Source organism: Corvus hawaiiensis, chromosome Z, assembly GCF_020740725.1.
Source record: "Corvus hawaiiensis isolate bCorHaw1 chromosome Z, bCorHaw1.pri.cur, whole genome shotgun sequence".
NCBI classification, from domain to species: domain Eukaryota; kingdom Metazoa; phylum Chordata; class Aves; order Passeriformes; family Corvidae; genus Corvus; species Corvus hawaiiensis.
The window spans coordinates 3335689-3624046 of record NC_063255.1 but is presented as its reverse complement, the minus strand read 5'-3'; the positions used below and the strand labels follow the sequence as shown (position 1 = coordinate 3624046).

Sequence of the window (288358 nt, the reverse complement as noted above, 5' to 3'; positions counted from 1 at the left end):
ATACTTACATCATAATACATTTTTTCCTAGAACCACAGAGCAATAGTGATGACTTTCTGTTCCAACTACATTAACAGCATGATTTTTTGCAATAGGATGAGCTAGTTAAACAAATTAATATGTTCACATTTAGTGTTTTTCAACCAGAGTGAAGTTCTAACTGAAATCATGGAACAGGCCTTGGAAGAGAGAAAGGAACCTGTTCATCTCCTGTTGCCATTTCCATCAGCTCTTCAACAGAAACCATAAAGCAAGTATTTTATCTGCCAGATAAAATGGCAGATCCTACTAATGTCTTTGAGAAGTTACTGAAATTCAAATTATTCGTCTATTTTATGCAATACCTTTCTTAACTTTTTGTCTCAATCTTACACTTTTATTAACAATTTGACCTGTCAACACTTCCTTTTATGTAATATACAAGTACCATAACTAAATATAGCTGACAGCAGACACAACAAAGTAATCCATAAGTACTTTATAAAACATTTGTAACCTTGCATTCTCCATTGATACAGATATCCAGTGAATCAGCATTGCACTGAGTCCCATCTATCACTGCAGGAGCACGTTCAGTGTAAAAATTATACCCTTCAGCCAAGCAGTTTAATGCACATGGTTTAACCCCACCTGGACAACAAAAACAAATGAAAGGAAAAAAAATTAACAGAAACCTTGAAAAGTTAAGGTTTAGTTAAAAATATTATACATAAACAGATCTGAAATAGACAATCTCATACCTGACAAATATAAGGTATACTGTTTATTTAACTTCCCCTTACTGATTTATTTGACTCTTCTTTTTTGCAAAAAATATTATTTCACATAGCAATATATGTCAAGGCTGGCTGGCTCCATAATGATGCCATTATGCCAGCACAGTCCTAATGATTATTGAAAAATTTAAAACAACAAGGATACCACTTCACTATTTGAAAAGGAGGAATAGCAAGAGAATGTAGTGCTAGAAGTATATCAAAACTGTGATCAGAATATCTGAATTGAGAGTTCAGTCCTGTTGAATTACACTCAGATCACATGATCGTGATGACCTTCCCTAGGCTCTTAATCTAAAAAACTGTTTGTAAAACCATTTAGGCTGTTAAGTTAAAAATCATTGGTAAAACCATTCAGGTCAATAATGTATTAAAAACACAAGTTATACCCTCCAGCTTTAGAATTGGAAAATAATTCATTAAACTATATTCTTATAAATAATGCAATTATTGAAGTAGTCTTTAGAGACTCCTATAAATGCTTTTACATCTTTCTCCTTTTTGTAATATTCTGACTTTAGGAAAGGCAAACTTATTGCAAGATTACTCAGCTCATCACTGTGGCATAAGAGGCACTTGCAGATCACCTGGAGACACAAAAATGCTGCTAGCAAGGATTTTCTTGCTATTTTCTAAGTCCGTGAGAGACTTTTCTCTCTCACAGAAGAGGTAGCAGAGACTGTAAATAACCAAGCCACCTGCAACCTTGAAAAGTCTTGTTTATGGTACAGTAGAAAAATATTTTGACAATGGATGTTTTAGGATTTTAGCCAATCACCCCCAAGGGGTGGCTGATCCTTTGTCCAATTAGACTATGAAGAAAAAAGTCTATAAAAGAGTTTGTAAAATAATGAAATAAATCAATCTTGCTGCACAATTCCTGCCTGCTGGATCTTCTCTCCTCCTCCTCCCCATGGCTGCGGGACACGGTGATATACCCTAGGGCCCAGGCCTGCGGTAATAATCACCTATGGAATCTCTAATTCTATTACAGCTGCAGGTGGAGAAGGCCTCCATATTTTTAAAGTGGAGTTTCTACAATGATGCTGACTCCCCTTCACACCAAAACAAAATCTACTACAATAAAGAAATGTTGCTCTTCATAACATTTTCAGCAACTGACGAAAGTACAAGCTTAAAAATCTTAGCTCACGCTATTTTAATCAAAACATTTTATTTACAAACATTACTCTCCGTACAACATTTATATAATTTTGAAGTCTTCACATACGATAATATTTCTGCAATGCTAACCATTACCTCCAGTGTAGGGTTTCCAGTTATAATACTTTCCCCGGAACGGCATATTGTCAAAATCTGCACATTGCTTCTCTCTAAAATCACGGGCCCCTGAAGGACACAGCTAAAAAATGAGACAAAATAGTTAATTTGTTCCCAATATAAACATGAAAGGAAATGCTTAGATGCTTATACTGCAAATGCAATCATGCAAGAGATTAGAAGGTGGTTTCCTGTTTTGTCTTGTGGCTCTGATTCTGAAATTTGCTTTATTACTTTACAGTTGAAGTGTCTATTTGCAATCTTAGGCTGGCATGAAATAGCTGAAGTAATTTAAAGAAAAGTAAGTGTTACATAACAGTTTCCATAAAACTGGAAAACCAGAATCCTGTCAAACTATGTGTCATAATCAATCCATCAGCTACCTTCTTATAAACACATTTAAAACAGCTGGAAAAAAAATCTGGTAGGAGCTGTAGGTTCAATTATGCTGTACTAGGCAGTTATACTGAGACACATTATTAAGACATCAAGAAAAAAAACAGTTTCTAGAGAACTATATCATTCCTGCTTACACGTAGCCTTGACAAAAGCATTGTTTTAAGGCTGAGAATGAGAATAGATAGCACGTCTGGCTCTGATTACCAGGCTCCGTGCATCAAGAAATAAAAACTTTCATTTACTTTTTCATTGCTTTGCATTAACAATTACAAAACCATGAAGTATCTTTTTTACTTGGAATGAGGGTAGATTTAACTAAAATTAATCTTGGAAAGAATTACAGGAGAAACAGAATTCTTTGCTATTTATAACATTTTTCATCAGCATATTCCAAGTATTCTTGAATAGACCCCCAGCATATTAAACATTGTTATCAATGTTTAAGTACCTGTTGAAATTGCAAGCTTCATCAGAAAGTATTTAAAATGCAGATTAAAATCCTGTTTAGAGTGGAAGACAAAAGGATTTTTTGGACAGATATCAAAGGTGCTAATAAATATTACTACTTTATGTGCAAGAGAAGAGTCAATTTTATGGCATTTTACTTGTCTTCCTATGTACCTAAGCCAGTTAGCACTTCTCAGGAATCTGAAATGCATTCAACTGAAAAGGACTCTATAAACTCTAAAAGTGTATTGCACAATGCAACTATAAACATAACAATTATGATTCTCATTGTATATTAATCAAGATCTCATGATAGCCAGCCCACTGCCATATGATTCAGGAACTTTTAATTTTTTTTCTCTGATTCTGAAGCTGTAGCAATATGAATTATAACAGTGGACATTAGACAGTATTTATATTTTAAATTTTCTCTATTACTCTATTACCTCCTTTGAATTAAAAATACATTTTTAAATACAATGCATTAACTGGTAAGAACAGAGAGTGCAACTATTTTGATTCAATAATCCTTCAGATGATAACAATAAGAATTCAAAATAACTACACAAATTTTAACCACATAAATTTTTAAAAAATTGAATTTTAGGATGTTCTTAATAGTAACCCAAACTAAATTTGCCGCTCTGCATCATATTCTCCAAGCAGTAGAAGGCCCAGTCTTGGCACCCCTCAAAGCTAGGGTCTGAATCTCTCCAGTACTGTTCACTACACACTTCATCAGTACCACTTGCTCAGCTCTACACAACTGGTATTTTAATTGCACTGAATTCCCCTTACCAGTTAAATAAATCACCTCCATAATTAAACCCTTTATCTAAATATTTATACAAGGACAAAATAATAAAATACAAAAATGAGTAAAGAAGGATCAAGATTTTCTTTTTATACTCCAAAAAAATTCTCACTATCTTTGAGATGTAGTCTTCCTGCCTAGTTTTCCTACTGTTTTTTAGTATCTTACCAATATGTGACAGGAGGTAAAGCTAAAGGCTATGATCTCAAGAAATGCATTTGAAACTATGCTTGACAGACCTGGTTGCCCTCTATAACACAGTTGATGTTGGGTGAGTGGTGGATGTTGCTTGCCTGGATTTCTCCAAGGCTCTCAGTCTTGCTTCCCACAGCCTCCTCCTGGAGAAGCTGCTGTGTTATGGCCTAGACAAGGGGTCCATATGGTGGGTGGGGACCTGGCTGACCCACAGCACCCAGGGGAGTGGTCAATCACTCCTCTTCAAACCTGTCACAAGTGGGGTCCCCAGGGATTGATACTGGGCCCACCACTGTTTACTTTCCAAAGTGATCTAGAAGATGGGATCAAGTGTATCCTGGTGCATTTTTCCAATAATAATAAACTGTCTGAGGAAGTGGATACTTGGGAATGGAGAGCCACCCTGCAGAAAGACCTGGATAAGCTGGATTAGTGGGCTAATGAGAACATTGTGAAGTTCAGCAGGAAAAGAGTAAGGTTTTGCACCCAGGAAAGCATGATCCAGGAGCACAGCACAGGCTGGGATCTACCCAGCTTGGGAGCAGCTCTTTTGGAAAGGGTCTGGGGCACCTGGTGGACTCAGCTCCATCTGAGGGACCAGTGTGCTCTTGCAGCACACAAAGAGAGCAAGATCCTGGTGGCTCCAACAAGGGCTTCACCAGCAGAGATGAATTCCTTATCCCACCCCACACAGCACATATCAGGCCACACCTGGAATACTGTGTTCAGTTTTGGCCCCTGGTGTACAAAACAGATGTGGACAGGCTGGAGAGGATCCAGAGAAGAGCCACAAAGAAAATCACAGGGCTGGGAAGTCTGGCATGTGAGGAATGGCTGAGGGAACGGGGTTTGTTCAGCCTTGAGGGCCTTGAAGGTTTAGGGGAGACCTTATCCCCTTGTTCCAGTATTTAAAGGGTGGCTGAAGAGAAGATGGAGATTCTCTCTTTTACAAGGAGTCACATAGAGGAGATGTAATGTGTGCAAGTAATCCCTGGGGATATTCCAACTGGACACAGAAGAAAAGCTTTTTTCGATGAGAACAAATGGCGGTTGGAATATTGTCCTCAGAGCAGTGGTGATTTCCCAACAGCGGATACTTTTAAGATTTGGCTAGACAGGGTGCTGGGCCATCTTGTCCAGACCATGCTTTTGCAGAGAAATGTTGGACCAGATAGTCCTTGATGTCCCTTCCAACCTAAGACTCTATGAAAACCTAGGCATAGAAATGCAAAAAGATTACTACAAGGTAAGCTACAAAATGCATTTACAAAATGTCAGCTCTTTGGCACTAACTCTGTGTATCTGTTCTTTTCCCGATGCAAATGTGGAATAGCTGCTTCTCTTTATTGGGTAAGATATTTCACTTTTTTCATGCAATCACAGTACAGGGATAACTCTTGTCAAGTAAAGACTGCTTGTGTCTCCAAATTCTCTTTTATGAGACTGCAAATCATAAGGTAGGAATCTAGGAAGCTTATGACAACTTAAAATCAGGTCTGAAGAAAGTCCGGAGAAGAAGAGGTTTTGAGTTTAAAAAGCGTTAACAAATTATTGAACCAACACTGACACAACACCTGCTTATCTTGGAGTTTGGGGTCAGGCAGATTTCAGCAACTGAACTCATCATTTCCTATTAACAAAGGTCTATACAAGACCTCAAAGAAGATGAGAAACACAGTCAGAAGAGCCACAGTTCAAACTCAGGTACTATTACAAAATGTGGCTTCTCACATAAATTCATTTCAGAAAAAAATTGCTTGAAAATACTAAAATTAGGAAAGTAACAAACAATATCTGTGAATGTATGCATAATGAAAGGAACCAACAAAAAACCCATGCTATGAAGAGAAAGGACTGAAGAACAAGAAACTTTTAAACAAGTATGTACACACACTTATATACATAAAACATTCCCAGAATTTGTAAGCAAACCATGTTTTTCATTATATATATAAAAAAGTAGACTTTTACAATTTTAGATGTATATCAAATTAAGATTGACATCCTTATAAATATTTTAAATCAATGAGTTACTTTAACTGAGAAATAATGTTTCTTATGGTTCTAGTAGCATTTTGTATTATTTTTTTAACTAAAAACACTTTGGTTGAAAAAAGACATATTTTTTTGTTAGAGATAATGTGGTTGGTAGTAGAAAACAATTTTCTGATGACTGTGTTCTTTATACCACCCTTATGTTTCCAGAACTTATTAGCTAATGTTATTTTCTGCTGATCTCAGTGTTTCCATTAGCAGATGCCTTTCGAATTAAGAAGTCATATATGGCTTTGGAAGTGCTTGACAAGAAATAAGTCTAGTAGGAGTGTGTGCACTGTTTCCAAAGGATTAAAATGATCAAAAAAAAGGACAACAGAACTAAGTCATCTCTGCAAAAAAAATGAAGTCAAAATAAGGCATTTTTTGGGTTGCACTTTAGGCAGGGCTATGTTGAAAGTTACGGATGGGCAATGAATGTTGACACTGCAAAATAAACTTCAACAGAAAAAATGTACAAACAGCACATTATTCATAAAAACAATAACATATTTGCAAGCTCTTAACACTTACATTAATCAACACACCATTCCATAAAAACTCTCAAGCACTAAGGACTTATATATATCTTGAAACTAGTTTCTGATTCTTAGTGATATAGAATCCTACACATTGATATAAAAGAAATAGACTAGAATTGTCAAAACCATTAAGACTGTAAATTTAGACTTCTGTAAGTACCAATATGTTCATGCACTGTAAAACCATACCAAAAAACATGCTTAAAAAATGGATCAAAAACTCTAAGGATGGCATTTTCAAATTGCCTGGCTTGGGTTTGCAATCACTTGTTTTTCAGACCTAGGCAATGAAATGCAAAGTTCCCTTTCAAATAACTTGTCGAAATTACTGATTGAAATAGTAGGAAACCAGTATCTTGGAATTGAGTTCTGTAATTTTAAAATATTTTGATAAATTGTTGCAGTGGTTTGAATGGATGCAAATTACTACACTCGGGTATGAACACTCAGCTGTGAAAGCACAGCTGAAGAGTGACTTCCTAAACAGTGCTTTCAAGAAAGAGTTTTGGGCATAATGAATCAACATGTACTAAATGAACATTGTCACTACTGTAAGAAAAATTAAGACAATACTAAAATGAATAAACAGAATCCCATCACTAAGGTGACAAACTAAGTTTGAGGCCTAGTGCTTCAAGGTGTGCTACTGGGATCCCAATGGTTATCAATATGGAGACTAGTGTAAAGAAGACTAAGAAGAGACATGATAGTAATCTGCAAACACAGGAAAGGTTCCAGTCTAGGGAATAATATCAGTTATCTTCTTATTGAGGAAAGAGTAAGTAGAGATCTTTACGGATTGAAAAGCATACATTATGTTTTACGAAAACTATACTGATTGTAAGGATATTGAAAAATACTAATGTTATTTCCTGGACTGGAGGCATTTCAAACCAGTTCAGGTGCCTAAGCATAAGTTAAGAATTGTTTCGAGAATTGTTTTGTCTTTGTGCCAGAGAATAGCCTGAATGGCCTCCTCAGAGACCTTCTGTATGTTCCTCTTCTGAACCTGTAAACTGCATCTCCGTAATAAATAAATAAAGAATAGGGGAAGCAAAAACAACCAAGAATAAAACTGTCTGAAAAGTGACAATAAGGTATTTAATATGATAAGAATAAAACAAATCATAGCAACATTTCAGTGGTACGTCTAGGTAGCTATAGCATCATTCTCAATAATAAAAAGGCATTAAAAACTGTATATTTGTGGAGGAACAGGATTACATATTATGTAAACATTTTTATATACTAGTTACTGTGGCAGATCGGAGACAAATACAATATTTGAAATAATAATGCCTGGACAAGAGTCTTCAAAGAGCTAAAGGAGGAGGGCTGCTGTGTGCCAGTGTGTGTTTTTTAACAAATTTTAGACCTTGTGTACAAACTGAAACAGTGCTAGCATAAAAAGGTAATTATTTGAAAAGTATTAGTAGAATAGTCTAGATTACAGTTTGCCTCATATCAATCCCAAATAGGCAGAAAAGTTGGCCAATACTTGACTTATACAAAAGAAAGATAAACAATAATACAAATCAGAATTTTTTGGTAAAAGTTTTAACAACTAAAACTTATTACAATTCCTGGTTAAAGTAAAAGAATAATGAAATATGCTTAGATTTTGATAAGTTACTTAACTTAATAGTAGACAACATCCTGGAAGATGTTGTAATAGTTCAATAAAGTATATGTGAAGTTTACTAAATATTGTCTGACAGATTTCAATAAGCAGTCATCAGGTAGTTGCTGAATTTGAAAGTGGATATTCTATCAATTGAAAGAATTAGAAAGACACCTGATGTGACTCAATATTTTCCTTTGTGAACTACAACTACAAAAATATTTCTTGTTTATGAAATCTTCCAATTACAAAAAGACCACCTGAGTGAAAGTAAAGAGAAAGGTAAATTAATTGGAGTATGATCTGATAAACAGATCCATTCAAATTAAAATTGTACCAAGACAGACAAATGCAAAGATACACATCTACAGAAAAACAGTAACACAGTCAAGGTTCCAGAATGGTGCACTGGGATTTGGAAGGTTGGACAACTGGAAAAGTTTTACAGGTCCTACTGGACCAGCATCTAAACTTCACTGTGGTTTTTTACTACACTGTGGCCACTTCTTGGCTGTGTGAACAGGGCAGCTGTGATCAACAGCAAGAAAGTAATTTTTAATTTGGAAATTTTTAATACAGTCTAATAAAGAGAATAACCTCCACAAAGAAGTTTGCAGGGACAATAATTATGATAATTAATAATTATCATAAATGCAATTTTTTTTCAATGAATCAGTATATAAACTATTATATTTTCCTGAATATATCAAAAGATAAAAAGGTGAAACAATATCTTTAGGTACAGATTCTCTCAGTGTTACAAACTTCCTTTATTTAGGATGAAAAAATTAATATGAATTTAAAACTAAAATAGGACAGCCTTTCTATATTGGCAGTGCTACTGACCTGTAATTTGACTTAGAAACTTATTAGTGAAATTCTTTATTGATGTGTATTTTTTTCTGGTTTGAATTTTAAGTTACTTGAACTTGTAATTTAGGTTCATAATTTGACCTTATACATTTATACTGTGTCCCACCCCTTTAGCTGTAGGTCACTGTTCAATGGGCTCAGCTCTAAAATGGAACTGCGGGATCATTCTGTAAATACAGTAATTAGCAAATACCCAGTGGCAAAACAGCAGGTTTCAAATACATTTGCACAGACTGTGTAAGGTTGTGTAACACATTAGCACTGGATGTTACAAAGGTATAAAAAGTGTAAGAGGGCTTAAACGTGGATTCATGGAGGATACTTTAACTTGTGGCAGTTAATGTGGTACAGATACAACATGAGTTCCAGCAAACTTAAGACACACAGCTTTTGGAAACTCACAAGGTAAACCAATAGAAAAGTCATCCCTCACCTGTCACAAGTGTATAATTTATTCTCTGAAAACCTGTTATAGGACACTGCTGGGAGATAAGACAGTGGGCTAGACAGATTTTTGCTCTGACGTGGAATGATCCTTGTTCACCTTTAACATGGAAGCTCAAGTTGAACTCACTCCAGGCCTTAATGCAAAGGCACTAGCTAGGCACCACATTGAGACAGGATCCTAACACACAGGGTGCCTACAATACATATGTGCCTTACAGGACTGTTTGCCAATTAAACAGAATCCATACACTTTCTGAACTGGGGAAAAAAGGCATCCATTGCTGCTAAAACATAAACCAGTCAAGTTGATCACAGTGGAACAAAGATTACTTACATCAGTATTACAGGAGCGATAACGCTTCCTTTCTCCAAGACAATATTTGCCTCCACCTGAAGGCCTGGAGAAACATGTTTATATGTTAGTACATGCATTAGAACAAACACAACTGCATGAGATATACTAATGCATTATTAGTATTAATACAAGTCCAAGAGATATGTATTGTATAAATAAAAAATAAAAATACATTCAAGTTTTAAGATGAGATTTTAATAAGAATTGTACCTTTGACTTGCATTGGAGCAGACACAAAACATTACTGGGTACTTGAAAAATCATCACTCATATAATATTAATGTAGTTTGCATAAGTTCCAAGTAGTACAGTTTAATTGCATTTTGAACATCATAAAAAAACTATTGGTTTTAATTATTTGCTTGCTTTATAAAATTAAAATGGGAAATGAGTAAACAACCTATGTGATACGCTTTCTCTTAATCATATAATCTTACTTGAAAACCAGCAAAGACTGGTTTTATACTCAGAACCAGAAAAGACTGTATATTCTAGTTCAAGAATTTGACTCTGATTTGAATTAATCAGTATCAAATCAGAGGAAATTCCAGAGTAAGCAGATTTCTATTAGTGTAGATAATTGGCTGCTAAATTCCCAAACTGTTCAAGAACCCTATCTTCCACAGAGGTCAAATAATGAATTAACTTAGACTTATATGGAAGATTAATCACACATAAGCTCTTTGGCTTGCAACTTGAAACAGAAAGGAAAAATACTTTGTGAGGCTTTTATAATAAAAAATTAGATTTACAATTAACAAATGACTGAAAATTAAATCAATGCTATTTTTCACACTACAGTATTTAACCAGGAAACATTACCCTTAATCAACAGGGTTGGGTTTTTTTCCTGATGCAGACATATCCTCTCCCAAATACATTTGCTTATTGAACATTTCAAATTTAATCATTTGCATCACACCAAGCCAAATACATGGTGACAGAAGTTGGAAAAAAAAAATCTTAGGACATTATTCATGCTCCAAACAAACATTTCACTAGGACTTTCAAATACTTATTTGAAAAAAATAATCAATTTATTATTCTCTCACTAACATAGTCTGACAGGTTATTGATGCATACAGATAATTTCTGCTTTTGAATCCATTGAGTAAGTAATGATATTGGCCAGATTGGGTAGTTATTGCTAATAATAGGGGGCAAACAGACCACCTTAAGCAGCAGTGATATGTCATTATGGTATCTGTCTTGCAGAGTGCAGTGGAAAGCTGATGGACAGCCTAGCTCGGAAAACATGGATATAAGCAACAAATAACCTAAGTGAACAGAGAGTAGAAGACAAGAAAAGGAATGACACAAGACACAGAATGTATTTTCATGAAAGAAACACAAATGACTTTCAGAAAAAGTGGTCTTAAAAGCCAATAGTGGTGGCAGAGATAGTGATTATGAGAAATGACAAGAAGAGAGCATGGAGTAATAAAACTATCCTGCAAAGACCTATAGCTGTGGTGAGGTAATCAGAACAGGCAAAAGCCAAAACAGAAAAGAGCAGCAATTCATTCAGCAAAGAACAGCGATAGAAATAAGCATTCCTCATTTGAGAAGTGATAGTGACAGAGAGAGGAGCACTTACCTGACAGAACTTCTCTGGAACAGTGCTCAGGACATTGGAAAACAGACAGATGGTAAGACAAGTACAGGTGTATACAACAGATCAAGTTGTAGTGAAGAAGCTGGCCCCTCTTCAGCGAGGGCAAATAGACCAATAGTAGTGGCAGGGAAAAAAGATGCTGAATTGTTTTAAGAGTCAGCAGGAAGTCATAACTGAAGAGCTGGACAAGGCAGCACATAAATATATTGCATTCAAGATAATATTACTACCTATGGTTTGTATGCAAGCAGTTATATTGACAACTCGGAAATACTGTGTTTGGTTTGGGTTGGTTTTTTTAGTAAGTAACTGGCAATTGCTATTTTATATCTGAGACAAGCATTAAAGGAAATATGCCCTAAGAAAGAAATCCACCTAAGACATAATTTAAATATATTTTGATGAACACCAAGTTGCATAAAGAAAACCATTCTGGTTACTGCTAAATATAAATCCAGCTATCTTTGCAGTACATAAGATACATTAAAAATGTTAAAAGTATGTCTAGTGAACTTCTCCTGTTTAAGCATTTCTGTCTGCTATTTTGAAGACAAATGTTGGCAAACTAGCAAAACATTTTTACAGATAACATGTGAAACCACAGTTTTGAATAATTTCCAAATGTGTCTTTTTGTTGGCTCCGGCTTACTTTAGCTACTTACGCTGGACTGTCACAGTGTCTTATAGATGAGGAGACTCCTCCCCCGCAGGTCCTGCTGCACTCTCCCCATATTGACCATGGACCCCAACCCCCATCTATGCTCTGGGGCCAAGTGCCAAAAGGTACGCACTCTCCCTGATAACACCACTGAAAGATTTCACAAAAAAAACATAAAATTAGCTTGGAGGCTGACAGAGCTATCAGGACAGAAAAATATAAGGGTCAGACAATGACCAATTATAGGCATTAGCATTCCCTGTACAGATAACAAGACTAGTATTTTACTTTTTCTAGCCATGTTTAGACATTGGTGAAGGTGTGTGTGATTTGTTAAATGTCTCCACTCCGTCCTGAATTATAGGTCCCTAACACACACCAGAAGTACTTTTTATTTCATCAGCCTCCTTAATGTTTCACAATTAAGGAACTACAAGTTGCTTACATTCTTTTAAAAACTAAGATACATTTCCAAGCCTGGTTTGGTAAAATACCCTCCACTGAAGATTCATGTAGAGGCTTCATTACAGAAAATTAAAAATTCCCCTGACAGAATCTTAAAGAAAGTGTTTATTTTTATAAAAGAAAATCTGGACAACATTACAATGAAAGAAGAATTTTTCGCAGTATTTCATTTATACTAACACTACAGACATACTAAAAGTAGTGATGAAGCATTAGACATGGTACAGAAGATCATTTTAGAATAGTGGCTGGCCGTTTGCTCGGGGCAGAATGAACACATGTACATCATTCAAGCAAACACTTAAACTTTGCAATATTATTACTTAAATTAGAAATACAAAATGAAAAACAATTCGCACAAATTATTAACTATTAAAACAAGTTTATCATTTCCTTCATCAGAAACCTTCTCTAAACCGTTCAGAAATAATCCTGGGGCCTATATTTTGATCCACATTCTGGTGTCTACTGTATCACTGAGAATTTGAAGCAGCTCAATTAGATACCCTTTCCTAGTATTGCAGGCTTAGGTGACAGAGCAGAGCATGGACTCAGGTCTTCCATGACCTGAATCAGCTCATTTCACTTCCAAAAGGGAGCAAGTGTCGGTTTTAAACTCCCTTGAATTTCTGTAGCATTTCCAAAAAGAAATACAGACAACTTCTGTGCCCAAAACTAGCCATATGAATTTGACCAAACACACTGAGACATGCACAGAAGACATGGACAGACATATCCCTGTCTCTCTGCAAGCACTACTGGGAGACAGTCTTAACTTCAGAGTAATATGTACAGCAAAGCCAAGCTTTCCCTTCCTCTTCTTGGAGTTCTAAATTTACAGACTCAGTCGGGACTTCATCAGAGGACTGTACCCTTCATATGGAGCTTCTCTTAAATCTAGACTATTCTTGAATGTCTGCATAACGCAATTCATGCCATATAGTGAGTGAACTCACGTTTTAGCTACTGATATATCCATACAGTGCAGTGTTTTGCAATGCCTCTAATGGCACAATCAGGATGGAGAATAAAGTATTTATGGGAGCTAGAGGAGTGCATAAAATCATGTGTTTTTCTTCTCTTTACAGTGATAAGTGATAAAAATTGTATTGACTAAATACAAAAATCTCCTTGTTACAGTCTATTAGAGATGCCACACTAGTACATGAACAGATATTTAATGCTAAAGTCAAAAGCTTAAAATGAAAATACTTCTAAGACTAAAAATGTAAGCTACTAATTTAATTAAAATTACATTATATACATTACAAACATCAAGATCCAACCCAAGAAACACAAGATTCTCAGATTTAAAGTTAAACCCATAATATCACAGATATAAAACTGAGTATGTAAACCATCTACTAATCCATAGTATTAGAACTACAGAGACAATAGGCAGGTGCAATTTACCTGCTTTATTTTTCCAAAGCTGTATAAAATTCCTATAGTGTGTAATTTCCACTGTCATGCAAATATTATCTTCCACATTCCCACATTGCCCTGTAAAACCTTTTTAAATGCTCAGTTTTCTCTTCTACTGAACTTATATCTGAGCATTTAATGCTCACCTCCGTGTCTCTTAATTTTCTAGTGAAAATTTATCTTTCACTAGAAGCCAGTGATGCATAGAATCTTTGTCAGAGTAATTACAAATGACAAAAATCTTCATTATTTCTAATAGGACCGCAGAAATATGCATCCTCCACGAATGACAGCAACCTCATCTGCTATAATGAGGTTAGGACTATTGAGTAATCACCATATGAAGAAAGAAGAGGAGGTGACAGCTATTTTAAAAGTTCCTTACGGAAGGTTTAGATCTGAAATACTAATTCTTCTCTAACACTGAAAGAATAATTTTCCATTATTTCAACAGAAAGATTACAGTGATGCATTCAAATACATATAAAATATGCAAATCCTCTGTGAATAATGTAAGCACACTGAAATTTTTCCTAAAGTAGTGACTAACGAAAATAAAATATGATACAGTGGCACATTTGAGATCACTTTTATGAGTATTAGCTGCTTTACAGAATTAACATTTATAACAGTATGATTTTACAAAAATCCCACAGCAAGTGCTCTAATATTGAGGAAAATTGATATTTTGTATGAGGAAGAAAAATATTAGTGTCAATTTGAATTTTAACTACTAATTTTCAATCATCAGTTCTATAATTATTTTTCAAGAAAGCTTAATGTTCGACAATAACTGGCATTTATCTTATGTTAATGTCCAATGATAAGTTAAATCATCCCACAATGTAGATATGTAAACTATCCTTTCAGCACCCTGTGTTTTCATTTTTTGCATGTTTGCCCCTCATTTACATGCCTAGCATGGATGTAATCTATGATCTACAAAAAGAGTTTCTTTTTTAATTACTTTAAATTAAAACATGACATAAGCATTCCTATCAGTTTTGTCTTAACTGTTTTATATGCACAATTTCTTCATCACTGTATTTTTTAAAATCTATCAGTTAATTTATCTTCACAAACACATCTCTGGGAATACCAGAGATAAACTTCATGCATATTTAAAATTATTATTACAGATTAGGAAAAGTGTGTCTGTTTTAACCCAGCTGATATGTAAAACCCTTCACCAAAGCATGGACATTTTAAAGCTTCAAAACAGAACAGACATAACAGTTCCATCAGCAGCAAGAAACCACTCTATTCTCTCTCCCTGCATGCAGAAAACAGCTGAGTAATTCTTATGGAAAATGCTCTAAAAACCTTCGGGTGTAAGCAGATATAAACCATGGAAAATTTCAACCCTAAGGGTTAAAAGCTTGGAAGGTTTATAAAAGCAACTGAAATAAGCTTTTATAATAGAAGGTTAGGCTATTTTAATTGTAGGAATCCCTACACTTTCGGCCAATAAGATATTAATGTATATTGCATGAAATTATGCTTCGAGTTTTTCATTACACATAATTTACATAAGTAAATATCTAAATATGATTAAATACTCTGAGATCTTGTTAGGCATTTAGAGCTGGAAATGTCATTTATTATATATTTGGCCGGAGTCCATCAAAATAGGGCTTAACTTGGTTGTGGCCTTTAGGCATGACTGCAGTACAAATGTAGAAATAATAATAATAACAATAAGAAGGTGTTACAGCACTATAGCCTGTTTATTTCACCTTAGTCTTTGGGAAAGGGAATTACATATTTGGAAAGAGCTCATGATTTCTGGTTTATTGGTACCAGGAACTATTAATTCACAGGAACCTTTGTGGATACAGTTTATAGACACAATTCTTTGCTGTTAACAGCATCTTTGGTTAACAGGTTTATGTTTATAAAATGGCATAGATTCTCTCATTTCCCTGTAAAATCTAACAATGGAACAAGATACCAATGGCTGGAAAAGGATGTTTGGTAGAGAGGAAACTGATTAAAACCTCTTGACAAGGGGACAGATCAACATTGTCTAAAAGGGCCTCAATTTGTAGTCTCATGGTTTAAAAAACATAAATTGAGGTAAATTACTCTTTGTCATCAAAAAGGAGGGATGGTTCCAAAATAAACCTAGACAGTTGATTTAAGAGCAGGGCTTCTAACATTTTCTATTACTCTAATATAAGGTAACATTTTTGGTACAATGTGAAGGTCTCTCTATTTTTACTGGCTAACTCTAATCACTCAATTTCTTTAAAATGACCGGTTCAATAAATTCTTTAACATGGCTTACCACTATTTCCAAACCCAGCATGGAAAAGCCATCAGAACGACACCAGGTCATGGGCCCTGAATGAAGCTGTCAACACACATTAATAAACTGTGACAGCTGCCCAAAAGCTTTCATTCTTGCTGTTTAAACATCAGATTGCAAGTCAAAATGCACTGTTATCTTTGTTGAAACCAGCTCAGCTAGCATGACAAAAGTCAGAGTAAGAATATATGTCAGTGGTCATTGTTCAAAAAAAAAAACCAATCTGGATCACTGAATCTCATGAACAAATGCAGCACCTCTCAGAGAGATACTGGAAATGGTTTAATATAACAAGCTGTCTTTGCTTCATATAAATCTGCATAAAATATATTATCTTGAAAAAAGGTATGTAGAATGCATTTTCTTCTCCCTAGTACGTATCTTTTAAATCAATTAAAATATTTTTCTCTCCTCTTTAAGACCTACATAGATTTTACCTTGTAACTGAGAAACAGGCTTCTAACATTCTTGTCTGAAACTACTGATGTACAGAGATTGTTTTAAAATCAAAATTCTCATATTCAGGCAGATATTGTAGTGCTAAGTTTGTCTGTTGCAACACTGACTTTCTGTACTTTTCTGTTAGGTGGAAGAGTTTATCTGACTGCACATCAAAATCCATAAAGCTAAACAGTTATGCAACCATAACTGAATAATGCAAGAATAATTCAAAGTCAAAATAGAAAAGTCACTGGGAAATACAGGCTTTTATTAAACCCTTTTAAGGAGTCAATATTTTTTCTATACATTTGTATGATTTGGCTTATATCTGAAAAAATAAAATTCTTTTCCCTTCTAACAAAATGACATAGGTTAAGGCTCTAGATTTATGTTGCACATTTTCAAAGTCCATGGCAGACCTAAAGCTGTAACAATCCTTTATGGAAGAGCAGTGTAAAATCTAATAAAGATTAAACTAGAAGAGTCTTTACAAAAAAATTACTCAAAAATATACAGAAGAAATAGAATATGTTTTGGGGTTGTTTTTTGATTCAGGCTATAGAGTTTTATAGAGAGGATAAATATTTTATTAAATTACACATATAAAATAAATGTGAAAAAATTTTGTAGGACAATTTCCATTAGGAGGCACATGTATTCTGAAAAACTAAGTTTTTGTTTGAACTGTTATAATTGCTGTGAAATACTTTAATTTTCTAGTTCTTTCTTCTCATAGTATCTGAACAATAAATTGCTTCTTCAAACAGTAAGCTGTGTGTACTCACCCCCTTTTCAATGCTCCCTGTTTGGCAAAGAGTACCTTCTGCTGCTGGAATGCTGTTGGTAACACAGCGGTTACTTTTGCTGAGGCACCAGAGCTCTCTACACACTTCCTAGGAAAGAAGGCAGAAGCAAGTTGATCAGAATAAAAGTCTAAAATTTCTTCCAGTCTTCATACACACACATATACACAACTTTGTTTTGAACAATTAAGACATGGTCTGGAGAGAAATCTAAAGAAGGCTATTTTGAAGCCACTATATTTTGCCTAAGAATATTTTGCTAAATAAAACATTCTGGAAGCATCAAAAGTAGACAATAATGTGGTATTCACACCTGCCATGCAAGCAATGTTTTATAATTGCTTTTTTCTTGATTTGTGCTACGACTGGGCTTAGTATATTTTAGTGTAATAGAAGAAGTCTTTGGATGAGCTGTAGTGTCTCCATTAAGGTTGTTATCTGCCTCAAAATTACCTGCCAAAAAGGATACCAATAATTTTGAGACATGAAACAGCAACAATTACTTTTCTTTCCTTTATGTAGAAAGAAAGTTTTTGAGCTCAGACTACCTGCACCCCTCTTCTGCAACATTTGCTAAAGCAGTGCATGTGTAGTTAGAACCAACTAACCTAGGTACTAAAATACTTCCTTAAGGATTTTTAGTTTTGCAGCTGCTCTTTCATAAATGTTTTAGCCTATCCTATTTCCCTGTGTTGTCAGTGTTAAACTAACTGAGATTTTCAAAATATCTTTTTGTTCCTTCCTACCATATTTTCTCATTTGGTTTTGCCCATTTACTAATTTAAATTAAGCCAGTTCTACTGATATTGGAGATATATTGTTAAAACTAGCTAAGGGTTGAAATTCATAATGTGGATATGATCTAAAATTGGGTGAACAACAGAAATCTTTACAGTTGCTTCAGTTGCTCTTGGATTCAGCTGTGTATGCACAAAAGAATCAGGAGAGGTTTGCTTTTACAGTAAATTACTTACACAATAATCTTTGCTGTATTACTTTGGGATCGGTGCAAGAGTTCACAACTTCCTTATACGTATTTTATATTTTTAAATACTTTAAAAAATTTGGAATAGAACAAGATCTTTAAAATGATCTTATGATAATCCTTACTGTTTCATTTTATTTAACTGCTGCTTAAAATAATACCCTACAAAAAATCCTTGTATAGATTCTACAGTGACACTTGAAAGAAAAAGGAAAAGGAAAAGACAGTGTGAATAAATTAAAGTTATTGTCCACTCCCCTCCAGGTTCTTTGCTTCTTTGAGGTAATGAATAACTATCTGGCACCTATACACACTGTATCATGTGTTCTGTACACATCAACAGGAATAACTGCTACGTTTTACACTGCGACTCACATTTCTTGCATTGTACTACATATGCAAATTGATTTATTTATACATTACTCACTAGCAGCTGCAGCAACAGTTCAACAGTAGAATATTTTCTTGAAAAAATCAAAATTATTTATGAAGTTCAAAATCAGCTGGTGCCATTCTTGCAGGATTGTTAATACAGCGTATTTAGTTTCATGACTGGCAGAAGCAAGGTATCTTCTTTATAATCCATAAAAAAATAAACTGTAAGAATAGTCTGAAATTATATGGACTGAAAGCTGATGTTTCCTGGAGTTTCCATTCAATTTTTGACAATTATGCCTAAGCTAATTCATCCTATTTAGTGTCTGGCTCTATGGAAACCTAAATTAAATTATTAAGCCTCTTTTAGGAGAAATACTGCCACCTGTAAAAGTCTACCTGTAACCAAGGCAGAACTTTTCAAATTAGTTTCTTTTTTCAATAAAGAAATGCAAGGAGTATAAATATTTACTTAACTTAAAGCTCTGAACAAAATTTTTTGCCACTCAGCTGAAAAATCTTAAAATTAAGATACACATAAATATATTCATTAAAGTAAAACAACAAAGAAGTAACAGAAGATACATCACAAAGCTTCTTGAAAAATATAACTAGATTACAAATTTCACAGCCACTAAGGTGCTAAAATTCAACACAACTTCAATTTCACATCTAAATCAACCATGAATCCAAACTTCAATACCGTATGGATTTCAAAGTGAAAACCTGAAATGGATTCTTTTCAGACACAGTATGAGGTCCTCCTGTCAGAATCCTGCCTTATTTACTTTAGCCTTTAATTTACTTCCTGTTTTTGCTGAACGAAATTGGTGTAATTTACTCGTTCATGCTTCATGTGTGGTTTACATTGTCAAATAGTAATTAAAAGTGTCAGACTGTGACAATTCTACTTGTGACCTTCTATTTACTTTAGATCTGATCAAGTTCAAATGTCTAAATTAACAGCTGTTCTGACTTTGTGGAGTTTGCTTCAGTGCTCTGAAAACCAAAACATTCAATTGCATTAAGGAACAAAAGATTTCAAACATTCTGATATGGACAAAAGCAAAAAATTAGGTCTGGATAGCAGTCTGGAGTTTTAAAACATCTATGTTTCAGGATGATTTGAATCCAGAATTCTGTTTTTTGATCAAGAGTTTATATGCAGAATTCCACTTCCAATACGCCTAAACAAGTACACCTTCTATATATTATCATGTAAGTGGAAGTAATAATTAACATGTCTTTGTCAGCCTAACATATCTACAAATGAGAGCATTTGACAACTTCCTTTCAATAGGATTCTTTCTGTATATTCAGGCTTCGCTGGTGCATTGGACTCTTCTAAATTCACTGATCTAATACCAGCTTGACATTTTAATTCCGAACAGATAACCATCACAACAGTGTGAATTAATGAATACAGCACTCCAAAACTATTTTAGTCATTCATCTGTTTGCAGGAAGGCTCCAAGCATGTCAACTCACCTCCCTACTTTACAAAATAAGAAAAATATTTATTCCTAAATTGTTTTGAGAAGCAATATATTAAAACTAGATGTTATTACTGACATAGTCTGAGAGTCCTTTTTCAGACCATAATTTCAGCAGGAATTTACCTCAGTAAATCCCTAAAGACAAAATGATAGTAGTGTAAAATTACTATGGGCTTTATCATGTATGTTTGCTCCAACATTAATGTAAATTAATGTTGGAGCAAACACCTCTACTTAAATCAGAAAGGAGTTCTGCTTGAGACAGATATACAATATCCTAAAATCAACAGAATATTTCCGCAAAGAAAAACTATTCATAGCACCAAAGATTCACAAAAATAACCCAATGTATCAATTTGTAGACGTAATTTATATTAAACCCAAGAAATGAAAGGGTTTTTGTAATATCTTTCAAATACAGCCAAACTTATTTAAGATATTGTTTATTTTTCCCTGCTGTACTGCATTTAAAAGAAAACATAGAGTCTGCAGTATATTCTTTATCACCCTGTACATGAAATGAAAAATAACATTGACAGTCATTTGAAAACAAATGAGATACCTAAAAAGAAGAAAAATCCATCTGTGCTGTTATTCCATTAAATGAAAATTGAATTATACCAGGTACTCTTATGGCTATGTCGTCTTTATTTTCAACTGACCTTGGAAAACAAAGAAGTTCTGACCTGCTCTCCAGGTCAACCCCACAGTCCCTATAGCTGCTACTAGGATAGTCATTGACTGGAGCTATTTCCTTACTACCCCCAATATCTGCAACATCTCTAATCAATAGTTTTTAATAAGCCAGCCTTAAAAACATATGAGAAACTGCCCTGAAAAAGTCAGGCCCAAAATCACTAATATAAAGTATACTGCTTTTTTTTCACACACTCACACATACAAGCACGCACACTCAGCCACCCACACCCACCCACAACAGGTGACCCTTTTAGGGCAATCTTTTCTTCCATGGAGAAGGATGAAGCTAATACCTCTTTTGCCAATATTATATTTTTTGAATAATTTAATGAAACTAAGAGAAAGAAGCATAATCTGAAAATTAATAAATGACCTCAATGTCAGTCTCCAAACGTCTGGATTTAGCAACTACTAATTTGTAAAGCAAACAAGGGAAAAGTTTTAAAAATCCTGGAAACATAAACTGAAGCTGAGGCCTTTCACAAGATCAAGACAAGATAGATAACAACCTGTAACGGTGTATCTTAGGGCTCCATGACTTCAGTTTGGAATTCGGATGCTTGTATTTGCAGTAAATTAAACAAAGCTGAACCCATCTAGAGAAAAAAACACAGCAAATCAAATTACCTTCTTTTTGCCTAAGTATTATAAATGATGGAGCCTCTTTCTGTTGCATCATGCAAATTTACATATAGGCATTTCAAATTATGTAACATCTAAGCATCCTGTATCATAATCATCATAAATTGTTACAATACAGCACAATGAAAACTCAGTAATATGAACAGAGATCAAATTACTGTGCTGTTCTTGTTTTCAAAACTAATGAAAGCTTCCAACAAATGTTAGCAGTTCAGCCCATAAAATTTAAAAAAAAGTAAGATGGGAAATACATTCACAAAGCATATTAAATTGTGATAATTTGGGAGGTTCACCTTTTGTTCATAAAATTTTAAAATCTTAATTAGGTTTGTCTGTTACTTCAGCATGTTTAATTTATAATATGCTGCACCTCTTGATGAGCATTGCTAAAATACAGCATAAAAATAATTAGCTTGAGTTGCAATTCAGACCTGAAAATCATCAACAGAGTATTTTCAGCCTCATTGCTGAAATGCAGCTGACAACTCGACTAAAACTAGAAGACCCTAATCAGTAAGTGAACTCCAGAAGGTTCAAGGTTTTGTTCAGATAAGCACCCAAAAGTTACCATTTTAGTGCTTCACTACCAAAAGCTCACTGAGGGGTGCAGCATGTTATGAATCACAACATGCCAAAAGAATGTGAAAAAGAATACAAAACTTAAGTCACACCTTCGTATTATGCTACCAACATTCTTTCCTAAATATTGGGTGCTTATGTTGGGAATACTGGGAAACTACAGGAACCCTACAAAGTCAATCACCTCCCAGTACCATCTTCCCTTTCAAACTCACACAACCTATTCATATTTGTTCAAATAACATTCTGGTATCTGGAATCTCGTTACTGCTTCTACAATCATCTAATGCACTCCTCCTGTTCTGGTCACCAACCTCTCCTTGCACTTTTTTAACAGCATTCATAAGGTGCAGGCACATTGGTGTTGACATCTGTGTCTCTATGAGAGAGAAAGAGAAAAACAAAGACAGAAAAGAAGGAAAAGAGAAGGAGGTTTGGAGACCAGATAGTCCTAACGAAGAAAAAAAGAGGACTGCGGGAACTTGTTCAAAAAAGGATGCAAAAAGTACTTTAGGTTCCAGAAAGAGCAAAATTTCTGGGACTTCCCTTGGCTATATACATCATAAACTCAGAAAAAAGAGAGAACAAAATTAATTTAATTTCAACACAATCCTATATGTCCTTATACAAGAAAAGTTTGAAACTTTTAATATGTAACACTGAAGGCCTGCACAATAGTGATGAGAGTTCTTTCAACTGACTAGCCAGACCTTGGGAAGCAAACAAAAAAAAAAAAAGGGAAGGTTGATAAAAAATGACAGAGTATGATACCAGGATCTTCAATTCCTTTCTTTCCTTACACATACTTTTAACACCACTTCACGAACAATGCAATGTAAATCCATCTACTGAAACTACTTACTCTCAGCTAACAAACAAGAAGTATAAAGCGACTTAGTTATGGTATGATATATGAAGTTGTGGTCAAAAAAGATAAGTTATCAGATATTATGTCCAAATTCAACTAAATGCATGATGCTAGGCATAGTATCAATGGTGAGAGAACAAAAGGAAACCAGTAGCTTTGGTGCAAATATACACCAGTGGCATCTCTGCCTTTCCTTGTGAAAAATCACCAGCTCCGAGAATCTGCTTCTATCTTCCTATAAAACCCCTACACCAATCTTAATACTACTGCTCGTTATTTAACTGGAGTAAACCACATCAGTATTTAATGAGAAAAGTGACAGTTTAATTCACAAACATTTGTATGACCTGATTACAAGGGTCAATTGCAATTGCAATTGCAATTCCACTAGGCTTTTTGCTCTAGTGGAAATATTGTAGAGCTATAGGTGTATAGTGATGTGTTTACTCTGCTGGATTTGGAAGTCAGCTGACCAACTCTGGTGGAAAAGCATAAAATGCAAAAAAAATATACCAAATAATTACAAGCTACTATCTCTGAAACCCTGCTGCTAGCAGCCAGCAGCTTCGCAGACCGTAAAATGCAACACAGCAATACCAACCATATGCATAAAGTGTTAACTACTTTTAAAATATCTGAGGTTTTAGTCCTAAAAATGTAGGGAACAGCTCTAAACCAAAGCATTATTTTGAACTACAAAATCAGTAAGTTACAGTCCGGCATTTTCCAGGTATTATTTAAAGTCATAAGGTAGAGAAATTGAAAGTCAAGAGTGGAATTCTTTCCTGAGTTAACCCAGAGACAGCCAACAGCCAACTGTTACTAGGCAGATGCTCAAAGGATATCAGAAGTCAATGAAGAAGTTCCCCTTACAATCACCTAAACCAAAAGACTAAAGGAGGTTCTGAACTACCAGTGGAGCTAACACACAGAGCAGAGAACTGAGACACATCTGACAATCAGCAGAAGAAAATCCACACTGCATCATCCTAGGAGACGTAGGATATCCAGCAGTTACATAACTGAAGAGGAACTAGCACTGTTTCTAACAACCTCTAAGTCTTCCACTGCAGTGAATCCAATAAGATACCTGAAAGCATGTACTGCCTTTAGGAAAAAGCTATGCATCAGTATTAAATGGCACAGTTTCCACCATTAGAATTTGGCTCACCAGAAGTCATAAATTTAACATTCTAATGAGTGTGAAAATATACCCTAAAATTGAAATATTTTAAATAGCTTGAGACATTGCTTTTCACTTCTTTATTCAAAATACCCATTTCTTCACCTAAATTCTGTTAAATTGTCCCTGTATCAGAAGGGATACAGTATAGTATATAGAATAGCATAGTATAGTATAAAGAACAATGCACATGTAACACTAAAGGATCACTGTCTACTTGCTAAAATATAGCTTTATTTTTTCAGCTCAAACAGCTAAGGCATCACTTTGAATTCGTCTCACTTAATGTGCTTAACAACACAGAGAAATCTGACCAATAGCTGCAATGCTTTTGCTAGAAGAGTTCTGTCCAAATGTAACTGTTTAACCAGGAGTAGCCCTTAAAATAGCACCAAAACTACTGAAGAGCTCCTTTTTATGCCAAATTGTCCCCTTTTCAGTAAACAAACACACACAAAAGCAGAAACTTGCAGTCCCTTTTTGTAATTGAGTTCTGATGCTTTAATTGGTCAAACACCTCTCCACGTATTTAACTTCAAGTTCCTAAGTAAGAACAGCTCCAACTTTAACTGTGAAAAATTCATTGCAGAATTAGGACATTACCTATGATCTAAAGCAACAAAGAGTTTAACTAAAGATCCAGAGGGAGTGGATGAGAAAATAAGGGAGAAAAGGCAAGAAACACAGATTAACATTAAAGTTACATGGTTGAAAGAGGTAATTTTTCTAAAGGTTAGAAGATTATGGCAAAATTCCTAAGCAGAAAAAATGTGAAGATTTTCCAAGTTACTTTAGAAACATCACTTATATCAACAGGTACATCACAGCCCATAGGACACTTGAAGAGTTTTTGCCTTTGATTTGAGAGTTCAACTGTTTCTCTTGTCATGGCTTGCCAGTAAAAACCAGTAAAGAACATGAGCAAGTGAAAAAAGCAAGCCATTTTCTCTGAAATTTGGAATTTATTTTCTTTTGGGCCACTAAACGCCTTGTTGGAAAACCTGCTCTACACCCTTTTTTACTAGACACTTTAAATAAGAAGGGCTAAAATAAATGCTTGAAAGGAGCTAGTATATGAACCACATTCACTGTTAATTAGGTATTTTTTCTATGTTTTTCCACCATAGTTACACATGTGTCTGTTAGAAAAAGATCCATGAACTATTAATGGCATCTTCATGTGAATAATACATCGAAAAGAAATATCCAAAGCACTGACTGTTTACTTTTGATAATAACAGAGTTGAGCATTCAATTTAGCTCATCCTGGGATTTAGATCTAGTTTCATTATTCAGTCCTAAGATCCTTTCTTATGTAAATAAATCCTTTTTTAGGGAGGTATTTTTCATCTGCACCACCATCTCCCAAACGCTGCTTCTTCAAAATTATCACTTCAAATCTCCAAGATAATAATCACCATGGTCACATTTGCAGAGCATTATGGCCATGGCAGATATTTTAAAATGTAGATACTATTTTAAATGCATATTATTTCCTAGAATGGATATTACCAGACTTCTACAATAACTTATTTATTAGTATATGCAGTTTGAATCCTATGACCAAAAATAGGGTGGTTATTTTCTGAGACACTCGAAAGTTATGTTCACACTGATGGCACACTGATGGAACACAATATCAATTCAGAGGTGTGGTAATGAAGCTTCCCTTCATGAAGACACTGTCTCAATTAAGTGTCAACGTCTTTTCTGTAACTCTAAGGGAATCCAAAAAAAAAGCTTTTTAAGAAAAAAGGAAGCAGAAGGCAAAAAGCAAAGATAACCTACACATCTTCATTACTTCCAGTTATTTCTGGTTTAGAAACTGGGTTAAGAAAGAAAATGTTCTGTGCAGCAGGATCATCATAACAATGGTTACATAGTTTAACAGTGTTTAAAAAAACCTACATATATGTGGAAAAGCCAGGTTTTGCACATTATGAACTTTCCAGTTTAATTTAAAATGCAATATGTCTCCAAAGACTGTGCTATAAATCATAGATTAAATACCTGCAGATTTCCCTAGTCTGAAAATAAAAGATTGTGGTGAAAATTTGTAAGAAAAAAAGAAAATTAAAAAAAGGTATGACTTAGATGAAGAGACAGGAAATAGGGCCATTAAAGAACAGTGATGGGAAGTGAGAACTTAAAGAGGAACAATAAAGGCCAAAAGAGGCTTGATGAGGAATCAGAAGACCCAGAGCTAGTCAGCAAGCTACATAGCTCTTAGATCCTTTCCAAAATGCAATCTGACAAAGAGGCATCCCAAGAATAATACTGTATTTATCACCCCAGAGATATTAAAAATGGAATTTCTTTGTATTATTTCATTATTTTATCTGAATAATCTAAAAATTTTAAATTACTAAAACTATTTACTTTTAAACCATAAGATATGTTCTTAATGTTTACTTAGTGTGGTCTCAGCTGATTATTACATAAGAAGCATAGCAGAATGTGTCCTTTAACTACATACTTTTGGCTGGAAGATTTTAAGTAAACATTTGTAACACAATGACCTACACGTGAAGGTTTTTATTTCTACTGTAAATTTATTTACTTTAATTATTGCACACTGGTACTTTCAGCCAAATCTCTGCTAGTACTTTGCTACTCAGTATTCTACTCAGCTGTCTAGCTTCATGTTCGTCTGTTCCCATAACCATAATTCATCTTTCAAAAAAGATATCTGAATAATGTGAGATGCAACAGACTCAATGTCAGGGGAAAAACAAACAAACAAACAAACAAGAAAATAAAATCAGATCTGATAAATCAAGACAAGTAAAAAAGTAAGTTCAAACTGTAGCTTTATACTCAAAGGTTAAAGCCAACACAACAGACTTTATGTTTCAAGATTAATACAACATAAACCTGATCTCAACTAACTGAAATCAGGGAAAATTCTCTATTACACTTTACAAGAATCAGGATCGAGTGTTCTGGGCTCTTTTTTCCCCTACAGTTAAGGAACAGCTTACCTGGCTCATCGTTACCCACATTTTAGTGTACAGCACATACAAATGGCTCAAGCAAAAGATGCAGCATAAGGATTAAAATGAACCCTTTGCTTACAAATGCTGGCACCGGATATGCTATTGGCAATCTGTAACCCACTACTACAACTAACTAAAGATTTATGTTCTAAAGGAATATATACAAATGACTAAGCAGAACACTCAGCATAAGGATTAAGACTTCTTACCCCATATTTACATTGGCGGGATGTTGCTCCATACTGGAAGCGACACTGTTCATCAGCATCATACACCTGACCTGGGGCCACAGCTGGATAAAGAAAGTCACGCTTGGGAGGCTCATTATCAAGGCAAGTACCACGGCCCGAACTGTTCAACATAAAGGACCAAATCAATTAGGAATTCTACTGACTGTAAATCACAGTAATGATATTACGTATCTAGTTCTTACTTTTAACAGTGCTGGGTGTGAAACAAATATGATTGCAATAAACAGACAGTAAGAAGGTACACCCATATTAACAAGAGAAAATATTTAGAGGGAATTAAGAAATTAAAATAATTTTTCATCATTACTATTTTTATAAAGTGCTTATTTTAAATTGTGAAATAATTTCATGAATTATCCTTTTTTAAAAGTGTGATAATTTCTGAGCCACACAAGACTGATTTTCATTTTTGGTTTAGGATTCCTGTTTGTTTTCACTGAAGAACAGCTACATTTGGTAATAAAATGAAAAATAAACAAATTAAGCAAATACAAGAAATTCAGTTTACAATTTGCAATGACTCTTCTGATCCTTCAAACAGCTAAGTATAATCTTATAGATATGAGCAGCTCAACTGGTTTATGTAAAAATAAAACACATTTGAGTTTCAACATGACAAAATGTTTATAGGATCAGGACCTTAATATGCAAGCTTTCCTTTCATTTGAGTGAAGAAAATGGTTACAGAGGTAAAAATTCTGCAGGAACTTCAAATTTACCTATACTAGGGTGAGTGAAAAAATTTACATGGGTCCAAGATCTTCTTTATTGTATTAATATTTAGTCTTAAAATTTTCATGTTAGAGCCAAAAGAATCATTTTTGAAAACGTCAGTATTTTCTTCTTTTTATATTCACTGTTTTGTTCAGTGGTTGATGGCTTTTTTCCAAAATATGCCCATATTTAACCACAATATTCTAGTGTAGTGGAATAAATAACAAAGAAAGCCAAAAGCAGACAGAGTTCTGTTTAGAAAACTTTGTACTTTGCTAAATATAATTATTCAGTTTTATTGGGTCAGTGTGCATAAAAGAGGACAGATGCTTTTTTATTTTCATTTCACATGTGAATAAGTGAGGATTTTCAAAGAATTCTTATGCCAACACTTAAAATTTTTTTCCGACATTCCTACCAATTTTGCCAGCACTTATGTTCTGTTTTTTTCCAAATCTTTTCCATGTACCTTGCCAAAGGAACATAATTTCAGAAGTGAATGTTCTACACTGTTTTTTGGAGACCTCCAATTTTCTAAACTTTTCATCTCCAGATAAAAAAAGAGCAAAAAGCCTCCTCTAACTATGCATTTTATGTTCTCATTTTAATCCTATTTTGATCAAGTCTTCAAAATACTACAAAAAGTCCTTTGGAAAAATGAAGAAACAAACATCTGCCAACCAGTTCAAGAAGGTGGCAAATAGCAACTAACACAAGAAGCAGGTAAATACTGGAAAAAATACAGTATTCAGTGACAAATTCCAAGGAATTTGGTGTGATTCACCTGCATGCATGCATACACACCACACCCATGCATCCCCTCAGCCAAAATCTACTTTTAAAATACCAACTGTGTGGTTCTGGCATAAAAAAATAGTGCACTTTCCCCTTTAACCCATGTAATTATTGCAAGTATATGTATTTTCTAGTAGCAGAAGTTGGGAAAATATCCTTCAATCTCTCCAAATATTTCAGTGTTGTATTTTGCGTGTATGAGGAGTGCATGTTAATAATTCCAGTATTAAAGAAACTCACATACAAGCTGATTTTTCTGCAATGTCTGGACTAAACTGCAGATAGAATCTTTGATTAAACAAGCAGTGAGAAGTTTAGTATTTGGCATCAGCTTGAGCTAGGGTTGCCGTATGATGGGAACATTTTCATAGATTCCAATATTGCAGAGTTTACATGACAACTGTAAACTGTGATCTTGTAAACAGATGGCCAAGGGCACAGCATTTAAAAAACCTCATTACCTTCAGTGACTTCTCTCCACAGGCCTATGTACCCCTGCCCAAATTAGGTTACAGAATCAGTTCTAAATCTTTAAATTCACTAAACTTGTAAATTAAAATCTACACCTGCTCTACAAGACATATAATGGCAGAAAAGCAAGTCAAAAATTCTTGTACGGAATAGAAAAATATGAGTATTCTGGTCTAATTACCAGATTTGCATCATAATGAAATATTGCTGTAGTAATTAAGTGAGAAAATTACTACAGAGAAGTCATTTTCTTATTAGCTAAATTATACCACAAGCTCTAGACTGAAAATTTATTTCTGTCTTCCCTTCTGCTTCAGTTCCATTATTTATCTCAAGCAGCTGAGCAAAACTGACCCCTGATACTGTATTGCGGGAACTGAAGTATCCTGGAAAAGAAACGGCATGATCTTTATAAACACATTAATAAAACCAGAGACTTTCCATTGGTAATGAAAGGTCTGACCAAAGCTGTGCAAAGGATGAATACAGGCTGAGGACCATATAACCTTTCCAGAAAACTTTTACAGGACTTGGGAATGGTCCAATACTCTTGTGTGTATGTCCCTGTTCTCCTCTCTTTCTTTGTTCCATCAAAGCAAAACCCAGATACTTGAGGAAAAAAATTATGTGAAACTAGGGGAATTAACCAAAACGGTCCAAGAAGATTAATGTTTTTTGAGAACTTTATAAACAGAGATCTATCTAATACTACTATCATTCAGGCATACAAAAGTGTACACTTAAAAAAAAGATAGGAAAGGACGCCCCAAATACCTTCATATCCACAGTTTTAGAAAATTTCTACTCATAATTGCTACTGTGCTCTGTGATTTTATCTTATATAGGAAGCATATACACCAAGTCAAAAATTCTACAGGATATCCCTGCAGAGCATTTCCATTCTTGAACATGGGGTTTATAAATCTTTAATGTCTGCAACAGAAATAAGACGATCTCAAACTGATCGTTACATTCTATTACTCTACAAGGTACTACTAGTGCTCAATGACTTTCTCATTTTCCTAATTTTAGGTTAATTTTCTGAAGTTTTATGGGACATACTGGGACTTGTTTCAATTATAAAATAGCTAAGCTTGATGTCATTTCATCCCAGTATTCTAGTGTAGTGTCTCCAGAGGTCATTTTAAAATACTCTACAATAGAATTTAAATTTTTTTTTTTTTTTTTTTTGGTATTTTATATTTTAATATCACAGCACAGCAAATTATTCTTCTGTTTGAAAGGATATCAAGGATACTAGAACATTCTAGGAAAGCTTAAGATTTCAGACTGCTATCACTGCTATCACTGCTCAACCAAATTAACGCCAATCAGGGATTCAGTGTTTCTAAATCTTTACAGACTGAACAAGACAAAACTCAGGATCACCACCTTCAGCAGAGATATCACAGTTGTATCCAAGACCAATAAAGAGAAAAAGCAAAAACCATGGATGTAGATCTCTCAGCGTTTATGTTCCCGTTACAGTATCTATTCCCAAATATCCCAACTTACACATTATAACACAACTCCTTCAATGGCTGAAGAAAATATCCCAGAATGCTCATTCTGAAAATTGGTGTTTAATGTTACAGAATGTCCTCATTCATAGTAGTGATGTGGACTATAACACAAGCTACTCTTAATGATCATAAATTAAATGTATTATAAATATTTGTGAATATCTGTTATAGCTAAACAATCATATACATAAATACATTGATAGTATACATAATGTTTTATTTAATTCTGATACCAAATTACCCATAAAATATGGAAAAAGCAAAAGTAAAAATGATTAACAAAGAACACAGAGCATTTTTACATATACATACCAATCAAACCATTAATTATTTACATTCCAATTAATCCAGATCCTAACAGAATCCTTACTTCATATTTATAAGTAAAAACTGATTTTTTAAGAGCACAAGGATATAGTTCTGTACAGGTTACAAAAGCTGCTTTACTTTACTTGACATTAATGGGTAAACTCTGCACACTGCTCAGTAGTCTACAGATCTAAGCATAAATATTTGGAGAATCTGGACATAAGTAACAGAAGTGTGATTTGGAGTTGTGTGCTTAAAATTAAAATGAAGCCAAATGCAATTACTAAATTAAAACTTTCTTGAATGTTAGGGAAATTCAGATTTGCCACTCACACTCCTGATAAAAATCTTCTTCTTTCCAATCTTTTAAGTAAGGTTGGCTCTGTCTTACTATCTATTTCATACAAAAGGCTTTGTAATCTTGCACAATCTTTTAATCACACTCAATTGTCCTTTGCTTGGTGGTAGTAATTTGCTGTTTCTTTAATGCATACTATCCCCCATATTGTCTTGTGTTCCAAAGCATTATTTTATTCATTGGAATAATTATCCAGCAGCCATACTAAGAAAAATCTATTTGTTCATGTATCAAAACCATCCTCCTATCAAAATCTGGTTTTAAGAGTTCAGGAGATACTCAGCTATAAAATACTGGACCAATCATTTATTTCATCAGATATTCTACAAATAAGTTAATGGAAATCTGCTGCTGATTCTGCCCTTTACAATTTCATTATATTTAAATAATTCAAGAGGTAGACAAAGAGTAATAATTGCGAAGTCAACACTCAAAGCCATATTGCCATCCCGTGATTACTGAAAATCTTTGGTCTTTTTTTCAACTAGGTAGCCTTTTAAGTAAAACATAAGACTTCCAAAGTTTAAGAAATCTTTGAGGACAGGTGCTTTTTATTTAATTATCTGTTAGCAAAAAAAAAATTTAAATATTAGTATAATTTAATTAAAGAAGCAAATTATAATCCAAAGTGTTGGTCAACACATAATACTGAATGTGAATGTTCTCCACTGATTTGTAGAAAGAGATACTAAATTTTGAGACGATTGATGTGATTTTATCTTTCAAAACTAGTCTTGGTTTATACTTTTTTTCAGAAGTTACTTTACATTTCTGGAGTATGAGGGAACTGGTCAGTGTGCCACAGATGGTATACAAGGCATATATAGATGTATCCTATATTTAGCTTGCATATCCACTTGTATATTCAAGATTCTTGGGCAGGTGATGTCTGGACCAGAACATTGAATGAATTCTAATTTTTGTCTATATTGTCTGCATGGGCTTGTTTAGACCAAGATAGTTTTGGCTCCCTTCCAGAGTTACAAAGTTGTAGTCTAAGATCTAAATCCTGCTGTATGGCAATCATAGAGTGTCTCCAAGAATTTTCTGTGATAGATGTTACTGAAATAATTTAAGACTCTTGGTTCTCCTCCATCTTCAAAAGACAATCCTGCCTTTGAAAGATAGAGTTGGCCATCTTGCTTCTTTTAACTCCTCTCCTGATAATGGCAAGAAAAATAAACTGTGATTCCAGAAATCACCCAGTCTTTGTTATAACAAAGCACAGTAGTAATAGATACACACACACATTGCATGGAATGAAATTTATACTAATTGTTCTTCAGTCACTAAAAATAATTTTAGGCTTGGTCCTTTTCTCCTATGAACAGATATTGCAGGTTTCTATTCATCCCATGGGAATCTCTGTCCTCAGATACTGCTCTCCAAGCCTTGAATTCTCAGTCAGTAAAACTGTAATTAGTTCCATATAATGTTAGTGAAATTAGAGCCATTGCAAAGCACTTATGAACAATTCAGTTGATAAATGGAATGATGCCAATCTTTCACTCTACCTAAAAGCTTGATAGACAACAGCTATTATAAGCTTGGCAGACAACAGCTATTATGTGCTTCAAGGAACGTTTTCTCCAGAAAAAAAATATTTCCTTTGGCCATTGCTATATCTGCGCTGGTTGACCATCCTTGCTGAGAGTTTTGGTAGATCTATTAGCAATACACAACTTTTCTTTGTCTTATTGTCATCCTTTGAGCCATATTCATCCTCTTTCCATCCTCCTTCCAGCACTTCCGCAAAATAATCTGTGTTCCCAACTACTGCCTGACTGATCTGACACCCTCCAGGTGACACTTAATGGTTACTCCTCGGTGCAAAACTGCTGTAGCAAGTGATGACCTGAACTGGCAAATGAGCAAATCCACATTAATCTACTTTACCGTAAAACACTCTCAACACATAATGAGATTCTATCAAAATTCATCCCAATTGCATTAATGTGGTACTATGATAGCCTGGCCCAAATGTGTACAAAGATCCAAAGATATAAATCTAAAAGGTCTCACAGACCAGGTTTCTGCTTGGCTATGCGCATTTAAAATCCTTGTGTCCTATCTTTCTTGTTAAGACACAGCTAAATGAATTCCAAACCAGCTTGGCCTCTAAAGCTCTACATCAGCATCTTTCTCACCTGTTGCTAAGTTATGAAGAAATATGAGGGGAAAAAAAAATTCTCATCAGGATGCAGATTTCTGCTCTTCTAAAAGCAGTCAAGGAAATGGTGCCACATGAAACTTGCTATTTTTCTTTGCTTCTTGCTAACTGATTACTACCTACAACTGAAATTTATCTGCTGTTAGAGCTGTTCTGTCTTAAGGAAAGGTGTGAATGGGTAAAAAGTGATTTTGCATTCTGACAGTTATCCTGCAGGTACTTGTGTTAGTCTAACAGCTTCCTGTTGTCATTGAGATGGCATAAAAGCTGGTGAGGATACTAGAAACTGGAGAAACAAACTACAGTTTTACAGACTACTCTACCTTATGAAATAATAAATCAAGTATTTTAAGAAAAAATTTATCAATTAATTGATATTAGATCCACAGACAATAAGCATAGATCTATAATGAACAGATCATGTTTGAGAAATCTGACATTTTTAAAAACAGATTCCAGAACTACTAGATGAAAGAAAAGTTATATTTGACTCTTAGAACAGTATTTAACACAGTATTCTATAAAACTCGAAAATCTATAAAAATTGCAATGTGTAAAATAATGTGTGTCCAAGGTGGCTTTGAAAAAAAATAACATTTCCATTCCAGGTTACAAAAATACAGCTAAAGTATTATAAAAAATAATTCATTATCGAATCTTCTATGCATAGACTTTTGTTTTACTCTAGCTCAGATATCACTTAGTATCTTCAGTAATTTTTTTTTTTAATTCATAGATGGTAGTAATTTGAGTAGAGTTGCAAACACTGGCAATGATAGAGAAGTATCTTAAAAAACCTGAGGAGATTAGAACTGTGGGAATAGATTCAACAGAATACTTCTGGATTTATGTTGATGTAAGTGCAATTTCACTGCCATCCCATATACTACAAAATTAAACTTAACCATAAATCAAACCTATGGAATGGAAAAGAATAATGGAGATGCTAAAAGTAAATAATAAAATAAATCAATTGAAAAACCATGATGTAAAAAGGCTCAAGATAAAAATGTTTTTAACTGGCAGTAAAAATTTGAAAGACCACTGCATACATCAGGCTAAAATTTGAAACTGTGCAGGAACATTATAAACAAATGTCCAGCTCTATTATATTTGCATAACAACACAAGCCACAGAATTTTATAATGTTCCTTTCCCAAAAATCCATAAATAAGAAATAACTTCTTCACTTTATGCTGAATTATGTCCTCGTCAACAGACAACTTATTGTCAGGACAATTATGGGACCAAAATGCAGTTTTTTGGAGAAGAGCAACAAATAGAAGTAAATAAGACAGAGAACTGCAGAAGTGTAACAAGAAGAACAAGCTCCCAGATACTACCTGAACTTATGTAAGCCTGCAGTCAGGACTACAAAGCTGTGAAATGATCTTAGAAGAGATATGAAAACATTAATCTTTTTCATGGTTAAAACCAGGCTGCAATGACATACTAGAAAGACTACTAATGGGAACAGCATTGAATGAAAATAAATAACTGGTAATTATAAAACAAAATAACTATGTATATATTTTTAAATAATGCTAGTGTTAAATAAATACATATATATATATATATACCTATATATATATATCTACTTAGCAAATGAAATTATATTGTGAGAAACCTGTATCACACATATATGGTAAGGATGATTTATACATTTATTGCTTTATTTTAGATATTAATCTTAAATACACCAGTACATAAAACTGTGTGGGTGCACAGTTCAGTGGTCTGATACAAAATGCCTATTACCACCTATTACAGTAACTGATGACAAGTTTTCTTCCTCTGAATAGCAACAACATTAAATGTCTGTCTCTGTCCACTGACTCTATAGGAAGCTCAAGCACTTCATCAGCCCAAGTCAGTGATTCTCTACATCCTATGGGAAGCTACATTTGAATCAACCTAAAGGTTTTGGTCTGGATGAGTCCCTTCAGACAAGATACAGAAGACAGCATCTTATTCTGAATTTAGATCCCTGAAAGAGGAGGAGATGCTAATTTTGTTCTTGGTAGCCTGACGGTTAAACACTTGACTGGTTTAAGTCCCTCCCTTAAAGTACAGTAAGTGTCTGAATTACTGAACAACCTGTGTTTCCTAAGGGAATGACTGCACTAATGACACTGAACCTGCCAACTAAATGTTGTTTTCCTCCAATAAAGCCATTCTTTCAGCATCTAAAAAATCTGTTATGAATCTGTTATTGGTGAACTCATGGTTATATGTACTTGTCTTCAAAACTTAAAACACATACAAAGCTTCATTATGAATCATCTATACCAGTGAATATATTGATATGAGTACATTTTTGTGAATAACATATTTCGACTGAATTTTTTCACAGTGAAATTTCAGGTAGCAATCTACTTCTGGATAAAAATCACCACAGAAGTAGAGGTTATCAGAATTTTAAGGTACTAATAGAAAGATCTATGCCATCCTCTTCTATAATCTTTATATTCTCACCAATGGTACCAAAGAACATTGATAGGTAAAAACCCACAAGACTGCATAAAAAACATCTGAAGAATGAAATGAAAAGGAACAGAGCTATAGCCTTCTTCCCTTTATTAGATTCCCTCACATTGCACATGCACGCAAAACATGATCCATAGACAAATTCTGCCCTTCTCTAGTTCTCACTCTTAGATTAATGAAGTAATGAGGTATGATCAGCATTTCAGAATCTTTTGAGTAGATTAAAAACAGTAGAGAACCGGGAATGGAGCAAAAGAAGCTTTTGCCGTTACATAGAAACAATGCTCTACAGAAAAAAGGTCTTAAGTGACTCACTATATGTCTGTCTACTCAATATAAAAATGTAAACCATCAGAACAGATCACTCTATTTCTACAATTGATCCCAAAAGGTGTCAATTTTTTGAAAACTCGTTTTTCATGAGAGATTACTTACTCTAAAAAGCTGGTGATGTAATCCCGACTGCAGGCCGACCAAGAGAAAGGATTGGTGTTTGCTGTAATATGAGCTGCCATTAGCTTTGCTGCTTCATGACCTTTGGTCCCACAGGAATTTCCAATTCCATCATGATTCATACCAAAACTGCTCAAAAGAGAAGGAGAAAGAGCCCATTACTCTTTTATGGCATCATATATCTCTTAAAACATAATGTCACCTTTACAGCAATCATGTTGGACCCAAAACAACACAGTGCAGGAGAGCTCCTAAGTGTACAGTCAGTTAAGTTCTGTTTAGTTTATTCAGATCTCAGAATATGGCACAATTACATAACCATGTTTCCTCCTATGGATTTTTGGAAGTATTTTATTTGTTTTCTAAATCTTTTAAAGAAAACATAACAGTATCCTTGCAAGACGAATACAGAGCACTGAAGCCTTTATTTGGTATGGTACCTGGATATGGAATATTTATTTTAGCTCAGACTCTTGGATTAGTAAAAAAGGACAAATAGGTGCTGTTGCTGTAACAATACAGTATATATAGGCACACTGAAAACAAGGATAATTCAAGTCAAACATGGGGTTTGCAATTCCTAGGGCCATCCTGGACGCACACTTCCCCTTTGTATCTACTCACAGAAGGACTTGGAGCCCTTCTATTAGAGCTTTGCTTTGTCAAAGAATGTCAAAATGAAGACAATTAAAAATAGAAAATGTGATAAGAAACCTCTGCATGGAACTTGGACAGATGAGGTTTTCAGGCAAGAAATTAACTTTCAAGAAAGATGATATGACCCTCATAAAAAAATATGGTTAAAGAATCCTTATGTCTCAAAAACCCCTTGAACTACAGATCATCAGCATAACCATTAAATTAAAACTAGAATTTCACAGGCCATCTATTTGAGCAGACTTTCATTGCAGACTGTCTTTGTTTAGGACAATCAACAATGTGTACTTTATGGATGTGACATAAATGAGGCACCTCAATAGTATACACATATAGTTCTCAATAGTATACACATTTCTAAAACTCCACTCTTAGTCTTTGATTAATTTCCATTAATCACTTGGGGGAAAAAATTTGTTCCCTCATTTCTTATTTTTTTAAATATTAAGCTTTGGTCAAATTTACCCCTTCTCAAATAGGGTACAAGGCTTAGGAAATCAGAGGGGCAGACAGTAAGAGACACAGGAACTTATGAGACAGAGAAGTGATTAAAACAATGCCAAAACTGAGACTCTGAACTTCCAGAATCATGCAAAGAGGTCTGTCTTTGGAGTCTTCTGTATGCTAAAAGGCTCTCTGATTTCTTACTCATCATTCAGGAACACAAATGTGTTGAGGCACTCAGTTTTGATTTTCTGTAGTATTTAGGACTGACTGCAAGAACATACAAATGTACTATGGTAGTACATAAGAAACTGACCATTTATCAGCTGACAATACCACTTCATACCAGTTCATGCCACTTCCTTTACTGAAAGCTGAGGCAGTTGAGTTATATTAATCTAAACACATTGCTCCAGAATGTGGTATAAAACCCCAAGAGTTTAATGTTACCCCGAGCTTCAATACACTGAGTACTACTTCACCTCTTCAGATGATCATAATAACTTACAAGTGGAAGGTGTTGGTACCATTCCTTCCAAAAAAAAAAAAGAACATCTGTGAATGATGGATGTTTCCTACAATACCAGGAAGGACTTAATCAACAAAAAAGCATGGCTTCCTTGCCTATGGGATGTCTCCCTATGGAATACCTATTCTGCAGCAATGCCTGCCTGTATCTGGCTGGTTTTGATCTCTCACAAATGCAGAATGCTGTATACTGTATTATACACTGGAAAGGTCTGGCAGCTTAGACTGTTATATAATCAAATAAAGAATGTCCCTCGCATATAAAAAATACAGCTTTAATCAACTTATCTGAGCAATGTACGTAACGCAATGAAACTTTCAGACCAGTGTTAATTCTTATGATCTTATCAGATACCTGTCCGTATTAGGAGAGGAAAGAACTTAGATGTCTTGTGCAACAAACTGAACCAGAATTCAACAATGAAAAATGTGCTTTATTTATGTATTATCAATGGCAATAATCTCCTAGAATTTGAGGTACTTCAAACAGTAATACTCCTTTTTGAATTGTCTCTGTACCATTTCTGAAAACAGAAAACCTTCTTTTTAAATAATCCCCATAAATTACTTGTTTATAGAAATGAGTTGGATGATTCTTACATTCATTTTATCTCTAATTAGTGTATTCCATTTTCTAAAAATCTTACTGATTTCAACTCTCTGGGAACTGAAATTTTTATCTTTTGGGCATATGATTAAAAGAACAAACTTCATAGTTTAATAACTTTCCTTCCATCAGCTCTCACAGATGATGTTGGCGGCAGTAGCAGTGATATGTCTGATAAAAAGCATGTCTGTGAATGGAAGCCATAATTTCTGATGCACATGGGAACTCAATCAATGCCTTTCCATGAGCCAATGGTATACTCATTTTTTATAAATATTCATTCACCCACATCATCTATTCCTTTCCAAGAAGGCTTTTCTACTTGCCCTTGCTTCTGAATTTAGGAGGAAAGTGATCATGAGGTGCAGGTAACTTTTTCTGGTGTTTGCAGAGGGGTTTTACAATTACTGTAATCATTTCCAAAGATGGTTGTGGCAGCATGCCATTACAGTCCAGTAATTTGCACTCCTATGGGCAGGACTGCAGATGGAAACACATTTCTGACCAAACTGCCAGTTTTATTTCCATCAGAACATGCCGGTCATATTTGACCATCATTACATTAAAACTAGGTCTTTACAAAAGCATGTTTGCAATTGGATTGGCATGGAAAGGTAGAGAAGAAAGTAAGGAACATAAAATATTCTTTGTGGAGCCACTGTTATAATTTGCCTACCTTTTTCAAACTCATTAAACATACACGGACTGTATTCCTTTCACTGGCTTAAAAAGCCTGTCCAAAACTACCAGTATAATTTTGTCTTTACAAGAACAGCCAGATGAATGAGCAGAGACTGAAGTCTCCTCAGGTGATACAGAAGTTATTATGTGAAGTTATCTTTCCACCTAAAATCTCAAGGAAGAATGTTTAACCCAGCAGCTCTTGTGTTTTCAAGCATTATGGCTCCTCATTTCCCAAGAGAGCACTTACCTTACATTTAAGAACTGTGCAAAGTAGAAACACTAAGAACCTTAAAACTATAATTGAAACTCTCCTGCAAATTATTTCTAGTTTGTATACTTCTTAAAAAATTCTAAGGCAGCACATCCTAGTAGTGTTCACTGCCTGTTTCGCTTACTAACATCTGTAACTGAACAGATTTTTTTCCTTTTGGCAATCTGTTCTTCCTTATATCTGAAAAAATTATCTGAGGAAGTTATTTGTAATACACATCCTACTTAAGATCCAACCTCAAAAATCACAGGGGAGATAACTAGTGTCAGCTGCACTGAATAAAACAGCAATAGATAAGGAGAGACCCTGGAGTATAAGCAGAGGGAAGGATGTGAATGTAAACTTCTTGTCTAGCCTTCCTTTATCTTGCAAAAAAACCCCAACATTGCAGGTCCCTACATTTTCATTTGGTTACTGATACATTCGATGGTTCTAAACCATGATGGTTATGGCTGCCAAAACACTTACTGCTGATACATATGAAATTACAGCAGTTATTCTTGTGAGACAGCCAGAACGCTTCCATTCTTATTTACTATCCAGATACTTAAGATTCAGAGAAAACAGATCCATACCAATGCATCTCCATAATCTGTGCTGAGATTTACTTTGTTACCATGTACTTTATTAGCACTGAAGTTACCTTTAAAAGTGGTACTCTGGTGAAATGCCATTTCTCAACCAATTATCTCTGCTATTTGACTGAAGTACTAATTATCTGCATATCAAAACCTTTCCTAGCTTTCTTAGGGTTTGGAGCATTCAGAAAAGCACAAATTGCTAATGTTTAATTTCTTTAAATACAATAGAGTTAATTTATTTCATGTTGATTTTTTTGTTTCTTACCAATTCATGAGTTACCTGAATTTGACCCAGTTTTTTTTAAAGCAGTGTCTTTTATGTTGTTCCGCCACTTGTTTAACAGCCTTAGGAAGAAATATGCCAGAGACAGAATTGTGAGACAAGTGAGGAAACAAAGTTACAGGAACACAAGCAAGAGAAATACCGTAAAGTCAAGCACTGGATCTTCTTGTTCATTATCTGAAGCTGATTCACAGCTGCAAAGATGACATATGCTCAGAATAAAGAATTGACACCCTATCTTTCTAAAACAAAGTAAAGAAACTTACACCTTAAGAGGTTTTATGATATTAATTATCTGTACTAGGAGATAAACACACATGCTAAGAGTGAAATGGGCCATTTTCAAGTAATTATCTTGACCTAGGTACACTGCAAGTCTTCCTCCAGTGTCTCAGCATGTTAGACACACTGATCTAACATTTATGGAGAGTGAAATAAAGGGTAGGGAAGGGTCATAAAGTGCAGCAGTGAAGAATACTTTAAAACTTCCTAAAAGTAAATCTCGACCAGAGTGTAGGCATGCTTGAAAAAGTATTCTTGTATTTGACAGAAGACTGAAATAGCAAATAATTATTTGCTTGGAGAAACTGAGTTTATTACATTAGATGCAAAAATTTTCATAAAATTTGTATTAAGTAATTTTGCCAGTGTATTGTATTTATTCTCATAGTTTAAAATGTGTAATTTAAATATCTATATATGTATTTCATATAGCTTAGAATGTCTATTTAGGGCCTACATTGAAAAGTTAGAAATGTCAGCTTCCCTACATCTGTAAACATAGGCATGGCTTTAAATACGCCTTTTCTTAGTGTCAGTAGAAAATACACAAGGGGAGAACCACGTTCAACATTATTTTGTTCAACAAAAAGTGAGTGAATATGAACATAAACTGCTATTAAACAATAATAGAAATTTTTTTGCCTACAATATCAGAGCTATGAGCTACACAGAACAAAGCACAATTTCTATGTGGACATACACGGTCATGGTAATTTTTTTAATTACTCTCATGTCTACTAGGAGTGAAATATTTTCCAGTTGTTACGAGGTTATGGTAAATTTTGGAGACCTTAAAATCATCAGATTTTATGTTTTCTCAGTAACAAAGGTAAGCAGTTTTTCTTTACTTTTATAAATATTTTCCCCATACATCTCTTAACAGAAAATTCTCCTCTTTCTATGTAGTCCTCCATATATTTTTAGTCAATGGTACAAAAGTATTGGTTATAGCTACATAACAGCATGAAAATAAAAATTTGCCCCTAAATGACATTACAAATGAAGGGATAAATAATCAAAAAGTATTGAAAAATCAATTTATTTTAATTTAGGATTCCAAACATTGATAGCATTTATTGAAACTACCTAACACTACATATTCCTCAAGGGAGGAATCAAGGTTAATTAGTTACTTCACTTTCTATTTTCATATCTTAACACGGATTTTTAACCTTAACTGCTGATTTCCTGCATTTGGAGATCATTCTGCAGTTTGGAGTATCCTTAATGTTTTATTTTGAAGTAATGCAAAATTTTAAACTTTAACTTTGGTCAAACACATTAGGTCCCTGAAAACTTCGGAAACAAACTAATTCAATAATAGGAGATTTATAAAAAGCATATCTGCTATGAAATTCAACATAATTTTAGCATACTTCTATCATAATTTTTCCTATTTACTTCCTAAATACTGTTCTCCTCTCAGTCCTGGATGATGACAAAACACCCCATCAAGTAGAATTTTTATATATGAGCATCATTTAGTATTAAATAACATATGAGGCTCTTAAAAGCACAGCAATTTCTAATTTACTAAAAGCCAATGCAGTTTATTCAGAAACCTGAACTTTCTTATGGGGAAATGACAGAGTTCTACGGGACTATTACAAAAAAGCAGAGCACAAACTTCTCCTGGATTACACTGCCACAGCTATCCAGCCTTCATGGCACAATAATATCATCAAGTAAGGCTTGTGTACTACACAAAGCCAATAGTGCAAATGCATCACGTATCTACACTGCAGGCCAAAGTGGAAAGTATTGGCTCCAATCAGGAAGCAAACTTCTGAGTTCAGATTTCCTTTGGAAATTCAAGATGCCCTGAAGGTTATGATAACCTTCCGCTTCACCCCCATTTATTCTCTTGCACTTTTTTTAAGACTTGTGAAGTGTTACTACATCCATTTTCCTTGATAAAATTGCTTGTTAGAAAAACTATTTTAGTATTGCAAATTCTAAACTTCAAATAATATTTCACAGGTATGTAGAGACAGACTTTTTTCAGATTTTAAATATAAACGTGTCACATAATTGGGAGGTTTTGCCTTATGTTTATATTTCATTCTATATGCATGTCATTAAAACTGAAGTCCCAGAGAAAACTTTTAAAAACTTGCAATATTATAAAAGCAAGCATAGAATAACATTCCTTTAGCAAAAAAGATCAAGGCAGGGGATGGAGGGTGGGGGGTGAGAGAGTTAGAAAATAATTATATGGTCTTCTGTGGCTTGTGGACACATTTTGGTTAAGGTTTTTGTTGGTTTTGTTTTATTCGGTTTTTTGCTTCTCTGGTTGTTTTGGTTTGGTTTCTTTTTGTTTTTTTTCATTTTGTTTTTTCTGGGTTTCGTTTTGGTTTGGTTTGCGGTTTTTAAACTAAAAAACTTAGTTAAACTGTCCCTAAAATTCAAGCCATTTGAACTCCATCACTCCTAGACATCTAGCAGGAAAAAGCTTAATGTGTTCTGTTTGCTGTTGAGGTGTTCCTACACTGTAGATTTGAGACAGTCTGCTATAGTTAAAGATGGAAGACATCATTGTCAGAGACAAAACAATTAAAATTGCATCAGCTGGAGAGCTGACAGGAGGTGATGTTAGTACAATCCATCCTAGCTGTGTTTTAATTAGTTTTAAAAAAGCTATTGTGAAGTTTGGTATATGTGTCTCTATTACCTCAGACTGGAGTATTTTCTTTGTAGTTGTACAACAAATACATTTCTTGACACGCACTTCTTCTAGAAAACATCCCACTAAAGCTCAGGTCCTCTGCTGCAGCTGAGGTTTGACTGATTGTGGTGAGTTGACCCTGGCTGGATGCCAGGTGCCCGCCCCGCTTGTCCTCAGCTGAAAATTTGAGGAAAGGTTTGCGGGTTGATACAGGGACAGGAAGAGACCACTCACCAATTACCATCATGGGCAAAATAGATTCAACTTTCTGAAATTAGCTTAATTTTATTCCAAATCAAATCAGAGTAGGAGAATGAGAAATAAAAACCAAATCTTAAAACAACTTTACCCCCACTCACCCCGTTTTCCCAGGCTCAGATTTACTCCTTAATGGAAAATGACGGTTACTGTCAGTTACACATCACTGCTGTTCCTTCTGCCTCACACTCTTTCCTTCTCCAGAATGCAGTCCCTCCCACCCACCCACTGGAGCCGGTTCTCCATTAAATTCTTCAACATGGGTCCTTCCCATGGGCCGCGGTCCCTCACGAACTGCTCCAGTGTGGGCCCCTTCCATGGAGTGCAGTCCTTCAGACACAGCCTGCTCCTGTGTGGGTCCCCCATGGGATTCTTCCAGGAAAACTGCTCCAGCATGGGCTCCTCTTTGCACAAGGCCACAGGTCCTACCAGGGGCCTGCTCCAGCATAGGCCTCCCACGGGGTCACAGCCTCCTCTCAGGCATCCACCTGCTCCAACACGGTGTCCTCCATGGACTTCAGGCGGATCTCTGCTTCCCTGTGTTCCTCCATGGGCTGCAGGGGCACAGCTGCCTCACCATGGTCTGCACCACAGGCTGCAGGGAACCTCAGCTCCAGTGCCTTCTCATTGACCTTGGTGTCTGCAGAGTTGTTTACCTCACCTATTCTCACTCATCTTTTCTGGCTGTTGCTTTGCAGCAACTTTTCTACCCCCTTTCTAAAATGTGTTATCCCAGAAGCCCTACCACTTTCACTGATGGGCCCAGCCTTGGTGGGTCTATCTTGGAGCCTCCTAGCATCGGCTCTATGGGACATGGAGGAAGCTTCTGGCAGCTTCCCACAAAAGACACCCCTGTAGCCTGCCTGCTACTAAAACCTGACCATGCAAACCCAGTGCACTGATCAAACATAAAGCTCACTGGTCATTGAAGAACGAGGTAAAGACAAGCATCTTCCGTAAGTACCACCAGATTACAAGTTTTACTCCAGCACTGAAGACTATCCTTCTCATATAGAAGGAGAGGTACTTATAATATTTTTCACTTTGCATACAGGCTGAAAAGAGACTTCAAAAAGTGCTAGAACTGCAGACCTAGCTATATGAACTAATTTAGAACTAAACACACTCTTGAAACTATCGCTGTTCTTCATCTTGAAGACAATTTAATCAGTTGGACTATAAGCTATGTTTTTATTATTTCTTACATCTTTTTTTATCAAGATATGACTGTCAAACTGTCCAATTTAAATTCATTACATCATCTATAAGTCAAGACAATTCTGACTTTTCAGAAACTATTTTAGCGACCAGTCCTGTTTACCAGCTCCTTTCATACAGCCCTCAATGCTTGTCTGTTATTCTTACTCTAAGTTCTACAGGCAACTTTCTGCCCTAAGCCTAGTCCACCACCCTCATGTTTTGACATTTCCTTTGTTTACCCACTTTTATTGTATTTATTCTTTTTCACTTTTCAAATCACAGCTAACTCCTCCAGAGGACTGCAACAATGAATGGCAAAATGCCTTTCTTTTACCAATATACCTCTTCAAGTGAAATCTGGAATTCCTTACCAGTTCAACTAAGTATGCTATACAGCATGCACAGGACATGCTAGACATTTTAGAATGTATCCAAATATAAAAGCATAGAGCAGAAAGCCACCTAACTCAGCTGACAGGGAAACAGAAAATGGGACTGTATCTTACATCATTTAACTTGTCTGAGATAAAAGCGAGATCAGGCCTGCAAAGAGTTCCTCTTTTCACCAAGAAGAAAAAGTCAAACTTTGCTTGACAATTTAGGGGATACACGCTCAATTCTCACTCTTGGTACAAGAAATCAGTTTGTGATCTTTGTTTACCAGAAATCTTAAGCATTTTTGGTGTGAAAAATATAATGGTAGAAAAGCAGACATTCTGCATGTCAAGCATCAGAAGTCAGTTTTCTAGAGAACCTATGTGGAAGTCTAAAGACCCAACTCTGAAATGTATCTAATTCACAGAAGTACTAAGAGTAATACAAGGCTGTTCTTTGAACCATGGCTAGGGAGAAACAATCATAAAATGTTAGTTTCTCCATTGTTTATGCACTCAAGAAAGAAACAACCACTGTGTATGACCATCTACAATAGAAACAGCTGGTTATGAGTCTGAACTGCACACAGCTGGACAGCACCAAAACTAGGTTATACACATATAAACACTACAAGTGGTAAGGAATGGAAGCCAAAAAAAAACTTTTTTAAAAAATGAAAATATTTAACAGAAATATTTAATAAAATATTTAACAGAGTGTGTTACAATCACACTCAGACTACCAGTCCCTTTAAGTTTTAAAGAAGTACTTCCTGGATAGTATTTTTCAACCAAATGGAACTAAGTTGGATCAATACAAGGTTAAAGGAGTGAAATTTATGACACTATGATATACAGAAATTCAGACTGAAGGATCTAATGACTTCTCATCACTCTATAATTCAGTAAAGTATTAATAACAGGTTGAGCCATATTCCCATCAGGGAAGCCTATAAATCTAATTCTGGAGAAACTGTGGATAATCTATCAAGAATATGTATTATCATAATTGTTCTCTCTTAATCACAAAAGAATTTTGATCCTCAGCTCAAAGGTTTTTAAAACTCAGTATTCCATAGCAACTGTACAATTAATAAAAACATGATCTTTCAAAGTGAAATTCTCACATTCTTATCTAACTAGAATGCTATCCAGAAAAGCATTTCTCCTTGAAAACTTAAGAGATTAATAGTCTGTTTGTGATTATAATATTCAGTCATACTTCCTGTTAAATATTTATAGGGTTTTTTTTAAATTTCTTTTTGCTTCTGTTCCTCATCACTTGTACATTTTTATGTGTATATTCATCAATCACTTGGATGAAGGGGCAGATGCCTGCTCAGCACATTCACTGAGGACATAAAGCTGGGAGCAGTGGCTGATGCCCCGGAGTACTGTGCAGCCCTTCAGAAGGACCTTGACAGGATGGAGAGATGGGCAGAGAAGAACCATCTGAAATTCAGCAAAGGCAAATGCCAGGCCCTCCACCTGGGGAAGAACAAGCCCAGGCACCAGCACAGGCTGGGGCTGACCTGCTGGGGGGCAGCTCTGCAGAGAAGGACCTGCGGGTCCTGGTGGACACCAAGCTGTCCATGAGCCAGCAGAGTGTCCTGGTGGCCAAGGAGGCCAGTGGTATCCTGGGGGGCATTAGGAATGGCATTGCCAGCAGGTCATGGAAGGCGATCCTGCCCCTGTACTCAGCCCTCGTGAGGCCTCACCTGGAGAGCTGTGTCCAGTTCTGGGCTCCTCAGGACAAGAGAGACATGGAGCTCCTGGAGCAGGTCCAGTGGAGGGGTGTGAAGATAGTTAGGGGTCTGGAGTATCTCTCTTATGAGGAAAGGCTGAGAGGGAGTTGTGCCCATTCAGCCTCGAGAGGAGATGACTGAGAGGAGACCTCATCAGTGTCTATATGTATCTGAAGGGGAGGTACCAAGAAGATGAAGCCAGGCTCTTCTCAGAGATGCTAAGGAATAGGACAGAAACTGATGCACAGGAGTTCCACCTGAACATAAGGAAGAATACTGCGCAGGTAACCATGCCCTGGAACAGGTTGCCCAAAGAGGTTGTGAAGTCTCCCCCACTGGAGATACTAAAGAACGATCTGGATACAACCTGTGCTATGTTCTCTACAATGACCCTGCTTGAGCAGGGAGATTGGACCAGATGATCCACGGTGGTCCCTCCCAATCTGATCCATTCTGTGATTCTGTGTAATCTAGTGCTTTTATGTTGCATATTACATATTCAGTGTAGGCACGTCCCTTAAATGCTTCTATTTTTCACCTAACAATGAAGTCAGTTTCCTATTCCAAGTCTGAAAAGAGGTACAGCCAAAGAAAAATGTTTACAAGGCTCTCAGAAACAATTATTTTACTCGCATATTTACTCCAGTACCTTCTAGCAGGTACTGGAAACTAGGAGGTTGAGAGGAAGAACAACTTTAACATAGTTGTAGGGGCATTCAGTCACAGCGTGGGTAGAATGACAGGTGATGTGTGACTACCACAAAACATAGATTTTGAAGATTTTTTGGTCACGTATTCTTCCCAGGTTATACTGATGGTATCTATATGGTATGCTAATTCTTAAAACCAAGCTTGTAGTGTAACTTTCTTTAATAACTGTGCATTGTATAACAGCTAAAGAATATGATTACCTCTTCTTATAAAACCAGAATCTGACATATCATGTCCTCTATAGAATTAGCTGAAAGCCTCAAAGAGCTGAGATTTCAGAATTTTAAAGGATCTTATGTAATAAGAATCCAAAAGATATCAAACATACAAAGACCGATGGTAAAAACGCTCCTATGATCACAGGATATACACTATCACTATATGGGTTTTTCCAGATTCTAACCAGTCTAAGCTCATCAAATAAATTCTGGTCATCATGCCATATTTGCCTGATAAAATAGCGGCACATATTAAATTAATTTCGTGTATCTCTGGAATAACATGTATAAAACACATACAAATATCTCAGAGGCAGGTGCCAAGAGGATGGTGCCAAACTCTTTCCGGTGGTGCCCAGGAACAGGACAAGGAGCAACAGACAAAAACTAAAACACAAGAAGTTCCACTCAAGATGAGGAAGAACTTCTTTGCATTGAAGGTGGCACAGCACTGGAGCAGGTTGCCCCGGGAGGTCATGGAGTCTCCCTCTCTTGAAACATTCAAAACACAGCTGGACAGGTTCCTGTGTCACCTGCTCTGAGTGACCCTGCCTTGGCAGGGGTTTGGACGAGATACAATACAAGACATTATTTACAGGAATTTTAGAACTATTAATATTTAGTGATTGGAGGAGCTCTTTCCTCAACAGTGGAAAGGCAGGAAGGCAGGGCAGAAAGGCAGGAAGGCAGGAAGGCAGGAAAGCAGGCAGGCAGGAAGGCAGGCAGGCAGGAAGGAAGGAAGGAAAGTAGGTCAAGGGAGTTATTACATGTATTTTTAAATTGTTATTTTTCAGATCTTATATAATTGCTTTTGAATTCTAAAATTCATCTACACTAGATGTGAAGATTTTTTCATACATAATATAAATGAGAGCACAGTTGCCCAGTGATTATCTCACATAAGAGGTGGGCTAAAAATAACTGTTTACTTTTTTTGATCAGCAGATCGCTAGCTTTCATTTCAGTCTACACTGCAACTTTTGACAGTTCCATCAGCTAATGAGTGGAAAAGCATGTAATCCATATCTGTATTGGTCAAGCCATGTAAAAGAAGGAAGCCTCTTGATAAAAAGAAGATGCCCAGTCTTTTTAGTCATCACAGTGTACTAACAGTGCTGTCCTTTGAGGGAAGACCTGAAATATTTCCAGACCAAACAATACTCAGATTTTATCAGTGTCAAAACTACATACTCTTTAAAACTATATGCTGATACTTTAAATGTAACAACTGATGCTATGACTGCTCTATGCCTGTTTTATATAGATCATGCTTGAGTGAAAGAGGACTTAAAGCATATGGATACTGACAATGGAATCAATGTTTCAGTGATAAGAGTTTGAATTATATGAAAGACAAAATAAAAAAAGAGCAAAAAAAATTTACCTTTTAACCACTTCTCTTACATAAAGAAAGGCAGCAAAAGTAACAGGGGAGAGAAAATTTTCAAAGCCAAACATTTAAAAATATGAAACAGATTAGGAAGGTTGTGAGTCAAGTCTCAGAAGGACAGATTTAACTGGAATCTGAAATCAAAGGGTATACAATGAGTCTTCAGTTCTAAATTTAAAGGCCCTGGTAATAGATACTAAATAAAACGTATTGCCACTCATGAATACCATATACAGAAACATGGAACATCAGAATAGAGCTGGTGCAGGAAAAAAATTATGTCTATTATTAACTAACGTTAAAAAGGTGATGAATTAAAATGTATTCTTATTTTAAACTCACTCACTTGTGACCAATCTCATGTGCAATGGTAAAAGCTGAACCTAGGCCAATGTCTTCATTAATGCTGCAGCTCCTTTCAGGCTCACACATTCCAGCCACAGAGGCCAAGCCTGAATAAACAGAAGGAGACACAAAGGGTCATGCCAAGGTGTTTCAGTCTTAAAAGCCCTAGTTATAAATGCCTGGATTCTTTTTAATAACTTCTATGCACAGAAGGAGCAGTTGGCAAAAGGTTAACTTTCTAGTCATTTGCAAAATCACTGGGGGGAATTTCACTTTGCCGGCTAGACATTAATATTTTTTGAACTGCAGTCAGTGCTGGAAAATGTCTAGACTAGGGGTTAGATTTATAAATTTTACTTCTGTTAACTTGGGACCACCTAGTAACTTGAGCCAGGAGAGGGAATTCAGGAAAGCATTTCTATTTTAACATTCTTGAGCCTGAAGAAAGCAAAATGTATCCACATTATTTTTCTAAAGAAATCTGTTTAAGTTTAGTGGGTTCATAAAAACATACAGGCAACTTTTTTAGCTATGAAAAACCTCACATGGTACATTAAAAAAAATTAAAAAAACAAAACTGAATGCATCAGTGAAGAGAGAGGAGACATGTTAATAACAAACACGCATTTAACCACGGAAGTCTTTTCCATTTATCACCCATCATCTTCTGGCATTAAAACCTTATTGTGTTACAAGGGCTTTTAAAAATTTTCTCCTTTCACTGGCATTTATGGACTATGACTCTTCTGTATCTTACACATTTTTCAGCAACAGATTATTACAGAACATACTGCAGTCTTAATTTAGTGCCACTAGAGAAAGCTTTAAACATCAGGTTTATTTAATGTATTTCTCCCTAGAGTTTCTTATCTGAAAGAAGAAGTAAACCTTTCTTTAAGGAAGTTACCTCTTCAGTTAACCTACACTACAAAAAAAAAAACAAACCAAAAAAACCCAGAGAAACAACAACAACAAAAAAACCCCAAAAAAACCCCCAAAAAACCCCCCACCAACAACAACCAGAAAAACCCAAACCCAAAGAACCCCAACAATAATAACAAAAAAATTGAAAAAGTTTAACTTTGGTTGAGAGATGAAGGGAATGGAACAGGGGATGGAGAAGAGAGAAAGCAAACTCCTTATATGAGCAGGGACTTCAAATTATTCTATTTGGACTAACAGTAAGAAGTCATAATATGACAAGTGCTTCCTGCTGTGTCCACATCAGCAATTAATTTCAAGACATAGGAGTGGATCAGCACAGTGAAGCCCTGATGTTGAGGCTCTTCGGGTATCATTGCATGCTGGTTTGGACATTCTTGACTAGTTGAATCCTGTGGGCTGAATGTCACTACACATGTGGCTCAAAGCTTCCTGAAGGGAAAAAATATTGTAGGGGTATCATGAGAACACAGCCCATGGGTGATCTCAGGTCTCCTGTAGGCATATAGAGACCATTTGGGGGGTATGTGTTCCATGTTTTCTCCCAAACAAATCTAGTTTGGACACACCAAAACTACTGACAGCCAAATTGACATGGGCGAAAGGTGACAATGTGTGTCTGGAGAGTTTGCAGTGTGGAACCTGCAAAAAAACCAATTACAGTTCACCTATGCTGTTCTAACTGAGGAAATTCTGAAGACAACATGTTAATACATATAGATATACAACTATCATGTTCCCCTGCAAAGTCCACCATATTTGAATGATAAAGTCATCTTCATCTTCATGTCTTATAACTGAGGACTTGCTTCGGCAACTTAGAAGACCAGAGTAACATAATTCCACACCACGCTTGCAGAAAGAGACAGAGATCAAGTTAAGAACTCAGTCAGTGGCTCAGATTTCAAAAGCTGTTGTCCTTCACTGGAGCCACAGAAAAACTGCGAAGATGTCTGAGGTCTATCTTTTCTAAGAGGTTCCATGAAAGGTCCCCTGCTTCAGGTGTCTGAAACAGGATACAGATGTCTATGCCATACAAAATCTTTTACTTCTGTCTCTTCCTAGAATACCAATTATTCAGGTTTCTTCTGACCTTCTGAGACCTCCCTGTGACCCTTATATATATGATTAACTTTAGTTACTGGATGTCAGTGTGACTTAAGCGTATGAAATGCCTTGCAAAAGAGGACTACAGGGCCTTGTCTCCTCTCCAGTTCAATGCCTATAATGCAGAAAAATTGCCATGGTTTTGTTGCCAAGACTCCTATAACAGTGAGTAGGAACTGATACCATATGTAACTCTTATTTTTAATTTTTTTTAATTAAACTTTTTGTTTAATAAAATATTTGCCAAATCTATCCTCTGCTACACTGCATTCAAGTGAAGCAGAATTTGGCTTTATGCCAAGATCTGATACAGTAAGAACTAGTACACTAATGATCTCTGTTAAAAGCATCACATAAAAATATCAAATAGTTCAGGCACTAATGTATTCTCTTTCAACCCTTTTTCTTTTAATGCTTGCAAAGCTACTTCTAAGACATCAATATAGACAGTCTCTTCAGTTTCGTCACCTCCAATGTCAAATAAAATTAATTACATTTAGAAATTCATCATCATGACTTGCCTTTTACTAAAGCATGTTCTGGATTTTGCTTATATTTATAGCAGGCAAAATTCTGGTACCTTTCCCCATGTAAACTACACTCTTCTGCCAAAAGCATTGGACTGACTTGCAAGAGACTTACAGAAAAATTAACATGGGTTAAGGCTATAAAGCATACAGTAATACAGGGAAAGACAAAGGAAATACAATCATGAACTCTGACTGAGAAAAGTATTAATAATATGAACTAGCTGAATTAGAATTTTATCTTTAATCACCTGCAAGAATGAGGCTTATGAAAGGATACAAACCGAAAAAAAAAAATCTAAACAAGCGCTACATTAGTCTTTGAACAATGTTTCCTTTATATACTAAAGCATCATTGGAGGCAACAACCTATAGTTATAGGTCATCTATAGTTATTTATTGTAGTAAATAACTTCTGGTGACATATTTAGATATGGAGAGAACAATAGCTCTCTGTCCCTCATCTAAGGTTGCCATGTGCACTTCTCCATTGCCAAAGCACTGTAGTTTCAATGTTACTGTATTTTCTCTCACTGTGCTATCTTTTCCTAAGTCTGTGAAAGGAAAAATATGAAGCTGCACTCACTGTGTACAACACAGCAACAGTGTAAACCTCAAAGTCCATTTCTTTTGTAAGGTTTACGGGGGTACTTTTATAACTTTCCTGAGGATTTTTACTTCTGTTTTTTAAACTTGATTATGGAGACCAGTAAATGGAAATAAACAGCAAGTTCTGTTCTGTAAGAAGTAAAATTGAGTCATCTTCTAGCTTTTATCAGAACTACAGCTGTCAGAGATGAAATACACAGCACCAGCTGACATAATTCAAACTTCCAGCAATGTATCAAAGCCAAAATCCACCTCGAGTATCTTTTATTTTTCAGCTTTATAAAACTACAAAATTTTGAAAGTACAAACTTTAAAATAACTAATCAGTCAAAAAATCAATAGCTAAGTATAAAGTAAGGAAACAGCAAATACAAGCTGAAATTTCTCTTTATAATCTTACCCAGTGTTCCACAAGGCTTGTTTTTGTAAGTGCAGATATCGTATCTGTTAAGAAAAAAAAGTAGATAGAGTATGTCAGTGAATCACATTTGTAAGATACTTTGTATATTTATCACATATCTGTATCACAGTCCAAGTTGTCAGACCGCAATCAGTTTAATTATGTGCAGCCAGCTGGTGTCGGCATTTTCTACACTCTGGTGTAAACCACAAGCTGCAGTACACTCACAGCCGCTGGCCTCAGGCCAGTGGGACACCTGCCAGTAAGAAAAAAATGGTTAAAGTGGATCTTTGTAATCACCAGCTCCATAAAGCAGTCCACCATTCTGTTATGTACTTACAGCAGCATGGCTATAGACTGCTACTGATTCTTAAACCTTAAATTTTACTCAAGAATCAACATAATTGGAAGCTTCTTACAGTCTAACACTTACCAACTAAAAAGTATTATGTGTAAGTCGTACTACGTAGACTTTGATTCGAATTTAAAAATTGAACTCTAAATTGTTACACCATTTTTAAAAAACATCTTATGAACTGTCAATATAGTACCCTTCTCATTATCCTTCCATAATTATAGTGTATCTTAATAATATGTGCCAACAAACTAAAATGAAAAACATTTTTGAAAAAAGCTAAAAAATTTCTTTAAAGGAACATTTTTGTCATTGTAAATACAATCCTTCATATACATAAGCTAATGAGTTTTTGTGTAGTTAACACATAAATATCTGGAGCTAGCAATGAAATTAAGATGTTTTCTGTGGCATAGCTTTTAAAATAGCAGTGGTCATGCAGCAGTCACTCATTAATTACACCTTCATATTTTGAATATGCAATCTTATAATATGTTTAGTGATAAAAGAACACTCCCACAAGGCTATTGATTTCCAAGGATTTAAACTAATTTCCTTGCAGTATGCTTCAGAGTAATTTCTACTCTTTTGAAAGGCAAGTGAAAAAAATATGAAAAGACACCATCTTTATGCTTTCATTTTAAACCCAAATAATTACTAATTTCAGGCCACCAGACATTTTCTGTTAAAAATACCGTAAGGACTGTTATCACATAGGAGTCTGATCACAAGACATATACCTTTCACTGCTAAAAGAGTTATAGTCTGTCTGCAAGCCAAATCCATGCACAAAATAACAAAGCTTAAAATTTGGAACAAATCCAGTAAACTCTCTATGCATGCAGACTGCTGTGACCACATGGAATTCCTTTGATTTTTAAAGGGTACTGAGTGTGGAGCAGTTTGTGGGATTAAGCTATAATTTTGAATTTAAATGTTCATGTGCACTAATCTCATTGAGGTGCTTCAAACGCGGACTAATTTTCCGTTTGCTGTCTGGAGTAGGGGAAGGTAACCAAGTCAGCATAAAAACCATTCTTATTTCTCTTGAAATATAATCATTAAAATGTCCCTAAGTTTCAAGATTACACAGATTCAGAGCAAAAGAAGGATTTTGACTGAACATTTCCTGCCTTTTACATAATTAAGAAAGTAAATGTCTTATTTCTGTGTTCAGGACAGTGCCTGAACATAATCCTATTGAAGTTCAAGCAAAATTTGTTCCTCAGAGAAAGCGGACAGGGCTCAGTCTTATTTAGTGAGAAAACCCTAACTAAATTCTTTAGAACATAGTTGAGAACTGAATGTCTTTACAAAGTAGTCTCTGAAATACACAGGAGGTACTAGTCTTCTGCTTTTTAATATCCAACGGTAATACAGAGAAAACAATTACAGGCATACATCCTTAGATAAAATGGATGTTTAATAATAAAGCAAATTCCACTCAAGAAAAATGTTGTCACTGACTTCAGCAGAGCTGAAAATGTGCCTTATGGCCTGAGTCAACTTACTTACTTATGAATCTGAAGTTACTCCTCACCTAAGGTTCAGTTTCACAAAGAACTGTGACAAGAGAGAATGATATGAATTAAGTCCCTTGTTTCTGTTATATTTTTGAAAAACAAAGACCATGGTATTCTTCAATTTCTGTTGGGAAGTGTGTGTTCTTCATTACACATAAGCTAGCATTTTTAAGAAAATATGATGATAATGAAACTTAAATTAGATAATAAAACTAAGGAAAAGAGAACTTTATTTTCCAATTCACTGATTATTTTTGCAAGAACATACATGGGTAGTAACATGTTCTAAATATGCCATCATTAAATATTCAAATTTTATAGACAATGATTAATTTCCTGCAAGGGTATTCATAAACTCTCCCAGACCCAGTTTACCAGGAAAAAAAACCAATAAATTTTCAATGTCCAGTGATTTACTTTAGCTACATCATCTTCCAGCTCCATTTTTTTCATCTTTTTGCTTTCATATGAATGGTTTCTGCTTGTGATTTGTCTGAACGCTCATGGCATTCTTATGAACCAAATTGCTTGCTTCCATTATTTGTTTCTCTATATGATGTAACTAAATCAGACTAACTTGTCTTTTTTTTTGTTTTGACATCACTTCCTTTAACTTTATTTTGAATCTTCAAGGAATCCATTTAGCCCTGTTGGGTTCCAAAATGTGGAAGACTACAGATGCAATACTTGACAGATAGTAATTTTAAGCCAAGAAACCACTGAAAATACAAATCATCATGACTGCCCATGAGATTAGATAGGTCTAATTGCTATGGGAAAAAAAAAGAAAAAAAAAAAAGGCAACCCACAAACAAACAAAACAAAAAGCTCACACCCAGAAAAACAGCACAAAGGTGCAATTTGATCACCAGGAGCTTAGTAAATGCTTCAGGAGCTAAAGAGACCCAAAAGGTAGATTCTCAAGCCAACAATTATCTCAACTAACTATTAAAGATTATGGCAACAGTCATGATTATGACAACTGCAAAAATGTTTGTTCAATTCACTGACAGATGGTGTAAGAGGGACACCACACAAAAGCTGAATGAAAGAACACAGTTACAGAGGTAAATAACTTAGGATAAGATGGCAGCCAGATCACTTTGAGACAGCCAAGAAAAACCTCTGCCCAAGCCAAAAAAGAAGATTATATAACTCCAAATAAAGTGGGTGCACTGCCCCTGAAATGTGACCACACTGGGGAAGTGGAATGGAAAAGAGGTAGGAGGGAAGATGGTTCATTACATGGCCATTCCCGCCCTGAACAAATCAGAAGTCGTTTCATGAGGCAGATGGGGAAGAGGTCTGGGACTGCTGGGCATTCCTGTGGGACTGCTGAAGAGCTACAGCAGACAGATAGAAAATGCATGGTGAAACTACAACTGTCACTGACAACTCTGCCTGACATAGCAGCCAGAAGGAAACTCCATAGACAGACCATTATCTGTTCAACACAATGGGCAAGAACTGGAGCAGCAATACACTCCTGTCAGGCCAGGATTAAACAGCACTATACAATGACACTTTAAAAAGAAAAATTCTAGTATTTTTTGGCAGGATATGCAGGCACCATGCTAAAATATACTTGCACTCTGTATTAAAAAGTGAAAGGAATCACACTAGACACTGAAATTCTACTATCTGCATTATTAAGCTGTTTCAAAACTATCACAATTTTAGTTCCTTGCATAGATTTGGCCCATGAGAACAACTGATCTCAAAGAACTCCCATAAAAAGTTGTGGAGATGGCCACATACAATTATTAACAGGCAAAACATGCAAAGCTAATCTTTTCTGGAGAAGACATCTTAGTAGTGTGTACACAAGATCTGTGCCAGTGGTATTCAGTGCAATAAAAAAGCCACTAAAATGTTTATTTAATGTATTAGTGTAGATGTAAGCTAGAGACTATCTCTTGAAGCAGTCTCCCTTATCAGTAACTCTAACCTGAAGAAAAATCCATTTCCTTTGCAAATCTGATGACTAGCATGATCCTGATCATTTGAGTAGGACACTTAAGTCAAACAGATAAGGAAGACAAATTCTCTGTGAATATTGTAAGCACTGATCAAACTTGTCAGGTAAGTTATCTGCAGCTACAGCCAATCCCAGGCACCTTAGGGGAATACAGCCATTTGTCTCCTGGTACACTGCAGAGAAAGGAGAGAACATTCGTCCTGATCCCTGCAAACTGTCCATTTTCAGGCCTAATGCATGCAGTTGTGCAACTATGTAGCTCCCACTGAGTTCTATGAAAGCAAATGTATTCCCACATTAAAAATAAAAATAAATACTAAATAAATACACTAATTCACACATTTGATTATAAGAAAGCATCACAATGATTCAATCATATTTCTACCCACTCTTAGCATAAAAATGTAAGTAATTCATTCTAGAAGCTAGAGAAGTTTAAAAGATACTCCTTAAAAGCTATTCAATCTCACATTAAGAATTGTTTACAGAATAATTTGAGAACAACTGTACTAGGTTATCCAGTTATCTGCCTTTCCCTCCACAGCAGTCATTTTTGACTGTTTGCAAAGAAAACAGGACAGCTCATACTCATACCTTCCCTGATAGAAGTCCCCAGCTCTGTGGCTTAGGGTACTTCAGAGACAGAGATTGCATCTTATCATTTAACTGATTTTTCTTTTAATGTCTTCAGCCCTTCGTTAATTCCTCTTTATTCTGAAAAATGAAATTATTTCAGTGTCTCGAGGATATGGTTATGCCTTTATCAGCAAAGCTGAGTCCCACTGTTTCAGTAGAGCTCTGTCCCGTTGAAATAACTTTTTAAATTTTCTTCTAAATCAGATTAATATATGGAATTTCTCAGCATTGTACTGTTACACTGTGGCCCTTCTGTCACCACCATGGGCACTCACAGGCTTTTTTAAACTCTCTCAAGTTATGTATTACAATTTAAAAAGTTGTTCTAACAGTGGCATTAACAGTAGTAGATACAAAGGCAAAAAGAGTTATTTCTTCTTACATGTTAATGTGAATTTATAAATTCAAGGATAGCATTACCCTTTCTATCAGTCTCATTATCCAAATTGGCCCATTCACTGAAAAGAGTCTCTATAAAACACTGTCATTACTTAGCTGTATGTTACTGGAAATGTCCAGCGTGCCAGAAAGAACTATTTGCATCAAATTAACACTGAGATAGAAATACACCTGTTATAGGATTGGGAACATATATGAATACTAGTATTAGATACACTTCAAAGAATTTCATTAAACAACAAGAATAACCCCCACAATATCTTTTATTTAAGTACAGTAAGTGAGTAAAGCATGAAAATTCTTATTAGAAGAACAAAATGTTTAAAATCAGTATGAAACACCAGCTGTTTACTTATACATATATCAAACTACTCCAAAATTACTCTGAAAGTTACCAGTAAGTATGAGTAATATTTAAGATATATATTGACAGAGATAACCAAGGCTTTTGAAGGAATATTTCTTAATGGAAAAGAATTTAGGAGACAAAAATACAATCACAGCAAATCGCTGAGGGAAAACCTACCAAGACGGATGGAATTTAAATGTAAAAAAAAGGTAAGAAAATTCAGGCTAGACAAAACCAACAAATATGTATGACTGGACATGAAGCTCTTTGTAAGTTTCAGACAGGTGAACATGTACTTCATATATATAATACTAGACCATTTTCCAGTTAATCTGCTTGAAAAGGTTGTCAGAAAGCAAAATAAAGCCTCAGAACTGAGTCTCTCCTGACTAAGAGTAAACAGAGCTAAATACTACAAATAATTAAGATTTCAGTTTTAGGGAACATTTCCAGACATGTTATCTCTGAAAGCAAGGGGGTTTTTTTCACTTTTAAACCAGATTATACTTTTTGACACTCACTTTTTAATGACTATAGGTTTTAAGAACAAGCTATTTAAATAAGGACCATGCTTCTCACACACCCTTGCTCAACAATAAGCCTAATATGTTCCTTAGTTTTATCTTTTTTACTTTTTATTCTTCATGCTATGCAACATGATTTATCTACGTATCCAATCATAGCTGTCTCATTTTTGAATAAAGGTAAAAGACCAGGCAAAAAGATACCTATTTTGAAAAACTAAATCTAGTTCCAACACCTACTACTATAAACAGAACTGCTGCCAGATCAGACTGAAATCTCAGATTTCTCTTAAACGGATCAAAACCCTCTGACAACTCCAACTCCTATTTCTAAAGTATGGAAAATAAAAAGAAAAAAAACCCCAGTGACTAGCCTGTATTTTCACCATATTTTTTTGTATACATATACTTGGCTATATTTAAAAAGCGGTCATTTTGCAAGTGCAGACAATGTCTGCTAGAGAACTGGATGTCACTAATACTAGAGAATTGCAATGGAATTAATAACTGCTAAGACAACCCGGTCATTCATTAGATTTGCACAGGTTACCAACAGTAATACTCTCTACTACACAGTATTTTTGATGTCTTTCTAAAAGCTTAGCATTACAGAAAGTGGTACACCACAACAGCATTCTGCCTTAAAATAAAGAACATGTCTTATTTGATTCCTTCCTCAAAAACCTCAAACCAAGAGTTATTTAAACCAAGGAAGGAAAGGAATAACATACATGTTACATATCACTCATCAGAAATAGCTTTTTCTATTATTATTTTTCCATGTCTTTAATGCTGCCATAGACAACCAAAGTCTGTCTCTGTTGGACTTTGTTCTGATACTTTGCTTGGGTGGATAAATTCTGAGTTACAGCCAGAAAAGCTACTGCTGCTATAAGTTCTAGTTCTCCTGATTTATATAAATCTTTTGAATAATTGCACTGTAAATGAAACACTTCTAATACTACATTTTCTAAACTGCTAATGCACTCAAAAAAGTAAAAATAAACTCAGTTCTGAAAAAAATTTTTAAAGCTGTCATTTGTATTCATCGATTTCGGCAGTATAACATTACAGTAGCATTTGCAAGTTTATCACAATCAGTAGTATTACCACTGCCCTTAGGACAGATAACTCCTGATCCACACAAAAATTTTTATGCAAGTGCATCAGAAATGTAGAGCCACCTCCCTAAGTGACAATGGTGATTTCAATAATATTCAGAAACAATTTAGAGATTCAGCATTTGCACTATCACCGGAAGTAGGAAATACTTAATTTGTTTCGTTCTGAATCTCAAAAGTGACTGAAACTTTTATTGCATTCTCAGTACTGAGCCACAATTTAGATGGAGTTACACAGATGTAGCCAGCTCAAACTGGGCTGGAGAATAAACCAGAAATATCTACATATCTACTCCAAGTACACTGCTAATAATTTCTCTATCAGTACATTCAGGATAAGTCTGGCAACTAACACATAAAGTTTTTTTTAAAGGACATTGACAGTGAACAGCTCAAGCAGCTTGTAGGGCAATATTTTTAAGAATGTGCTAATGCAACCAAGTCTGAGGAAAAGGAAAGCTAGCAAAACTAATTACATAGGTGTGGTTGGGGGCATCCTGCCACACAGCAGAAAATAGGAAGCAACTAGTCTAGACCTCTGGCAGAAGGGAAATACAGCTAACAGCTATGATTGCTAGCCAAGTTCCAGTTCAGTTGTACAAAAATAAATTAGATAAGTTAGAGCAATAGCATATTGTATATATATTTCTACATTTTTCTATGACTTCTTTCTGTGATTTTTCTGTGGATATGCCTTTCTTTCTTTTCTAAATTTCTGAATATTGTGAACAATTAGTTTACAATCTCTGAGAAGATCACACATCTTTATACACAAAAGGTCCACTTTATTACCCTTACTGACACCACATATGGCATAAAAGGCTAAGCATTGGCTATAAAGAATAGTAGTTCATTAGGATGATGGACCACACCCGGTACAGAAGAACCTAAGAATTGCAACATGGGCCAGACCATGCAAGATTCCACTGTCCCAGTACCCTGCCTTCACAATGAACTAAGAGAAGTCCCAAGAAAGAATAACACCATTGCAAGCATAAAATGTCAATTATACCAGTACTCTCCCAACTATTTTTGGCTCAGATTTTTTGAGACAGATGTGCTTCTGTGTATTTAGTACTTTCAATGGATTTTTCTTCTGTGAACTTGCCTAGCCAACCTTTCGACCTATACATATGTTCAGCTTCCATAAAGTGACTTGCCAAGAAGTTTCAACAATAGCTAAACCTTGCATTAAAAAGGGCTGCCTCCCTTCTCCTGGTTTTGAGTCTTTCTTCTTCTGCCTTTTCTGGGCAACCTCAAGTTCTTGTGGTGAAAGATGCTATGAATGATTTTTTTTCTCATTTATGCCCTCTATACAATCTTGTAACTGGTTTGATCACTGTAGTGTTGTCCCAAATGTGACTTTTCTAAAAGTTGACTTCTCCAAGTAAGAGGGTCCTCAACTTAGTCATTCCTTGTAAAGAAAGTCATGTATGTTTAAGTCATCCTTGCTTCTCCTCTCCAATTCTCCTAAAACCTTTTGGGATGAGAAGGCCAGAATAATACAAACTATTCAAGATCTAGGATACCATGCCCCGTTTAATCAATAGCATAATAAGGTTCTCTATTATTTTCCAAATAATCGCTAATTTTTTTTTTTTTTTGGCTGGATTAACGATGTATACTTGACATGTAGCCCAAATATTCTCAGAAAAGTAATAATAAAACCCAATAAATAATAAAATATACCCAATAAAAACAATACCCAATAAAAGGAACAGTGGTTGTTTTTTGCTACTTCTGGTTGATATTTGTACAAAATTTCTGAGAAAAAGACTGAAACTCTTACTCATATACTGTCACAACTTATTTTTCTTTAAAATAATGAGAACGGTACACTCAGCCCAATTGTGCTTGGGCTGAATTAAAGAATCACAAAGTTATATTTACACAAAGAGCTAAATTTCAGTAGCTTAATGCAGTAATTAGAACCTTCTTCAGTCAATGCAATAAAGATTAATTGCTGACTTCTTCTAAAGGTCAAAAACAAAGACAGTCATTTCACCCAAATAATTTTTAACCCTGACTATAATCAAAAGAATTTGTTGTCTTGAGAGCAAACTCACAGCAATATATTTTACAAGTTTAGTGCTTTTTTCTATGTGTTACAGTAAGTAACAATAAAGGATTTCTTCTCTGCAAGAAATTTCAGCAAACGATTTGATGTGATTGCTTAAAGAACAATACAAAGCCAACTGACTGCTGCTCATCTGTGGTAGTTTTCCAGATGACGTGCGAAATACAGCTAACGAAGTTTGAAGCTAGCATATTTTTTGGTGCGCTGGTGAACTGAAAGGAAAAGAAATACATAGAGTGATAGAATGAAACCGCAGCAGAAGCAAAGACTGTTCTAACAAAGAGGATCAGTTTAAAAGAAATACACAGATGAAGTTTACAAGAAAAAAAATATGTCTTGAGATCTTGTCCAAGTTCGTTAGAGCACATCAACCTGTCATGTTAAGACCAGAAGAAACTTAATTCGATTTTCTGTGTTTTGAAAAGGGGCTGGCAAATGAAATACATGCACCTCACATGGATCTTTGAAGTGTGTCTGTATGAAAAGCAGAACTCACGCATACAATTCAGAATTGTGTAAGTCTTTGTTTCATCTTCTTTTCCATGTAATACAGTAAAGCAGTAAAGTTGTCTGCCCAAATAGGTTTTGCAAGATTTGACTGGGTAAAGCCTTGTGAAACCTGGTTTTATCTCATAGCTCATCCTGCTTAGGGGGTAACATTGGACTGAAGACCTCCAGAGCTCCCTTTTGAACTGAATCCCATAGATTCTAAGTAGGTGTTTTCTAAAAATCCTCACATCATTTAATTAACAATCATGGAAAAATAAATATTACATTCTAATACAACTGTTCAGAATATTCATTGGAAAGTAAGTTACATACTCAAAATGAAAGCATCATTAGAACCATAGTTATTGTATTGTATTAAATGTTTTATCGATACAGAAAACTGGGGGAAGAGGCTCCCTCTCCATTCCACTCTAAGTTGGAACAATTCGACATCTTCCTAACAACTACACATGAAAATTCTTGAACTTCATTCCCCAATTAGTTGACTCTGAAGTTTGAAACACCTGACAATGTTCTGTAAAGCACGGTCTCTTCTGTGATGCCAACACAACTGCCTAAAACACTAACTGTAAGAAATCCAGGAAGCTCCAGCTGAAAGAAAAGTAAGTATGTCTTATTTCTTTTCACCTGAGTAAATCTTAGAAATTGATGTAGCTAAACCATTATAAGTAATTCGAGGTAAATACCATAAAATCTACAAACAAGAAAGGTTAACATCCAAGAAAATATTTCTTTCAATTGTGGCTGAAAAAATGGGGAGAATTTCATTGTATTAAGGTAGTAGAATTACTATTTTTTAATTATTAGTTTCATTTATGTAAAGTTATTGAACTAAAACACTTAACTTCTCCCCACATTTATAGAAAATGAAGGATCAATCTAGAAGTTTAATAAAGTAAGGATGCTTTAAAAGAGGTTGGATAACATGTAGGAAATACCACTATTTGATTTTTTTAAATTTATTAACTGTAATTTCTGTTATATACAAAGTAGTCTGGTTCTCATTTGTTCAGTTTAAGTTATTTTAGTGTTTCTAATATTGTTAAGCATGGCTTTATTCAATAAATACAAGTCATTTATAAATGTAAATACTTTAATCAAATTCCCACTTTTGCTTGGAAGAACCTGGAAAAAAACATGTGGTGTTCCTCAGGACTGTGCTGGGGCCAGTCCTGTTTAACATCTTTATCAATTATGTGGATAAACCTCTGCAAATTCACAGATGACACCAAGTTGGGTGGGAGTGTTGATCTGCTGGAGGGCAAGAAGGCTCTGCAGAGGGATCTGGACAGGCTGGATCATGGGCTGAGGCCAACAGAATGAGGTCAAGTAAGGCAAAATGCCAAGTTCTACTCTTAGGTCACAACAACCCCAGGCAGCTCCACAGGCTGGGGCAGAGTGGCTGGAAAGCTGCGCAGAGGAAAAGGACCTGGGGATGCTGCTGACAGCAACTGAACATGAGCCAGGGTGTGCCCAGGTGGCCAAGAGGGCAAATGGCATCCTGGCCTGGATCAGCAATAGTGTGGCCAGCAGGACCAGGGCAGGGATTGTCCCCCTGAACTGGCACTGGTGAGGCCACACCTCGAGTGCTGTGCTCAGTTTTTGGCCACTCCCTACAAGAATGACATTGAGGTGCTGGAGCAAGACCAGAGAAGGCCAACAGAGCTGGTGAAGGGTGTGGAGCACAAGTCTTGTGAGGAGCAGCTGAGGAGCTGGGGGTGTTTAGCCCAGGGAAAAGGGGGCTCAATGGAGGACCTTATCACTCTCTACACCTGCCTGAAAGGAGGGTAGAAAAGTGAGGGTCGGCCTCTTCTCCCACGCAACCAGTGACATGATGAGGGGGAAATGGCCTTAAGTTGTGCCAGGGGAGGTTTGGATTAGATATTAGGAAACATTTTTTCACAGAGAGGGTTGTAAAGTATTGGAACAGGCTGCTCAGGGAAGTAGTGGAATCACCATCCCTGGAAGCATTCAAAAAACATGTGAATACGACACTTGAGAATATGGTTTAATGGAGGTGATGATGGGCTGACAGTTGGACTTGATAATCTTAAATGTCTTTTCCAACCTTAGTGATTCTATTATTCTATGACTCTAACTTGTAAAAGCTTAAAGCAAAAAATCTGAATTAAAATGGTTTTTTTTTAGTTAAAAATTTTTATAAAATCAAGATGCATAAATCTGTTGAAGTTCTTGAGCTCATAAGAGAATGTGCAGAAGAAGAGTTTCCTTCCGATAATGTAGGGAGAGATGGCAACTTCAACAGTAAACAGACTGTAAAGAAGAACCACGTGTTTCAGTGAAGTTACTACCTCTAGCATAGCACCATACTATTTAGAATGCCATTTTTAGGAAGGGACATACAGGAACAGATTTTTGGACTGCCAAACAATCTGTTTAATTGACTCAAGATATAACCAAAAATAGAATTGCAAAACATCGCAATTCTCCTGACCAACTGCATCTCATACTATTGCTATTGTATTATGCTTGGTTTTTTTAACCACTAAATAATTAACAATCATAGCCAAAATCTGACTAAAATGGAATAGCTTCAAAACCAGTCTTGGTCAAAGACCCATAAGCTCTTCCATGGCCTAACAGATTGCATTTCACACATCTGAAAAATTCCTTGGTTTTGCTAATATTTGAAGTACAATTTCTTGTTCTTTAGTGATTCCAAATACACTATTCAGAATTGCATAACATATTTCACTCTGCTTTGGCAGGTGGTTGAAAGAGCTCATAGGGCAGAAATTTTTTCTGAAAGAATCTGGACAATGAACATTTGTCAGCGTTACTTATGACCTTGCAATTTCTAAGCAGGACTAACTGTCCTAAAATAACAATATAAGCAAATACCTTTCATTACAGCTAAATTAATGTGCAAGCTAAGGAACTGCCTGTACCTCTTCCTGCCTATTTATCCAATCACTTAGCACTCCCTTTTTCAAGCTGCTGAGAGTAATAAATGAGAGATTTACATGGGTCTGGCTGAAGTAGTGTGAAGGCAATCCAAATGCAACCTCAGGGCTCTCCAAAGAGCCATCTTAAAAGGTCTGAAAAAAAATCACATACATTTGGAGGCTGAATGTTATCAGCTCCCAAAAATACAAGTTCCACAGTTTTCAGAACAAAACCTGAACAAAATGTTCAGAAATAACAAATATATTAACTTTAATAATTTACACCTGATGTCCTAACATAATATTACAAATACCTACAGCAGCGATGTGATTCAAACAGCAGTATTGGATAGTCATTCCTTCAACAACTCAGTACAAAGCTAATTTTAAAACAAGGTTTTGTAACTGGCCATATGAAAAAGAAATAATAAATTTTGGCAGTTTCTATCCTTCCTGCTCTGACACTAGGGCATCTTGTCCTTCAAGATCATAACTGCATTAACTCTCAGCTTATTGACAATGAAACAATCAGCTTTGTGGACTAAGTTAATTTCTATTATCTAGTTGGTACTTCCTACTGTCTACTCTGTGTAGATCTAGGAGTCTTCCCAGAAAAGTCAGATTGGTCAACAGGTACTTAAAACACCAAAACACGTAAAACTGTAAGTCATCTGGAAACAAGTCTCAACTTCAGAAAGAATCCAAGCATACACATGAAAAAATATTTCAGTTAAATGATCTGAATAGTCTTCCTTCTCCATTAGACTGACCAGGATTTGACAGTCCAGTTAGTCTTATACAGAATCTAAAGCCATTACTAAGAGCTCCAAGATTTCATCATTCCTGAGTGAGTAACTAGTAAGGTTACAAAAATTCCAGACTACCAAAATTACATCTCATTACTAAGAAGAAAAATCTTACTGACAACATTTTCTGGTTTTTTAAACAACAACAGATCAGAAATTATCTCACTCTTTTGAAAATCACTTTATCTGGGGGGGAGTGGAGTGTCAGAATTAGAAACGGGGAAAAATTAAGTAAGTATTTGACTTGAAACAATGTAATATTTTGTGCCTTTTTTATTTCTATATAAGTATTTTTAATTAAATCTCTTATTCCTAACAACTAATAATAACTTGCTTTTACAAGGGAAAAAATCTCTCCATTTATCCACAGACCTGTCTTAGTACCTGTAATGCCAGAGCAAGTGTTTTCACAGCATCTCTCCAAAACTGATACAAGACTCTATCAGTTATTATTATAAGTTATTAAAGATCATTAATGCAGTTTGATTGCTAAAAACAATGTCAGTCACTGCAGCAACTTTTGTAATATGGCATACATCATCTTCTACTTGGAGAAATACTAATTATAATAATTATCTAAACAGAGAATTGTCCCGAATGACAACTATGTTCTGAGAGATAATTTTTAAAAATTCGATTCCAAATTATGAAAGTCACAATGATTGCTCATTTAAAATATATATAGATATATATAGATATATATATAAAGTGCACATGTGTAGAAACATCCTTTTTCTGCAGTACCCAGGACACAAGTGTATCTTTCCAGCAAACTGCAATACGACATGCACAAAGACTCAGACTGCAGACTAACAGTAAACTGTCAAACTCTGAAAACTCATGAAGGTACTGATTCAAAATTATTGTGGACTTAAGCTGTGGGGACATATTCAAGATAATCTGTTCGCCCAAGTAGGGCTTGGGAGAAAAAACCCAGGTAATTAACTACTTCGAGTCATGTAAAGATTTCTTTGCCAGGGGATAGGCAGGTGGGAATCTAGAAACTTAGAATCTAGAAATATAATAGTGTCTAAAAGTCTAAATCTAACCTAAAATTCTAGAGAAAGAAAGATGATCTACCATCCAATCTGGAGAAAAAATGGAAGTTGTGACTAGTAGTGCATTAAAGAAGGAAAGGGTACAAAATCATGATTCTGCTTTCAAAGTCACCACAGAAAGAAATGTGATTCAGGGAGAACCTGCTCCTCTGTCCTCGTCACCGTATAACAGATCACCAATTCCAGGGGCAGATAACTGATGGCTTTTACTAGACCAGTCATAGATTGCTGGTTGAAAATATATCACAGATATCAGGAACCAAACATCACAAAACCATCAGAGGAGTACACCTCAGTCATAGTTTCTGTTTGGGTGGCTGAAGAGAATTTATCTTTTCATTTTACCAGATTCCAAAGAAAAAGAAAGACTCCAATTAAAGAGTAAAACAAAATCCATGAGGAATAGCAGATGTGTCTTAAGCATAATTATAAAAATTAAGCATATAGCATTCTTTTCTGCTTTGTGGAAGCTCTCACTGAATGCTATAAAAAGCTTAAGATTGTCTTTCCTGATTTACCTGTCCTCTCAAAAAAAACCCAAACAAACAAACAAACCACCAGACCAAACTAAACAAACAAAAAACACAAAAAAGCAAACTAAAAAAAAAACCCACAAACCAAAAAACTTCGGATGTGTCCAGTAATGCTACTTCAAATCTGTATCATAAAACAGAATGAGCAGCATTACATATTACATTAGCATATTTCTAAACCTGGTTCTTATTTCCATCTGTAACTTTCTAAGTTCTCTTACTGCGGAAACTAGAGAAAAGGTATGAAGAAGGTGTGGATGTCATTTTTCAATGATCAGGCTGCACAAAACCAGAGGAATCCAGACCACCCTAATCTGCTATATAAAGGACTAAAAGGAAAAGCACACACTATACAAGTCTGTGGATGGCAAAAAAGTACACTGTCTTTGGCATAAGTACTAAGAATAATGAAGTAATAGTGAAGCCCACTTTTCTTGTTGCCATGGTTTCAGGGGATGCAGACATCTGTGGCATGGCATGGACAAAGGTACTAACAGTCAAAATTGTAATACTGTAACTTTATATGACCCAAGGACACTGCCAGGAAATTAACTTTCAGGTGAATTTCAATAACATGCATATGAAAAGCAGGTATTTAAGTACTGTACTTTATATTTAAAATGGTTTCTTGGTTATTTGTATTTGTGCCTGCAGTGGCACAATCAGACCTTTTAGCAGATAAGAATCCATGGTAAGAGATCTGTTTGGATACAGTGAGTGCAGAGTATCAACACAACTGAATGTCTTGAAGTTTCACAAAAAATTTTATTGAAAGATAACTAAGTTAAGAAAGATAAGCAAGTTTTACACAGAGAATTTTCATCTTGGCAAGAAAACAACTCTATTGAAGTCATAAGACTAAAGATTTGACAATCAGGCCCTGTTAGGTGCAAGTTGAGGAGTGAAGGGGGGAGTAGTGTATGTATGGGGAGGCATAACAAGTATTTTAATACTAACACACACAGAGGTTCACAAAACAAAATGTTATCAAGCAGCAATAGCAAAGACTGAGACAAGCAAGCAGAATGTAATCATTAAACAGAAATTTTGTCAGAATATGACAATTGATACTCATGTTCTAATGAGCAGTGGGAGTCAGGATCAGCTCCATACTGTATAAAAAAAAGGGAACCTTAAATATAGATGACCTAGGCACCTTGGTGACTCAGAGGGAAGAGTGCCATCTACTGAGTCAATAACTTAATTATAATATAACCAGCAAATCATATTTTTGTCATGAAAAAGAAAAGGAATTTTTAAAGCAATATTTAAGTGCTTTCTATCTCCTATTGAAAATCTAAACTTTTTATTTTTAAATATTACCACAATTTATATGATGGTGATTCTGTGTTCTTAGTGGGCTAGTGTTTTAGCTGAATTAATAGCTACACTTAAAATATTTCTGAATAGCTTTTAATGCCTCTATTTCTAAATAACCTAGGAGCTTTGGTTTCCAAGTAAAAGACGTCACTCTCTGAATATTCTGCCTCTTTAAAAACCCTCATATTTGGACACAGAAACACAAAGATACTCAAAGTGACACCTGAAAAAGGCCTTTATGCCTTTCTTTTCCTTCATATGAGATTCCGGTGTTGAGTATAATTATGTTGGAGGATAAAATATTAAAAAATAAAAACATAAAGAACCAGTTACAGAAGATATTCTGAATTTATTTGACCTTTGGATTCATAGAATTGTTGATAATCAACCTGAAGCATACTTTTCCAGCAAAATTAACTACTTCTAGAAGCATGTGAAGTAGTCAAAGAAAAGTACATAACCTCTTAGTGTGTTCTGTTTCTGACTCTGCCACATATAGCAGAATATTATTTGTGGACAGATTTCAAATTCTTTAACCTAAATTGTACAATGCAAGTCATCAGTTCTGGATGTTTGTGAACCAATTCCTCCTGTGCTTTATATATTTGCTAAGTACACAATACACACCTGAAATCTGGTCAGTGAAAAGTACTAGAAACGGAGCACAAACTGCATTGCCAATGTCTCTTTAAAGGTCATAGGTCTATCGTAAATTTTGTTTTCCAATACAGCATAGTAAAACAATAGCACATTGCCTTACTGGAACCCCTGCCAAACTTAAAAGCTGCATGAAGACTATTACAACACTTGTATAGTGTTCGATTTCAACTCTTTCATCTCCTTCATTACATTTTTCAAATAGCTTGCCTCACTTGTGTTTTGCTATCTTAGTGGGAAAACACATTCAAACATATACAGATGATAGTTTACTCAAGTATGATCAACCACAGCTTTATGATGGCTATTCAAAAAAAAAAATTTAAATATTTCATCTGTGGAAAGCAAAACTTCAGAAATCTGACCATGTTTCTGAAGCTTCCTTAGAAAAGCTGTATTTGGAAATATGAAGCAATCATGAGCTGGCAGTCTTGGATTTAACCTTACCAAATGTAACAGGAAATTACTTGGTAACTATTTGGAAAAAAAATAGATGCGTGCAGTAGGAGATCATCAAGATTTTGGCTTGAGAGCAACTATAAAATTATGTCTCATATAGTATTCAGGGAGTATACAGTACACCAAAAACCAAGAATTTCTCAGCTTGATTTCAGCATATAAAACTGATGTAATTCCTAACAACAATATGTGCTGTGACATATTAAGGGCAGAATGACAGTTGAAAAAGAGTAAGATATTTTGGTGGATCACATAAATTACGTTACTTGCCAACAAACAGGGTTCTTCAAGATACTTCATCCAAATGCACATTCTCATAAAAATACTACTACCAATATGATTACAGACTTCTTTTTTTGCCCTAGTATTGACAGGCAACCATTCTTTTTCTGGTTTGTACTGACTTGGTATGATTTCCCCTGCTCCATACACTCAGACAATTTCCCCTAATTTTCAAAATCAAGGTTGTGAAGACTTAGAAGGGAGAAAGCAGGATGGGAGAACATGGTGCATCAATGTAAATTCTGATGCACAGTAGATACCAGTAGTACTTTTGCTTCCTTGTCACAGTGCCATCAATACACATCATCTTTGCTTTAGGGGACTGCAATGTAGCACTGAGTTTCTGGAGACTGTTCCTGGGATCCAGGGCAATAGCAACTATGTATCTCTACACAGAGCCACATCCATCCCAAGCAATCACTTGGTGTTCACAGTGAACGCTTATCCCTGTGTTAGAGACCATAGAATGATTTGGATTGGAGCGCACTTTATAGATCATCTAGTTCCAACCTCACCACCCTCAGCAGGGAGCCCTTCCACTAGACCAGGCTGTTCAGGGTCCAAGCTGGCCTTGAACATCTCCAGGGATGGGGCATCAGATACATTTCTGTGCAACCTGTTCCCAGGGCCTCACCACTGCAAGTAAAGACTTTCTTCCATATATCTAACCTAAATCTACTCTCTTTCATTTCAAAACTATTCCCTCTTGCCCTATCACTACATGCTCTTGTAAAAAGTCCCTCTCCAGCTCCCATATAGTCTCCTTTTAGCTTAGCCTCTCAGCCTTTCCTCATAGGAGAGGTTTTACATTCCTCTTTGATCATCTTATATTCTGTCTCTGGACTCACTCCTGCCCTTCCTGTGCTGAGGACCTCAGAGCTGGATGCAATACTCCCTGTGGAATCTCAAAGAGCAGAGCAGAGCAGCAGAATGACTTCTGTCAACCTGCTGCCCACATCTTTTTGATGCAACCCAGGCCACATTTGGCTTTCTGGAATCCAAGTGCACATTGCTGGGTCATGTCCAGCTTTTCATCCAGCCCCAAGTCCCTCTTGGCAGGGCTGTTCTCAATTCCTTCATCCCCCAGCCTGTGTTGATACCAGGGGTTGCTGTGACCCAGGTGCAGCGCCTTAAAATTGGCCTTGTTGGATCTTCTGATGTTCACATGGATCCACTTTTAAAGCTTGTCCAGGTCCCTCTGGATGGCATTCCATCCTTCAGGTGTGTCAACTGCACCACTCAGCTTGGGGTCATCTGCAAATTTGCTGAGGGTGCATTTGATCTCTTTGTCTATGTCATGGTTGAAGACATTAAGTAACAGTGGTACCGATATGGACCCTTGAGGGGCACCACTTGTCACTGATGTCCATTGGAACACTGAGCTGTTGACCACTCTCCTCTGGATGTAACCATCCAACCAATTCCTTACGCACTGAACAGTACACCCACCAAATCAATCTCTCTCCAATTTAGAGAGAAGGAGGTTGTAAGGGACCATGTCAAAGGCTTTACAGAGTCCAGAAAAATGACATCTGTAGCTCTTCCCTTATCCAGTCATGTAGGCACTCCCTTGTAAAAGGACATTGGTCAGGGGGGACCTTTTTCCACTCATCAGGTACTTCACCTGACTGGCATGACTGGCCGACTCTGAGGTGCATCTCATCAAGTCCCATAGATTTATGTATGTTCAGATTCTTCAGCTGATCATGAACTTGCATTTCACTTACACTGGGAAGCACTTTGCTACCCCAATCCTCGTCTTGCAGTCCATGCCAGGCATGGAAATACTTTTCAACAGAGCTACTACAGCATGCATGGTAGAATGAGTCCTGAAATGTAAGACAAGGTCTTCCTTAGCAGACCATTACCCATTTGGTAATTTTAACTAAATTACTGTTATTCCAGATCTTTCAGCTCTAAAGGCACATAGCAGTGAAGAAGTTCGGTTGGTTATATAAGTTTAGTCGTACAGAAGTCAAACCCTTCACACCAATCATGCAAAAGACATTACAACAAATACATAGCAGGCTAAGAGAAGGGAGGTTTGGCCTTTCAGAAGAAGAAAATAGCCTGTCTCAACCTAGGGCAATTAAAAGGAGAGGAGACAGACTGCTGTTAATGAGTGGGGAGGTCTTAGACATGTGGGCTAGGACAATGCCAAGCACAAATACAGGCTGGGTGAAGAATGAATTGAGTAGCCCTGAGAATCACTTGGGGATGCTGGTGAATGAAAAGCTGAACATGAGACAGCAATGTGTGCTCACAGCCCAGAAGGTCAACCACATCCTGGGCTCCATCCAAAGCAGCGTGGCCAGCAGGGCCAGGGAGGGGATTCTGCCCTTCTGCTCTGCTCTGCTCTGCTGAGACCCCACCTGCAGTGCTGCATCCAGCTCTGGGGTCCCAGCACAGGAAGGACACGAACCTGTTGGAGCAAGTCCAGAGGAGGCCACAAAAATGATCAGAGGGCTGAAGCACCTCTCCTGTGAGGACAGACTGAGAGAGCGGGATTGTTCAGCCTGCAGAAGAAAAGGCTTTGGGAACACTTTCTGGCAGCCCTCCAGTACCTAAAGGGAGCTTACAAGAAAGCTGGAGAGAGAGACTTTTTACAAGAGCTTGTTGTGATAGGAGAAAGGGTAATGTTTGAAATTTCCTCAAATGTATGAGACAGTCATGACCTTTTCTTGGTTGTGTCTTTATAATCCCCTTTATTCAAAATACTGCACTAAACTGCCACTTACACATATATGTATCTTTGATATTGTGTTATCAGACACAAAATCTGTCTTTTTTTATTATACTCTTTAATTTTTACCCAGTTTTTAATCGAGCATCTTACACATTAGTTTACCTACAAAAATCGCAGTATTTGACACAATCGAAACAGCAATTCCAGAAACAAAGTATTTTATTGTGAACTAGAATAAACTACACACACTGAAACAGTAAAGCTAAAAGAAACTGGGGGAAATAGCTCCACTCAAACTGATTATCCAAGTGTCTTGTCTCTAAAAACACATACTGATAAATTCTTCATATGCTTGTCATTTGCAAATATCAAATACATTTACCAGTGTGTCCAAAACCCAAAATTCATGCACTCATAGGAAGGAGGTTTACACACTGAGGACTGTATATTGTTTCACTAAGTATAAAAAAATTTTTCCTCTGAGCCTCTGAACAGACTTTACAGGCTGCATATTTCCAACTATGTGGAATCAAGGGACACCAGTATTTCCAAAGTTGAAGACAATGATCTAGCAACAGAAAGGTTGAAATTCCTTAATGAAATACCCAATGGGAATGAAAAGAATTTTAAATGAGAAAAGTCCTTCACAGTTGAGCATGACTTCTCACTGCCAAATCTTCCACAAGACTACAGAGTAGCACAGGAACTAAATTCTTAGCCAAAAGACCTTAATGAACCCTTCAGTTTTGTGAGTTTTTATTATGTATCTATTGTCTCTAGACCTTAAAAAAAAATTTCTGAAGTACACATTTATTTTACACTGTTATGGGTGTATGATTCCAAATAAGTGTTTAACAATAGAGCAATTCTATTTCTACAGATGAGGTGATTTTAGAAACAGGACACTAAAACACATCTGTATCACCAGTCCCACAAAACATTGCTCCAGACTACCTCACAGAAAATACTTCCATACAGCTGCACCAGACACTTGGGGAACAAGAGATTTAAGATTTGTATGGGAGAAGACTCTCTTTAACACACAACAAGGGAGCAAAGGATGCATCTGAATCTCAAGGATGGCAGAAGAGCTTATGGCATACACTATTTGCAAGATACAAGTAGGTCACTAACACCTCTAACAAAAGAAGGCACAGCGAAATACCGTCACTGAAATAGCAGAAATAATTTTGCATGCTTAAAGAAAATACCATTAACATTTTAATTTCTTTCCTAGTTCTACAGAAGTCATATAACTTGAACTCAAGTCACAACTTCAGCATGGCAGGGGAAAAAAAAAGCATGTGAAGCTGGGAGAAATGCTTTTTAAAAATAACACCATGACATTGTAAAAGAAGTCCCAAGTACTACATTTTGTTTAAAGAGCCACACTTTGGTGATTCAGGCTGAGGAATCTGCATGGTTCTGTTGGCTTTAAAGTGTGGAAGGAAAAAGTGGTTTTGGTGTCATTCCCCACACATGCACACACACAAAATGTTCTTGTGTTCCTCGCCCTCCCTTCCATACACTAAATCTAGATGTTATCACCTATAAGCAAGAAGAAAGTACTCTGCCCTTTAAATGGCCTAAATCCTTCAATATGATATATTCATGCAGAGTTAGTTTTTAGATACATATAATTGTGCAGAGCCAAGTTAATATTTAAGGCACTTGGCATTAGTATTAGAGTTTGACTTATAGATCAAAATACAGGACTGTAGCCATAGTAAATACTCTTCCTGATAACTCACTAAACAGAAACTCTTAAAGAGAAGTTACATGTATAGAGGTCACAAAGCATGATAAAATTATGTATTATAATTATATAATTATGTATTATTCTGATGGCAGAAAGGCCTTTTGGATGAGGCTGAGGAAGATTAAAATCTTCTTTTACATCCAAAACAGCCACACTGTATCTGTGTGTCTGATATCTAACAGCTAAATGTTTTTATATATTTTTTATTCTTCTAATGGCCAGAACAATTGTAGTTTATCCATTACACATAACTAGATGTATCTAATTTATTGAAATAAAACTGCTGCATGTAAGAAATAATGATTTTGCTGCAACTAGAATGTACTATATTTCACTGCACTGTGCTACCACAAAAAAAAAATTGTACTGTGGTATAAAGATTTTTAAAGGAAATTTTAATCTTCAGGCAGGAAAATACATACTGAAAATAAATACCTCTCCTCTCTCTGAAAGAATGCAAGTTCACCACTACACCCTTCCACACTAAAACACTTTATATAGTCAGTGCTTGCCTGAATAAGTTTCAAGTAAAAGCTTTCATAAACTATTAAGAAAGGTGTTATTTCAGTTTGGAGGGACTTAGTGATAATCTAGTCCAAAACAGAGAAAAAATTGAGAATAATAGAGAATAAATTGAGAATGTACAAAAAGAATTCTAGTCAAAATTAAAGAATATTTCCACCATGCATGATGAAAGTAGATGAGAAGAGACACAAAGGTGACAAAAAGTTCTTTGGGTTTTAGCTGGTTAAGACTGGTCTTTGCCTATTACTTACTTCGTATACAAAAGTAAGTACAGTGTACTTGAGGAATTACTCTGAAGATACAAATTAGGTACTTAAAATCCACCCAAGATCACTTTTAATCATGGTTTTAGGCTTGGGTCCACAAATCATAGAGAAAGAGAAAGAATTCTCACATAAAACTAGAATGAGAAAATGACCATTGCAATATATGCTAAAAAATTAGTGATTTTTGGGTCAACTTTGCAAGTCAAATAATCAGCAACACCTTCATGGCAGTTTGAGTTGACATCACCCAGGGGTTCTCTGCACTAGGTCTAATATTTTCTACTGTTAATTACCATATTGCTGGAATTTACCGTCCTAACTATGTATGAAAAAAGGTGTTAAAATAAAACATGCACAACCCTACTCATTTTAGTACTTGTTCCACTTACATAAGACCTGAAGTTTATCCTTAATATGCAAAACCTAAATATAAAAAGCTTCTTAAGCATAAAAGCACTTTTTATATAAAGCAGTATTTTCCTATTTGTGATAGTTGAAACTGATCTTGACTACTGTTCCAAGTCTAGTTCAACAGCATCTATAACTTAAATCCACTTCTCTATTGATATAAAATACTGACAAAATGCAACAGAGCAAAAGTACATGAAACATTCAGTACAAAGGATTTACACACAATTCAGTGCCAAAGCATCAAATATAAGAATACCCATCACTACTGAGAAACTAACATTTTGACTCGAGAAACCATTCTAAATTGCTTGAATATAACTGTTGCCTATTAATGAAGTGATCAGTCATTACTCAAAAGAAGATAACTGTACATAAACTCAAAAAAAAAAAAAAAAAAAAAATTGTTGACTAAATGTATTGGCTTGAGGTACCACTACCATATATATCAATAGTGGTAAGCCGTGGCAATGCACACAGAACAACTCTGGGCTGTCTCCATAACGTGTTCACAGAATCACAGACCTTGGAGAGCACCTACTTCCAATACCCCTGCCATCGCCAGGGACACCTTCCACTGCACCAGATGCTCAAAGCTCCATCCAACCCAGCCTCAAACACTTTCAGGTATGAAGCATTCACAGCTTTTCTGAGGAACCTTTTCCAGTGCCTCAGCACCCATGTAGTGAAAAATTTCTTTCTAATAACTAATCTAAATCATAGAATATCATTAGTTGGATAGGACCTATAAGGATCATTGAGCCCAACTCCAGGCTCTGCACAGGACACCCCAATAATCACAACAATGTGCCTGAGAGCATTGTCCAGACACTTTCTGAACTCTGTCAGGCTTGGTGCTGTCATCACAGCACAAGGTTCCCTGCAGAACCTGTTCCAGTGCCCAGCCACACTCTAGGTGAAGAAACGTTTTCTAATATCCAATCTAAACCTCCTCTATAATGCCATTTTTCAGCTCCTGTCACTGGTCATCAGTGAGAAGAGATCAGTGTCAGCCCCTCTGTTTCCCCCTGTGAGGAAGATGAGGTGTTGCCTCAGCCTCCTCTTCTCCAGACCAAGTGACCTCAGCTGCTCTTCACACAGCTTTTCCTCTATATCCTTCACCATCTCTATGGCACCCTTTAGACTCTCCGTAATAGTTTAGAATCTTTCTTACATTGTGTTGCTAAAAGCTGCCCTCAGCATCCGAGGTGAGGCCACCCCAGTGCAGAGCAGAGCGTGACAATCCCCTCCCTTGCCCGGCTGGCAATGCTGTGCCTGATGCCCCCCAAGGACACTGTTGGCCCTCCTGGCTGCCAGGGCACTGCTGGTTCCTGTACCCACCCTCTTTCAATTTAGAGAATTACAGAATAATCAAGGCTGAAAGAGACCTTCAAGAACATCTGTTCAACCACTAAACCAGCATGACCATTATCACCTCTAAACGATATCCCTTAGTGTCACACCCAGACCATTTCCAGAAATGGTGACTCTACTAACTTATTCTAATGCTTATTCCACACTTGCAGTGAAAAAATATTGTCTAATATCCAATCTGAACCTTCTCTGGCACCACTTGAGACCATTTCCTCCTGTCCTTATACTTGAGACCTGTCAGAAGAGATTGGCCCCCACTCCACTACAACCTCCTTTCATGTAGTTGTAGAGAGCCATGCAGTCCCCCTGAGCCTCCTCTTCTCCAAACTAAACAGTTCCAGCCCCCTGATTTCCTTTGTGGCCCTCCTCTGGACCTAATTCAAGTGGTCCACATCCTCCTTTTGATGGTGGCCCCAGAGCTGGATGGAGGATGCAGGTGGGGTCTCATGAGAGTAGAGGGGGAGAATCACCTTGCCCTGCTGGCCACACTCCTTTGGATGCAGCCCAGGATAAAATTGGCTTTCCGTGCTGCAAATGCACATTGACAGGTCATGTTCAGCTTCTCATCCGCTGATCCCCCAAGACCCCTTCTGCAGGGTTGCTCTCAATCCATTCTCCATTCACCCTGTATCCATGTTTGCGATTGCCCCAACCCAACTGCAGAGCCCTGTACTTGCCTTTGTTGACCTCCATGAGGTTTGCATTGGCCCATCTCTCAAGCCTGTCCAGGTCCCTCTGGATGCCATCCCTTCCCTGCAGCGTGTCACTGCCCCACACAGCCTGCTGCTTCAGTGGACTTGCTGAGGTGTGCTCAATCCCACTGTTCATGTCACCAACAGAGAATTCAAAATGTGCTGGTCCCAGTATCGATCCCTGAGGAATGCCACTTGACACCGATCTCCACATGGACTTTGAGCTGTTGACTGCATCTTTTGAGTGCAACCACACAGACAATTCCTTATCCGCTGGGTAGTTCATCCATCAATCCATGTTTCCCCAGTTTAGAGATGAGAATGTCATGTAGGACAGGATCAAAAGCTTTTCCGAAGTCCAGGTAGATGACATCAACCACTCACTCTTCCCTTATCCATCGAAACTATAACTCAGACACAGAAGGCCACCAAATTGGTCTGGCATGATTTGCCCTTGGTGAAGTCATGTTGACTGTCACCAATGACCTCCTTATTTTCCAATGTGCTCCAGCAGAGTCTCCAGGAGCATTTGATCAATGACCTTACTGAGCATGAGGTGAGACTGACTAGCCTGTAGTACTCCAGATCTTTTCTTTTTCCTTTTTTAAAAATGGTGGTTATGTTTCCCCTTTTCAGTCACTGGAACTTCAATGGATTGTCGTAACTTCAAAAATATGATGAATAGTGCCTTAGCCACTTTCTCCACCAGTTCCTTCAGGACAGTCGAATATATCTCAGCAGGTCCCATGGACTCATGCACTTTCAGGTTCCTTAGATGGTCTCAAACGTGATCTTCTCCTACAGCCAGTGATTCTATATTCTCCCAGTTCCTGCCTTTGCCTTCTGCAATTCAGCCAATGTGGCTGAAGGACTTGCCAGTGAAGACTGAGGAAAAAAAGTAATCAAGTACTTTGGCCTTCTCCATGTCCCAGGTAACCAGGTCTCCTGCTTCCTTCTGGAGAGGACCTACATTTTCCCTAATCTTCTTTTTATCATTGACATACTGAGAGAAGTTTCTCTTGTTGCCCTTGACAGCCCTCAGCAAGCTTAATTCTATCACTGCTTTAGCTTTCCTAATCTGACCCCTGGCTGCTCACACAATCTCTCTGTATTCCTCCCAGGCTATTTTTCCCTGCTTCCACCCTCTGTAGGTTTTATTTTGTGCCTGAATTTGTCCAGAAACTCCTTGTTCATCCTTGAAGGCCTCCTGGAACTTCTGCCTGACTTCCTCTTTGTTAGGATGCATTGCCTCTGACCGAGAAGAGATGATCCTTGAATATTAAGCAGATTTCTTGGGCCCCTCTTCCCTATGCAAGTCTTTATCCCACAGTACTCTACCATTATGTTGTCCCTTCAACAGTTGAGTGGCCCTTCAACACATGAGGACCAGCGCTTGGGAACATGAGGCTGCTCCTATCTGTCTACAGAGGGCCTCATCTACTTGGTCTTCCTGTTCAGATCCCCTCTGCAATGTCACCTGTCTTCCCTTTGATCGTGATCTGTAAGCTTGCAGTTGGCTCTCCATCGATCATCAGGCAGAGCTCCATGCACTCCAATTGGTAACTGACACAGCAGGCAACATCCTCTGCTTGTCTCCTCTGCCTGCTTTTCTAAACAGCCTTGATCATTCCATTCCAACACTCAGTCATAGGAGTCATCTCTGCAACTGGTAAGGCCATAGCCCTGCAGGCATGCACAGGTTTCAAACTCAATTTCATTTATTCTCCATGCTAAATGCATTAGCACAGAGGTACTTAAAATAGGTCCTTGATGAAGGATGAAGCCAACTTACTGGCTTGAGCAGCTGGGTACCCTTTGTGCTGCTCTTCACATGCTCTCCTGCTGACCTGGGATCTCTCTCCAAGCTCTGGGCATCTCTTGCTGGCCCTGGGATCAAACTGGTAGGAGTGGAACAAACTGAGGTTTCTTTCCTCCAGCAATTTCCACCTAAAGCCCTCTTCACCAGCTTGGCAAGCCTATGACTGAAGATGCTCCTCTTCCACTCTGACAGATGGACCCCATCAGCCCGCAGTAGAGCAGGTATCATGGATTGCTTCAACGCAGATTTGAAATTCTATATATAGTGTATATTAATAGTTCAAATTAGGAGTATCTAGAATTTTGCATAAGTGCATGTTTGGATGTTTAATGAATGACTAGTGATCTAGGAATGACATTTGATAATGCAGTATTAGAAGAGATTTTTTTATTCACAGTGTTGATTATGTTATTGCTGGCCTGTATTTGATGAGAAGACATACAGCTAGTAAAGGCTGGAATTCAGAAGTTCAAAGATTTACAAATCTAAAAATAAGTAAGAATTAAAGCATTAAAAAACCCAGAAATTTTTGCATTTGTGGAGTATATTCCCATTTGGAATACTCCCACTGCCACAATTTCACCTGCTGATAATAGGTCAATGTGGTGGCAACGCAAGAAAACAGAAAAAATAATGGTAGGAGGAACTGGAATATAGTGTATGAAAGAGCAAATCTACATAAGACTTGCTAGTCATTAAATGTGTTTATAATTGCACTTTTAATGCTTTACAGTTTGCCAGACAACTGCTCTTTCACAGGCTGTGACAAAATAAAAGATTCGACCAGAATTTCAGTTAGTTCTCAGTGTTATCTCAGTCTTTATATCCCAGCAACCATATTTTCCAGAGTTAACTTTATATAACAAAGACTGCATAATATGTGTCTTAACTTGCTTCATACAGTAATGACTGTGAAACATTTATCTTTAGAAAAGTAGAAGTGTCAGGTAAGGAAATAATTGGGAATGCAACACAAGCAGTAATTTAATTCTGAATATACCACATATAAACAAATGTGGTTTCTTATTTTGTCTATCAAATTTCTCATTCATTAGAACCTTTGTATTTGAGCTGAAATTGAAAGAGTTTGATTTTATTTGCGTTTAACAAAAAAATTTATCTCTTGTTTAGCAGATCTGATTTCAAAATCAGCTTCAGTACCAATTAACCCTGCACATGTGATTAGTTCAGCAGGCCAATTACAAAATATTCAAGCATGGAATATTAACTGCAGATTTTTACTTTACTTCCACCATACAGTTCTGTCAGAATTTTAATAGCTACTAAAGTTACATTTCATCATACATTATGAAACACAACAGTTACAACTGCAGACATGAACTACAATTTATTTCTTTACTCAAGATGATTCTGTAATATCCTCTGCTCCTGCCTATTCACACCTGCTCTTTGACTGGAAAATTTCCAGACACTTCCCTTCAAGTCTCACTTCTTTGCTGTGAATTCACGGAGAGCAAGCAAGCAGGGGGAAAAAGAAATCACAAAAAAACCCACTGTAAGTAGCGCTAATCACTTTGGAAAGTACACTTAACACATTGAATATACTTAAAAATTAGTTAGGAAGTTTATAAAAGCCATGAATTTAATACAGAAATGGATAACTCTTCAGAGAAAATACCACACCTAATTTAAAAAAGGTTAAGACACTGATGCACATTACTTTATTATTTCACTGCAACATTTTTCAGAAGGTTTTAAGTAGCATGGAACAGACAGTGATCAGTTTAGGTTTTACTTCACTATTTGCATAATTAAAATGAACCAGCCACGAACTCAAATTGAAATTTTATCCAGATCCAACTGAAATAATGGGTATGCTGCAACTGACCTCAAAGCATAAAGAATCATGCCCCTCATTAGGAAAGATTGGTGGAAATTATCAAAAACTAGAGAATATTAAAATTAAATAGATATGATGTTGCCACTGAAAGAATGAATTTACAACCAGTGTCCTAGTTAAAACCACGTTTTTAATGTACTCTTATATATAACCAATCTAATAAAAGGTAGCTGTAAAGCTGAGCTAAATAGCCCAGACTCATGTTTAAAATGTGGAGCAAACATGAAAATGTAGTACATATTCATGTGTGGCAAGAGACAGAATTTATGCAACAGATCACAGACAAAATCCAAAATTGGTGAAAATCCAGCAAATAAACTGGCCGGTTATGTTCTTCTGGATTGTTAAGAATGAGAAACAAAATACTCACTAACAAATGTATTATTCTGCCAGTCATTGTAGGTTATGAAAATAGTAACAGCCTCAATATTATACTTGAGCAAGAGAAGGCAAGAACATAGAAGGTAAGGATTCTACTTAGACTATGAAGAAAACTTAAAAATGAGAGATTTTTAAACAAGTGTGTGTACTTCATTAAAAAAAAGAAAGCAAATTACAACATTTCAAACCGCTAGAAAGCCCTTTGTCAGATATCTGGCCAAGCAGTAACTGAGTGTTCTAGCAGATATCCCAAACTATTACCACCAAACATTTCCTGGAAAAACTATAATTTGAATAGTTTTATGACCCTTTGTGCAACTCAGAAGGTGAATGCCTGGAGAAAGAAAAGGGGGGGGGGGGGGAGGGAGGGGGTTGGAATAGAGCATAAAAAAGTATTTCTCACTGGATTTTTTTCTTTCTCTAGTAAGTCTAGTGCATGGAAACATTTATTTGTAAACTACAGAAGACATTAATATATCATTACTCTCAACAGCATATGTAGTTTGGCATTTTATAGGTTTATCCTGATGCATTTTTAATTGCCAGAAGTTTCATTTCCACATTTAGAGGAAGACTTTAACTGGGGCAGTTATGAGTTGCATTGTTTATCCTGTGTGCTGGTAGATATTCTCAAGTTTTCCAATTCAGAAAATCATCAGGTGTGTAACCAGCTCCCCTCAGTGAGCACATCTTAAGATAAGCTTGTGGAATTACACTCAAAATTTCTGTCTTCAGTTGAGAGAGGAGGACATTATTTTTATTAAGTCTTTTTATTCTGTATCATTTATTTTAATCAATCTAATAAAAAATATTAAAAAGAAAAAAACGTTCAGACTTCAAGTCAGAGCATAAAAATCTGAGCTCTACTCCACGACATTGGTTACTCTTCTGGATTTGGTATTAAGTAAAGCACACTTTGAACACATTTTGTCCATCTGGAATGGATTAGGCAAACTCTGGGTATACCTCATACCTTTTCCATCCTTTCACCCTCATAGACTCAAATTTTATAAATTAAATCAGAATACACATCTTGTAGCCAACCAACTCTACACTAAGAGTCAAATAATGTCATCAGAAATTAAAAACAACAGCTTTTTTATTGATTAGAAAACATTCCACTCACACGTTGTGCTTGTTAATTAGCTGTAAATAACCTGCTGGTTGACATTCGCCATGCAATAAGGAGTTTTTCAGATTCACATTCTAGCTACTTTATTGTTCCACATGCGTTCTCTCAAATCCCACAGAGTCTATTTGATTCCTTTCAGCTACAAAATCTAGGAATAAAGTTTAAAGAGAAAATTTACCCTAATCTATCCCTCAAAAAAAAAAAAACCCAAAAACCAAAAAACAAACAAAAAAAACCCAAACAAAAAAGCACTAACAAAAAACATTCTCAGCCAAGAGTGGACACCTGAACAATATTTCCAACCTTATTCTGCTAACATGAGGTGGGGGAGTAAAAAAACCCACCCAACAAGATTATAACTGTCACAGAAAGGGGAATTACATAATATGCCAAGGGGTTTTATTAATTCCCAACTCCTTGCTGTTTTCTTCTGTTGCCTGTGTTATCCATTGATTTCTATCATGTCACAGCCTACAGACTCTCACCTCACAAAAATACAGAAAATGGATAACAGAGAATTCTTCCCTGCAATCTTTGAATAGGTTTATCCCCCCACAGCACTTGCAATCTTGGAACATGGCTATAGATCCAGATTTATCTAAAGTGAATCATCTACACACAGATCATGTATTGCTGTAATGGCTCACAATTGTTATGCTGCATGTCTCAGTCACAATTTCTCTTTTGTCAATCTTAGCATCATCATTCCAAAGAATATGCCTTAGGAGATAGCAAAGACCCCAAACATGGTTTTGACACACAAGTAAGAATATAAAAGCTATGACAGTGGTACCATATCTAGCAACATGACTGATTCAAGTGGTCAGTAGCAGGTCTCTAAAAAGGAGTGTGAGGAATACACCCTGTATAGAAACCTTGTTGTTAATATTCCTGTGTGAAGCACCATACACAGAATAAAATGCCTCACTTTCTTCAGTCTGCTGAGCAGAGCCCTAGTACATTGCAGTTTTGTTAGAGTTTTTTTCCCAAATACATAATTTTGAATATGCAGATACATTTTTTCCTCTTAGATCCCTTCAATTCCCTGAAAACAAAGATGAATGGGAATTTAGTGCTATTATTTGGAAAGCTGGCTCCTTATACTTCATATATCTGCAGAGACAGATACTAAGGGCAAGATATGCCTTTTTTTTTTTGAAAATCAGCTTTTCAAACCTCTCCTTCAGTGAAGTAATCTTACACATGTGGTCACAAGAAAACTAAGTCAATGTACACTGTTACAATTTTTGCACAAAAATCAAATAAGGAAACACAGTCTCCTGTCGGGGGCTTAAATTCATTTCAAGGAACTTCAGTAGAACAAGCTAAAAGGCTACACAATAAACAAGGGTGAAAACTGCTTAATGGACTTCAGAGTCAAGTAAGAAACAAGACACAGAATTACTGCTTGAAATTGGAGCTCTTCTCACTAACAGAGGAATTAGCCACAGGATGAGGATCAGAGACAAGGCTTCATGAGAACAGAAGTGCTTCAAAATCTACAGATTTATTGGACAAAGCTAGGAAATTGTGCTCACAGACCAGGGTCAGAGTGCCTTGTATAAAAGAGGAATCTTTGCAAGAAGTTAAGATGCAAAGTGGAAGAAAAGTGGAAAGTAAAGAAGAAAAGTGGAAAAATGCCTCAGAAAATAAGTATAACAATCTTGGACCTACAGCAGAAAAGGAATGTGCAGAGTCCTGGCTGGTTGGCCTCACCTCACTACCAAATGCCTTAACTAGTGCAGAACCTGATGTGGTAATGTTACTTACTATTACAGAATAAAAATATATTACTAACCTTTAGGCAACTGACATGAAAAATGGCAACAATGTCCATTAAACGAATTTCCTTTTAGGACTGCTATCTGGACAATGCAACTACAAAACCCTCCCCGGCTGCCTAAAAACTCTTAAAGTTATTAAAAAAATGAAAGGCATGATTGTGGTCAGCTCTACACAGGTATGCAAAATGAAACAAGAAACGTTTTGTTCCTCTTGAGTATCTACAGCAATGTCAGAAACATTTCTGTTCTTAGATCCACAGGACTTACAAGGAGTTTAGAATTGCTGCCATTTAAATATACTTTCTGTCCCCTAAGAAAAACAGGCAGCATTGGCCTACACATTGGATGCATCTCACAGACAAATGAAAGTGCCCCTTACCCGTAAGGGCACGTGAATGAGAAACCGACTGAAGCATTTTGAAGTTAATCTTATATATATATATATCTACAATAAACATAAACCAGTTCTGTAAAATTCTCTCCTTGAAAGAATTGAAAAAACCACCAACTGCGTAACAATGCCAATGCCTCCCATATGGGCTTCAATAGCATTGCTAGAGAAATGCCACATACTAACAGTGGTGTTAATGCTAACAGCAGCCATACCAGACCGCTTAGCAATACACCTACTTAATGAGTTACAAGTACAGTGATACCTGGCAAAAATATAAGTGTCTATTAAGAAAGAGCTCATTCACTGTCTCGCGGTATTAACATATACAAACCCACTTAAGACCCAGACAAATAGAAAAAATATACCATCTGTGGTACTGAACATTTTTACTCTCATCAGTACAACTGCAATCCAGGTGTATTTGACTTAATCAATAAAAACATCTTACGGCTCTGATTCTTTATTCAATCAAATAAGGATTCTTCCAACAGTATCAGTTCAGTGGGGCTGTGGAATTAATTGTTGCTAAAGTAGTAAACCACTCGTGAACTTAAGTGGATTTCAATCCAAGTAAAAGATTTTTGTATTTCAAGGTATTTTAAGTCAAGAATTTCAGAAGGTGTATCTACAAAAAACCACACAGGTTTGCAGTCTTAAAATTAATTCTAGTAAGCATTTTGCAAGGAATGTTCCCATAAAAGCACTCTAGCTGCAAGGAGATCTTAATGCTTTTGTCAAGTGTAGTGAATTTGTATTCTTCTTAAAACGTAAAACAAACCCATGGTGTGTGAACTACCAACAGTAGATGACATTTCATTCAGGAATTTTTGAGAAGTACTGTCTCCTTAAGTGAATGAGGTTTCAAATGTTTCTCTGTTTAAAACAATTGCATTTCAAAGACCAGATTCTGTCGTTTAAAGATACACACCTCAACTTCCCCCTGAAACCTTCCTTTCTATGGCCTGTCTGGTACGCCTTTTTACTTGATCTACTAACACACCAGGAGGCAAGGTAATCTTCCTCTCAGCAGCAAAACACTATTGGTGCAAAGTTTAGAGAGTCAGTCACACATCCTTTGGATAAACAACTATTTAGTACCTGGACAAATCAAACTAATTCTCTTGAGCTACAGAGAAATGTAGCACTAGCGAATTCCTACAGCTTAAAAGAAAAACAGAAGGCATTTAAAAAAATTTTTCACCTTCTCAATCCTGATATAAAGTGTAACCTAGAATCCAACCCTCTGGCCCTTACCATTCTGTGCAGGTACATAGGAAAAGGAATAGTTCTGTTCATAAGGTATAGTTAACAAAGGTATTGCTAAGGAATACCACAATTCCTACTTTATGATCTTAAGGATCAAGAGAAGGAAGCAACTGATCGAAATGGAAGAGGAGCTCTGTTCAAAATATTAGTAAAAATAAAGTAACAGCTGTGCTCTGTAGCTCTTAAGTTTTGTGGATTTGCAATCTATGGAGACCCTATTTCTTAAAAGAGTTCCTGAAGAAACAAAAAGAGGAAGCAGCCTAACAGGGAAGATCAAAAAAAAAAAAAAAACAAATTGCCAAATAAGAACTAACTTCAAAAAGGCAAATTGATACTTCTACACCAGGGTGCGATGCACAAGCCTCAAAATTTACAGTGGCTTTCAAAATTAATTATCTGACAATCTGACATTATGCTAAAAAGCAAGATTATCACATAATGGTGCAGGAACACAGGAACCAAATGCAAGAGCTTTTTTTTTTTTACCCAAGGATTTGAGATTAGAGATCCATACAAGTTTTTCTCCTATTTTTACTATTTTGTAGTACAAAATAATTTAAAGGATTCATTAGGTTTATCTAAAATCTTCACCAAAAAAAGACAACATTGTGTTAACAGCACTACACCGTTAATCAACCTCATACTTCAAGTCTGTCTGCTGAGTATTTTACTTTCACCTGCCTCCAAGAACCCAACTTGGACAATTTCAGGATAAAACATTGAAGTCTGAGACTTAAATATTCTCTTATGGGAAAAATGTAGGTGGTACATAATATAAGGACTTACTTAGACCAGTCTCTGGCCTGCATTATTTTTAATCAGTAAATTAGAAATTTTCTGCAACTCCCTATGCACCTAGTAAAGTATCGACCCTGCAGACTGGAGGGTGGCTGCAGGACCACGACAGATAGGCCCACACGCCAGGCACCAAACACCAGGCTCTTGTCCAAAGACTGGTGGCTTAATAGGCACAGCAACGCCTCCAAGGGACTTAAGAGATCAGTTTGGCATACCTCCACTCCAGTGAGGCTACCTGGTTTTAGCATACAGCTTGTTTAGGATACAAACTATCTGCATTGATCAAGCAGACTTCCCTAGGGAACGAGCAGCCTTAATATTGTTTTTCCCAGATCAGACCATGTCATCTTTGAAAGCAACATGGAAGAATTGCAAAGAAAAGCTGACGTGTTGTCTTCATTTATGTGGTTGAAGATAATGACTCATCTTCTTAAAACCTTTGCCCCACATTTCAGATAAAGACTGTTGTTGTTGCAAACTTAAATACTTAACTAGGACTAGGTAATATTTTCAAATACATCAAATTACTTACTGAAAAATCTGGTTTTAATCAACACAAAACTATTCATAATGTTGAAGTGAAACTTCCCTACTTTCCATAAAATAGAAGTACACACAATGAGCAAAAATTGATTCCAGTGTCAAAGTCAATAAAAATGTAATTACTCCACACAAAGCAGAGCAGCATCAGTGGGACAGATTCAGGAAACTGCTTTCAAAATACTATTGGAGTGGCTAAAAAGTATCCTAATGTTTGGTAGTATAGGCTCAAATTCCTTTGGAAAGACGTGATTACTAAAGACCTCTCCAGTACATTATGAATTTAAAGAACCATAGCTATATCCTTCTCTTTCACATCTAATGCTTTAAATCTGGTTCATCAAGTGGAAGATAGACAACAAAATGAAAACAAGTATATCCCCATTTCAGTAATTCATTTAGAATTATTAAAGTTAGTGGACTTACATGTTTATATGAATATAAATTTGTTTTTACTCATTCCAACCCAAAAAAGAACTACCTATTCTTCACATAAGCTGATTGATTTTATTAGAAAGAGCCAGGATAGCTAGCAGTTTCAGTAAAAGCTTGATTTATCCACTCAAATTGATTAGTGTAGCCCTTATGATAATTTCAAGGAATTATAATTATTATATAAATAAATGAATAGAAGCATTTTGTTGTGAAAGCATATATAACTGAACCTTATAAAGGTAGGTATTACTAGCCTGCAGACACAATACTGAGGTACTTTGTTGATTTAAAATATAGGTATATACTTAGAAGTGTAAACTTCTTAGAAGTAAACTAGGAAGTTATAATATTCTTATATCCCTTTTAAAAGACAGCATACACATGCTACATACTTAGATAATTACAGCCCCCACAATGAAGAATAAAAAAAGTCCTCAGTATTTACTGTGTTTTGATGAAAAAAAGTTATTTTCAATAGGTATTACTGATGTTCTCTCAAAATTTGCTACTTTACAGTTAGAGGCCTGAGAGTTAACACTGGCTTAAGCTTTTGTCTGGAACACAGAACTGTTCATAGCTACACTGGGAACAACCTACCTTATCAGGGAAGCCAGTACAGAATATACAGTAATAATAATAATATTAAAGCACAACTGTGACAGAAAACAACTGTGATTTGTAGTGCCAGAATAACACCAACAAAGTGTCGGGTTAGTCAGCCATAGCAGACTATATACAGAGTTGCCAATACAACTTATGCGTATGTATATTGAGGGACTGCAACTGACACAACTACATCACCCATGGATTACACTTTTTCTCTCACCTAAATTATACCAGTAAAAGTTTAATGTGTAGCAAAGCTGTAAAGACACATTCAGTTTCACAAGTCCTAGTGAAGGAATTACTTATATGCAAAAAAACTGATCATAAACAAAAGCCTTTGTGAAAAATTAAGACCTTAGAATGCAACTATTTTGTTTTTAATTTCATTCAATTTATTTGTATTAGACTTTAATCTTTTTTTATACTTCTTGAAATGTAGAAGCTTTCTGAATCACTCCAGCATTTTAACACTCTGATTTTTACTATTTAAGACCATACATAACAATTATATCTGAAATATGAATACAAAATACATGCAAGTGATTCACTAGCTTCTATTTCCTCTCAAAAATAAAAAGATTTGTTCATTATGCAAAACAAAACCAAGAAAAAACACCACCTCCCTCAGGAAAAAACCCAAACTTTTACAACTTTTATGCAAAATTATACAGAAGATGCATTATTTTAATCATTATTTCAATTTTTCTGCAGTGAATGCAGTGATTCCAAAATAGGTTACATACAACAGAATTTGTCCTGGAAAGGAGAAATCATAATAAAAAGATCCTAATCCAAATTAGAGCTGTTGCACCTGCTGCTACTTAAACAAAACAGAAAAGAATAAACAGTGCCCTTAAACAACAGTGAGACTTATCTCCTAATAAAGTACAGTTGCCTACCCCTAACTGCAAAGGGACAGACACAAATGCCTTTATCAGGATCTCAAGATTACAGTGCAGGTTTTGTTGAATTCATCACACTAACAGTGAAATAGAAGCAAACAAATGGGCACATATGCAGGCTTTGAAACTACCTATTAAAATTGTCAGTTCTCATCTTAATTAAACATAATAAATCAAACCAGCTACAAAGTAGAGTCTCATATTGCCGGAATCTGCAAGAACCTGTTTTCAGAGAAATATACTAGTTGAAGTTCTGGCTTGAAATTCTTACAAAAACACTTTACATGGTTAACAAAACATTTTCCCTCCTGTTTTGTTCTCCACAATCTTATTAACTCTTTCCAATTATCAAAGTATAAAATGTTCAATAGGATCAATCTTTTCTACTGTAATACTTTGCATTGGCAATTATGAAGCAAAAATAACAGCAGAAGCAAGTGACTTGCAGATCTTACTCCTCCAAATTCTTAATCTAAACTTCAATAAACTGATATATTTAAGACAAGCCATCAATTAATTTTCCTCCTTTTAAGGTTACCTACCAATTATATTACTTTGCAACTAGCCTCTAGACATACATATGCTAAGAACAAGAAAGCTACAAGAAATAAAATAAACACAATACTTATAATGACCATACCTAGTAATAAGAACCGCATTATCATGGTGGGCAATCCCATTTTCTGGAATGGTGTTTCCATCACTTTGGTGGGAGAGAATGGATTTCTGCCACTTACAGAAGCTATCGAGGGACTTGTCTGCATGGTGGTTTATCTCCAAGTTTGGCTGCAATACAACATGCATACCAGAAATGTTCCAAACAAATTACTAAGGTCAGTTGTTAAGCCTTCTGAAAACTAAAATGGGACTATAATTAGAAGCAGTGGTTTCTAGGAATAAACTCTTCTTGCCAAATTTTATTTCTGTAAAATCTGACCCCAAGTTCAGCTGTGTATTACTGAACCATCATTCTTTCCGCTCCAACTTTAATAATCATTATGTCAATACAGAAAAAAAAAAAATCAAAATACAGATCTAAAAATAAAACTGACATCCCCGAAGGTGTAATAATAATCACCTGAAGCAAGAATAGATCTCTCTGAGATGATACACGAAGAATATTCATTTGAACTGCTTCATCTTGATTAAAGTAGTGAAAAATTACATGATAGGTTTGTACTTAGAGGCAGCCACTTCAAGCTATAACTAAATGAACTCTGTATTATACAATAATGTGCTTTGTATTTCACAGGTATAAAGCTTAGCACAACAGTCCTTACCTGATCTTCAGTGAGGACAATCAAACGTGTCACTATAATATTCACAACGTTTCCTAGACTGGAATCACGATAAAGTTTGGCAACCTGACCTCCAGAAAATAAGAAAAGGCACAAAGTCAGACAAGAAACACTACTTGCTTCCTAAATGGTTAAAAATTAACCCAATTTCCTCATGTAGTTCCATAATGTAAGGTATCACTGTCACCTAAATACAAGTTATTTTTTGACCAAAAAATTCAGTAAAAAAAAACCTTTTGAGTCATACTTTTCAATTGAAACTGTTTATATCTCGTTTCATAAATCATCCAGCACAATGAGGATTTAGAGTGTCAACATAAGCAGAATAGAACTGTAAAATCTGTACATAATTATTTGAATTCAATATTAAAGACAACAATTTAAAAGTGATCACAACATACATCTTGACAGAAAAAGTACTGCATTTTTCCCAAAATGCTAAGATTTTCAGTATTTTAACTATTCATTCCTGCAAGCTAGTACATATATTAAGGCATTATTCCTGGCAATAAATAAACACTCGACAGGTCCATTATCATTACAGTACATATGTATTGATACGAACACAGAGAAGGATGAAACTTACAATATTCATTACACTCAAAATGTAGTGTTCAATGTCTTTGCGACCATGGTATCCCACCATCATTTTGTCTGCTACTACCAGCGTTTCCACAAACCGTTCAAGGCTTACAGATCTCTTCTGCCGACTATGACTACTTAGTGTGTCATTGACTGGAAGTGAAGCTGGAAAAGCAGATGCATCATTCATCCACCAAGATTTGCCGCTTCTTGTGAGGTCTTCTAGGAACCAAAACAATTAAATTCTTGAGAGGGGGTCACTAGTAAAACGCATTCAAATGCACCTGTTTTAAGTTGAGATTGCAATCTTCAAGGTTCTAACAAAGAAGTCTTTCTTGAGGCAAAGAAAAATCAACTTTATTTAATTCCTAACTTATTTTTAAAAACTTATATAATGAAAAGCCTACTTTGAACTCCAATAATCTCAACTCTCCTTAAATTTGAATTAGGATGATAAATCTACAATCTTCTCTTAACAAATCTGATTTTGCACATTTATGTTGCTACTAAAGATTACTTATAATTAGCCACAAGCACATGTCAGAGTTTTAGGAATGAGAACAAGACAGCTACAACATCTGGGAAAAAAAAATACTAGAAACCAAAAATCCAAAATTAATGTAAAAGTTATCAAAATTTACTAACAAATTAAATATGCTCATAAAACACTAAAAAGTTTTTTCTCTCCTGCAAAAGTCTGTAATTTTTAGGCAGTTAGGGTTACATACCTAAAATGAATCCATTTTCTCTTCAGAAAGCTATCAGATTATATTTTATCTACCTTGTGAACTAACTATAACAAAAAGTTTTAAATGGTCTGACATGAGATAATTGCCACAGTTATTTTAACACTAATTTCAGTTCAAATATGTTGATTCTTGTTTTTCTTTCAGGTAAATATATAGAAAAAAAATATTTCTTGTCTGCAAGAAATAAATCATTAAAAATCCAAGGAGCTGTAATTATCAGCAAAACAAATATTACAAACTGACTTTGAATTCTAATTCCTGTCCTCAGGACAAAATTGAACCCATCCTATCCTGCAAACCTGGCTTTTTTGGTGTGTATCCCTTTTCCACAAGAGCCAACACAGATCTCAAGCTAAAGTTTAGCAAAGTATATTGCTAGTCTGGTTTTATCTAAGTAGAATTTCAAAATATCCAAGTTATTTTTGGTATTTACAGATGAGCATAAGAACATTAATAGATACATTTATAACTGTCTGAACAGGACTCCTCAAGTGAGCAATTTCTGAGATGCATCATTACCTCTACTAAAATAAGGTCAGCTAAGGATGATTAGAGATAGAACCAGTACCTCCCATATAAAAGCAGTGCTTTCTGCAAGTCAGCTACGCACACTGCTTTCAAAGAGGAAAACTACACCGCAAGGTATGAATGTATGTTCAGATCAAAACCAGGAATACAAAGCTTCAGCATTCTCACTCTTGCAGTGTTTCATCATTTTTGAGGCTATGGTATTGGCTTTAAAAGGCGCATATTTTAGAAAAGTCAAAAAATTTAAATCAACCTGGTAGTTATAAAAACACCAGTAACAAAATTGTCCTCACTCTGCAATCCATTCTAAAAAAAAAACCTGTAGAAAGTATTAAAGCCTGGTTTGGATTCTACACTGACTAATAAATTTTTTCCTGGTTTTCACCTCTATTGTACAAAATTCAAAGCTTCTTGTATAGTTCAAAGATTTTCATCTCACTTAAACAGTGACTTAGGAATGTCGAATTTTCTCTGATAGCTACTGTACTAAAATTTTTTTTAATTCATTCTTTTTCAAATAACAAATGCTGATGTTTCTGATGCTCTTGGAGTGCTAGAAGTAGTTTAGAAACGCAATATTGCTTCCACATTAATTCAAAATTTTCACTCGAAGATGCAAATTATTCTAAACATTTGAAAACTTCTGACTTCAAGCATAAAACTTACAGAGGACAAAAAAGATTATTCTGGAATCATCTTAATACTATCTTTTAAACAAAGGTTTCAGGAGACTTCAAAAGAACAACCATTTCTCATTTTCTTATCAGATAAGAAGCTTAGGCTCCAGCTGATCTCAAAGCAATGAGAAAGCTGGAAATAGTCCTTGCGCTCCAGGATCTATCAATGCTTATGCTGTTTTTCTCTAAAAAGCACTAAATAATGCTGGCTAAATTATTTAAAATGCTGAAATATATCAATAAATAAAGATCTGCAATTTATTTAACAGAAATACTTATGTGGCAACTTACATCATTCTTTCGCCATATTCATAGGTTAAAAAAAAGAAAATTAAACTCAATTAACATTGAACATAGTTATAAGGAAGTAGAAAAGGGAAAAAATGGAAAGAAAAAATAAAGAAAAAAAAAAGAAAACCAACCAAACCAAACCAAAAAAAAAACCCAACCAAAAAAAACACCCAAAAAAATCAGGAAAAACACTATAATTAACCCCAAAATAATTATGGCAATAGTATTAAATTAGGTTTTACACTGCAACTGCAAAGAAATCCAAACCCATGTAAACATGGAGTTCACAACTACAGTTCACAAGGTTTCCTACGTCAGTTATCTAAGATATTGGGTGGTGGTCAAGGTGGAGAGAAAGAGGCACAAATAGAAAAACATCTCAAAATGAAATAGCAAACTTATGTTAGATGCAACTATGACAATATTTTGAAGAGAAACATTATGCTGCTTTTTTCTAAATATTTTAGCACCATTATTTCATGCATCTAGCAAGCTTTTATTTCATTTTATAATACACCAACTGTAAAGTCTGACACAAGTGAAATCACTATTTATATCAAAATATAGTAGAGCTATCCAGAAATAATTTGCCACTCTGCAGTTTCCATATGTCAATTTTCGTTGTTTCTTATCCAAATACAGCATTTTGCAAGATAATCCAGTGGTCTCAAACCCCACTGAAGTAATTGGAATTTGGCAGTGGAAAATTTCTTACCAAGGCCTTAGGGATTTCAGCTGTATTTATTGAAACATAATTAATTGGTGACAATACATACATGACACACAATTTCAATGTTTTATTTTTGGAACATTTTTATGTTTAAATGCTTAAAATACAATTTAAATTGTGAAAATCTATCCTATGCTCTTATCTGAATCTCCTTGCCTCTCCAATTCTCCTTTTGTATTAGCTATCATAATTCCACCATCTATTATGAAGCAGTCCATCACTTATTCATCCCAGTCAATTCTGATCATGCTTTCACCAAATTTTGTATTCCACTTTCTATTCTATTATTGTCTGAGAAAGATCAGAAACTACACTCCCTTTGTCTCTATCAACACTTCAAAATCCTGACCATTTCCCTGATGGAGACAGGTACAGAACAAACTAGGTTACAGTAGGGGAAACCTGACAAATAACTCACACAGTCACTCAAGCAGATTCCTCCCTGAATATAATACTAGGAAAACTGTTCTGAAGGTAAAGTTAAAATCGGTCTCCAGACAAAATAAATCATACACTGCCAAAAGGTAGTTACAGCTTTGTCATGACTGCATTTTAAAACACAAAATTGGACTGTTCGAAACTTCCCAAACCAGTCAAATTCCCTAAAGATCACTGAATACCTGGCTTTAATCCTTGAGTGTGAAAGCTGCAAAACTGAAAATTAATATTTGACTTTACTTTTTAGCTATTATATTTTTTTAGGTATTTCGGGATGCTTTGTATGCCATTTCCCTTTAAGATAAAGCTGCAACAGTGCTCAGAAAATGAGTTTAAAAGGCTTTGGTACCCATGAGGGTAAAATAGAATGTCATCTGGAAAAGCAAGACCTTGCAGTCTTGGCAGAGAACAAATTTTTTTAGACATTTTCATGAAGTGCAAATAGTATACAGAACAACATGAAAAGGAGAAACTGAGATGAATGAGCATCGTCATAATCTCAGGCTTGTAAAAAGCAGTGCTTTAGTACTTCAGTAATTAAGGATTCTGGGATATAAAAGCTCAGGGAGTGCACAGGAGCTTCCAAGAACAAAGGTATCACCAATTATCCAAATTAATAAATGCTAAATATTACACCACATTTTACAAAAAATGCATGCAAGATGTATAGCTCTAATCAACCTGTGATCCATGTGACAGATACCACCAGAATAACTGAACACAACCTGACAAAACTAGCTCCCTCTGCTTCATAGCTTGGAGGAGAATGACTTCTAAGCATTACTCTAGAGGACAAGATCCAACAGAAGCCAATATCCTTTCTTTTTGTAGGGATATAATAATGGTAAAAATTGCATGTTCCTACATTTCAAAACCTTCCACTTATTTCAAGGGGCTTAAGTGACAGCTGTCCCTGCAAAATGAATATATACTACCACCTTATTTTACAATCAGTTAGCAGGCAGTAACAGCTAAGAGACTTGTTTAGCAATATTAGAAGAATGTGTATTGATTAATGCTCTCAAAACAGAAGTTACATACATGAAGTCTGACATTCCATAAACACAATTAACTGAAACACTCAAGAAAAAAAACTGTCTCCCAAGAATAGGATCTTGTAGACACTCTGTACTGTAGGCTTAGACAGCTGGTACCACTAAACATTATAAAGTCCAAAAGAAGCTAAAATAAATTACATCAAAAAGGAGTGATTTTTTTTTATTTTAAGATTAGTTATTGTCTGCTCCATGCACTGAATTTCATGGAATACAACTGTCTGGACTGAACTTTTAAGAATAAGCTACTACTGAAATATAAACAATTGACAAGGTTAGAACATTTTTCTAAGTATGTTAAAAAAAAAATTACTTTTGTGCTCTAAAAGAACTTGTCAGATTTACTCCATGCTGTCTTCAGGAAATTAGTTTTAAAGTTAATCAAGGGCCATGTCAGAGTACTTGAAAAGTATATCTGTAGAAGTTAAAACTACTTTACAAAGAAAATATCTCTCCATCAAAGCTATATAATCCTTCCCATAAGGCACATGTAAATCACATATTTGACTATAACAGAATAATATCAACCAACTAGACCAAAAACCAGTACCAAATCACCATAAACCTCTGTAAACAAGAAAGATGTGGACTCAGTTCCAAACACATTGATAACCATAATGCTGACATATTTATTGCATATCAAGTTTCTTCAAATGAGATGAAGCACATATTAAACATTGAGCTGTAATATGTAGTCACTCAATCATGTTTTCCTGTTGAGGAATGAAGTACATTTATACACATTTTGAGGAAGCCTGTGCTCACTTCCACCACTGTACACAACACAGGCATAAAACAAGACTTATTCCCGATGTCTTAGTTTTTGAAATACACTATATTCTCAATCTGAAGCTGGAAAAAAAAAAAAAAGCAAAACTACTTTTCAACAAAATATTAGAACACCCACAAGGAGGATTCTCATTGCTATATTCTCCACTGCGTCTTAAATATGAAACAAGCAAGATCTTAAAATACATCTTAGGTTATCATTTTTTAAAAGGAATGGCACTCATTCTTCTTTACCTGAGACTCCACAGTGACTGTGATCATAGAGGTGTTGCTGGTGCATGGTAGATTTTTTGTATATAACATGAGGATGACCATTCTCGTAACTATAGTCACTAGAATCTTCTGTTATATTCCTTAAAGGCTCAATAAAATACTCCTCATCTTCTGTAGCAATGACTCCATGCTTAAAGAAGCAGATAAGAAAACAAAAGCTTACAAAAGACAACATGAAACTACTACCACAAAACTTAACTTTGAAAAACATTCTCTGTGAAGAAATCCACAGCTAGAAGCCAACACATAAAACAGTGCATGAGCCAGCTCTCCTCTGCTGATTTTAGTATGAGCAGGAGTGGAAGCCTACAAACAACACAGTGAGAAAAAATAAAATTATTATAGTCCTATTTTTGGAGTACTTTCACCTTTTTTTTTGGTGGATGCAGTTAAAAAAGCAAGAGATATTCTCAGAATATTACAAATAGTGTCTTCACAGATATGTTCCAAAACTACAATGATTCCCATTAAAAATTACACCAAGCCATTATGGCAATATCCATCCAATATCGCTCTGTGATGCCACATTGCTATATGCTTAAAGCCAAACACTTCAAAGACAAACACCATGAAGGATTAATTTTAGGACACATATTCAAAGAAACTATTTATTATTTTACATCCAGACACAATCCCAAAACTGAGCTAGTTAATAGAAATCAAATTATTTATATTAACTTAGGTTACACTGTCTACAAAGCATTCAGTCCACAAAAAGTCTTGCCACAAATCTAGCAAGTAAGAGTTATTGCAGACTGTATACTACACCTCATTCTCCATAACAAATGAACATTTTCTTTTCCTCATACTGCAGTGCAGAATAGTAGATATTCTATTCTCATAACTTTCACATTTGTGAACTCAGCTTCTTCCAAACAGGAAGTGGTTTATGGAAGAAAGGGGAGATTTCAGGCCAACTATGCAATTTCCTGAACCTTCAGCAATTAAAACTGAACTTTAGCAAAAAATTCAGGTTTTGGATCCTTTCAGATATATAGAAATAGTGGGGAATAAGCCCCAACAGATTTCTGCACCCATATTTGCTAAACAAAAAATTCTGATACACCCTTATGTAGAAAATTCTGAATGTATAAACTTTCTACACAGGGAAGAGCTATTCATCAGACAGGGGCCTGGGAGCAGGAACTTCTACATTCATATCCTGACTTGGTGAATCTCAAATTTCTACCACACCTCTGATCTGTAAAACAAGTACTACGCATGAATCTTTTTTTAAAACCTCTATGATCAGCCATAAGACTACTTGCTCCATAGCTGCTCTAAGTATCATAAAGCTGTCTTCAAAGATCAGAGCTTGCCTTTGTACTCTTGGTCAAAGCTCTCATCCTGCTACCGTTTTGTACATAAAATGCCTACCGTTCTTCACTTCTGAAACAACAACATAAAACTTATAAAATAAAAAATCCTATGCAATATGTCAGAAACAACAGTATTTTCCAAACAGAACTGTATAATAAATTGTGAAAAGTATATGTATGAACAGCTTTCAATTACTCATTTGTGAATGCAAAAATACTTGAGGGGTATTTTTCATTACTAACTCAATTATTAACTCAGAATGTAACATCAGGGTCTAAATTCACCTGGAAGATGCCAGTATCAAATTCCTCTCACAATGCCTTCTTGTTACTTGAAGTCTAAGGTTTTACTAGAAAATAAATCATTTACTGGTATACTGCAGCTTAAATAGTATTGAAAATATAAACCAAATTGTAACTGGACTTGCCAGATGCGCAGAAAGAACCTTGACAGTTTGGACTGCATCCAGTGTGGATGTCAGACATCTGGGTTCAAGTGAATCCTGAGCCATTGTAAGCTCTGCTATTATGTTCCCACAGGAACAGAGTCCTGCAGAGTGGTTCTGGCCAACCCCATCAGGCTGTCTGCCTCATGCCAAGCCTGAGGAAACAGAGGTACCATCCAATCTGTGGCATTGTCTCTCAGACTGAGTGGGTCCTAATTTAAATTCCTCCAGAGCATACATCCTTCCTATCTGTACTCAAGTCCAGCCATGTTTACAAGTCTAAGCATGAATAAGATAATTATATCAGGTACTGAAATTGGTAGTTGTAAGTGGCAAGATTACCTCAGAGGAACTAAGTCAATTCAGATAGCACAAATACTTAATTGCAGCACTAATTCTCTATACAAATTGCATATTTGCTCTTTCAAATAACTAAAAAATGTCTGCAAACAATGGTCACAGTTCCTTCGGGTACCAGCAGTTAAAATGGTAGGGAGAGTATCACAACTTTTTCCAATGCCTAGCTGATATCTGATCTCATTTGCCCAAACACTGTGGTGTTTGAGAAGAGATATTTTAATAACATTTAGTTAAGGAACTGCAAATAAATTTTAACATAGATCTACCAGCAGGCAGTGAAAACATATATGTAGTCAGTCACTGCAGTCAAACAAGTGATTCCATCAGCACGGAAACACACTGACCCAGCATATGCACTTCCCATAAGTCTGGCATAGGTATACCATTTTAAGCCTAACAGTATTTTTGCTTGCAAACAAAACTGCTCTTCCAGTGCTAAATTGATGCAAGTGATCTTGTTGAATCACAGTGATTCAACAGTGAAATCACAGCTTTTTAAGAAGCACTCTAAGTTCTGCGACTAAAAAGTACCTTGGTGACAGCCAGCATATAATCTGAGTTTCAAAAATTCATGTGGCTAGAGATACTTCCATTGTTTATGTATTCAGCAATGCCTGATTAATACATAGTGGGAAGTATACTATTATATGCAAACCAACATTCTAAATAGCAGCTTTGACTTATAATCCACTATTTAAGGAAAACAAGACTTCAGTTGAAAAAGGAGTTTGAAATAATGCCCATTTAAAGCACTAAAATGAATTAATTTTCATTTTCTTTTTAAGTGTCGTTATTGTATTTTAGCAGTTCATAAATTAAACTTCTGTTCCAAAGCATCAAAAATATCATTAAGACATAAGAATGACCAGAAAAGGTTTTGACAAAATACCATGAATATAAGAAACAAGCTGAATGCACCAAGTACGTTACTACAAGGAACATTCCCAAGATTATTATCTAAAACAGATTGTTTGAGGTCCTGTGTTATCCAATCCCACTACAGACTGCCAACTCATGCTAACATATACAACGTCTGGTTCCAGCAGTTTGACATGCTCAGACAAATCTGTGAATCCACGTGGAGTTTCCCTGAATTTGTGAAAAAGAATCTTTTTCTGTCAGGCCGTCCAGCCAGTGCCTTAACCTCCTTCAGATGGGGCACATCCATCAGTTGCAAAAGGAAACAGAATTATGGGGGACAAGCGCATGCCTTTTCCACACAGTACTACTGTTTCACAATTTTTCCACGTCTTGAATCTTTTTAGGCTTTATACTTTGTCCATTTTTAATATAAAGTAGTAATAACGGGAACTTCTGAAAATGTGTCAGTGTTGTTCAGTATGTCAACACTTGGCTATACACTGTGATTTTATGTCTGAGAAAAAAAGATTCCATTAACTTACTGCGCTCTCAAAGATGAAAAAAATAGTGATCTGGCCTGAGACAGCACATCATGGAATCTAACAATGCATCTTAAAACTAGGATAGGGAGAGCTTGTATATAACTTTCTGAATAATGTTATACTGCAAAAACATACAAGTATCAAAGATAGCCCTAAAGACACTGATATAGAATTATTTCACATACAGTCAAAAATACCATAGTACATGCACATGATAATCTATAAAACTAGATGTATTCTTTAGAGTAAATTCAGCCTTCAAACGAGCTAACTCCTAGGAAAATTATTAGTAATTTATAAATACATGTATTTAGAAATACATGAAGCAAACATTAAGTCTTCCAGAAATTCCAACTGCCCATTAAACAAGTAAGCTCATGCTTTTAAGCCACAGCCACCTACCTGTGCTTTCTTTATCATTTCTGGATGGAGGTAACTGTCCAGCACAAACATCATGCAAGGCATAAACTTCACATATATGGAAATACTGTGTCTTTTACATTAACCATTTACTTGGGACCACAGTAGCCTCAAAATAGTTCCTACTACTGACCTTTTCAGCCCAAAATTACAAAATCTGCTACCATGCAAAACTTGTTTGAGCACTCAGTTAAGAGCTTTGACACCTGGCAGAAGACAAAGGTGAATGAGAATGCGAAAAGTTTGGGGTTTGCTTGATTCCATTACCGAAGACTCCAAAACTTCTTTGAGGTTTGCTCCTTTCAGAGTCAGTCAAACTCCATTCCCCAGAGGTGAAGTTCTCTCTTCAGCCAGTCTACCACCATTTCTTTTCTTCTTTCCTTCAGTATGAAACACTCAGCTTAGAGAATGCCTCAGTCTGGTTGCCTAAAGGTCCTAAAGTGCTGCTCATTGCAGGCTCTTTCATGATACAGCCAAACCTGCAATCCATCCACAAGCGCAGCATCCACTACAGCACATATGAGCTTGGAAGCTAGCAAGCCTGCAGACAAGACCTTCAATTTCCTCACATGAATGCTCACTGGATTATAGAGCTTTCCTCACAACTTCAGACAATTTATAGCATAATCAGGGCCCAGCAGATGGAAACTGCTGGAGTGAAACTTCAGTAAGCAGCAGCCTGTAATTCTAGGACACTTGGTAATGAGAAATATAGAGGGAGAGGCTGAAACAAGAAACAGTGAGAGGAAAATGAACTGACTGCTTGTCACTTTTATTATAATGAAACTGAGAGAAAGCCCTCCTTACACTTATCTTAAATATAAGTGTTCTTCAAAGTCATGCAACGTATGTTATTTAAATCATGCTCTCACATAACCACTCTGAACTAACTAACTAAACAGAGTAATTCAAGACATTCAATAAGGGGAAGAAATTTGACCTATTTGTCAACAGTGAAATGTAACAGGACAACTGGAGTAAATGTAACGCATACATTTTGTTTGTGAGCAACATTCACTGTTAAAGATTACTTATTACCTGCTTTAGAGTTAAACTTCCAATGACTGGCTTTGATACAGATGTCAATCAAGGGCTATTAGAATATGATTGGCAGTCACTTACAGACCAGCAATCAAACTGGAAAATACAATGAATGCCTTAAATATAAAGCATTCTGAACTATTGCTAAGTTTAAACAAGTAATATTGTCTTCAATATTCACTGCCAATGGCTTTATTAAACATGTTCTAACCAGCGGCTGTGTAACAAAACATTCATTACTAGGAAACATCATTCAAAAATAACATTGTGATGGCTTTATCTGAACTTGTGTGCCTAAAGACTGAATTTGAATTAAGGCTGCCTTAATACCAGAAAGACAGACAAAAGAACTGACAACAACCACAGTCACTGAAGATGACAATTTAACTGGGAAACACTCTACACTGAAGTTAACTTACAAACACAAAGTTAACATACCGACACCTAGAACCACAGGCACCTTCACTCCAGCAAAATGGACAGCCTGAGGGCAAAGGGAAAACCTGCAGCAATGGGAGTGCTAAATGTCACCTCAGGGTGTTGGGCAAACCAAAGCAAAAAAAAAGATTCTGCTTCCTCATGACATCTTCCACGCGCTTTTGAAGAAAATAAGTGCCATGAGGAGCAACAGATGAGCAAAGACAACAGGAAAATATGGGCTTTTTTCTGTTTCATCCCACTTTTATTTTCCTAACATGAAAGGAAAACGAGAGTCAGCTAGGGCAAGGGCAGGAGTTCTTGGCTCACTGCCTTAGCCAAGGTCAAAGAGGAACTGAAATGGGATCACCATGGCACTTACTGCAGGCTCCAAGGGGACCAACTAGTCTGTGCACCAATTAGCAGAAATTCTGGAAATAAAGAGGCATGCAGCCTCTTTTAAAGAAATGAGTCCTGAAAGAAGGGACTTGGTCTCCATCATATTTTTAGCTGAAAAGAACTCAAAGGCAAAGATGGAGTGTACTAACGTTGAAGCTTGAATAACTGTGACAGAGGGGAAAAAAAAAAGCTATTACATGGAAACTGCAATCAAAGTGAAAATTGTACTAAATTCAGACCTATCTACTATAAGTCTACATGAACAAACTGTGATACCACACTCAATGGAACATCGTTTTAAGTCCATTTCTTTAAAAGTGTTCACTTAACGCTTGAAATCCCCATTAAATATTTTTCCTCAAGAATCCTCTGAAATGTTAAACTAGACTGTATCAGCGATATCACAAGTAGATGGGTGTAATGCAACCTATCTAGATCTGAAACAGCTGGCTTTTTTTTGAAAATAACATGCCAAGAGGCATTATTCAATAGCACTTCCAAGGATAAATGGAAATAGTTTAGCAAATCTGAGTAATCTTTTTTTTTACTTAGCAATTAGTTAGATCTGCCTATTCCTAATAAGAATATCGACCAGCATTCTACCATAATAAAAACCAGAATGAGTAACCATAATATACATGTATATTTTTACTAGAGAAAACACTGGCTCTTGATTTAGTGCCTTTCTATTTTAGTATTTTGTTACTCAATACTCTTGCTTTTTTAATTCTTTGCATTCGTTTTCTAATTTCTTTCTCCCATGAAGGTACTACTGTCATGTCATCAAAAGATCACCAGTAAGAGAAGAGATGAGACTAAATGAGGTAAGAACTTCCAATCTTCCTTCTAAAAGCAAAGGTTTACAATTTAGAAACAAAATCTTTCTGGTAAAAAAGTTATATAATTACTTTCTGATACTGGTACCTGCTAAAGACTTTTCATGTTTTGAATCTATAGCAATGATGATGTCTACACCAAGCAATTCCTCTTGTTTTATTTACTCAATTTCTAAACCCAAATACTCAAAGACAAGCAGGTGTTCAGTGCAATCAACATCTCTCTGTAGAGACGCAGCATCCTGGAGGATCCACTGTTTCCTCCTTCCTGCCCCTTGAGCCTGGAAGGTTCTTACAACTCTAAAGATCTCAGCACAGACCTAATCTTGCAGCCCTAGTGTAGACACTGTAAACACTAAAGAGGTTGCCAGCTAGAAGACTACAGAATTGAGTCTTACTACTTATATTAAGCTTGAAAAACAAACAACTACTTTTGCCCACAACCTAGATCAGGTTTTAGGGGTTTTCTGCACCTTCCTGTCTACTTGCTTCCCACAGGGACTCAAAAAACCTGAAAGATATGCCAATTTAATTCTTCTTCTGTAATTTAAAAGGGACAAGCACACTGTTATACTATAACATTTAATATGGACTTACCAGACCATTGCAGTTGCTTAAGGCCACTTTAGTTGTACTGTGTTGGTCTTGCAAATATCCTGTGTAATGACAGTGGTCTAAGAAATCATGCTTCCATTGTGGTCCATCTTTCCCCCAGTACTCTACTGTAAAATGTCTGGACACCAAATCTGTGTTGAGAGTCAGGTTTAAATGAAAGTGCTTGCCATAGGCAGAAAGTTTAAAAAATAATTTAGATGCTGCCAGTTCTTGGTCATAAGGGTCTGTGCTCCTCCTCCTTCTTGAGGGTTTAGGATTTTTCACAGTAAAGCTGAGGAAGGCTCCATTTTGATCAACCCTTATTGGGATTGTTAGTTGGTAGTGTTCAAGGTAAGACAGGAATTCCTCTTTGTAATCAATCACAAGGTAAGACAGTCCAGGGAGTGGGCATAGAAGAAAAGAAAATATAACAGGAAACAACAAGTAGTAGCATAAACATAGACCATTTTTGGGTAAATTTCATCACTCTCGTGAGTAAAAGTCATTTTCAGTTAAACACACAATGCAGCATTTTACTACATAAAATAAAACATTATTTTCTTTCTTTGTAAGTCAATGAAATGTGTTTGGTTTCCTATTAATTTGCTTATCACTGGAAATATGAAAAAATTTTAATACATATCTTTTCCTATTTACCAAAAAATATGTAAATATTTGGGGCTAACTTAAGAAGGGCATATTTTTCCCAGTGATACCATTCAAAGACAAAAGCTATAAAATCCACTTGCAAGAATACAAACAGTAGTAATGAAAAGGATTATACTGTAAAAACAAGATTAGGTTCTTACTCCCTAGTCTAAAAGCATGTTAATTTTATCATAGCAAGCCTCTCAAGCATTATTAAGTACATTTTACAAGATTTAATTTGCAAGGCTTTCCTACAGTTAAAATTAGACCGAGAGATATTAGAACAAGGAAATTTAATCTGCATGACAATTAATCATGATAAAACTAAGAGCAGAGCCCATATGAGTTTATGAATTATATAAACGTGGTTTAGAAAATATTACACAAATACAAATGCAAAAACACATGCTTCTTGCCAGCTACAGAGATCAAATCCCTACCTTGAGAACTGTATGAGAGCTGGTTGTTACTGTGAAATTCCGATGAAACCATGACTAGGCTCAAAATCCATGTCCACGTCTTCCAAAAAATTTCCATAATTTAGAAAAAGCAGAAAGTTCTTTTTTCTTTCTCCTTGGAGAGCTACCTGTGTGCTATAGAGTTAACTTCACTCCAGAATCGCACCATAACAGGTTTATTTATTTTATACTACTTCCGAATTAACTATAGGATGTTCCACTTTTTGGACAGGTACTTTCTTCTATAGCTGCAGTCATTTTCTCAATTCAAAACAAGTATTTGTAAGATTCCTTAAGATATGAGACAGATGTTAGATTGGATAGTTACTGAACTTGCTCCATTTCTTTTCCTGAAAAACAGAAGAATATGAGTCAAGGCAAATTCTTTCTATTAAAACAGATCTATGCTGGAAAATACTAAGCCATGATAGTGAACTACACAGGGCAACATTTCGAAATAATATTCAGTATCAATTTTATGGTCACATCCAAGATCACGAGCTTACAAAAAGAAAAAAAATAGAAAAAGGGTTACCATTAACCTTGAAAAGCAGATCCATACAGTTATGACACACTTATCGGGTTCATGTTATTTTTATGAATTCTTACACCTATTTAGTGTTTCTTGTAGCTCAAATACCATGTTCAGACTTGTTCCACCTATAATCAATGGTATGCACTCATTGATTTCAACTGTTAATAACAGGTCTCAAAATACTGGTAGATAAAGGAAGAACCTGGGAAAGAATCCAGAGTACAGTTATCTGATCTTTCTGAAGCATGTATTTTGTTATTGCTTGGGCTAGAGTTCTGCTTATGCAGGCAGAATTCCCATTCATTTAAATGGGAATGCTGCATGTTAGAATACTAAAGAACAGATTTCAGTATCTAAAGCTATTCATCATACACATTCTAATATTTCAAATATTTGTTGTCATTTTTTTTTTCATTTAAAATACTATTGCAACAATAGTAAAAAGCAGCTCTAGCTGCAGCCAGGGATTAAATGGAAGATCCATCCAGTCAACTAACAGTCCACTGTCATGGGACACCAAACTATGTGTTGTGTCAGCTGGTACTCATCAGTCCACTTACACACTCGCAGCACACCTGTGCACAAACTCTGCTGAAGCAGACAATGGAGAAACAGAACACCTAAGAAGGGGAGCTTGTTTAAAATCCAATTTCCACAAGCATACAGAGTCACTTACATATGCACCAGATAAATTTGTCTTTCTAAAATTCTTGGAATGATTTAAAACACTCATTCAGACAGGTAATACAGCTGCAGCTAGTGGATTATTTGTGAAGGTTTTATAAAGAGCTGTAACCTAAAATATCAAGAAAAAATCACATCACCCAAATACCATTTACCAACATTACAATTAATATTTAGGTAACGTAGCTAATTTGAAACCTATCTAATTGTTAATCTGCAAATGAGGTTAATCTTATCTTTCAAATATCTTTCAAGACAGCACCCAGGATTTAATCAGGTTTATAAAGAGACTAAAAGATATTTTGCAAACATGCTTTGTGCTTAGTAGTACTGTTTTCCTGGTGAAGCATAAAGACTTTGTGATGCCATTCACATGGGGCAAGGCCTCAAAGCACACCAATAAAAAAGCTGTTTGCATTGCTATGTAGAACCTTTATTTCCTAGCTAATATTTAGTTACAGTTCCTAGAATTTTGCAAGTTTTGAAGATACATAATTACCCCATACTCTTTCAGCTAGGTTAGTACAATAAGTAACGCACCTTATTTCTAATCTGAGAATGTATAGTTTCAAATTCTTGTCACTGCATCTTGCTTTATCCCTGTTTGCTAATGAGCTGGTTTCTTTTCCTTGTATGCATAGTTACAATCTGATACAAGCACCTCTGGACACTTCCCGATAAGCAGCTCAACCTATTTAGTTTATCTCATTCGGTATAATCCAGTTTCCAGATGGCCAAATATTTCAGCAGTTTTTCTCTGAACCGTTTCCAAATCACCAGCATCCCTTTTCATCCGCAGACACCAGAACTGGACACTGTAGTCCAGTCATGGCTCATTACTGCCATATATAGAGGTAATAACTGCCTTACAGCTTCTACTTAGCCAAAATATCCTAACAGGGAGCTCATGTTCAGCCTGTTAGGTTGATAATAACTTATCCTAGCATTAAGATCTCCTGAAACGGCAGTACCTAAGGAGCTAGATAGCTCAGAATACTGGACATAAATTAACAGCACCCATTATTTAGTACCATTATTTATTATTTACCCACCAATGGCCCACATGATGGACCATAACCACATGCTGGTCAATACTGTCAAACAGTCACTCATTGTCTAGTGTCCTTGGAGGGGTCCCTGAAGTGGTCTCCCTCATTTCAAGCTTCGTATAATACCAATCTCCTTTCATATTAAGCTTCAGCAGAAGTTTCAGCAGAATTTTTTACCTCTTCTTCAAAAATATTTATTGCCAGCTTGACCATGGATACAACCTGATCATATGAAGCTATATTAATGTTCCCAGTTGAAGAGTGGTAATGGATGTGAATGACAAAGCACTCAGGTAACTTCAAGATAAAATACTTTCAGTATGATATTTGGTAGGAACCTCAAAGTCTGGAGTCTATACCTTTTTTTTTTATTTATTTCCACCTTCCTTGGCAGCCTATATTCAGCATTTTACTGTAGACTGTTGTTAAGATGCAAAATTTGGTCAACAAATAAGCTTACAGTGAGAAACTTCTAGTGTGTCATGTGGGGAACTACACATTCGTAGGTTTACCAGTGTCCTCAATCACCACCTACAACCACAGACCCCGTCTAACTCTAAGAGCTCTGCCAAATAGGAAAGGAATAGTACAAGATGCTTGCTGATGTCAATGACAAAGCAGCTGCATAGCACTGGCATTTCTGTGAAGGCACTGATGATAACTGTGGCAGTCCTGTCACTGGTGTCATGAAGTTCCTACCCAGTGACACTCAGTGAGGAGAAAAAAAAGGCCATAGTTTTTGGAGCACTAGTCTTACGAGAGGTGGCTGAGGGAGCTGGGGGTGTTTAGCTTGGAGAAAAGGCGGCTCAGGGATGACTTTACTGCTCTCTACAACCGCCTGAAAGTGTGACGGGGTGGGGGTTGGTCTCTTCTCCCATGCAACCAGCGACAGGAGAGATCACAGCCTCAAAATGCACGGGGTAGTTTAGGCTGGACACGAGGAAGAATTTCTTCACAGAAGGGTGATTAGACATTGGAATGGGGTGCTAAGGACGGTGGTGGTGTCACCATCCCTGGAGGCGTTTAAGGAAAGACTGGATGTGGCACTTGGTGCCACGGTCTAATTGACAGGGTAGTGTTCGATCATAAATTGGACTCAATGACCTCAGAAGTCCTCTTCAATCTAAATGATTCCGTGATAAAGTGGATTACGAGGAGGTGACTAGCCAAACTGCTCAGAGCAGTCATCATGGGAGCCTCCATCTAACCAAAGGTGCCTTGGGCGCATCACTTAACCAGAAGGTAGCTCAAGTTTTAGGACGGGGTAGCATCCGAGACTGGTGTCCCAAGACAACCGCCACACCAGGGGCGTTCACCGCAGAACCGACAGGTTCCGGCGCGCTTCGGGGGCGGCAGCGCCAAGGTCTCCCGTTAGCGGCCGAGGTGCCCGAGAAGACACGACACCGCACCGCCGGACCACAGCGCCCAGACCGCTGCTGCGCCTCGGGGCGGGGTCGAGGAGAGCGACGACCGGGAAAGGGACTCGCCGCTCCGGCGGGCGGGCAGGGGGTTGTCCTCCACGCCCCCGCCCCCGCGGCTCGGCCCCCGCCGCCTTCCCGCCCTCCGCGGCCGGGCCGTGCGGGCGGCGGGAGCCCGCGGTGAGGCGCGGGCAGGGGCGGCCGTGCGCCCGCCCGGCACTACGAGTGGTTGCTAAGGAAATGGGGAGGGCGGCGGGAGGGGACGGGGCGGGGGACGGGCATCAATCACACAAATTCAATTACAGGTATCGCGGCTGGCCGTGAAAAGCGTCGCAGGGTTTCAAAAGCCGGGGATTAGCCGTGCCCCCGGGAGCTTCCCCAGGCGAGAACTGCGACACGCAGACCGCGCCGGGAAGAGCTCGGTGAAAAGGAAGGGGGCCGGGGGTGGCCGGGAGGGGGACACGTACAAAGGGAAAGGACCGAACCCTCTTCCCCGGGAATTAACCAGAAGCCGAGGCGTGGGGAGTAAAATTACTGTTGTGCGGGCCCCGGCGTACGACGGGGCTGCCGCCGTATGAATCACTCCCCCCGCCCCCCGCCAGCCCCAGGGCTCCCCGCCGGCCGTGCCGAGGGGGCAGCTGTCACTGCATCTACCGAAAAAGCAACATTCACCCCCCCCAAAAGTCAACAGGCTAGAAAAATACATGGCAACACACACAGCTCAACACGTACACGCACATTATCTGTACACGTCTGCACACAGTTAAAAAAACTGGTACTGAAGCAAACTGGAAGTCACCAGACACACATCCCTCAAAAAAAATTCAGAAGAAAAAAAAAGCCGTCGTCCCTAGAGAGACAGCAGGGAAGAGTCTGGTTGCTGTGGTGGAGCTGATCCTAAAGTTAACTTTCAGCAGCCCATTTCCAGACAGCAGCGCTGAATCTATTTGGATAAAACGCGTGTGACCCAGACACTTGGCGTTTGGCCCAAACGCGTTGCACCGGCAGCCCAAATAAAAACAAGAGTCTGACTCTTTCCCTCTCTCTCCCTTCTCTCTTCTTGTACAACAATGAAAGAAAGTAGCGTAGACAAAATCCGCACACACATCGCCGGGGAGCGAGAGCCTACTTACCTCCTCCCACCAAACAAAGTCCCTTTGAACCCCAGGCCACTGCGGAGACAGACATACACCGACAAACACGAGTCCGCGGGGTTAAGAGTCTGGCAAATCCCAAGCGGCTCGAAGTAAATCAAAACCACACGCTTCCATGTTCCTGATGAGCCCAGCGAGAGCCCGACATCCCCGCCAGCATCTCTGCGGGACGGCGGCCGCGCCGACCCTCCGAGCCCCGGCACAAAGTGTGCACTTGTCTGACCGCGGCAGCGGACACCGACGGACACGGCACGGCCGAGAGTGGGGCTTCCTCAACTCAGCAGCAATCCGGAATAGCTCTGGGCTGTCGCTGGGGTTTGGGGGCTGCTTTGGTTTTCGTCTGTTGTTTGGTTTTGGTTTGGTTTTGTTTTTCCTTTCCTGCTTCTACCAACGACTTAGTATTCAAAGTATATAAAAAAAAAATCTTCTTAAAAGTGCACTATTCGAGATGGTACCTGATCAATCACCTCTCTTATCGGCTGAAAAATCCTCGCACCCCCTTCCCCCATCCTCAGAGGTTTCTCTCTGAAATTACTCCAAATGCACCTCGCCTAATGCAAAATAAATCTCCCCCCGCTCCCCAAAGCCCTGCACGCACCATTATTCGGGACACAAAAAAAGCAAAAAGTTTCATTGAATAGTGTGAAATCTTCCTTACCGTTTTCATCTTCAATTTCTGATATAAAGTAAGTTTCAAACAATAGAGATTGCACAGGACGATTCCCGTATTCCTCTCTGCTTTTCCCCTCTGTGCAAGCAACCATCAGGGTTATATTCTCCAACAGAATAAAATTCTCTAGCCTTCCTAAAAGGGGTTTTTAGAAAACGGGTTGGCTTGGCAGGAGGAAGGATGCCATCAATTCACCCAAGCTATCACCCTGCACATTTTGTCTTTCCAACAAAAAAGAGGGGGGGAGGAGGAAGGAGGGAAAAACAGGCTTATATCGGGGTGGGGGTGGGTGCCCTCCTCTTGAGCAGCCTCCTCTGTGCAAAATACCATGTGAATATCATCTGAGTGGGGGGGGGAGGGGGGAGGGAGGGGGGCCGGGAGACAGAAAGGGGGGAAAAGAGAGGGGGAGTAGAGGGAAGGCAGGCAGAGCAGGAAGGACTCAGGAAAGTTTGGTTGAAGTAGCCCCAGACCTCCTCCTCTGGCTGCCGGCGCCGGGCCAAGCCGAGCGAGGCGGCGGCAGCAGGGGAGCCTTGGCAGCCTCGCCCGGGGGACGGCGCGGGGCCCGCTGACGTCAGCCTGCAGATGTGCCCCGGGCCGCCGCGCATGCGCGCCCGTCACGTGGCGGCGGGGGGGCAGGGGCGCAGCCGGGGGAGCGGCGCCCGGCGGGGGCGGGGGGGGGGAGCGGGACCCTCGCTGAGCCGCCTGAGGGCAGCGCGGGCCGGCCCGCCGGGGCAGCCCGGCCCAGCCGCGGGGCGCCGGGTACGGGCGCTGCCGGTGGGCGGCGAGCTGGGGCCGCCCCCTGCTGCCATCGCCCCGCTGCCATCGCCCCGCTGCCATCGCCCCGCTGCCATCGCCCTGCCCGTCCCGCGCCCCGTTACGGGCATTAATAAAAGGAAACCTCTTCAACACCATTTCCAGCGGATGGGAGGCGGTGTCTGAAGCCCGCGCGGCCAGCGGCAGCCGGGCCAGCACCGCGCCAGGGTTGAGGGTCCCGGCCCTGCCCGCACAGCGCTTTCAGTTTCATTTGCGGCGGGGAGCAGGGCGGGGGCCGCGGCACCGTGTCTCCGTCTGGCAGGGCTGGAAGGTGCGCACGGGAGCGGGCAGCTGGCGGCCTGCGGAGCGCCCCTGCTCCGGGAAGCCAGCGGTGCCGGGGAGACGGTCACACGGACGGAGTGGGTTGGAACTCCCACTTGCCCTCTTAACCACCAAGCCAATTTCCGATTGCCGAAAAAAGAGGAAAAACAAATCCTTCCTGAACCTACGTTCTAAGGTTTCAAGCTTCTGCTAACTATATTTCCCAAATGGTGCGGGTGCGGGTTTTCCTCCCCAGCCGGAGGTAGTAGGTGTAATTGCACCTTCTGGTGAATCTATAATATCTGGCTGGACTGTGAAGTAATTGGAGAGAAAGGTCCAAGAGCACAGTTACTCCGGGACCTCTCCGAGCGTCGAAAGAGCAGGATCCGCCTGCAAAGTCAAACAGCCAGCAGGACTCTGATGGTCAGCAAGGGCTGGCTTTGTGGCCCGTGAGATAGAGAAATCAGAGCTGCGGCTGTTACTCGTCGTTTCAAATAAACGCTACACAATTACCTTTGAATATGAAGCACTGCTGTAGTTAAATTACATTCTATATAGAAGTATGTGAAATTTCTTTTAACTGCAGTTCTAACAGAACAAGAACAACGTCCTAAATAGCTAGTTACCTTTGTCACCATTCATTCTGAAACAGCACAGTGAACACTTAGTTGAGAGATCCTTTTACCGTCGCCGGGCAAAGTAATGTAACAATAGTTAGGGGAGTAGCAGAATGTATCACTGCATTGAAAACCGGAGCTATAAAATCGATGCTCCTTGGGAATAGGGGCATTCAGAGAGAAACGCTTTATTCTGGAAATGGATCTCCAACCTGCTCCCCCCGGGATAATTGCTCATACCGAGGGCGCCATCCTGCGTCGGCGACCGGGGGGAGCGCCCGCGGCGTGCAGGGATGCTAGCTGGGGAGACATTTCGCCCTTCTTCCTCTTCATCCTGTACGTGCGTGAACAGTTGCCGCTTTGGTGGGCACGTCTACTTTATTAAAACAGCTATTTCTAAGACTGAGAAGAGCATTTTTTGTTAATATTCCATAGTTCCTGCTCCTGCAGCAAATCATTATATGCGATGTTCGCATGGATAAGCCACCAAGCACGATCTGCTCAAATGCAGCCAGGTGTACCTGAGTCACATCACCTACCTCCATGGACAGGCACTGTGACAGGTTCTACTCAACCTTTTCTGCAAACTCAGTGGTACCTACAGAGAGCTGGGACAGTCTATCCTATTGAAAGGACAGACTGTGAAGAGACTTTTTTTTTTTTTACACATTTCTGCATCAGAACCAAATAACCTTTTGAATAGACAGACACACACATCACAGCCAATTGCCTCATGGCTATGGTATCCTCGGGGGATTTGGGAGACCTGCCTTCAAATCAGACCCTGCCTGAATCAGACTCAGGAATGCTCACGTTGCTGTCTGATGGCTGAGATGAGGACTATTCTGGTGTTAAGGACTGGAGTCTCCTCCTTGGACCTGCTCCACTGTGTATACCTGAATAAATACTCATCAAGCTAAAAAGAAAGACAGCTTATCACTGTCTGGTTAGGGCCCTCACATGGATTCAACTCCTTGCTCTAAATCCAGCAAAGTAAAGCAAAGATATATGGACTTTGCAAAGACCAGCTGCTTGCTCAGACCAACAAATTATTTATTCCCCGTTCCAGACAACTACAGTTTATTGCCTAAGCCTACTGGTGTATATATACCAGTCAAAACTGGTCTACTACCAGGAAAAGCTTTGGCTCATCTTTAGAAATTCCAGACTGTCTGTAATTAGAATTTCTGACAGAATTCCCATTACAGTTTGACTTACCTGTTTTGCTTTATTGTATAAAACTATATTTCAGAGTGAACCTCATTCAGATAAAAATAGTGAGCTTATTTGGTGACTTTTATTTTCGTTTTCTCAGCCCAAATATTATCTATATACATATTTATGAACTGCAACTTTTTAGAGAAAAACTTGCACAGGAAGTTGTACACAGATTCTTAGTATAAATGTTTCTTTGCTGCAGTTAGAAGTCTTTCTAGGAGGGATAGTAATTTTACTCAGAATTCTAGTACTAGGTATAAACCATTTGGGCAACCGTGTCTCAGAAGCTCTGGGCAGGATTACAAACTTATTGAGCACAGAGCACCTTAGTCTTATGTCTTAACCTGTTTCTTAGTGTTTGCTCGCCATGGAAGTAAGTAGCTAAAACAGTCTTGACTTCAGGCCTTTGAATCCTTTAGTATGTTATTCAACAGCTTTTAAGATTGGGAAGCACACTCTTTTGTTTAAATAAATATTAATATTGAACTGGAATTTAGATTTGTTAGATATATTTGGAGGTATTGGGAGTTAATTCCAGAAATCTTGCTTTTTACTGAAATAAATATAGAAGAGAAAGCAAGAAGTTAAGAGTGTTTCTGTAAAATGTGGTTATTGTTACCTGTACATTTGGATGTACATGCTTGAAAGTATGTTTGTTTTGGTTTGGGGTTTTTTTCCCAGGTAGTAGTTTTAGCTGGTTAGTGAAGACTTGAAGACTGTAACCTATTTTATTTAGAAATATCCCAGCAGTGTTTGTGGAGAGAATAACTCTTGTTAGGAATTAGATATAAACTGATGTTATAAATTACTTAACTACTGTAAAATTTAAATACAGTAAATAATTAAAATACTTCAATTGACCATAGAGTTGATAAAGTAGTAATGATAAACTTGCATTTATATGTGTTATACTTTCTGTGCTTCTAAGGGGAAAAGTTTTTGATGTGCATAAGGGTTTATTTTTAATCCCCTGAAATAAAAGTTTTTAGGGGTACTTAAAGGTAATGTTGCTATTGAAATCCAGTATCTTTCACTGACTTTGCCTTGTAAATGATCTGAATTCAGACTGCTTACAAATCTCACCATCCCTTGCAGGAGGAGATCTTACAGCATCTCTAGAAATGGCCCCAGGCTATGTATGTTCAATTGTGCCTGCTACATTGCATTTCAGAGGGAGAATGCATATCAAAGTGTACTTTAAGTTGGAAAATGCATGCCTTTTGAGTTGAGCTGTTCTTCAAGTATGGCTTTGAGGCTACTTCTGCCCAGCAATGCAGTATCGCCAAGAATGTCTTCATTTAAATAAGAAGAGCCTTGCCAAAGGCAGGATGGTAGGTCTGCCTTTTCCAGGACCCCCACAAGCATCTCTGTGTGTTATGCTGATGTGGGGCGTATCCTCACCCAAGCCCCCTTGTGTCTGCAAGACCTTGTGAACCCTGACTACCCGATTATTTTAGTTTTAGATTTAGAAATAAAACTGGAAAACTTAATGTAAGTTTGGCATCCTCCATAATGTCCATGCCAGTTTCCTCCCCGGTGAACATAGATGAGACAGGGCAGAGAGATCAGAGAATATGAATGCAATGAGAGTAACATTTAAATCTTGCTCAAAACATGGGAGGGTTGGACAGTGAGAAGGGTAAAATTAAGTATCTGTTAAACCTGAGATGAGGAGTCTTAGACTCATCAAACTGATTAGGGAAATCCTATAGCAGAATGGATGTTTGCCTCAAATTTTGCAGGCAAATAAGATGAAACTGATCCTATCCTCATTAAGATTGAAGTAGAAAGTAAAGAAAAAAAATTCAATAAAGTTCCACATGAGAACAGGAACAATAGTAAACAGAAAAAAAGTTAGATAAATCAGATGAGGGAGTTGTTTTATTTCAGAGTTTTTCATGCTTTGTCTATTTCCAGCTTTCCAAGTCAAGAGAGAGATACCAGAAAGATTAGGTCAGTAGGCATGTTTAAAGGGAGCACTTCCCAGCTATATGTATTATAGTTTTTCTGTGTATTCTCATTTTGTTATTTTCCTATTTCCAGAGAAAGTTGTTTGTAAGATCTGAACAATCTGTAAAACTTAGAGAGAGCAAAGCTGAGACAAATTATATGATATGTGGAAAATGTGTATGTGGAAAATCTCTATGAAAAAATTTGGCAAATGGTATTCCTCAAAGATTAGCGTACACAGAAATATATAAAAGCTGTGCAGAAAATCATAGCAAATGCATAAGAATTCAGGTATTTTGGTTTTAGAATGAAAAATCTGGAATTAACTCACAGGAAGACCTGGATATTACCATGCAGAACACTGCAGCATTTTGCAGTCTGGCACTCAGCTCCAGGAATGACACTCCTAGTGCGGAATTAGGCATCTTGGTCTCAGGTGCCTGAGTGACTTGTTTAGTTTCTGAATTGAAGGAGAGTAGTGATGAGCATCACAGACTGCTCATTTAGTATCTTCTGAACCATGTGGTGATTCCCCTTTTCTTGATATGCTTTGTATAAAAATGTAGACACAAACACCAATGTCAGAGATTGTAAAATTGGATCATGAAATGAGCAGAGATTTGTTTTGAATGGAAAAAATTGGACTTTCCATATTCCTGGGCTGTATAGGTGGAAAAGATTTATTAAAGATTCTGGAGCATACTGTGCATACTTACAGCTTTGTCCAATTTAGGTGGGTTTCTGGCATTCTTTCTACCACACTGTCTTGCAGTAGTTTATAAATGGAAATAACTTTCATACATGCTGTTAAGACAATGGTTTGAGGAAGAATTGAAAAAAACTCACCTCTCCCCTTGTAACTTTTCTGTGTCCCTCCAAAATGCAAAAACTTACTGAATGCTGTAAGGTGTTATGTTAATGTGGTTAGTAAATGTGTTTCTTTCCTCTTATCTCACAAGTAACTTCATTGTTCTTTTTTTTTTACAGGATTATCACAGTATTAACATCTTGTGTTTATGGAAAACAGTGTTCTGCTTTGAAGGAGTTTATTAACGCCTCTTCAAAAAGTCCAGCATTTCCCTTTTCCAACTTATTTAGGATTGGTTGGTTTTGCATGAAGCTGGTCTGTGCAGCACTAAGTGCTCTGACCCTCTTCTATGTGTCTAACCTGGAAGTGATTAGACACTGCAGATCGGAGAGTAGAAAGGAGAACTGCCATATATGCTTGTCCCATTCTTTGCCCAGTTAACTCAAGTTATCTCCTTGTAGGTGCTCTTGAAGTCAAAATCCAGGGCCAGATGAATCTTTTGGTATGACCCAGCAGTTGGTTTTATGTTAAAAGCAATCCTCAACTCTTTCAATACAAATGTAGGAGGAATAGCTTAAAACCACCTGCTATTCCCACTAGTTCCCACTGCAATCCACTGCCATTCACACACATCCAAAAGAATCCACTGCACTGCTGACTTTCACACTGGGGCAGCTCAGGAACATATATATATTGTATTTAGCTGCTCTGCTGTGAGACCAGTGATCTCCCATGAGAGAACAGTTACAAAAAGAAGTCCTAGAAAAGAACAGTTACTGGTCCTCTAGCAACGACCACAACTATTTGTCAAATGAACCTCGCAAGGCCCTCTGACATTTATACACAGCTTGGGAGAAAGAGCAAATACCATGATGCTTGAGATCTATATAACACCTTCATAGTAATTAGTGCTATGAATCTTCTGTTATTCTTCTAAATATTCTTGAAATACACTCAGTCTTGAATATATTTCTGTTTGCTATTTGGTAAAAGAATTCAGCTACAGTCTAAAGACAAAACTAAAGTAAAGGACTTGAAATAAAAGATCAATAAGTTTTCCAACATCAAAAGTATCTTTTTCACATCTACTGAAAACTCAACTGTGCATTAAAATCACAAACAAAATTTTGTTTCTAAGGAGTGAAAAGAGTACCTTTCTTAGCTATGGGCCTCTGTACTCTGGGCACAATCTATTGAAATATGAACTGGGTTTGGCATACTTCTGTTCCTGCTGTAGCCATTAGGGGATTATTAACATCAATATGCAAGTTATACTGCAAAAGGATAAGATTCAATTTTTCTCAAAAACTTTCAAGATGCCTAATATGATTAAAGAGACTTGTACAGTCTATGCTATCACTTTTGCATTCTAACATGAAATAACCATAAAACCATCCAGAGATATGAAGATGATGGTGTGGGACTGTTCACAGACGCTTGAGGACAAAGAATGAGCAACTTGAGCCTATGTTTGTACATACACATATTTAAATGATGACCCCAGAACAAAAGAAGCCTCATCACTGCAAACTCTGATATGGATTCACACTGATTCTTGCATCAACCTTCTGCGTTCTTGGAAGGTAACTAACTTCTCCTGACTTCAGTTTTTCTTTTATTCAAAACAAAACAAAACAAGACAAAACAAACAAACCAACAAACAAAATCCAACACCCCCTCTCTCTATTCTCTCCATGCCTGAAACTCAATTGATGGTAATAACCTCGGTGTATTATTTTTGTAGACTTTTTAATTAATAGTACATCAGGAGATTTGTCAGCCAAAATAAAAGTACTCAAAGCAAATGGATTAACAGCTAAAGAAATCTACAAGCTTGGAGAAAATTCTGGACATTTATTTTTAGCTCATTTCATCCACAGCTGCATCTACACAATTTCACTCACAGATAAGGTTATCTGGCAATAAATAAACTTCTATATAAGTTATTGCATAAGCAGTTTTCTTCATAGATTTAATTATACACTTAACTCTTCCCATACTGATATTCTGTATAAAGTTTGGCTAATAGCCAACTTAACATTGTATTTATGAGGACAATCAGTGGAACACATAAAGAGCACAAACACGGAGATATCCCACCTGCAACTGTGTATCTATGACTTTTTTTCTGCTGTCTTTAAGAGAAGGTCTTAAAGGTCTGCCTGTTTCCCATGCCAGCTACTGCTCATCCTGAGTAGTGCAGAAGTGAAAGTTTAGTATTGTGCTTTACCAGATATTATTGGTGTTTCCCAGCAGATCAAATGAGACTCCAAGGGAGGTATAATTAAGCATTATTTTTTTCATACTTCAAGGATCTGCATAACTGAGTTTAAATTAATGCAAGATCCCACCTTCACTACAGCTGGTACAAATTTTAAGGCCAAAGCATCTTTTGATAAATGTACAAAAATATAGTATATTTTGTAAAAATGTATTTTACAGCTACTTCCTCCTCTGCAAGGCTGCTTATTCCCCTAGCCTTGGCTCATACTTCCAAAGTATTAGTTTTAAGCATCACCTGTGGGTATAGCCTGTCCTTTCTATTTAAAGTCTAGACACAGGGCATTTCTATTTCTCATCTTCCAAAAGCTGTCCCTGGGCCATTCTCTTTCTCTGTCCCCGGATAGTCTATCTGACTTTCAGAGGTGAGAACTGGGATTCTCTCTGAATAGGCTTGGGGGAGGGTACAGGGGTAACCTTTGCTCTTGCTCAGCCCCAGAATCTCGGCTTTGCACATGAATGAATACTTTTCTATTGGGGTCTTTCTTTTGGGGGATGAAACAAATTAACTGCGAAAGAGTACCAGGGATTTCACTTTGTGCATTGTCTCTGCAAAGGTTTTCTCTGAGACTCCATGAAAAAAAGAAATTCAGCAGCTTGAAATGCCCAGTGCAAAACTTTCAGAACAAGCAGGGCAGCCCAGCATTTATCATGCTGTACTCTACAGTAAATCACAAAAATCGCTTACACACAAAAATTACTTACTAGCTACACGGTTTCTTACCAAAGATGGGATGTAAAATGCATTGGTGTAATTCTTCTGAAGTACAACTGTAGCTTTGAAGATTGAAAGTTTTCTGTTTCTTTGATCTCTGCTCTCTAAGAAGGACAGGACCAGGTGTTTGTAAATTTTTTCTCTTTTTTAATATAAGAATTTGGGGAATTTGCTGAACTATAATGTGCAGAAAAGGATATTTATTTTTATCTTGAGAACAGGACTCAAATGCAGCAACAAAATGCACACACTCTCTATTAAGTATGATTAGATACTATGAATGTTTTTCTCAAAAAAATCCTCATTGTGCTTGTGCTATAAACATGACATATGTCCAAGTAAATGTGCCTGGATGGATGCATTGCTATCAAAGTGTCTTCTGCCCCTTGCTAATTTAGGCTTCTAAGCCTCTCAGAAGTTCTTCCAGTTTTTTTGTCTATGTATTTTACATGAAACACAGGAATTAATCTTGTGTGACTCAGAATGAAAAAGCTGTAGAAAAGGATACCATTGCTTGTGTTTTCTTGGCTATAAAGTATTTAATATTACACTTATTAAATCTTAAGTATTTTCAGGTGAGCCAGTGACACTGATCAGCAATACTGACAATAAACTGCCATCTGCAGTGGGATCGACAAAATATCATGGCTATTCTAATTCTGTCTCCCTCTCTGATCCTGGTCGAGGAGAAAGTGAATTCTTCCCCTGAGACCTCTGAGACACATTAAGAATATTAATGGTAAATATGTGCATTATTAGTGGTGTGTGTATTCAATCCAGTGGTTATTACCTCTTAGCTTATTAAAGAACTTCGCACATATAAGAAACAGCTTGCTGTAGATGAGCTGGCAAGGTCTCATGGGCTTATTGACCTCAATATAAATTCATATTAAACGAATTATAGTATTTTAATCAGATCTACTTACATAGATTTAAATATAGATTTGTTTCATGAAATGTATGTAAGTAAAAATGTAAACTGTACATATGCTGGTATTAGACAGGCAGAGCTACACTTTAAATTAATTACTTTATTTTCTATAAAATAATGCTTTGCTGTATTAAAAAAACCCCCACTAAATCTGATCCTGTCTTATGGCTAAAGTACTGTCTTTCAACTCAGATTCCTAGCTTTTCTCATCTTTGTTTTTGGACAGGCTTTTTCTGAAACATTCAGATGGTTTGATAGTAGTGAACTTACAAGCAGCACATATTTGCAATTGAGAAGTCCTTATAGCTGAGAATGGGGAAGGGGCTCTCCTTTTGCTGATTATGCATTAAGATTCAGCTTTTCTGATAGGTGCACAGGCCTTCAAGATCTAGATTACCCAAATTATTTTTTTAAACACAGTCAAATTTAACTTGGACTAATTAACGGTATAGTTGGAAAGTAATTTGCATGAATGATGAACACTGCTTTTTACCCCTTTGAGAAAAGATAAAAGTAATTAAAAGGAACTCCTGTTTTAAAATTCAGGAGGGGTGTGTCTGATATACTTCTTATCCATCTTTATTCCTGTTATTTTACTAAATTAAACATACCTGATTTTTTTTCACAGTACTGGTAATAAGATCAGAATCTCTGTACAAATATTACAACTTTTTCAGAATAGGTAATTTTTATTTCCCAACTTCACACTTGGTCATCAGGCAATCATCTCACATCAGGCAGCATAATACTTTAAACCTCTGAGCTATAAAGTCATAGACTGGCCAGCTGGAAGCAAAATAGGTTTCCCCTTACCCATTGCCAATGCTTCTGGACTCAACCAATTCCCTGAAGAAAAATGACTATATACTTGGCACAGAGCAACTGCTAAATTTAAATTCCTCCTGCCTCTATATACTAAGCTTTCTATTTGATTCAACACTAAACTCCTATGATTTGGCCAGCTTCTATTCAGAAAGGGATCTTAGCCATCAATAAATTTACTGAAAATTATTCTTTGCTTTTCTTTCCTTAATAGTACTAAAAGGAAGTTTCAGTGAAATAGAAAAAGTGGCAGATGCAGCCAACCTAACATGCCATCAACAAAAATTTTGGCTATTACCTGCACCACTCCTGAACTGCTTCATTTCTCTTATGAATTACAGGTGTCTGTAGCAATGTGTGTATTTAACCAGCAAATCTGAACTGAATGCAAATTTTCTAGAAAGGCTTGGAAGAGGAAAGTAATCTGAATAGTCACTTTTATGAAATGGAACTATTTTATTTAGGGTTCTCAGCTATTTCTGGAACTACATAAGATCCATCAAACATCTTACAGAAGATCATTGTACCCTTCTCTTGTGATTCTTTAAAGAGCTACTAAAATGAAGAAGCATTATCTATGTAATTCAGCAGACATTTATTTAATCTACACATTTAAGAGTTCTCTGATATCCATCTTCTAGAGAAAATTTAGTTGCCAGATTAGTATCTTTATCTTAGATTATAAACTAGCCATATGTATTGCAAGCCTGATGGAAACTGGATAGCAGGTGAATAAGTATCAACAACTTTGGTTTAAGAAATCAATACTAAAATGCAACTGTTACAGAAGCAGAAGCATAATTCTCTGATATTGTGAACAGTGAATTCTTACTCTAAAATTACTGTATGTGCAATACATGAACTGAGATTTTAACATCATAGCAAGCAACATAATTTTTTAAAAGTATTTTTTAGTCTACTAAAAGATATGGCAGTGCTTCTATGTATTGAGTAGTATATAAAAACAGTAGCATGCTATTTGTACTTCATTATATATCACCATGCCAAAAGGAGAAAACAACTTTCTAAAAATGATTACATGCTGTCTTATCCTTTAATTATCAATTTTTATTAAAGGAATAGTGATTATAAACAAAAATAATCTACTTTGATATCTAGCTGTCATATGGAATATTAATAGAGCATTGCAATGATTACTTACTGCTTAAGTTCAGTTGAAACAACCTGTCAATAAAAAATGTAATTTTGAACTCTTTTACTATTGTCAGGAAATCACAGGATTTCCTTAGCTATGCAAAAAGCAGGCATAGATCTTTCAAACAAAACATTTTTGTGGGAAAATATAACACTAATTAATATATTAAAAATATTCTCTTTGGTCTGACTAAGCTGAGTTTTGTCTTACAGACAACTGTGTAGTTTGCTAATAATTTGCCAAACACCCATATCTGAAAATATTTTTTCATATAAGCCTGATCCCTGCTGTACACATGCATGTCTACTGGAAAGCTTTACATTAATATTCATTTTGCTTCTTGAGTTCTGAACTGCCACAAGTCAGTTGTTTGAAAGGGTAACACATCAGCTTGAGTTCAATTATTTCAGTATCTTTTTTTTTCTAGGCACTCTTGCTTTTTAGAATTGGCACTGGGTTTGTGTCCCCTCAAGGAATCATGTGCATGTTGACTACCATCCAGATTGTATTTTTTAATAAAAGCAGCTTGAAAACAACCTTGCTAAAATGTCGCAAAGATAACTTTGTTCAGCAGGTATGATAATGCTTCTTTGATGCTGCAGTAATCCAGTGGCACGGTTTCATCCCTGGTACAGCCCCACAGTCAGTCTTATCTCCAGTGGAAAAGAACTTCAGCAGGAATTAATTTGTCTGAGTAAAATAACTCTCTCTTGATTTAAGGTGAAGGCTTACATCTAACTCCTGGTAGTTCTACATGGAGTTAACTGATTTGGTTTAGGACGTTCCTGGCACAGTACAGGAGACTTCTTGTAAGCACTCTTGCTATTGTACATCATTCTGGGACTCTGTCGTCCCCCGATTTACTTTGGTTTGTGTGACTTGGCTTTCTGAGAAGTGCTGCTTCTCTTGCAGTAACTCACAGTTGATGTAGTGATGTAATATTTCATAAAATGAATATCTCTGTTACATTATAAAATTTGAATGCTGCTTCTTGATGAAGAGCAGACACTGTTTGACTAACAGTCAAGACACAGTTGTTATTCTCAGCTTCAGTGTTCTTAAACTGTAACCCATACATGAGAGCTTTCTTTCTGAGTTAACAATCCCTTAAATTAGCAGTCCAGAGACTTGCAAATGTTTGTTAAATTCAGCTTTGTTGTTACTGTCCACATCAGTTCTAGCCGTAAAGGGAAATTTACATTCAAATTTGTGTTGTTCTTAGAAGAATTCTGCTGGGACCCTCACATATGCAATTATGATATTATTTTTATACCTTTGTCAGTTCTTCAGTATTTTGTCTTCCCAAATAATAGATTACATGCATGTTGCCAGAATCCTGTCATATACAAGGAACTTTGTTCCAGTTACAGAATTTTTGTCAAGCTTGCACTCAGTCAAAGAATGTATTGACTGCGCAGCCTTAGCCTTCATAAGCAAAGAGCATTAAAATTAAGCTCCTGTTTGCAATCAGGGCTTGTCCTGCAGTTAGAGCCATCTGGCAACTACCCAGTAAAGTCTAGAATTTTTAATTTCCAAAACAGGTAGGAGAACTATTCTGAACAGACTAACTTTAAATTCAGCTAGGCTGAACAGTTTCACCTTCCATTATGAAACACACACTGCTCCCTTTCTATTAAGCAACTTCATTCATATTAACCTCAGTCTTTGGATTCTTTCTTTAAATACAACAAATTAATTACCTTGTTTTCTAGTGTTGCAGTTCATTTTTGTAGGACTATAAATAACATGTTGCTGAATCTAATAAAAATACAACTTCCAATGCAATGAGTTTGACAAAACAAAACCTTTTAAGAGTGAAATAGACACAAATACAGAAAGAAATTATACTGAAATAAAAGCACGCTGCCCATTCAAATAAAAACTTAGATGCAACTGCAATAGGTTATGCATACAGAGTAGCATTGCAAGCTTGTTCTTTGGCAACATTTAATATAAATTAATAACCATAAGTGTTTTACAGTCAGTGCAAATAGTCATAAAATTAATCAGTCTGTTAAATAAAAACAATAGAAGTAGCAAAGAAGAACTTTTATAACAGATACCAACTTCAAGCACTGTAATTTGTTTCTGTGGATAAGTTAGTGTTTTAGTAAAGATGTGTCTAGATCATGTCACCAAGAATAATTGATTGCCTCATCCCCAATCAAAATTGCCTAGTGTTCTGTTAAAGGAAATAAAACACAACCACTTTATAATCTTAAGGAAACTTGAGCAAACAATTGTTAAGGAAATGAATGGACTAGTTATTTATCAATTAAACTGCAACACTAATCTAGTTAGTTTTTATTTTAAGTCTTTCTGCCTGAAACTATCTCCAGCAACTCATTTAATGCAACCTAAATTAAAACTAGAACAGGAATACCACCAAAATTACATTTGTCTTGGCTAGCTATAATCAAAAGCTCATTTGCAAGCACCTGCAAGCAGCATCTGTTGCCAAATAGAGAAGGCAAGATTATGTTTCATTTGACACAATAAATTTTCTAAAGTACAGAATTTAAAACGTTTGCAGAACAAAGAACTTCTTGTATCCACGACTGATTATAATTACGAGTAGTTCGGCACTGCTGAGGTACCTTGGAATGCTCATTGTTTAACCTGGAAATAATCTACTAAAACATAGTGTATTACCTGAGAATATGCACAAAATAGAGTCTCATTGCCTTAATCACTAGAATGTCATGCTTGGAAGTAAGTAGGAGTATTGTGATCAAAACTTTTTGTGCTAAAACAGTTTGAAGCAAAATAAATAAGCAAATAAAGTACAAATGCAATGAGAACAAAACAAACCAAAAACCCCCCAAACAAAAACCCAACCACCCCAAAATGGCAAACAAAGAAACAAAACCAAAACAGAACAAAACAAACACAAACAAAAGAAAGCCCACAAAAAAACAACCAAACAAAAAAACCCCCACACCAAAATAATACAAAACAACATCAACCAAAAAACCCCCCAAACAACAAAAACCAACACAAAAAACCACCCCAGACCAAATCCAGTAAACGAAACTAAAACACTGACAAAAAAAAACCTTTCAGAAAATACATGGACTCGCTATCTTTTGTGAATACATAACTATGAAAGATGACTTAAAGATTTAAACAGGTACAAGACTGCTTGCTATCATATGCTTTTCCTGCATTTATCACATGCTTTCCTTTTTTAAAAAAACTTCAAATACAATGTAAGACACAGAAAATATAGCATTATTTTACCAAAATACTAACGAACGTTCAAGGATTCAAGATAGGCTTATTTTTCCAAGGTTATATTATATGCCTGTAACTACCTACAGCACTCTTCATTAGCATCACCTCCACTCTCTCAAAACCACAAACAAATCTTGTGTATTTCTGCCAAAACTTTACATCCAGAAACTTTTATGCCAAACTCTCAAAATCACGTTTTTTTTAATGTAGCAAAATCCAGATAAATATAGCAGTTGCATTTAATGCCACTATCAAAAGGTGAAAATCTGCAGAATAATTTAGTTATTTCTCTAGGAAATCACATCAGTAAGTTTGTCCCAACACAGTGATTTGCAGAGTTGAGTCTGTGAAGGCAGGCATGGTCTGCTCTTCCTTGTAACCTTGTAATACTGCATGCAAGAAGGTGTACATGTTACTAGATGAATTTCCACTCAATATGAAGTTTGCTGTGCTGATGTATTACAAAAAGCAAGAAGAGTCGGGGGCTCTGCACAATATGCACATTCCAGAAGAATCACTATTGTTTAATGAGTAATTTTTTTCCTCTTCATGTAAATGCCAGTCTGATGTCTAGATCACATCAAATCAGAATGGAAAGTTAATGCTCCCTCGGGGTGAGATTTTCTACTGAAACAGTCACAGGGGAAAGCACCGGTCTCCAAGGTTTGGCCTCTGATTCAGCAGGTGACTGCTCATCCATGAATTATGCCCTGGATGGTGACACAGTTGTGACTAACATCTTACTCTTAACCATATAAAAACCACCAGCTCCATACTGGGAGAATATGATATGTGTTAGATGGAGAAGTTGCCTGGTTATTTGGTGCAGAGGAAGAGCTGTGAAAGGTTTTAAGCAGTGCCAATATTCCAGGGATACAGGTCTAATCAAATAGACCCAGCCAAGTACAAAACTTCCTTACTAAGTAATGACTGAAATCAAAGAAATCTGTCTTTTTGCAGCTTGTTATCCTGACATCTGTCTTGATCCGCATGGGTTGTAACACGAAGATTTAGGTTTACCAAGGAGCCTGATTGTCCCTAGACAGGTATGGCTGAGTAGGGAACTGCTGGTCAACTAAAAGAAAAGCAGCAAAGGCACAGGCAGAGTGGCAGGATGACCTTCTTCAGCCTGCTGGCACTGCTCTTCCTATGGCACCCAATGGGATACCACTGGCCTTCTTGGCCACAAGGACGCACTGCCAGCTCATAGATCAGTTTGTCATCTTACTCACACTTGGTAGTTCTCAATGTTCATTTAACATCCTGGCTTTTTTTGATATTAACCTTTGTAGAGTTAAAAACTGACAGTTAAGCTAAAGATAAACAAATCCTAATTTCACAGAATGCACGTAGAGCCCCAATATTAGCATTTAACAGAGGTGTTAATTCCAAACCAACAACTGTTACTCAGACATACACAGAGAGAAAAACTTGAGAAATTACTCTTTCAATGTACTTCCCAACCTTCCTGGTTGTTGAAAGTACTGATGAAAGATCTTACTCCCAGCTTTTTTTCATAAAGAAGATCTGTTCTTCATCACTGCCTTGATTTGCTTCAATTTACTTGTTGGGATTTTTTTAGGAGCTACAGCTTTCAGCTAGCTCTGTTTCAGTCTGAACCAGCTTCTCTTTAAAAAAACTGGCAATGCATTTTAGGCCATGAGAGAAAATGGATTATCTCTTTCTACAGCTTTTCTTCTGCTGTAGTGATTCAATCAACCCTAAGGAAAAAGCACTGGATTGAACTTTTGGGTTCTGAGCATACCCAGGGCCTATGCAGAAAGGCTTCAGAGAACTCAGGAAGATACTGTGGAGCTGCAGGAAAATCTCAGGGAATATCTATGTGTATCTCCTCAAAGTCCAACAATTAGTAGGATGGAGATTCCTGAAACAGCTGACTACCAATTTTCTTTAATAATCACTCACAAATCTGAACTCGACAAGGTTTTTTTGAAAGTTTTTATGTAATCTTACAACATATTTTATAGCAGTGAGTTTCATAATTTAATGTAAAGCTTTATGTGAGGTAATTTCATTTAAATCTATTCTGGTATTTTACTTGGATGAGATTTGATTTTGGTATGAAAAACAATTAATATTGCATCTTCTTTAGAGCTCTTGTTTATAGATTATCCTATCTCTTTCTCAGTGCTTTGGTTTGGGCTTGGGTTTGGTTTTCGGAGGCAGGTGATATGTGTTGGTATTTTTCTTTTTTTTAAACACAAGAGGCTACTGAGTGTTTAACATTTTTTCTTCTTCTTATCAATGTCAGGACAGAAGAAGTCATCCAGGGTCAATGAAGTATCTGAGCAGTATTAATAATAACGTGAAAGCATAGCAGAATACAAAGCATTTAAACACAAATGAAGAAAAAACCCAAAAGAGACAACGCTATAAATCAAAGCCAAAAAATGTAGCTATTTGAATTTTCAATTAAAAACATTGTAAGATAAATGCATGGATTAGTCAGATTCTAGAGCTCATGGGTGAATAAGAGAGGTTAAATCACAACAGGAGGGTAGTTATACAAGTAGTATGAAGCAAAAAGAAGTCAATGTTCATGTACAACAACACACACTGCAGTCTATACCCATACCCAATCACTCAAAACTAGATAAGATGAATGATTTTTTTGCTTACTACCTCATTAGTCTAAAAAAGGGCAATTATATTGGAACTTATATTAGATTGGTTGCCCTTTCCTTTCCCATGTGTCCTTGCATCATCTTTACAAGTCATCACATCAAACCACATAAACACCATTCTAAAAACCATCACATGAAAACATTCAATTATTGTATACAACACTTTATTTTTCCATCAACTGAAAAATCACTAAAGTTCCTACCTCAATAAAAAACTGCAATCTAGTTAATAACAAAGTTTATTTTCCAAAGCTTTAGTCACTACAGATATGCAAGAGTAGAATTTTTGTACTCAATACAATACAATACAATACAATAACAATGGCTACAGAAAAGACTAAGATTACAAAAAATGCCAGCATTGAGTCAGAAGGTAACTCTCAACTGACATAATTTAGAAGCTGTTGAGAGCAACAGAACAGAGACCCATTAAAAACCTTGATAAAGGTCTGAAAAAGTGAAGACAGATACTGTAAGGCAATATAGCATAACACAGTATGGGCAGTTTTGGAAGCATGCAGTGAAAGGTGCAGACTCACCATCTGCTGCACTTTGCACAGAAAGATGTGTCAGCATTCCTAAGTGTTTATCTTGAAGCCAATAAATTTGTTTGCAAAGGCTCCAAGAAACAAGGCATAACACATTCTTGAGAGGATACCTCTCTGTTAGTTCCCAATGTTTGCAAGAACATGTACAGGAGGAGTGGTGTTATTCTGAATTTTGCCTCTACAGAATACAAGAAAATACTAAAGGAAATTGAGAAGACTTCAAGCAATCTAAAAAATCTAAACCATAAAAGCAATGCAGAAAGTATGATTTTTAAAAAGGACTGGTTAACATCTTTGTCTATTACATGAACTGGCATCTTAGAAAAGCATCTTTGAGATTTTTAAGCATCTTTAAAAAATCTTCCACAATGCAAATCTTGATATAAAACCAAAGCACAAGAAACGATGGCTGATACTAAGAAAGCTTATTATGAAACCTAAGGATGTTCCAGCCCCGAAGTATGAGTACTGGTGTTGTTTTGTTTTCAAGCGCATGTGTATGTCACACTACTTGTGAAAAGCTTCAAGGCGCAATCTCTTTGGATCTTCTGGGTGTCTCAGGACTATTCCATATCGCAGCAGCAGCTCAATATAAGGTGGCCAAAATGACTCATTGATTGTTACATAAGGTTCATGTGGTGTGGTCATTAATTTGTTTATCAGAATCTGGAAGACCAAAAGGGTAAGATTTAGGAAATTAACAAAACAGCTAGATTTTTATCTCCTTTAACCAAATTTACACAAATTATTGTAATGTAGGCAATATAAGAAATAAAGGACTACAGAAGAAATATAAGAGCTGTTCAAAGTAGAAGTAAAGGACTTCCAACTAACTTCATAATATCTTTTTTGATGTAAAAAATTAGAACCAGAATCCTCCTTTTATCCAGAATAAATATAGACTAAATTCCTTATCTCAATACAGAATTAGTTAATGGAGTTAAAAACAAAATCAATTTTGTAATTCTTTTTCAGTTCATGGAGACCGTGTTCATGGCCTCATGATATTGCTCATGGGGAATATTGCACACATTACAGATTAAATAATCTTACCCATTCCATGGTGCTCTTTCTATTCATCCTAGATGTTTCATCTTTCTACTCAGAGCTTTTAAATGTTATACTTTCCCAATTTCAGTAAGTACAAAATATTGTCTGCTAAAGACAAACTCAAAATCCTTTTACTACCAGATTTTTCTTTTTGTAACTCACTGCTACTAAAAAAAAGACCCAAGTAAACAACTGCTCTTCTTTTTCAGAAAATTCTGCAGAATTGTTCTAGTTAATATCTTCTGTACTTCCAATTATGAGAATTTACTCCAAATGCATTATTTTAGACAAATTTTTACTTGTCTTTTCTGACACCTGATATTCCAAAATAGCCTTTATGGCTGTAACTCTTATGTGTATCTAAGAAAACATTTTCAAATTTAACAGGGACTTGAAGCGAGAAGCACACTACTCAACAAAGAAAAACCTTCCAGATTACAAGAGTAAGGGACATTGACACTTTAGGTCAGGATAGTTAAAATTTGAAATTAGTCTGAATTTTTCAAATAGTGTGCTCTTCCAAATGGAAGTCAGACATTACTTGAATATGTTCACATTTTCAGGAGATTAACAATATCAGAAAAAATATGAAGGGAAATTTCAAAGCATTAGAAGAACTTTAAAATTCTTGTTCCATGAGGGCTGTGGCTATTCTAAATTCTGATCTATTTTCAAGCTCTGCCTGATTTGGCATTAAGGGGTATGCTGAGATATGTGAAGCATGTAAAATGATTTTGATCATGTAAAACCTGGGCTTTAAATTAAAGTACAACAATATCATAGTGATCAGATAATAGCATCTTAGTACCAGAAAGTTTCTATCTGTCAAGTTTTGCCTCAAGAAAAGAATTTTTTCCCCAGGGCCATCTTACATATAGATGTTTAGAACTGTCTAAGGAGGAGGAACAGGAGAATTCACTTCAAATGCTACATTTAAGACAAGAAGGAAAATTATGCTTTGCAATTCAAATTTATAAATTGCACTGCAAATAAAAATTCATACTAAGCAATGCTTGCATACTTATAAAATCAATTAGGAATGCATGAATTGGATTAATTGATTTCTTCATATGAGTTAATAATTCAGTAAATACACAAGACTATTGGTCCTTCTGAGGCTACACATTAATCGGTCCTTCTGTAACTGTTAATGTATATTTCAGATATATTTTTCTTGAAACAGTACAAAATAGAGCATGAAATGGGCCAATTTTTTTTGTTAAACATAGTATTTGTCTCTCCTAACATGAGCCACTAAGGCGCATAAAACTTCTTTGAACTAAACATTATAAAATCAAGAAATAAGAGACAACCATTCTCCAGCCTAAACTGAACATTATTGCCACACCTCTTGTAAAAATTGGGGGTTTAATTTGATAGGAATTAAAATAGGAAACTGATTTAGATTCATAGAATGGTTTGGGTTGGAACGTACCTTAAAGATCATCTGGTTCCAACCCCCTGCCATGCGCAGGGACACCTTCCACTAGGTCAGGTTGCTCAAAGGTTGCTCAAAGCCCCATCCAACCTGGCTTTGAACACTGCCAGAGATGGGGCATCCACAGCTTCTCTGGGCAACCTGTTTCTGTGCCTCGGCATCCTCACAGTAAAGAATTTCTTCTCAACAGCTTATCTAAATCTCTCTTAATTTAAAACTATTCCCCCATGTAAAAAGTTGCTCTTTTTATAGGCCCCCTTTCAGTACTAGAAGGCTGCAATGAGGTGTCTCCCTGCAGTCTTCTTGAAGACACAACATTCATAATCATCCTAGATTAACTATATGAATGCCCTATACTGTTATTTATCTTTAAAATAAACACTTTATTATTATTATTACTATCATCATCATCATTGTTACATCTGAGTACTTAAAAATTCCTCAAATCTCTACATAGTAGAAACATCTTACCTCTAAAATTTCTTGCATTGTTATCAGTTTCACAGCTGGCTCTGCAGAAGAGTTCTGGAAAGATAACCACCCCCCCCCAGTCAAATTAACAAAACCCTAAACCAGTCAGGAAAAATGTTAATTGATGAAGTAAAATAATCACACAATTATTTGATTGCATAGTGCTCAATAGATGAAAACTTTTACTTAGATTTAGTCCTGACAGAAATACAAGGTAGCACTTAAATCTACGAGTTCAAAATCCTATGCTTCAAATGTAACATTTTTTGAATTATTAAGTGAGATTAATCTAAAGTGATCATAATGTTTCTGTCTGTTTTAATTTAAATAAAACCAAGTAGATCACATTTATAACGTAGTACAGAAGGTTCTGTGAACAAGATTTGTTGGGGAAAAAATATTTTACATGAGCTTTAAATAAATGTTTAGAATACAAATTTGACACAACTCAAGACTTCATTTCATAGTGCTTTAGAGTATTTTTTCATGACTTGACAATGAATACTCATTTGCTTTGCATTCAACTAAAAAATTTATCTTATCAAGGTTAAGAAATAGAACAGTTAAAGACTTTGGGTGGAAAAAAGAGGCAATGATAAAATATCACTAGAAAATTACTTGTTTTCCTTTGTAGCAAGCAAATCAAGCCATTTGTCTATAAAGTGATAGAAATTCCTTTGGCAGCAAAGGATCTGCTTGTATGTACTGTTGCACGGTAAACCTGATTCTTTAATTTTTTGGTTTTATTCTTTTTTCCTATGCACTTCATTTCAACAAAATAAACGAGATAATATACCACTGGCTTTCTCAGCATTGATGTTGGATATGTCAATTTAGGTCCTAAGATATTAACAGGTGTGCAGCACCTTATACAAGCTCCACTTCTGGAACAGAAGAAGAATACAAGCAAAAAAGAAGAATATGTAAAAAGAAAGTCCTGAATCCTTTTTTCCAATCACAGTTTGTAATATTCTCACCTGCAGAGAGTCAGAAGTTTCAGCTTCCATGGAGAGCCTGCTCCACGGAAACTCTGCAAATCCTGGAGCTACGGCCCAATAACATCTATCTATGTGCCTTTATCTTCATACTCGGCTGAGGAAATAGAATCTACACTATCTGCAAATGTTCCTTAGAGCAAACATGAAGGTACTTCACAGCCTCTACTGATGTGTTTCCCTAGTCAAAATTACTACTAATACACTAAGTACCTCTAATCAATTAATGCTTATTAAGTCACTTTAAGCAGGATGCTCAGCATTTCATTATTTAGCCTGAAAGGCATCTTCTTCACCCTTCCAGTCAGACAATTTGCATAAACAATATTCCTCAACCTCTGACTCTTTATATTATTATCTTGGAAAAAAGAGTATTTTTTAATCCTAGATTTAAAATGCAAGATAATTGTCACTACAGTCGCTACCTATACTAAAGGTGTTGGGCCATGACAGTGGAAGCCAACCTGAGCTGCTGTGACCCAGTCTTCACTCCCACTCCCAATCTGACATGCATGTGCCAGGTGACAGGAGGCTGGAACCACACCAGTGAGGCTTGGAGCAGTTCAGGCTATGCCGCAGCCATGTCCTACAGACATCAACCCTGTACATTTGCCCTCACACAGAACCACTGTGAACACAAGATGCCTCCACAAAGTGAAGCAAAATTACTGATGTGCAGAGTTAAGAGTTCAGTGCCAGACTGTTGAACCAGCCTCTCTGCTGATAATAGAAGTGAATAAGGGATTCTCCTGAATCAACATAGCAGCAAATTTAATTGCCAGTGATTACAATGTGTATTTCCGACACTCAGTAAAACAATGTAGACAAAAATGGCTGGCTGTCCTGCCTTCTCAATTATTCACTTAGATGCAGATTAAGGGGGGATCTGTAGTTAAGCCAAGTGATCCAAGTGAGTCAAAAGATATGTCTTGGTTTTGAAAGACAGGTGTCTGCTAAGGAAGGCAGAGGTCCCCCTTGAAGTGGCAGATATAACCCCTTTTCCCTCCAAGTTATTATATTTTGAAATCAAGGGCCTTTAGGCAAAGATGTGGGAAATAGGAATAACAGTTCTTTACTCTCTCTCTCTCTATATATGTATATAACCAGTCAAACAAAACAACAATAACTATGGCAGTAACAGCAAACAATCACAAACCCAGTGCCAGCCTTCTCGGCTGTCAGGCCCTTTCCCCTCGGGTGCAGTTCCGCTCGCAGCCGGCAGGGGCGCTGGCGGCTCCCGGTGAGCAGGGCAGGTGCGATGGTTCCCCCGCGGCTGCAGGGGGCGCTCCGGAGCGAGCTCGGGGAGCACGCGGCACCGGTGCCCCGGGATCCCGGGAAGGGATGGAACAAAGGCTTCACAAACCCCTGGGCAGCCGATCCCGGACTCTCAGGAACAGCAGGCTGGAACGGCAGGCTAGAGCGGCAGGCTAGAACGGCAGGCTGGAGCGGCAGGGACAAATGCAAATCCCGGGTGGCAGACGAGATGTATCCAGATGGGAGAACCCCATGGAGGCCCAGGCGGGCAGGGCGAGCAGGGCTACAGCGTAGCGAAAACTCGAAGCAGCAGCGGAGCAGGGCAGCCACAGCTCGGCCTCCAGCAGGGCAGGGAAAGCGGCTTTTGGGGTCCCGGCATTGTTTCCAGCAGGAAGAAAGAACGGCCAAAAAGAAAGAAGCAGCAGCTCCTTTCTCTGCAGCTTCTCTCTCCGGACGCTCAGAGCGAACTGACCCCACACCCAGGTGTAGACAAAGGAGTAGCCAGGCCCGCCCCACTCCCCTTTTTGTCTTTCTTAAGTACAGCTATTTGTCCCCTAGCAACATGCATATGGGAGAAAATTCCTTTAACAGGAAAAAACTAAGACTAAACTAAAACCCCAACATTATCCACCGTGAATTTTTTCCCATACTAACATGTTACATGAAACTTAACTTTTTTAACCATATAAATCTATGCATTACCCAAATTATATACAAATATACATGCTGATACTGATACAAGTACAGAGCCATGGGTAGTTCACCCTAAAACAAGGTCCCCTTGAGGTAAGCATCGGGTCTCTCCATCCTTTTGCATCACCCACCAGGTGCAACCTGGTCCCTGAGCAAAAACAACCCCACGGATGGGTTTGTCTTTGCTCAAGGCAGACTTTACCCAAACAGTTTTTCCAAGCATACCTCTCATGTGCACCACTGGAACCTTATCTCCATCTGTTGTTTGTAGGGGTTCGGATTGGGCAGGGCCTGCTCGGCTGGTGGAGCCTCGAGTGTTAACTAACCAGGTGGCTCTTGCTAAATGCATCTCCCAGTTTTTGAAAGTCCCCCCACCCAGTGCCTTCAAGGTGGTTTTAAGCAGTCCATTACACCGCTCAACCTTCCCAGCTGCTGGTGCATGGTAAGGGATGTGGTACACCCACTCAATGCCATGTTCTCTAGCCCAGGTGTTTATAAGGCTGTTCTTGAAATGAGTCCCATTGTCAGACTCGATTCTCTCAGGGGTGCCATGCCTCCAAAGGACTTGCTTTTCCAGGCCCAGGATGGTGTTCCGGGCAGTAGCATGAGGCACAGGGTAGGTCTCCAGCCACCCAGTGGTGGCTTCTACCATTGTGAGCACATAGCGCTTGCCTTGGCAGGTTTGAGGCAGTGTGATGTAATCAATCTGCCAGGCCTCCCCATACTTGTATTTGGACCATCGCCCACCATACCACAGAGGCTTCACCCGCTTGGCCTGCTTGATCGCAGCGCATGTCTCACAGTCATGGATAACCTGGGAGATACTGTCCATGGTTAGATCCACCCCTCGGTCTCGTGCCCACTTATAGGTGGCATCTCTGCCCTGATGACCTGAGGCATCATGGGCCCATCGAGCTAGGAACAGTTCTCCTTTATGTTGCCAATCCAAGTCTATCTGGGACACCTCTATTTTCGCAGCCTGATCTACCTGTTTGTTGTTACGATGTTCTTCATTAGCCCGGCTCTTGGGGATGTGGGCATCTACATGACGGACCTTCACGGATAGCTTCTCTACCTGAGTGGCAATGTCTTTCCACTCTTCAGCAGCCCAGATTGGTTTTCCTCTGCGCTGCCAGTTTGCCTTATTCCACCTTTCCAGCCAACCCCACAGAGCATTGGCTACCATCCATAAATCAGTGTAGAGGTAGAGCTTTGGCCACTTCTCTCTTTCAGCTATGTCCAGAGCTAACTGGACAGCTTTGAGCTCAGCAAATTGGCTCGATCCACCTTCTCCTTCAGTAGCCTGTGCAACTTGTCGTGTGGGGCTCCATACAGCGGCTTTCCATTTCCGGCTAGCGCCTACAATTCGGCAGGAACCATCAGTGAAGAGGGCGTATTGCCTTTCACTCTCTGGTAGCTTGTTATATGGTGGGGCTTCTTCGGCACGTGTCACCTGCTCCTCTTCTTCTTCAGAAGATAACCCAAAAGTCTCACCTTCCGGCCAGTTTGTAATTATTTCCAAGATCCCAGGGCGACTTGGGTTTCCAATCCGGGCGCGCTGCGTGATGAGGGCAATCCATTTGCTCCAAGTAGCGTCGGTGGCGTGATGCGTGGAGGGAACCTTTCCTTTGAACATCCACCCCAGCACCGGTAGTCGGGGTGCCAGGAGGAGTTGTGCCTCTGTGCTGATTACTTCTGAGGCAGCCTGGACTCCTTCATAAGCTTCCAGGATTTCCTTCTCGGTGGGAGTGTAGTTGGCTTCAGATCCTCTGTAGCTTCGGCTCCAGAATCCCAGTGGTCGGCCCCGAGTCTCACCAGGCACCTTCTGCCAGAGGCTCCAGGACAGACCATTGTTCCCGGCTGCAGAGGAGAGCACGTTCTTCACCTCTGGTCCTGTCCTGACTGGGCCAAGGGCTACGGCGTGAGCAATTTCCTGTTTGATCTGGGCGAAGGCTTGTTGCTGTTCAGGGCCCCAGTGGAAATCATTCTTCTTGCGGGTAACCAGGTAGAGAGGACTCACGATCTGGCTGTACTCGGGAATGTGCATCCTCCAGAAACCTATAGCACCTAGGAAAGCTTGTGTTTCCTTCTTGTTGGTCGGTGGAGACATTGCTGTGATCTTATTGATGACCTCAGTGGGAATCTGACGTCGTCCATCTTGCCACTTTACTCCCAGGAACTGGATCTCTCGGGCAGGTCCCTTGACCTTGCTCTTCTTGATGGCAAAACCAGCTTGCAGGAGAATTTGAATTATTCTCTCTCCTTTCTCAAACACTTCGGTTGCGGTGTTCCCCCACACAATGATGTCATCAATGTACTGCAGATGTTCTGGAGCCTCACTCTTTTCTAGTGCAGTCTGGATCAGTCCATGACAGATGGTGGGACTGTGCTTCCACCCCTGGGGCAGTCGGTTCCAGGTGTACTGCACGCCCCTCCAGGTGAAGGCAAACTGAGGCCTGCACTCTGCTGCCAGAGGAATGGAGAAGAATGCATTGGCAATGTCAATAGTGGCGTACCACTTCGCTGCTTTGGACTCCAGCTCGTACTGGAGCTCCAACATGTCTGGCACAGCAGCGCTCAACGGTGGAGTCACTTCATTCAGGGCACGATAGTCCACAGTCAATCTCCATTCCCCGTCAGACTTGCGCACAGGCCAGATGGGGCTGTTGAAGGGTGAGTGGGTCTTGCTGACCACCCCTTGACTCTCCAGCTCACGGATCATCTTGTGGATGGGGATCACAGCATCTCGATTTGTCCGATACTGCCGGCGGTGCACTGTCGAGGTGGCAATTGGCACTCGTTGCTCTTCCACTTTCAGGAGCCCAACTGCAGAAGGATTCTCTGATAGTCCAGGCAGGGTGTTCAATTGCCTAATGCCCTCTGCCCCCACAGCAGCAATCCCAAATGCCCACCTGAGTCCTTTTGGGTCTTTGTAATAGCCATTCTGGAGGAAGTCTATGCCCAGAATACATGGGGCCTCTGGGCCGGTCACAATCGAATGCTTTTGCCACTCCTTCTCAGTCAGGCTCACCTCAGCTTCCAAAAGGGTCAACTGCTGTGATCCCCCGGTCACCCCAGCGATGGATACAGGTTCTGCCCCCACATGTCCCAATGGCATTAAAGTACACTGTACCCCAGTATCAACCAATGCATCATATTCTTGTGGCTCTGATGTGCCAGGCCATCGGATCCACACCGTCCAGAAAACTCGATTCTCCCATGCCTCTTCCTGGCTAGAGGCAGGGCCCCTCTAGCCCTGGGTATCATTCTTTCCCTGGGCGTACATGCTCGAGGTACCTTCAAGGGGATCCGACATATCATCCTCCCTTCTGTAATACCTGGCAGCTCGGTCACGGGAGGCTGAGGCTACCTTCACCTTAGCGGAACCCCCTCGGTTAGTGCCTCCCTCCTTGAGTTCACGCACCCGCGCTGCCAGGGCAGAGGTGGGTTTCCCATCCCACCTTCTCATGTCTTCCCCATGCTCACACAGGAAAAACCACAGCTCAGCTCGTGGGGTGTACCCTCTCTCTCTAGCAGGGGGACGACGGGCTCTGACCTGGGGGCCTGTGACTTGCACTGGTGCCACACTGACCCTCTTCATCTCCTCCCTCATCTCCTCCCTCATCTCCTCCCTCATTTCCTTCCTCATCTCCTTCATCTCCTCTTTGAGGTCCTGGACCACAGCAGAGACATGAGCTTTCAGCGGGCCATTGATCATGCTGTCATAATGCCTGAGCTTGTTGGCAACAGAGCCCACTGTTTCTCGGGTATTGTCAGCATCCATCGTTGCAATGAAGGTGGTGTATTGCGATGGCCCTAGCCTTGCCAGGTTCCACATCATCTGTCCTGTGCACCTGACCTTATCGGGGTCATTGTCATGCTGTCCATCCTTCCCAAAGAGTACCTCTAATATTGCCACCTCTCTTAGCTGTTGGATCCCTTGCTCGAGTGTCTTCCACTGCATTCTATGATGATACTCCTGCATTCTTTCTTTGTGAATGAACCTTTCTCTCACACTCGTTAAGAGCCGCTCCCAGAGAGAGAGAGGCCCTGGCTCCCTCACAAATATCTGGTCCACACCTGGGTCCTGGGTCAACGATCCCAGATACCTTGCCTCACCACTATCCAGTTGCACACTTGTGCCCATAAGGTCCCAAACCCGAAGCAGCCAGGTGGTATAAGGCTCACGCCCCCTTCGCACAATGTCGTTTCGCATAGCACGGAGACTGTCGTGCGACAGGGACTCAGTGATGATTTCTGGCTCTGGCTCTCCTGCTGGTTGTGAGGGCCCTGGTTGCCCATTATCATTAACTGGTCGTACTGATTTGGTCTTACACTTCCTCCTTTGCACAGGGGCGACTGCTGCTGGCTGTGGTTGTCCTTGTGGTTCAGCTGAAGCCTGGACGGTTGTAACATCTGTGGGTTCCACTGCTGCACCATCAGACTCACCCTCTTTGGGGCAGGGAGAGGGTTTTTCACTAGCTGAGGAGGTGCATTCCCTTAGCAATTGGCATATCTCCTTGCGCACCTGGCCCATCTCCTGGCACATCTCCTTGCGCACCTGGCCCATCTCCTGGCACATCTCCTTGCGCACCTGGCCCATCTCCTGGCATATCTGCTGGCGCACCTGACCCATCTCTTGGCACATCTCCTGCATCCCTTTTGCCAGTACCCCCACCCAATTTGGGTAGTCCATTTCTGAGGTGGACTGTTGGGCAGTATCAGTCTGTGGGGCAGGATCTCTAGTGTCTGGGGCTGTGGCAGGCTCTGGCTCTGGGGTAGGCTCTCTAGTGTCTGGGGCCGTGTCAGGCTCTGGGGTAGGATCTCTAGTGTCTGGGGCCGTGTCAGGCTCTGGGGCAGGATCAGGCTCTGGGGTAGGAACTCTACTCTCTGGGGCCATGTCAGGTTCTGGGGCAGGATCTCTAGTCTCTGGGGCTGGTGTCCGGGTAGATATCCAAGCCAATCTCAACTTATCCTTGAGTGCTAAATAGAGTAGGCCTATCAGCAGCAGATGGTTAGTATTCAGAGGGAATTTAAACCCTTCAAAAATTGATGGGGTGGGCCCAAAGAACTGGTTGAGGGGTTGGGAGAAAACTTCCCCTGGTGTCATTTCCTCACAGAAGGCACCATTTTTAACATAACCCCAAAAACATGCACTCAGTGTGTGATAGCCGTTTATCCATGTGCCCACATTCCGGAGGAAGTTAAAAACCCATGAATTCCTCACCTTCTCGACCCATAACGCAAGCTGGATAACAGCAATGGTAGCCTTAGTCAGAGGACCCATATTCAAGTAAGGAGCTGCAAAGTGGAAGAATATAGCCACAGCCACATGCCACCCGAACCAGGGTAAACTAGACCACATAGTGCTGCCTAACAAGGTTCCTATATCTGGCACACAAAATAAAGTAATCCAGGAACTGTTATTCCTTTTTCACCTCTATCTCTTAATGCCCTCAGGCCCCACATTGGGCGCCAGGATCTGTCTTGGTTTTGAAAGACAGGTGTCTGCTAAGGAAGGCAGAGGCCCCCCTTGAAGTGGCAGATATAACCCCTTTTCCCTCCAAGTTATTATATTTTGAAATCAAGGGCCTTTAGGCAAAGATGTGGGAAATAGGAATAACAGTTCTTTACTCTCTCTCTCTCTATATATATGTATATAACCAGTCAAACAAAATAACAACAACTATGGCAGTAACAGCAATCACAAACCCAGTCCCAGCCTTCTCGGCTGTCAGGCCCTTTCCCCTCGGGTGCAGTTCCGCTCACAGCCGGCAGGGGCGCTGGCGGCTCCCGGTGAGCAGGGCAGGTGCGATGGTTCCCCCGCGGCTGCAGGGGGCGCTCCGGAGCGAGCTCGGGAAACACGCGGCACCAGTGCCCTGGGATCCCGGGGAAGGGATGGAACAAAGGCTTCACAAACCCCTGGGCAGCCGATCCCGGACTCTCAGGAACAGCAGGCTGGAACAGCAGGCTAGAGCGGCAGGCTGGAGCGGCAGGCTGGAGCGGCAGGGACAAACGCAAATCCCGGGTGGCAGGCGAGATGTATCCAGATGGGAGAACCCCACGGAGGCCCAGGCAGGCAGGGCGAGCAGGGCTACAGCGTAGCGAAAACTCGAAGCAGCAGCGGAGCAGGGCAGCCACAGCTCGGTCTCCAGCAGGGCAGGGAAAGCGGCTTTTGGGGTCCCGGCGTTGTTTCCAGCAGGAAGAAAGAACGGCCAAAAAGAAAGAAGCAGCAGCTCCTTTCTCTGCAGCTTCTCTCTCCGGACGCTCAGAGCGAACTGACCCCACACCCAGGTGTAGACAAAGGAGTAGCCAGGCCCGCCCCACTCCCCTTTTTGTCTTTCTTAAGTACAGCTATTTGTCCCCTAGCAACATGCATATAGGAGAAAATTCCTTTAACAGGAAAAAACTAAGACTAAACTAAAACCCCAACAAGATATAGAAAAGCTATGAGTTCACAAAGCATGAAAAGAAAGAAAAAAACTGGTCAGAAAACAAACTCTGTTTAAGAGTTCAGGAAATGCATAAATAAAATTTAGGCTAAGGGAAGATAAAACCTTGTGTTGAAATTAATCAGTCTTTTTTTGTTTAAGTGATTGGCGACAGCCAACATGGCTTCATTAAAGACCAACTGCACCCAACAAATTTAGTGGCCTTCTTCAACAGAGTTACAGTGTTTGTGGAAAAGGGAAACTGATATCATGTACTTGGACTTGTGCAAAGCATTTGACACTGTCCCACATGAGATCCTCGTTTCTAAACTGGAGAGACTGAGAGCAAAATGTCATATTTACTAACAGCAGGAAACAAACGCATGGGTATGCAGAAAAAACTAAGATTCAACAAAACAAGATGTTTAAATACTTTGAAAATGAACATCATGTCTTGACATCTCCATTTGATCTTGACATCTCTTTGGTGATGGGTATGAGCTAGTAGTTTTGTTTATAATATTGTTTCTTAGCACGTTGCAAAAAAGATGAATCCAAGTGAAAACAAACATAGAAAATGGGTATTACTACGATACGCTAGGGAATTGAAAAATACTATCTTACAGGAGAACAAAAAGGCATTGCTAGTTCAATTAGCAAAACAAAGAAAGAGGGTATGAGATTGCTGCCTATAAATATACCAAGGGCAATAAACACAAGAAAGAAACAGAGCTATTCTAAGGAAAATTCTGGTGTAAGAATACCAGTGAATCTGTGTTAGACATGGATAAATTTAGACTGGAAGCTATGAGACAGTTTTTAACCAGAGTACTGACGTACTAGAAGAAAAGACACAGTAGAAACAGTAGTAGAAAAAATTATTTGTTCTAAAATGGAGCTCAACAATAATATTGAAGAAATTATATTATGTAGTTATCTGAAATAACAGGGAACTGGATTAAAGAAATCGTTTCTACTTCTGTAATGTTAAGTGTGCCTGAAATCAAAATCAAGCTCTGCCTTTTTTCATAGCTTTTTTGTATCTATCAAATAGTAATGGTAATAGTTTTATTTTTAGTGCACACTTTGAATTTATTATGCAAAATACTCCCTGGCTGCCTATTTTCCCTGAAGTTTTAAGATAATTTTTGACCCAGTTTTCCTGAACAAAATCTGATGGTTAACATTCCAAACTACGCTATAATTATAAACACTTTTCCTTATTGTTCCAAAAACATTTTTAGACAATTAAAATTTGCTTGCCAAGGAAAATAGGAATCTACTTGCCCAGTCAAGTAAAAAAGAAAATGAGTCAATTTGGACTGAACCCCACACCATTTCCAAATTTGGCATAGCTTGCAGTTCAGTAAGAAATACAATACATTGCTATGCATCTCATTGGGTAAAGGATATATGCATTAAGGAAAGAAAATACCCAGCTGGAAACAGCCTTAAATAATATAAAACAACCTAAAAACCAGAAGTGAAACCTAGAGGATCAACTGTAAGAACTATGCTTATTTCAAAATACAACTGCAGATTCAATGGTAGTGACTTTAAACAGATATTGCATCTAATTAAACATAAATTGAACATTTCAAATTTAATAAGTAAAGAAAAGCCTTACCTTGTTCTTAGTATTTTCACCTGTCTCTGGACAGGGAAAATGTTCATCCAGGAATTCACCCAAAGCACTCAAAAGTTCTTTCTTATAGGTCTTTAATGTCATTATTTTATTTTTCAGTTCATCAAATCCTCTGACTTTCAAACTAATAGTAAAAACATAGCAATAGAACATGGGATCAAATGAAGTAATTAAAAAGTCCTCTATAAGTAAAAAAAATCCCCACTTATTATCTCTTATTATAAATTCAACATTTTTAATCACAGGATATAGCAGCATTACTTCCACGTTTCAAATATAGACTACTGAGCAATTATTTGATCTATTAAACAAAACAAGGAATACATATTAAAAGTTTTGTTGCTCATTTGCTCAGTATTTAAATTCTTCAATTTATAACTCAAAAATGTAGAAATACCTTTCTGTGGAAGATTGTTCAACTTGGGTATTTTTCTCTTCTTCAGCTTTATTAAGAGTATCTAGCACCTGTTCCTGTTCCTCACACCACTGCTGTTCTCTTTGAAACATGAAAAGTAGGAAATGGCACAAAAGATAAATAGTTTCCCTGGACAGTCAAAAAAAATTGAAAAAAAGCTTACAGCATTCCTAAATCCAAATTATTGTATTACCTTTCCAGATCTTCTTCCAGCTTTTTATTCTTTAACTGAACTGTTAACAGCACCATTTCAAGATCACTTTTTATTTTCTGCAACTATAAAAAAAGAGAAATTAAACTACTTTTTGCAGGTAGCCCAGTATTTGCTCTATGTAAGGCTACATCTGTAAATCTGATAAAGAGGGACAAAATCATTTGCAATTTCTTAATAAACATTAAAATCCAGTTTAAAATGCAGGAGCTATTCAAAATGTCACTGTAACCAGTTGCTCATTAGTGTCTTCTTGAAGCTTACAGAGCTTGAAGCAGATTGTGGAGCACACATATGAACTGCTCAGCTGATGAACAACTGATGAGAAAACATCTACAGCACCAGGGCTCTATTTTCTAAATTACTGCAGCTGCTGGCAAGAAGGAATCCTTACTAACTGTACCAACATAAAATGTGTAGAAAGTGAAGATGCTGCAAAGGAAGACAAACTGCATCCATGAACTACATGATCATCAGTGCTAAGGACATATCTGGGACAGGAAATACGTACAAATTAAACTACTGTAGTCATAAGCTATAGGCATTGCTGAATCTAGGGAACAGTGGACTCTCAGTGGGCTGGGTCTTTCATTACAGAATCACAGAATGGGTAAGGCTGTGTTGAGGAACACATTCAATGCAGGTAGCTCAGGGTGCAGCTGCAGTGGGAGCTGCAGGTTGAGCTCTGGCAAGAGCTCTGGCAAGAGCCCCTGGAAAGAGGCCATGAACTGCCTACTCTTTGCAGAACAAGGGGCCCGGGGACCTGTGGCCCTGCCAGGTGAGGGGACACTGAGACATGGTTGATGACACCTGGACTTTTCCATGTTTACACTGTGAGGGTATAAAAGCCTTTTGGGTTTGAGGGTATAAAATTCCTTTGTTCTGGGTCCCTCCTCAGAGGCATCCAGCTCAAGCTGTTATTTTGTTATTATGCCATAATTAAATTATTTTAAGGATCAGGATGTGTGAGCCTAAGGGAAGAAGGAGACCTGGAGTTGAGCTGGTAAGGAAACCTGATCCGACTGTGTGAGTGTGGGGTGTGTATCTACAAATGGGCTTAGTGCCTGACACAGTGGCTCCTGGATTGTTGGACAGGGAAGTTTCCTCAACCATTGTGTGGGACCACAGTGGGTCATCTGGTCCAACCTCCCTACTCAAGCAGGGTCATCCAAGAGCACAGGGCACAGGTTGCATCCAGACAGTTCTTGAGAAACTCCACTGAGGGAGACTCCACAACCTCTCTGGGCAACCTGTTCCAGTGCACAGTGAAGAAGCTCTTCCTGATGTTCTTGTGCATCCCATTGACTCTTGTCCTATTGCTTGGCATCACCAAGAAGAGCTTGGATCTATCCTCTTCAGATACTCATTTCAGTTGATGAGGCCCCTGTTAGAGCACTATGTTCTTCTACATAATAAAGTTTCTAACAGTTTCTGCTTTTTCTATTATAAGCCTATGACTTGGATGTATTTTTTCTGCTTCCATACAAAATAGGAGCACTTGAGAATTTAGCTCAAAGAAATAAAAATTCTGAAAATATGCTACAGAAGCAAATATGCTCCATATATACAACATCTGAAAAAAACTGGAATCCTCAAACATCAGACCAACATGCCATATCTATACAGGCAAATCAAAGTGTGTAATCTAACAACTTTTTGATAGTGACTCTTAACAGCAGTTGAGTTTGCTGTTGTGAGTGATACTAGAAAGCATTAGACATAGGAATATTCTCAAGTCACATAGCATTCCTGTGTCCCATCAATATAGTGTAATGTTACCTACAAGACATTCTTGATTTGCTCTTTCTTCCAATGGAGGAATTCAACAAACTACTTGACGTTATTGCCACAGAACTCAATGTCTAAGATAACTGACTTTTCCCTGTAGCACATAATATTTCATAATTTTTTATTATGAAATGCAATATATTGTAACTTCTTGTTAAAAAAAATACACACGAGTATCTTAAAGGCAGGTGTCAGAGGATAGGGTCAGGCTCTTCTCAGTGGTGCCAACTGATAGGACAAGGGGCAACAGGCACAAACTAAAATACAAGAAGTTCTGTCTGAAAATTAGGAAAAACTGTTTTACTGGAGGGTGACTGAGCACTGTAACAAGCTGCCCAGAGAGGCTGTGGAGTCTCCTTCTTAGAAGATATTCAAAAGCCACCTCGACACAATCCTGTGAGGCACTCAGGGACAGGGTTTAGTGGTGGATTTGGATGGTTGAACTTGAGGATCTTAGAGGTCTTTTCCAACCTAAACTATTCTATGATTTTGTCTCCAGAGGTCCGTTCCAACTCCAGACATTCTGTGACAGAGTCCACTTAGCAATTAAAATTCAGCCATGGATCATCTTGAAACAATTCTGAGTGGATCTTCTTGCCCAAGCACTTGTGCAATGTTAAATGAAGGTAATCTTGAAAAGTACAGTGTGTAGGCTTCAGCCCTGGAAATGGGCCCTGTTGCATGATGTTAAAGATGATGGCTAAATCTTTGCAAGGCATGGTAATCACTCTCCTTGGCACGAGACTTCTGTCTCCTGGTGGCACCCAGAACAATGGGACTCCAATCCTGAGTGAGGCCTTGGAGCATTAATGTAGCAGGGATGTTGATTATCACACCATTTTTGTTGCGTGCAGATGAGTTTGTGGAGCTACTGTGATTAGATGGCGTATCCAGAGGCAAAATACTGTTTTATTGTGCATTACCCACTGACTTGTGCAGTAAGTCAATTTAAACCTCATTCATCACAACTAGGAATTTTACTAGTTATACTACAGGGGAAAAAAAAGCATTAGAACAACAAAAATGGCTGAAGGAAAATACACAGTATTTTAGCAGTAGTCCACCCTAGGAACAGTCACAGGAAAATGCAGTAATTGTATATACTGATTTTCTTTTTTCCCAAAAAAAATTTTATTATCTCTTACAAACAAAAATACTTACCTCTTCTTTTCCTAATTCTAACAGTACATCTGGATTGGTAGAAATTACTGAAAAATAAAATGAATAGGTTATTTTTTGCACTGGATGATAAAGGTTTATTGATACTGAAAAGCAGCCTGGCTAGAGAGAAATCTGTGTACCTTCTAAAAAACATTTTGGCTGTCAGCAGCAGTTTAACCACATGCTGTGGTATCCTGCTGGGCTAACCTACTAACGCTATTCAGCAAGTTAAATTAGACTGAAAAAAGTGCAATGTTAATGCCTGTGTGTCATTTTTTATACTGAACTACCTCCAAGTACACTGGTGTAGGTACATAATGAATGAACACCACATTTCCATATACTTCAAGACAACTGAGCCTGATTTTTTCAGCAGAAGGCATTCAAACAACATTACCAATGTGGGCAATCAAATTATTCCAGTCTTCCAATTCCTTGTTAAACAGCCTCCCAAATGCTTGACCAGGACTACAGAACCTAGTTTTAATAACTTCGGAAGCATGTCACCATTCTTATTGTTCACAAGAACAGCTATATACAGGGAGATGAAAGGTCCGGCAAGGCCAGTACCCTAACTCCAACCCTGAGCAACAGCAATATCTAAGGGAAAGCAAAGCACAATTCAAGAACATAGACATGTTTCCCCAGAATGCTTCTACAAAATGCAGTGATTTATGACTCATGCATTTTCAGAATAAAAATTGAATTATTGTATTTTACAGCATTCAACAGACTCCAGTCAATTCTCAGATCCATGTCAACTTGCAGCTTCTGCATAAACATGACTTCTTTAAACTATTTCAATACACTAACAGGAGATATATGAAAGCTATTCTAATAGATTTAAATCTTTGTAAGACAGATTTTTTTGTGCAAGTTTGGGCTTGAAATCGCTAATCTTACAAGTAATTATTTAAATAAAAGAATGCCTTTAACAAAAAGAAAACCCTTAACCCTCTCATGACAGCATTAAACATCTCCTAAATACATACAGTTGATTTAATAAATTCAGAAAAGTACTTTCTTTGGTAATGTTATATTACTTAACCTCAACAAATTTTAAGAAGCTTTAGATTAGTAGTTTTAAAAGCACTGTTTGTTTTCAGATGAAAATCAGAAAAACTACTGACTTAAAAATGCACTATATTAAATGTTTCAATAAAATTCCTTTTACTTAGAGAATTACCGTTTCTCCATCTTGACACAAAACTTGAGCTCCCAAATTAAGCTCAAGAGCTGTGGGAGATAGTGGTCTGTGCTTTATTAGAGTAAGCTTTGTTTATTTACATGAATATCCTATCTACATGTGATAAAATTCATTGGTGCACTTTTATTCGCATTCATTGGCATATTTGAAAAAACCCATACAATTCTTCCCCCCGCCCCTTCCTCCTGACATGATCTTTATAAGCCCTCCCTTACCTATTATTATCAATTTCTACAATTGCCTTATAATACTTCTTTATTTCTAGATACCTAATCCTGAGCTCATACTTCCCATTCAATGTTCACATTGCGTGAGTATCAGAATAGAAGGCCCTGTCTTCCTGGAAAAGGAATCATTCACCATAATTTAGTGAAGGAACAATGCAGATCTAAAACCTTGGGACAACACACTTATGCCAGCTGCTGCTGTAAATTCATGGGTTGCTCATGGGTTGCTCAATCCACTATCAGTTAAATCTTTTTCAGTTGTTTTCACAATCACTACACTCTCAAAAGTCAAACATCAGACAGAATTGCCTAGCGATACACAGTACAATTACTAAGCAAAATACTATCAGATGCTAGGAATGTAAAAGCAACACTATGCACATGTTTATACAGAAACTCACACTAAAATAAAACAAGGTATTTGGCAGAATACTGCTATTTTGCAAAGAAAAACAGAAATTGTGCAGAGACCACAACTGCTTTAAATGGTTTAAAATATGGTTGCTTTCACTTCCTTATTTTGCAAAGGTAAAAGTTAAATTCTATTTTTATAAGCCAAATGCCTTTTAAAAAGTTTTAATTCAGCTGATTTAGCAGACCTAGAGCTACTTAAATAATACCAGAAAGTGGGAGTGAAAAAGAGACTAAAGTAAAAGCTTCACAAAAATAAAATTTGCATCGTGAATTCAAGTCTGTTTGCCAATATTGTGCTCAAAAAAATGTAGAACTACCAAGTTATAACCTCCGAAAATAAGGTTTAAGACTGAAATGCTGACAGGCCCCCATTTACAGGAAATGAACTGGCCACTACTAAAAGCAGAAACCAAAGTAACAAGACAGCCTGACATTCATGCTCCATTAGTAAATTGTATTAAATCAGTATTTCTGCTATTTCTAGTTAGATAAAATCAGACAATGTTTTCAATTAAGTAATTCCTCCTTCAAAACAAATAGTAGGTAGAAAGAAGCCAAGACAGAGAAATAAGCAAAGTGGACTCCTTCTTTTCATACAAGCACCATAACTATATTCTAATTCTTAGCAGCAACTTTTTTTTCTTCCACCGGAAAGGGAGCCAAAAAAGGCAAAAATTTGGCTGCAACGTATTAATTATAAATACATAATTTCTCTATTACAAAATTAAGATTCTAATAAGAAATATTATCATCTGGGAATAAGTAAAAATGGTTGAACAAAGCAAGTCATCAAGCCAAAAAAATAGGCCAAGGATATTTTTAAGCCAATAGCTTGAAGTTAAATATACATATTTTACTAAGGAAATCTAATAGCCAGGTATTTTACCCAGATAAAAACTAGGTGCTTTCAATTAATTTGCTTTAAACCAGCAGCTTATTCATGAACAGCAGCCAGGAACCAGTATGTCCCAAATTCATTCAATGACATGCCTTTGGTCTACATACCTCAGCAGCATTGGAGGTTGACAGTTCTTGGAGTGAGGCTTACAACACTGAACTATGAATTTATTCTAATAGAGCAAAAATATCTATTTATAAGAAAGAAAAATATTTTTTTCCCAGCGTCTCTTATTCGATGGTGATATGCAGCAAGTATACAGACTTTGAAAGAATTTGGAGAACTGCCTCTAATGTTGATCTGAAAAGGTACTTCCATTTGGCTAAATGACAAAACATTGGAAATTATCATGTGCTGTCTAAAACACATTCCTCTAATTTTGCAAATACTATAAAACCAAGCCTCTACTGGCATAAAAATACTCAAATGAGTCGATATATTAATTTAAAGATTAACTAGAAGTTGTACTGGACTGACAGGTGCTAACAGGTCCTTGACAGGAGACATAACCGAGAGTACTACCAGAATATTAATGATAGTGTAGTGTGAACCGTTTTAGGAATCACCATATGAGACATCTGAAAACAAAGATTACTTTACTCACACTTAGATCCTGAATACTTTTATTTCCAGTGTCTGGCCACATCAGCCTTGCAAGAGAGTGAAATCAGTCAGCACTGATGCTTATGTACAAAGAGAATTTTGAAGAACTGAGGAATGCATACCTTTTGACTGATAATGCCTAACAAATGTAAGAACTACCACTAGTCTCAGTGGTTTGTGCTTCTCAGGATCAGTAAGCATTCTGGACTCCTGTTGTTCAAAAATTCTAGTGTCTCTTACCACTTTATCTTGACCTGAAATCTCCAATCCCTGTTAATTCAAAATACGTATTTTTCTACAGTATAATGGGCTTAGCACTAAAAGTCTAAGTTTCAACTAGCACATCATAAAACAACATACCTTTGTAAAATATTAATTTAAAAAAATCAGAGGATGTATGGTTAAAAATACATCTAGGCCAATTCCTGTTAGCTTATTAGCAATACTTGCAAAGATGAAAAATGTATCAGTTTCTTAAAAGATAAAATGAAGACAACATTATTTGCCAAAGTAGCTCTGTTCTAAAAAGGAAATACAAATGAAAGATGGAGAAAAAACAGTTACACAGAAAAGAATATGAAGGTGGGTAACAATACAATGAACTTTTCTTATTTGGTTAGGAGATCTGCTAATAGTTGCTTTTCCATTCAGCTGACTGATGAATGGTGGTATTAATCATGCATTTCTTTGTGCAGAATCATACAATTAAGTTACAGTGGAATTCACTTTTACTTTCAAGTCGACTTAGAACTGAAGTACAAAAATAATGAAGAAATGAACCATACATGCTGCTTTTTTTAGTAGCATTAAATTTATTTCAATTTTTAAGTAGTTATAAAATGAACGTACAATCAGCAGACATTCAGTATACCCATGGCCTAGATGAAAGAAACTCAGCAGAAGTTTATATAAGCACTCTTTACAGGGAAACAGATACTTACCTTCAGGATTTCTCGATTGCCACCAAAGATAATCTACTGTTAAAGTCTTCCATCGCAGCATTAACAAGGAAAGCTGTGTAACAAGAAAAGAAACATCTCTTGAAGTGTGTTGAGTTGCATTGGCATAAACTGAGGTAGAACGGGACAGAAATTGAGTTATTAAGTTGATATAGTAGAAAGCAAAAGAGCATCTATTACAACAGAACACTAATTCCTTAAAATATTTTACAGTCATTCGCAGGGATCAAGAAATGTTTCTATTACTTTTTCAAAGGGGAAAATGAGAAAGAGTCAGAGTTGTGAAGGTCCTTCAGAGGAAGGTTCATATAAGTAAAGAAATGCTTTCTAACGTCATCTCTGAACCTCTCCTCGTGTATTTTTGAACCATTCCCACACATAATATCACTGGGTATCAGAGATAAGATACCCCTGAGGAAGCAGGTCACCCCTCAGCTCCTTCCCTACAAAATAGAGACACCCAAAGTCCTCAGCAGTTCCTCATAGGACATGGCCTTCCAGCCCTCTCAACAGCTTTGTTGACCTCCTCTGGATGCACTCAAGGACCTTCACAACCTTCTAAAATTGTGGGGTGCAGAACTGCCCTGAGCACTCCAGGTGAGGCTGCACAGCACTGAATACAGTGGGATAATCCCTCTCTTGTCGCTGGCAGTGCTGTGCTCAAGCTCCCGGAATGCTGTTTGCCCTCGGAGCTGCCAGGGCACACTGAGGGCTCCCACTGAGCTGCTGTCAACCAGCACCCTCAGATCCCTTCCTGCAGGGCTGCCCAACAGCCACTCCTTTCCTGCTTTATCCTTGTGCCCAGCATCGCTCTCAAGTCCTAGATGCAGAATCCATCATTCATTGTTATTAAATGTCATGCCAATGATGACTGCCCAATGCTCTAAGCCAGCTGGATCCCTCTGCAAGGCTTCTTGTCCCTCAAGAGCGTCAACAGCACTGTCCAGTTTGGAGTCATCAGCCAGCTTGCCCATGGTGGATTCCAGTCCTTCATCCAGATCACTGATGAACCCATGGAACAGAACTGGCCCTAGAACTGCACCCTGAGGAACACCGCTGGTGGCTGGTCACCAGCCAGATGCAGCCCCAGTCACTGCACCCCTCTGAGCTCTGCCCTTCAGCCAGGTCTTCACCCAGCACACCGTGAACCTGCTCATCCCACAGCTGGGCAGAAGTCCAGAAGGATGCTGTGAGAGGCAGCGTAACAATGACATTTAACAAGAAGAAATTATATATGTACTGTTTAGGAAATAGTCCAAATAAGTATTGAAGTTACACCCCCTCCCCTCCCATTTTGCTGCCTATGTTAGTCATTTATTAGTTGCATTTTTCAAAGTTACTAAGAGAAAATCTGTCCTTATCTCGATCCATGTGGCTTCAGTTATATTTCCTCTCCCCTGTCCAGATGAGGAGGGGAGTGGTGAACAGCTAAGGTGGGCACCTGGTGGGCAGATAAGATCAAACCCACCACAGATGCACCTGCGGGAACTGGTAGGTGAAGTGGCAAAGCCACTATCCATCATATTTGAAAAGTCATGGCAGTCTGGTGAAGATCCCACTGACTGGAAAAGGAGACATACAACTGTATTATTAAAAAGAGATAAAGAAAGATCCAGGAACTACAGAGTGGTCATTCTCACATCTGTGCCCAGCAAGATCATGGAGCAGATCCTCCTCAAATTATATTAAGGCAAGTGGAAAATTAAGAGGCAATTGGTGTTAAGCAACAGGACTTGAAGGGCAAACCATGCCTGACAAATTTGGTGGCCTCCTATAACAGGATTACAGCATTGGTGGATAAGGGAAGAGCTACTGATGTCACCTATTTGGGAGTTGTGCAAAGCATTTGACACTGTCTGGAACAACATCCTTGTCACTAAACTGGAGAGACACAAATTTCATGGACAGACCACTCAGGGGGTAAGGAATTGGCTGGATGGTCACACTCAGAGGTGCAGTCAACAGTTCAGCATCCAGGTGGAGATCACTGATGAGTTGCCGTTCCTTAGGCCTTGTTTCTGAGACAGGCACTGTGTAACATCTTTGTCAGGGACATGGACAGAGGGATCAAGGGCACCCTCAGCAAGTTCACTGACAGCACCAGGCTGTGTGGGGCAGTGACACGCTGCAGGGAAGGGATGGCATCCAGAGGGACCTGGACAGGCTTGAGAGCTGGGCTAGTATGAAACTCATGAAGTTCAACAAGACCAAGCACAAGGTTCTGTACCTGGGTCAGGGCAATCCCCAGCATCATTACAGGCTGAGAGCAGCCCTGACAAGAAAGACTTCAGGATCCTGGTGGATGAGAAGTTGGACACGTGCACTTGCAGCCCAGAAAGCCAATCATAATCTCTGCATCAAAAGCAGTGTGGCCAGCAGGTCAAGGGAGGGGATTCTGCCCCTCTACTCTAGTAAGACCCCACCTGGAGTGCTGCATCCAGTTCTGGGGTCCCCAACATAAGAAGGATGTGAACTTCCTCAAGTAAGTCTGAAGGAGAACCACAAAGATGACTGCAGGGCTGGAACACCTCTCCTATTAAGACAGGTGAGGAAAATTGAGGTTGTTCAGCTTGGAGAAGGCTCCAGGGAGACCTTATAGAACCTTCCAGTACCTGAATGGGGCCTAAAAGAAAGGAGAGGGACTGTTTACAAGCACATGTAGTGATAGGACAAGGGAAAATGGCCTTAAACTGACAGAGGGCAGGTTTAGATTAGCTATTAGGAAGAAACTCTTTATTGTATAAGCACAGAGACACTGGAACAGATTGCCCAGAGAAGCTGCAGATGCCCCATCCCTAGAAGGGTTCAAAGCCAGGTTGGATGGGGCTTTGAGCAACCTGATCTAGAGGAAGGTGTCCTGCCTATGCCAGAGGGGTTAGAACTAGGAGATGTTTAAGGCCCTTTCTAACTCAAGCCATTCTGTGATTCTATGGTCTTAACAGAAAATTAAGTACTTTTTAAAAAAACACTGTCTTACCTTGGCATCTGATTGTAGCAGTGTGTCTGTTCCTAGAAGCGTTAGTTTGCTCTGACACTTGATAGAAAACAAAACACAAAGAAAGTTTGTTTACTCTTCTCTTTTGTAAGAAAAAGCACAAGTCTTAGAAATTTCAACATAACTTTTAAAATATAGGAATAAAAGAATTTTAACTTAGATCCTACCACATCCCTTATACCCTAACCCAGAAGAGCAAATTAAGAAATATTTTGAAATCATAGCACAGTAAAGTAGAACTTAATTAACCAAGAAGTAGAAAAGCAGCAGCTAAAGAAAAATGCATCATTTGAGTAAAAAGGCAAGTTATGAGGGAGAAGTTCATATGGGGAAAGGCATTGAACAGATGAAGAAAGAACATGAGAAACTGGGAAGAAAAAGGGAAACAGGGAAGCTACTGAGAAGTTAACACACTTTCTGCTACTCTTCTGGATCTCCGAGAAGAGCAATCACATTATAGTACACATTTTTAGTTTTAAGTAATTTAGGGCAGTATACTGTAAAATTCAGAAGCAGTCTTATTTTTGGGAGTACACTATATCAGCTCCCATGACTGCAATGGGGTATATATACAGTCTGAAATTCAGGCCACCACGAATATCCAAAGCATAAACAGGAGACACTTGCTAAACTCTCGTTTTTTCCCGTCACCAATTTAACCTGCCTCATGACAAGGCAGGATGTATTCTACTAAACAGCAGAACTACTAAGCAGTACTTTGGAAACCTTGCTGTTAATGTTTGGATACCAGAACACTATACAGGATTTCTCCCACAAAAACTGCTCATGATGACATACAATTATTGGAACATTACATGTAACCATATAACCTAAGAGCTAATTAAAAGACTATTAGTTTAAACCTTTTGCTGAAACATCAGTGCATCCAGGATGGAAAATCAAAGTAATAAAAATCCTACTGTTTTTATCAACTTCCAAAACTAACACATCACTTCCTGTATTATTTTGGGCATGGTGGGAATGAGATACAAGACATCAAATATTTTCAATTAAATTCAAAATAGTAAACATTCAAATTTACCTTCTAATTTGAAAATTTGAAAGAAAGTTCAGGTCCTCTGAAACGGTGCCAAACAAAAGTTCAGAAACTTAGACACAGACTTGCCTGTCACTTGTTACATGCAAACTTACCCGAATACTCAACAAGAAATAAAGTCATGTTAGTCTTTTTGAATCAAATTCTGTAAAATTACTGCACTGTGAGTTGTCTGTACTTTGTTCTACTCTAAATTTGGAAGTACTTTTACTTCAGTTTCTGATATTTTAATACTTTGAACCTACAACTCAGAACTCCAGCAAATAGCATGCAAGTACCATACAAAATTGAGTGAAGCGATTAAGACCCTGAAATTAAAATTTAGAACATGACTTTTCATCAAACTCAGCAGAATCTTAAAGAAATAACAGTATTCTCACAGAACTGATAGAAGTTCATGTTTTCTGGGAATGCTGTAAATAAAAATAACCAGCCCTAACGTGTTATTGTTAGCATACTGCACCATGTATCAAGAGAGAAATATTAACCATGACAATGTAACTGTCAGTTTACATAAGCCTATGCAAACATCATTGTCCTCCTCTGCCTCTCTCTCTTCCCTATTCTCTCTCTCCTTTAAGAGCCAAAGTACATGTGAACTGGAATCCCATCTTTTGTGAGACTAAAGACAGAAGGGTCTCAGCATGCTGGTACTACCACAACAGAAGTAAATTGTTTAATTTTCCAAAATTTTAACATATGCTCCAATGCTAACTAACTCATAACATCAGCACATTGACACTACAAGGCATTCTTCACCCCTGCCAGCACTTCTACCTTTGAACTTTCTGAAGATCTTTTTTCTTTTTTTTTTTTGTTGTTTTTCTTTTGTTTGTTTGGGTTTTTTTTGGTTGGTTTGTTTTCTATTGGTGGGGTTTTTTTTTGGGGGGGGGGTTGTTTGTTGGTTTGGTTTTATTGAAATGGTTTCTTTGGAGGGATTGGGGCAAGCATCTGGTGAATAAAATAATTCTGTAAAAGGTTTATAATAAATCTGGTCTATCAATTACATTTACATACCTCTTCCATCTGCTTCCAAATACTCTCACATTCCTCCACGAGTTCTTCCTTGTAATTTACAGGACCACCTGCGTTAGCGATTTCTGGTAAACAGACAGCCTATTAACAAGCAAATAGAACAGTTACCATATAGATCTACAATAACTGATATTGGTTACCAAATCGTATCTGCCACTTCAGATCAACTATGTAACAGAATAAACTCCCTTAATCCAAAGCTTTTAGCTAACTCCCCTGTAGCTCTAGAAAGCACCCAGTCATTAAGTAAAATCAGCTAACTATACAACTAAGTAAAATTAGAAGACACTAATAATTTACTTTTAAAACTCAATGACAAGTGCTAAATTTTCTTAACTGCTTTGATTATCTGCAAAGGCTTTTTTTATTTTTCAAGAACTTTAATATAGAAACAATAAGAGACTCTCATATCTACAAAGATACACTCTACCTCCACATATCTGCAGACTTTTTAAGCAGTTACTTCTGCTCTGTCAGTAAATATACTAATCTATTTCTCCTTCATTTGAATTCAGAATATTTATATTAAGCATCCTCAAAGTTACTAGAAAAACAAACAAAAGAACCTGAAAGATAGGGCATCTGGACAGCCAAAGAAAAATCAACCCAAGTTAAATTAAAAACTTTGAGAAACTGTTGGGTCAGAAACAAACACATACAAATTCAGAAACTGAATCCTAATTATCTCAATTAAGAGATACCTTGTAGGAACCCAGAGTGCCAAGAATATTTCTCTGCCTGTTTTTAAGGGTTTTTACCCCGCTGGACAACACTGTTTTAGCTTTAAACCTTGGAAAAAATTACCAACAGTCAGACAACAACTAGAAAATACAGTGGTGTGAATTAGGTAATAGACTATTATGTAAGATTGTCACAGGGTGAAAAATTTAGAGGTTTTAGGCTTCTCTTTACAGTAAATAGATAAGAGTAAAAAATATCAAAATGGAGGATTGTTGTTGTTCTCTAGACCTTCTCCTTCTTCTAATACTCCATATTCTGCAGTAAAAGTAGTTTGGAATGATTGGATAGAAAATTCCACAGTTCCTGTCCATGTTACCGAATAATTGGTAAGAAAGTGAAAATAATATATGTTTTTAGTGACTATTAGTTAAAATATCTTTAAAAGGCTGTGTAAATCTTGATAATTGCTCTCTCTCACTCTTACTTTTCCTCCTTCCATGCTGTATCTGGGTCACGCTAGTGGCTCAGTTCCTCTGATAAGACTTAATAAACAACTATCTGGAAGCACTGAAACTACAGAAGACGTCTCGCTTTATCTTTTAAACTCCTTGCAAGGACTTTCAGCAAATTCTCTCCCATCAGGAGAGACTCAATTTATGGCACGGTAAAGTGTCATACCTGAATGACATCAGCAATTAACAGGGGAAAAATAAGAAGGGCCAAAATTTTTTTTTCAAGGGACAACAACAAACAGGCTAGATGTACCAGATGCAGGAAGCCTTTAAAAGTACCTTAGTGGATCACTAAGACCACCAAACAGATTGAGATTAAATTGAAACATTAAAAATAGATAAAGATCTAAAGAAGAATTACACCTCTCCAACTTCTTATTGATGCACAAATTACTAACTCAATCTTTTGTTCTTTTTCAGAACAAAAACACAGAGAAAATTATGTCAAAAACCCAATTTAAAAGGAGTAAAATATTCAACTACTACTTCCAAAGTTCAAGTACCTCATAGTAAAGTGGATGAGGAAAGAAAATCAGAATATCTCAGTGAATGCTGGAATTACACAAGAGAACTCAGAGGTAGCCAATACTTCTACTAAGCCTTTCTGGAAAATTAGTTGCATCCATAATTAAAAACGGAGCACTACAAAATGTAGGTTACCATAATCTTTTAAGAACTAATGAGCATAGGTTTTGCAAAGGAAAATCATTATCTTCTAAAGAGCCTTGGAATGTCTCCATAATATAAAACAGAAACAGCTCACATAATTTATTAAGACTTCTGAAATGCCTCCAGCAAACACTGCCCAGAAGAAACTAAGAAAGAAACCAAGCATTCTTAGTTTTTCCTCAGACAAAAAACTGTTAAAAGGAGGCAAACAAAGAGGGACTGGGGGGATAGTGGGGAGGCAGAAGAAAAAAAAAGGAGGGGGAGAAAAAGAACCCCAGGCTATGGAAATCTGGAAGGGGTCTTGGAGTGGGATAAAAAACTATTCCCCCTGTGTCCCCTGCAATAATACAGTTCATCACCATGAAAGCATTGTATGAAATAAAACTCTGAAGAGAAAGCCAGAAAAAACTCCATCACACAAAACTGATTACAACAACAACTATTGTTGTTGACTTTAAATTTCCAGATGGATTTCAGACATTTTGAAATGTACATATTGTGAGACATGACAGGGCTCTCACAAGCCAAACTAACAGTTTGTAGTCCTTAATGCTGTGCTCTTAACTACCTTACAGAGTATACATGCTCAAGTGTCACTTTCAGATGCTATTTTCTTGTAGCTTGCAGTTTTCCCTATTTCAGTATGGTTAAACTACGTTTCTATTTTCATGCCATACATGAAAACTGAAGGCTGTTTTAGCATTAATACTAATATCTTCCAGTTTTAACATGTTATTCCTTTTTACCTTGTTTTAGGACTACATAATTAGGTAAAAAATACACACAGTCCCAAGTGCAGGCTCTACGCTAGCCAAGGCTTTATGAAAAAATCACAGCATCAGTCAGGTTGGAAGGGACCACAGAGGGTCATTTTGTCCAACCTCCCTGCTCAAGCAGAGTCATCCCACAGGACATGGCACAGGATTGTGTACAGATGGTGCTTGAATATCTCCAGTGAGGGAGACTCCACACCTTCTCTGGGCAACCTGTTCCAGTGCTCAGTCACTCATTAAAGAAGTTCTTCCTCACGTTCAGGTGGAACTTCTTGTGCATCAGTTTCTGCCCATTGCTTCTCGTCCTATTGCTCAGAAACACCGAAAAGAGCCTGAATCCATTCTCTTGGCACTGTCCCCTCATATACTTATAAACATTAAGAAACCGAAACGCGTCATGCGACCAAGCATAAAACGACCAATTGCGGAAAGACGAGACGGGAGAGGAGAGGAGACTGACAGCGGGTCTGTGAAAGAGACACGAAGGCACCATGGGAAGCAAAACATAGACAGGGTACAAATAAGATCGCGAAAGCGGTGAGACAGAGAGCTCCCGCGCCCCCGACACGAACCCCTGCAACACAACAGCGGCGGGAGGCCGTGAGGCGGGCAACCCCCGCTCACAGGCGAGGGGTGAACATCGCCCCTTCCCAGCCGGGAAGCCAGAGCCCTCCCTACAAAGGAGCTCCGCGGCCCCAGAGGCCGAGAGCCCCCCCCAGCCCCGGGGTATCGAAACGCCAGGATCCCCCCAAGCGCCGGGATCCATCCGGGATTCTCCCGCCGCCCATTCCCGCCCGTTACTACCATGGCCGTTTCCCGCCGTCTGCTCCGCGGCGCCTACGTCACTCGCAGAGCGCCTGGCACGGCGCGGGGCTGTGACGTCGGCATCATGGCGTCCGCCGAGCCCGAGCGCAAGCGAAAGCAGCAGGAGGTGGTGGCGGGTGGTGGGGACACGGCGATAGCGGAGGAGGAGGATGAGGAGGAACGCTGGGTTGGGCCGCTCCCGGGGGAGGCCGCGCAGGCGAAGAAGAGGAGAGGTAAGGGGAGGAGCGGAGCGCTGCCCCGAATGGGGTCCGGGGCGGTGAGATCGCCTCCAGGCCCCGCCGGGCGGGAGCGGCCACGGGGTGAGAGCAGACCGTATCCTGAATCGGTGTTTCGCATGTAAAATGACCGCGCTGTGAGGGATCCCCTCGGGTGCGGAATTACAGGGCGAGGGTCTCAAGTGCTGAGAAAGTTGTGGCCGTTCAGCCTGGAGAAGAGAAGGTTACACGGAGACCTCATAGCAACCTTCCAGTGTCTATAGGAGCTTACAAGGAAGCCGGAGAGGGACTCTTCGGCAGGCACTGAAGTGACAGCACAAGGAGTAATGGGTGCAGACAGAGAGGGGAAATTGACGTTAGCTATAGGGAAAATAATACTTTACTGGAAGAGTGGTGAGGTACTGGCGCAGGTTGCCCAGCGATATTTTGGGTGCCCGAACCCTGGCAGTGTTCAAAGCCACGTTGAATAAGGCTTTGAGCAATTTGATCTAGTAGGAGGCGGCTTGGGACTAGATGGTATTTAAGGCTTATTCTAGCTCCTTAACATTCTATGATTCTGTGGCTTTTGCTTCCACTGGAGGAAACTTTCAGGCTAAGAGCCCTGCTGTGCAGGCTGAAGCTGTGCTGTTTATGGCTGTGGAATTAATCCATCTTTCAGATCACTGCCCTAAGCTGGACGAGCAGTAGAAGCCTCTAGGCTGTATTTGGCATGTGGTATTGCTCTGTGCAGCAACTCCCAGCTGTCTGGGTATCACTGTAAAGTAAATATGACTTTGACAACGTTCAGCAGATGTAAACCTGCAGGTTCAGTAAAAAATGCCATTGCCCAGCTGTTAATGAGTAGGATCTAAAATCAGAGACAAAGCTCAAAATCAGATTATTTTAGGTCAGCCAGTTAAACAATTAAGTAGGTGGGTACCAGCATGGGTACCAGCAGTTAGAATTTAGACTACAAGACTTGTGTGGGACCACAAATCTTGTAAAAACAACAGGGGTACCTGTGGGTTTAGAATGAAATGAGGTTCAGGTGGTCTTCTGTTTTCTGGCAGTAACTTAAAAACTGTTGACTTTGCTTTTTGGGTTTTTTTTACCAGTAAGACAATTAAGGTGACAGTTGCTTTAAAAGGAGAGAACTATATGAATTAAAGCAGCATTTGAGTGGCTTTAGTCCATGGAAAATGTGTAAGTCTCAGTGCAAAGCTAGAGTTAAAAGCCCTTTAATTACGTTTGCACAAAATCCCGCATATTTTTGACTAAAATATGAGTAAGCAATACCAGGATAAGTAAAAGAGAACAGAAACTAGATGTACCTTTATGAAAAAAAATTTCAGATTTTTCTTTTTATTCTGTGTAGTTCTTGAATTTGAACACGTTTATCTTGAAAATCTACCATCAGCTTCGATGTATGAACGCAGTTACATGCACAGAGATGTTATTACACACGTAGCATGTACTAAGTAAGTATTTTTGTTTTCCATTGTATTTCTTCGTCAGGGATGTATTTTTGTATATGCTAACAAGTTTTCATTGTAGACATTTTGCAATGGAAAGTTACAATGTCCTGAGGTGGTATGATAAGGGTGGTGGGGGGTTTTTTAAAAGCTATGTGGCTTACCTAGAAGCAAGATAAAAATTGTTTGTATAGACTAAAGGAGGGTCTTAAAATCCTTGTTAAAATGTGCATTTTAAGAATAAGATCGACTGACTGCCTCTGAAAAAGTACCATTCACCAGAACTGCTGAGATCACACACACACAATTAAAATAGGAGTTACATATACATATTCAAAAAGGATAGAGTTATATGTTTTCTCAGTTTAGGCGGTGATTTTTCATAAATTAATCCAAATGCACCAAAATACCTGTTTTTTTCCAGGAGTTGTAGTACCCATTCAGACAAACTGTCACAGTAATTTCTTGAGATTTCATTTTCTGCACAGTGTTAATCATAGTGCAAATTAGTGCCCAGTGGGAAAGCGCATAATGTATGTATCTGTTTACTTGTTTTTATTTTTCTGTTATAATTTTAGGACAGATTTTATCATAACAGCCAGTCACGATGGACATGTAAAGTTCTGGAAGAAAATAGAAGAAGGGATTGAGTTTGTTAAACACTTCCGAAGTCACCTGGGTGAGAAGTTGCTCTTTCTTCTCTAAAAGACCTCCCTTTTTCCTCCCCCTTGCTCTTTGTTGTTTGAACAGAGTGCAAATAGAGAGATTTTGGGATTCCTTTAGTGCAGTCAAAGATTAAATGATGTTTACCTATCTTCCATTTATTCCTCTGTCCTGTTATATTTTGCACCTAAGCTCCAGCAGGGATAGGATGAGAATGAAGCATGTGGGACTCTGCTTGTGCGGATCCACTACACCCTTATGCCCTGCCTGTGGGGAGAATATCTGGGACATAAGTGAACAAAGTGCATAACATGGTTCATAAAATCCAGAGAAGTTTAAAAATATGTTGCTTTAAATAAGGGTACCTCAATGCCTTACTTTTTTTTTTTTTCCCCCGGCAGTATGGAAAAAAAGTGATTATTTTCATCTAGAGTTATTGTAACTGTAGAGTAAATTCTGCATTATTGTTGTAATTATCAGCTGAATTGCAATTAGGAAAAACTTTTTTTTTAACCCAATTTCCTGAACTAATAAGTACACAAAGCTCTTCAACACTACTAAGGATTAAATAGGCTGGACAGAAAATGAGGTTCTCAATGGTATTAGATATTATGATATGCCTGAAGGAAAAAAGTCCAGTTTGATATGCCACAATGTTACAATAAGGAAAATATTTAATAATAGGTAGGAAAAGTATATTCCTTTTAGAGTTACAAGACATACTAAAGTAGGTTGTTGATCTTAGCTATCAGGTTCTTATTATATACAGAAGCAAAATGTGAGAACAAAATCTACCATGTGAAAATCAGCATTGTGAGAAATTTATGGAAGGCTCAATTGCAGAGTAATTTTGAGTATCATGGGTATAATAGTCTACAGAGTTCTGCTGCTTTTACCCTGTTGAGAGATGCAAGCTGAGGAGCACATGGTGTTTACCCCATCATAGTGTTCTCAGTTTTCTAAAATCAACATTTTGAACTGAACTAATTGCTACTGTAATCTTTTACTTATGTTTATGGTAAATTGTTCATTATCACATACCTGAGTCTAAATACTGATAGGGTATAAAGTATTGTTTTGTGAACTTTTTTTTTTTAAATAATTTTTTATTGAAGTCAGGTTTTAACTGAAAAAGGTGACAAAACAGTTGGGAAACAGGTTTAAACCTCTGTAGGTTCTCCTTGTGTAATACTGAAATTAAGGATGTCCTTTCCCATTTCTTAATAGTATCTCAACTTAATTCACAGGTGTTATTGAGAGTATTGCTGTTAGTTCAGAGGGGGCATTATTCTGTTCAGTTGGAGATGACAAAGCAATGAAGGTGTTTGATGTAGTCAACTTTGACATGATCAACATGCTGAAACTGGGGTAAGTTACTTGCTTCTTGGAAGTGTTCGTTTGAGATTTTAAGTGAGGGTTGTTTTGCTAAGAGGTAGGTCAATAACATGAGGTTCTTGAGTTATTCCTCTTCCCCCATGCCCCAGTCAGATGAAGCTGAGTAAATTGCATTGTCTGAAATGATTTCAATGGCTAGGGACCACCTGACTAATAGGAAAAATTACGACTGCAGCAGTAGAAGAGATGAATAGGAAAGGCGCTTCCCTGCTGTTAATAAATATTATGCAGAAAGATGTGGTGTTTCTTCAAATATTTAGGCATAATTTCTTTCTGTTGTTTGGTACTGAATTTAAAAATTACAGTCCACTCATAGTTCCATTAGAGAAGGGATTTGGCCTGTTGTATTGTCTTATTTGTTTTCATGAACACAATTTCCTTCTGCTAGAAGCAATTTTGTTGCTTTCTTCAATCTTGTAGCATTTCTGTCCTTACTCAGTATGTAGCTAAAGGATCTGGGAGAAATAGGAATGGATGTTACTGGAATTGTAACAATACCAGGGAAAAACAATCCCCACACTGTTAAAAGAGCGGATTTGAAAGGCTGGAGGATCAATGAATGCTGCATCATGAACAGTAGAAATACTGATTTCTCCATAAGCCTTTTAGAATTGGAAAACATCTTCTTCATAGTCTACTGTGTACTGGTTAATTTTGAAGCTGAATAGAAGTATAAAGGTGGGGAAAATAGCTTTTACATAGGAACATCTAATAAAAGCTTATGCTATCTGCTTTGCTAGTTGTAGTTTTAGTATCATCCTCCAGATAATGTACTTCACCTATAGAAATTTTTTCCCTCTTGGCTGTCTGTTCTGGAAAAATTCCATTTAGGCTTAATCTTTCGGTTTTGCTGGCATTTTTGACTTAGCAGCCCTGTACTGTTACTACCTAATTGGTAAAATCATAGAAAAAATAAAATAATACTCAAAAAAACAGCCCTGATCGGCAGAGGTTTCCAGTTCTAACTAATCTGTACAGTGTGTTTCTTTTCAAATCCCCGTGCTTTATGGTTCCACCAGTGATCTGGAGAAGTTTGGCTATTCCTGCAGAGATTTCATATTTATTTATTTGATCGTGTTCTTTCTAATGAACCAGAGACTGTTTGTTTCTCTTTGCCGACAGACACTGAAAATCCAAATTATTAGTGTCTGTCATAATGTCAGAATATCATCAGTCCTTCAGCATCTGTTAGTTTGATTTGCGAAAGGAACTAAACCTGAGTTTCCTATGGAGACTGTATAATTTTCTTGATGTTTCCTGTTTCATTTGAGTTCTGTTTTTCAGAATCTTTGCTTACAGGCTTTAAAACAGACATAACTTACATTATTGACTGTATCTCTGGCTTGTTTTGTTTGTAGAGTACACTTTTGCAAGTAGCAAATTAGTTCTTTATTAAATGCATTCACAACCCTTATTGAGTATAGGGGGATTGTCTTAATTTTCTTTATATCAGTTCTTGGGGTTTTTGTTGTTTTGTGGGTTTTTTTCTGGCAAGATCTAGTTGAACTTTCCCATAAATGTATGGCAGAGATGCAGTTGTCTTCATTTCTACTGAGTCATTACTCACTTAACAGATGGAAGAGAAATGGTATTGACTCATATAAGTTGAGTACTATTAATGCCACTTGGGCTTTTTGTATGGATTTCCAGCCTTATTCCTCCTTTTTACCTGCTTGCTACTTTGGCTGTCACAGCCTCTTTATAAAACAATATGGAAGCAACAGAAATTGGTAGTTATCCACTGAGTGGTAATGCTTGGTAAAGCTTGTCTATAATATGCTGAATATTAGCAAGATATGTATTAGCAAAACTAGTAAATAAAGTTTAAAATTTACTTCTGATGTTTGATTTCAAGTTTACCGCATAACTTGACTCTTGCCTAATTAAAATCATTCCTTATGTTAATTTTTTTTTTTCTTTCAACTCTTTGTTGCAGCTACCACCCTGGCCAGTGTGAATGGGTATATTGCCCTGGAGATGCCATATCTTCTGTTGCAACATCTGAGAAAAGCACAGGAAAAATATTCATATATGATGGACGAGGAAATAACCAGCCACTTCATGTTTTTGATAAACTCCATATGTCCCCGCTTACTCAGATACGCTTGAACCCTGTCTACAAAGTCGTTGTGTCTTCTGACAAGTCTGGAATGATTGAGTACTGGACTGGTACTCCTCATGAATATAAATTTCCCAAGAATGTGAACTGGGAGTACAAAACAGATACTGATCTATATGAATTTGCTAAATGCAAGGCTTACCCATCCAGTATAAGTTTTTCACCTGATGGCAAGAAAATGGCCACTCTTGGGTCTGACAGAAAAGTTAGAATTTTTCGTTTTCTGACAGGAAAGCTCATGAGAGTCTTTGATGAATCTCTGAGTGTGAGTTTTGTCTTGTCTTCCTTTGAAATGTTTTCTCTACTTACTTGAATTTGTTTGCCAGCACATTCACCTAAGCTATCATTTATTTCTAAAGGCAAGCTGCCTTCCTATATTTTTCTTGCAAAAAAGGCCTTCTGTGTTCTCTTGCTTGTCTCTTAGATTGCTTTGCCCCAAAATGAATACTTACTGATGTTTGTTACCTACGTAGTGAAACAGAGTTGTTGATTTTCATCTGTATTTTCATGCTGCTAGATTACCTGAAAGCAATTATGGAAAATGCCCATTTCAAGTAACATAATACTAATGAATTAAATTTGTCATCTTCTAAGGAATTTGTTAGACAACTATGCACTTTCATATGCCTAAGCATAGTCTTACAACATGCCTATTGTGTCATTAAAATAGAGTATTACTTGTATTTATTTAAATCCTTCAGTTAAGTTTGAGTGGAGTAATCTCACTTGAATTCGGTATTTTCTAATCATGTGAATCAGTGTTTTACAGGATAAAAAGTTTAAAATATGTTAATATAGTAGTGCTGGGGGTTTTTTTTGTAGATGTTTACTGAACTTCAGCAGATGAGACAACAACTGCCTGACATGGAGTTTGGCCGACGTATGGCAGTTGAGCGTGAGCTGGAGAAAGTGGATGCAGTAAGACTAATTAATATAATTTTTGATGAAACTGGACACTTCGTTCTCTATGGAACAATGTTGGGCATTAAGGTCATAAATGTAGAAACTAACAGGTAAGTTCCAGTGACACATACTGAGATAAGTTTCTGTTTTAAAGTCTTTATTCAGTCAAATTTGTAGCATATTTAAAGCTTGATATACCTGTGGAGGTGTCTAATCTTTTTGTGTTGTTATTTGAGAGCCTTACATTAGACTGTAGAGAAGGTACTCCCATTCTTTGTAAAGAGTCATTGCAGATTAAAGCTTAGTCAGATGAGGAGAAAACATGGGCAAGCATGTATGTATTAAAAATGTGTAATTAATTAATTAGCCTCTGGCTAACTGGATGAGATAACATTAAGTAAAAGTGGATCATTTAGTTGGGATTTTATTACGTAAAGAGGCTGACTGGTATATTAAGGTAACAATTTTGAATAGAGAAACATCATAAATAATGATTCTAAGTAATCATAAGTAATGATTTTGAGAGGATTTTGGAATTTTGCTTTGGGTCTAACAGAAATGAGACATTCTCTGTGAGCAGCTGACAGTTACACCTCTTTACATCTTGTACTTCAGGTGTATTCGTATCTTGGGAAAACAAGAGAACATCAGAATGATGCAACTGGCTTTGTTCCAAGGAGTAGCAAAGAAACATCGTGCTGCGATCACTATAGAGATGAAGGCATCTGAAAATCCTGTTCTCCAGAATGTTCAGGCAGATCCAACAGTAATCTGCACAGCTTTTAAAAAAAATAGGTTTTACATGGTGTGTGCCGTTTCTATTTAAATAGCTCCATTCTTGTATTGATGTTTTCTGTACATCATTTTTTTTTCTCTCCTTGCGCCTTTCTAGTACTTTTTGTCTTGAGCGGTTGCAAATGCAGCTTATGTAAAGGAGTTCCTTTATATTGCAAGTATATTCTAGAATTTTTTATCTTGAACTATCTATACATTACCAAGAAACAGTTGTAATTTTTTCATAGATTTTTATTCCCCTAAGAAGATTATATCCTTTTGTTCTAGTTGAAAAAAAAATTAAGTAAGAACATTTAAAAAACTAACCAGATCTTATAAAGAAACAATAATTAACTGTATGCATAAAAAATACAGTAGAAAAAAATTTCAGACCAGTATCAGGACTTAAAAACCCTAAGGACATTATAGGCAACAAGAAACGACAGGAGTCATCTTCCTGTTCACAGTTTGGTTTTTAGGTGAGAGAACCAAACAGACAAGCCATATCAGAGTGGTTAGTAACTGATTTGAGAGGTCATAGCCATAGAGGTTAGAGATTGGCCTGTCTGTTATGCCTTAAATTTGCTGGGTTTCTGTAGTCTTATATTAATGCAGTATTGGAATAAGAGGATTTATTTTAAGTATGTAGCACAACTAAATCTTTTGGCATAAAACCTGCCAATTTTGTCTGAGTATAGCAGAATAACCTGATATACTCCTCCTCTTTTTAAAGAAAAGATGCTGAACGAGTGCGAACTCCTGTTGTAAAGGGGAGAATTTAAAGATAACAGATAATAAAAAAATACTTGGATTTGCATGTAGTTTTACTGGAATTTATGACTGTGGAAATGCTGGTAATACAACATGGAAATGCAAGGATAGACTATGAATTGTCCTTGTACATTTCAAATTGAATTGCGTGTTCAGCGGGTTGAATAATGACATTGATGTGTCGGGTGTATATTTTAAGAGGAAAAAAGAAAAAAGCAGTTAACCTTCTGTTCTTTTGTGCTTCAGTTTACTAAACGTGAACCAGAAGACACGAAGAGTGCAGATTCTGACAGAGATGTATTTAATGAGAAACCTTCTAAAGAAGAGGTCATGGCAGCCACTCAGGCAGAAGGTCCCAAAAGAGTGTCAGACAGTGCCATCATCCACACAAGCATGGGAGATATTCATATCAAGCTTTTTCCTGTTGAGTATGTATTTGCTATTTTTTCTGTTGATTCAGTGTTGTTGCTTTCTTCTGTCCCTTGTGGTTGCAGTATCCAAGACTTACCTTATGCTAGAAATAATTATTTTCTTTCCCTTTTTCTACTGTCTTTATTTCCTGACAGTTTCTTAATACACCAAGGTAGGAATGTGACTCTTGACAAACACAAATAAAGTAGGGTAAAAATAGGACTAAATAGTAGTCTGGGGTACAGGAGCTTTTGAAATTGTATTTGGGTTTATTTAGTTATTGGTTCAGGGAGGCTATTCCTTTCTTAGCTTTTGTTCTTGGACAGGTCACGATAATCTTCTGTATGAGCTCTGTATTTTAAGGCAATGCTGTTTGCATCAATCTTGAAAAAAAATGATAATGTTGGCAGCTGCAGTAGATTTGGCAGCAGATCTGTGCAAGCCAGAAGAATAGTAGTTGCAACTTCCAAATGTGGCCAGTGTACTACAGTTTGTTATTGCAGCTCCTTTAAAAGCAATACAACATCTATACCAGCATATAATACTAGTGTTGTGTATGTCCAAAACCAGACATAGACTTGAAAAGTTTTATGCATGACAGTTGCTGAAATCAGTGTGTCATCATCTCTTTGTGATGCAAAAATTGCAAATATTCTGTCATTTAACACCAAATTTATATAATATATTACTATACATAGAAACCTAAGTCATGCAGATGTACTCCATGCTTCTCCAAAAACAAATTCATGTTTGGTCCTAAGCACAGGTAAAGCAACCTCAGTTCTACTCTGTAGGGCTACCAGACTTTTACTGCAGTCTTCATCAGTGTCTCCAGGCTCTAGTTTCTGGAATTCATAATTATAACGTACAAGTTGCAGTAATGGTACAGCTCTTGCCAGCGAGTGACAGGCCAAGCTACCATTATTTCTTTTGTTTTTTTTTTTTTAAATTGTCATGCTAGTGTGTCATATCTGCACGCACAGTATTGCAAGGTGCTTCACTGCAATGTTTTGTATGCAATTTTAAATTAAATACAGTATTACCAGGGTTGGTTATTGTTAGGTTTGTCCTTGTTGTAGTATTTTTCTCCCAGCTGGGCTTTAACTTAAAATCTCTTTAATGTGATTGAAACTTTAAAGAAGAGCATGTAGGATATGGCTCTGTATGCCCTTAATTTTTTGGTCATTTTATTGTGAAATAAGGTTGTGAATGACTACATACTGCTCAGCAAGAACTGGGACTAAAATCTTGTTTATTCCATTAGTTATGCCACTGGTGCCCTTTTTCACAAGGTAGCTTAGAGTGTTACTAAAACCCAAGCTAATGTTCCTTTTCACAGTTAGAGTAGAGTAACTCAAGAGCTGTGGACTCAACTAGGCCATTTTCTCCTTACTGGGAAAATGTGTGTGTGAACCTGTGAGTGTAGATCTTCTCTGGCTACTAATTGTTTTTATAATAGCAGAAGAGCCATTGTAAAAAAATTTCACTTTGGTAATAACTATCAGAAGTAAAAAATCAAATCACAAAAGTGAAATGATTCGGCCTTTTTATTCATCAACAATAAGATTCCATCTCTTCACCAAACAATGCTGATGAGTAGTTTCAGACAAGGATAACTGATCCTACTGACTGCAAGTTCTATAGTAATAAAACATTTTATTTTTACATTTTTACTTCTTGCATGCAACACTTGATACCTTTGCATGTATATCCTAAAAGAAGTGTAGAGGTAGAAGAATGAACAACTTTCTGCTTATGGAGCAAATACAGTTTACCTACGAAACGAGTAATGCAGGTAGAAAGCTGGGGTCAGTGGTGCCTTGAACCAGGCCTTGGGGAGACAGATTTGGTTTCTGGTTCCCATGGTTTAACCCTAGCCAGCAACTAAGCCCCCCAGAACCACTTGCTCACATCCTCCTTGGTGGAATGGGAGAGCACTGGAAGAGTAAGAGTGAGAATATTTGTGAGTTGAGGTACAGAAAGTTTAAGAGGGAAAGCAAAAGCCATGCACCCAAACAAAGCAAAACAAGGAACATGGACAGGCAGATGTTCTACTATCTCCAAGAAAACAGGGCTCTATCACGTGTAGTGGGTACTTGGGAGGGCAAATCAGCATTGCTGTGCATGTCCCCTGCTTTTTCCCTCGGCTTTTATGTGCTGAACAGGATCCTGTACGTGGAATGAAGCATCCTTGTGGTCAGCTGGGTTCAGCTGTCTCAGCCAGGTCCCCTCTCAACCCCTTCTACAGCCCCAGCCTTCTCACTGCTGGGGTGGGATGAAGTACAGAAAAGGCCTCAACAGTGTGTAAGCCCAGCTCAGCTACAGCTAGAACATCTCTGTATAATCAACACTACTGCTGCCTCTGTGTTTAATCACATAGCTTTGTACTGCTCAAGCTTTTTCCTTTCAGCTCTGGGTTTAAGGACGTGGAGATTTGTTTTTACCTTATTTGGTGAAATCCCTTCCTACAGAGTGCTGAAACACTGCACAGCACAACAGGGTCTTAGTCCCAGATGAAATCCTTATGGCCTTTTCACCAGACAAATACCATAGCCTGTGTTTTCTGTTACATGATTTTAGGTGCCCCAAAACAGTGGAGAACTTCTGTGTGCACAGCAGGAATGGTTACTACAATGGACACATAATTCACCGTATCATCAAGGTAACTTGCAACATGTTAATTTTGTGTTAATTTAGGTAATGTTTTCTGATGGTCAGTCCTCTGTTAACAGTTCCATTTCCCTTTTGCACACAGGATTGTTGGAGTGGCTTTAGAGTTCCCTGTAAAGTCTGAACAACCCTAAGCAGCTTTAGTACTTACTGAAGTGGTAGTAGTTGTTCTGCAGTTGATAAGGTGGCAGAAAACTGAAAATTGAAAGATCAGTTCAGCTATTCTGCTTGTGAATTAAAACTTTGCTTCATGTCAGAAGGCCTTTCTTGTAAGGCTTCTTATTTCTGTTGCACCAGAATCAAGTGATAGAGCCTAAGAATTTGCAAAAGGTAGAGTTAGTCAGGTTTCTGTCCTTCACTTGCAGGAGTAGTGAGTAAACTTGATTTTTCACAAGTACTTGATAGACACTTAAAAAAGCCTTAAATGTTTTCTTTCTTACACACCACATTTTAACACATTTTGTTGTAAGGTTTGCGGTAAGTTTGAAAAAATGGCATCTAGCATATAAAACTTCTGGTTATTTATTCTGTGCAATAATGTGATAATGTATCATTTCTGTGCAGGGTTTCATGATTCAGACTGGTGACCCAACTGGTACAGGAATGGGAGGTGAAAGTATTTGGGGAGGAGAATTCGAAGATGAGTTTCATTCAACTTTACGACATGACAGACCATACACACTCAGCATGGCTAATGCAGGGCCAAATACCAATGGATCCCAGTTTTTTATAACAGTAGTGCCAACCGTAAGTAATATTAAAAGCTCAATTTAAGGCCTGAGAGGCTACCTAGATATTAAAAAATCAAGTTTTTTTCTCATGGAAAAAGGAACACATTAGTACTTATTTTGCAAATAAATGATGCACAAAATGTGTACTGTGTAGGCTTCACTGAGCCTGTCTGTTAAGAGACAGAAATACTTCTTTATCACTTGTGATCAAGAGGCCTTATGCCTTTAAATGGAGTGAGGGTGGTATAAAATTCCTAGGCATGTTTGCAGTTATGTATTACTAGAGTATCTTATATTAATAATAGTGGTTTAAACTTGATGGAAACCTAGGTATTGCTTAGATTGATTGGGGTTTGGATATGGTGCCAGCATGTCTCCCTAGTATTGCCTAATTGTAGCTATACAAAGCCAGTGTTCAGGTTTGAAAATTTCATTTGATCTGTGTGTAATTTCAGAACCAACAATGGAAATTTTGGTATGTGAATCTAAGAGATAAAAACCAAATCCTTAAAGGTAACACTTAAAAACACTGAATTCTTATAGCACATCAAAGCCATGTGTCCTTTTTCTAAAAAAACACCATAGTTCTGAGGTTTATTAAGTTGTATCAGGGCCTGTATTCAAATTGGGCATACTATATCAATATTGAATTAGGTGTTATTCTGTACTGGCGCTTAAAATTGCTCTGTGAAAATACCATGAAATAAGACTGAAAATAACATTTCTGTGAACTGAGAATACACTTTAAAATAAACTATACCATGCAACTGCACTGGTAGAATGTGATCTCTGTAGTACTTTAAGAAAGCAGTTGAAAAGGTAAGTTCAAATGCATTTGAGTATGTGTTAGCTGCATTCTAATATTTACTTGCATGCTAATATTTACACGGTGTTACCTTCCATAGTCTGGACATGTGAAATATATCCATCTACAGTTACTCTCTTTTGTTTTGGTACCTAATCTACATGCTGCTTTCTATTTTAATATGCTTTTTTCTCCTTCTGTGCTCTCAAACAGCCATGGCTTGACAACAAGCACAGTGTGTTTGGACGGGTGACTAAAGGAATGGAAGTTGTTCAGAGAATCTCAAATGTCAAAGTCAATCCCAAAACTGACAAACCCTATGAGGATATCAGCATCATTAATATAACAGTGAAGTAAGGCAGGCATTGAAGGTTGCAGCTTAGGCAGAAAAAACCTGAGCATGTTGGACCCAGAAATGGACTTAGGAAACATTTTTGATAGCTCCTAGATACAGTAAGTACCAGGACAGAGCGATCACCAGTTCTACTATTTTTAATGTACCTAAAGTGCCCTAATTCTGTATTTCTGGTAACTTTGTATTTTAAAGTAAAAACATCTGCATGTTTCTTAGAAAGTGTACTGTCTTTCTTGCATCTCTTCTTTGCAAAATTAAAGATAAAAACCCCCACGATGTCCCATGATAGTGTTTGTAACATTTTCACATTTACTTGCATCTTCCATATTTGATTAATGTTTCACAGTACTGAAATCTTTGACAAAGGAAAAGGTCAGAAATACTAAGTTGAGTAAACTTCTCAATCCTTTGTACATATATCAAAAATTAGATTAAGTTTTGATACTGTTTGCTATGAAAAGCAAACAGTGTAATCTACCTCTGTTCTTTAAAAATTGTTGTGTAGATGTTTTCTATGTCCAAGAGCAACGATCAGCTCTTAAAATGCCAATGTATAAAGTCCTCTGCAATTTGTTTGGTATTTCCAGTGATTTCTTTCTTTCAGTGTTTGCTTTCTTTTTATTTTAGCCTAGTGAGTCTTTTTTTCTGGCTTAATTTTTTAGCCAAAGTCCTACAAACATTACTGCTTCTACTGAAATACTTAATTTATTTTAAACTGTGATAATCATCTGAGCTAAGCTTTGTGTCAGCTGTTCCTGACAGAGTTACAGAACAGAATCATAGCATCATTAAGGGTGAAAAAACCTGATAAGGTCGGTAAGTCCAGGCATTGACCCAGCACCACCACCATCTTCACCATTAAACCATGTCTCCACGTATCCATATGTTTTTTGAACACTTCCAGAGATGGTGACTCCACCACTTCTCTGGGCACTCTATTCCAATACCTGACCCCATTTCAGTGAAGAAGGTTTTCCTAATGTCCAGTGGTAATCTGAGGCCATTTCCTCTTGTCCTGTCATTAGTTAGCTGGGAGACCAACCCCCACCTGGCTACTGCCTCCTTTCAGACAGTTGTAGAGAGTAAAAGGTCTCCCCTGAGCCTCCTTTTCTCCTCAGCTGCTCCTCTCAGGACTTGTGCTCCAGACCCTTCCCCAGCGCCCTTCTCTGAACTTGCTCCAGCACCTCAGTGTCCTTCTTGAATTGAGAGGCCCAGAACTGGACACAGCACTCGAGGTGTGGCCTCACCAGTGCCCAGTACAGGGGCACAGTCCCTGCCCTGGTCCTGCTGGCCACACTGTTGCTGATCCAGGCCAGGATGCCACTGGCCTTCTTGGCAACCTGGGCACACCCTGGCTCATGTTCAGTCGCTGTCACCAGCACGCCCAGGCCCCTTTCCACTGGGAAATGTCCAACCACTCTGCCCCATCCTGTGGTGCTGTCTGGGGTTGTTGTGATCCAAGGGCAGGACTTGGCACTGGGCCTTGTTGAACCTCACACCATTGGCCTCAGCCCATGATCCAGCCTGTCCAGATCTTTCTGCAGAGCCTTCCTGCCCTCCAGCAGATCAGCGCTCCCACCCAGCTTGGTGCTGTGCACGAACTTAACTGAGGGTGCACCTGATCATCAGTAAAGGTATTAAACAGTGCTGGTTCCAATACTGAGCCCTGCAAAACACCACCTGTGAGCAGCCACCAGCTGGATGTAACTCCATTCACCGCCACTCTCAGGGCCCAGCCATTCAGAGAGTTTTTAAGCCATGAACTGTGCACCCAGCCAAGCCATGAGTGGCCAGTTTCTCTGCGTGAATTCTGTGGGAGAGAGTGTCAAAGGCTTTAGTAAAGTCCAAGCAGACAACATCCACAGGCTTTTCTCATCCACTAAGTGTGGCACACTGCCATAGAGATCAGGTTGGTGTCATGCTTTAGCTCCATCAAGGTCAAGCAGGACCTGCATTTCACAAAACCATGCTGGCTTAGGCCCCAAACCCTGATTATTTTGCACATGATGGCACTTAGGATGAACTGCTCCATGACCTTCCCTGGCACCAAGGTTAGGCTGACCTGTAGTTTCCTAGATTCGTCTTCAGACCCATCTTGTAGATAGGTGTTACAGTTGCCAACTTGTAGTCACCTCCCCAGTCAGCCAGGACTGTTGGTAAATGATTTAGTAGTGTCTTGGTGTCTTAAAATGAAGGCATTCAGTACTCAGCCTTTTTTAAACCTTTGTCACTGTTTCCCCCCTGCATGCAATAAAGGATGGAGATTCCCACTGGCCCTCAGTTTGTTGCTGATGTATTTGCAAAAACATTTTTTATTGTCTTTTTCACCAGTAGTCAGACCAAGTTCTAGCTGGGCTTTGGCCCTTCTGATTTTCCTCCTGCATAACCTCACAGCATCCTTGTAGTCCTGCTGAGTTTTGCCTGCCCCTTCTTCCAGAGGTTATAAAATCTCTCTCCATCTGTTCCAACAAAAGCTCTCTCTTGAGCCAGGCTGACCTCCTTGCCCTCATTTTTCAACACCTGGGGAGACACTGCTCCTGCACCTCTGGGATTTCCTTCTGCCTTCCTGGACTCCATTGCCCTTAAGGACTACCTCCTAAAGGACTCTCTCAACTAGTTTCCTAAACAGGCCCTAGTCTGCCCTCTGAAAGTCCAAGGTGGCAGAGCTGCTGACCCCTGTCCTTACTTCTCCAAGAAGGAAAATCTCATTTTGTGATCACTTTGCCCAAGACAGCCTCCAAACATCACATCACTCACCCATCCTTCTCTGTTTACAAACAGCAGGTTCTCACTGAAAGCTCCAACAACTCCTGAAGCTGTTGTGAATCTGGCTTGAAAGGGTCCTGTTACTATGCTAAACTATGTTTACTCTACAAACACTAACACTGATCATGGCTGCTTTATGTTCACATAACACCACTGCACTCATAGAAGACTTGGGAGTTTACCATTCTGGTAACTTCATTTATGAATTGAGATATGATGCATGATAATCAAATTCATTCCCTCTGAAGTTGCTGCTACCACAAGGAAGTTTATCTTTAGTGAGATAAAGGATCAGTTAGAAAAATTCTGTAGGACGTCAAATGTAGCACACCTCTATTCTGAGATGACCTTAAAAAAAATGAAAACAAAAAGACAAGATAATTAAAATTAGTTCTCAAGCTTTTACATACTTTTATTGAAAAGAAATTATTTTCTGGGCAATGCAAATTGCAGCAGCTCACAAATTGTTTCTACTAAAAGAGCCCTTTCTTTAAAGGAATCTTTACGTAACATCCACATCTACTCAACACTCTTGGAACTAGACCCTCATGGTCCACAATTTTGAAGGTAGAATACAGAATCAGTGATAAAACATGACTTTTCAGTTAGCCTAGACATACTATTTTTGAGATGAAGTTCTATAAAGAAAGCCACAACACAGTCACCGGATGTTGCATTTACTCAATTTCAAAATTACGTCAAAATCCTTTGAAAAGTTATTCAGTCTTTCCAAACAGTTAGCAATGCTTTAGTGAGTTCTAGTTGAGGAAATATTCCAATTACATATTGCATAAGTCAGTACACTAAAAACTAAAGTTCAGTAAAACCAAGGAAACAAGCTCAAATTTATAATTGAAGCAGTTTATATGTTGTATTAATGTATAATATCAATAAACCTCTTCGTGTACTCTTTACACTGGAAAGTTCACAGACGAATGCAACACTTCCACATTTACTTCAAGTCATCTTAAATAAATTCAATTTTAAAACACTTTCATGGTAGCATTCCATGTGTCACAAGCAATCACTTGTACTCAAAAATATGCGTAAGTGAGAATTGTTCCTCTGCCCTCAAATTTAATGTTACATAAAATACAAACTAGTCACCTTGAACATTTTGAAGTAGAACCATACTGAGCAGCATATGTAACTGAAGCCTAAGCCAGCTAAAATAAAACTAGATCGGGATTTTTCTAAAGAATGCATGTCGTCTGTTAAAAATATTACAGGAAAAGGTATCTACCATACTTAGCAGAACTTGTTCATATTTCAAAAAGAGCTGTGAAGGGACAGTCAGCCCTAACTAGGTGAGGGGTTGCTCTGCAGAACAGGCTAAGGAGATGCTCAAGTCACAGCCACCAACAGTGTATTGCGCAAGAAGTTACAGCCTGGGAAGGATGAACAATTTTAAGTTTGGTACATGCAAAAACCCCACCTTTAGCTCTATTATAAACAATTTCCAAATTTATCAGGTTATCTAAAGAAAGAGTATACCCTGTATCTCAGTACCTATATACATGTGTAGGCATTAAAGACCACAAACACTGAACGACTTCAAAGCTTAGTGTTCCTTCAGGTATTATTCAAGTTTTCAGACTTGCTGAATCTGAAGCTGCATTTAACATAACTTAATGAAATTTAGGTTATAAGAATACTACAAATGTCATTATGAGGAAGTAGTTACATTAACTGCTTCCTCTAGAAGAAAAGTGCAAATGTACTAAATTATTTGTTCATACATTCTTGGCTTTACCTAAGGTATGTAGTAGGAAAACAGCATAAAATTCCTAATAATACAATGAAAGCAAAGCCACAGATAAAGGGGTACACTTTCTTTGCTAGGTGAGGTTCAGAGCTCTCACAGGTAAACACTTTTCAGTGTGGCAAAAACATCTCCACATCTGTGAAACAACACTGTTCACTTGCACTATCTAGTTCTTCTGATTCACCTCTACTCCAATAAGAAAAGTCATGATACAGAGTTCTGATCTACTGCTCACACTCGTTGTAGGTCCTCTACCAACACGAAGAGGATCCATGGCACAGCTTCTTCAATTGGCAGTGGCCATGGACTTAAAGAGAAGGGCAGAAGATTCTGGTGTGCATACCAGACACATAAAACTGTTCGCAGAGTTGCATGTCCAGTAGAAAAAGAGATCACTAAGTCATTGCAACCTTCTCTAAATCTAAACAGCACTACACCCGTATTTCATGGGTTTATGAACAAGTAATCTTCAAAAATAGAGGCATTGTTGACAGTTTCATGTAGAAGATAAAGTAAAAATTGAGAATCTAATTATGGAAGGTTTGTATCACATTTTACCATCTACCCTTCTAAAGTAAGACTTATAATTAGTGTACAATGGTTTTACATTGCGTTATTGAGTACTTTAAGGCCATTACCTTAATCTGGAAGCAGGACTTCTACATAAAAGCACATAGCTGGATATTATACCACACTACTTCTTTAAGAAGTTTTTTTTATAAATTTAATTTGACCTCTTGAGGAGTAAACTTAATCTCTAAAGGCAGATTTTGTCCCCAAGTATGCACAAAACACTTCCACCTCAGTATCACTGTAGTATGTCCATAAATAATTCAGCATGAAAAACCCAACTAACCCCTGCCCCCAAAACATAAAACAAGTTGCTAAACAATGACACAGCCCCTTCACTCTGCAACACTTTTCTCCATTCTGAGTTTTCTTTGTGCAGTTATGCTGTGTTCCTGTAACGAACAAGGAGGGTAATAAATAATAAGGGAAGCATTTTCTTTACATGGTGTAGCTGCATTTAAGTTTCAATGTCATCTTTAGATCTATGGATTCTTTAGATATTAAAGAGTAGCACCATTTATTTCTAATAGAGCTGACTATTACTAATAAACTTGAGATGGATTTTGAAACAGCTTAATGGGAAAGTATTTCTAAACCATTCAGAATTTTTGTAACACCAATTAACTACTGTAACCTCATTATAATTATTATATGAAATCCAATGCATATTTTATCAGGGAAAAAATTTAAATTGTAACAATATCACCAAAAGGAATTTCAAGGCATCCTTGTAACACTCTTCCATTCCCACTACATGTAAATGTATCAAGTTTCAAAAACACGATAATGACACAAGTATAGTGAACCAATTATACTATCTAGGACAAAGGTTTGTATTTTTCTGTAACCACCAACTTAATATTTAAGTCCCCTTCTCAGAGGGAAGACCTGGTGACAACACCCTAAATCGTGCAAACAAAACAAAACCATGAACTACAACATTAAATGCCAGCTGATGCAAAGTTAAGCCACATCCAGGACACCAGCAGCCACTAGCTGCCTTGAAAGCCAGTCCAATCCATCATAAAGTCCTGTACCACTTCGGGCATCACAACCTTGAATATACCAGCTACGGCCACAGCAGAGTTTGTGGAGACTCAACAGCTCTGTGATTTCTTCCACTGACAGAGCACCTGCTACATCCTGCAACAGAATCAAATACAAAGACTCAATTATTCTTCTGTATGTTTGAAGCCATTTTATTGGCTTAGACTGAAGCTACAGATCACATAAAGGCTCTTCAAACACAAAAGAGAAATCAAACAGCTAAGCATTTACTACTTGTTACCATAAAAAACCCCTGGTTGTTCAGTCTACTAAGCACTCTTAGCACCAACATTTGATCAGCATTATACATAAGGAAAACATCTACATTTCATGCTTTCCACATTAGCACTCCCTACCAACAACAGTGGGTTCAGAAGGTTGGAATTTGATAGACAAGCTGAGGAAAAGAGTAAAACCAAATCACAAGTACCTGTTTATTAGCAAAGATCAAGAGCAAGGCATCCCGCAATTCCTTCTCTGTTAACAATTTTGCAAGTTCACTGTATGCTTCACTGACCCTGTCTCTGTGACTGCTATCAACAACAAACACCACCGCTATGAAAGAAGAAGAGAAATGTTTTACCCACATTCAAATACAAACTCTGAAAAATTAGCTTTCAACTTAACTCAATTCCTTTTTTCTAGAAGCTTCTTAAGTGAAGTTTCTCAGCAGTATGCAACTTCAATTTTAAATCCAGGATGACTGAGAAATTCCTTACATACTTTTATATTTTAAATAGAAATCTAGAATTCATCCTAAAATAGGGAAAAAAATATCTGATTTTTTTTCCTAGTCTAATATAAAGGCCATGATATTTTAACTACTTTGGTCTAAAACCAGATTTACTATGTGTGGATTAAGCATCTCAGTTTAAACCATTTCTTGATCCATTTATACTCCATTAACTCCCATATGACTGTTTCAGTTCCCCTTAATGGGCTGTAATACTCACAGGTTCAGCCAAATCAGCATAGCTTGCTTCAACTACAGACTACACAATCCAGAGAAGATGGCCATGGACCCAACACAGCAGCATTAGATTTTACTATCCACTAGAGAGAGTTAATAAGATGCCAGAAAGACTGGAAAGTCAAGGGGGCAGAGCCAGAGGACAGAATTTAAAATCAAGGATTTTGCAATGAAAAAACCCCAACACCAAAACTAAATAAAACCGACTACAGTTATTTACCAGGGTAACTGTCTAGCTTTCTGTCCAACATAAAATCCCTCAAGGCAGGCATGATTCCACACTACTTTACACAGTATGTTTTAAGCGGATAACAGAAATCCCAAAATACAATTTTTAGGAGTTTGAAAAGATGAATAATTTAAAATGTTAAAGTTTGCATTTAAGGCTGAAATAATGTACAAAGAGCACATGAGCTGGTCTTTGTAATTCCTAAGTATTTCAAGTAATTGTGAATTAATTAATCAAGAGGAACTCTTTCTGAACTGGAAAAAACCTATGGAGGATTTAAAAAAGGACAACATGAATTTTTAAGTTGGCACTATATATATATCAATGTTTTCAGAATCAGTAATCTAGTCTATAATCAGATACTACACTGCAATACCAAGTCAAGAGTTACAGAACTTTGTAGAATTTTTTAAGTTGCTACCTAAAGGCTCCTAAAAGCTGAGTATTTTCAAGTGCTATTTGTATTTCATACCTGGCAAGTACCGCTTCTCACTATGCAGACTTTGGAACACTGTACCTTGTCTGTTGTCAGCTAGAACCAATTTAACAGAGGTTCTAATTTTGTTTGGCTCCATGAACTGTCTGATGGATTTATGGAGAATGCATCTTTATCATGCAGTAGACACTATGACCAACTGGATTAAAATTTATTAGCTCATGAACCTAACAGCTGTACTTTGCATTAGATGAACAACTTTCTACTGTCATAAATTATTTCTATTAATAATCTTTCTGGCTCAGAAACACAAGCTAGAAGGCAAAATGCAGTTGAAGAGTTGTATCAGTATTACCTTGCGTATTGAGATAATAATGTTTCCACAAAGGCCTCAATTTGTGTTTTCCTCCTACATCCCAAATAGTAAACTTTAAATTCTTGTATTCCACTGTTTCAACGTTAAAACCTGGAATAAAAATATTTAAGTTTTACAGTCCTACTCTGTATGAACATAAAATAACCAAAATCAGTAGATAAATCATACATTCAGGAAAGTCATTACATTTAAATTGTAGCTACTAACCTATTGTTGGAATTGGCTGCATGAATTCATCTTGCTTTAACTTAAACAAAATAGTTGTTTTGCCAGCTCCATCTAATCCTAAAGTAACAACCCGAATTTCCATTTTTGGTCCAATATGTACCCTGTTGTCCTGGAAGAAACAGCATACATAAAACAACAGCAAATCTAGGAAATTCAATCTAGAAAACCCTTATGTTTAAAACACATATTTTATCACCATTTCTAAAATGATTAAATGGATGATCTCCAAAAGTACAAGGCACAATCATCAATCACTTCCAGCAATAAAAGAAACAAAAAATATCCAATACTCTGTAGTTCATGAACCTGTAACTTCTACCTGAGTCTTCTACATGTCTTTTAGAAAGTCAGCCAGTTTCATTATAGTATGTCTATATTTGATAAAATTTCAATTCTTTCATCGTTCTTGGCTGAAACCATGTGAGGAATTGTTTGTGGCAATTAATTAGAATTCTCTGTAATTACTGCTTCACGGAATAATGAGCGTTTGCAAAAGAGGTTTCCCTGGCCCTAGCAGCTCTGGTCTCTGGTGAATGGGAAAGAGACTGGCAGAAGTGAAAATTTTGTATTTCCATGTTAATGCAACTATACTGAAGTTACAAAATAAATTATTTTGAAGATTTAATTTCTTAAGTCAACAAGAACTGACATAGAATCCCCATGGAAGCATTCATTTCCTTACAGTAAATGCTTCAACAACTACCGTTGAGTCCTCATTTTTGTCTCAGCAGCAATAGATCCTCTTCCTCTTTCACCCATTCAGAACCACAAAAAATCATATATCAAAGTACTTCTTGTTCCTTGAGTTTCAAACTTATTTACTTGCCTATGAGAAACTATCTTCAATAATAAATACCATATATATACACAACAAATAGAAGTACCGTTATCAAACTTTGAATAATTTCATTCCTTTCAAAGAAAGTGGTACTGAAATTATATTGAAGCAATAAAACTCAAACCTACTTAGAAGATGAACCACGTCTAAGCTAAGCTCTCAGTGAATATGAAGCAACTGCAAAACAACTGACCGTTTAATCAACTGAAAGAAATATTTAACATTATAAACTGAAAGTTATAATAGTAGTATTACATTTAAAATAGGTGAGGAATTGTCAGGAAATAATCAGGTATGTTTCCAAAGAAAGGTGTTTCTAGAACTCACAAATGCTATCCAACATATTAAAAAGCAAAAAGTTACTGATGTGGTCAATGTCAAATGAACATTTCTCGCCCTAATTATAACAGCACAGTGGTTTGTTGCTCTAATACCACATTGCACTCATGCTGTGATAAGACACTGTGGCTCAAACTGATACTGAATTGCTTCAACTTGTTGCAACAGATACAGCATCATAATGTACATACGTTATTCCTGCTTTATTTTAAATTAGATTTGGGACATCATAAAGTCAATAGCTGTACTTCCATGAGATTAAGAATACCTTTGTAAAAGTGACAGGTATGCTAGCATCCAGCTGTACATGATCTGCAAGTTCTGTAAACTGTTGCTGCTGTTTCTGTAATGTCTCTAGCAATCTTGTAATTTCCTGTTTGGCCAACACTACTCTGCAGTCATCCTAAACAGACAAAAAAAACAGAAGTATGCCTTTCCTTTAGCAATTTACTTTAAAAAACCCCAAATAAAATATAGATATGATTGCTAGAAAGAAGACATTTTAAACAGAAATACTCTATTTCAATAAACCAGCATTTACAAAATAGATTTATTTTAAATTGCAATACAAATATGAGTATCTTAACATTTTTCCTTAACACTAATAGAAACTAAACAGTTCTGCAGGTTAAAGATAAAAACCAACAAACTTTCTTTACAAGCCATACAAATTATGAGAAATTATGAGAAACAATAACAATGTAACACAAAGAATATTTATCTTTTTCCTATATGATTCCAACAGATGGAATAGAGCAAGTACTTTGCAGTATACAGCAACACACTTAAGAGGAAAATATTAGTATCCACCCATTCATAATCAGAACATTTGTATAGCTAAATCTGACTAAGCAACAAAACACAAGCTCTAAACAAATCTGGAAAGAAGAAGTACAAATAACACATTCATGAAGTAGCTTCTCACACTTGGTTTACTATTTGCTACACATACTATTTACTTTTTCCTATAATTAAACTGAATGAATAAGGGATCAGTCAGATACTCTCGCACAGCCACTTTCTTCATACATTTAAGATGTTGAATTACCCATGTTACAAGCGCTACTGGAAGAGATTTAATCCCAAAACATTTTCTCCTACCAGCCATGTATGACTACCAGCTTCAAACATCTATACTTGTAATTGCAACTGCAAAATCCTTCCGATAAATTCTGTAGGGTTTTTTTTTGCTTCAGTCTTGTCTTGTCCTTCCACTAAACTCACAAATACCAGAACTTACTCCAGAAAAGTCATGCCACAGGGTTTCCAGCAACTGGAGGAGTCTACACTTTTGTACTGATTATCTTTGTCTAACACTCCCTTGCAATGAATACTTAAATCTCATGTTATATCATGATTGTTTTAATCTTTTAAGAAAATAATGCAGAGTACCATCTAACCTGGTTTTTTGTAGTCTAAACTTAATTTGTAGCTCCATGTATATTGCCATACACTGCAGCTCATTTGCCAGCCTACCTGTTGTAAAGTCTTTTCACAGTGAAGGCAAGCCGTTGAAACCTGTGACAGGAGAATGGTCATGTCTTCTTGCTGTTGCCTTAGCCAAATCAACTTCTCTCTCACGTGAGCATCAACAACACTTAGAGCCATTTCCTCCTGACGACAAAGGGTTTCATGAAGATCAGAAAAATAGGCTCGGACACATGAGCGAGCATTCTCTGCAGTTCCTGGTACCTAGAGTGTTGCAGCAAGAAGATCCAAGAGATTAAGGACACCAGTTGACTCCAGAATCACATCTTAGATTTTATTCCAGATTCTAATTTATTTTCGCATCTGCTTGGCTACATCACAGTTCAAGTCCCAGCTAGGGCTGGTAAGACTTTCTGTATAATACCAAGACCATTCAAGAAGTCACTCCTATAATCAAGTAGCTCGTTTGCATGTATAGACACCTTACTAAAAAAGACCAGGGAAAACAGTAGTACCATACCACCTGAGAGCATACACAATCTGTACACTAGCAGTTATACAACTTTTCCCACTGCCTCCATATTTTCATGTAGCCTAAAAACATTGTAACACGCAAGTTCCCACCTATCTGCTGAACTAAGCTACAATACTGACTTGCTAGATAAAAGAACTTTAAGTCTTGTTCTAGAAAACCTGTGCATAATTTTCAAAGAAATTCCTTATCCTAGTTATTACCAAAAAGCAAATAATCTATGCACGTGAGGGAAATAAAAATTTTTAAAAAGCATACATGTTCAGTATGGGCCATTCCAACTCCATCTTCAACTATTTGTTCTCCTCCTTCTATATGCTGAACAATTCCAACTAGTTTTCTGGAATAATCTGAGATTTCTTCTGTGAAAGTTCTTATACAGTGAGCCATGTCTAAAATGGATGCACGAATCTGGTTTGCTTCTGGTTCTAAGATGGAGTGCTATTAATTAAAAGCAACATATTAAATATCAATCATAACTATCTTCCTTAATAATCTTTTCTATTTTACTACATATTTAATATACATGTGCAAGTATATGGGCATATATTCACATATATATATACAGGAAAGCCAAATAAGAACTTAAAACCATCTTGCAATTTAAATATACAATCAGGACTTAGAAATTATGCTGAAACTAACTCAGACATCTAGCAATTACACAAGTAAACAAAAACTTGCCTGTTTATCATAATTTATTATAAAAAAAGAAGGATGGTTAGATTGCACCAGTGATGTGATGTGTACATAGTGTCTGCATTATGAAAACAGCTTTTAAAACTGATGGCTCAATATTATGAGAAGTTCAGAAAAGCAGCAGATAAAGGGACTGTCCTTCATATATATACACACATTAGTAACTCACTGAGTTCTAAGTTTTTTTCTTCATCTTACCATGGCAACTATCTGACATGAAGGGAAAATGAAAGAATGGGATGAAGACACATCAAGAGTCTACCCTCCTTTCTTGACAACCTTTTGTACTTTAATTGGATAAATAATTATGCAAGCCACCCCACGGCATGACTAGAAATTAATTACTAGCAGTACCTTATGACCTTGATGCTTCCCATACTCTTTGCAGACACAACACATGAGAGGACTCGCCTGACAGCCCTCTTCTAAACAAACAAACTCAATGGCATGCACTTGGTGTTGGGAGCACATCGTCTTCTCATGAGGCTTATCAGCAAGAGGTACACGCCTGTGCTTCGCTAGAGTCTTAGTAGAATGAGTAAGCTGGGAACAGTCTGCACACAGGTGAGTGGCACAAACAGTGCAATACACAGATGCAACATGGGCTTCATCTTCATCGCAACGAATGATACTCTAACAACAAAAAACAGGCAAAACTGAAGTAGTTAACACATAATCCAAATAACGGAGGAAAAATCAGAAGACTTGTCAACAATGTAAGATTTCTTTAAAAGTTATACATTAATAAATATTTGGACTACTCTGAAACTTCATTTCAAGTTTTCAATAAACTTATAAAAAACAAAAGGTTATAGTGTTCAGTGATTTTATAAATCCAAGCTTCAGTGCAAGTTGTAAAGTTTTGGAGGAGAAAATAAATCTGGCTCCAGGAATTTCCTCCAAAGCAGTCATTACAGAACAGAGAAGTGGTTACAGAAAACCAGAATACCAATGGTCAAATAAACACTTAGGAAAGTTATCTACATCTAGAATGGTACTGCAAGATATTTTGCACACCAGCTGTTAATACTGAGATGATAAAAGCAGCTAGTTTTGGTAATGAAGTACTACATGATATAATAAAATGACTAAAAGGCAACTACTGACAAGAAGAGCTGAAGTCTTTAGGATGAATTCCTAAAGAGTTTTAGAAAACTGTGCTTATACCACTGTAACTAAAATATCAAAATGAGTAACCTTTTCTAAAAATCCTAAAGGCATTAAAAAAAAGGGGGAAATAGTATGCATACTTACTAATACCTGTTTACTTTCTGCTTAAATTAGCATTTAATTATGAAGCAATTAACTGAAGCCTTAGTACTAGATACTAGAAGAAATGAACAGTATTATTGGTGAAATTACATTTGGCAAAGAACTGATTTTCATTTTTTTTCCTTTTTAGAGATACCTTCTAGCAAACATAACAATTTTTTTTGTCTTTTGTTTAAAACTCAGTACCTCTCCAGAGAGACCAATGCCTTCTTCAGCTGTCCCATACTGCCCAGCAGGTCCATTCTGCAACCGTTCCAAGAGTTCCAACAAAGCAAAGTTCTTTTTCAATCCCCAGACACCAGAATCTCCTATTTTTGACAAAGAGTTAAACAAAGGGGAGGAGAGGAACACAAATCTCAACATATAATTTTGAGAAATTATACAAACTACAGTTGAGGTTCTGACAAACATTAAGATCACATCAACTACATTAATATTAACAAAGTGAGATACAACTAACATTTTTTCTGCAAGCTCACTCCATCCTCTTCCTTCCTTTGATCATTGAGCTATTTAATACTTATGCACATTTTCCCTACTTAAAAGATGCCAAGATTATTAAAAATTTAGAGAAACTCAGTAAAAATAGTTGTAAATTAATTTGCAATAGCTAACAACTAAAGAATACAAGAAACACACAAACACTGTGTACCATAATAATTATTATTTTCAGAGGTACAGTGAACATTTCTACTGTACTAATGGAAGCCATGAAGAATTCCCTACTGACAAACCTTATTCCCTGAATCACAAAATGCAACACCTATTGCAGCATTCCAGCAAAACCTGAGTTAAAACAATATTCATAAAGAAAACCCAATGTACTACACCATTTGATAAAAAGGAAGATCACTCATACTCCATAGAGCAAAGCAGAAATCCATGCCTACTCCTCTATGATCCTGATTTTGTAGAAGTTAACATGAAGCAATGACATGAGAACCAAAATCAGAACTGCATCCCAATAACTGCTGCTAAAGGTATCTGTATAGGCCACATGGCATATGAGAGAATCTTAGTGGTTGCTTCTTCAAGGAATTATCATCCCTTGACTTTTTTTCAGCATAATTGTCATAAACTTAATGACATTTTCTCTCTTGCAAGGAAAAGGTGGCTCAAGAGATCAAGCATCATCTCTGAGCACTGAATCATTACTTTTTAGCCATAGCAAAATCACGAAATTGTTGCAGTTGGGAGGGTCCTCTTGACATCACTTTGCCAAAGTCACCTAGAGCTGGTTGCCCAGGACCACTACCAGGCATCTTTTGAAGATCTCTAAGGACAGAGATGCTATCACCTCTCTGGGCAACCTGTGGCATAGCTTTCTTACTCTTACAGTCAAAATTGTTTCCTTATATGCAGACAAAACTTCTGTGTTTCAGTTTGTGCACACTACACACCAGCTATCTATATGAACGAATGAAAACAGTATTCCCACATGTTTTCCCAGAGAGCCCAGACTACTTGAATTGTAGAGTTGTCCCATGTTGTTTTCCTGAATTATGCTGCCCTGTGGCAGTCTGGTAGGAGTATGTACCCTTCATCCTTCTGGAATTCAGTGTCATCTCGCTGATCCTTTACAGACAGTAAGTCTTCTGTCTTCAATATGGAGATTTATCAAACACTCCATAGATTTTGATTTATCGTTTAGAGTGAAAGTGCAGTTCTAAATGACCAGACAGACAACATCTACGTAGTTACAGGAAATATCCAGTTAGTAACCACACTGGATACCTCACTGCTTTATGTAGCTTCCAGTTTAACTTCATTAAACTTTCTTCCATAGTCCATCTTCCTCACAGTTTAAATTATAGCCCATAATACTATGGGAAGAAGTTATGTGCCTGAAAGATTACAGGCAATAAATGGATGCTACTGTTTTCCTCTAGCTATAAATGGGAGCATTTTTTAACTATCTTCCAACATCCTCAACAGGTATAAAACAACACTGATAACCTGTTTAAAAAAATGTGCTTACAGTAAAGACCATGCATTTGCTGCTTCCATAAATGGGCCTATGAAAGCACTGGTTAGTAACTCTGAAGTTAGGTATAAAGCAAGGAGTCAGCACTTTTAAAATCAGTGACCTCTGCAGTTATCAGTTCCACGGTGGAAGCCTTCTCTGCTACAGAGAAGCATTACGTTGCCAACACCCAATCTAAGATCAGTGCACTTCACAAAATAAGTTGAAAACAAACTAACAAAATATTTTAACTTTTATTTGCCACAGATCTTGAAGGAGTTTACAGAAGGTATGTTTTGTCCCTCCACAATTACACTAAACATCAGCAAGTCATCTGCCTTGATATATTCTAACTTCAGAGCTTAGTAATTTTTTAGCTTGAGCACCCCTAGCAAGATCACTGTTTAACACAGAGCAAAGAAGAGTCACCTCTTATTACAAGTTGAAGAAATACAGAGCACTATATCCACTTCTAGAATATAATTTACATCAAAACAGTTGGTAACAGAGTCTGGATTTGCTCAATATGTATCTAGACAGACTAACTCTCAGAAAACGAAGCACTGAAAAGTGGCTATGTGGTTCCCTTCTACAGCGTTTAGCGCTTTCCCACAGCAATCTGACTATGCACAACCTTCAGGTTCTACAGCATACAAATACATTAACAACACACCAATGTAATGACTGCTGATACTAACACGGACCTCCTATTTTCAGATTATGCACTAATCCAGATAGCCATTTATAGCCCAGTATAAATGGATGCACACGCACCAAAAGGGTAAACCTACTTAAGGAAGAGACTATAGCTCCTAGTCTTTAAGCAAACATTGTCTAAGCCTTTAAGGCAAATACTGGGTAAGGCTGAGAGAGAAAGAAGCTACTCAATCACTACAGAGTTTCTTATAGAAGTCTTTTCTTTCACATGTTTTAATATTTATTTTAAAAACCCTGGACACCTTGTATCTGATTTTAATCACGTTAGCTCTGTTCCATGTCTAGCAGTGAAGGGAAAGTCAAAACAGAGCTAATTTACTGAATTGTAAGCAACAAGATCAGAAAAGATAAGTCTGTAGCTATCTGAATTTCTTTTCTGGTTCATAACTCTACACTGTCATGAGAAACAAATTTATGCTTCTCTTACATTCTTTCTATTATGTATCATGACACTTGCTCATACAAGCACTAGCAATTGTATAACATGCCCATCTTGGTCACAGATAAAAAACAAGCAAAGCTTACATGCTAATTTTAATCTAGTAAAACAGAATTTATAACCAGCAAGCATCCTGTAAAACATAGAATCACGACATAATCCTGAGTTGGAAGGGACCCACAAGGATCACTGAGTCCAACTCCTAGCCTTGCACAAGCCATTCCCAATAACCACATTGTACGCCCCAGAGCATACTCCAAATACTTCTTGAACCCTGGCAGATTTGGTGCTGTGACCACTTCCCTGGGGAGCCCCTTCGAGTGCCCAACATTGGGTGAAGAAACTTTTCCTGATGTCCAACTTAAATCTCCCCTGACACAAGTTCAGGCCATTCCCTCAGTCCTGTCACCGCTCACCAGAGATAAGAGATCAATGTTTGTCCCTCCTCTTCCCCTCACGAAGCAGTTGTAACTGCAGTGAGGTCTGCCCTCAGTCTCCTCCAGGCTGAACAGACCAAGCGACCTCAGCTGCTCCTCATAAGGCTTCCCCTCAAGGCCCTTCACCATCTTCATGCCCCCCCCCTTGGACACTCTCTAGTACTGTCCTTCTTATCCTGTGGCACCCAAAGCTGCCCCCAGCACTGGAGGTGAAGCTGCCCCAGTGCAGAGCAGAGGGGACAATCCCCTCCCTTGCCCGGCTGGCGATGCTGTGCCTGATGCCACCCAGGCACTCCTGGCTGCCAGGGCACTGCTGACTTGCATTCAACTTGCCATCCACCAGGACCCCCAGGTCCCTTTCCATGGCACTGCTCTCCAGTCTCTCATTCCCCAGTTTGTCTGTACATCCAGGGTTGCTCCATCCCAGGTGCAGAATCTGGCACTTTACCCTGTGGAATGTCACATGGTTGGTGATTGCCCAGTCCTCTAATTTGCCAAGGTCTCTCTGCAGGACTTCTCTGCCCTCAAGGGAATCAACAGCTCCTCCCAGTTTTGCATCATCTGGGAACTTCATATAGCTCCCAATCAGGCACCCAAGTCACCTATGAAGATGTTGAAGAGCACAGGGCCAAGGATGGAGCCCTAGGGAACCCCTCCAGTGACAGGTCCCCAGTCTGATGTCACCCCATTCACTGTAACCCTTTGCGCCTCACCCATGAGGCTGTTGCTCACCCAACATATTATGTGTTTATCCAGCTGTGAGCTGGACATTTTGTTCAGCAGGACACTCTAAAAGACAGTATTGAAAGTTTTATTGAAATCCAAAAAGATCACATCAACTGGCTTCCCTTGATCAGCTAGCTGGGCTACCTTGTCGTAAGCATGCATTCTCATAAAAAAGTAATGTCTCATTTCACTGGTATCTATCATGAAGTTTATATATTTGCAAAAAGGGGACTTTGCTCCTTTTTACTCTAAATTTACCTATAAAATTTTTATGTACTTGACCTACACATTTTCAACACATCTGACCAAGTGTTTATCTTGTATTTAAAATCACTAAAACATGAGTTGTATAAATACATCCATTTAATCATTTGGACTTTACCTCAAATTCTGCTTCAATCACAAATGTAAAAGAGTCTAGTGATCTCATCCTTGTGCCTACAAAGCATGTTTGTGCCCATTACAAAAATCATTACACATTCTGATTGTCATCTCAAAAGAAGAGTAAGACATGAATAGCAGGAAACGTGTCAGCCAGGAGCAAGATAGTGACAGAGTGAAGATATTAAGACTGACTCCAGCAAACAATATAAGTATCAATTTCAAAGCATGAATCTTGACTGCAGAAGTATTATAAATAATGAAAGGAATAAAGGAACAACTTTTGTCTAAATGTATAAACAGATTTGAGAGAATGGTTAACTGGATTTTCTTGCACAGTATTTTTAAGTTTCATCTTGGCACTCAGACACTAGCAAAGGCATGTGTAAATGTAAGCAACACCAATCAGCATGAAGAATGCTATCACCTGCAAATCTATGTGAACAAGTCTTAATCATAGAAAATAATTTCAGCTCTGTAGTAAGAGAGAAATTCCAAAGCTGCAACATAAGCACATTTTTCCTAAAAATTCCCTGGCCCGCATATTTATTTAAAAAAAAAAACCCAGAACCCAACAGAAACAAACAGACACACCAACCCCAAAAACAAACAAACAAAACCAAACAAAAAACCAAAACCAACCAACCAACCAACCAAAAAACCCCAAACAAAAACAAACAAAAAACCCAAAAAAACCCCCTAGTAATCCAACATAGGAAAAGAGAAAGCAGTTTGCAAGAAATTATTTGTCTTTTCTTCCAAACCAAACATACTCTGAGGAAAAGCTTTAAGAGCAGCCTCTTTTTCTACAGACACCATTTATTGGATTTTTCCCCATATAAACTGTCTGAATCAACAATCTCCAGAACCTACGATTTAAAAATTTTGAAAATCAAATGAACTTTTCCATTGCACCTTTTTGGTTAAAAAACGTTAATCCAATTGAAGACAACACTTCACATACCTTCAACATGTACATTTAAAATTCTCCATTAGAAGATTAATCACAGGCAAATTCATCAAAGAATTCTTAAATACCCAACAAAAATCAATGTTTTGTCTATTCTGCAATGCAGAATGATTTGGCAGGCTTTAGTCCTATCTGTTCACTACAAAATATTTTCTCTTGTAATAAGATTTTATGAACTATTAGAAAATTTTGCTAAGCATGTAAACAACATTTCAATTTTCAGTTGTAGAACACGTATTTCCAAAAATCCTGATTCACAAAGTACTTCTAACCCAGCCCTCACATACAGTTACATACAGAAAGAAGAGACAGCCTTGTAAATTTAAACCAAGAATTCAGTTCCAAAAAATACAGCTACATCTATCCATATACAGATCCCAAAGTATTTATTTCAGAAAGTTCCCAAGATTACTTAGGAAACTTGGAAGAATATAATATTAAGTGCTTTACTAATAAGAGCAAAGGAAAAAAAGTAACCATAGGTTAAATAACCAACTAAAAGTCTCCATAAAATCCATAGTTACTGACTAAGAAACTGTGTTCAGCACAGGTAGCTTTATGTCCTAATTTTACAGCTTTTCTTTCAATAGAATTTTCTCTTGGCAGTGGTCCTATAATCAAAATTTAGGTACTAAACAGCTCTCTGATACTAGAGAGGATTATTTCATTAAATTAATTATAAGGTAGAATGGCAATAGGGTGAACATGGAGCTTGCTTTCTCATATCTTCAAATGGAGGGGAGAGAAGTATGAAAAGTTCCCCTGGGCCCCATGTTGTCCCTCCCAGCTCCTAAGCTCTAGAACAAAATAGAACTACAAGTGCAGCAAATTTAACCAATAGCAGCAACTACTAGGTGATTAGAGCAAGGTCACAAATGTACAGATGTCTCAAAGAGGAGCCATGACGAGCTTCACTCCACAAAACATCCTGGTTTTATATCCTAGAAGCAATATTATTTCTCAAGGCTGTTGGATATGGAAAGATTAAAAGTAGCTATGACTTCCCCCTGCCTCAGATCACCAGGCAGAACATTTTTATTCACAGAAGTACTTTTACTTTCAAGCTGTTTTGCTAAGATTTTCTACCTATTACTTTTGTGAGCAACTGTTGATCACAGTGCATTCCTCTTTCTAGTGTTATCTAGCAGGATGTAAGTCTATTATACTCAATATAAAAAGAACCTGAAGCTTTTTATCCCTCTTCCTAACTGCAGGAGACTTGGAGGTTTAATAACATTTCACTGCATTCAGAAAGCTCCTCAGAAAGATGAAAAAAAAAATCTGTACATGTTTTTGTAAAGCTTCATTTTCACCAAACATGAAACACACCAAAAAATATGATAGGATGCTTTCAGATGCCTGGGAAAAATTGCACAATAAAAACTAAGAAGCAACAAGTATCCTATCATAATAAAAAAAAGCAGTGCTCTTAGACAAAAATGTTTCGTAACAACAGGACTGAGCGTTGTGCTCTAACATTCTCTCTCCAAAAGCATAGTTTAAGAAATCTTGTGCAGCTGTGCAGTCATAGGTAAGAAGTCAAAAAAACCATTACTCTTTTAACCACTCTCCTAGATCGGCAATCATTCATGATGCTCATACTTTACCACCTCCCTCTTTCAAATGAGATTGATATTTCTTTTCCTGATTCCTATCTCCACAAAAACATCCTGCAGAGTGCCTTAATATTCCTTGCAGCTTGGTCTACAATTTAGGAGATTCTTGTACTGCAAAATCAAGTGAATTTGATACTTAAACTTTTTTTTTATGGTTTACCAGATTAGAGATTTCCTTTTCTAAAGATTCTCCTTTCAACAGTTTTTCTTTTTTTCCTCCCGTGCTATTCAAAGCTGCTGGAGCCAGTTCTATTAACAAGTTCTTTTTGTTATAGGTTCCTCTGATAACTTGTCTTCTCTGTATCCCCATGTTGACTAGGTAATTCTTATTCTGAAGAAATTATGTGCCTGTGCCATCTTTTGCCTAAAAAAAAACTTCCACTGAAAGAAAAAAGCTGCATCTTATTCTTTCAAATACCATGTGCAGACACTCTTAGAGTAGGGAAATTCCTGTTAATAGCCTGCTGCTACCAATTATTGCATGTATAGAAGTGACTAACATAGTAAAAACCAGGTTTGCTATCACTGATCCTTCCCCCTAGGTCACTTCATCATGAATTCAGACAAATATGTCTGTCAAAAAAGCTATTTAATTGCATAGGTTTAGTGTTTAGGACAATAGGAAACTAATACTCATTCAGGAGCCCTTAGAAACATTAGAGTTGTCCCTTTGTAAATATAGGTGTACAAAAAGACTTCAAGGTATAAAGCGCACAAGCCAAGACTCAAGAACATAGAGGCAAAATATTTCCTTTCTTTTCCTAAGATAACTACTTTACTAGTGTTTAACACTGGTATGAACTTCTATAAATGAAAAGGAACACTGCACATTCATTACTTGGAAATACTACCACTAAGTGCAGCACTAAAAATCTATGTCTAGCATTATCTTCTAGATATCCTTGACTGAGAGGTTTCAAGAATGTCAAACTTGTATTTTCTTACCTAGTTCAGTAACTTGTCGATCAAAAGGACAACGAACTGCTCTGCCGTGAAGGGGAAGCCGGGTAAGACAGTCATGGCAGACAGTATGGCCGCACAAAAGCAGCCGGGGAACTTTGTCCCCTTGCAAAGAAAATACATCTTCACAGACTCCACACTCAAGAACCTGTAAGTCAAAAAAGACCACACTTGGTTTTGAGCTAAATAAAAAGCAGACTTCATGCAGTAAGCCATATGACAGTTTATTTTACAGAAATTCATGCAATCACAGCACATAAGCTGAGTCAGTAATTCTGCTTTATGCACACAACTAACGATCATGCTACCGATTTTTTTTAAAAGGAAATAAATAATTAGACACAAACAGAATATTTTAATTCCTCAGCATCGTGCCTGATCACCACTAGTTCCTGCCCACTTCATTTAACACACCGCCACAAGACAAGCCTACTGGTCAAGAGGCACAACTAGCAGAAACATCCTCGCAGGAAAAGAGGCGAGCAAGACCCTGCCAGAGCAGAGTGTTGGCTCGTGCAGTTTCCCCTCGCAGCTGATGCTCATAAACACGTCAGTCACACCAAGTGAGCCACTTAGCAAGCTACAAACGCAGCACCAAGCTAGTGGGAGCAAACAGCTGCGGACCGGAACATCTCAAGCTATTACCGAAAAGCAAAACTGATGGTCATTCAGAAAGAAAAAATCCCCAAACCAATCCATAAGCCAGGACCCCAGGGGATACCTCCTGTACTACAGGCCTCCCACGCCCCGTCCTCGGTCGGCACCACCCGCCCCGCCACAGGGGCTGGGCCGAGCCGCTACCTCACCTTCACCGTAGCGCCCGCCGGGCCGCGACCGCCAGCCCCAGGCCCGCGGCCACCCTCCGGCCCAGCCCCGGCCTTGTTTATAGCCAGGGCCGCCATCTCGGGGAGGGCGGAGCAGCGTGGCTCCGCAGGAAGGAGAGGGGAACCGCCGCCGCCTCAGGCACCACCCCGGCGGGTGCAGGCGCCGCTCCGCAGGACTGCAAAACTACAGAACCGCAGAACTACGACTTCCATCGTGCTCCGCCGCGGCGCTGGCAGGTGGAGGAGGCGGTGCTGCGCCCGAGCCGCCCGCGGAGCCCTGGGGGCTGTAGTCCCGCCCGCCGCGTTGCAGTCTGGGACGGCCGTGCCCGTTGCCGCCCCACTCTGCGTGGCTCCTCCCGCTGCGCCGGCCATCCCGCGCGGTAACGGCCATGGATGTCAACCAGCCCAAGCAGGAGCATTTGCTGGCTCTGAAAGGTACCGACAGCGCGGCCCCGCCGGTTCCCGCCCGCCCGGCCCTGATCCGGTGGGGAAACAGCGTGTCTGATCGGCAGCCGAGGGTGTTTCTTCCCCCAGTTTAGGACGTGGAGCAGGGAGCGGCCCAGCGCTCGGGGCCCGCGGGGAGAGGTGCCGGAGGGCTAAGGGAGCGGTGGGGGCTGTTCTACCATGCCCCACACACCGCAGGATGTGCACCTGGCGTGAGGGGCTCAAGCGCGGCTGCCCGGCTGTGTCGGTGCTTTGCACAAGGCTTCAGTTACAAGAAGATGTTTAGCTAAAATTCCTTTGCTGCCTCTTTTGTTTGTTTGTTTTTCAGGACGAGAGGACACAGTCTTAAACTGCGTCAGGGGAGGTTTAGGTTGTGCGCTAGGAGGGATTCCTTCACAGGAAGGGTGATTAGACATTGGCATGGGCTGCCCAGGGTGGAGTCACCGTCCTGGAAAGTGTTTGAGGAAAGACTGGACGTGGCACTTGATGCCATGGTCTATTTGACAAGGTGGTGTTCGGTCTTACGTTGGATTCCATGATCTCAGACGTCTTTCCCAACCAAATTCATTCCGTGATTTCCTTTTGGATGGTTTTTGCCCTTTTCACCTCATGCTAAATGTGCAACTACGAGGCTTACCTCTTTGATTCAGGGATCGCAAATAGTGAAAATACAGCTGTGTACAATTGTGCATACAGTTGCATGCCTCCAAAATTAATGTAGAAATCAAGAGAGCCCTGTGAAGAAACGTGATCATTTCTGAATCATAAATGCTGCTAGTTATGTACACGTAATGAGGAGCTGGTTAGAATCTCAGCTCTGCAAGCATTCTAGATCAGTGAGGCTGCCCAGATGGATAAAATACTACAGGTATGAGTAATTTCAGAGACCATCTTCTCATTTTAAAACTCTCCTGGACAAAGTTTTTAATGGTGTCTGCATGTGATAGTAAAATCTGTTAACCATAATTCAAAGCTCAACAAGCTCTTTTCAAATACATAAACACACACAATAAAGTCAAAAGCCTGAGAACATGAAACATCGTCAGCTGACAAGTGCATTTTGATAGTAATTAATTCGAAGCAAAAAGCTTTATGGTGGATCATTTTGCTTTTATAAGAAACCAGTGCAATCCTTGGGTTTGTTTTGAATTTGATGCAGTGTCCAGGCCATAGATTTTGCCGAAGTGGGGAAGGTGTGAGGATTTATTTGCATTGTGACTGTATTAAACAAAATCTTGACAGTGGCAATTCTAGATTTTACTATTTTAATATCATTGTATGTTACTGCTCTCCATCAGGGAGCCTTAAATGATTGCAAATTTCTTGCAGGGGCAAGGGAAGGGGGAGAAGGATAGGAAATAGGAGAGCAACACTGTGCCTATTTTACTTACATTTCATAACAGTGTTTGTAGTTCTTCCTTCACCATGCCCATGTCTTTAATATAATCTTTGTATGAAAGTATAAAGCATTTGAGGACTTAATAAGTTGTTTAGTTATTCCAAAAGTCTAATAAATTAAGAAGTTATCAGTTCCTTAAGGATTAAAGCATAGTTGCGTGTTGTGCTTGGAAGCTTTGAGGCTAAAACTGGATGTGTAGTTCTGATACAAAATGGAAACAGGCAGCTTTAATTTGCCTAGAGCACTTCCCTTTTAACTTTTTACTTTAAAAACTACTGTATTAGTCAGTACTATTTCAGGAAGGGTTTCTGTAACACGTGTGTTTTCTAGTTTTCTAGTAGAATGTGCCCTGGCTTAAAATACTGATACGTAGGAGGAGAACTTAAAAAAAAATTGTCTGCTAAATTTGAGAAAATAGGCAGTAGTAGTTGTGGGTCTTTAAATATGCATCACAACAATATAACAAGAATAGTGATGGATGGCAGGTATGAGATGGTGACAGTAAAAGCATTCTCTTGGAAAGGGACTCTTTTGAGTAAACAGTGTGCATGTGGATAATGTTCAGTGTACTGAAGTTACACTGGTAATGATGGAATACAGCCATTAATGTTCAGCCTAGATAAAATAGAACGTTCTGATATATATCTCACGTATTTTTATTCCCTGTTTCTTTCTTGAAAAATATCCTAGCAATGTTTGTCTTAATATGGTAGTATCTTATTATTTTATAATACTTCTGCTTTAGGTCCTGTTTTCCACTGATCTTTGCGTCATGGGGCAAGGAAATTCTTGTAAAAAAGATGTTTCAGTCTAGATATGAGAATCCTAATCAAGAGACTGTTTTCCTAAGAGTCACTGGATTCCTACTGTTGAAGCATGGAAGTGGTCTTGCACTATCGACCACATCAGAGGGATCTAATAAAACTGCAGAAATTTGCAGAAGCAGCAGTGAAGGAGTTTCCCATTCGCCAATTACCAAGATTTGCACCCTGGTTTCCAAGTGATTTACACAGACTTCCCCTCAAACCAAAAAAGCAAGCACCTGTTATTTCTTGTGAGGAAGTGGAAGAATTGAAACAACTTTCTACACCTTCAGAATATGTTACAGGATCTCCTGATTATGACTGCACAAAAAATCTCCTTGAGTTTCACTCTAGCATGAAACATGGTCCAACTTTAATCCAAGCACAGGCTGTTCACAGAGCAATTAACTTGGACTATCAAGGAGAACCATCGCCTAATGGAAAACAAAAATTGAAAAGGTCTTGGAGTGTCTCTCTCCCTAGTGCTAAACTCAAAGAAAAGATTCATCCTTTATCTCAAGAGCTGCAAAATAATTTGGAAAGACTAAAGCTGCATGCATTTTGTAGAGCAAAGTGGACAATTGAACAGTCTATTTGTAAAAACCAGAATTTGGAGGACATATGGATAAAATTGAATAGACTCATTAAACAGAATGAATTGCCATCTTGCAATGCTACTATCCAAAGATCTGTGGGACAGATATGGATTTTCTGTGATATATTATACTGTGAATATGTTAGAAATATTCTTAGGGAAAAGCTAAGCCTTACAGATAAAATGAATTTGCTTGTACATAAATATGGAATTATATTTAGTTTATAACTTTAGATATAGTTTAATAATAAAATTACTGTCTGAAATAGTAGAGTTTTTAAGCAGTTAAGTATATATAGACTTTAGAACAGCTGATAAATTAACGGTAAGAAAACTATTTGTATTACTTTGCTACAGTCTTCTAACCATAATGATATATTTTAATTTTGTTTTGCCTCAAGACTTATGGTTCTGTTAAGATTAGTAAGTTTCTGTTTGGCTTAGTACTGCATTTTATGGCTTTTCTCTACCTTGCTGGTCTAAAGGAAAATATTTAAGTGAAAATTCCAGACTATTCCAGATAATAAAATTTATGCTTTCAATTAAGCAAAGTATGTCCTCTCTGCTTCTTTGGAATTAGGAGAAGGAAAAATGTTTTTAAGTGTGTTGTAATAATTGCTATAATAGTTGTAATTGACGTTAAGACTTTCAAGACCTGATTATTTCCTGAAAGTAGTGTTTGAATTTTTTTAGTGAAGGCATATCCCTCCCATGAAATACAAACTTACTTTATGTGGCATATATCCACTGTCTTAGCAATGATAGCTATATTTTCACAGAAATATTAATGATAGCTTCAGTGGAAGCTGTGGGGTGAAAAATAATGAACAACTTAATAATTGCTCGTTTACACCTTTGATAATAAGATTTTTTTTTTCCTGGTGTTTCTGTTCTTTTGTCTCTATATTTAAGAACACGAAAACACTAGCTTCCAGCTAAAAGTGAGGAAAATAAGAAGTGAGACTTGTATCTGAAACCTCTTGTTTGTTGTCTTTGAGAATTTGAATGCCTTTTATGGTCATAAAAGGCTGAGTTCAGCATGACTTTTTTTCTCTTGAAAGAATGAAGTGTTCCAAGGTCATGCTGTCCCTGCTCAATTGAGTGTTTGGAGGGTCAGTAGAGAAGTTAAACTGGGATCAATATAATTGCAAGGGTATGCATTTGCACTCCTACTAATTCTAGATAGTTCTGCTGTAGCTGGAGGTCAGGGTCTGTAGCATCTGGAAAAAGGGGAAAACAAGTGTTTAATATTTGTAGATTGATGTAACTGGCATTAATGACAATCTAACAAAGTGCACATAAGCATAACAGAGATCCCTCCATGTAAAAACAAAGTAAATGCCCATTAGACTTATATTTTTATGACATCCTTGTGTTGAATAATTATATTTTATTATAGGCATTACATTTTCTTTTTTTTTTTTAGATTAAAATTGCTCCATTTGAGTCATTGACATGTATTTTTAAGCTTTGACTGAATTTTGAGACATTCATAAATGTCTTACATTGATGTTTGGGGTGTATGTGACATTTAATGTGACCGCTTAGCAAAACTGATGCAAAATGCTTTCTAGAGCAACTGAGGGTTGTTATTAGTTTTAAAGCCAACTTTTCACTGACATGATATTTCTGAGCTTAACATTAATAGTAACAAAATTTCTTTGTGCATGAGCATTTTGGAAGATAAGATGAAGTAAAATGCAGTGTGATTTGAATTCTATTTAATGTATTTTTTGTCTAGGATCTTAGAAGAGATGATATATTTTCTAACGTGTTAGTAGTCGTAATAAATACGATAACATAGCTAACATCGTTTGTTTTGACTTCATTCTGTGATGTATTTATTTTCTGAGTCATGACGTAACTCTTTCTTTAGAAACAGTCAGCAAATACTAGTTTGTACAGGCTTAATGTAAATTTGGATAAAATTAGGTAATGCCAATAATACACTGTATTAATTTGATATACCGACAAAAGAGCTAAACAAATATTTTACTAAAAAGAGCAACTATTGTCACTGTAGCTGCCAGCTTTCTGCTACTTTGGCTTGGCTTATATGTGAATAATGGTAGGTGCACTGCTAGCTGTGGGCACCTCAGCTGGTAACTGTCTTGTTATAATGAGTGAACACCACTTTTGGTTGCTCTACAGGATTACTGCAGTCTTGGTTAGCACCAGTGTAGAAGCTGAAATCCGGGCTTTCATTTTGTTCTGTTCGAGGAATGCTTAATTCATAAGCGCGTATAATTCAGTATATTTTCTTCTTCATTTTCAATGTTGAATGTGGTTCACTATTCACTCTATTTTGCTTATCTTGGGTTTTGTGTAATATACCTCATGGTTCTAAGTCTTCAAAGGTCCTGGTTTTTCAACTTTTCACTGTAACAAAGGGAATATATTATCTTTTTTTCTTGTGAAAAGTGAGAATTGTTTGTGTCAATGCTTATTTGCATAGGTCTGCTGTATGGTAGTGTAAGTTCTTGTGAACCAATACAGCCCACTGTACCGAAATATATATTAAAGTAATTGAATACTTTACACCAGTGGAAAGAGTGAGTGCTGTCTGGACACATTAGCTGTACAAAAGTACAATAAAAATAAACCCACCATACATGTGTCCGTGTAAGGGTGTTGGTTAACTTGTTGCAATCAAGAGAAATCCTTTCAGTTTATTTTTTAGTTTTAGTTGGTTTAATGTTTGTTAAGTTTCAAAGAAATAAAACGGTTTTTACATATTCATATTAACACCTAAGATTACAAATGCTCAATTTTGTTTCATATGAATCCTTCATGATAAGCTATATACAAGTTTAGGGCCTTTGGTTAATTTGAAGAGGGAGAAATTCTTTGAAGAAGTAGCATTTAAGTCTGTCATATAAGTAAAAATAATGTAATTTTGTGTGTGAGTTAAAATAGCCTTTGAAAGTACCACTTACTTAGAGATTTTTTAATAGCAAAATCTCAATGATTTTGATTTTGTCAGTATGAGTAAAATAGTTTTGTTGTAAGTATATTCGAGAGGTTTTTGTGATGGTTTTGCTGGCTTGAGTTTAAAGTTTGTGACTTACAGAAAAAGCAGTGGTATAAATAATGTAGGCTTTTAGTCTTGTAACTCTACCTTGTGTATGTGTTACAGGTTAAGGTGTTAATGCAATTTCTTTTAGGCTGGTGTTTGACTGAAAGGGTCTGTGTGAGTCATCATATCCCATTCTAGATCAAAACGGATCACAGGACAGGCACTTAACCTGGAGAAGTCCACAAATAGATGAAACTGGTACACTCCTGGAGATCACAAAGCACTTAACGCTGTAGCAGGTGTAAGACCTTTAGCACATCAAGTTGAAAGCAGTAGATTAGTAGGTTAGTTCACCAGAGGTAGAAAGTAAGAGGGAGCAATGGCATTACCAGTGTTCTTGGATCTCAGAATAGCAGGGAGTTTTTCTTATATTGTAAAAGGCCATGTGATCCTTTTTCAGGCTAAGATTTAATTGGTGGTTGTGGTTTGTTGGGGCTTTTTTTTTTTGTGGAAGAAGAGCAAGGCAAAATTATACTTGGAAAAAACAATTTAAAATGCTTGTTTGATTGACCTATGGTTTGTTTTTTGATTTTTGCAGTGATGAGGCTAACCAAACCTACCTTATTCACTAATATTCCGGTGACTTGTGAAGAAAGAGATTTGCCAGGTAAGTCTTTTCTACTGACTGATTATTATGTATGTATTACCACATTTAAGCATTGTGGCCATCTAACACTTAGGTGTTAGAGGAGTCATGACCTCCAATAGACTCTAATCTGAAAAAACAGTGTATTTTAGATTTGGCAATAACTGAAAGAAAGTAGCAAGGTGCACTCTATAGCTCTTGACCTATATCTTTGAAAGATTGGTGATAATACTCAAGCACGTGACCTCAAAGTCTGAGCCATTGACATACACAGTGAGAGGCAGTTCTGTGAGAGAAATGTGTAAGTGGAGAAAGATTAGCATTATTGTGGTTTTTTTATCTGGAGAAATGGCTCTGGTAATTAGAACCAGCACATAAATAAATGTTCTATAGAAAAACAATATTGCAAGAATCACCAGTTTTGAATTGTGTTATGCTTGGTATGCCATCATAAATTGGAAATCCCTGGGTCGTCTCCCAGAAATAGTTGAAGTCTAGAAGTCAAACATAAGAGAGTCAAAGGAAAGATTCAAGAAGAAGGGTTGTAGTTGTATGGAAATACAAAGCAAGCAGGGGAAGAAAGTAAGTGAGGTTGATTAGTTCTGTTGTGTAATGTGGTTTAGATGGATGGAATTTCTCTTAAAATTCAGTGTTAATTTGGGAAATGCCTTTGGGATTGTGCCCTTCAGTATGTATATACTGAATAAATTATTGGACACAAGTGCCTGTAAGTTAAGTTATATCTTATAGGCAGGCCTATGGATGTATATTTCATCCCTAAACAAGTTTATTGTAAAAGAAATATATCTAAAATAAAATACATCCGAGTCAGTGATTAAATGTCTAACTTAAATGTAGACAAACCTTTAGACCTAGCAAATATTTAATTAATAGCACCTTGATATTTTTACAGGTAATCTATTTAACCAGCTCATGAAAGATGATCCTTCTACTGTAAAGGGTGCCGAAACTTTGATGTTAGGAGAAATGCTGACTTTGCCTCAAAATTTTGGGTAAGAATGAGTGATTGTAACTGTAATATGCGAGGTTTAGGATTCATTTGGTTTAGGATTCATACTTCTCTTTCTATTTGAATACCATTGTTCTGTAATGAGATGTTCAGTCATTTTAAAAATAATATCTGGCTTGATTTAGAAATACATATATGTATGCTTCCTGATGTTTCTTGTCTGTAGCCGGATTGAACCTAATAAGGATTGAAAGTTGAAAGAGATTTGCAGCTGTGGGTGAATTTCTAAGGTAATACACTACTATAAACCACATCTTACACTAGTAGAGTTTACTACTGTGATTTTTGTGCGTACTGAAAGCCATCTTCTTACTCCTCTCAGATTTTTACCTAAAAGAAATTCTGATTTGTTTATTTTCTTTTAAAGCTGTTTGTCTTAGAAGGATGACTTTAGAAGTATGGGTGAGCAGATTCCAGTTTTCTTCTAGGATTTGATCTGGCAACTGTGTGTGTGTGTGAACTTAGAAGTGTTTCAGTGAAATGTTCTGGTTTTTTAATAACAGTTACTAAAACTATTTTGTTTTCTTTTTTTTTTTTTCTGAAATACAGAAATATATTTCTGGGAGAGACGTTTTCCAGTTATATTAGTGTGCACAACGATAGCAATCAAGTTGTCAAGGACATACTGGTGAAGGTATGTGAGTAGAAATCCACTTACAAAAGATTTATAAAAAAATACAATATGTAGATTCTGTTTTCTGACAATATACTGTATCTTTGATGCTAATACATAGACTTTAGGAAATACATGTCACTTTTTCCAATCCAGAAAATATACCTGGAAATTGGAAGGAATAAGACATGAAAATAGAAATGATTATAGAAATCTTCAAAGATTAAAATGAAAAACTAGGATTGTATCAAAAAATGGACTTACTACAGAATCATGGAGTTTATGTTGGAAAAGACCTCTAAGATCAACAGGTGCAATTATTAACCCAACACTGCGAAGTCCACTGCTAAACTGTGTCCCTAAGTTCCACATCTACACAGTCCCCTGCAGGGATGGTGGCTCAACCACTTCCCTAGGCAGCCTGTTCAATGCTTGACAGCCCTTTTGGTAAAGAAATTGTTTCTACTATCCAATTGAAACCTCCCCATGTGCAACTTTAGGCCATTTCCTCTTGTTCGTATTGTTACTTGTGAGAAAAGACCGACTCACACCTGGCTACAGCCTCCTTTCAGGTAATTGCAAAAAGCTATGAAGTCCCTCTTTGCTGCAATGGGGAAACTGCAACACGCGTATCAATCAACAAGGCCCGTGTAAAGAAATATATATGGACCGATTCTTGATAGATGTTTCAGAGATGTTTATTTCCCCAGCCGCATGGCCGGGGCTCTGCCGAGGAACTGCTCAATCACGGGACCCGAGGGTCCTTCTGCCCGCGCAGGGGAACACAAAACAACCAGTGGGGAACGAGGCTGAGCAGGGCCAGGGAAACCCCGTGTCTGTGCCCTCAGGGCCCCTCTCCCAGGACCACATGGCAGGGGGGAAGGGACCCCAACACCTCTTCCGAGCCTTTTTTTCCTGGCTAAACACCCCCACCTCCATTGACCTTCTCTGGACATGCACCCTTGTATTTAAAGTTTCTCTGAAGAATTGGTGTAGCAAAACTTCCACAGCTAAAAAAATGGAGTTGTATTGACTTACCTTCACTTTCAATGAAGTCTTCAAAGCAGTTTCCTGTAAAGTGTACACTGATCTGTATATTGTATGAGTTATTTTCTAGTGAATTGGCTTTTTGCATTTACTGCTGAACAAAGAAACCACTGAGCGTAGAAATTTCAGAAGTCATTGTGGAACTCAATGTGAAAAGTAAATAGAGATTTTGTAAGCTGTATGGTGAAGGACTGGACTATTTATATGTTTTAGAACTTGTCTTTAGATTCGTAAGTCATCTCAATATATGTCACAGAAGGTGTCTGAGTCAAGAATATCACGGAATATTCTGAATTGGAAGGGACCCACAAGGATCAGTGAGTCTAACTCTTAAGTCAGTAGCCCATGTGGGGATCGAACCCGTGGCCTTGGTATTGTGAGCCCTGTGTTCTGACCAGCTAAGCTCTTACAATATGTATGAAAGCATGTAGAGTACAAAATGCTCAGTGAAACCTAGAACTTTATAGCATAAGTTACTTTTCCTTAGATTGTGTTGAACAGCTGTAGTTCAAACCAATGCTTTGTTTTTCTGTGTCCAGGCTGATCTTCAGACAAGTTCTCAGCGTTTGAACCTTTCAGCTTCTAGTGCTGCAGTGGCAGAGCTTAAACCTGACTGTTGCATTGATGATGTGATCCATCATGAAGTAAAGGAGATAGGAACACACATGTAAAATTTTAAATTTTTCTACTATTAAATGAGCTTAAATGAAACTGCAGTACATGCATGCTATTCTGCTTTTGATACAGTACGAGATTTAAAGTAACACAACTTTTTTTTTCCCCCCCAATTGTTTCTTTTTCAGCTTAGTTTGTGCAGTAAGTTATACTACACAGACTGGAGAGAAGATGTACTTCAGAAAGTTCTTCAAATTTCAGGTATTTCATGAAGTATTTTACTCTGCTTTTAGTAAGTGTGTGAGTCTGGAAAACCCATTTTAAAACATTTGATACTTCAAAAGCATTTTTACATACCAAAAATCTGTTCATTTTTAAAAGTGAACCGTTAAAAGCCACTGCTTCAAACTTCACACAAACTGGTGGTTTCTAATAACCACACAGTTAAACACCTCAGAACTAATAAATATTGCATCTAATAATTTCTATTAATTTATTGAGAAAATAAATCTACTCTTAAAAAGTCCCTTTTTATAGCAGACAGCTCTATGACTATTTTTAAACACAACAAGTATTGGTCATTCTAGCTTCGATACATCTAACCATTATATTGTAACCATTATATTCTAAAAATCTGATTTTTCTTTTAGTGTGTGTAACCTTATTAAATTGGAATTAAGTAGTTTGGTTTTTAAGGAATTTAAGTAGAGAAGTCTAATGTATTGTGTGTAATACCCACAGAAGTAATTGACAGAATTTAAACCTTTTGTTCCATGGCACAATTCGAGACTTGCAATAAGAGTGACTGAGGAAAGCAGGAAGCAGCTCTAATTTGTGGACTGGTTCTGGCAAGAAAGAGTCTGTTTACTCTGTATTTCATGGATGTTTAATTTTTTAGAGAAATATATTGGGACTTGGATATTGGTGGACTAATCCTCATGGAATGGAGGATTACATGACACTCTTTACTGAATACATTTTTAGATACTCTCAGAGTGTCTGGTAATACCCGGAGCGTTATGTAGTTTCGTCCTAAAGCTGTGTCAGGGAGATTTAGGTTGGATATCAGGAAAAAGTTCTTCACCCAGAGGGTGGTTGGACAGGCTCCCCAGGGAAGTGGTCACAGCACCAAGCCTGACAGAGTTCATGAAGCATTTGGATAATGCTCTTAGGCACGTACTCCTGGGGGTTGGACTTGATGGTCCTTGTGGTCATCTTCCTACTCAGGATATTCTATAATACTATGGGGTGATTGCATTTTGCTGTTTTCTAGTATTCTGTCTAGATACTTCAGAAAAAAGAATTTCAGTCTTTAGAAGGTTAAATTTCCATGCATTACAAAGAACACTTGAGTACTGTTAGTACTTGTGGGCCTTGAAATACCAGGTATTGATTAGTCAAGGGTGTTTACTGACAATCCTGGGGAAAATGGTTCCATATAAGTTTTTGTGTTACCCTCTCTCTGAAACTAGCATCTCTGTAGAGTTTCTTCATCTTTAGTGAAGCTAATTTTTATCTTTGTGTGCTTTGTCTTGCGCTCCTTGTGAAACTGCTTCCCTTTCCATTTCTCCATTGTTTTCCTCTTTTCAGTGTTCTGTTTCTCTGTCCCCTCTAGGCTTTCTCTGATTGCTTACACATGCATGTGCAAGCTTCAGATCTCATCTTCTCTCTGTTCCCTAATGTTGTTCTTGTCAGAGCTTTGTACAAAATGCTGGTTTGTCTTCTTTAGATTTTGTATGCAAACTTATTTGTGCACTTTTTTCAGGGTTCTGCATGCATGGCGTAATTGCCGTGCTTTTTAACTGAACCCAGCACAAGCAACTGAATTGTGAAAATAGTTGAAGCCAGCTATCTCTGAAATGTGAAGCCCTTCATTCAAAGAAGGAAGCATAAGAACTTCTCAGAAAGCATCTATACACTTCCACACCTATAAATACTCTCTGATTCATTATGAGAAAAGAACTGCACTGAGAATTTTGGCTGTTAGTTTTTAAATTTGATGTGGAGACACCAGTAGAAAATCTGAGAACAAACAAAAAGAAGCGTTACAGAAAACTGAACTATGTCTTTACAGTGAGAATTGATGGCTCCTAGTGATTGAGATGTCACCAACAATTTTATAACAAAAAAAACCTACTCTTGCAGATTCTCAGATTTTTCAGTTACATTTTCTAGAATCTTTTAAGTTGAACTGGTGTTTTAATCAGCTTCTTTTTTAAATCATTATATGTAGTTTTATACTGATTGATAGTGTCTTTCTGTTCCAAAACTTTCTCTAAGTAATTAACAGCATTATGTTTAAATGGAGAAGGAATGTCTTCCTAGGGTTTGGTGGTTGGTTTTGAGGGGTGGTTTGTGAATATCACAATAATTTTTTGTATTTTACTGGAATGCCAGTTGAGGTTTACTGCAATGAATGGAAAGACTTTGTTTATCAGAAGAGAGAGAAAAAATTCAGCATGTAGGAAAATTTATAAGAAGCTCACTGAAGAAAAATATTTGACAGAAAAAATCCTCTCTCAACCAACAAAGGCTTAAATTAAAATTTTTAATTCTTTTTTTTGACTAGAGAGAGAGAGATAGTTATGAATACTTGAAAGAATTGAACTTTATGTCTGTTAAAATGCAGAAATCTCCGTGAGGACAACTTTTTGATGTTGAAGTCTTTGGTGCTAAAAAATTTGTTGACAACTTGGAACATTAGCGATCTCTCAGGATGCAGTGTACTTATAGGCAATCAAAAAAAGTTTCTCTGTGTAATTGGAAACAAGTGTCTTCAGAAACAGAATTTAAATTTGTTTCCCTACAAGTATGATAAAATATTTCATTCAGTTACATTACTTTATATACGTTTCATATTTGAGTATGTTAACTGCAGTGGCTTTATGCACAAAATTCAAGCACTTACGAACCAACACTTTGTAGTTTATCGTATAACACTTCATATTTTATAACATCGAGTTGGGTTTTTTTGCTGATTTAATATCAAGATTAATGTGTTTATTTATTTATTTATTTATTTTGTGTATTATGATTTTTCTTAATTTCTTGAAACCAGCTGCATTTTCAAGAAGGAAGTGAAGGCTAATAAAGCTAAACACATGGACAGTTCTCTGTTTCATTTATGTTTAGAGAAGCCCTCAGTAACTTTTGCTGCAGAGCTCTGAAAGACTTGTAAATGTTAGAAATGTTAGATGTTGCTCACAGTTGAAAGCAAATGCAGACCGCTGCAGGACCCAGTATGGATATATTATTTATTTAAAGGCACAGATCTACTTAGAGCACCGGATTTGGGCAGTTTCATAAGAGGCCACTGCTTAGGTGGAGAGCTACTTGTTTTCAATATGAGGAAACTGCTTAGTAGGGAAGCATTCAAGTGTGCACAAGTAAGAAGCAGCACGGATATGTTCTTGAGTTGATTCTGTCATATATTCTGTCATGCACCTGCTATGTCTAAGATCAAAAAGAAAACCAATACTTTTTAGTAAAAGACCCTAGCAGTCTTTCCTGAAGTTGTCTGGTAAACCAGTTGTCAATCTGTCTTTTTTCCCATTTCATTCAGGTTCTTAAACCACTAGATGTGAAAACCAAATTCTACAATGCGGAGGTGAGAACTGTGCGTATTCAGGTTTGTTTTGGTGTGCTGGGTTTGTTACTTAGATTAAATTCAAAGTGCTTTGTAAGTGCACCTTTCTGAGAAAGGTGATCTGTTCTAAAGAGGAAAATGGTAGTAGATATATATGGTTTAGTTTAAAAATAGATAGGCAATTTTGATGAAAGGGAAAAAGAGATGTCAGGACCTTCATGTAATTGACTAACAATTTTGCATATATTCCAGTTTCTCATTAACTCAAATACTTTCAGTTATTGCTTGTATATTTAGGCTGATAGAGTACTTAATGTAAAGGAGATTAATTGTTCATAAAGGAGATGACAATTTATCAGAGTGGGGAAAATTTAAATTTAGATTGCTTAAATTTAAATTTCCCTTATTTAACTATGACCCTTCAGTTCAGTAATTTAAGTTTTACATTTGTGACAGTTATACACAGTGCTTCTAAACTTAATGACCTTATATATGCCTTGCATATTTATTTGGACAAAATTACATGTCAGCCTTTGGCTATTTATGGGAAGAATTTGGTACACATCTGTAGGCCACAGGCTTCAAACCATACATTGACCAGGTGTGAGATACCTGAGCAGGATTGGAGCATAAACGCATAGCACTGGTTGAGTCCTTTATAGAACTGCTGTTATCTATAAGTGGGAATGTCTGGAAATGTCTGCTGCTGTAATTTAAAAATGAAAATAACTCTAAGAAATGAGGTAATCTCTCTGGAAGCAAAATAAATATCTTATTTAGCGTGTGGATTATGTTATTTTTTCAGATATAAAGTATGTGATAGGGAAAAGAGGGACAGATATTTTAAATGTTGCGGTCTCTTTGTACTTCATGTGTAAGTTTCGTGATTAATTATCAAACACTTGATAATTAATGGAAATTAAAACCTCTCTAAGGTAATTCTGGGCAAATTTTTTACATGGATAAAATATACTCTTTTTTTTTTTTTCCAAAATTGTTATACTGACCAGTCTTGATACGGGTCTTAATTAACTCAGTTAGCCACCAAACTGATACAGTAGCACTCCTATCTGATTTCTGAAAGTACGTAAAGTGTTACTATGTCTTGTGACCATAGAATTCAAGTAACTTTTAAAAACCTAGAAACAAGTCTTTGGTTAGATGTTGGGTGTGATACTACATTGCTGTGAAAGCACCAAGAAATTAATCCTGACTATTATCCTTGAGAGCAGGGGAGAAAAGAATGGTATGTGTCAGTTATTAGTTAACTAAAGATCTCTAAAGGTTGACTAACCAGTTAAACTGTTATCATTAATATTACGGATGTGATGTTGTCTGTTCATAGTGCCTGTTACTAAAATTATTTTCTATTAATATTCTAATGATAATCAATAATTTAATTTCTTCTAAGACAAGGAATGATGCTGAATCTTTATCTTCTTGCTTATTGCTTATATTGCAGTATGGCGTTGATGGAGTTGATCACTGAAATTTATGCATAGAACACATGCCCTGTTGCCCTAGCCTGCTGCAATCCTGGGATTGAATTACTCTCTCACTGACTTTAATGTGCCTTGAAAAAGGCTCTGTAAAAGGTTCTGTTCCTGCACGCATGCACAGGGAGGCAGACAACAAAGTTTGCAATTAAAGTTGGGTCTTTGGATTGATGGATATTGAAAAAAGAGTTTTTCTTGATGATATTATGCCAAATTTTCTTACACCTTGCAACATGGTAGCTTTGCTAGAACACATTACCACATTATTTTTGAGACATTATATATGCAGAGACCTCAAATTATCTGTAAGGTGACAAGGACTGTTTTTCCATTTCATATACAACCCATTGCATGGATTTAAATTCAGGACAAACTTTAAACTTGCTCAAAAACTAATTATCTTTTTTTTTTTTTGAGTCAGTTTGTTCTACCATATCTTGTCTGTGACTTGTGTGCCTTAAGCTCTACTTTGGATTGGTTCTGAAGCAAAGCTAGTAAATCATGTAACCATACTAGCTATAAGTTATTAGAAATGTAGTTGTCATCTTTGTTTGCATCCATTTTTTATTTATGTTTCTGTCTTACTAATGCTATCTTGTTTAAATGGTGCAAAAAAATGCAGAAATGCATTTTGTTTGGAAGTTAGCCTCCTTTTTCTTTAACATTTAACCCTAATTTCTCTAATGTGTTCTTTTTTTTATTTTCCCATTAGAGTGACCTCAGTTCTGTGGTAATTTTTATTTATTTTTTTATAAATATGTATGCTTTTTTAATTGCTTAACTGTCTCTGTGCTTGTTATTGACATTCTTTACAAACATAATGGAAAAGCAATGTTTGTTCTGCATATCATAAACTGATGTTTTCTCATCTCTATATGTGCAGCTAATCATTAAATGGTTAGCTCTTTCTTTAATACCCATTGTTGAAACTAGAACTTGATAGTTACAGATTCTTGCTTCCTATAAAATACCTCACCAAAATTTTATTAGATCTATTATTTGAAAAGAGAAGTTACTTCTTTCTAAAATTTTTCTCTTCTGACCCATGGAAATGTAGGTTTCACTACAGCACTGTTTGTGTAAGCTGTGACAGAACTTTTCACATCTGGTTGGTGGAGACAGTGGGTTTGAGGAGAGAGCAGCAGTTGGATGTTCTTCCTTCCTTTGGCTAGCTGGAACTGCACTTCACAATTTTAACTGCATGTAACAGTTGATTGAGTTACTACGTTTCTTCTGCAGTCTGATTTCACTTTAAGGCGTGTCTTGTATTAAAATAAACTGCATATTTTGGAAAGTTTTTTTTTTTGAAACAATGTAATATTAAACCAAATTAGAAATAACACAAAACTAACTTGCTTTTTCATTATGCTGCTTGTTTTTACTTTTTCCTTTCAAATTAGCATTTTAAAACTTCTGCCTATGGTTGCCGCTTTGAAAACTACTAAAATTTGGGTAAATGAACACTTTGAGCAATGGATTTATGGGATATAAATGGTATCAAATTAAGTGACAGTTAGGTAGTATGATTACTGAGAACCATGTTTTAGTTGGGGTTATTTCCAGTTCCTGCAAGCCTGACGTGTCTCTGTAACCCATTGAGGTTGCGCAGTTTTCATTACTATATATATGGTGCTTTGTATTTAATGTGTTTATAAGACAATACAAAGAGTTACACAACCATTCTTTATTTCTCCTTCTAACAATTTTTTGAGACTAAACATGTTTTGGCTGTTTTGTCCCACATTTATTTTGTAATTTACAAGCAGGACTTCATTTGTATAAAGAATCATTTATTTACACTGATCAAAAAGAAGCTGTAAGTTTTGTTCCACCTTCCTCACAAAAGTACTTTCTTAAAATTTATCATATCAAAATACTCAAACTGCTTCAATCTGAATCTGTAGAATAGACTATTTCAGTTGGAAGGGACCTACAAGAATCATTTAGTCCAATGGTCTGAATCAGTAACTCTTTTGTAAATGCAAATTTGGTATCCCCCTTTTTTTAATTGGCACTCCTTTAATTGTGGTTTTCACTTTTCTGGGAGCTCATATCTCTAATAGACTGAGTCTTCCATAATTTTTCAATCCTGAGATTATTCTAGAGAGGCAAAGTGACTTCACTGGTCTGCAATTCCACAAAGGAAGTGAGTCAAAAACATCTCTAGTTCCATGGTTTTTCATCTTCTGAAGTTTAACAGTCTATAGCTTTCATTTCTGTACTAGAATCGGTCCTTCAATACCATCTTCACGCATTAGCTTGAGATGTTCTGAAGGTAGAGCACAGTTAAATTGTTGGACACGTACAATATTGGTAACCTTTGGCATGGTGGAGCTGAGTGAGAGAAGGGGCTGGATTTTGCATTTTAACTAGAATGCTAGTATTTAATAATAAAATCTCAGAGCATGTACCTGAACTATTTTACTTCAGTTAAAGAAAAACACACACATTTAATTTTTTTATACAGCTTGATGCACTAGTAATCTGGCATGGCATGTTGTTGTGCACTGCAATTCCTTACCATTTATTCCATTTTTTAAATAATTTGGATAAAAGATTGATGCTATTAAGTTGATTAAAGTCTTGGGAAGTGGTGATTTGATACATTACAAATAAACAGTAGCTAGAACATAGCAAAATTATCCCACATCCATTGTTTGGCAAGATACCTGTTGACTAACACTTTTGCTCCTATTGTTACTGGGATTAAGGTTTTTTCTTGCATTAATTAATTTGATTTGCAGGCATGAACTAAACATGTGTGACTTTTTTTTAACAATAGGACTGCCTAGTCTTTTTAATAACACTAATCATATTTTCATGAACTTGCACTTTCCATTTTTTTCAGACAGATGAAGTGTTTCTGGAAGCTCAAATTCAGAATATCACTACCTCTCCAATGTTTATGGAGAAGGTTTCATTAGAACCATCTATGATGTACAATGTTGCAGAACTGAACACAGTTGACACAGCAGGGGAAAGGTATGTTCAGATTCAGAACATTTGACTTTGAAACTCTTTGTATTAATATTTCATGAGATACAAGTATTAGTCAGCTGTCTGTAATGGGAGGATCATACGTCTTCGCTTGAATAAAAAGATCAAATTCCTATTATGTATTCAACTGGAAAATTTGTTTGTTTTCTTTTCATAGAAACTATTCTTAAAAATCTATAATTCTACCTAATAAAGAAATATCCAGCTTAATCCTCAAATAATTTGTAACAATGAGGACATGGTAACATGAAAGCATACTATTTTTTCAGTATCTCCTATATAAAATTTAACCCAGATCTGGTTTTGGCCTGATCTCTGTGTACATACTTAGCCTTACAGAACCCATCTGACTAATCCTTGCTTCCTATCAGTAAACTGTTTTCAGTTCTTCTAATAATGATCTAGCAAGGCACCAGTCAAGGTGAATCAGTGGTACACCCTTATGGGGTCTTAGAATATAAAAATTCGTCATGCTGAAATAAATTAAATTTCATTTAGTTAAACACCTAATACCAGAATAATTTACTCCTGTGGATACAAGAGCTTGTGAAGTCAACTTTGGCTGTTTGTGCTATGTAGTTGCTTGGGTTTTTGGAGGTGACGTTTGAGTGCTTCAGCAGTAAGGGCTGAAGTGAAAATTCTGCCTTCTCCTTGCCTGTTGAAGGATTCACCTGCAGCATAATGAAGCCTTGTTCTTACCAAAGCGTTTGCATCCACTGTAATAGTTTTCCTGCTGAACAGGAATCTTAGTTTCATGACATTGAGATTTACTCTGAGGGAAGAACAATAGCAGAAGAAAAATTACCAGCATTTTTGTTTAAATACTAAGATGCCAGATAATAAATTATAATGTAGGAGAGTGGACTTCTATCTTATTTCTGTCTGGCTGAGAAGAACAGGTTTTTTTATTTCTCCATGGTCTCCATGTTGCTACATAAATTCTAGAGTTGTTTCCTGTTGTGAAAACAGAAAAATACTCTGTGTGTTTTACCATTAACAAACTATGCGTACACATACAGTGAGAGTGGTGGGGGATGGGGAAAAAAGGTTGGGTTCTTAAGTCTTCTTCAGAATAACTGTTTAAATTAAGACCCAGTGTTTTTTCCTTTCAGTGAGTCTACTTTTGGCGCAAGAACTTATTTACAACCTATGGATACACGTCAATACTTATACTGTCTGAAACCAAAGCAAGAATTTGCAGAGAAAGCTGGAGTAATAAAAGGTGTAACAGTGATTGGTAAACTAGACATTGTATGGAAAACTAATCTGGGTGAACGAGGAAGGCTGCAAACTAGCCAGCTCCAAAGAATGGTAAGTTTAACTTGAGTGTTAACTTAACTTGGCATTCATTTTTAAGGAAACTCAATGAACAATTTCATAATGACTTGAAAAAGTGTGAGCTGCTTACTTTTGAGCCTCATTTTTTATTCACACCTTTCTGTATGTATTAGAGAGTTATTTCCTATATTTCTTCAGTGAAGTGCGGATAAGTTAATGGACTGAGCACTTTAATTGTCAGTATCCAGTAACCCGTGTTGCAAAATACATTAACTGCTTGAATACCATTTGGCAACAAACCGACAAAAGAACCTCTTTAAATATGCCAACTCTTGACACAGAAATTGCTCCCAAGTTCATACAGACATTTTAGCTTGGAGTAACATTTTTTTATGCATAAAATTATTTATCTTTCACGTCCACAGTTTTGATTGAGTCTGTCTGTTCTGGTTGATTCATAAATTGTTCTTGAATTTTAAGTTGTAATTACTGTCTTGCTTAAGTCAGCTCCACAGCCATCTATACTAATGCCTAAACCTGACTTGCATCTTCTCACTTGAGGATGGTGAGAGAGATATGGAAGAGTAGTTAAAAAAAACTTTGACAATTGAATCTCAATCTAAGTTTACAGAGCTTATGATTGAGTCTCTGCCTCTGTCTTTCCCCCAGTCCCATCTTCTAGAACATTGAGCAGTTCTGTAGGGAAATCACATTGACTTGGAACTAGGCAAGCAAAGTTAGATCCTGGAAATTCACAGGAAAGTCACTAAAAAGTCACCAAGTCACTGAAATATCTCTTGATTTTTAATTGAGGTGTTGAGAATGTGCATAACCCCATCAAATTAGAAACTGCCCTTTTCTAAACTTAGTTACTCCTGTTATTTTGAAACCTGTTGCTTACTTTTAACAATAAAATGTTGCATTTTCAACTGACCTTTCCTATAATTTCTCTTTAGAGACATTTCTTTTCCTTCCCTAAATCAATATTGTCTCACTCTGCATCCCTTGTGGAACCTCTGAGAATTGCATGTGAAGCACGCATTTCAACGCTCCAAGACAGTTTTGGTCATGCATCATTTTGTGCCTTGTGATTAACAGAAAAACATTAACTATTTTGTGTAGTTTGAGCAACATCTGTCCTTAGAAAAGCAGTTGGGGTTTTTTCCCCTCTGCATTGCAGTGCAACTCCCTCTTTTCTTCTCCTTATCTTTTAAGTGCTATCAGATTATTTAGTTTCTAGATGTCACCCTTAATCATTTTCCTCCTAATCCATTTGCCATCACTGATGTTGTTGATCATAACCATTGTTTCCCACCCCGTCCCAGAATTTTACCTGTACTGAGTCCCTCAGTCATTGTTTCAGTTTAGATCAGAAATGCACCTTTGAAATGAGTACCCACATAGCACAATTTGTGGTTTTAGTTGGTTTTTTGGTTGTATTTTGTTTGGCTTGGGTTTTGGGGGTTTTCTTTTTTAATGTGGCTTGGTCTTGGGATTCACAACTACAGTCTCTACAGTCTACAGGGAGGCAATAAATCAGGCAGGTGCATGTCTACAGTATGCCAAGGGTCCTCCACCTGCTCACAGGCATTCAGCACAGGACCAGAATAGAACCAATTCGAAGTTAAAGAACATTATTCTTGAGTAGCACAAGTGGGAAATTGTCTAGTTGATTCCATAATCTGAGCAATTACCTCAGTTATGGATAAAACCTATGTTACTCCTCTTGGTGTTACTTTAGCACCTTTACCTCTAACCATCAGTTCTTGGAGGTATCCCATTTTTGAGTTCAACAGGTATGGTGCAGTATAGGCCTCATCTGCTCTGATCCTGTTTTGATTTGGCCAGTTGATGCTAAGTTTATTTTCAAAAATACTGGTTTTATTGTGGGTTTGTGTTTGTTGGGTTTTTTTTCTTAATGTATCTCTGGTAAAAGAAGAGCCTAATGTTAATTAACCCTGTTGTTTAGGGATGCGAGTGTAATTTTTACAGTAAATTCCTCCTTGTCACCAAATACAGCTGAATATATTTGCATTTTTCCAGTGCTGAATAGTTAATTCTCTTTCTTGCAAGGTTCTAAATGTATGTTGTTTGACTAATCTAAGTCTGCATTGGTTTGACATCCCTTTGCTTACTCTTAATGTCCAATTTAATATGCTTTCTAAAATGTCATCTGTTATTAGTCTATAGCAAAAACTCTGTGTGACTAAAACCTGTTCCCAGCCTGTCAGTCATTGACTTTCTGGACCTCTTTGGGAAATCTTTCAATCATGCTGTAAATACAACTTTCAGTACATCATCCGCAGAATTGGAACATGTACAATAACTGAGCCTTGGCAGGCAGGACAAATTTTTCCCCTGTTTTTCCCTCATGATCTATCACTTGTGGGGATTGCAAATCTAAACATGCTTTTTCATCTGCAAGTTCCTATTTTGAATCAGCCCTGCTTGGTAGTAACTAAGATATTTATTATAAGTTTATTACTAGAGCATATGAAATGTATTTGGCTCATGGATAATTGACAAGTATTCCTATCATGTGACTTTATAACTGATGACAATTAATTATTTTGCCAGAGGCATAGAGGACTGAAATGGCAGTTTCTCTTGTTTCTTAGGATGTGGAATAGTGGTGGGTTTATCAGGGAAGTTTTACTGATGTTGTCCACACAGATCTCTGTTAGACAGATAACAGGTCTTAGATTAAAGCTGATCTTCTCAGAAACTGTATATGGCTATTCAAACCTTAAGGGTGTAAACTATCTTGAAAAAATGTAATAATAAAGATCATCCTTATCTGATGAACTGTTAAACCTATAAAGAAGGTGGTCATCAGCTGAAGATGGAGAACTGCTGTGATTTCCATACTAATCAAAAGCACAGTCTGTCGTCTTTCTTCAGATTTCTCTTATTCCAAGCTTCTTCCAGGAAATTAAAACTTCAGCAAAAACTTCAACTTCCTTATCCAACATCTAAGAATATACATTCTTGCTCCTTTCCAGGCTCCTGGTTATGGCGATGTAAGGCTTTCACTGGAGACAATACCAGACACTGTAAATTTGGAAGAACCTTTTGACATTACATGTAAAATAACAAATTGCAGGTAACAATGTCATGTGATTCTTGTACTTTTTCCTGAGTGGGTGAGTTGTGGCTGGTTTTGTTTCATGTTTCAGTACTTCCTCCTGAAACTACTTAAACCTGGTCTTTACTATGATTTGTAGCAACATAAAACTACTTGAAATGCCAAGATTAAAAAAAAAAACCCACGAAGAAACAACTATGACTTAAAAACTTCTATCATGATCTGTTAGGAGATACCCATAAATCTGTAGAGGAATTCCATGGATCTGTCTGCAGTATTATTTAAGATTGCACCTCATATCACAACTCATCTTAGGGTTGCAAGAGTGACTTCATTAAATGAAGTAATTCTAAATAGAAGTTGAGGCCAGGGACTAAAGCATGTATCTGGCCTGCAGATACTTCTCATGAAAAGCTCATAGTCCACCCAAAATGTAAGTACTATTATGTTATCCAGTGTTGCTAAACCCATGACAGGATGCTTGGGTCAAACAGCTCTCTGCAGCTGAATTACCACAATAAATACTGCTTGCCGCCTTATAATTATTTATGAGTCTTGATTAATAGTAACATGAATAATAATCAAGCTTTTACATGTCTGCAATTTTGAATGCTTAAAAAAGCCCACAGGTTTATTCTTGGTCTTCGATTTCCTCTAGCAGTGAAAGGACTATGGATCTGGTTTTAGAAATGTGCAATACTAATTCCATCCACTGGTGTGGAGTTTCAGGAAGGCAACTTGGGAAGCTGCACCCAAGCTCATCCCTCCATCTTGCACTTACATTGTTGTCATCAGTGCAGGGATTGCAGGTAAGTTATTAGCACAGTTTTGTTGTTATGTAGCTGTTTGATAACAGTAACTGTTCTTTCTAATAACAACTTTTATAAATATTTTCCCCTTCTAGAGTGTCTCTGGCCTAAGACTTACAGACACGTTTTTGAAGAGAACGTACGAGTATGATGATATTGCACAAGTCTGTGTAGTTTCTTCAGAAGTCAAGCAAAGCTGAAGAAAAAAATTCTGTAGTTCTGGTGGGCTCGTTTTTTTTTTTGACCAACTTCTTGATGATTTTGCCGTCCAATTGTATTGAGTACAAACAAAACTAAATCCCTATATAGCTGTAAATGTAATAATGATTATTTAATTTCTCTGAGCATTTCTTGAATGTTTTAAAATCTTTTAAAAGATGCATATGCATTTTATCTACTAAAAATAAAACCTTTGAAAAAAGTGTAGTTCTAGCAAATTATATTGCATTTACATCAACTCAGGACAGGAGAATGAGATTGATAAGAAATAGTAGCATTTTTTACTTATTTTTCTTAATTTTTTTAAAGTATTTAAACCCTTTTAAAATCATGGTTCTGACAAAACTGCTTCAGTTTAAAGGAACTGACCTTTTACAGACAAGTTCCTGGAATTGAAATCCCTAAAAGAGATGATGTGGGATACCTGCCATGGCAGTGTATTTGCATGGTACATGTATAGCCATAGGAAACAAAACCTGCCAAAGGCATGAGGTGAAAGAGTGTTGGCACTGTTGAGGCATGAGGAGCTAGGAAGTGCAGTATAAGCCGAAGACTGTGTTGGTTGTGGCTCACTATTTGAAGAGGAAGCAATATAGCAAATGTGTCCCAATTATCTGTAGTCAAGCGTTGTGCGTCCCTGCACTACACGGCGTGCTGTTAGCAGGCATGTTATTTTCCAATCAGTAGGAAATTGAAAACTAAAACAGCAGAACTCAGGTAGTTTTTTATTGTTGAAATAAAATTATTCTTTCCATCCCACAGGCATTTAAATAGATGTTTAAGAAAAAGAAGGGAAAAAAAACCCCTGCGTTGCTGCCTTAGATCAAGTTCTCTAAAGCATATACAGAAAGAAGTTTAGATCTGGTCAAGCACTACAATGTGCTTTTCCCTAGCTTTGTTTTGACAAAAACTGGAAACATTTTTGGCTGAAATATCTGTGATCACCCAGAGGCAGCCATTTAATAAATAAAATGGTGACTGTCTTTCCAAGTTTAACACTAGGTAAACTAGTGTTAAAGACTCTAATCAGCAGCTTGTATTTCTCAGCTACCATGTTGGCACTTAGCAACTTCAGTTAGTTTTGACAGTATTTTACTTAAGGCTTTCCTATGTATAAGATCTTAAAGTGTAGAATTCAACATTAAAATACTGGATAAATTTAGGACCAGCTTTGTATATTGAGGGACTACGTCCATACAGGAAACAATAAATGGGAAATGTATCCTGCCTAAGTGATAAAACTCAACCAGCATGAACAGGTATTTTAAAGAATGCAGTTTACCTGTTCCCTGAGATACATAAAAAATTAAACCAGAAAACCACAACTGTACAGACAAAAAAGTATGTAACTTTATTTATAATATATCTTCAAGTTAAACTACACAAATTGAAGGAGATGTAACCACATGGCAATAAGAGGTAGGAGAGATACAGAAATAGTAGACAGGTTGCATTATGCCAGTATAACTTGCTCTAGCCATGAAACAGTCTACTCAAAGTTACAGAGCTAGTTCTATCTCAGTATGCATGAGTGATTTTACTTTGCACTTGTTACAAAACCAAGAGTGCAACTGAAGGAATTTCTAAGCTGAATAATTCATTAGGTGTCTTTATGATCATAGAAGAATATACTCCCATGCAAGCAGGTTACAGGAGTTTACAATTGATTGCAAAATATTTTCTTATCTAACAAATTATCATACTTACACACTGATGGAACAGTAATGATACAAAACCAATTAGGTGTAAATGCGGATTTGCTCAGTTGAACAATAAACTGCAATTGATCTTAAATTAAAGCAATATTTACAGGGATTGTGGTTTACCACTTTATCTAGCAGAATGCAAAACTTTAGCGCAAGATACAGTGCAGTTACTACGCAGGGAAAGATTCCTTCCACACCCTGTGATTAAGACATACTGCATGACTGAAACAATCTAGGCAATTCAAGGAAAAACAGAATTTAGCATAAATGATCTCTCTGTTCCTGGTTTCAGTGGAAAAGCATGTAATGACAGCTCCTGTTACTGGTTTCACTGTTTTTTGTTTAGGCTATAAAGCCCTTTCTGTTAATATACAAGAAACAGAGAATGTTTACTAGTAAAGTATTGTGCCAGTCAGTTGTAGGACATTCCTGAAGGCTTAGCTAATGCTGTTAATGTTTTAATATATACTCTGTATTATATGAAGTAAAACCTAAACACAAAAATATTGTAGCATGTGAAATGAAAGTTAGAACTCTATGAAGATGATTTCAAGAGTAGTTTTCAGATAACTAACCGATGCTTTGTTTCATTTAACCTTGGAGATTGTTCCCCCATAAATCCAGTAAGCTATGGAGCTTGTACTTGACAATACAACTTCTTCTGCCCTCTTTGGATATTAATATATTTTGTAGTTCTTAAGGAACTCTCATGAAATTCTTGACACTCTGTCTTACAGCAGAAAAGTAACTGACTGCATGAGGATTGCTGTTGCAAAGTGAGAATAATTTGAGTTTGTAGAGAGATATTGGCAGAGCTGTCCAGTCCACCATGGATTTTTTAGTTCCCCCTATAAAAGTTAGTGAAAAACACTTTGAGCAGTTAAAGATATGAAAGAGAGAATTAAAAGGAACTGTGAAGTTTAATAGGATACATACTAGGTGCAATGCTTCTCTCCCAACACAACACACTATTCCAAGTAATACCTGTACACTTTTGGTAGCCCACCCACAGCCTCCATAAATCTTTCTTCTAAATGGCATTCCTGTCCTACTCAACAATGTAATTGAACTTAAGTAACAGTTTTCTTGAATGGATTAGATTCAGGATCTGAGCTACCTCTGAAAAAGGATCCCTTTAGGGATTCTCTTTCTTGTCATCAGATGTTGAGTCAGAAGCTGTTACTTCAAAATATATTTAATGTCAAGCTTAAGTATCTCTACAACCTCAAGAAAGCAACTACACCAACTTAAAGAGAGAGTTTTAAAAAGCATTTTAACGCTGTACAAAGGCAAGCTATTCAATAAAGTATGAAATATCTTAAAATTGTTTATCTATTAAGCTTTACCTCTTTATTCAATAGATGGTAATATGGATTTCCTAGATTTGTGTATTCTCCAATTCCTTTCATTTCTCGTTGGATCCAATTGTATTTTTCTCTCTGGTTTAGTAGGGTAAGGTTCATACCATAGGTGCACAACTATAATTTATTATTATCATTATTTAACCCCAAATTTTGCATTTGCTGGAAAAACTCTTTTATGAGCACAAGCTCTGTTGGATATAAAGTCTGAGTTTCAGGAGTTCCTGTGTATTTCTCCATTTGGGAAACTATCATTACTCCTCCACATACCTCCTTCAGACCAACTGGCCATTGTCTAAGAAATCAAAGCCAGTTCCTCAAATTTATTTAGATATACCAAGAGGAAAGTGTGTTGTGAACCTCCCTGGGCTAAGAACAAGTGTACTTTGTATCAGAAAGCAGTGTGCAACAGTAAGCAGAGTAAAAAAAGTTAACATACTAGACATAGAGAAGAGCAGCAGTCTTGAAAGAGTAATATTAACTGAGCAAGAAACAAATACTATAGAGTGGAAAAATCTTTAACTTGACTATATAACCATCATATTAGATAGATATGTGTAATTAAACTTTAAAAAAAATCCCCAATTGTTTAAGCCAGTGATTTATCACACAAGAATAGAAAAAGAATCCTTCTAAGGCAGTTCTTTTTTAAAATTTTCAGTACTAGTTATTTGTACAGTCACAGGCTCAGTTTTAGCTTATTACAGTTAAGAATTTTAAGTTTATATTAAATACTGCATACATACGGAATGTAATACAGCTTGCCATGCCTAGGAACATAGTGCCATAATTCTGACCTCCAGGGCTACCATCGTGGTGTGAGGGTATACATGGCAGTAGAAAAGCCTAGAACTTCTTTCCTTTCCCAAGCCAAATTCCATTTTGATTTCTTTGCATTATCCTACACAGGCTTATTGTCTTCTTTTTCTCTACAATCTGTGGTACTCCTTCATATGCAATCATTTCCCTCTCTCCTGCCCAATGAAGTTGAAAAATATTTCCTGTTACTCATGAAGGCCCCTCCCCAGGCTTAAAGAAACAGACTTCTCAAGCATGAGTTTTTAGTACACTATACTCCAACACTACTTAATGCTCATTATAAAAGGGCACATCAGATGGGCCTATTGTTTCAGTATTTCAATACTGTTTAAGGGAGTACAGCCATCATGACTCTCACCATATGAGTAACATGTCTTTTACACTTGCATTTTAGAAGTAGCTGTTAGGCAAGATCAGCACACTCCCCACCCAGTAGCCCTGGAGGTCAATCTGATGCACATACTGAAATGACTTGGACTTGGGGATTTTAATAAACCACCTATTCAGTGTATTAATTTTCAGAGGAGTAACTATACATAAACGCTATGTTCCAAGTTATGTGCAAGAGATCTGTTTACCAGATTTATTCTTGTTTGCAAACACACACAAAGAATTGTCTGTCTTCTATTCAAGCAGAAGAGTTACAATGGTGCTTTTGCTACTAACTATGGTATGCATTTTGGGGTTATACATCATTCCAACTCATATGACTCCATGAAGTCAGGAATGTTCTTCAGTGCTGCCACTCAAGTATCTGCTCCGGATATGATTTCTCAGTTGCTCTATGAGCTCCGGATTCTGCTGCTGTATCTGCTGTGCAAACTGCTGCCCCCTGTGTTGAACAGTTTTAAGTGAAATCAGCAAATGAAAGTAGCATTTGTAAGAAAACAGAATATGCCAACGCAGCTGAAAGGTGCATTACATTAAAATTAAGATTAAAGATATCTTGATTTCCCATTTTAAGGTCTTTGCAGTATTATGACTTTATCTGGTTAAGGTATCTCCAAACAGGATCATCATCATAAATCTATTTTCATTCTTTAGTACTATTACTTCTACTTGGTAACATGGAGGAGAAAAGTATCACCTTACAAAATATGTTACCTTTTATGGTAAAATAACACATCTGCTCCAGTGATTTATTCCCTTCTTTTTGAGAGGATCCACTCTAACTGTTTAAAGTAACTACTCTTAAGAGTTGATGTGCAACCTCATGTTAATGGCTCGAGAAATACAGTGTGCAGCTGCCAACTTGTACTTGTGAACAAGATGTCATTAGTAGAAGGCAAGCATACTATCAAATTTTTAGATCTTGCGTGATTGAAGTAATAAACAGATCCATCTCTGTAACAGCTGTAGCTTAAGAGTTAAATTAATAGGTGAGACTAATTCCATGTAAAAGATAAGTGTAACACTTGTTTACTAATAAAAAACAAGTAAGTAAAAAATATGACTTCACAAAAAGCCTAGCTTGTCCTCTCTGTTACTTCTACATCTTGTGCAAATAGCAAACTATCAAGACTCCTTCAATCCCCAGTGCAGACTGAAGGAAAGCCACATTGTCATAGATGTCTGTGTAGTAAACTTTTTTTGTGAAAACAGCCCTAGATTTTTGCAGTGATACATTTCTGTCTGTTACGTAAATTATAAATTACTTTTGCCCTGAAGAGGTGAAACTTAAAAAATAGTTTGAAATTTGCTAGAATGCTGAAATAAAGTAAAATTGTATGCCCTTTAAGAGATCTTGGCATATAAGCAAATGGCATGTTTTTGTGCAGACCCTTCCAGATGGTTATCATCATTATACAATAAAAGCCTTGCGTCCTGGTTTTTGTAAAGGTATTCTTCATTATACTGAGTTCCCTGAAACATTCCTCATCTAAATGGAGGGATGCCAGAGCAGAAATTGGTTTGACCTGTGCTAAGTAAATCTGTAGCTTTCCTAACAATTTCTGAGATATCTGGTAGTAAATTTATCCACACAATTTGAAAACACATGTAGGAGTACTTAAAGATTTAAAGGAATGTGTTTAGTAAGTGGCATTAGAAAATAACAACGTATGAGAACCAGGAAGTGAAGCTGAGCACATGGCAGTTCAATCAATCCAATTGATGGAAATGTATGGAGCAAACAAACAAGGTCCTGGAAAATAAGTCTTCGAGTTCTCAGTTTTAGTAACAAACAGTGGGAATAGGCCACAGTATAATTCACTTGACACTGTACCCTTTTAAATAGATAATGCACAGTTATCCTACTACAAATGTGACAGTTATAACTATTACTTACGCATGGATCAGACTGGACAAATCTGATAGGCCACCAACCCCAGCAGCAGGGCCACCAATGGCATTTGACATCATCCCTGACATCCTGGAACAGTTAGCACAGTGTTGGTATTGGGTGTCTAGGGACCTTTACTGTAAGCAATAAACCCCAGTTCTTTTTTGAATTGCTGAGAGGAACTAGAGTTGCAGGGAGAAGAAACTACACTTTTACAGTAAGCAAAACTAAAATTACATTTTCAGTAATATATCTACATTTCAAAAATATAGGTATAAGTACTATACATCTTATTAACTCAAACTTCTAAAGATACTTGTTTTAATGGTACCCCATTTTAATACTTACAGTTGTTGAATTTGAGGATTTTGCATTAAGCTTGCTGCCTAGAATAAACAACATACAGCTGAAGTTACAAAACATTTTCTACTTGGGTATCACTGAGAAAAACTAGGGAGAAAACCCCCACATGCTGTATTCTGTTTTATTACAAAATTAAGTTTACATGCACAGCAAAAAGAATACAGCAATGTATTTAATGGAAATGAAGCTGATAAAGTTTATTATGTGTTAAAGAAAAAATAATGGTTACAGATTCAGACATGAAAAATATGACGAGCCATTGAACATAAAAAACCCAGTACCAGAAAACAAAACAAAACATTCAAGAATTGCAAGGACAAATGTTTTCTACTGGACTTTTTGGACAAAAGTCTGTATTTTATTGCTTCTCAGCCTGGATAAATTAGTTTTGCAACTGTTATTAGTACCAGGCATTAACAGTTAAGATTATGGCCACAAAATATTTCGGAGTAAACCGGAATGTGGACTTACTTTGTAGCATGGTTTTGTGGTAACGCATATCTTCTCTGGTAAGTGCATATCTTCTTATTTTGTAGTAAGCATGAGGCTATTTAAATTTCTCATTCATTAAGATACCTCTAAAATTACATTGAATTTACCATAGTGTGAGAGTGTCTATGGACTGATACTATAGAAAAAACCATGTGATTTTTCAACATTAGTAATGTAATTCCTACAGAAATCAGTCTCTGTATGAATACACCACCAGTAGACAAAACACAGTATGTGGTTCTTAACTCTCTTATTAAAGGTATTACAAAAATCAGATATATCCAATATTCATTCTATTGATCAATATATCACCATATATAGATAACTCAAAGGTAAATCAACTTTTTTCTCTAGTTAATAGTTAGTTATAAAATGTCACATGGACGTCAGTTCTGTCTTTAATACAGAGTTAGTTTCTTCCATCAGTAATAAGCCTTATTTAGTTTAGGGGCCCAAAATGGAGGCTACAAGCAATTTTCTCAAGGTCAGCCAGTGAGGCAATTTTTTCACTTTAACAACAAAACAAGTAACTACACCTTGGGAAAATAACTCATTTATTCCTGGATAAATGCCCTCTGTTCTATCTACTTGACCAGGCATCTTCTGGAAACAATGCAAAACGATCCTTTCCCAAAAGGCAGGTCCATACATCATTGATTCTGAACAGACACAGGTTGTCTTGAGTACGTCATGTGGCCAGTGAAGTGGTACACAGTTCCAGTGCTATTTAATCATGAGTGCCATCAGAGAACTTGCTCCCTCTTTCCTAGCCTACTGTCTCTATTATTTGGACCATGTTATCAAACCAGATGTATGGATCTCTTTTGACTGCAGCGCACTTCCACACAAAAGCACTGGCTGAAATGGGCTATTGCAATACCAAAAGGCATGTACAGTTTTAACTGCTTTCTTAAAGAAAATAAGTTTGGGGTTTGTTTTTATGAGTTTTTTTTTCATTTCTTTTTCTCCAAATTCCATTCTACAAAGTTAATTAATTCCATTTAGCTGAGAAAGCCATGCAGGAAAAAAAAGAATACTGAGGGAGAAATACACAATTTGTTATTGTATTGAACATAAAAGAATGCACTATAATAATGCACTATTTATATTAATTTTTGAACTCTTAAGGTTATTGGGGATAATTTGAAAGAGTAAGAATAGAAAGGTCTCTTGGGTAGTTCTCCCAAAGGAGAGTTACTTTAGTCCTTGTATCATTGTTAATTGCTCTGTGGAGAATTGAAGAAATTTTCATCATGCTGTTGACAAGACCTTTACTGTCATACCATACATAAAAACAGCATAGCTAATCTATGTGTGTTGTTTTCTATAAGTAACAGAGAATCAACTGGAAATAAGACAGGCATTATTGGAGATACATGCTTCACTTCTTGTTTTGAGTGTAAAATGATGTAGGAAAGTTGCAATTCAGTGTAATAAAACCATTGCTATAATAATAATTAAAATTGCTTGTGTTATTGAACAACAGTTGTTCTTAAAAGTTCAGTTTTTAAAACCTTGAAATATACTCACCATACTAATGAAGGCAGGATTGTTTATCAAGCTTGCCATGTCAAAACTCAGTCCAGTTCCAGTCTACAAACAAATTGCAATTGAAGCTAAGTTTCCTACAAAATCCCAGTTAAAACTATTGTAAAGAAATAGATACAGAGCAAACTTACAGGACTGGACACATCTCTTAGTTTCTGTTCTGCTATTTTCAAATTTGACTTGTAAGAGTCATTCTCTGGATCAAGATCCAGTGCTTTTTGATAACTGGTAACCGCTTCTTTGTATTTATTCACTGAGGTCAGAGCCAACCTAATGCGAAATAAAGAAATCCTGGTTAGAACATAAATGATCATCAAAAGCTAATGATACATTTTCTGTTCTAAGTAAAACAGTATCTCACAACTGATTTTTAGCTTGACCTTAATTAAAACAGGTTTTGCTATTGTGGTACTACTGCTTAGTGTAAGCACTTGTTTTTGCAGAAAAGGGGATGCCTCAAGAACTCATCTTGCATCATCTGTCTCACATATATGCAAGTTTAATTAAAAACTCCTTGGTATCATCAAGTGAGACTTAGTCTGTATTTTAAGAGCACAAGCTGGATTCAGCATGTGTGACTTTTTGCATAAGCTCTAAGTGTTTTTTTCCAGTTCTTTTGACCCAAGACATTATTTAGAAACTTACATGGCTAAGTAGGGCAAAGGTACTCTTAATATGAATAATGCAATGTTAAGAAATTGGACCTACAAATAACATTATTTATTTTTATAAATTAAAAACCATGTACTTTTATATATAATAATTATTGTATTAAAATTTGAACATAGAAGATCTTTGGTAATTATATTGTTGTCTTTACACATTTTTATATAAAATATTACTAATAATTTTAAGATACTGGTTGTACAAGTTTCAGCATAATGGATTTTTATCTCAGGATCAATGCAAAGGTTCTCCTTTCAGAGACAGGGTCATCTTCAGAAAATTCCTACACTTTCAGAACAAGAATATCAGCTGAATAAAACAAGCTGGCTCCACATATTTCAGAAAATCTATGGTGATGTACACATGGGTCTTCAGTGTTTACTCAGATTTCTATTAGCTTACCCCATTCTTCCATATGCTTTGCTGTACTTTGGATCTATTGCTATGGCACTCTCACAGTCCTTTATTGCTTCCCTGAAGTTGTTGAGCTTACTTTGAGCAGCAGCCCTAAGAGAAAGATGGTAAGGAAATGAGAGCTTTGTCAAAAAACCCAACCAACCAACCCACAAACCAAACCAAAAAAAACCCCAAAACAAAACCAAAAAAACCAACCAAACCCCAAGCTTAGATATTCACATGTTTGTGACTTATTTAATCTTGGTGACTTTTCATTCGCTATTTAGGCAATGCTTCACTTTCTTTAATGAAGTAGGACAAGCAAATGTTATGGGTTAAGTACATGCATAGGTGCATTGCTGGGCTTCGGTTTTGGAGAACATGCACATCTCTGAGGACACAAAGGACAAATAATTCTAAGGAACTGTCTAAGATCTAGCATATGACTGTGCACAAAAGAAATCATAAAACCTATTACAAGAAGTGAAACTGTCAAGTAGTAGTTTATATAAAATCATTGTTAATGGGGAAATATTTTATACAATTGGTGTTTCCCAGCAAGAAGTATCGTTTCACAGCCATTCAGAGGAATGCTGTGATTCTCCCTGCTCAGTTTTTTAAAAGTCAACTCATGCTTGTAGGTAAAGCATGAGAACATTTCTCAATAACCTCTGAATTACTAAATTACAATTGCATCTCTATATTGGAGAAATATTAAATGTTGCAGATATTAATACAATAAGAATAAAGACTTAGCCAAATTAAAAAGGACATTGAAACACAGTAAATCAAAACTTCACCAGTTTGAAAGGTCTCAAACCACTCTAACTTATTCTTCCTTGGTTAAAAGAAATAGTAGACATTACAATGTTTTCATTGCATAAAGCATTTCTCTTTTTTATTAAGAATCCTTTCTCCTGTGATTACCTCCAAATTGCCTGAGTTTTTCTGACTTTGATTAAAATCTCTTCTGAATGGGACTACTTATGTATTTTAGGCTGTTTAACAGTTGTCCAACTCCACAGATGCCAGTGAAGATTTATACATAAAAGCTGGGGGCAATGCTTGTTCTCGCATGTGTTTGAACAGAAAATGTTTTTCCATGTTCACAAGAAGATTTATATGACCAGTTAAAATTCTGAGAGCATATCAGACCTCTCTTTTTTGCACTGCTGTGAATACAAAACAATCCAACTGAATGCAGTATGTCCCCGTGGCTCCTAAACAAGCTTAAGATAAGAATAAGGTGTACTTATTCAAACACCCTATCATCCACAAAACTCCAAACAACTCCTGTTTTCTTTTAAATAATTACATACAATACTGTACTGACATCAAGACATTTGGTTCTCACAAATGTGGTATGTGATGATGCAACACAAAAATTATTTCTGCTCTTGCTAATTACACCTTTGACATTTAAGCCCCTTCTACCGAGGAAAACTTCCAGTGATTTTGGGAAGCTTTTGAATCTGGTCTGATATTTCCACTTTATACCTAAAGTTACTCATGTGATCGGTTTTCACAAGGAATATAGATGATTTACACTTTGAACTGCCATCTTAAATATGTAAAATGTTAGCAAAGTGCATATTTCCTTTATACTTGGCTTTAAACACTGAATCTTTCATTTGTATTTATCACAAACTAGACTCTAAAGCAATGGATGCAGAGCTCCAAAAATAGCATAATCCAGTGGGTACAGTGCCACAAGGCCAGATTGACAGCAGTTAATATATCCTATATCCTTAAATTAATAATGGAGGCACTCTAGAGGCAGGCTCATTCCAGTAGGGCCCACAGTCAAGACTGCCTTTGCTCTTGGGCTGGTCATCCAGGCAGTGTTCCACAAGAGCGGACAACTGTGACTAGGTTAACATGCCCTTCCAAGCTTATCTGATGCCAAATCACTATGTCTTCATGATGGTAAAGAACAGATTAGATAACAAAATTGTAACAGCAGCACTGTTATTTTTCAACAGGTCACACATAAAAATACTGAGTATTTACAAAACGCTTGAAATCTCCAAAATGGTATTCCCACATTGATGATTTTTTTTTTGCCAGAGATAGCTAGTACTACGGGAGATAGAGAGAGCAGCTGAGTCACTGGAACACCAGAGAAAAAGGCTTTTACTACTCTCAGCAGGCTGGAAATCACAGCCTATGTTATGATTTCATATAGACAACCTGACACACAGTACCCGGTCTGAAGAGTTGTAAGTAATTTTAAAGCCCATGTCACACCTTTAACTCATACAGATATGCTGAATGAGCTCACTTTCACTCAAATTTTACAAATCTAACAATAGATTTCTGAATAGTGGGGTTTCTAGCCTTGTGTTACTTCGACCTGCAACACAATTTATCTTTAAAATACTGTTAAAGTCCAGGAATGAAAGGTGTGTATCATTTTGGTTTTACCTGTTGCAGTAATAGACTGCATTGTTTGGATCCAGTTCTATAGCCTTAGTGTAACAATCCACTGCAGCACCATAATTTTCTTCCTTCATATGATTATTACCTGAAATAAATAATAAAAAGCTCTTAAGTAGTTAGATGACACAGTATGTAGTTAGATGAGAGCTCTTTATGAAAGAAATAGAGCAGCTACCTTACAGCATCTATATAAGTGACTTATGACTGCTTTCTTGAGATACATTCTTTTAAACAGAAATGTCATGGAATAATGCAAATAAAAATATCTACTATGTCTCTGAAGTTTATTATGTACATTGCAGTACATCATAGAAACCTTCCTCTTCTCATCTTGGTATTTCAGACTTTCCAGCTAGTTCCTGCTGTTAAGCAAAGATCACTCCACTGAGAAGTGTCATTGTAATTGCAGTTCCACTCTAGTATGGATTCATCAGTCTTAACTATCTTTGCAAGCCCAGTATGTTAATTTTTTTATCTCATTTTCTTATATGTCCCAACAACTTCCTTGTAACTATCTACATAACACAAAAAAATCAAACAGAAGTAAAACTAAGCACATAAGCTGCATTTTTGTGATACTACATAATTAATTCATTAAGATAATGAAATGTATAGCATAAGCAATCTAAAAGGATTCAGAAGTAAAATTTCTCACCAAGGAAGCTTAGAACTTCTACTCTCTAACAAATTTTAACATTTCATATGTTTTACGTCCAGTGGAAAAAACCCCAGAAACATTTATGTAACTTCTCTATGGACAGAAAATTCTGGACTAAGATCTTTCAAAGCAAAAGACACCTTACACATTCTTTTGTCCCCAACACAAGGCAATCCTGGTAGTTCTGATGACACAGTAGTAAAAAACCCTAGTTCAGAGTGCCCAAACTTGTCTGTGGCCCTGATACTATCAATTTTTGGCCAGCTAGATCCTACAGAAGCCTTGACTTCCTAGAAACACTAAGAAATTGTCAGGAAAATTATAGACTTCCACTGACTTCTTGTACTTTGGCCAAATATTTTAACCTTCTCCTAAAATAAACAAGTCAAGGGATAGGTCAATAAGTTAGTACTGATGTAGGTAACTGCGTAAGCAAAGGCTAGAAAAGTTCAGTCAGCACAACAGTTTGACAGAAAGCAAGACTGTGGAGCAAGTCCTGTGTGCTTACACTAAATGAAACAACTATACTTGCATTTATTTGTGAGCACGGAGAGCTTAATGAACAAAACCAGATTTAAGTAACAAAATATCATCAAAGTAGTACAAAATCACATCGTCTTAATAGTGCTATACTAGACTGCAATTACAGTCAGCAATCCTTTCCAGTGAGAAGTCAAGCAAACTGTACTTGCATGTATACCTTCAAAATACACAGAGAACATAACTATCTTTCTTGTTTCTAGAGGCCCACTGTCTATGCAGCTTTCCTTTGTTCTAAGGTAAAGATCTGTACACTGAATTATGTTGTCAGACAAAATAGCCTTGCAAGTTAGCTGCACTCAGCAAGATTGCAGCAGTCAGTGTTCCTTTAAAACAAAAATTCCATCAATGACTGTCAATGTTAGAATTTCTGATACTGGTCTGAAGATGATCCAGGGTGCAAGGCTAAGTTGGAGATAGTATCAGTGCATACCCTTCTTGTTATCTCTCTCTCCAGCTGCAACCTTGCTAAAGGAAAACAGAAAAATAGCTAGATCTACTAATTTTGCTGAGATATGGAAAAGCAACTATTCTTAGTATCATAAAAAATCCTAAAGACAAAAAAATTACACAAATTGTTATACTTTTGAATGTGTGTCCTCTATACTGAGAATACTACCTATTGTTATAATTATACTGTGGTAATAAAAGACATCTTTTTATGATCAGGCCACCATTACATTATAGAAACCTGCACATAATCTGTGCTCTCATACTAAGCCAAAGTGTCAAGTGATATACAAGGTTAGGCAAGTAAATTCAAGTATTTAGTAGTCTGAAGGGTATATTACTTCCTGGTTCTATAAGGACCAAGAAATAAAATTCAGCTCCTTGATTTTGTTTTGCCATTCATTAGCCAATTTCTACAAATATTAGCGCTGGTTTGAGACCATAGGAGGAGCAGGCTGGTGGCCACAAAGGTGACGGAAGTTATTCCATTGGTAAGGACATACAGATAGAAATGAGGAAATCACAGTTACAGAATTTATAGAATAGATATTAAAGAAGATACAGTTCAAGTAGACTTCCCCAAGTTACCCAATTTATTTCCTAACTTGGGCTAGTAAATACTCATAACTGAAAAGCATGATAGTGGTGATGGATTATATGTGTGTGAGTATGTGAAGGATCAAAACAACAGAGAAAGCAGGACACTAGGTTTTAATTTTATTATAGGAAATTACCAGAGGCATCTCAAGCAGTTCAAAACTGCTTACTAATGCCCCTGACAGCTGACATTTGAAATGGTCCTTTGTTAAAGTTTAGACCCTTTCAATTTTTTTCAGTAGAGCTGTGGAATTACTTTGGTAAAACCACATGAAGACTAACACATAGACTGAGAAAATGAAATCAGTGTGTGCTATTTCACAAACTCTTGTGGGATAAAAGATAGCAAGACTGAAGTCACAGATTTAAAACAGCTGTGACACCCACACCTGCAAAGTGCTGGCTATTCCTACAGTTCAATAACCATACTGAGACCTAGAGGTATTCTTCACTTTCCATGAGTTGGCAGTAACAGCAAAATGAAAAGCCAGCACGCACAGCAGGTAGGTTACAACTGACTAACAGATTTTCACCTGTGACCTAACCATGTTTGAGCTCTCATCCTCAGAATTAAAGAGCTAATGAGCAACTCCAACAATTAGGAAAGCTTACTTTCAGAGCCAGTAGTGGGCTGCATTTATGATTACAGATGATCAATTTTAAGACAAGCGAGACATGGAACTCATTTTGAAAAACAGTAGGACTTTTTCCACATTATTATGGAAATTTTAAGACGATTACATTTGCCTTGCAAGTAGAAGTTTACTTATTTTTCCTATAAAACTCAACTATCTGAAAATCTAACAGGTCATAAACAATGTAATTCATAAGGCATCAATCCATAACAATTCGTAACAGTCATCAGTGCTACATGCTTTTTTCCATTCCCCTCCCCTTCTTTTTGAGGGGAAATATATGGCTTGCTTGTTAGGAAGCATTAGTGACTTCTATGGTACAGCTGCTTTTCCTTACAGAACAGCAATAACAGCTGCCAAAGGGAAAATAAACAACTGGCTTGTCTGCAATTTTTATAAAGCACACAAATAATTTCACATATGTGAAATATTAACCCCAGTAAGTTCACAAGAATTTTTCCATTGGCTTCTGCTGGGTCAGTTTTTTACAAATGTTTGACATCATATAACCATTTCAATAAAAGTTGAAACTTGTATAACAATTCCATGTACAAACAGCCAAACAACAGCTGTTTGTTCTTTAAAGCTTCTGCTACTTAGGAATGTTTCCACCTTTACATGTTATCCCTTAGATTTTAAGCAACCTCTAGAGACAGGAAGAGAATAAACATTTTTTTCTTTGCTCCTGGATGGAACAAATCACCTAGCCCTCTTACGACATAGCAGTCACCAGAGAATGTATAAACTGAAGTTTTTTGTGGGGTGCTTGGTACCCAGCTGCTATACTATCACTACCCACAATAATGCAAAAATGTAATAAGAGCATAAGACAAGTTATTTTTACTTTTATTACAAACCTTCATCCTTCAGTTGGTCAGCCTTTACAACGCCCTCTGGTAAGGAACGTGAGAGAGGCAGCATGTCATTCTGTATGGAAAAAAAACCCAAGATTTTTTCCTTTAATATATAAGCCCTGATTTTATCAAAAACTTTCAGAAAGAACTGAGAAGCATCAGCAAACTATGAATGACCTCAGGCACATCAGGCATTTTACTCTGGGAATTGCAAAATGCTTAAATGAAGAATAAAAAACTTAAAGTGAGAATGAGGCATCCACTCTTCAGTAATTTTCTATATAGAATTTTCCTTGTCTAGCTGAAATTAATTCCTCCCACTGCCCCCAAAGATTCTCATTATGCTAGCTTTTATGGAAATTTAGCTTTTTTCATATTTTCCTTAAGTTTTCACATCATTTTGACCTACACAGCTCTTTAATATTGTGTATACAATATGAAACCTTAGCACATATTGGCAGAGTAACTCTAGAATCTAAAGTAAATTCTTACCTTTTGAATAGAATTAGTGAACATTTCTATCAAATGCTGTGAGGATGCAAGATGAGTATCTTCCAGGGTAATCTTAAACACAGTCTCCAGACACTGAATTGCAACTTACAGGAAAAAAAATTAACCATATAAGTCACCAGTTTCTCAATAGAAGCATAACTTCACTGATTTATTTATAAAGCTGTGACTCACTTCCTTATTCAGCTAGTAAAAGCAGCTCTTTGGAACATACCAAAAAATAAAGAGAGGCTACCTGATCCCCACAGAATTAGCTTGCTGAAGAAGATCTAAGATATACACAATCCACATATAGTTTAACCATTATATTTAAAACTTAGTTTCAATTCTTTCAGCCTTTTATTCTTAATAGAAAACTATAGTGATTTAACAAAAGCACCACACCTCATAGTACAACTATGCACATCCATGTGTCACGTACCCCACCTCAAAGCACACAACTGGCATATATTTGTGTGCCACAACAGCTGGAAGAAAATGGCTCATCTTTACTGTACAGAATAAAGGCAAGATACTTATTACACTTATCTTTTCTTTGGAACCAAATATATTTATTTGAAGATACTTTATTAACAAAATCCTGCATTAATCACAAAAGTTTATCCTATAAAACAAATATCTGCAGTATCCCTTCACATGTTCTGTGCGTAAGGATTAAATGGCCCTCCAAAACCTGCAATAATGCAAATACACTCACAGTAAGCCTAAAAACGTAGAGCCATATCCCTAGCTGAAGTTCTAAATATGCTCATATTTTTAGACAAAAGAAGATCAGTGGCCATTACTATATACAATTCTGTATATATACATACCTATACATACACACAGTTACACTACTGCAAATGATATAATTATTTTCCTTATAATCTTAAGAACCTAGTACAATGTTTATATTAACATGTATCATCTAAATATTTTAGACTGAAAACTGAGGAGGAACAAAGAAGGATCATTGTAAACCCTAGTTTGAACAGAAAAATGGCTGTTTTAACTTAAACTATAGACAACCAGCAGTATCTGAATTCAAATTAAGTATCAGTAAAAGCAGATTCTTAGTATTTAAACTTACCTTCAATCCAATGTTAACCTAATCAATATAATTTGAATTACTTGCATTGCAATGAAACTGAACACTGATCCAAAATTAGAAAAATAAAATTACTGAAGGTTAGCAACAGTAAGGCCAGTTTTTATCTTCTATGTCACAGCAGGCAGGAAAGGGGGGGGGGAAATAGATTTGTAAAATAGTAAAACCTAGAAAATGTAATTAAAAAAAAATTTATAACATACAATAGAAATTTCTTACAAACAGTATAGCATGACACAAAGTAAAAGTTGATAACATGTAACAATTGAATACACTGCTAAATATGCAGACAAGTTGCTCCTGTAATCTATAAAATTTACCAGGTTCTAAATCACCCAGTAAGAGCACTGAGGGATTTGGGTTAAACTCTTTTGTCCCCTGCTATGTGAAAAACTTAATTCTTGTAAACACAGATTACACTGAATTTTGAATTATATATATTAATAGTACTTATTACCAAGCTGATTATAAAATCAGTGGAATTACACATCTTTTTTCCTTATATGACTTAACAGGAAGCCACTTGTAATAGTTTACATACTAATGTTCCCTGCCAGTTTAACTAAAGACATTCCCTTTTCTGAATGCCTCACCTCATTTGTAGTTTTGCATAAATTTAAAATACAGCCCCATCTCTTATCTTTCTCAAGGCATCAAATCTATGACACCGATGATATAGAAGAGTTTTGCAAAATGCAGCAGTGCACATTATGTGTACACAAAGTAATTCTGACTAGAACATTGTTACTACTCAGCATTTTCATCAAATAATTAGTTGGTGCAGTGAATTCCCATATTTCTCCTTTAAATGGAAAATGGAATATATAATCCTTCTATCTATCACAGATAAAATTAGGACCTCTTATAGGATGAATGAATAGGTTAAAATAACCACTGGCTAAATGCAAGCCAACAACAGAAACCCACATAGAAATAAACACTGACAAAACAGAAACATTTTCAAATCAGAAGATGTAATAAGTTGTGACAAGATCAGCAACTACCCTGTTTTAATGCTACATGAAAACCTGACTCCAGTAAACTCAAAGGAGTGGAAACTTGTTTTTTGCCTGAAAAATTTTGCAGAAGGCCAGACTGCCAGCACCTTGCTATCCCATATATCAAAGTGAGGCACTGTCAAATGCTGCAAGCTCAGTATTATTGGGGAGAGACTTGATGCACCATGTCAGCTATTCATCTAAGATTTTTCCTATGTCTGATTTCAAAGGCCAAAGTTATCTCTTCTCCCAATTAGCTCTACCATGATCCACCTAGGTGGTGGCTGAAGCTTCAAGTGACCACCTTGCAAACCAGTACAGATGCCCACCTCCCTGTTGGAACAGCTGGGGCTCACACAAACACCCACTATCTGACAATACCGGCACCTGGGCTATGCTGGAGCACAGCTCTGTATCCCCAGTGCCACATAGCTCCATGATTTTTTGCTCTCCAAACACAAGTTTGCATCACCAAGCAACACAAAAGCATCACAGCCAACACGCAGACTACTGATCACTGAATAATGAGCATTAATTGGGCTGCTGAAGCCTCCTTAGTACTTGCTATGATCTTGCTTCATGTTACACATAACCTTACCCAAGTCAAGTATTACATGCATCCACTGCCTTCCTGTTTTGGAAACACTGCCTTAGAGAAATTAGTTGTGGTACATCAATCATAGAAGTAAGAAGAAAATCACAGCCTTGTGCATGTTGTAGAGAGTTTTTCCTTTAATCCCACAGAAACAGGTGCTAGAGAAAAGAAGATAGAAAGAGAGCGACAGAGAGAAAAAAACCCCACCCTGTAAACAGGAAAGAGAAATAACTGCAATTTAAACACAGTCTAAAATACAACTTGGAAGAAGGGATCTTCTCTTTTGTATGTAGTTCATACAAAAGAGTTGAGCACTAACCACTGGGGACCTGTAACACTGCTCTGGAAGCTAAGGGAATATATTTCTCTGGTATACCTTCCAATTACTCTTCTTTCTCAAAATAAGGCATTTTTATTCATCAAGCAAGTACAAAATTCCTAAAGGAAATTTACACTCTCATTGACATTACTATATAATTCAAACATGCAGAATGCAGGTTATCATCAAGTATGAATACATCCTAGACTTGCATTTTATAAAGGCTCAATTTTTTTTTGTAATGTTCTATGTCTTTTGTTATTTTATGGGAAAAGGGAACTGTTTGAATTACTTCTTGGCACAGTCAATCATACAGTGTTTTATCTTTTCACAGATACCAAATAGGCACATAAGGTACCAACAAAAACTACCAGTCAATTCTTTTCATCCTTTATGTCTCCACCTAACATTAAACACTTCAGTGAGTAAGACTTGGGCTATTGCTACTCTACATGCACCAAAGATATTTTGCACAACTAAAATGAGGCTATTTTTCAGAATGCCCGCCTCTTATCCTCTAACACATAGCATATGGTCCCATGCTTGTGGCAGAGCAGAGATCTAAAATTAGGATTTCAGATCTGTATTAAAATGGTAAATTTTGCATTAGCATTTAAGCACAACTGAGGTTTTGTAATATTTTTTATTTGGAAAACTGAACCTTAAAATTCATTCTTTCCTATACACATTGGCTAAGGCTGCTCCAAGACATGTTACCAGGTAAACTTTCAACCATTACCCAATGTTTATCAGTTTCATTACAAAACCAAAAGTAAATCTCTTCATCTCTCATTATATATGATTTCCAAAAGCATTGTTTTCTATCATCAGATGAACATCATCATAATCTGACACAGGTTAAATTTGTTGGTGGCTGCCGCTTTTCAAATGTACAAAATGCTCCAGATTCTGACGTAAAACCAAATATTTTGGCTTTTATTCCTTTGGGACTATCCTTTGAATATAATGACACAAAGCTTTCTTTCTTGTTTACTTTGGTGAGTAACTACACTGGATAACCAACAGATAATAGAAGGAAGCACACTCCAAATTTATCTTTTAATTTATGCCTCTGAGAAACAGGACTTGCTTTGCATCTCAGCAAAGTCTCTCCATGCTTAAGATTTCACAGAACTCAGTGATCAACTGCACTGCTGGTCCTAGGCTTCTCCCTCCAAATTCCTCCTCTGGCAGATGGTCAGAATCAAAGACTGCTTGAAACAGTAGAAAGATCTTTTTAAAAGATGCTATGAAAAACTTACTGCAGTATTAAAACTTTATTCTTCTCTCAATTCCACATTCTGATACCACCTGGCATGAAGTCTCCAGGAATTAGGGAAAAGGAATAAGAGCAGTATGAAGGAAAACATCAAATACTACGAGGTTACAAAGACAATCTATTTATCTGTCTGTAGCTATGTCTACAGACAGATGAACTTGGATGTATAATAGAAGCTATACCATACTGAAAATATTCACTACCACATACTCTTTGGAGCCAGTACTGAAGTGAAAAAGAAATGCAAAGCATTTATCTTATTTTCCGTATTCTTAGGATGTCTTTTCCCTCACGAGTAACATAGAATCCTTGCAAGTAGGAAACAGTTCTTCTCATAAACGAAAACCAATATAGTAACTGTTTTACTTCCTCTGTAACCAGCAGAGCTAGTAACAGATATGAAATGCAGAAAGAAACCAAACATAAAAGAGAGAAAGAAGCAGCAGAAATTTGTGGGACACATACACAAGTCATTACCAGTGTCTGCATTATAGCACTGCTTAACTTAGAATCATAGGTTCAGGCTGGGGAAGAACTCTGCCACTGATGTGATTTAAAGTACCTGTTGCTCAAATTAAGGCACTACACATTTGTAGCTTTATAATACTTTTTAAATGACAGACGTCTCTAAATTAATAATCTCAGAAACATTAAGATCATGATCTTATTTGCAGATAATATTTGGTGGCAGTTTCATTTACGTCACTCCAGTTACCTTCTGTCATATTATACATAAAGAATTTAACACCTGTGTAGGTATTATATACATATACACATACAAACACACATATATATGTATATATACATATAAATAAATACATATGAAAGCACCTTTGTTGCTTACCTTCCAAGCTTTCTTGTTCATCTGGAGTGAAAGTATCCATCTGACTCTGCTCTCTCAAGAAATGGATGACTGCATAAACCAAGCGCTTGACTGATGACATGTTGAAATTGATTTTCTGTTATGTCTTAAAAACAACAGAATCTCTTACTTCAGAAAAATTAATTCCTACAGTATTGCAACTTCCTAGTAACCTCAGTAAGAAGTATACATAATACATAAAACCTTATCATTCACCAGAAAGCCCAGTAGCACGATACCTTGAAAAAAGTGGTGAAATTGCATGGATTAGGGGAAACTGCTACAATCATCTCTTCTAACTATCAAAAAACCCACATATTTGCTCCAATTCATTCCTGGAGGAAAGTTCACCAAGGCTGAAATAATTAGCAACTTATTTGTCATTTATAGGGCTTTTTTAATGGTTTGCACTTTATTTCTAAGACATATTGCAAGGAGCACACGCTTAAGTCAAAATCAATTAAAAAGCTACTGTATAACTGTAATGACATAAAGAAACACACTTCAGTACAAGTTGTTTTATGATATGACATGGTGTTATCCTTTGATAGAAGATGTTCTATGGTCTGATACGGTGTTATCCTTTGATAAAAGATGTTCTGTGGCGTTATCCTTCAATAGATGTTCTATGGTGTGACACACACAGTGTTATCCTTTGATAAAAGATGTTCTACGGTGTGACACACATGGTGTTATCCTTTCATAAAAGATGTTCTCTGGTGTAACACTTTATTATCCTTTAATAAAAGGTGTTCTATGGCGTGACACGGTGTTACCATTTCATAAAAGGTGTTCTATGGTGTGACACACTGTTATCCTTTCATAAAAGGTGTTCTATGGTGTGACAGGCTGCTCTGAGCAGTTTATTGTCACTTTGGACAAAGAAATGGAACACTGTGACCTCAGTGCATACTTGTGATTAGTGACACTACTGGCTCAGTCTGATTTCCATTCAGCATCAACTGGAAGTTACATAACTTGGAGGACAATTTTAGTTACAACTTTCTAAGTTGTTTTTCGTTAAACCATTTTGATTTAAAAGGGCACAACCTTATCCAGTTCTCCAAGCAAAGCAGGTTTAAAATATAGCATGAGTGGCAAGATCAGGACCAGCTCTCGCTACGTTATTTTCTCTCCACAACCCTCGAGCAAACCGGTGTGCGGCCAAACCCACACCAGGCAAATCCAATCGCGGAGACGGGGAAAGCCGGGAACGCCACCGGCCGGGGATGCACAGCCGGGGACACCGGGGTCCTCTATCCGCCCCCCAGGAGGGACGGAGCGGGTCCCACTGGCGGGGGATGCACAGCCGGGGACACCGGGGTCCTCTATCCGCCCCCCAGGAGGGACGGAGCGGGTCCCACTGGCGGGGGATGCACAGCCGGGGACACCGGGGTCCTCTATCCGCCCCCCAGGAGGGACGGAGCGGGTCCCACCGGCGGGGGATGCACAGACGCGAGCACTGGGGTCCCCTATCCGCCTCTCATGAGGAACAGCATGGGACCCACCGGCCGGGCCGCCCTCCCTCCCCACGCCCACCTGCCGGTCCCTCCCAGGCCCGGGTCCACTCGCTCGGGCCCCAAGGACAACTCTGCACCACCCGCGGCGCGGGCCCCTCGGCACCGCACGGACCGCGGCCACACCGCCCGGGGCCCGATCCGCCCCACCGCCCCCGAGCTCCGCGGACCGGGGACTGCGGGGAGGCAGCGCGCAGCCTCCCCATCATCCCCGCAGAGCTGCGCTCGCCCAGGGGAGGGGGCATCGCCCTTACCGTGCGAGATGCGGCGAGTCCGCGCTGCCACCAGCGACGCGGGGGCGTGAGGAGGCGGCGGAAGCGGATGCGCAGGACCGCGGCGGAGCGGGGCTGAGCGCTGCGCCCGCGGGCGGTGAGAGAGCGACGCGGGAGCAAAGCCAGTTCTCCCTCCTCTCCTGCCTCCTCCTCTTCTCTGCCGCCTGTCCTTCCTCCTCCGGTCTTTTCTCCTCCTTTTCTCCTCCTCCTCCTCCTCCCCCTCCTTCGCCACCGCCCCCCGTGCCGCCCCTATGCTGTCGCTGTGCGCGGGCGCGGTTCGCAGGTAGGCGCGCAGGGCAGGTGGTGGCGCAGCAGGGCCCGGGACGGGGGCGGTCTCCGGTGTGGGGGTGGGTGAGGGCGGGGGCCGCCCGTCCGGACGGGAAGCCGGGGGAGCCCGGAGCCGCCCGCGGCTGACGGGAGGTTTTCGTCCCTCGCTCGAGGAGCCGGGCCTGACCCCCCTGGCCGAGGAGGAGCTGCCGCAGGGGTACGGGGCGCGCTCCGAGGGGCCAGGCAGACAGTGGGGCAGGAAATCTGACTGCCTGTGGGGTTTATTGCCTCAGTTCCTGGCGCGTTTCCCGCAGCCTGCCCTCCCTGCCGTAAGCTCCGTTATGTACGGCTTCCAGGTGGGCAGGGTGGGCGAGGCGAGGTCTCCTTTTGGTACTCTTTACACTGGGTGTCAGACTCACTGCAGGGGAAATGGGCAGGAACACAATGGGTTGAGGGATACGGCTGTAGCCGCGGGGCTCTGCAGCAGGGGGTATGTGAAGCGAGACCGGCAGCGTGCTTATAGCACCCTTCTAAAAAGGTGTGTCACTACTACACGTTGTAGGACAGGTGAGACAGGTACCCGTATACTGTCGAAAGGTTTTAAAATAGGGGATTACTTCTTTTCTCCGTAATGAACACTAGCTATAAATGGACCTCAGAGAACCGGTGTAAGAGATGGCTTGTAGTCAATTCTAGGTGGACTAGACAAATGAGCATAATTGCTTTTATTTTGGCCTCTTAATTTTTCTGAAGGGCTACATTTGATAGGAAGCACTGAAGTAGTAGGAGGGTCGCGTTGTGGTAAAGAGAATGGAGCTGAATTGCAGCACGAAATGAAAAAGATGGTTGCCTCACATGGTCTTTTGAGAAATGATAGTCGTGTGCTTGGTGCACAAAGTGTACAGTTTTTGTCCTATTTCACAGCCTTTGTTCATGTCAAATTAGGATTGAGGGGTATTAGCATATAAAAAATAAGAATCAGAATATTTTTTTTCCTAAGGCTCATGCTGCTGTTGAAAATTAAGTAATTTATTTTCTGGTGCTAAATAAAGTGCACATCTATTTTCTTTTCCTAATTGACGGTTGCATTCCTTTTTTTTGTATAGTCTTTTTCACTGTTCTCCATTTTTTTTTGGTTGACTGTCTGTCTTACAGATTTTTCCATTAAAAAGAAGGAAAGGATGGAAAGGATTTTTTGTTTTTTCTTTAGATAAAAGGTTTATCTTTGATTGCAGTTTGCATTTGGACAATGAAGATACCTCCTTCTTAAGTAAAAATTAGTAGAATGGGGAATGGTCACTGCACTTCATTAACTGTGATTTTTTTTTTCTAAGTCATCATTTCAGTGTGCCCAAATAACTGTTTCATAAAAGAGAGTATTCTTGAACATGTCATAGTGACCTCTTAACTTTCAAAAGTTAATGAGTTGGTCACAGAAATCTTGAATAGGTTCCGTCCCAGCTTCTATTTTTCCTGAGGGCATCTTAACATGAGATAAAAATGACAGTTCTTAGCAAGTGTCAAGTATTACACCTTACATTATATAAAATGATGTTAAGGTTTGATTCTTTTGGTTAAAGTAGGCAGCTTTGCAGAAGGAGGCTTTTTCCAATTAATTTTTTTCCCCCATTCAGTTTCAAAAGATTCAGATATTTAGATTTAATTCAATAAAATACACGGAAAATAAGCCAGCTAGATTAATTCAGTAAGCACAGAAGTCTGTTTACTTTATGAGGATATTCTTATATATGAAAAAAATAAAAGAAGACACACTGATTTAAATAATTTCAGTGTCCTAAAATAATTTTCTTGGATTCATGAATTCTGGGGTGTTTCTTTGAAAATCTTCAAAATTAGGTTTTGAATACGAAAATCCATGTACATGAGTGAGACAGGTACCAACATACTGTATACAAGTATCAATATAATGAAAGAAAGTGGAAAGAAACTCTGAGCACTGGCATTTCTCTTGCTGAGGAAGAAAACCAGCAAGAAACTGAGGTTGGGAAGAGGCAGAAGGAATGACACTGGGGGGCAAAGAAATGGGAAGAACTTTTATAGTAATTTTCTTATTTCATGCTAATAACAGTAGTGTGTGTGTTTGCTTTCATTGAAGTATCAGGTCAGGTCCAACACCTCAGAAATGGCAAAGGCCAGACAAGACATTTGGGACACTTTTGCCTTTTCCTATGATCTGTAGACTGCATATTCTGTGTATTCCTTCTGTGTATTGCAGTTTCCTGTGGTCAAAAGCAAGAGCTACCACCTTTCTAACCACAGCAGGGTCCTGAAGAGCAGTTTATCTATTAGACAGAGTTTGCAGAACAAAATTATTTCCTGGGCTGAGTGAGACAAAGCTGTTGAACTGGGAAGCATTTTGTGGACTTTATTTTACCCGTGGAGCACTAGTTAGACCACACTAAGCAGTGCAGTTAATGTATTTTGAGGACATACATATTCTGTCGTTCTCGCTATAAAGTAGGAAATGCCTGGCTTAGAAAGATTTTTTAAAAATAGTTTGGGTTAGTTCAAAAGTCTAACCTCTGTTCAGCAGGAGTCGGGATGAGGTACCTCAGAAGTTATGTAAGATAATATGTACATTCAGTACTATCTTTTCAGAACAGTCTAGGAATTAGGACTTACTAACACAAAACCATTTTTTTCATATCATCTTGTATAAAAATCTGCCCAGTGATACCTTTTTATATTGAAACTGTCTCCTAAAACTCTCTTGCTTTTTATGTTGAAAGTTACAGGTTAAAAATTGATCCTTGTTTGTTCTCTCCATCCTTTTCGTGATCATTTAGATCTCTGAAGTACTTCCTTGCCTGTGCTTTTTTCTGGGCTTTTTTTTTTTTTTGTCCACTCCAAATAATCCCAGTCTAGTTGGTATTTGTACTTTGAATGGAGTCCATTGCTTGATGCAGCTGGCTGTTTCTAAGTCATCATTGTTTCTAAGTCATCATGACTTGGTAGAACACAAAAAGGTTTTGGCAAGTGGGAGAAGACGACAGAGTTCAAATGTTGGGAGGATCAGAAATCCATGTAGCATGCATGTGCTTCATACATGCGGTATTATGAATCTCTGTGTTTTGTTCTATTCCAACTCTACTAAATCCTGTTATTTCCTTCTTTGCAGTTGCTTCTTTGTTGATGTTTCTGTTGAACTGTTTTGTCTCCAGAAGGATTAAATGTCTCACGGCTCGTCCTGTGTATGTAAAGTCAGAAGTGTGTGTCATTTATTAAGACTGAAATTCACTTTGCTAGTGGTTTTAAACTTTCCTGTGTTGTGACATCCTTTTTCATCTTTTTGTGGCTGCCTTTAGTACACTGCATTATCACGAGTAAATAATCATAAGTAAATTTTGTCACTTCATTAATCCCAGCTTTTTGTAGATGATGTATAAAGACATGAAAGAATGTGGAGCCCTGCAGGATTCCACAAGTTGCATAGCTTCATTCAGAAAAATAAGCAGCCATTTTTAACAGCCTAGTTTTAAAAACCATTTACCTGCAAGAGGATCTACCTTCTCATCTCATAGGCATGGTTTCTTTAGGATCTTCTGGTCAATAGTCTGTGGAAATAAAATATTAACTGAACTGTAGATTTGTGAGTCTGAATTTTTGTCTGTAGAGGACACTTTTTCAGTAAATGTTAATCTGTGTTTAGATTAGGGAAGGTTAGGGGAGGGTGGTGGTAATTACACTTATTTCTGCGCAAAGCATTGCTAGGCACGTGTTTTTCATACCATCTCTAAGAGAAGTTCTATCTTTAACATACACTTTTTATTTCTACAGTGGAATGTTAAATAAGCAAAGTTCTTTGCTGTATTAATTGTGGTGGAACAGTATTTCACATAACCTGTAACCAGTGTGCGAAGCACAGTGTGACTAAATCACTTTTCACTCAAAAGCCAGAGAGGAAAGCAGTCTTCATTTCCTTTTCTAATCTGTGGTGTTGAGCAGGCTGTTTGAGATTTTGCAAGCACTGAAATGAACATGGTTATGTTCATAATGCACTGTCTTCCCAAGAAGAACACTGATTTAAACGGTAAGCAAGTGAGTAAGGTAGAATAGGTCATCATCTGCTATGAAGACACCGAGTTTTGCAATTAACTAGTGATGGCAAGACAACATTTCTCGTTGCTTTGACTGTATGAGACAAGATTAGCAAGAAATCAAAGCATATGTCCATGGAAGAGGCTGAACTGATTAGCACTGGGTGTAAATCTGAGAAAGTTTGCGAACTCCCAGTATTTTTCTTTGTCCTGCAGTACCAGTTCTTTTTCAGATAGAGTCAACAAGTTGTTTCTCATGCATTGGCCAATTGCATTCAAGTACTGAGCTATCCTGGGAGTGTGTTGTTTGCACTAAACAGCCTGCGCTTCACCTGCTGTTTATTGCTGGCGTGTTGGAAATATGATATATGCTTATGCAGCAGCACCTGAGAGAGCTGTAGGACCTTAAAAATAATTTTTTTTCCCACTGTGTTTCCAGAGTTCACTTGACAATAGAACAAAACAATAAGACAACCTCAATGAATGCCTTGTGCCTCTGACTCTGTATAGTACAATTACTGTCTGCATGCAAGTGTTGATAAGCATTTCCTAAAATCCTGCAAGCAAGTTACTGTGATGGAGTTTTGCTGTGACACACAATGGATACAGTTCACAGAATGCTGTGAAACCTAAATTAGTAGTACTAGTAATTTGTGATTTGGGGTTTTTGGGTATGTTGTGGTTTTGGTTGGTTGGTTGGTTGGTTGGTTGGTTTTGTGCTGGTTTTTTCCCCTAGAACTGTGGATACCATAATTTTAGAGATCAGACACTCCACAGAAGCCATACCCCAGCATTTCTGTGTGTTCCATTGCAGACTACTGTGTGAAAATCACCTCCTTATATGAAAGTTAATCAGACCAGTTTCCAAATTCCTTTTGTTTAAAGACTGTTGGAGGGAACTGGGGGGAAGGGGAGAAGCAATAGCTAAGTTGTATCATGTTTGAGCACACTGGTTTGGGTTCATACTTAAGGTCTGGGCTTTTTGTTAGCTGCCACGGAGCACCTTTTCAGTTAGTTTTCTGATATTAATTCTATTGGAAAACCATTAAACATTTGTTGTCAGATAGTAAGGTCATGAGCACTGAGGGTAATGAATGTATCAATAAATATTTTTAAATGTTTGCATGACTCGTAGGTTTTTTTTTACTTGCTCATTTAAATTGGAAGAGCTAAAAGTATAGTTAATGTGGACAGTACAGTAAACTAAGTTTCAATAAATTTTCTTTTCTGAAAGGTGTAGTGACAAAATTAAGGTTTAATGTCAAAATCTGCTAGATTTTCTATTTCTTCAAATGCAGCTTAAAAAATCAGTTTCTAATGGCAGTTATGGAGCTTTAAATTGGGAAGTACTAAATATGCTATCCTTTTGCTACAGTAAGATATGCCTGTGCCAAACACAGTTATGGCACAGAGCCAAATACTTTTCCAAGGAAAATGGCCCAGGAATTCAAGGCATGTTCCATATACTGTTAAGAGCCAAACAGATGAGAGGACTGAGAAGTGAAATGGAAAAAGGACTTCAGATGTGTTTGTCTGGCAGGAAAAAGTTATGATTTGTATTGAAGGGTTATAGTTTCATTCCTTTGGCTCAGCTGAAATAATATTGCCCTGTGATTATCTTTGATCCATTTAACTCTGGTGGTTCTGTCTTGGATTTTTTTTCCATTCTTGCTTTTATCTTGTGCTACTCAGTTCTCTTTCGGTTGATATTGTCCTTGCTTTACTATAAGATACACAGTTACTTCTTGTCTGAAGTTGTGAGTCAAAACTGAAAGCTGTACGAAAGTATATTTAAAATTCAAGCAAAAACTAAGGATTTCTAAATAATACAAATATTTTAGCCCATTATATTCTTCTTAAAGCTTATCCTGTGAAACAGACCAACTGTAATGTACATTTAATTAGATGGTGCTGAATACTCATTGTGATTTGGTTTTGAAATCCTTTTTATATTTGCTTTAATGTTTTAAAAAACTCCATTTCATGTGAGGCTTGACTGTTAAAAACTTTGCTTAAACAATGCCTGTCTGCTGTCATTTGCACGTTTGGTAGCACTTGCGTCTGACTTCCAGGGAACTGCTGATGTATGGCATATTACTCGGGTACCAAATAGCTTGTCCTGTCCGTTTTGTCATTAAGCATATCATTTAAATGCTGTCCGGTTTTATATTGCCTTAATAGGGTGTGTCTAGTTTTTTGTTTTGTTTTTCATTTTGGTGAGGCCGCTAGATGGAGTCAAAACATTGAGCCCCTGTAGATATTGATTGCAGGTAACCAGTGAGTATGGTCTTCACATACACAGTGCTGCTTTCCAGCATGCAGCACTGCTTCTCCTGCATCCTGGAAGACCAGGAAGTGTTGTTTAGCTAAGATATGCTGTTTCAAAAAATAGACCAAAATGTTGCTCTTGAATTTAAACTCTAGCATTTTTAATACTGTATGTTACTGATTGAAAGAGTTGTTGATGGCATTAGCGTGATTTGCAAATCTGCTCATACTTATATCCATAAGAATGTTCTCTGAAGGTATACATAAAGCCCAGCAAGAAAAACTTAATTGTATTTATTTGAATGACAGTGTTTAAAAACTCAATAACTAAATTATCTGAATCTGTACACACACACCCCCACACACAGACCCCTCTGTCTTTCTTTTTAAAATCTTGGCTCTCACTTCATTTCTGAAGCTGTTATCTCAGGTCTTTTGTCAGGAGAGAATAGAGTTTTCCATCCTGCATGAATCCAATATACCCTGATTTTTGTGTGGCTACAACTGTCAAATCTGTTTGCAAGTACAATAAATTGGTCTGTATATATTTTTCCCAGAAATATATTAGTTCATTTATTCTACTCTGTGAAATTGTACTTGTTGTTGTGACTAATACTGTTTAGGTGAAGTTTAATTTGAAAACTGAAAGTGCCATTAAAGAGTTTTGGATGGAATTACAACTATCAAGTTGTAATCAGACTTAAATGAGACAGCAGGCTTAAATCTTGACTGTATTATATAGTGCCTGTCAGTAGCAGGAATGTGTTGTGGACAAGCTTGCAGGTTTTTGTCTGTATTTTCTAAAGCTGGTGCTATGCCTCCCTGCTGCTTCTTCACAGATTGTGGCTTTCTTGTTTTATTTTAATAGTGTTAATGGAACATGCCAACAAAAGACTGCTTGGCACATATTTCAGTCACAGAAAATGTTTCTAAGCAAAACCAGATTTACACAAATGTTTAATATGTTTAAGATACTGCACAAGTTAGAAATCAAGTCTGTAAGTTCAGTTGCACTGTTTGTCTTTGCAGCAGTTATGTTGGCCACTGTATTGGTGTAATAGAGTATTATAAAGGTTCTTCCCTCTTCTAAAATCGAATCAAATTTATATTTTCCAGAAGCAGCAAGTAATCAAATTGTAGATTTGCTGGTAAAAGAAATTACTTGGCATTCTGCAATTATTGCAATCTGCAACTTAGAAGCTTTGCTTTATTCTTTAAAATCTTCTTTTAGAAGTAGCTACTAAGCTTTGAAGTGTTATCAACTTACACTGCTTTGGTAGAAAAGACCATTCTTACTGCTTTTGGGATTGGCAGATTAATACCATAGTTTGTGAAAACAGCTGTGTGTCTAATAATCTCTGTTATAGCTGAAAGTCCAAATGAAACCTTGTGTGCCTTTCCTTCTGATGTTCTCCTAAATGGACAAAGCACTGCAAAAATGCATAAAATATTTCAGTCTGCCCTGTATGTCATTCCACTGACATTATTAGGTGCCATAGGACTCACCCCAGAAAAAGGCCAGTGCAAGTTGCCAACAGAGGCCAGTTAGATATTTATTGTAAAAATGCAATATAAGTAAAGGTATGTTAATTTTGAAGGATCTCACAGAAACACAGGGACTGGAAGGGCATTTGGGGTGATCAAATCTAGTCCCATGCTACCTTAGGTAACCAAGTAACTTAATACCTTTTATAAGCTGGTCAAGCACCATGTTATAAATAGGGTGTTTTCACTTGCTAGGACTTATTGGGCTTCTCTTTCAGAATCTCACTGCCCTGATGCTTGCAAATGTCTGTTGCAATTCTAGCTTTCATGTATTCCTGACCAATTTATTCTGATTTGTTCTTAGGCCTGTATTGCCTCTTAGCATCAATAGCTCTTTTTACTTTAGGGCATTTAAATGATATGTTTAATGACAGAAATCATCTTGAGACTCTTTTTGCTAGACTAAATTCATGCATTTCATATGTGTTTCTAGCAGTAGTGCAAGTTTATGTTGCTATTGACACTCTTTATCCTTTGTTTAGGCCAACACAGCTGTTTTGAAGTCACTTATCAGATGGGTGATGGAACTGGTCTGTTGGTAAAAAGCTGTCCCCCCTGGATGTTTTTGGTCCACTTTATTTTTCACCTGTATGCTGTCCTGCATCTTTTCTAAGTATGACCCTAGCAACAGTTGTGCTGATGCCATTGGTGGAGTGGGGTACAGGGCAGAAAGGAGCAACCGATGGAGGAACACTGACAGAAGTGTTTTAAGGCAATACTGTTGCTGGACGAACCTTATACTTAACCCAGGCTTGTTTAGATCCCTCTAGTGTTCTACACTGCACCAGAGAAAACTGAGAGTGATAGCTGAAACAGTTTAGGCATTAGCAACATCCTGCTTCAAACAGAATCAAATTCTGATTGCTCAGTCCAAGCAGTAGTTGGCTGTTCTGTAATGTTGCTGCTGTTTACCAAAAGCAAGCCTAAAATATAATTGTGCCTGCTTAGTTCAGTGTTTGAAGAAAACTCTTTGCTGTTCTTTTGGTTCCTAGCATTATTAATAGAACTTATATTCCAGTTATATATCTGGGAAGTTAAAGCTTCCCTCGGTGATGCAATTTAAAATTTTCTCTCTAATAGCGTGACAAATGTAACTGCAGAGTATTTTTGAACTTCATGCTATTTTAGCTACATGCTTCTTTCTTGTTTCTTTGTGGTCTGTTTATAATATTTGACCTTGGTGTTGTTTCTTTGTTTTCTTTTTGAACAAAGTTACTGAATTACCATTTTTATTGCAGTCTGATACATGGAGTTTCGGGAATATATTTATTTATAGTTTTATGTAGATGAATAATTCAAAACATTAGGCCATGAAAGAAATGGCCAGGATTTCACCTGTGCAAATATATTTACTTGCACAGTTTTTTATTAAGCTGATGTCAGTTAATTTGGTTCTTAGTACAGTCTGAGTGACTGGTAGGAAGGTAGCAGTACACGTCTGTAAATGATTATATGAAGAATTATGTGTAGCAACTGATTTTACATTAAATGTTATGTTACAGTTTTTGAAGGCCCACCATCTCATTTGGTCAGTTGGAAAAACTTTCTAATATGTACTGCTTTTTTTAATCTACATAAATGAGTGCATCTTCCTATCAGCAGAAGCAACCAAGGTATCAGCATTTCAAAACTGGGGAGTTCTGTTTTCCTGTTTCTAACAGGTAGACAGCAACTTGTTGGCATTTATGGCAATAATTTATACAGCTCTCAAATTCATAGGTATATATCTTAATTAAACTAGCCAATATACTAAGAAAATCAGATGGCATCTTTTTTTAGTATTTAAAAGTAGTGTTCTGCAGTAATCTGAGACCCTACATCCCAATTCATGAACTCAGTCCAACTTTAATTATTAATAGATCTTGTTGGACAGTCTGAAATTGATGTAATATGTTGCTGCTGTGACTGTTTCAGTGTTTGTTTTGGATGATATGTAGTTGGTCGGTGGTAGGGCTGTATTGTCTACATTTCTAGGTGAAGATACTGAATGACCAAAAGCTATAGGTTCCCTTTAAAAAAGAGTAGCTACTTTGTATCCTTCACTTTAGCATACTTTTATGTTGTTCAGGCTGTTGTTTTCTTTTGACTCCCCTTTACTTTTATTTTGACTTTAATTTGAAACGTTGTGTAGTCTTTCTGATGTTCTGGGGTGTGGGTGGTGTGGGGTAGAGTTCAGAACCTTGAACAAATTTCTGGAGAGCTTCCCCTTTAGCTCCCAAGAGGTTGTTGTATCAGACCTGTACTAGCAGTGTGTGCAAAGCTAGACACAGGGCAGTCCACCAAGAATCTGTTCATGACTTACTGAAGTACTGTTCTTTAATGGATTTGTAGATTCAGGGTGGAGTTCAGTAGATTTTGGGGATGAGAAACTGATGCATTCTGAAAATGTTAATATTTAAGCTTTTGCTGTCATGAGAGCAGCTTCATTTATCCTAAATTTCTATTTGGAATTCAAAATTTCAGTAGTCCAGTGGAGAAGTTACTAAAGCATTGGTGCCAGAACTCAGTTGGTATCAGAGAAAGAGACCAGAGGTGGAACAAATGTTTTTTATTCACACTTCCTTTTCAAAGTGAAATTATCGATATTCTGGAGATTGATGTGTCTGTATGCTACTAAAGAGAAAAGTAAACAACTTGCCTACGCTGGAATGGGAAGATTTGATGAATCTGTGGTAACAAGGAAAATAAAGTTTCAACATAAAGGGTAGATAGAAATGTTGTCTCTTGGTTTTGTCTTGCATCAAGTAATTTTGGTTAGGCTATTTCTAGAGAAATTATATTATAGAATTGGAAGACTTTTGACAAAAAGTCTTGCCTTTCTTGAAACAGAAGCCATGCATGCAGCCCTTCTCAGTTTGTTGACATTTCACTCTTCTGCTTTGTTATTCCTTCAGGCTAAAACTGCCTGTCCTTTATGCATTCTCCATGCCCTGCATTGTATGCCAAAACCTCTCTGTGCACTTACACATACCAGACAGGTTTTACAATAAAATCAATACAGGTACAGTGGCTAGTGTTAAGGGAAAATGTTACTTAATGTAAAGTAGCGTTAAGTAAACATCCTTTATTAGCAAGATCTCTATGTATTTCTTTAGTTATGGTTGAAAATTTTAAGTTGTCATTATTACCATAACAACATGTGCTTTTTTAAATTTATAATTTTTTTTTGTAATTATGTGGCTGAAATAGGAAGACAGATAGGAAGTCCCTGGCAGCCAGGGTTCCTCCTATGGTAGTAAACCCTGCAGCAAGTTTTACTACTTAAATGCAAGCTGTCTTTTAATTACCATCAAGTTACTATTTTCCTCAAGCAAGGACTTCATATGTAACTGAGCTATTAATATAGTCACTGGGTGGACATCTTGTTGGCTGTGTAGGTTTCTATTAGTCCCACTTCAGTCAATTGCCTGATTCTGTATTCTTCTCCTTCATACAATCAAGTTGAATGTTGGTTTGTCAGGGTGGAAAGGTAGAAGCCCGTATTTCTGAAGCCAGTTTCAGTCTTAATATATTTGTACTCATTTCTCCAAGCCACTTTTTTTCTGAATGCTGCCAAGAAAATTAGGAAAAGGCAACCATTGATTGCTCAGCACGCTAAGATCAGTGTGAATGTAAGCTTTTTTGCTAGCTGAAAGAAGCTGAAATACAGTTGGTTAGAACTACAGTTGATAGATTATTAATACATAAATCATAGTAAAGGAACATACCTCTTCTGGTAAAAGAGTGAAACTATCTATTTAAAATCTACAACAATTAAAGGAATAAATTTGCAAGTGAGTAACAACTAGAAGGTTTCCTCCCATGCTGATTATCCTGTAGAAATATAAAATTATTTGCTATAATGAATATGATCAAGTGGTATTTTTTATATGTCTTATTTTGTGCAAGTTTGCAGTTCTTTTCTTTGTCATCTGCAAATCATGATGTGGGTTTTATTCCTCGCTTCAAAAATGTTAATACTGTCTACTTCTGTAGAGTTCCAGTAAGTGCAATGCTGTTTTCCTTAGAGGGTTGAGTCGTAATTTAATTTGCATGGTTTTGTCAATACAAAAGTTTCTGGCCCTATTTGCTCTTATTCATACTGTAAATGGAAAAGGTAGAAGGCAGATTTTTTTTTTTTAAATTAGATTTAATTGATAAAGATAACAGCTCTAAAAAGCACTTTGTTCTTCCTTCTAAAAATATTTCTGATGCTGGATTTTTGATGTTTACTATAAACTGTCTCTTGAACTGGAATCTTGTTATGCAGAGATCATTTTTGTACTTTCAGGTCCATTGGGCCACAGCTTGTGTTGAGAATGACATTAGGAGCAGAAATTACGAGCCAGCTCAAGGCTTCTTCATACATAGCATCAGGACGAAACCTTTTGAGATGGGACCTGTCACCAGAGGAAATTAGAACAAGAACAGAAGAACTAATCAGGAAAACAAAGCATGTATATGACAGTGTCGGGATGCTTGAAACTGAAGAAGTAACACATGAAAATACCATACGGCCTTTGGCAGATATAGAAGTGGAATATGCAGGTTAGTGTGTGTTCTCTGTAATTCTTTGCATAAACCATTCCATTTGCACGTAAGGAAACATTGAGAAAAGGTAGTAGTTGCTTACAATTTTGATCCCTGCTGTTCAGGTGTCGAATGTGTAGAGGCCTCTCAAGAGTTCTAATAATCTTTCAGGTCCTCTCAGAGAACTGCATTAGTCACCTGTTTCAGTTTTGCATGTGATCCTTCACCCAGGTACATTTCCAACTGTGTGCAGCTGGCAGGGGACACTGCAGGATTGTAGACTGCAGCGTCTGTGGTATGTGTAGAGCATTAAACGTGGTAAGCAGTATTTTTTTCGGACACTGCGGAATCTGACACAAGCAAGTTGAATGGAGTAATGGAAAGGTTGATAAACTGGTAGTGGAGAAAATGTGATGGTTGAGAATGAGGAATTTTTGAATGTGTTATTGAAAGAAGACTTTTTTACTTGCTCACTTTTAAACTGTGGCCTCTGAGGCCTTGAAGAATCCAGGGAGAGGTTGGTCATGCAGTCACATCTAGATTGTTCTGAATGAATTGTCCTGCCATACCAATATGTGGGTGGGGTTTAATGGTCAAACACAGGTAATTCAGTTAATTTGTTAATAATTGTCAGAGGAGATGGGTAAAATACAAACTGTATATTGGGCATCTTTGTTTAGAAAAACCTTTCAGATGGTGGCTGCATTGCTTATAAAACAGTGAGTGTAACAGATGTCAAGTTCTTTTACATGCTTTAAAAAAATCTACTGTAGCCACAGATGTGCTAGAAACAGCCACCTTGGCTTGGAGCAAAATCTTTGCCTAGCAGAAAAGAGCAGCTTGCAGCTCAAATGATTGTACTGTAATATTAGTGTGGATTTCACATTACTTGAAATTGCAGTTTAGGCTCATCCAGTGAATTGGCTGGAATTTATGCTGCCATACTCAGAAAGACAGTAATCTTCATTCAAAAAGCTTGCTGCCAGATTCAGTTTTAATTCTACTGATGTTCCAATATACCATATTTTCACCAAGGCACAGAACTCTCTTCCTTATATTAAACTAGAATGAAAATCTATGTTTGACTCAGAAAATAGTGGCCATCAGCTTCTCAGCATAGCCACAAAGACTTCATGAAAGATGTACTTTTTTCACTACATCCTATGCAGTAGTGGGTCACATTTAAGCTTTTAACGCTGATCTTCAAAGCTGTGAAATTATTATGACCTGCTGTGAAACAGCCCATGGCACAGGGATGCATTACCACAGCAAGACTACCATTAGGACCTTGGAATTTAAGGCCTGTGTATCCTTTTCACATAAAAGACCTACCCCGGTAACTGGAACTTATTATCCAAAAAGACAGAGATGACAACAGACCTTAAATTTCACTTGGAAGCTGCCAAAACTCACTTTATCATTTTGAAACATCTTGGCAGAAGGTCAGGAGGTGAAGGGGAAAGTTTCCTATGGGCTTAAAGAAGAACCACATGCCCATGTTTGCATTTCTGAAACTGTCTCGGAGCTTGATAAAATGACTGCACATCACTTAAAATTACAAAGCTTTAAATCAGGCTAATATGTTGTTACTCTAAGATCTGCTTTTGGAAAGGTGGATGGTAGAGACATTATAATTTGATTTTTAATTAAGCAAATTCATTTCTATTTTAGGATTTCTATTAAATGTCATTGTAAAATGTCATATACCTTTAATAGGCAAGGATTTACTTAATCTCAAAAGTATATTCTAAAAAATTAATATTACTCAGCTTCCAATCTCTTAGAAGTTCAGAATGCGTGGACAGCAGCTTCTCTCTTTGCCATGTTGTTTCTCCTTAAATACAGAAGAGTACAGTACATGGGGATTTGACACTGTGCTCATAACAATGTAAAAATAACTTAAGGACAGATGGGCATGTTTGAAAGATTCAGAGCTTCTGACTTTAAATGCTAACATGGAAGCATCTGTGCCAGCTACAAAACGTCAGTCTTCACTTACATGACTTTTGGAAGATGAACCATTTCTAATGTATTTATATACTTATCAGCTGATTTTGTAGAAGATGATGAGATAATTAGGCTTGGGGTTTAGAAATCTTCTGTAAAATGTTTGTTACAATGGTGTGTGGTTTTGTCCTTTCACTTATTCAGTTTTACATTACCTGTAATTGCTTCATTTGCTGTATGTGTCAGGTTGCTTTGAATACTTTCTTCTTATGTCTTCTATAAATATCAGAAGAGGGAAGTTCTTTATCCTTAAAGCGTGTCTATCCTTCTGTATTCATTGCCTTTTATGTAAACAGTGGAAAGAAGCATGTTGGATTTTCCCCAGCATGTCTCCCCTGACAAAGAGATACGCTTAGCAAGTACAGAAGCTGACAAAAAACTGTCAAATTTTGATGTGGAGATGAGCATGAGAGAAGATGTGTTTCAGAAGATTGTTTATTTACAGGTAAATAACATTATGTCAGCATAACTTGTGAAATGCATCTACATGTATCTAAAATTAATTGGTATACACAATGCTTTTTAAGATGACTTTGTGTTTCTTCTATGTCTATGCCACTCAAATCTTTCCAGTGGGACACGGCTGTACAACACAGAACAGTGTGTCATGCTGTTCGTACTCTTTGCCTCTCATATCTAGATCTCTGTATCCTTCTCTCTCCATTGCAATAGCTTTGACTTTTGTCTAGTCTTCCAATGAACTGGTACAGGGAAGCTAAACTAACAGAAGGAAAGCTATTAGGAAAAGAGTTTTTTGGTTTCTACTGGCTGAGCTACCTGACTTTGTTGCAAGAGGGAACGAAGAAAAGAGGCAATATAGCACTCTACTTATTTTGGCTTATACTGCTTTTGAATTTGTGTCCAAAGTTATCCTTTATTGAAAAAGTTGAGAATTTTAAGTTTAAAAGTTGTTTTAAGCTATGAAGATTAATGAGAACATATGAATGGGTTTGACCTCCGAAATTACCGCTTTTGACCTGCTGGTTATAGGCAACTACAGTGTATCCTCTTCTTCAGCCTCAAAATAAAACTAAGTTAAAAGATGCATTTACTGTTGAACTAGTTTCTATCCCTTTTGTGTTCCTGTTTAGCTTCTCTTGTAATTGAGCACCTATATGTATCTCCTAGTCTTCATTTGTACTGTTTATTTTGTAGCACAAATAGAAAGAATATTTGGTTTTGTTCAAATATGTCTAGTGACATTTAGTAATAATTTTCTAAAAAGTGCAATATAAGGGTAATGCAAGGAAGCTATCTAATGTGATAACCAAAAAATATATATTTTTCTGTGCTTTAGCTGTGAATTTTTCCTCTCAACCCCACTGATTTTTAATCTTCTTGTAATTCTCATAAGGTATTTGAGCCCTGTTTCCTGGAGTCATCATTTGTGCTTTTTGCAGGCTTGACTGGGAATTAAAATAATGCTTGCAGAACCTTACTAAAGTGCCTTCCATTACCATTGTCTTCTTTTGCTGTGTTTTCCAGGGAAATTTTCAAGTGTTCTCCTGTAGCTGGGTATTCTTGTTACATGTTTGTGGAAGTATGTAATAGCCCCATTTTGAGTACGTTGTGTTGTGTGTTGGGCAGATAGTGCCTTGTGTTGGTATTTTCCCCCATGTACTTTATGTTGATTTTTTTTCTTTTTCCCCTGCTCTATTGCTAGTAATTAAATGGCTTGATTTGTATATATTACCTACTGTCATTTTCCCCACCTTCCACTATAGAATACACAGATACACTGAGGACTAATCTAACATATCTCTGTATCTATTTTTAATTTACAGGAGTATCTGACAGTAGGTAGTGAAAATTGATTGCCGTTATTCACTACTATTATTTCTTTAAATTTTTTTTTTTTTCCTTTGGTGTTTTCCTACTTCATTTTCCCTTGCAGCAATCTTTGACCTTTGTAACAGTTAGAATTTTTGCTTAAGTCTCCATTTAATTTTTTTAGAGATTTTTCTTAACTGCAGCATGCAAGCATATTTTAGTATTAGTTTGCAGAGATGCAACCTCTGAGCATATATCAACTTCATAATAACTGTAAAGTAGTAAGAGTTCTGCTCTAGAACAAATGTGAAATTTCCAGTAGTCCCAGACTGGTCAAATATTGCTATTTCCATATCATTAAGTTCTTATTAATTTTTGCTAAATTTCTAATGCCTTCTCCTCTTAGAAACCCTCAGTTAAAAAGTTGGGCTCCAGGAACATGAAGAAAGAACTTCCCACAAACAGAATTCAGATTTCTGCTGAAATTATTTTGTCAGTTCAAATGAAGTGGTAAACAGTTGGATTAAATCAGGTTTTTCATGGCCTCACTGGAGATTTAATAATTCAAGTAGATGAATTCAGTTTCATGATCCTGCATGGGGCCAGATTAAAATGGAGTGAGGAGGATGAGATCCCTCACACTTCATGTTACTTATAACACAGTCCGCTAAGAGATGAGCAAATTTGCTTGACCTCAGTGACATGCTGAATGCTTTAGCTCTTTAACTTTTCTAACTTAACAATAGTACTCTTTCTAAATTATGCTTAATTTAAGAGCTGTTGATGAAGGAAAATAATTGAGGTTTTTATATTTAATTTAAGAAAATACTAGAATAATGGAGTCACTTCCTTTTCCCCATTAGGGGGAAAAAAATTCTGCATAAAATTAGGTTGTTGAATATGCTCCAGATCTTATTCTTTGAAAAACCTGTATTTTGAGGTCTGAAACTTGGAATAAAGGTGAATTTGGTAGTGAAACTATCATTTTAAATTTTGTTACTCCTAACATCTGCACATGCTGACTAGTAGAGGCATGCTTAAGAATGTTGCCAGTCTTCTCCACCCACGGGCCCTCAGGAAACAGCCTGATGTAAACAGCTGCTGCAGGTTTTGTTCATGGAATTCTAAGTAGGTTTTGTTTCTTACTCTGTCTTCCAAAAAAAGTATGAAATGGTATATAAAATCATCAACTATGATGATTCTAAAAGTTCTGGAAAGTTCCAAAGCTTCATGTGTGTAGTATGTTCAAGATGATGGTCCCTGTGGGTGCCTTCCAACTCAAAATACTCTGTGATCCTGTTTTATTTGTTGTCACTGGTAGCTTGGTTCTGAAGAAGACATATATGCCCAAATTTCATGCCATCTGATAATCTTAAGTGACACTTCTAATCTTTTGGGGTGTTTTTTTCAATTCCTCTGACTTTTACGGTATAGTGTTACCTTATAGCACTGATTTTCTTCAACTATGTAAAAGAAATATATCTCTACAGAAGAAGCTTAAGTGCACTGTACTGTAAACTGAAAGGGCTTGCCATTATGACAGCGTGTAAATGTGCTGAGACACTTGGTAAAAGAAAATGATTTTTAAAACATTCTACATGAATGTAAGAATACTATTGTGTAAGGTACCTGTTTTTGGGAAGTTCTTCACACTAAAATCCAGGATGTTTCCTTTTTTAATATGACAGTGTTCTAAAGAACAGCTCTGTTCAAACCCTTCTAATGCTTGGTATGTTTCTTACAATGTGTTATAAATTCAATTATTCTATACTGTCATTTCAGCAAACCTGTGATCTTGAAAATGTAAAGCCTGAAACAAAGCGATATCTAGAGAAATCTGTTCAAGTGGGGAGAAGAAATGGACTCCATCTTCCTAAAGAAGTGCAGAAAGTAAATATGGACTATTTGTTTATAAAGCAAAGGTTACAAACTGTTGAAGGGATAAATTTATGGTTGGTTAGCTATACTAAGCATATATTTGAACTTCATGCTTTTGGACCTGCTGAATTACTGCTCTCAACTGTTCTTACTTCCAGATCCATCCTTTAAAAACCTTCAATTTGAAGGTTTTAAAACTAATCTGATAAGACACCTATGGTACACAGTGGATAGAGGTGGTATGCATCACCTCATAACCTTGTGAGTAAAAGAAGCCTAGCTGAAAAAGTTTTGTTATATATTACGATTATAGAGAATGCCTAAATTAGATTTCTGGGGAAGAGACCTCTCAAAAAATGTTACTAGTGAGCCTGCACTTTTATTCAAAAGTATGTATAACTGTTGCAAAAACACAGCTAGTTTCAGTTAACTGATGTTGTTAAATCTACCCAAGATTTTAGCCTTTAGCCTGAAAAAAAAAAATCACAGTAGGTTAAAGGAGAAAACAAGCTGCTCTGAGAATTTTTCTTCGTTAAGGGAGAACTGACTTAGAAAGCAATTGTCACTTCAGGAAAACAGGAAGTAAAATTGTCAGCGTCTGAGATGCTGTGGCATCCCACCCTTAAGAGGAAGGGAGCAGCCAAGATTCATATAGGTGCTTATGGTTGAAACGAACAACAAAATCAGAGGGTCTGCAAAAAACTTTTATTAGTAAATTATGTACTTGGTGTGGGAATTGGTACATTAGTCCCTGACCTAGTATAAGCACATGGGAGTGGGTTTTGGATAAAAGGGTGTGAATCTTTTTGGATAAAAAGAGTGAAAGGGAAAAGACATATAAATGAATTAAAGAGGGGAAGAGAGAAAGAAGAAAGGGAGAAAGAGAGATCAGCATTCATGCCTCCAGCATCAATCCAGCTGACTAGGTGTCCAGAGTCCTGGAGGTGCCGCCTGGGCTTGGGTGGGGATACTGTTTTATAGACAAGCTTTCCTTGCCCTGGAGAAAAGTTTTGCATGTTCTGCGTAAATTAGTCATCATGCACAGTCTGTTGTTTAGACTCTTCTAGAAATGGGTCAGAGGGCTGTGGGGGCCTTTGGTGGTCTTATTCCCCCTCTCTACATTCCAGGCCTGTTGCTCCACCTCATTCCTGTGTTTGTGCTGTACTGAGTTGTGCTTATCTCCAGGAGGTAGATCAAGGACGTTTGTCCCAGAAAAGTGCTGTCCTACCTCCTTATGGCCCCTTGTCCAGTCACATCTTGTTCTTTCTCGCAGCGTGTTACTGCCAACAGTCCTTGGCTGTTGTTACCTGCAGTCCTTGGTTGGTGCCACAGCTATCCTGCTGTTGGTGTTTGAGACAAACACATTAGCCTCTTATCTTCTGGGATTCTGCAGATGCCAACATAGTTATCCTCAAATTCTGAGTGATATTTCTGACTTTATTGTGACCTTTATTTCTGACTGTTGAATAGACTTAATCCTTTGTAGAAAACAATCATTCTTCATCCACATCCTTCAGCTAGTGAGAACAGTTTGATGTGCATTTTCATAGCTTAGGAGTTACTGATGCCTCTAAAGGTATTTTGAAATTCCTTGGGAGACAATAGTTGTATTATATTTAGGTTAAAAATTGGCTAATGGTAGTCTTTGCCAAGTTTTATATTTGGTGTGCATTCTGTTACTGAGAACTACTATGTTTACGTGTTACTGTCAAGTTCAAATAGAAACTTGCCATGAGATATATTAGAAAATGTTTCAGAAATGTGAATATCAGGGTTTTAAAAAAGGTTTTGGAACGGCCTTGTGTTGTGAGAGCAGCCTCTTCTTTCTGTACAATTCCAAAGCGGTGTTTTTGAGTAGGTTACATGTTTTTTTACTCCCTTCATTCTCATTGATTTTAGTGGATATTTTTACACTTAAAATTGTAATTTAGCTTTTCAAATAAAAGAAAATAATTGAATGTTAGCACATGAAACTATTTAGTGAATGCGTTCAATCTGTTCAGTCCCCTCTAATCTGAGTTTAAAATGTTCAAGTGACAGCCCTTTGCAACAATATTGCTCTGGACCAAAAGAAACATAAAAGGAAGACTGACAGGCTGTTAAGTATGATGCTACCTGCAGTGTGTTATTTGCTCAGTCCTGGTATTTACTGTTGGTTAGTAGAGAGCCTATCTGAAAAAAATGAAATGTTACTCATGTGGAGGATAAAAATTGCCAACTTTGATGTTTGTTTTTCCACTAAGTTCAGTTTATACCTGATACAGGAAATAAAGACAATGAAGAAAAAATTGAATGAGCTGTGTATAGACTTTAACAAAAACTTGAATGAGGAAAACACATTTCTTGTATTTTCTAAGGAAGAACTTGGTGAGTAGGATGTTTTCTGTTTCTGTTTTTTCAACCTTCCAGTTTTATTGAAGTAACTGACTTTTGCCCCATGAGTGATGGTTAGATCAAGTGAAATTCTGACTGTTTCACAGTCTTTTCTGTTTCCTTTTTAGTCCTTCTCCAGAACCAATTTCGGGTTGTCTTTTGCAGGTGTTCATGATGTCTTCATGTATTTGTGCTTCCTGAGCTGTTTGCCTTGCATCAAGTTAGCATGTTGGTCCTACTTTCTTTAGCATAACTTTATTCTGTACCTTTTTTCAGTTATCATCAAGCAATCCCCTGTGTAATTACTGGAAAAACTTTTTTAGTCCTGCAGTAAAGTTTAACTAATTCAGTAATTTAAACCAAGCTAGGGAAATCATGTGACAGAGAATTTGGGGATTCATTATCTGAAGGGCATCACATAAAATGTGCTCTAATAACAGAGATTTATAGATGTAATTTAGTTTTTATCTGGTAGTCATACATGTATTTCTCTTTTGCTCTCAGGTGTTTCCAAATTTTGTTTTGCTTGGTGGAATTTGTAAAAGTTTAGCAAATTGTTGTAAAAAGGGAGGTGTATTTCTGTGGAGATGTCTGATGTCAAAGTGGACTGCAGCAAAACAAATGCAGCAGTCTCACAAAAACAGGGGGGAGTAGATAATTTTGGTAAACATTGTTTATTAAATTGTATTCTATAGATGGCCTTCCTGATGACTTTATTAACAGTTTAGAGAAGACTGAGAAAGACAAATATAAAGTTACTTTAAAATATCCCCACTATTTTCCTATTATGAAGAAGTGCTGCATTTCAGAAACCAGGAGAAAAATGGAATCTGCCTTTAACTCGAGATGCAAAGAGGTATGTTGTGTATTGACTGTTCTACAGTGCTGTGACAGAGTTGAAAAAGGGAGGTAAACATTCAAATGTTATATTTGAGTTTTGCACGTTGTAGAGTATTTTGGAATCAAAACTTATCAGTGTGATTTTTGACAGTGCCTTGCTCCAATTTGTTATGATGTCCTGAGACCTTAGAAATTGATGATCTGCCTCTGTGTATGTGTAATTGTATGTATCTTAATATTCAAGGGGTTCTGTTAATACAAGTGGGATTTCAATCTTTTGTGAAGTTTCCCTACAGTGTTCTGCAGATGCTTACTGACACTTTCCTCACAGAAAAGGATGTCTGATTGTGGCTTCTGTATATATGCACAACTAGACAGGTACACAATAAAAAAAGCATTGAAAGGATAGAGGATATGTCATTCAGACAATTGTACCAGCCATGCATTAGAGAACAACAGTAGAGTTGAGCTTTTGTGCTTGAAATGCTTGGAAATGTGATGAGTACAAGATAAGATAAAATGGCACCAGGTACTGAACACTTTGCAAGTCAACACACATAAAGAGATTTAATGATAAAACAGTGTGACAATCTTCAAATCTAGTGTTTGATTTTTTTTTTTCCCTGACAAATCTCACTTTTCCAGAACTAGAGATTTACACAATTACATTTTCAGCTTCTCGAGGATTCCTAAACACATTTAGGTGAAGGTTTGGGGTTTTCTGTTTCAGATCTTTCTCTGACTGCTGTTGTCAGAGTGGCAAAAGAGGGAAATTTGCAAACAAACTTTGGCGCAATAGATTAGCAATCTGTCTTCACCACTTACAAGCAATTAAGCCTGCTCTCAGCAATTTCCTTATTATCTTTCACATGTAAGTGATTGATAAAGGAAATAAACTCTTCACAACCTAAAAGAAAATGCTGTATATTTTGATTAATTTAAAAAGGTAAGTTATAATAAGGAGCTACCTGCAGTCAATTGCTGAGAAAAAAACTGTTCCAAGAATCTAGCTAAACTTAGGTTATTTTATATTTTAACCTTTAAGTGTTTAATTGAAATGTTTTCTGTTTCATAGGATTACAGATATTACTGAGATAATTGTTTTGATAAAATGTGTTTTCTGGTTTCCTTTTACAAATTTGCCTGCTTTCTTTTTTAGGAGAACACAAAAATTCTGCAGCAATTGCTCCCACTAAGGGCAAAAGTAGCAGAGCTTCTTGGTTATAATACACATGCCAACTTTGTCCTGGAAGTAAACACTGCGAAGAGCACAGATAACGTAACAACCTTCTTAGGTTTGTTCATATTTATAAGTAATACTTGTATATTTAATGTAGTAACATGTCTCTTCAGCCAAGATGAATTTAAATACATAACTAGGTCATAGTGTCCATGAGGTTTAGCTGGAAAAGGAACTCTGATGTCTCTGTTCTGGCATATATATATTTTAGGGCAAAGGTATACTAATGCAGTTGTTCCAAATCAGGAAGCACAAGGTAAATTCTGAGAAAAACTGCTTTGTGAAAGCCAGTATAAGCAAGTGGTTAAGTCTTTCTCTGCCCCAAAATGCAGTTACCCTAATTTAGAACCAGAGTAACATGTGCAGCTTAAGCAATTTTATCAGTTCAAGAGGCTGCATCAGAATTGCAGCTTTTTGTTCCCAATTTCTTGTGCATCTGTAGGCTTGGTGTCTTCTTCTGATACAGTATAATAAAATGCATTAAGTATAATGAAAGATTACTGTATGTGATGATGCAATTTCCATGAGCTGAATAAAAAAATTATTTCTGGAGTGATGGATTAAATCTGGAATTCAAAATCCCTGAAATGGAATTTGATCTGAAAACAGAGGTATCTTGAAAATTTTAAACATAGTAGTTTATGAATTAATTTAGAGTCATCTTGTTCATGTCAGCGGACTCTTGGACATGGAGTTAACCTCTACTTTCTGAAATTATGTAGCTCCACAGAATAGTATGTGTTCCTTTATTACTGTGTCCTAACACCACTCAGGACATGTATGATGTGTCATACAAATAACCCACCTAAATAAATTAATGCAAAAATAAGGTATGTTTATTGGTAGTGGATTTTTGTGTTTATGCTTCAGTAAAAGGTTCAAATGCCCCTCTTTCTGAACGTATAATTCTGTTGCATTTCTCTTGAAATGCTCCTTCATGAGATCAGATCCATATTTGGCAATAATAATTATCAGTATACTTGAAAATTACCTAATACTTTTGATTTATTATTAAATGTTAGATATTTTAAGTGTACTTGAAGTATTTTAGACTTTCTTTATCCATTATATTTTTGTAATACTGTGGTTTTTTTGTTTATTTTGAAGCTGACACACATAATTTAGCATCGACTTTTACAGCTTGAGATCAGATACTTTTCATAAATATCATGCTTCGTAGTAATTCTCACAGAGGGAGAATGTACTTTAGATTAATTGTCACTTTTAATTTAGTTCTTTTGATATATCCTCAGCTACAAGCATGACAGTATATTTTGCTCTACTTTGTTCCTATCTATTAATGTTTTAAATCAAATGTGCATAAGGTGATCTTACGTCTAGGAAGAAGAGCATTCTCTCCTGTGATATATTCTGAATTTAGCACAGTACAAGCTGCAAACAGTATTTAAATCATGTAAATGCATTTAATGCCTTACAGCCTTCCTAGAAACAGGAGTGGCAATTCCTAAATTTTACACTCTAGGTATCAACAATGAACATTAATGTGAATTCTTAATGAAGAAAATAGTTTCTGATAAACCAGAAATAGTTACAAGAGAAAAAGTACAGTATGTTTCAGTAAGCCTAAATATTTTAATTCAATATGTCTGCTTCATGAAGGCTATGATGCCTTCTTGTCCAAGAAAAGTATATTGGAAAAATTTTGAATCATAATATCCAAGGGCTAGTCTGGAAGCCAGCCATCCTACAGGCAAGAATTCTTGAGTCTCTTGGTTTTTTTTGGAGGACTTTAGCTAGAAGTATTGAATTCTGTGTTGTACTTCCTTCCACTAACTAATAGTAGTTGTAGTCTGGCTGTTGCTGAAGAAATGTATGAGGAATACTGAGATTACATGAGGTAAAATTAAAGGATTCAAGTGTAAGTGTCTAGTGTTACTTTTTATTTATGATGTCTTGGAAAAAGTCTTAATTTACCAAAACCCTTCACACCATTCCTAGACCTACATGGAATACTGTATCATTTACAGCATGCCTGCAACTAAGACTTCTTAGGACAAGAAAACAGATGTTCCTTGGTGTTGGTCAATGAATGGAAAACATCCAGTTCTGGAGTATGTGCTTGAAGTGTTGAGTGTATTTCATAGGAATACACATTTTAGTAAGGAACATGAAAGTTGACTCCAAGGCAATCTTTCTTTCAGATGATTTGAGTAAAAAGCTAAAGCCATTGGTTGAGGAAGAAACACGATTCATTCTAGATCTGAAGAAAAAGGAATGTAAAGAAAGAAACTTTGATTATGATGGAAGAATCAATGCATGGGATCTTCATTATTATATGAGCAAAACTGAAGAGCTGAAGTACTCCATAGATCAAGAAAAACTGAAGGAATACTTCCCAATTGAGGCTGTTACAGAAGGCTTACTGAATATTTACCAGAAGCTGCTGGGGCTTGAATTTGAGCAAATAGAAGGTGCTCATGTCTGGCACGGTAGTGTTACTCTTTATACAGTAAAGGATAAATCCACAGGAGAAATGCTAGGGCAGTTCTATTTGGATCTTTACCCCAGGTAACTATGACTTAGTGTTTTGCTTACATGTTTAAAATGGAATTTGTCTTAATAGGTTGCTGCTTGTTTGGTTAAAATTAAATGCATTTGGAAGTAAATATTTGTTCCACTGACAAGATTATTAGTGTGTTTCATTAAGTTGTCCTCTGGACTGTGTTCAGATATTTTTCTGCTTTTTTTTTTTAAGTACTTCCATATTTCTTGCTTATATTCATTTTATGAAGCATTGCTACTTCACTCATATTTTTGGTAGTACTGCTCTCTAGTCAATTGTCCATAATATTTTGCATCTACACGCTTTTCTTCCTAACCTACTACAGCGTTTTAAGTTTCATTTCTGCTGAACTGTTACTCCAGCTTGCTCAGATCAATTCTATTTCTGTCTGCCAAGAGTTCCTAGTTTCTCCCAGTTCCTCTTTACTCTTGATGTGTATTTTCTACCCTGTTGTCCAGACTGCTGAATCAAATAGATCAATACGAAAAATTGATTCCTGTTGAGCACACATTCAGATTTACTTCCTTGTTGATCTCTGTAGCTCTCCATCTCTCTTTGTAGCTGTTTACAGCATCATCTGTGTTTTGTCAAAGATTAGGAGACTGGACTGGTTTCACAGGATTTATTCTAAGCTAGTCCTTTTTGGCTATTTGTTGCTGGCTTTTTGTTTGCTTCGGTGTAGGGTTTTTTATGTTAGTATTTAGCGTTTTATAAATTTGCTGATATTCTTTTTTAATATAAGTTGATTGAAGGTTTTCTGGCCTAAGAAAATTAGGTTACTCAATATATGTAGTAGTACAGAAACTGTTCTTTTTACTCTATCTATCCATACAATATCTAACATAACTATCTCCTTCATCTGTTCACCTGCTTCCATCTTTATATGTATCAGTTGAATTGCTGAAGGTATGTGTTAGTAAGACTTCTCTGACTTAATCTGAGTAGTTAACTGAATAGTTTAGGGCAAAAATGTCAAAATAATTTTCCTTTAAACTCTTGTATCACAGTGAAAATGCAGTGTACTGTATTCTTTTGTCTCCTGCAGTAAAAAAAAAAATTGCAACAGAGAACAGAACCTAGTCCTTCCTGTTGTAGTAGCAGTTTAAAACAATTGACATTGAAATACATATACTTTCAGCATTTCAGTAAAAAACAGATTCTTGTAAATGCTGCTGGGAATCTTGAACTTGTGATTTCAGTATGAGAGTAGAAGGGCCTTTTTTTCCCCTTATGCTCTTAACTTACTGAGTCTTAGAAGTCATGAAAAGATGTACATTTTTTGTGTAGAGACACTGACTGACTGTCCCTGTTCTTGAATAGGCTTTGCCATTCTGGTGAGCAGGGCTGTGGTTTGAAGATAGTGTCTGATATATTTTCTTATACAGAGAGGGAAAGTATGGGCATGCAGCCTGCTTTGGTCTACAACCTGGCTGTCTCCTCTCCGATGGCAGCAGATTGATGTCTGTAGCTGCTCTGGTAACCAACTTCACAAAGCCAGCATCGGATCGGCCATCGCTGCTGCGGCATGATGAAGTAAAGACTTATTTCCATGAATTTGGTCATGTAATGCATCAGATATGTGCACAGGTTAGTGATGTTTCTATTCCAGTGTAAGACTTATTTCTTTCTCTGCTGTCTCAAAGCAAGGTATAGGTCTGTTTTGGTGGTTTCTAATTTTAGTAAAGCGCATATGCAGAGTTCTGGTTATTTTTTAAAGCGTCAGGTTGTTTTTTGTTTTAATATTGATTTAAAACTGAAGCAATAAATACATCTTCTTATGAAAAACATTTTTGTAGGAACATGTACTTTTGCATTTGCATCATGCAGGAGTCTATTCACTCATCACAGGTAAGGTGAAGAAGATGCTCAGTCATGGCTTTGTTCAGAGGGATTTTTATTACTTCTTGTTTTATACTAGGTATTAGAAACAAAAACAGGTTGCTGTGCCTAGGAACGAAAATAATTTCTGAGGCTAGATGACCTCCAGCATTTTGGCATTTAGTACATTGAGACCACATTCGTCTTGACACCACAAGCATAAAACAGGTCTTGCCTGAGCTATTTTGTTTTCTCCCATCTAACAGGTTAGGTTTATTGCAGTGACCAGAAAGAACTGAAGGTAGTTTCAGATTTTCCATCAGGATACTAATAAAGTTGTAAAATTGCTGGTTTCATTTTTACTTACATGTAAAATTGATACTGCCAAATGATAAATTTATTATTAGCCTAATGAAAATTTTATATTTCAGAAAGACATGAGTGTCAGTATTCACACACCAAAAAATTCACATCGTTATCTACAAATTCAGATTTTGTGTAGCACTTCCTTTATCTTCTGTATAAGTAAATACAAAATAATAAAATCAAGGAAGAAATGACCCACATTAGATTTTTTGACCATGATCCTAGAGACTGGGACTGCAGAATAAAGAAACAACATAATCACAGAAATCCATATATTAAATACAGAGTTAATAAGTAGGTAGACTTGCTTAGATATTTTTTAATCATCTTAAAGGTAAAAATATAGTTATTATTTATCATCTTCACCCTGTAATAGGTGTTTCTGATATCAAAAATTGAAGAATAAAACCTAGACAGTATAGAAGCTGTATATAAATGAAGCACAATTGGCATTGTTATAAAATGGTACAAAACTGACTGCAACATTTGGACAACCAGTGAGGATGTGCCTGGGTGTTTTGGAGTCCCTTCAGGGCAGCTGAAGCCAGCAATTCCAATGCATATGTACTTCAGTTGCTATGGAATTGCACACAGATCAGAGAGGCCTGCTTTCCAGTTGTTTCTTGCACTGCTCTGGTGTTTTCTGTGTGCCCAGCTGCCATGCTGACTTCTTCTGTATTGTATGTAAATAGTTATTTGCATGTGTGCAAACTCACTAGTCCCACATAAGAACATCCTGTCCTCTGGAATTTGTGTGTACAAAGCACTGTCTTGTTTCATATGATGACTTGTTTAAGCATGTTAAGACTTGACAATTAAATGCTATGCAAGGATGAGACTGGGAGGGAATTTGTGAGCTGCTGGTAAAGGTCTGATTAAGTAATGTACTGGAAAAGTGAGATATACTGTTGGAGAGTGAGATCAGGGCAGGGAGGGAATTTGTTTAAGTTGTTCAGGAAGGAGAGCTCTTGAAGTAACTTCAAACCAAATTGTCTTGATGTTTTTTGTTAGTGTGGTGCACTTGGATATGGGTAAATGAAGGTATCTGAAGGTCACTTGCTTTTTGCTCTAGCCACTTCTATCACCATTTCTTCCCTGAAGCTGATGCTTCCTAGCTATTCTTCAGAGCTGCTATTCAGCAAGGATAGTAAGAAGGGCCAGCCTGTTACAACTGTGGATTTGGGCAGCCTGCAAGAATAAACAAAACCCAAAGTTTTACTCCTTTTGTGTTGTTCTTCTGAAGACATGAGAGGAAGACACATGCATGTTGACACAGATGTCAGTTCAAGGTTATGTCCTGTATTATACCTGCTTTTTTTGGTAACCCTGCAAGAAAGTAAGTTCAAAAGTGTGTAATCCTGTGAGCATCTATTTTCCACTGGAGGGTGGACTGTAAGAATATCAACATCTCTTAGAGAGGACAACAGAGAATTCTTTTTCTTTTAGCACGTAAATGTTTTGTTAGTATGTTGATGAGAAGGAAAAGAAAATAAAATTGACCTGGCAAGAGGAGGAGGACTTACTACATGACAAGGGTGGAGTGATGATAGGAAGGCTCTACAGAGGGATCTGAGCAGACCAGTTGCATAAGGTTCAACAAGGCCCAGTGCTGGCTCCTGCCCTTGGGTCACAACAACCCCAGGCAGCTCCACAGGCTGGGGCAGAGTGGCTGGAAAGGGCCCAGTGGAAAAGGACCTGGGAATGCTGGTCAGCAGCAGCTGAACATGAGCCAGGGTGTGCCCAGGTGGCCAAGAGGGCAAATGGCATCCTGGCCTGGATCAACAGTGGTGTGGCCAGCAGGACCAGGGCAGGGACTGTGCCCCTGTACTGGGCACTGGTGAGGCCACACCTCGAGTGCTGTGTTCAGTTCTGGGCCCTCAGTTCAGGAAGGACATTGAGGTGCTGGAGCGAGTCCAGAGAAAGGGAACAGAGGTGGGAAGGGATTTGGAGGACAAGTCCTGTGAGGAGCAGCTGAGGGAGCTGGGGGTGTTTATCCTGGAGAAAAGGAGGCTCAGGGGGGACTTTATCGCTCTTTACAACTGCCTGAAAGGAAGCTGTAGCCAGATGGGGGCCAGCTTCTTCTCCCAGGCAATCAATGACAGGAAATGGCTTAAGTTGCACCTGGGGAGGTTTAGATTGGATATTAGTCAAAATTTTTTTCACTGAAAGAGTTGTAAAGCTTTGAAATCATCTACCCAGGGAAATGGTGGAGTCAGCAGCCCTGGGAGCATTCAAAAACTGTGTGGATATGGTACTTGAGGACATAGGTTAATAGCTTAATTGTAGGAACCCAGAGTGCAGAGAATATTTCTCTGCCTGTTTTTAAGGGTTCTTACCCCCCTGAACAACATTGTTTCAACCGCCAACCTTGGAAAAAATTACCAACGATCAGACAAGAACTAGAAAATACAGTGGTGTGAATCAGGTGATAGACTACTATGTAAGATTGTCACAGGGTAAGAAATTTTAGAGGTTTTGGGCTTCTCTTTGTAGTAAATAGATAAGAGTAAAAAATACCAAAATGGAGGATTGTTGTTGTTCTCTAAACCTTCTTCTCCTTCTTCTACTACTCCATGTTCTGCAGTAAAAGTAGTTCGGAATGATTGGATAGAAAATTCCGCAGTTCCTAGTTGTGTTACTGAATAATTGGTAGGAAAGTGAAAATAATGTACGTTTTTTGTAACCATTGGTTAAATTATCTTTAAAAGACCGTGTAAATCTTGATAATTTGACTTCTCTCCTGCTTTCTGTGCTCTATGCTGTACCTGGGTCACGCTAGTGGCTCTGTTCCTCTGATAAGACTTAATAAACAACTATCTGGCGGCATTGAAACTCCAGGAAAAGTCTCCGTTTATCTTTGAAACTCCATGCAAGGACTTTTAGAAAATTCTCTCCCATCACGAGGGATTTGATTTATGGCATGGTTCAGTGACTTAATGGTGAATGTGGTTGTGATGCTGGGTTGGTGGTTGTACTTGATAATCTTAAAAGTATTTTCTGACCTTTATGATGCTATGATTCTATGAGACCAAATAATTTCTGTGTATTTGAACAACATTTGAACAATTTCAGAGGTGACTTCTTAGAAATATTTGGATTTGGAGTATATTTTAGTGAGGATTCTTAACTGTACAAACTTTTCTTCAAAATTAATATTGGCGGAGCTTTTAAAGCATGAAGTTATTGCCGATACTGAAATAAAAAAAAAGTTCTAATGTGCTTGGCTTTCAGAAAAAAGATTCTTTTATCAAAGTGTCAGATTTGAAACTTTTAATGAATAAGGTTGCTAGGATTTATTTATTTAAGTCCATCTATTACTGGCTAAAAAAATTGTGCTGTATGTTAACCACATATATTACAAATGATGACAAATAGGGCAAAGCTTAATAGAATAAGTTTGTTAAGTAAAGTCTATGTATCAGGTGTGGTAGACTGCAATGCAATAAACTTTTTAAGTGCATAGTTAGGTTTATTATTTTACTTTGGTGTAATACAACAAAAATCTATAATAATTTCCAAATTATATCATTGTCACAAGACAGCATAAAAACATTTGTATTGCTGTCATAACCTAAAAGGTAAAAATCAATAATACTAAAAAAATGGAAGTACTGTTCTACACCAGTAGATAATGTAGTATTTAACTACTGAGTAGTCTACTTTATTCCTTTATAATAGTGTTATGTCTGGTTTCTTTCCTCCTTTCTTTAAATTTCATTTTTAAATTATTGCTATTATTATTATTGGTCTGTTCAAATTATTCCTTTTGCTGTGATTTAAACTGAAATGTTGAAATCGGAAGTGTTATATTCTGCTAAAAATCTTGGCTTCTATTTTAGCTTTATTCAATGGCTTCTTTTTTTTTCTAGACTGATTTTGCGAGGTTTAGTGGAACTAATGTGGAAACAGACTTTGTAGAGGTACCTTCACAAATGTTTGAGAATTGGGTGTGGGAAAAAGAGCCACTACAACAAATGTCAAGACATTATAAAGATGCAACCCATGTTGGAGACATACTCCTTGAGAAACTTGCTGCCTCTAGACTTGCTAACACAGGTATCTCTCTGCCTTTTTTTCCCCACAGTATATGTATAAACGTATATAGTTTTAAAAACTGACAAACGTAACAAGCCTATTAAATTTCTTCTGTGTGTACACTTACCACTGTCTTTCTGGGTTTATTTGCATGGGTACTCCCACTAATAAAGGCTATGATGACAGAACTCTTTGCAGAAACAGTAGCAGCTCTGATTTTCCAGGCCACCTACATGACTAAAATACCTTTCCTCTCCATGTAAATTTTTTTGCCTACCAGCTTTGCTCGTTTAAAATTGGTGGTGTTTCTGGGGGGCGGAGGAGGGTAGTCTGTTGTGGTCTGGTGTGGTTTTTGTGGGGTTCTTTATCTTATTTATACTCCAGAATAGGCACTCTGCTTGAATACAGTGTATCTATATGTATCGTCTACATTTGATTTGCATGCGACACTTGACAGATATGAAAGTTATTTGCAAATTTACTGAACAGACGCAACATATCCCAGACAGGACTGTTGTAGACCTTCTACGTATCTCCATTAACATTGTAATCTCATGTCGTTACCTATCATGTCATTATTATTCTATCACTCCCACCTCTTTATTCTTATAATCAGAGCTTCCTATTTATGGTACAAATTCATCATTAAGCTACTCCTGCTTATTTCATACTGCTTTCCTATCCTGAACAAGAAGTCTTTGTGCTTGTGGTTTGTACAGACTCTAGCTGCATAAGAATTTTGTCTGAGTAAAGGTTCATATCTTGTAGCCCCTTAAAAAAAGCTTACAGCAGCTGCAGCAGCAGTTCTTGGTGTAAACTTCTTCGAAGTGTCTTAGAGTAGATAACTGAGTAGGCCCTGAATAAAATGGTATATGGTAAATGAAGATAGCTGAAAACATTTTAAATACTAAAATTTGCTTTTAAAATATCTGCTTTATTTTAGTTTTGATCTATGAGGAAAGTAATATTCAAAAAGACGGAGCTTAGCATGATAATTCCTTTATTAAAGCTATGCCTCTCAACTCTTTGTAGGCGGAGTAAATCAGATGGAAGTGATGTAACTCCAGAGTTCTAATAATTTAGTATGCATGTTGAGATCTTTGAAGGAAAGATGCAAATAAAACTCCAGCTATTTTGATGCTGGTTAATTAAATGTTTTTACCCAATTAGGCCTTCTAACCCTCCGTCAGATTGTTTTGAGCAAAGTTGACCAGGCACTGCATACAAAGCTGTCTGTTGACCCATCAGATGAATATGCAAAATACTGTATGGAGATTCTAGGAATTCCTGCCACCCCAGGTATGTCAGTATAAAGCTTTTGTACAGCATGTCCAGATGGTTCGATTTAACATGCTTTTCTTTCTCAATAATGCTTGGCATACAAAAAACTGAGTTGTTTGTGGAATAATCTACTTTATGAAGCTGAAATAATTATTTTGAAACGTAGGATGATCTTAATGATCTCTTCTGAAGGAAGATTAAGGTAAATATAAAACCTAGCCTTTTGCAGGATATATTTTAGAGTGATATGACATGAATTCCACTTTAGATGTTCTGTCACATCTGTGTTGGATGTACAAGTAGCCTAAAATGGCAAATTGAATTTCCTTTGTTTTCAACAGAGTATGTTCAATACTTTGAGACATACTCAGACCCTTTATGTTAAAAGTTTCAAAGTAGTTGATATAAATTCCTTATTAATTTATTGTTGAACTGCTGTATACATCAACGAAATAACGGATTTCAGTAACTTGATGTTAATCTGCTTTTCAAGGAACAAACATGCCGGCTACTTTTGGACATTTGGCAGGTGGTTATGATGGTCAATATTACGGATACCTGTGGAGTGAAGTGTTTTCCATGGATATCTTTTATAGCTGCTTTAAGCAAGAAGGAATAATGAATCCAAAGGTAGGTGATGAATACTTTTTGATAAACACTTCTGTTGCACTTTGTCTCTGAAACTACATTTACTGCCATCGTGATCCGTAAGTATAATGTCTCAAGTACTACTTCTGTACCTGTCAAGTTCAGATCAACAACAAAAAAAGGTGTAAAGGTAACTTTAAGAAAATCATCTTAAAATTTCCAAGAGCACTTGGATTTTAATACAGTGTCTTGGTATGAAAGACAGGTGTCTGCCAAGGAAGGCAGGAGCCTCCCTTGGAATGGAAGAAAAAAAATTGCAACCCCCTTCCCTCCGAATTATTATAATTTTGAAATTAAGGGGCTTTCAGGCAAAGATATGAGGAACAGGAATAACAGTTCTTTACTATTATATATCTATATGTGTATAACCAGTCAAACAAAACAACAATAACTCTGGCAGTAACAGCAATCACAAACCCAGTCCCAGCCTTCTCGGCTGTCAGGCCCTTTCCCCTCGGGTGCAGTTCCGCTCGCAGCCGGCAGGGGCGCTGGCGGCTCCCGGTGAGCAGGGCAGGTGCGATGGTTCCCCCGCGGCTGCAGGGGGCGCTCCGGAGCGAGCTCGGGGAGCACGCGGCACCGGTGCCCTGGGATCCCGGGAAGGGATGGGACAAAGGCTTCACAAACCCCTGGGCAGCCGATCCCGGTGTCCGGCCGGACCCTCGGGAACAGCAGGCTGGAACAGCAGGGACGAGCACAAATCCTGGGTGGCAGACGAGATGTATCCAAACTCAGGAGCTGCGGTGGGAACCCCCTGGAGGTCTGGGCAGGCAGGGCGCGGTGGGGCTACAGAGTAGCGAAGGCTCAAAGCAAGGGCGGGGACAGGGCGGCCGCAGCCTGGCTCCCAGCGGGGCAGGGAAAAACGGACTTGGGAATTCCGGGGTCTCTCCGGTAGGAGGAAGGCAGCCGAAGAAGCAGCCTCTCTCTCTGTCCAAACTCTGGGAACTGACTGCCCACAAACCCAAGTGAAAAAGAGTAGTCAGATGCACCCCACCGCTGTGGCCAGGTCTTTTGTTTTTCCTAAGCACCCAGTAATTCATCCTCCTGGCAACATGTATGGGGAAAATTCCTTTAAGAGAAAAAGAAAGCTGGAGGATAACTAAAACCCCAACATTATCCACCCCGAATTTTTCCCATACTAACATGTTACATGAAACTTAACCCTTTTAACTGTATACATACGTGCATCACCTGAATTATATACATATATACATGCAGATACTGATACAAGTACAGAGCCATGGGTAGTTTACCCTAAAACCAGGTCCCCTTGAGATAAGCATCAAGTCTCTCCATCCTTTTGCATCACCCACCAGGTACAACCTGGTCCCTGTGCAAAGACAACCCCACGGATGGGTTTGTCTTTGCTCAAGGCAGACTTTACCCAAACAGTTTTTCCAAGCATACCCCTCATGTGCACCACTGGAACCTTATCCCCGTCTGTTGTTTGTAGGGGTTCAGATTGGGCAGGGCCTGCTCGGCTGGTGGAGCCTCAGGTGTTAACTAACCAGGTGGCTCTTGCTAAATGCACCTCCCAGTTTTTGAAAGTCCCTCCACCCAGTGCCTTCAAGGTGGTTTTAAGCAGTCCATTACACCGCTCAACCTTCCCAGCTGCTGGTGCATGGTAAGGGATGTGGTACACCCACTCAATGCCATGTTCTCTAGCCCAGGTGTTTATAAGGCTGTTCTTGAAATGAGTCCCATTGTCAGACTCGATTCTCTCAGGGGTACCATGCCTCCAAAGGACTTGCTTTTCAAGGACCAGGATGGTGTTCCAGGCAGTAGCATGAGGCACAAGATAGGTCTCCAGCCACCCAGTGGTGGCTTCTACCATTGTGAGTACACAGCGCTTGCCTTGGCGGGTTTGAGGCAGTGTGATGTAATCAATCTGCCAGGCCTCCCCATACTTGTATTTGGACCATCGCCCACCATACCACAGAGGCTTCACCCACTTGGCCTGCTTGATCGCAGCGCATGTCTCACAATCATGGATAACCTGGGAGATACTGTCCATAGTTAGATCCACCCACTGATCCCGTGCCCACTTATAGGTGGCATCTCTGCCCTGATGGCCTGAGGCATCATGGGCCCATTGAGCTAAGAGCAACTCTCCTTTGTGTTGCTAATCCAAGTCTATCTGGGACACTTCTATTTTTGCAGCCTGATCTACCTGTTTGTCGTTACAATGTTCTTCATTAGCCCGGCTCTTGGGGATGTGAGCATTTACATGACGGACGTTCATGGGTAGCTTCTCTACCTCTCAATGCCTTTCCACTCATCAGCAGTCCAGATTGGTTTTCTTCTATGCTGCCGGTTGGCCTTCTTCCACCTTTCCAGCCAACCCTATATAGCATTGGCTACCATCCATAAATCAGTGTAGAGGTAGAGCTTTGGCCACTTCTCTCTTTCAGCTAATTGGACGACTTTGAGTTCAGCAAATTGGCTCGATCCACCTTCTCCTTCAGCAGCCTATGCAACTTATTGTGTGGGGCTCTATACAGCGGCTTTCCATTTCCAGCTAGCGCCTACAATTCGGCAGGAACCATCAGTGAAGAGGGCATATTGTCTTTCACTCTCTGGTAGCTCGTTATATGGTGGGGCTTCTTCGGCACATGTCACCTGCTCCTCTTCTTCTTCAGAAGATAACCCAAAAGTCTCACCTTCCGGCCAGTTCGTAATTATTTCCAAGATCCCAGGGCAACTTGGGTTTCCAATCCGGGCGCGCTGCGTGATGAGGGCAATCCATTTGCTCCAAGTAGCGTCGGTGGCATGATGCGTGGAGGGAACCTTTCCTTTGAACATCCACCCCAGCACCGGTAGTCGGGGTGCCAGGAGGAGTTGTGCCTCTGTGCCAATTACTTCTGAGGCAGCCTGGACTCCTTCATAAGCTTCCAGGATTTCCTTCTCTGTTGGGGTGTAGTTGGCTTCGGACCCTCTGTAGCTTCGGCTCCAGAATCCCAGTGGTCGGCCCCAAGACTCACCAGGCACCTTCTGCCAGAGGCTCCAGGACAGACCATTGTTCCCGGCTGCAGAGGAGAGCACGTTCTTCACCTCTGGTCCTGTCCTGACTGGGCCAAGGGCTACAGCGTGAGCAATTTCCTGTTTGATCTGGGCAAAGGCTTGCTGCTGTTCAGGGCCCCAGTGGAAATCGTTCTTCTTTCGGGTAACCAGGTAGAGAGGGCTCACGATCTGGCTGTACTCGGGAATGTGCATTCTCCAAAAGCCTATGGCACCTAGGAAAGCTTGCATTTCCTTCTTGTTGGTCGGTGGAGACATTGCTGTGATCTTATTGATGACCTCAATGGGAATCTGACGTCGTCCATCTTGCCACTTTACTCCCAGGAACTGGATCTCTCGGGCAGGTCCCTTGACCTTGCTCCTCTTGATGGCAAAGCCAGCTTCCAGGAGAATCTGGATGATTCTCTCTCCTTTCTCAAATACCTCCGATGCGGTGTTCCCCCACACAATGATGTCATCAATGTACTGCAGATGTTCTGGAGCCTCACTCTTTTCTAGTGCAGTCTGGATCAGTCCATGACAGATGGTGGGACTGTGCTTCCACCCCTGGGGCAGTCGGTTCCAGGTGTACTGCACGCCCCTCCAGGTGAAGGCAAACTGAGGCCTGCACTCTGCTGCCAGAGGAATTGGAGAAAAATGCATTGGCAATGTCAATAGTGGCGTACCACTTCGCTGCTTTGGACTCCAGCTCATACTGGAGCTGTAATATGTCTGGCACGGCAGCGCTCAACGGTGGAGCCACTTCATTCAAGGCACGATAGTCCACAGTCAATCTCCATTCCCCGTCAGACTTGTGCACAGGCCAGGTGGGGCTGTTGAAGGGTGAGTGGGTCTTGCTGACCACCCCTTGGCTCTCCAGCTCACGGATCATCTTATGGATGGGGATCACAGCATCTCAATTCATCCGATACTGCTGGCGGTGCACTGTCGAGGTGGCAATTGGCACTCGTTGCTCTTCCACTTTCAGGAGCCCAACTGCAGAAGGATTCTCTGATAGTCCAGGCAGGGTGTTCAATTGCCTAATGCCCTCTGCCTCCACAGCAGCAATCCCAAATGCCCACCTGAGTCCTTTTGGGTCTTTGTAGTAGCCATTCCGGAGGAAGTCTATGCCCAGAATACATGGGGCCTCTGGGCCGGTCACAATCGGATGCTTTTGCCACTCCTTCCCAGTCAGGCTCACCTCAGCTTCCAAAAGGGTCAACTGCTGTGAGCCCCCGGTCACCCCAGCGATGGATACAGGTTCTGCCCCCACATGTCCCGATGGCATTAAAGTACATTGTGCCCCAGTATCAACCAATGCATCATATTTTTGTGGCTCTGATGTGCCAGGCCATCGGATCCACACCGTCCAGAAAACCCGGTTCTCCCGTGCCTCTTCCTGGCTAGAGGCAGGGCCCCTCTAGCCCTGGTTATCATTCTTTCCCTGGGCGTACATGCTCGAGGTACCTTCAAGGGGATCCGACATATCATCCTCCCTTCTGTAATGCCTGGCAGCTCGGTCACGGGAGGCTGAGGCTACCTTCACCTTAGCGGAACCCCCTCGGTTAGTGCCTCCCTCCTTGAGTTCACGCACCCGCGCTGCCAGGGCAGAGGTGGGTTTCCCATCCCACCTTCTCATGTCTTCCCCATGCTCACACAAGAAAAACCACAGCTCAGCTCATGGGGTGTACCCTCTCTCTCTAGCAGGGGGATGACGGGCTCTGACTTGGGGGCCTGTGACTGGCACTGGTGCCACACTGATCTTCCTCATCTCCTCCCTCGTCTCCTTCATCTCCTCTTTGAGGTCCTGGACCACAGCAGAGAGATGAGCTTTCAGCGGACCATTGACTGTACTCTCATAATTCCTGAGCCTGTTAGCAACAGAGCCCACTGTTTCTCAGTTATTGTCAGCATCAATCGTTGCAATGAAGGTGGTGTATTGCTGTGGCCCTAGCTTTGCCAGGTTCCACAACATCTGTCTTGTGCACCTGACCCTATTGGGGTCATTATCATGCTGTCCATCCCTCCCAAAGAGTACTGCCACCTCTCTTAGCTGTTGGATCCCTTCCTCAAGTGTCCTCCATCGCATTCTATGATGGTACTCGTGCAGTCTGTCTTTGTGAACGAACTTTTCTCTCACACCCATTAAAAGCCACTCCCAGAGAGAAAGGGGCCTGTAGCGGGTTGAGTTTGTAACCGGGCAGAAACACCAATTTAGTGTAGCGGTTTGGTCCAAGATACTCATTACTGTTTTTCTTCTGTGAGATAAGAATTAGAAGAAATGCAAAGCAGGCATCAAACTTGAAAGAATATAAAGAAGTTTATTAACAGACCTAAAAGAAGAAAGAAAAAAAAAATCATACCACACCTTCAGAACTCTTCTCCTCCCCCCACCTTCCTCCCTTCTCCCACTGACAATGTAAAAAAACAACCCTTAAGATGTTCAGTCTGTTTACCACTTCCATAATAACCTTGTTCAGTCCATTTAGGAAGAGGAGTCTCTCTTGCTCATGCTATGAACACATTATCACAACAAGACAGCCGTCCGGGTTGGTCCTCTGCTCGCATGTGAGTCCCTTCCCCCGACTTGCAGCTTTTTCCACAACTGCTTTTGAGGGTCCACTCTTGAAGGTTTTTGGGGTACAGTTTTAAGGTTGAGCCGTTCAGAAACAAAAGTTCTCTTCATCCATCTCTGGGAGCATTTCATCTCTAAGAACAGAGGCCCTTCTCCTTCCCTGGGAGCAAAGGGTCTTCCTCATCTTCATTTTTAGGACTATCTCTGGGAGCATCTCTAGGAACTGAGGTTTTCTCCTTTCCCATTTGGAGCAAAAGTCCTCATTGCTTCCATCTCTCCCTGTCCAAACTTCTCATGAAATTACAGCTGCGTCAGCATCTGCCTATCTCAGCGCAGGTGCTTTTGCTTGCAAGTTGAACTGAACACTCCACCCCCCATATCTTCATGAAATTACAACGGGTAATTGATATATCATAGCTTCACAACAGAATTTCAGCTTTAGGCATTTCTTCTTTCTCTTCCCTTAGGTTTTCAGCTCTTCACATCTCGCGCATCTCCTTCACCAGTGCCCTCACTAAATCTGGGTTGTTCATTTCTGGGGTGGGCTGTTGGGCAGTATCAGGCTGTGGTGCAGAGTCAGGCTGTGGTGCAGGATCTCTAGTGTCTGGGGCTGTGTCAGGCTCTGGGGCTGGATCTCTAGTCTGTGGGGCCGTGTCAGGTTCTGGGGCAGGATCAGGCTCTGGGGTAGGATCTCTAGTTTCTGGGGCCGGTGTCTGGGTAGTTACCCAAACCAATCTCAACTTATCCCTGGATGCTAAATAGAGTAGGCCTATCAGCACCAATTGGTTAGTACTCAGAGGGAATCTAAACCCTTCGAAAATTGGGAGGGTGGGCCCAAAGAACTGGTTGAGGGGTTGGGAGAAAACTTCCCCTGGTGTCATTTCCTCACAGAAGGCACCATTTTTAACATAACCCCAAAAACATGCACTCAGTATGTGATAGCCCTTTATCCATGTGCCCACATTCCGGAGGAAGTTAAAAGCCCATGAATTCCTCACCTTCTCGACCCATAACGCAAGCTGGATAACAGCAATGGTGGCCTTAGTCAGAGGACCCATGTTTAGGTAAGGAGCTGCAAAGTGGAAGAATATAGCCACAGCCACATGCCACCCGAACCAGGGTAAACTAGACCACATAGTGCTGCCTAACAAGGTTCCTATATTCAGCACACAAAATTAAGTTACCCAGGAACTGTTATTCCTTTTTCACCCCTTTCTCTTAATGCCCTCAGGCCCCACATTGGGCACCAAGATCTGTCTTGGTTTGAAAGACAGGTGTCTGCTAAGGAAGGCAGGAGCCTCCCTTGGAATGGAAGAAAAAAAATTGCAACCCCCTTCCCTCCAAATTATTATAATTTTGAAATTAAGGGGCTTTCAGGCAAAGATATGAGGAACAGGAATAACGTTCTTTACTATTATATATCTATATGAGTATAACAAGGCAAACAAACAACAATAACTCTGGCAGTAACAGCAATCACAAACCCAGCCCCAGCCTTCTCGGCTGCCGGGCCCTTTCCCCTCGGGTGCAGTTCCGCTCGCAGCCGGCAGGGGCGCTGGCGGCTCCCGGTGAGCAGGGCAGGTGCGATGGTTCCCCCGCGGCTGCAGGGGGCGCTCCGGAGCGAGCTCGGGGAGCACGCGGCACCGGTGCCCTGGGATCCCGGGAAGGGATGGGACAAAGGCTTCACAAACCGCTGGGCAGCCGATCCCGGTGTCCGGCCGGACCCTCGGGAACAGCAGGCTGGAACAGCAGGGACGAGCACAAATCCTGGGTGGCAGACGAGATGTATCCAAACTCAGGAGCTGCGGTGGGAACCCCCTGGAGGTCTGGGCAGGCAGGGCGCGGTGGGGCTACAGAGTAGCGAAGGCTCAAAGCAACGGCGGGGACAGAGCGGCCGCAGCCTGGCTCCCAGCGGGGCAGGGAAAAACGGACTTGGGAATTCCGGGGTCTCTCCGGTAGGAGGAAGGCAGCCGAAGAAGCAGCCTCTCTCTCTGTCCAAACTCTGGGAACTGACTGCCCACAAACCCAAGTGAAAAAGAGTAGTCAGATGCACCCCACCGCTGTGGCCAGGTCTTTTGTTTTTCCTAAGCACCCAGTAATTCATCCTCCTGGCAACATGTATGGGGAAAATTCCTTTAAGAGAAAAAGAAAGCTGGAGGATAACTAAAACCCCAACATACAGTTATTAAATCATCATATATTTAATACTGTAGTACTTTTAAGATACTGTGTTGCCTTGTCTAATGCCTTCTGCTGTAATTTTAGACTGACAAAACATTCCTCCGTTGCAAAAGCAGATGCATATTCATTATGCTGTGAAACCTGTATGATAGTAGTGATCTGTTTCTTTTACATTTCCATTACATTTTAGGTATGTCAACTCTGTGGTCCTTTTATGTAGTTACTATTTAGAAAATTGAATTTATTTTGAGCTTTCTGTCACAGCATAGAATAATGTGAAAATTGTTTCGTCTTCAGTTTAAATCCCAAGTCCCTTTTGAAGTCCAAATCATTAAGAGGTTCTAGATTTACTGGGTCTTTTTTCCCTAGAGTAATTCTCCAGCCTCTTCTGCCTCCAGCAGAAAAAAAGGTTAAGTAGTAATGTGGTTAGTAGTCCTGCCAATTCTGGCAACGTTTTTCAGAGATTATAGGATTATAGTATTAGTTGAGGTGCTGCAGATGAGATAGATGAGTTCTATCATAGGAAAGACCTTTTGGTTTTCCTGATCCTCTTAACTCTGTTCTTGATTCAGCTGCCAGCAGTAGTTCTTCCTTTCGATAGAAGTATAAGAGAGAAATAAAGGAGAGAGTAGAAAATGCATGACTGTCCTTTTCCTCACCTGGAATTTGCCTTCTTTCCTCCCTGTACTTACTACAGCAACCAGAACTTCTAGAACTGTCCATCCCTCTAGAGGATGGAGATAGTAAACACCTCTCTGGACAAAGAGAGGAGTCCAAAGAATACATGTGGTAGGACTGTGAAACTAAGGCAGTGGTTAGGCCAACAACACCCAAAAGGGGTTTTATGGAGAAAGCAGCCAACTTCACAGTTTGAGAGAAGAAGTGACATAGGGTTTGGAGGTTAAGATTAATCGTGAAGGGATAGGGATTCATTACAGGTACATATGAGAATAAGCATACCTGCTTTTTCACTGGGAATCTCATCACTCATAAATAAGAGCAGTAGAGAAGAAGTGTCAAGTTAAATGAGTAAATAAAATACCTTTTAATGAAATGTTGTTCACGGATCTTAAAAATGGTATTTCAGGAGGGGTGAGACATGCTGTCTTTTATAACTTTGGGGAAGATGTTTAATGATGCTGGTGCCGAAACTGGGGAACTTCATGTCAGGGTTTTGTTCTGACATGCCCACATCCCTCCAGTGCTATCACACTTTTGTTCTGTCAGTTTTACTCCTTTTTCTCAAAACTCTATTTTGAGTGACTGTATGGTCAAAACCCTAAGCTATAGTTTGGCAGAATTGGTCTGTTACCTTTACTTCTCCTGAGGGATGCCTTGTATTCTAATTTTTTGTGAGAATTTTTGTTTTCTTTGCCTGTGTATGGGAGGCTTTGAAAAGAAATTAATTATGGTAAAAGTGAATATTTTTGTGGAACAGCTGGAAGACAACTAATGCCTCTTTTATTGTGAGGCCTGTTATCCAGGCCAAAAAATGAAGAAGAAAAGTGATTATTTATGCGTGTCACTCACTCTCTGGTGTATGTGCACACAAACACTTTGTGTGAATGCTGATATAATTTCAGGGGTAGCTGTGGAGATTTTTTCCCCTCCCTCTTCAATGCTATCTTTTCAAATTAGTTCTCTTTTAACCCAAATAATTGTGATAGCATCCCACAGGATGGGACAAACCATTTTTAATAAATGAATACTAGATAGCAGTATGTTTTTTGTAGTTACTCGTACTTCATTATATCTAGACTTAGACTAGTCTTCAGAACGGCAGAAAAGGGAAATGGTTAAGGTATTATGACTAGGGCTTATAGAAATTTGGCTTACTTTTTCCTGTTTGAATAAAAGCTCTCCTTCTGTTTTGAGCAACTATTATACAGCCTAATTTCAGAGACTGGATCTATAAAATTCTTCAACAAACAACTCTAACTTAATTGGTAGACAGACACTCCTCAATTCTTGCACTTTATCTGAAATAAGATCAGGTCTCCCTAGAACTGAGCAGTATTCTGACTCTGAAAGGACAACAGCAAAGACTCAAATCTGCTCAAATAATACTTTTAAGCTAGAAGGAACAATATATTAATTTGCTGATGATGCTCAGGAAACTAACAAAAATAGTGAAGTGTGATCAGTGCTTCAGTGATTTTAAAAAAAATTATTATTTATTTTTATTTTATTTTAGATTTTTCCAGCTGTAATTCAGACAATGGAAATGGTAGTTCAATTAAGTCATGGAAGTCCATCACTTAAAAACACCTTTCCTTGTTTTTACAGTACAGTCATGAGGAAGCAATGTGGTCCTGTTGAGTTGTGGGGGAAGTGTGTATGTGTATATACACTGACTAAAAGGAAGAACATTGTCTTCAATATCAGAAGCATTTGGGACATCTACATGCAAAATAACATTTTCTCATTTGTAGTCATGTCTCAGAATCCCAGAGTTTTTCATATATATATGTTCCTTAAAATACAACTTCTTTTTAAGAAACTCCTCATTACTCGTTTTCTCAGAAACTTCATTCATTTTTTAAAAGAAATCTATTCTTTCTGGAGCAATAATGTTTCTTCCTGAAATTAAAACCTGAGTTAAGTCTCATCTTCTTTAAGATACTTTAATAGGTGAGTTAGATGTGTTTGTATGTATGATATATACAACTATGTATATTATATAGGTGTATGTGCCATGCCATTCCACAATGCTATACCTGTCTTATCTCTGACGTATCATGTCTGTTATCTAAACAGAGATTAAAGAAAGAGAAATCATCAGTTAGAGAAAGGATGTTGGGTTCTCTCTTCCTGCCTGTCAGACGCAAGGGCAGTCCTTCACTGAGGATTTTGAGGAGGTTGTGTGCTTGTTATACTTTATAGAATGTCTTCAGACAAGTTGTGATTGTACCTTGAAAACCAGTGTAAAACCACAAGAAAAATAATTTCTTTACAATTGGTCGAATTTCTGCTCTTCTGAGTTCTTCCAGCAGATCTAAATTATACTTGTCATATATCCTGGTATATCCTAATTTGGTATTAGGAAAATCTGGAAGGAGAAACGTTGTTTTATCATGAGTATATTTTTCAATATGCAACAAATACAGAAAAAGAGGCAGTTGGCAAGATAAGAAGTACTAACATTCTGCTTTACCTTCTATCAGGCTGGGATGAAATACAGAAACCTCATTTTGAAACCTGGAGGATCTTTGGATGGAATGGATATGCTACAAAATTTCTTGGAGCGTAAACCAAGCCAGAGAGCTTTCCTGTTGAGTAAGGGATTATGTGTTCCGTAAAGTTATGATTCCTTTGTAATGGCATATAAGCATGGAACGAGCTGGAAATGTCAGTGTATTTCACATTTTAACTATGTATCACTCTAGGGTCATTTTTTGATGATTTTTTAAATTGTATAAATAAAAATGTGACTTTTACAAAAAGATTTCGTAGGACTACAAAATTCAAAATATCAGGGAAATAATTCTGAGATGTGCAGAAGCTGAGGAATTTGGATGGTAATTTTTTTTAATTGTTATGAAATAATACTAATTAATACTAATCAGTATGAGGAGTTAATGCCATGTTTCTCTTTTAAGAGATGCACTTGAATTATGTCTTGTGAATGAATTTTAAAACTGAAGGGGATAAAAAGAACACTGCCAGCAATAAAGGAAACAGATTAATTCTTATTCTCTATTCTCTATTCTCTATTCTCTATTGTATTGATGGCTCACCAGGGTCTCTGATGAACAGGAAGTGTGTTTGATTATGTCATTGTCTGAGTTCAGTCCACTACCTGACAAATTTCAAGACTGAGAACCTGCCCCAGATACCTTTACAGCAGAGATGTTTGTGTGATACTTTAAAACTTAATTCTGATGCATGCTAAATTTTTGTACCATTTATATACCTTTAAAGTATAACTAAAAATCAGCCAAAACCTATGACTTTTTCAGTTATTCCACCACTCTTTCTGTTGATGATCACAAATCAGTTC

The 288358-nt window shown here is 37.7% G+C and overlaps 8 protein-coding genes across 23 annotated transcripts in view; 4 read left to right on the top strand and 4 right to left on the bottom strand.

Moving 5' to 3' along the window:
- The window catches only part of ADAMTS6 (ADAM metallopeptidase with thrombospondin type 1 motif 6), a 148959-nt gene extending 36352 nt beyond the window's left edge, over positions 1-112607 (bottom strand). The window contains exons 1-17 of one of the 6 annotated variants that reach the window (XM_048291774.1): positions 112534-112607; positions 112052-112198; positions 106536-106903; positions 105451-105815; positions 98174-98342; positions 92687-92904; positions 92083-92166; positions 91443-91588; positions 53682-53725; positions 50098-50203; positions 36836-36982; positions 27532-27673; positions 17482-17589; positions 12062-12207; positions 9764-9827; positions 2037-2139; positions 497-630 (exon numbers count right to left, since the gene is read on the bottom strand). In XM_048291774.1, the coding sequence (XP_048147731.1) occupies positions 497-630; positions 2037-2139; positions 9764-9827; positions 12062-12207; positions 17482-17589; positions 27532-27673; positions 36836-36982; positions 50098-50203; positions 53682-53725; positions 91443-91588; positions 92083-92166; positions 92687-92904; positions 98174-98342; positions 105451-105815; positions 106536-106632 (2073 nt within the window). In that variant the 5' untranslated portion in view covers positions 106633-106903; positions 112052-112198; positions 112534-112607. Of the gene's footprint in view, positions 1-496; positions 631-2036; positions 2140-9763; positions 9828-12061; positions 12208-17481; positions 17590-27531; positions 27674-36835; positions 36983-50097; positions 50204-53681; positions 53726-91442; positions 91589-92082; positions 92167-92686; positions 92905-98173; positions 98343-105450; positions 105816-106535; positions 106904-111372; positions 111507-112051; positions 112397-112533 lie in introns of those variants that run through there. The other 5 variants (XM_048291779.1, XM_048291773.1, XM_048291776.1 and 2 more) reach the window with 5 other exon arrangements.
- Positions 112608-129662: 17055 nt separating this feature from the next.
- Positions 129663-160524, bottom strand: CENPK (centromere protein K). Of its 3 annotated transcripts, none has more exons than XM_048291655.1 (10): positions 160448-160524; positions 156991-157089; positions 154899-154955; positions 151904-151976; positions 147614-147660; positions 144647-144729; positions 144436-144534; positions 144021-144162; positions 133021-133074; positions 129663-130727 (listed from the first exon to the last, which is right to left on the bottom strand). In XM_048291655.1, the coding sequence occupies exons 1-10, from the start codon at positions 160448-160450 to the stop codon at positions 130569-130571; spliced, it is 816 nt and encodes a 271-aa protein (XP_048147612.1). In that variant the 5' UTR covers positions 160451-160524; the 3' UTR covers positions 129663-130568. The 3 variants fall into 3 exon arrangements, with proteins under 3 accessions (XP_048147612.1, XP_048147611.1, XP_048147613.1); XM_048291654.1 differs by lacking the exon at positions 160448-160524 and adding an exon at positions 159900-160151; XM_048291656.1 differs by lacking the exon at positions 160448-160524 and adding an exon at positions 159843-159881.
- On the top strand, positions 160518-174321 carry PPWD1 (peptidylprolyl isomerase domain and WD repeat containing 1). Its single transcript, XM_048291652.1, has 11 exons — positions 160518-160680; positions 162038-162140; positions 162713-162813; positions 164045-164165; positions 166129-166576; positions 167134-167324; positions 167830-168019; positions 169006-169187; positions 171751-171832; positions 172405-172587; positions 173590-174321. Exons 1-11 carry the CDS (start codon positions 160533-160535, stop codon positions 173731-173733), a joined length of 1893 nt encoding a protein of 630 aa, XP_048147609.1. The 5' UTR covers positions 160518-160532; the 3' UTR covers positions 173734-174321.
- A 2557-nt stretch (positions 174322-176878) lies between these two features.
- TRIM23 (tripartite motif containing 23) lies at positions 176879-196502 on the bottom strand. Of its 3 annotated transcripts, none has more exons than XM_048290586.1 (11): positions 196242-196502; positions 195421-195583; positions 187413-187534; positions 186309-186587; positions 185514-185696; positions 184772-184987; positions 183564-183698; positions 182098-182227; positions 181870-181980; positions 180310-180434; positions 176879-179975 (listed from the first exon to the last, which is right to left on the bottom strand). In XM_048290586.1, the coding sequence occupies exons 1-11, from the start codon at positions 196335-196337 to the stop codon at positions 179796-179798; spliced, it is 1740 nt and encodes a 579-aa protein (XP_048146543.1). In that variant the 5' UTR covers positions 196338-196502; the 3' UTR covers positions 176879-179795. The 3 variants fall into 3 exon arrangements, with proteins under 3 accessions (XP_048146543.1, XP_048146544.1, XP_048146545.1); XM_048290587.1 differs by lacking the exon at positions 196242-196502 and adding an exon at positions 196081-196149; XM_048290588.1 differs by lacking the exon at positions 186309-186587.
- A 68-nt stretch (positions 196503-196570) lies between these two features.
- Positions 196571-225661, top strand: TRAPPC13 (trafficking protein particle complex subunit 13). Of its 4 annotated transcripts, none has more exons than XM_048290589.1 (13): positions 196571-196694; positions 203115-203183; positions 204076-204175; positions 204742-204826; positions 206392-206519; positions 206656-206728; positions 210030-210074; positions 212262-212279; positions 214398-214531; positions 215659-215857; positions 218827-218927; positions 219568-219718; positions 219814-225661. In XM_048290589.1, the coding sequence occupies exons 1-13, from the start codon at positions 196649-196651 to the stop codon at positions 219916-219918; spliced, it is 1254 nt and encodes a 417-aa protein (XP_048146546.1). In that variant the 5' UTR covers positions 196571-196648; the 3' UTR covers positions 219919-225661. The 4 variants fall into 4 exon arrangements, with proteins under 4 accessions (XP_048146546.1, XP_048146547.1, XP_048146550.1 ...); XM_048290590.1 differs by having other exon boundaries at positions 196572-196694; positions 219571-219718; XM_048290593.1 differs by lacking the exon at positions 212262-212279 and having other exon boundaries at positions 196572-196694; positions 219571-219718.
- Positions 196600-201308, top strand: SHLD3 (shieldin complex subunit 3). Of its 2 annotated transcripts, none has more exons than XM_048290596.1 (2): positions 196600-196694; positions 198848-201308. In XM_048290596.1, exon 2 carries the CDS (start codon positions 198979-198981, stop codon positions 199726-199728), a length of 750 nt encoding a protein of 249 aa, XP_048146553.1. In that variant the 5' UTR covers positions 196600-196694; positions 198848-198978; the 3' UTR covers positions 199729-201308. The 2 variants fall into 2 exon arrangements, with proteins under 2 accessions (XP_048146553.1, XP_048146554.1); XM_048290597.1 differs by lacking the exon at positions 196600-196694 and adding an exon at positions 196737-197571.
- On the bottom strand, positions 221266-243265 carry SGTB (small glutamine rich tetratricopeptide repeat co-chaperone beta). Of its 2 annotated transcripts, XM_048290594.1 has the most exons (11): positions 243164-243265; positions 241375-241498; positions 236235-236338; positions 235746-235815; positions 231994-232093; positions 229576-229680; positions 228639-228777; positions 228490-228552; positions 226453-226490; positions 226111-226194; positions 221266-224655 (listed from the first exon to the last, which is right to left on the bottom strand). In XM_048290594.1, exons 2-11 carry the CDS (start codon positions 241472-241474, stop codon positions 224544-224546), a joined length of 915 nt encoding a protein of 304 aa, XP_048146551.1. In that variant the 5' UTR covers positions 241475-241498; positions 243164-243265; the 3' UTR covers positions 221266-224543. The 2 variants fall into 2 exon arrangements, with proteins under 2 accessions (XP_048146551.1, XP_048146552.1); XM_048290595.1 differs by lacking the exon at positions 228490-228552.
- A 13-nt stretch (positions 243266-243278) lies between these two features.
- Positions 243279-288050, top strand: NLN (neurolysin). 2 transcript variants are annotated; one of them, XM_048290585.1, is made up of 13 exons: positions 243279-243464; positions 255590-255846; positions 258132-258280; positions 261388-261495; positions 263748-263850; positions 264552-264712; positions 265856-265991; positions 268099-268465; positions 269846-270047; positions 274514-274700; positions 275850-275978; positions 276454-276590; positions 287523-288050. In XM_048290585.1, exons 1-13 carry the CDS (start codon positions 243433-243435, stop codon positions 287655-287657), a joined length of 2103 nt encoding a protein of 700 aa, XP_048146542.1. In that variant the 5' UTR covers positions 243279-243432; the 3' UTR covers positions 287658-288050. The 2 variants fall into 2 exon arrangements, with proteins under 2 accessions (XP_048146542.1, XP_048146541.1); XM_048290584.1 differs by lacking the exon at positions 243279-243464 and adding an exon at positions 246332-246660.
- Positions 288051-288358: the final 308 nt, after the last annotated feature.

Bases quoted from the DNA above. Each gene is read 5' to 3' on its own strand.
- NLN (XM_048290584.1), top strand. From the start codon at position 246,602: ATGTTTCTGTTGAACTGTTTTGTCTCCAGAAGGATTAAATGTCTCACG. The intron at 261,496-263,747 runs GTAAATATGGAC...TACCTGATACAG, and splicing joins TTCCTAAAGAAGTGCAGAAA to GAAATAAAGACAATGAAGAA. The intron at 275,979-276,453 runs GTATGTCAGTAT...CTGCTTTTCAAG, and splicing joins AGGAATTCCTGCCACCCCAG to GAACAAACATGCCGGCTACT.
- PPWD1 (XM_048291652.1), top strand. From the start codon at position 160,533: ATGGCGTCCGCCGAGCCCGAGCGCAAGCGAAAGCAGCAGGAGGTGGTG. The intron at 160,681-162,037 runs GTAAGGGGAGGA...TATTCTGTGTAG, and splicing joins GCAGGCGAAGAAGAGGAGAG to TTCTTGAATTTGAACACGTT. The intron at 166,577-167,133 runs GTGAGTTTTGTC...TTTTTTTTGTAG, and splicing joins TCTTTGATGAATCTCTGAGT to ATGTTTACTGAACTTCAGCA.
- TRAPPC13 (XM_048290589.1), top strand. From the start codon at position 196,649: ATGGATGTCAACCAGCCCAAGCAGGAGCATTTGCTGGCTCTGAAAG. The intron at 196,695-203,114 runs GTACCGACAGCG...TGATTTTTGCAG, and splicing joins GCATTTGCTGGCTCTGAAAG to TGATGAGGCTAACCAAACCT. The intron at 215,858-218,826 runs GTAAGTTTAACT...GCTCCTTTCCAG, and splicing joins CTAGCCAGCTCCAAAGAATG to GCTCCTGGTTATGGCGATGT.
- TRIM23 (XM_048290586.1), bottom strand. From the start codon at position 196,337: ATGGCGGCCCTGGCTATAAACAAGGCCGGGGCTGGGCCGGAGGGTGGC. The intron at 184,988-185,513 runs GTATGCTTTTTA...GCAACACTCTAG, and splicing joins GAATGGCCCATACTGAACAT to GTACCAGGAACTGCAGAGAA. The intron at 179,976-180,309 runs GTACTTGTGATT...ATTCTGTTGCAG, and splicing joins TGATCTTTGCTAATAAACAG to GATGTAGCAGGTGCTCTGTC.
- SHLD3 (XM_048290596.1), top strand. From the start codon at position 198,979: ATGGAAGTGGTCTTGCACTATCGACCACATCAGAGGGATCTAATAAAA.
- SGTB (XM_048290594.1), bottom strand. From the start codon at position 241,474: ATGTCATCAGTCAAGCGCTTGGTTTATGCAGTCATCCATTTCTTGAGA. The intron at 236,339-241,374 runs GTAAGCAACAAA...TTTTCCTGTAAG, and splicing joins TGAACAAGAAAGCTTGGAAG to TTGCAATTCAGTGTCTGGAG. The intron at 229,681-231,993 runs GTAAAACCAAAA...TCTTTCTCTTAG, and splicing joins GCAGTCTATTACTGCAACAG to GGCTGCTGCTCAAAGTAAGC.
- CENPK (XM_048291654.1), bottom strand. From the start codon at position 160,136: ATGGTGCCTTCGTGTCTCTTTCACAGACCCGCTGTCAGTCTCCTCTCC. The intron at 151,977-154,898 runs GTAAGACAGTGT...CTTGTTACACAG, and splicing joins TGCTACAATCAGATGCCAAG to CTTTCCTTGTTAATGCTGCG. The intron at 144,730-147,613 runs GTAAGTATTTTT...CTTTTTTTATAG, and splicing joins TAGAATTAGGAAAAGAAGAG to TTGCAGAAAATAAAAAGTGA.